Here is a 248,336-nt window from a genome sequence, read left to right on the forward strand (position 1 = left end):
GGTAACAGTTTTCTTGTCCACACCCAGTTTCTCTTCAAGACTTCCACTTGATCGTGTTGAATCCACTAGGGTACTACCAACTATTTCTTCTAGTCATTCTTGCTCCTGGATCCTTTCGATAGAACGTTTTGGTACTTTAGTGTGGTATTAGAGTATTATTGTGGTAGAATTGTTTTTTCGCAAGGAATAGGATCTATTTTTAAATGTATTTGAAAACAAATCTTTACATTGTACTGCTGAATTGGCAGCATAAAACCATTTAATAATTTGAATTCTTTCGGAAGCTGTCATAATAAGTTTGGAAAAAAATAATAACGCTTTGAAATTCAACAGTGCAGCGTGCAGTAACGCAGCAAAATGAGGCATGCCACTATTATTATTGTTATTTTGTAAAAAATTAAAATAGCTTTTTTTAAATTATTTTGGACAATGCTTAATCTTCAATACAACCTGTATATAAAATTCTCAGTATAGTTTTACAGTCACGAATCTTCAAATATCCCGACTTTCTTCAAATATTTTTGTACTTCGCTCACAATGTGTAAGCTTAAAAAAAACATCACATAGAATTTTCATATTTCTGCCCCACTAAAGTATAAGCGTTGATTGAATATTTGGTTGATGTAAAGTTGATTTAATATATATAACCCATATTCTTAATCAACGGTATAAGCTTAAGTATAAGCCGTTTGCTAGTACATTAATAGGGATAATCAAAAGTTTAAATATATACTCGTAGATGACTCAAAACAGATTACATTATAAAAATCTTCATAAAACTATAACCCTTTAACATGAAAAATATCTTTCTCTCAATTTACTTTTACCTAACTGTTCTTAATTTAAAATCAATATTAAAAGCTGCAACTACTTACTAATAAAATAATTATGATTTATACATCATGGATTACATTTTACATTTTACTATAAAAGATAATGATACATATTTTACACACATAATTTAATTATCTATAATTATGGAATTTTGTATTTAACCAGTATTACCTACATTTTAATCAGTTTCTGAACACATAGGTGACTAAAAATATTGGTAATCTCATAAACAAAAATGTTATAAAATATAAAACTTTTTAAAATGTGTTCCTCCATATCATGAATCCATATCTTGCATGCTGTCTTTTTATGTCTTTTCTTCAGTCTTAGTCTGACTGGTCTGCTTCAGGTTGTTGAGTTAGCGTTATCAAATCCTTTTATTAGAGTTTCTATTATAAACTTTATTGTTATTTTGTAGATGTTTTCTACGTTGGAAGTATAGCGATCCCCTAACGTCGTCTCCACTGCTTCCAAGAAGGGCTTTTCAATTCTCTAGCAAAAGAAAATTAGGTTAATTAAATTAAATTTAAAATTAACTTTATTTTAAAGTTTACTTAACTAAAATAAGAATTTTGCAAGAAAATAATTACTACCTGTTGTGTATATTATATGAGTTTGTTACTAGTTACAAGGTATATGTATATTTAAATTATAAAGCAAATATTTACTACTTTAGTAAAACAGGTTAGATTTTATTGCTAAGAACAGCCAAAGACAAAAACTCTGGTTAGCTTTTTTAAATAATATGTAGACATTGAGTTTTTTTAGATACTTAGGGTGTTAATATTATTTAAGCTCTTTTTTATTGTCATTCAAATTATATTAATGAAAAGTATGTTTTAGAAAAAAGAAACTATAATTTTATAAATGAAAAAGAATCGTATAGAATTTATGATTTACGGTTTAGATAGAATAGTATATGACCCTGTAGTGTGCAAAAAATTCAGATTTAAGATTTTTCAGAAAATAATAAATCCATATTTATCTTTTCACCAGTAAGTAAATGTTATTAAACATATCGACGGTTCTTTAACCCAATGAATAATAATTATTACATACGAAAAATCATACATATGGTCGTCAGACGTAATTTATATTAATCACCTTTCAAAAAATGCCGCTCCTTAAAAATGAGTCTCAATCTTTATACAGGGTATTAACAAAGTCTTTATATTTCAACAATTCTACTATTTGAAATATAGATTTGGGAAAAAGTATTCTTACATTTTTATAGTGGCTGAAGTATAAACTGTACACTGTAAGAATTATACGAATAACAAAGATGTTAAAATATTAAAAACGAAGAGTATTCGGTAAGGAACAAAGAAACAAACAGTAATATTAAGTGTGTTCAATACAGTACGTATTAAGTAATTTTTATTCACATTAAATGGAAAAAAATTGTATAGTAAGGTAGATTGTGTGTATTTTTAGTTGGAAATAAAGTTATTGTGACCTAACATAATTTCTTTTTTTTTGTCCGGTCTAATACACCTTGTTTGACCAGACTATTTTTTTGATCCAAAAAACCACTGGTATCGTTGTTGCCACAAGATAAGCAAAACGTTTTGGATCATTAAAGAACAAAAATAAGAAGTCCTGATTATATTTTAGAAACTCAGTGGGAACAAAATAAAAAAAGTAAAAAAGTAATCTTTTTTTTTAATGTATGTCTTATAGATTTTTATGTGTATTTATAAATAATAGTTATAAAAATACGTATTTATTTTTATTTTTTGTCAAGGATAAATTCTATAAGTAACAAGTTCGTTCTATAATTAAAATTAAAATTAAAGGAGAAATCGAAGATCAAATTAGTCCATGTGCACCATCATACAGTGACCATCTTGCAGGGGCATTTAGGTGAAACGCCCTGTATACTAATACATATCAATTAAGGCTCCGCTTCCCAGGCCCACGAAAATTGCTTCTTAGAAGTTTGGCATATATCGTTTTACACCGTTGCACTTTTCGGTTTAATTTTGTTTTATATTATTATGAAAATGTAAATACGTTAATTATTCTGCTAGTTTTTGTACAATTTTATTAGTATTCTGTAGTTAAAATTGATTCGTAGGGCTTCTTTAGGGTTCTACTTACGTTTGGTTTATTATTTTCATCTATAGTGTTTAGTTCTTAAGTAGTTCATCTTGTTCGAGAGCCCCATTTTGGCCCCAATCTAGGTTATTTAGGTTATATTATTGTAAATCCCTGTAGTTCTAATTTTCTAGAATTTGTATACTTGCTTGCTTTGACTGTCAGTATTCTCCTAAAGTTATTGGTCTCTTTGGGCAAAAACAATGAAGATAATTCTAAATATTTCGAAACTATTCCATCGGGTTTTAAAAAGGACGCGCTTCGTGACAATTCATTCAGTTTTAATTGTTTAGTCAGTTTTTACCTTGGAAACAATTAAACGACAGTCAAGGCGAGTTAGGTTAGTGCTTTTGACGTTGACAATAAAAGTGTGTTCCCGAATTTCGTTACAATATTTTAGATAAAGGATTGATACGTGCTTAAAACTATATGAGAAGTGTAGTAAAAATTAAGAAATATATGAATTTTTCAATTAAATATTGGCATATTTCAAGGCAATTTAGAATATAATAATACACTTCACACCATATTTTAAAGTAGTTTTAGGCATCCAGCAAACCTTTTTCTGTAAGTTGGTACAAAAATCAATTACATTCGCAAAAAAAACGATATGTCCTAAACCCTTCCAAGTGCACTTTTAACCGCCGCGACGTGACGTCCTCTAGGAATTATCTAACGACTTCGTTTTAGGGCCGGTATTATAAATATTTTTGATAAGTTAACTTTAACTTTAACCATCAAGTTACCCTTAGCAATAAAATGTTAGTTTTATAAACCTCCCATTTCTTCTTCTTCGTCTTTGAGACGTTATTAAGGCCATGTGCATGAACATTCCTGGGAGAAGAGAAACCCGCCCCAGAGGGTATAAGAAATCTACCACTGGGCACAATCCTGGACTTCCTTGAAGCTACAGAATTGAACCTGTGGGACTAAACATATGGGACACAATAGGACTGCTTCTTAGCAGACCGCAGTGTAGGGAGCCACAAGGCACCACCCAGCGGTGGAGTTTTAGTGGGTATAGGACGAAACAGACTCGACACTGAGTCCCACACTACTGGGGGCGGCGCCGCGTAACCAGTGTTCATAAAGAATTTCGCGTCCGACCCAAAAAAAAAAAAAAAAAAGGCCATGTGCTACTGTCAAAAGAAATTTTCGTATTTTTATTTTGGATTGGCTTGCCCTAGATATGTTTCTAGAAAGAAAGCCTCTACGAGCTAAAGAACTATGAAAAATTGCGACATTTTATATGACATATCAGATGCTTGACAGTCCGGTAGTCACGAGGAGATAATTTCGTTTTTTACCGCCATCTATATATCGAGGAATAGAAGATTTTTCAGTGTTAGGTCATATTCAAACTTATTGACAGCATATATGTCAAAAACCAGGATAATATATTATAAAGTTAACTTTAACTGATACTCCGATAAAGTTAACTTCTACATTTTGAAGTTAAATGTGACATGTGATGTTATTCCACAACTTAACTTTAAGTTATCTGTCAAAATAGTTTCATAATACCGGCCGTTAACGTAGCATTTTAGCGTTATTTTCAGTTTCAGGTTTTCAGGCCCGTATTATATTTTATTCAAATGATGCATTTTTAAACAATCCAATGATAACGCGGTCAAATAATTTAATTATAAACAATTTCTTAAACAGAAATAATTATGTTTATGAATATGAAGCATTTTACTAGTGTGTATTTGATTCGATTTTTTTAAAATTTGATATATGACTAATATAGTTATTTAGTAGTTTTGTACTTATATTTATTTGTAAGTCTTTTATTTTCTTTTAATAAAGTTGTGAACTTAATAACAATGGTACCATTGGAGTCATGCATGAAATTTGTTTAGCAGACAAATAGGTAAAGTGCGAAGGGACGTAGCGGCCTTTACATATTACTTCATTTATGATGTAGCGAAAGTTCGGTCAGTTTCGGGCCAGTATTTTATTTTATTTACCTAAATGCATTTCTTCAAAACCAAATTATACTTTCAATTTTATAGAAAAAAAAATAAAAATTAACTTAATATTTAGCAGAAAAAGGGGCGAAGTTCATTTATTCAAGTGTTCTGCCAGATATTGTATTTAGTTCAATTTAAATTCTTACTTTTTTGTATTCTTTAAACTAAAATGTCACAGTGCTCTAATAAATGGCAGTGAAAGTTTTAGTTGCTATCATGTTTTATAATAAACTTAATTTGAAAAAAAGGACAATTTTCAAAACATTTTAGATTTACAACCAATAAATAAAAAAATCTTATTTATATTAAAAAATACTTCGTTAGCAATTCGCAGAAGTAATAAAAGAAAAAAATTGTATTATAGGAAGTTTTCGAAATGACTACCATTATACACTAAACATTTTTTATAAAATCGTGGATTCATTTGTCGATCTTCTAAATTCGCTTTTATCTAGCTCTTCAAAACATATAATAACTCGCTAACATAGCTCTTCTTTACTGTTAACTAGTGTTGCGTATATTCTTTTCTTTATATTATCACAAAACAATCAAAGGGTGTCAGATCTGACGATCTCGCTGGCTAATCCGATGGTCCTATACGCCTAAACCATCTATGTATCATCAAACATGTCTTAAAAAAAATGTTGCTTTGTCGGTCCAAATTATTTTTCTTAAAAAGTCAGCATGAGACGTCAATATGGATCAAAATGTTTTTACAGAATTCTATCCTTTTCAAAGCCTGCTCTTTCGTGAACTTGTATGAATGCATTTTAGGATTGGCTAATATTTTTTTAAATTAAAGAATAAAACAAACCTAAACCATCCTTAACACATCTTTGTCTCTAATTGAAGCTTGCGGATATGCAGTAAAATATGCCAGTATTTTCATAATATTATTTTCTTTATTGGTAACTGGCTTTGTTTTATTTAATTCAGGTTTTAATTTAGAGTCATAATGAACAAAATTATTTTGTAACCTTAGAAACTTTCATCGATTTATTGATGGTAGATTATTTGATCACATTAACCATGGAAAGTATATAGTCTGATCAAAACCTCATTTAAGTAGTTAATATTTTCTATTTTATACTTTTTGATCATGTTAATCATAAAACACAATGTTAGTATTTTAATTTATTATGTCACTGTCATTTATTAAACCATTGTGCAATTTTCATGGTTAACTAAGTAATTTACAAAATAAAAATGTTTAATCAAATTTCATGAAAATTATTATTTATTTTTAAAACGTTAAGCTACTTAGATATAGAAATATGATATAATAAATTAAAGATATTTTAACTTTCCATTAGAATATAAAATAAAATATAGGGTATTTCATTTAAAAAAATTGACTTTTCGCCATTTTAGTAAATGAAAGATATTAGTTTTTGCTCTAAGAAGAAAAACTATTTAATGAAGCCAATAAACGATTTGCACAACGCTGATTTGGTTTTGGTTATATTTTTGTATTTATACACAGAAACAATGTTTTCTATTATTCTTATTTTATTTTACTATTCTTATCTTATTATTTTATTTTTTTAAGAACATTAACAAAAAGTTACTTTCCTTCATAATGGGTTTACAAAAATAAGAAAATTCGTTACAATTTGATTATTATCATGCTAAACCATGAAAGCTCTCGAGGTTTAGTTTCGCTTTTATTCAAGTTTCGAGGTTGTATTTTATAAACACCGTTTTCTAGAATTTCCAATGGTCAAAACCAATCAATTTATAAAAATCTTGCAAAACTATTGCCAAGTGCGTAAGAGGTAATAAGGCCTGTCGGGTAATAAGGCCTATATTCAAAAAAACCGCTTTAAATTAATCGCAAATCGATTGCGTTGGGTCCGCGTCTCCTATTGGTCCATTTACAAACGACATTCGAACGGACTACCCGCGTTCCTCGCTTTCGGGCAAGTTCCAACAACTTGTGTCGACGGGTCGCCGCGTGTGATATTATAAGGATACGACGAACAAAAACCTAAGTATTTTTAGTATTTATAATTGTATTTTTAATTTATAACTGCAGATATTTTGGTTAGACTTTATATTTTGTGATTTCAATAGTTTATTAGATTAAATTTAGCCGACATAATTTAAATAAATTTACATAATATTTATTTTCAGTGATTTTTAACATTATGCCTCCTAAAAGGGCACCTTGGTGCGAGGAGGATTTAATATCAGCAGTTCGATCTGTTCAACGCGGTACTCTGAGTACATATGGGGCTGCGGCAAGGTTTAATATTCCCAGAAGAACCATTAGAAATCATGTTCAGAATGGAATCCTAATAAAAAGACTAGGTCGTAAATCTATTTTAAAAGAAGAACAAGAAGCTGATCTCGTTAAAAGAATAATAAGATTTAGTTAAATAGGTCTACCTGTGACTCCACGGATCCTACGTCGACTGGTATTCAGATTCTGCGAAGATAATAAAATTGCTCATCATTTTAATACAACTTCAAAACTTGCTGGTAAAGACTGGCTAAAGGCTTTTATGAAGAAAAATCCTGCAATTTCTAAAAGAAAAGCATAGTTTATGAATCCAGCTAGGGCTCAAAAACTTAATAAATTTATAGTTGATGATCATTTTTCAAAAATAGGGAAAATGTATGATGATCTTAATATAATTAATCACCCTGAAAGACTTTATAATATGGATGAAAAAGGATGCCGCTTGACTATTCACCACCAGCCAACCGTTTTAGCTAAGAAAGGGGTAAAACGTGTTCACTTTCAATCGTCAGAACATGCAGAGAGTGTGTCAATTGCAGGATGTATCAATGCCCTTGGAATACCAATACCTCCTATGATTATTTTTAAAGGAAAGAGGCTAAAGCCAGAATTACATGATAATTTGCCACCAGGAACTCTAGTGGAAAAATCAAGTAAAGGCTACATGACTAATGAACTTTTTAAAGAATTCCTTAAGCACTTAGCCCGATACAAAAGTCCAGGAAGGTGCCTCTTAGTTTTTGATGGTGCAGCTTGTCATCTTGATTTGTCAATTGTTGATGTTGGAGACTCACTTGATATAGATCTCTACTGTTTGCCATCGAATACAACACATGAGCTTCAACCCCTCGACAAATCTGTATATCGTTCATTTGAGCATCATTGGGATAATGAGGTATTATTATTCTTGGATCAGAATCCTAACAAAAAGCTGACCAAATCACGTTTTAACATCACACTTTCAAATGTTTGGTCTAAATGCATGACACATAGTAACATTATAAACGGTTTTAAGGCTACTGGTCTGTTTCCATTAAATCCCGAGGCAATTCCAGAAACAGCATTTGCTCCTTCAATTCTCTCAGACGTACCGGCACCGGATGATACCAACAAAGAAAATAGGCGTACACCTGAATCTCCTCAACCTGGTCCGTCTGGAATGGCATCCAACAAGTCTGGCAAATTTTCCTATTCCAATGTTTACTCTTCTGACTCGGATTCGACTGATGACCATATCCCTCTTGCTGAATTAAAGAGACGAACAACAAAAGTCACTTCTTTTAATGAGCTTTTGCCCACACCAGTAAAAACTAATGAAAAACCAAAAAAAAAATCGAAAAAAAGCTCTAAACTACAAAGGAACTCCAGTCACTAGAGATCTTTTTACCGAGGAGAACAACAGTCGTGCCAAATTGAATAAAGATATTGAAAGCTCCAGGGAAAAGTTAAGTACCGAATGGTATTGCCATGGATGTGAGGAAGACAGGCAGGCCGATATGAGGCAGTGTTGGCTTAACAGTCAATGACATGGATGATTTTGAGTGTCCCGATGGCTGCTAAACTTCTCCCAATTAACGAGTTGTGCCATTTTTATGTATAGGCTTTATTAAACCTCCATCGGATAATAAGGCCGATTTGCGTTATTTTTCTTAATATTTATTTTTTGTTTTCTAGTTTTTTTAGAGATAATTTTTTTAAGTTTGTTAAAATTAATATAACCTTATAAGCACTTTGGTGTATTAAACTAAATATTAACATTACAGTCTTTCACTTTATTCAATTTTTTTCTTAGCTAGGCCTTATTCCCCTCAAGTACCTCAGTTGATTCTTAGATTTCCTATTAATATTGGGTCTACAACTTCAAGCTGATTAAAATGAAGCTTGCCAGTTAGCTTTTGTTAATAAAATAGATAGTTAAATAAAGCCTACAATACAATAATAGCATTTTTAAAAATACTAGTTTATAAACAAATGTTGCGTAAGATATTTTGGTTTGATTCATTATTAGGTCAAATTCTTATTAAAATTCTCACCAAAAAATTGCTTGTTGTAAAAAGTGTTTGTATAGGGAGATATGGGTGAGATTTATTTTGAGTAATTCTAACATGTAGTCATAATTCAAATTAATGTCCGAATATGTTTTATTAAATATGGTTGCAGTTTATGTTGGGCATTTCTGTGTTCACTAATAAACACCATTTTTGTAACCACACACAAAGTAACATTATTTTTTATACTATAGTAAAAGATAACAAGAAAACTTAACAAAGCAATTTAATAATGCTGTGAAATAAATGTTTGTATAGATCATGCATTCCTACTTCCAAAAAATTTAATTATCTCTTATGGCCTTATTTTATTTTATTATTGCACTAAAATTGGGAGTAGTTCAATTAAGTATGGCATGTTTTTGATGTTTTTTCCAGACATGTTTCAGTTAAATTTATTTTTCCTTTTCAAAAAATTACAGATAATGTTTTAATACATTAATGTTTAAATACATCTTTTAATACCTTAATTAATTAGCCTATACACTTATACAGTGACCGCCTAAAGTTCCGCATAAATTCGATAAAAATTAGAGACATGATTTTTTGAGAAAACGCTCGGACCCGTCGATTTTTATTTTAAGTTGCGCATTATTTCACATACATTTTTGTATACAGGGTGGAACAAAAAAAAGATATGAGTCATCGATCATTCAGAAATCGGAATTATTACGGAAATTATGCAGAAAAAAAACAAAAATAAAAATAAATTCTTTACACCCTGTAACTTGAAAGCCAAGCATTTTAGACAACATATGTATAAGAACTAGAAATACTTACAAAATAATCCTATAAATATCGGACACTTATTTAACATCCTGTATAAAACAAGGTATTACTTAGCTCCTTTTCCCATTTAAGATTTTAGAGATTGCTTTCAACACGTCCAGGGGATTAATATATCTTGACTGATATTAAGGGCCAAAGATTTCCTCCATACAAATAAAATATTAGTTCTGTAAAAATATTCACAGCAGAATGAGTTTCAATCTGATTACAGGCTTATAAATGGGTAACCATTTTGAAGTTATATTGAAATATTTCATATTCCAAAATATTCAGATTTATAGGAAAATTATATAGGTTATTTTTTAATATTGCGACAAATTCAGGACCGTGTTTCTTGTAAAAAATGTTTATATACGAACATTCGTTTTACATTTTGAACCACATGGTAGTTGTTGTTAGAAAAAAACATTTTTATTAATATCGTTTTTTTTTATTCACTCAGAGCTCTTAAATCATAATGCATTATTAAAAAAAAATCAGCAATTTCTTTAAATAAAAAAAAATTAAATTTTAACAATAAGGCTAGCAAAAAATAATTTTTATTTTTTATTGTGAAAATCCCTGCGTGGGAGTTGGCTTTCTAGACAAAAGCCCTATGCTAGTACAACATAGGGAGATTTATTGTAGCACCTCCGAAATGTATTTAAGCTCTTTATCTGTTTGATTAGACTCTAGATTAGGCGTAACTTTTACTCTTGCATAGATCTGCTTGATTCTCGATTATGGTTTGCCGAACTCTCCAACCTAAGCCTGCATGATATTTCCCAGTGACACCTATCATAAATATTCAGAAGTTTATTTCTTCTCTTAATTGCAAGATTGTTGTCTCTAATTTCTTGTTTTAAACAAATAATAATGGTGTGGGCCTAAGTAAGATTCACAATTGTTGCATAATTGTAATGGTATTTGAGAAGTTATTTTTATTTAGACTCATTAAAATGTAGCTTTATTTATTGTGGTACATACAGAAATTTAGTTTTCTAGGTACCTAATAACACAAATCTTGAGAATTATTATAAAATTAGAGTACATTGTAAATTTATTGTAAATATTTTACATTCTGTAATATATTGAGTATTGAGTATTTCCTTCCGGTTGTGGCGCAAAAGGTCTCTTGTAAATTTTGGCATGTAGGTTATACTGAAGCTCTCTGCCTGATTTATACTGGTGTTTAAAGTGACCAGCTGTAGTATTGTCGCATGCCTCAGTTTTGTATCTTCATGTCCATAATGGTCTTTCTATTGTGACTCTTTCCCTATTACTGTCTTTTCTTTAGATTGAACTAATTCTCCTTCGCATAAATGTATTGAAAAGTAGAGATATTATTAAATGCTCTTTCTATGTCTATAGGAATGTCAGTGATATTTCTTGTCATCGAGCGGCTTTAAACTAGTTTATTTAAGTCATTTAGGGCCGTTTCTGCAGGATTTCCTGCGCCTGATAAGCATATTGGCACTCAGTGGGTGGGTATTGTGGTAGGACTTATATACCTCATCAGTGATTCTTTAAAGATTTTTTTTAAATATGATTTTAAGCTAATAAGTCTGTATTTTTGCCTCTTTTGGTAATTTACTACTACAGACATTTTCCACTATGTAGTAGGAATCCCTGAAAATGCTTTACAAATTTTGTATAGATAAGCATGAGAGTCTGGTGCTTTGAATGGTTAAAAATCATTCGGCGCTAATTGGGTAGTGTCCACCAAATTTTTTTGATAGACTCTTTTTGGCAAATATTATATGTGCTCTATACACAATGAGAAAGTTCTGTGATTTTCTCTGTATTACGAATCCCTTTACTATATTCTGTTAGTTTAGATTTCTTTATATATATTGTCTTGGTTTTGCTTGGCTTTATTAAGTTGGTTGGTTTGTATTAGTCCTACTGATTGTTTCATCAGATATGCTATGAAATAATAAAAAAAAATAAAATAAATTTTCTATAATAGGATAAACCAGGGACCTACTGGTTTCTTTTGCAAAAATATTCAGTTCAAAGCCTGCATGAAAGCTAATGGGGAATATATAAATTTAAATCATATATTGGAAAATGGCTTTGGACTGGAAAACTGCATATCAATTTTCGATAAAATATCTACAAGGATATCAACGTAATGTATGGTAATTGAAAAAAAAAAGTTTTTTTCTTACAACTTCACTATCATGTACACTTAGGACTTTATTTACTTTCGATATATATTCATTTGTAGGAGTTCTTTCTGAATTTTGTTTTAACATTTAAAAAAGACCCTATATAAGAATATTTAGGAGAGATTTGCCTTAGGCAAAAGAGGTACTTTATATCGCTTCAAATTACGAATTACTTAATCCAATTTAATTGTCCGTTGACTGTATGCTATTAAACTAAGTGCATTTAATTTGGAAAATGATACAAATTGCTTAAGGTAACACTACCTGAGATTGTATTTGAACTATAACTGTATTCTAAACCATTAAAATCTCCTAATATTAAAATTATCTTATTAAGTAAGTTTTGTTCATAGCATTAAGAGAATCTTCTAATCATAATTATATTATTATTAGGACCAAGATATAAAATAGATATAAAAACTCTCTCATTAACTTGGTAGCATTAAAAACCATTCGATTTATTACTCTACATTTTACAAATATTAAAATAATTACAAAATCTACGATTATTAAGGTATTCTTGAGCTTAGACTTTTATCCCTTACAACAATAAGATGAAAATCATGTAAGTATTCATTCAAGATGATTTGTGGTCAGCTTCTTTAGTTTTAAGACCTTTGAGGTTGTGGTAATAAATCATTTAAATTTTTGTTGGTCTCGGTGGGATATCCAAGATTCAATATTTGGGTAAGCATCATTTGGAGAACTGGTAATATCTACTGATTCAGAATCAGAACAACTTCCACAAATTTTGATAAATGATAAATTACATTTTTTTATTTATTAAGGCTATAATTTCTTTATTGTTTACATAGATAGCTAAAATAATAAATGATGATGAAATTATACGAAATTATATAGACAACATGATCTTTTAATACTTTATTGATACTCCTTCACTATCAATAACCGCTTGAAGGCCTTTTGGCATCCATTCAACTATTTTATTTGTGCAATTTTTATTGTTTTAATACTTTATTATTTTTACTTATAGATTAATTCTTATTGCTTATTTAATTTTTGTACAGGGTGGCCAGATAAGAATTTAAAGTGCTGTATTTTGGAAACTATTCGTCGTAGAGACTTGCGGTAAAAAATTTTATGACTAAAGTGGCCAAAAGAATACCGTGGAAAATATTTTTAGATTTCCAAGATGGTCGCCAGGGGGCGTAACCGCCATATTAAACTTTTTAAGTGATTTTTCACTAAAATCTACTCAGTAAATGTTACGAAAAAATATATGCTTTTTGAAGCCCAGCTTTACTTGAGTAATTTTTGTTAAACACTTTGTGACGTATCTATTAAAATAAAGTGGTTGGGGGTAATTCAATGTTTTTTTAAATAAACAGCTGTAACTCCTAAACGACTGAACGGATTTTAACAAACTTGGTCTCGTTGGAAAAAACATTTATTGTTCCATCAAATCCGTCTTATCTATGATATGTCTAGTTCTTAGTAATACCGCTAGAGCGCGTTTTTTGATCTAATAAGAGAAAATTGCAAAATTCTCTAAAAAATTAAGTGTAATAATATGACTTTTTTTTCATAAAAATGTAGTGAAACGATAGCTAAATAGGCCAGTGAAAACCGTATCTCGATATCTTATTCATAGCCTGAAATATCGAAGAAAGAATATTTAGTTATCATATAATTTTAATAAGACGATATTACACCGATATTTATTGTTATTTATTTGTCTTTTTTCAAGGTTCAATCATAAAATGTCTTAATTTAATAATTTTTAAATAATTAAAATATTCTTTGTTCAAAAAGTTAAAAAAAACGCGTATGGGCATAATAACAAAAATTACCGATTTTGAAATAAAACTAATGCCTCCTTAAATGCTCGAACCGTCTTCCATCAAACTTAATGTATTGTTGGAGCCGCTTATGCGTGGACATTACAGCAGCTTCAATTTCTGCTCTTGACAGGCTGTAAATGGCTTCTTGTATTCGTATTTTCATGTCGTCTCTAGTTGTTGGTTGAATTTGGTAAACAATATCTTTCAACCGACCCCACAGGTAGAAGTCCAAACAGGTGAGGTCTGGGGATCGGGGTGGCCAAGGAAATAGACTTCCTCGCCCAATCCACCTCTGTTGAAATCTTAAATCTACATGTTCTCGCACATTTCTTGAGAAATGTGCTGGGCAACCGTCTAGTTGCAAAAACATATTTCGTCGTAATTGCAGGGGTATATCTTCTAATAAAAGAGGCAATCGGTTCACCAGAAAATCAAGAAATACGGCACCATTTAGTGGTTGATCAAAGAAATAGGGACCTATAATAGTTTGGCCCAGAATGCCACACCACACATTGAGAGTCCAATGGCCTTGATGTTGGACCTCCCGCAACCAGTGAGGATTGTTGTCACACCAATAATGCATATTATGCAAATTAATGTTTCCTTCACTCCTAAAAGTGGCCTCGTCTGTCCAAAGAATTTCGGATAAAAATTCTCTATTTTCCCGAATACTGCCCAACATCCAATGACAATAATCTAACCATCGGTCAAAGTCTCCATGATTCAAGGCTTGATGAAAAAACCATATGATACGCAAATTTCGCACTAAACGCGAAAAAATTCTCGCATCGCGTAAACGCCGATTTGGATACCGAGCTCTGTATACCCTTTGAGCCAATGCCGCATTTTGAAGACATTTAAAATATACCGCAATCATATCGACAGCTTCATCATTTGTAAAAGGTATTTTAATAGTTTTAACGCTTTACTTATGTGTGCAACGAACACAGATTGCACTGCCAAATTTTAATATTTATTGACAAGTTAATTTTAGGCATTAATTTTTTTTCCTCTATGGCCTACTCTTCAATATTCTGCCTACCTTGCACTTGCATTTTATACGCATTGATTATTAACAAAGAATATTTTATTTATTTAAAAATTATTAAATTAAGACATTTTATCATTGAACCTTGAAAAAAGACAAATAAATAACAATAAATATCGGTGTAATATCGTCTTATTAAAATTATATGATAACTAAATATTCTTTCTTCGATATTTCAGGCTACGAATAAGATATCGAGACACGGTTTTCACTGGCCTATTTAGCTATCATTTCACTAATTTTTTATGAAAAAAAAGTCATATTATTGCATTTAAGTTTTTAGAGAATTTTGCAATTTTCTGTTAATAGATCAAAAAACGCGCTCTAGCGGCATTACTAAGAACTAGACATATCACAGATAAGACGGATTTGATGAAGCAATAAATGTTTTTTCCAACGAGACCAAGTTTGTTAAAAATCCGTTCAGTCGTTTAGGAGTTACAGCTGTTTATTTAAAAAAACATTGAATTATCCTCCACCACTTTATTTTAATAGATACGTCACAAAGTATTAAACAAAAATTACTCGAGTAGAGCTCAGCTTTAAAAAGCATATATTTTTTTGTAACATTTACTGGGTAGATTTCAGTGAAAAATCATTTAAAAGGTTTAAGATGGCGGTTACGCCCTCTGGCGACCATCTTGGAAATCTAAAAATATTTTCCACGGTATTCTTTTGGCAACTTTAGTTATAAAATTTTTTACCGCAAGTCTCGCAACAACGAATAGTTTCCAAAATACAGCACTTTGCATTCTAATCTGGCCACCCTGTACACTCTATTTTTTAAACGCATCCAAAGATTTTTGATAACTTATCATTATCGTGGTAGAAGTAGAAAATGTTATTAATTCTTAAGTTTTCACTAGCCCTTGCGTGCTGTCTTAAAAAAAGGAAATACATATACTGGTTCATACTACCTTCAATAAAATCGATACTATCACCCCGGCAGATGACATAGCAAAGTATCCCCAATACATCTATCCCCCTTGACATTTCTAACGCTGACCACGCTTGACAATAGTTTCTTTAGCTCTTTATTTGGCTTTCCTTAGACATCATATTCAAATAAGTTAATTTTTTAGGCATCTAGGAATAACAATTTCCAGAATTCTATATTCTTAAGATTCATATATAACAATGTCGTCTATAAGAGTATGCTTGTGTTGTGTTAGTGGTCCTGGAAAATATCTTAGTTTTTCAAAAACGAAGTAAATAAAACATTAGTTAATAGTAACGACAAGTATAAGAGTTAATCAAACAAGTATAAGAGTTATATAATGTACTTATGATGTACTAGCCATTTTAGTAATAGCAAAAGATTTAAAAACATTATCAGTTTGATTCCCGTCAAATATCTATTAAATTCAGAGCCGAAAAATCCTTTTCGATTTTTTATTTTAATGCTACCAAACTATATAATTGATCTATCAATTAAAAGATTTATTGCTTACGTTTAGCAAAGAGAAATTTATTTAATATAGAGTATAAGAAAACTTAAACATGCTTTTCTCCAATAATTATAATGAGTGAGGTTTTTTCAAATCATGAATTATCTGTAAAACTATTGGAGACCATAAAAACTACTGCAGAAGAAACCAGAACAACCATTGCTAATAATTCAAAGGGATATATACAACAAAAAATAAAAATATACAGCAACTATTAGAACAAAATACGAAAAGGCTTAAGATTCTGGAGGAAAGATGTGTTAAACAAATTTTGAATTAGAGAAAAAAATTAGTAAAAATAACATTTTTATATTTAGGTACATTTATGATATACAGAAAGTTCATGTACACCATAAAAGTAGAATTAATTTTCTTTATGAAAAATAATATAAAATTCTTAAAATTGCCTTTTTATTTAAAATACCAAACAATTTTATCACTAACCAAAATTCTTTATTTAACTCTCGACACGTATCTCGCTAACGATGTTTGTATCTTCGGAAAGATGAAAACTAAACTAAAACTCTAAGTGGTCTTATGTACTAAAGATGTAACCAATAAAGCGAAAAATGCAATGAAGCATGGCCGAATAAATCTTAAATAATAATTAAACTATATACTTGACTATAAGGGATTGGACCTTTATCCCTGTTAAGAATAGTCTTTTTATTTTTGAATACTGCTAAACTTTCATATGCATCTAATTTTCTATTGTTATTAACTGGTTTAAGTAATTTTAAGTTGTCTATCCATAAAAAGTGACCAGTATTTAAAACATGTTTAGCCAAACTTGACTTTTCAACTTCATATTTCAAAATGTTTAAATTTGACATTAATAATTAATCTTCCTCTTTGCCTTATGTACTTCTTAGAAGAATCGTTTCAATTGGTCTCATAGATCCCGGACTTTTTATTGGTCTTTATTTTAGCTTTTGGGTTTCCTAAAATTCGGAGTTCTGAAAAGAATCTGAAATGTTGTAAACTAAATAATTAGAGAAGCTACAGAGATTAGTTGGTATTCATTCGATGTTATCATCACATTTAATATTGAACAGATAAATGATAGAAAAGTAGTGAATGTTGACGGTGTCTCAGACCATAGTTACTCGTAAGCTTAGTTAAATAAAGCGTAATGGAATAGCACATTATAACATGTTGATGGTATAGTCGAATTTCTAATTAATAATAATCACTTAGTCTTTAATAAGCATGCTCCTTTAAAGATAATCCGCTTGCTACAAAGACTTTTTCAACGTGTCGAACAGATATATCCAAGATTAAGCTTAGGGAATAGCTATTACGATTAATTATTACTTGGTTACACGTGTTTAGCCCCTAAGAGCATCATCAGATCTGATTAATAGACTCTATATGTACATTTTTAAAGATAACAAATTTAAGACGTGCACACTACATACAGGGTGTTCATTTAAAAACTTCCCACCACGGATTTATCGAAAACCACTGTTAAAAAAAAACGCCGAAATACGTCAAAATGGTTTTCGATAAATCCGTGATGGGAACTTTTCAAATGAACACCCTGTATAGATAGTGTAACCTAATTTAGCTGAAAACGATTGCCTAACTGGTCCGAAGCCTATAGAGGGAGAAAGGAACACAAGGGCTGGAGGCAAGGAGGAATCTTACCGTTGTTCGGTATAACCTATGAGAAAACAGGGCTGAGCCCTAGATGGGGCTCTCCGGAGAGGTAGTAACGTAACAACCAAGGTTTTAGGTACTTTTTTGGGCCGTCGGTTAGTATAGGGGCCCACTCTTGCCCAACCAGCGTAAGGAGTTGCTATTTCAATTGGCGAAATATCTCGATGAATGTGATAATGCCAAGTGGCACCTGTGGTAGGTCTCGGCTGTATTCATCAGGGGTATACTGTTGCGGCTGACGGATTCTCTTGAAAGAAAAAGTCTTAACTCAGATACACGCACTATGTGCAAAGCATGACAACACATCACCACTCAAACTATGACAAATTATGAATTCGCAGGACAAGCATATATGTGAAAAAAAGCCCACAGATAAGACAGGAGATCCTACCCCCAAATCCCCTAAATCCAGGATATATTTTCCATCTATACAGGACGAGGAAATAATTATTAAGGTTACCAACTTCGAAGCTAAAGTAAGCCAGCACTCCTTGACCAGAGATAATGCTACGGCAACCAAAAAGTTAAAACAGCTTAAGAATAAAAAGAATCAAGAAGAAACCGCAACCGCGGAAAGAGCAGGACAGACAGAGGAAAAAGGAGGAGCATAAAGCCAACCAGGAGGGACGACCTGTTTTGGGACCAACTTCAGCTTCGATAAAGCTGCTTCTAGAGAGCAGCTCCCAAGGCAACACCAAAGCCTCGACCAGTAGGAAACACCTGGGGAGTTGGCGGCTACTAAAGGATCATGGACCAAAGGCAAAAGATGCAAGGCAAGAGGTGAAAAAGCTGAATAAACCAATTATCCTAACCACAGCTTCTGCCGCTATGGAACATATGCCGCTAGGGAACCACCCACTCAGCACAACCACCTCTAACAAAAAGAGGCATTTTGCCTCGTTTTGTTACAAAGGATACCCCATCTGGCCGCCAGCATAAGAAGCCTAGGCAACAGGGCAGGTCTATCCCGCAATAAGATGATCAGACAGTTGTATCTTCCCTCCGTTGCCTCCTTCTTAAAAAGAGAGACCCAATCAAGACATCTACGAGGAATAAATGTCTCACCCAGTTCCGGTTCCTACGGCGGGGTAGTCAACAGGACAAATCAGGTCATTTTTAGGTTGGACAGAGAACGTGAAAAGGTGACCAAAAAGGAAGCGGACAACCTGAGGCTTTATCTCATATCTGAAATAAATAGATCTAAGGCCGAGCACTACTCCCGAAAGTCTGGTCTTACAGAGATGGACTGGTTCCTGCTCACAACTGAGGACGAGCCCTTAAAGAGCCTGGCTTCTGAGCTCCAGTCAACCACTGGCCGAGGAGAGTCACACCTTCACCGCGGTGAGGTCATCCGATGCCCCATTGCCGGTGGAGTTTGTCTTCACTCTAAGCACACCGGAGCGGCTACACTTATAGTATATAACTACTACACTTAGAGTATATCAAGGAGATCCTTGACTGAAAAAACAGGGTATTCAGCATTTTCAGCTGGCAACATCGTAGGATGGAGACTGAAAGGTTTAACCTTCACTTTATGGTAAGAACACGTCAGCCACCGAAACGGAAGTTTTAGTCAAGTAACTGAGCTTTCTCTACACCTAAAGACGTCCCCCAAGGCGCGGTTAAGGGAAGCCAAATTAATCTCCAACATAGTCGAGATACCACCGCCAATTTGGCGAGCATCTTGTCTGGTAAGACTAGAAAAAAATTTATTAGTACAAGAACCTTATTTTTTTAGGGAACAAATAAGAGAATTAGGAAACTCCGGCTTCAGAATTATAGCCATTTTTGAACGCGACGAAAGACCCAGAACGCGTGTCTTAGCATCCAGGGAGCTTCAACTGAAACCTTTGCCACAAGTAAGCTCCAAGGATGCTTCGGCAGCTCTGCTAAAGTAGCCAAATTTTTTTAGTCGAATTACATAAGACGTTATTGACACAACGCTGGTGACATGTTCATTTGTGGATAGGGTTAAAAATTAAAGGGTATCATAGAATTATAACTATGTCCAACTATAGGATGATCCGATTTGAAATCGCTTTAGATGAGGAGGAAGCGCTCCTCAAAAAAAACTCAAGGGCCACCGACTTGACCAAATTTAAAGAGGGTCTAGTTGAGACCATGGGTACTTTAATAGAGCCATCTCCTCCAAAGAGGAACTAGATACAGAGGTAGTGAGGCTAAGCAGTCTAATTATCAGTTCTTACGAGGCAGCATATTGTCTCAGGAGAGTTAGCAGCAAGAGATTACCCTAGTGCAATAACACTCTAGACATCGCTCACAAGGAAGAAACTTAAGATAAAATTAGGAGCTGTAAAAAAGGCTGCTGGAGCAAGTTCTGTGGAAAGATAGAATCTCTTTCAGGCACACCTCATCACCTAAAAGCTACTGGGTTTGAGGAGAAAACTGAGATAAGCTGCTTGAAAAAAGGTGAATTATGAACCTCAAACTACTGGACATCATCGAGCTTTTTCTCAAACCTCACTTTTCTAGAAATAAAAATGTTGTCCCTCGTAACGATGAAGCAGAGCCGGAGCCGGACTGGAACCTCGCCAAAACAATGGTAACAAACAAAGGCATAGCTTGGGCAGTGGGTTTTTTTAGTCCATAAAAGGCTGCGGGGCTTAATGGAATCATACCCATGATCTTGCAGGTAGGCCTCGAAACTACACTCCTTTACTTGAACTCCTCCTTTTACTCCTTTACTCCTTTACTAAGAAAGTTCTTGAGACCAGCATTGCAATGGAGTATGTTTCCTTAACATGGAGATTCTAACAGAATTTCCACTACATAAAATTAGCAGGCGTACATGAAAGGGAAGTCGTCGGAAACGGCACTTCACTCTGTAGTGAGCAATGCTAAAAAAGCTATAAAAAAAGCTACAAAGAAATGGCATTTGTTCTTTTCTTTGGAAGGAGCACAAAGCGAAAACAGATTCCATCTCCCACGCATTCCTGACCAGCACGTTCACCTGGTCAGGTGGGTCAAAACAGCGCTAAAAGACCGCAAGATCAGTGCTATACTAGGAGATTGTCTTATCGAGACCAAGGGTGGCTGCTCATAAGGGGTAGTTGCCTTTTGCCACACGTCTGGTATGTGGTGATGAACAGTTTCCTAAGGGAGCTAGAATTATTTGTAATCTATATTGTGCACGTCTTAAGTTTTCTGTCTTTAAGAATTTGAGTGTTAGAAACTGTTGATCAGGTCTGATGGTGCCTTTAGGAGCGAAACATGTGTAACCAATTAATCATTAATCATAATATAAGTTTAAGATTATGACCAAACTTGTAATGTTTTGTAAAAAGTAAGTTTCTTAAAGAAAAGATGGACAACTACTTTCAATTAGCGAACAGGCTCACAATAAATATCTAAAAACGGAAAGGATGGAACATTAAAAATATTGTAAATTGTCTTTACAAAATCTCAACGAATAATGCAAATGTAAGGATAAAGGAAGCTTATACATAATTTAGCTAAATAATTCGAAAAGTATGTGGAGTCGCCTTAAACATTTAAAAATAAAAATTTGAAAAAAAAAATCAAATGACTTTTGCAGTGTTGATACTAATTGAAAGCCTTAACAAGTTTGATAGGGAAAAGTAATGTTATCATATTGAATTTAATTCTACCCCTAAATCTTTTAATAAAGTGTTTAGGTATTTTTTTAGTATTTTTTTAAAGCAACAAAAAATTACTCCCTTGGAGCTGATGTTAGATAGCTTTAAATAATAATTTATAATAAATCAAGGTTCAATCAGTAATACTGTTCCAATTACTTGAAAAATAGCAAGTTTATACCTCTTTCTAAAATGCTGAATCCCACACAACCTTTCAAGTAATGTGAAATTGTTTTCGGTTCTTAGAACTCTCAGTAGTCTTTTTATAGATAAAATGCCAATAGTCCTGGATGGAAATATTTTACCACTTGTAATAGATGTAAAAAACCTAGACTTCATTGATTCACATCTAAATTACAAAATATATTACGAGTCTATGAAATTGTTTTTATCTCTTAAGTTGCCAGTGCAGCGCAGTCAACAGTCGTGTGGCCCTGGGTTTAAGTCTCAGACTTGACCTGGTCGTTTGAGAGTGTCGATTTAGTTTATGCAAATAATGTTAATTGCAGCGTCTGACTGCATGGCTAAACTAGCACTATTCCAAAAACAAGATATCCTCATATAGCTCTTACTCTATCAGTATCGACATAATTACCTTTTATCTCGTTGAAATCACTTATTTTATCTCGTTTGGCTTATTATGGCATATGGACCAGCATTTCCGGCTATAGATAAAAGCAGTCTCCACCATATACAGAAATTACAGACTTCTTGTTGTTGTCTACCTTTTGGTATTCTAGTTTGATGACTTCTTGTATAAAATAAGGGAAAGTAATAGATTAACATTAAAAAAAACTGCAAAAATTCCATCTGTAATTTGTATTTACTCTAAAGTTAAGTAATATTTACTCTAAACTGTAAAGTGCTTAGACTAAAATTGCCCACATTGTATAGTTAACTTGTTAAGTTCGCAAGTCTGACCAACAGTGGCACAAAAAATAAATCTCTTATGGTTATTCACTTGACAGCTATCTTTAAGTGCTGTTCAGTGTGCAGCTATTTGTACATTTTATAAAGAATTACCTCTAATACGAGTAGTTCATAAATTTATTACAGAAGCATTGAACCGAGTTGCAATTTTTGTTTCTTAATTGTAAAGGTGACCGGAAAATTATACATATACTAAAATATACACTCAAAAGATATAGAGTGCTTTATATAGGAGAGACATATTTTAATTGCAAATAGAAGTTATACAGAAGGTTGGAAACCCATAATTTGTGAGTCTTTTGGCCTTTATAACGGAAATTATCTAAATTATTCTATTTATTATCTATATTATTATCTAAATTCATTAAAGGTACTCTCTATTCAGAGAAAAAACTGCTTCTAACCCGTGATATCTGCGCTATTTAATTTTGGATTTTAAAGTACCCCCAAAGTAACAGTCGATTGGATTTGACTGCCAACTCGAAGGCCATTTATTAGAACTGCTTCTGCCCATCTACAAATCTGGGAAATTATCGTTTAGATAATTTCCGTTTAATTAAGAAGTGAGTTATAGTTCATCTGAAATATAGAAGAGCACCATAATATTTAAAGTACTTTGCTGCAACATTTACACCTGTAGCAAATTCTCAGCAAAAAATGAAATGATAAAAACAGAAAGTTAAAATCAAATCTAGATAATAGTATGGGACGGGTAAGGGTTTTAAGGATTCACTCTGCCTCCAGCTAGCCTACGGGAGCGGTGCAGGTGAACATAGCCACCTGCTATAAATACCATTGAGCAATAAAATCAAAATCTTATTTTTTTAAAGCCCTAAATGTGGCCCAAGCCTAAAGTAGTAATTATAAAGATTTTAAATAAACAAACTATGATATATTTTAAGATGACAAAATATTTAATTATACGACTTAATGAAATTAAGCACTGCAGAAAAGGCCTTTATTTTAAGAAAAGAAGTGGCATAACTCCAAGCTTTCTTTATTTCTCCAATGATCCCTCAGTTCACTCAGAGCAGGTCACGCTGGTAGACGGAAGGCTACCCTAGCATATGAACCTCTTCTCGAGTCCTAGACTTCAGCCGCACCAGGTATTCGTTAAAGTTGAAGATTTTCTCCCAACTTAAAAACTGTAAAAACTCGGGATAGTAGGTCAAGACAAAAAAGAACTCTGAAAAGGCACAAGTTCTTAGCACTTCCTTATCTATTATACCTCGATTTAGTTATATGTCAAAATATATAGACCAGATTTGATGGCATTACACTGAAGTATTTTTGCTTTAGTTTATACTTATGGAATAAATATTTGTATTGTAAAATTTTAACTGCAGAATCATTCAATATTTTATTTACAGCGATTTTTATAACAAAATGACTTTTGTAATTTCTGGCTAGAATGGAATACCTAAAAGAACGTTAAAATCCCTATATATTACTGGATATTGACAGGGAGAATTTAAAAAGTGTTCATAAGCCATGTACATGAAGAGAACTAAAATGCTAGAATTGTTAACTTATTCATACCAGTTGATTCAGATTCAGAAGTAGTGGTTAATGCTTCAGCTGGAGGAAGAGAGAGCGAGAAACTATTTTTATTGAGCCCATATAAAACTGTAATGTATATGGTTAAGTAATTCTTTCAGCAACGACGTTATCTACCCAGAATAAATATACTATTCTGGTTTGAATTGCAAACTTAACAGAATATTATTAATACCTGAAAAACAAGGAGAACATCGGCGTATAATACATATCATATCGATGATTGAATGATATTATCAAAAAAGACAGCTACTCCTTATCAAAAATTGCAAGACGACACCTTTGACACGCTATCAGGTTCACAATGGTTTTCAACGCTCAATCTGCATAGTGAATTCTGGCAGATAAAACTGCATTCTTGACTAAAATAGGACTGGTAGTTTACAGTCATGCTCCTTAGACTTTGTAATTGAAATATCTTTAAAGGGCTTTATGAGTACTGCATCACATGGAACGAGTTGAGAATCATCCCTAGTTTATCTGGATGGCTTCTTTCAAAAAAGTCTGGTACCTCGGCTATATATTATCAGGAAATAATGTCAATACTAAACCAGAAAAAGTAGAAGCAATCGAAAATTGGCCATGACCCAGTTACAAACAACGGTTTCCAAGAGTTTTGCGCCTTTGGTGCATATTACATATTACACATATTACAGAAGAATAGCTCACGGAGGAGTAAATGGTAGACTGTGAAGAAATTTGAAAACATTTGTTTTGCATACCGACGCCAGCAATCTTGGAATTGAAGCTATCGTTTTATAAAAGTTTAAAGACAGCGAGCAAGTGAGGGCATATTTTAATAAAACGCTATCAAAGCCAGAAACAATCTGTTGTTTGACCAGGCGAGAGTTCTTAGTAATAAGAAAGACTGTTGTTTCATAAATATTCGGATTGACCATGTAAAATGGTTGTTTCAGTTCACAAATCCTGAAGATGCCTTCAACGGTTATGTTTGTACTATGACTTTACGATAGAACATAGAAAAGGCGAATATCATCGAAATGCCGTTGCTTTATCTACAAGATCTTGTATTGAAACAAGTTAACGTTATCGTAAAAAGATGACCCAATATTTGCCCTTATTTGTAAATTGAAGTATCAAGGAATTCCAAAGCCAAAAAGTAAATATATGTTCCTACAAGCCCTAAACATCACTCACCTGCACGCATTTTAATTTGGAAACTATTTCATGGGTGCGGCAGAAAGCAGGCTTATAAAACATTAACCAGATGACCCCCAAATGATCCAACATTCAGTAGAGGTCAATCTTTTCTTTAACTCTTAAGTGTACAGGAACACCTAAATTCGACAATTACTTTACAATGTGCAATAAATTGTACTTCTAATATTCATATTAAAAATTAATAAAAATTTGTTACTTTATTATTAAAAAAATATATAAAAAGTCTTTTTTATGCTCATACTTAAAGAAAAAAATCTGATACCTTTTGCGGAAACCAAATATCCTGCACATAATTGCCTGTTTGAACTCAGCTTCACGTTATTCGAGCCTCGGCATTTCAGGACAAAAAAACTTTGTGTGCTTGTTAGAATAATAACTATTCTGATAAATCTTCAAAATTTAAGGTTTACTAGGTCCTATAAAATTCGTTGGCTATACATGGATTGAAAAGAGTCTAAAAAGTAAAAAGTTTTTCGAAACACTTTATAATAAATTCTTGATAACCGTTTTATAATCAGAAAAGAGTTTCTAATCAAGTTAAGTTAGAAATATCCAGAATATTTACTTAGTTCAGAAGTTAGCAATAGTTTCTTATTTGGTTAGTACTTTCGTTATTTTATACTTTTTATGGTCAAGTTATGTCAAGTTGTTTTTAAAATTCAAAAATAATTTATTCGCTAAAAGAAGAAATGCAAAATTTTACTCAATTAATTAAAATATTGCAACCTTTAAAAATTTCAAAATATCTATTTATTTTGGTTTAATTGAAATAACAAAAATTATTTTCTAAAAATAACTAAGAGAATATTCTCGGACACTATAGACTAAAAGTTTGTATCTGCATCCCAAAGAAATATTTAGCATTTTATAGCATCCCAAAAAGTACTTTAACTATATGATTACAAAAAAAGTAACAATATAATGTAGAAAAATTTAGGATAGAAAGATCTATAAATATCTACAATATCTATAACTTTAATTAGGAAAAAACACACTAGTAAAACCTTAAAATAAAAGTTTTTTTTATTGGGAAAAAATAGATTAGAAAGTTATTAATTAATTAGCTTACTAATAAGAAAACAGCTAGTATACTTGCAAAAGAAACTTTATTACTCTTAAGAATATTTTTTTATATACAGTTTAGTAGTAGTAGTTTTTCTTGATAAAGGTACTGAAAAACTTTTTAATACTGCGTATTTCCACTTCTAGCGTTTATGCAAGCTTGGAGATGCCTGCCGATACTGTCTACGATATTGGAGATATGCTGTTGAGAAATATTTTGTCATTCTTTCTAAGCAGCATGAACAAGCTCTTGTATAGTCTTAAGGCGGTTTCTGCATGCTGGCGTGAAACTAGTCCACAACAGAACTGATATATTCACTTAACCATTCGAAGAAACCCAACTATGGCAATACCAGCATATCAAGGAGATATTTAAGATATCTTGGCCGTTCAAGTATCGGTCTATACATTGCGGACGAGAATACTCAACACCCACTCAAAGACAGAGGTGTTATTGGAATACTAGCAATAGGTTTAAGGTGTCGCCGACCATTAAGGGTTCTCTGAGTACATCCTGAGCATGAAGTTGTCGACTACAGTGGGCACGAGCGATCATCGCTTTCTTTGCACAGTATCGTGAGTGTTTTTTTCTGACGAAACAAGAATTTGTATAGTGCAGGATAGATTTTTTCAAAAATATTACTTAAACATAAATCAAGTTTGCCTTTAATTTGATTTGATTGAAACGCGTTGCATTTTTAATAAATAAAATATGCTCAGATGCTCTAGGTACAGAAAAAAACCATTGTAAGTTCTTAGCATTCTTATTCCATTCTTACTAGACTAAATTTGCTATTTCTAAATTTAAATATAATAAAATTTATAATGAACAAGTACCGTATATTTAACAAATATACGGTACTTGTTCATTATAACAAGTACCGTATATTTAACAAATATACGGTACTTGTTCATTATAATGCTTGCTATTAACATTGTTTTTTTAGATCCTTTAAGAAATTCAAGGAATGTAAACGATAAAATAACGTAAAATGTTTCAAAATTTGCACGAATCTAGCAATTTACTTTCCCTAATTAAAGACTCATTTTATGTAAAATCAAACCGGAGAACATTATTTTATTCTCTGATAATACGTCAATGTTAAAGTGGAATGTTATTTTAATATTTCAGATTTTAAATTTTTCTTCTACCTTACAATTACAAAATGATCCTATGGTTGAAACCTTTGATATGACACTCAAATCATAAAACAGTTTATCATTATACAAAACTCTTTATTATATTCTCGACACGTGTTTCGCTAACGATGTTAGCATCTTCAGGAGAAGATTAAAACTTTAAGAGAATTTTAATTTTTCTAACTAAAGTTTTAAACTTGTCCCGAGCATAAAATAAAGAGTTTTGGTTAGTAACAAAACAGTTTTGTGATTTGTAATACAAAATGGTTAACACATAAATCGATAGTATTATTCTTTGCCTGTAACATGAGTTGATGGATATCGGGAAGTTAATCAAATCAGATGGAATTACTGTATTTTTATTTAACCTTACTTTTGCAGCAATGTAGATTTGCCGAACCTATTTTATTGTGATATAATTTTTGCTGATAAATTCTGGAAGCGCCGTGCTGCTAGGTGAGATTTCCGGGCAATTCATGTCACTTTCTTTAATATTCGAATTTGTTTTTATGGATCGAAATGTTTTGTTTTATGTGTTTTATGTTAATGTTTTATTGATGGACATGTTTTGCGTTCTTTTGGATCTGAATGGCGAACGGATCTAATTAGCATAAGCTTTATATTTTTGCCGGCCCAACTTTCTGAGCTTTTTATATGAAAAAAAGGGGTGATCCATTGTATTGATTTCATTTATTTCCGATATTTTATTTTTGGAGTATGTGTTGATTCTCCTTTTTTTTAGCTCGGCGGCCGATAAGTTTGCAGGACTAAGTTTGCAATTTATTTAATACTGAGCTGAAAAGTGCTGAACCGCTTAACCGAATTAACTTCCAACTGGTTCCAAAAGGTCCTATATCAACAACAGGTATCAAATAAATTTTAAATCTTATAAATAAAATACCTGTTCATTTTCTCACTTTCACTACACGGAGCGCTATGTCGACAGTTTTAGGTGGGCTGTCACATAAATAATCGTGTGTGGTACCCATGCTCCACCATTTTTTTACCACCAAAGTTTACGTTATAACTGAATTATGGGAAAAGCTTTTAATTTTTCTCTTTATCTGTAGTAATGAACATTATTTTGACTGAATAATATAAACATAATAACAGTAGCAGTTTTTTAGTAGTATGTACATTAAAAATTTTATTTCCAATCGAAATTTCACTCCGCTATGGACAATTGAATACAATAGCAACTACAAGTCTAGATATACTTAATAATGGCTTGTCTTCTTTTGTATAATGTATGTGCATGCTTTTATAAATATGGAAGATGGTGATTTTTATTTTCTACAATTAACTCTCATATACAATTAAAATGCGTAGTATCTTAAATTAAAAACTATTAAACTAAAATAAATTTTAAATGTTATTATATATTTTTTTAAATTATATTATTACAGATGCATTACAACTATTCATCACATCATATATTTTTGGTATATTTTTATTAACATTTGCGTATGAAAATTATATTAACATTTCCTTATTAAATACATTACATCACTAAATAACATATCTAGATGCATTTATTTACTAAGCACCTTAGCATTATCGAATCCATTAGTAAGGGTCTCTATAATAAACTTTATTGTGATTTTATAAATGTTTTGAATATTGGCGGAATATCGGTCACCCAAGGTCATTTCTGCTGCATCCAAAAAGGCTTTTTCTAGTCTCTAAAATAGCATAATTATCAAATTAGTAAGATCTTTTATTTGATTTTATTACTATATATTTATAGTTATAAAGCTTGTAAACCAATTATTTTTTAAAAGATGTTACTACTGATTCATTGTATATTCTATATATTCTCTCATATTAAGTGATAATTAAGAAAGAAAACTATGTTAAATTGGATGCATAGTAAATATTGTTTTGTTAAACATGTTCTGCTTTTTTGCTTTTACTGATAAACATATAATTTCTTTTCCATTGTCCACTACGTCATGGCACTCTCAAGCATATTAAATATGTTGAAAAAGTTTTTTTATTTTTCTTTAATCTTCAGTTCAAAGCCTACATGAATACGATGATAAAAATAGAGATTCGGCAGGGATATTAAATTTATCGAAAAAATTGTTTTTTTCTTACAACTTTTCCACTCGCTAATTCAAACCCTAAGACATTTAGAAAATATGTTTATTGGAACCATTTTTATCCAAGGTACTTTCTTGAATTTTGTTGCAAATTATTTAAATAATACCTTGTTTATTAATGTTAGTTGGAAGTACCTGTATAACAGATAGTTTAGAGTAACCTACATAGAATCTTGGTAGTAGAGCAAGAAGTTCTCGAACAATCGGTTATTATTTTAAGACATTTGTAACATAGACTTAAAACAGATACTGAAAATATGAAGCCAAAAGTACTCGCAAAAATTTGAAGTCTGTTTGAGGAATACAATGAGTTGATAAATAGGAAAGGAAAGCCTACATACATTTTAACATCAGGTTTTTTTGAATGCTTGTATGACCAATGGAAAACAAATTATTTTTAAGCCTGAGCAGCTATACACAAATATGTCTACAATGTTCAATACACAAAATATGTCTAAAAACTATCTATATATATTTTCAAAAGAATTGAAAAGCTGGTTTGATGGTTATCAGGCATCAGTCTAAGATAAAGACTACTTCCTCTACCATGTATATAAGATGACATTACGGATACCTTGGGGTAGTAATGTTCTTATCAATTAAAATTTTTGTGACGATAAAATTAAAAAAGTTATATTGATAAGTTAAATAAGAGGCTAAACTTAAGAGTATAAAAGATAGTTTTTATGATAAATACCAAGTTTGTGGTTTGAAGGTAAATTCGGAAAAGTACTTTTGTTACTAAAAGTGCTATCTAAATATAAGGAATAAAGAGGACAAAATGTTCGCAAGAAATAGGTCAAGCTCTTAGTCCGTAAGACCAAATATTGCTGCACTTTAGGTTAGAATAGATATACACAATTAAGGTAAAGAAGAAAAACCTTAGAGAACGTCTCTGGGAGTACTTTCTGGGGTTAAGTAAAATAGTTCTTGCAACTTCTTAAGTAGTAAGGCTCAAGCAAGTTTAAGTAAAACAAAACAACGAATTCTTTAAGGGTTATTAATAAGACATTGTCACTTTTAAGAACACCATAAAGAATTAAAATTAAAACATTCTGATGAATACTTCTCTACAGAAGCAGTATGCCTCTCTACCTTTCTATGGAGGAAGGAGAAACAATAAAAATCATACTTAATGCTAAAAGTATGTCGGACATCTACTTATAAAATTTCGGAATGCCGCTACTAGCCTTTACCAAGGACTTGGACAAGCATCAGATCAGTATGAGCAGAAGCCCACATTAGATTTGACATCGTCGCAGTACAGTTGATTGAGCTTTTTCTAATCTATATCATGACATCATCGAAAAAAAAGTGTATGAAATTTGTATCATACCTAAACACTTAAAATTATACCACAAAAAACCATATCTATTAACGTTTTTTTACACAACGATTTTTTATATTTTGTTGTTTTAAGTATATGAGATATTACAGATACAGGGCCTAAACTGAGAAGGACACAAATATGGATGCCTTTTTATTTTGAACATATAAATTACATGAATCGATTCAAGATATTATCTGCTTCGGCTTAACTGACAATTCACCTAAAAATATCGATTAATATTAAAGTATTTAGTCGCGGAATTTTTCTCTTTACGTTCAGCGTTCTGTTCAGTTTGGTTGTATATTTAGTGTTGCACAAATTTTGCTTAAAAGAAGTATAATTATCATTTTTTATGTTACAAGCTTTGTAAGAGGATTACTATAAAATATATTTAAAGAACTAAGTCATAATTATAAAATAAGATGTGTTTAAATTATTATTATAATAAGAATACAAACCTTTGCAAAAGTAGACTTTTCCATCATTGTATTTAAATAGTATCATGCTTCATGCTTCTTCAATACAAGATGTGCACTTACATATTTTACACTATCACCACATAATTAAAACATATTTTGTATTAGGGTTAGTATTTCTATTATTAGTTCCTAAAAGATGTAAACCAAAAAGGAAAATGAATGTTTAAGAGCACATACACTTTTCTTTCATAAGAGCAAGCCACATTTTAATCCGGCGAGAGGCAGATAAAATGTAAAAAGGCAAAATATTTCAATATTAAATAATTTAAATGTTTTCCCTTTACTCACAAAATAGTAATTAATCAAATCGATAGTATCTGTATTTCTTATCATTAATTGTGCATATGCTGCCATGGACTTAGTTTTAGCTTTGATTAAATATTTGGGAGATGCACAACCTTATAGACGAAAATGTACCTTCAACATTTTTTACATTTTTTCTTAACATAGAATGATTTTTTTTGGCATTGTATACATTATATATTCTATTTATTTATTTATTTTTTTAATTTTGTTTTGTTTTTCTTTTTTTTAATTGTGTTTTGTTTATATTTTTGTGTCTTTTTTGTTTTACAGCTTTGTCTACAAATTGTAACAATTTCTTGACAATAAAGCATTGATTGATTGATTCAAATGTACCCGATAATGGAATGGTGACACCGTCGCGTCTATATATATACGTATATCTTATAACATATATTTTTTTTAAGGCGTCAAGCATTTTATCCAGTTTGCAGAGCTTATTTGGTTATACTCTTTTAAATACCAACATATTCATTAATATCAAGACTCAGTGGTAGGTGGTCAGTGATATCATTGAAAAATCATCATCACTTCCTGACGATGTGGACTGATTTTTAACTGATCTGCGTTTTATAGTGTAAGTTTTTTTCTTTGATGAGTTTGCTTTTGTTTCTATAATTATTTGGCGGTAAGTTCATCATTCCTTAGTCTCTTCTCCTTTTTCTTTAAAATGCTGTGAGGGCTTGTAAGGCTTGTTTTTTTAAGCAGGATATTTTTTCTTTTTGATTTCTTTCACGTTACAATCTTTAGAATTGAAGAGTTCTAGAATTAAAGAAAATTATTTTTTTAGAGCTTCTGATGAGATGCGCTAGCCATTGGAGAACATTGTAGAAGGAAAAGAGTCTGAATAGTTCAATTTTAGATTTCGATTTAATGTTAATTAAAGAAGGAGATTGTGGTAAAGTAAAGCCTTCGTTTTCTAATTGCTGAGCAGGTAAATCTTTTTTCTGAACTAAATAAAGCATGATCTGAAATAGTAGATTGTTTTAACAAGTAAATTTATGTAGCACAAAAACCCGCCATTCCAATATTCGTGATTACTGTCCATGTACTAGAATCAGCAAAAAGTTTTCCAAAATGCCTGCATTCAATACGGTTACATGAATCAAGTGTGTACCTGAATGAAGTGTTTTAAAAAATGTGTAGAGTTCATGTGTGAACCAGATCCAACTAAGATTAGAAGATATTTTACAGCTGGTTTATGGATTATCCCCGTGGCTTTAATAGCAACATCTTCACTTGGTTTTTGCCGTGATAATTTTTTTCCAGGATCATTGTTAAGCTGCAGACCACTTTCATCCATATTGGAAATACTTTAGCTGAAGGTAAAATGAAAATCCTGCACTATCTCTCCACTTATTTATTAAGCATTTAGTTATTTAAAATTCCCTACATGCTTCGGATACAGTGGTGTCCATCATCAGGGGGTACTAAAAAGAAATAGTTCCGAACAAAAGACAAACAGACACAGGAAAAAACTTAAAAAATTAATAAAAGGTACACTTACAAAGGTTTAAAATTGTTATTAGATATACGCTCCAGGGTTTGGTTCCATATAAAAAAACTCTCTATTTATTATTATTGTTTTTTTTTTTATTTTTTTTTTAATTTTGTTTATTTACATTCTGTTGTTGACAAGCACCGAACAGTATGCTAAAAAATATATATTCTAAACTCAAACATAGGTGACATCTATGGGAGAAGGTCTAAAAGTATCATGGTACCTGATGGTGTGTTACTACAATTTTTTTGGTAAAAGCAAGAGGAAAGCAGAATGTTCATAGAGAACATATTAGATGGCGCGGTGAAGATAATGATTCGTACGTTGTAAAGCAGGAAAGCAACGGATAAGTACTATATAAAAGAAATTGTAAAATGTAAGAACGATGTATTAAGAGACTATGAAGAGTTGTCTCACTGTGTCTTAGTGAGTTAAAAAGGTGAGTACGAGAATAATGTACATGATCATTAATACAATAATGGTGGTTGTTTTGTGTAGCTTTATTTATTTCGAGTAATTTTAACACATCAAGTTTATTGCTTTTCCGGCAGAAATGTAAAAGCTTTAAGTCAGTCGCTGGATTAAAACTGTGGTTGTTAGTGTAAACATGCCTTGCAAAGTTAGATTTGATGCTTGTAAGGCAAATATTTTGGTTCTTGCTCTTCTCAATCTCTCTACAATATTCATTGATACGTGCAGAAAACCTTCTACCGGTCTGTCCAATGTAAAATGCATTGCAATTCTCACTCGAGCACCCCATCTGATACCCTCCTGATTTTTGTTCTGGCGGGGTTTTGTCCTTACAGATGATAACAAACGATCTTAATGTATGTTTAGTTTGAAAACTAGTATTGATGTTATGTGAATTAAATATGTTTTTGTTTTGGTATAAAATCGTACCCCAAAAGGGGATTGGATAATATTTTTGATCGTCTGATTGTTTGATTATCAGATTTTTATTTAAATTTTTAAAATAAATTTTATTGATTAATTTTAAGAGAAAGTGGTTGTTAAAAGCTATTTATTTTATAATATTTAACTCTATGTTGAAGTCAACTTTATCTAGGGAAATTTTCTTTATCCAGAAAAGTCTAGAAAAGTGGGAATGGAAAGCTGCGAATTGTGATTTGAGTTATAAGGGACGGTACTGTCGGTGGATGTAGACTTACAGAATATTGAAAATTTGATCTTATTGTTTATACTTGTTAGTTCAAGATCTAAAAATACTAAAGGTTCATTGGTTTCAATTTTAAAAGTAAAATTAATGCATGAGTGTAAAGAGTTTAAGAACGTAATAAAATTTTAAAGGTCGGAGAGGCTATCCTTAAAAATAACAAAAATATCATCCACATATCGTCTGATAAAGAAAATGTGTTAAAAGAGAAAACAGTTTTTATTGTATTTTTCAAGTCTGACATAAGCAATTCAGCTAAAAGAGGCCTGTCCCCTCTTGAACCCATTGCACTAGAACCCATTGCACACACCTAAGTTTTGTTTGTAGTATTTATAGTTTTTAAGTTTTTTCTGTGTCTGTTTATCTTTTGTTCGGAACTACTTCCTTTTAGTACCCCCTGATGATGGACACCACTATATCCGAAACAGGTAGGAACTTTAAATAACTAAATGTTTAATAAATAAGTGTAGAGAGACTGCAGGATTTTCATTTTACCTTAACCTACGACTCCACTGCAAGTAAGGACTATTTCTTCACTACTTTATCTGAAATTTGTTAGCTCATTGTAAGGCATTAGGTAGATTGGTAAGTCACTATCTTTCAATATTTCTGATATAATTGGAAATTTTTTTTAACCTTGACTTTTCAAAGGGGCAGTCTCTGCTTTTTTAATACAAAGGCTTTTATTTCGATGTAAAAAGAGGTTTACTTAGTTCTTTTCAACAATAAGAGCTTTGATATTGAATCTCTTTTCGATTCCCAAAGACTTTGCTAAATTGTATGCCAAAATTCAGTTGCCTTGGTTTGTGTAGAGTCAGAACTCTGTAACACCCTTTAAAATAATTTTAGTGCCTTCTAAATCTCAGGGTTTTTTTTAGCAATAATATTCTTTATTTTAGCCTGGCTTATTGAAGTGTACCTTAATTGAACAGCCTCTATAGCTCTAACAATTCTTCTTCTGGGCATTTGGCTCATTTTTAAAATCCAAAAAAATTGGCATTTTGAAGGTTTTATTTTCTTTTAGCATGCGTCATTGATAAAAAAGGTCTGTAATATAATATTTTATTTGAAGTTCTTATTAATTTACAATGTCAAAAAATTCTTCAATATTTGAATATGTATTATTGCTATTAAATACAGGGTGTCCGGAAAGTCAACGATAATACCGAAGGGGCCGATGGAGCAACTCATAAGCACCCAGAAAAACATAAAATGACCATAGTAAAAAATTGATGATTTTCAAGATATTGGCACTTTAGTGGAAGTCACCAAAATCTTACTCTTGGATGAGATTTTCGATTGTCACGCTTTAAAAATAGATATTTTTTAGAATCTCTTTTTAGCTATGCAACACTGAATAGCCATTTTACTGATCAAAGACAAACATTAAACTAAACGGCCAAAAAAATTAATAAGAAATCTATTCTAAAATAAAGTATTACTTATTTTTATTTTTTAAACTTTGAATTTGACCGCTCATACTGGACCGAAAAATTGTACGGCAACCCAGCTAATACCTTAAAAAGTTTGCTCATTTATTTTAATTTTAAAATTACCCAATATGTTTTAAAAAAAGCTTTACTGTTATTGTGATAGAGTGAAAGATAAACCTAATCTACCTTATAAAAAAAATAAAGCAAATTTATATTTATGTTATGTTAAAAAAATATTTTGATTTAACTTAAAAAAAAATTAAAAATCAAATAATATGTTCGAACTGTCTACCACCAACGCGAATGCAGGCGTGGCATCTTTTAATAAATGACCTATTGATCCATCTTGCATTCCTGGCAGCGTTAAGATCTTGGGCTGCATCATTTATTCGCTGCCGTAATTGAGCAATATTATTTATTGATCTTGCATAAACCTTTTCTTTTATGCAACCCCAGTAAAAAAATCGAGGGGGTTTAGGTCTGGAGACCTGGGAGGCCATAAAATTGGACCAAGTCAGCCGATCCATCTGTTGGGGTATGTTTGGTTTAAATACCGACGAACTTCATGGTCATAATGTGCCGGGCAACCATAATTTTGGAACCACATTATTCGGCGACTGGCCAAAGGAACATCTTCTAAAAGAATTGGTAGATTGTTTCGACAAAATTCTAAATAAGCCTGCCAGTTCAAATTTTCTGGTAATTCGAATGGGCCAATTACACGTCCGTTCAAGATACCGGTCCACAAGTTAACTTTAAATCGGTACTGTGACCTTTCTTCTCGAATAGAGTGGGGATTTTCCAACGCATAAGTGTGCAAATTGTACATGTTCATAAAGCCATCCTTTTTGAATGTACTCTGATCCGACCACAGTATATTATTTAAAAAACTCGGATCCTCTTGATTTTTTTGCAACATTCTGCGGCAAAATTGTAGGCGTGGTTCGTAGCCTCGAGGCAGTAGGCTTTGCACTCGTTGAACATGATAAGGATGATATTGAAATTGCCTAGTGATGTTGTTTACTACCGATTTCGGTATCCCTGTTCTTCTTTCGATTGCTCGTGCCGAAGTAGTCGGATCATTTTCAATTTTTTCTAAAACTTGATGCATGAGGCATTCTGCCTTCGGAATATGAGCGGTGAACATTAATAAATACACGATAGTCAGGATATTGGGCCAAATTCGGATATCTTTCTTGATAAAGATTAGATGCTGCTAGAGCATTTTCTCTGCATTCACCATAAATGAGATGCATGTTTGCATATTCTTGGGTTGTATACGGCGAGGGCATAATAAATGATTAACCAATAAAACAAACAGTTCAAAGAACACAGTCCACAGGAAAATGAACTCAAAAACAAATCCAAAGCAAAAGGTAACAGAAACGTTAGGATACAAGCAAAAAAGTAGTTAGTTCACGGAATACTGTAAACAAACTAAATTCCAAAAATGTTTGTTGTTTATTGCTATGGTGATAAGAATTACCTTCGCGCTTGATTTTTTTAATTTTTAAGTTAAATAAAAACATTTTAAACATAACTTAAAAATTTGTTTAATTTTTTTACAATGATATCATAAGGTGAATTAGGGTTATTTTTTACTATAAAACAATAATAGCAAACTGTTAAAAAAACATTTAGGTAATTTTAAAAAGTAGATTAAATGAGCAAACTTTTTAAGGTATTAGCTGGGTTGCCGTACAATTTTTCGGTCCGGTATGAGCGGTCAAATTCAAAGTTTAAAAAATAAAAATAAGTAATACTTTATTTTAGAATAGATCTCTTATTAAATTTTTTGGCCGTTTAGTTTAATGTTTGTCTTTGATCAGTAAAATGGCTATTCAGTGTTGTATAGCTAAAAAGAGATTCTAAAAAATATCTATTTTTAAGGCGTGACAATCGAAAATCTCATCCAAGAGTAGGATTTTGGTGACTTCCACTAAAGTGCCAATATCTCGAAAACCATCGATTTTTTACTAAGGTCATTTTATGTTTTTCTGGGTGCTTATGAGTTGCTCCATCAGCCCCTTCAATATTATCGTTGACTTTTCGGACACCCTGTATATGACAAATCACTTAGTTAAATAGAAATTTTATTAACATTTGGATGCATAAAAACAAATTTGTTAACCCATATGCCCATTCATAACCCAATTCTTTTCAGAAGAAACTCAATATCAGAAACTTACCCAAAAGTATTCCGGTTTGAATCCAGGTATTCTTCTATGACTCGCTCCAACCTGGTGAAGGTACTCGAAAAATGTATCTAAGTCATCTAACCCTTTAATACCTTCATCTAAAGTACTCATCACTGTCGTGGCGTGCTCTGCAAGCTCTAAACTGTTCGCCTGTTCCTCTTTAGATTTTAAAGTTTTAAATTTTTCGAACATAAGAAGAAGTTCTCCATGTTCTTCAAATAATCTAAAAAGATAAACATCTTTGTTAATAAAATTAGTTTGTAGGTAATATACACAAGCTATTAAAAATTCAAGCGCCAGTAGATCTTGGTAGCTGTATGAGTTGGGAAGATATTGAGATGACTTAAATTAGGATAAAAGTGCGCATTTTTGTGGTATAAACTATGCTATTAAAAATTTAAAATCTAAATTTATTAAAAACTAGATTTTAAAGAAATATTCATATTTTTTTGTATCTTTATTTCAAAATTTTCTTTAGATTTATTAAATTACATTTTTTCTTTTGGCTTCCAGTAAAAATATTTTCTTTATGATTTTGATATGAGCTTAAAAATTTATAAAGAAGTCTCCTTTTCAGGCCACAAAATTGTCTAAGATAAATGGATGGTTTTGGCATTCTTACATTAAGTTAAATTAAATGATGAGATTTGAGTAAGGCATTCAACTGCACTGGTACATTAGTTACTAAGCAGTTTTCAGATACTATTACAAGCAACACAACAATCCTGGTGCTAAGGTTTAGTGAAGTCGTCTTTGCAAAATTTATAACATAGGTGCAATACATATATTTATTTTATAAAATTATTATTATTTTCGCAAATAAAAAACTAATAGATCTTGAAACAAACTACTTATAGACCATCATATCTATTATTTAGGTCATCAATCAATAATTCATATTTATTAACTGTTTACACAGGAATTCACACTCCAGAGACACGGCCTCATGTTGTGTCACCTTATTTTCCTTTTACGGTAACAATCTAATTATTATGTAAACGCAATTAGCCTAATTATAAATTTTTCAATTATTTTGAAGAAAATGTGTAGTCAATTATTTTTATCAAGGACTTTTCATTGGGTTTGTTGGCTCTCTAAAGACTTTCTTTTCGCTTTAGGATAGCAATTCACGTAAGTCAAACATCAAAGCTTTATAGACGAGTTCGATGTGTATTTGGCACTTGCTTGGCAATTAAAGAAATTTTTTAAAACCTTGGCAGGTCACCTGGTACGGGATGTAAATTGATTTTACTCGTTTCTATGTGAAATTTTTTTTTCACGTCCAGTCTATAAACAGCTTTAATATTATATTACTAAAAAATAAAGAAAACCTACTTTTATTAAGTATATTTTATTAATGTCTTAAAAATATTTTGGTTATCAACTGCTATTATTACTTATTTCAATTAAGAATAGGCCAAGAATATAATAAATTATTTTAGCGTATTGGCATCAATTATATTTTTGGAAGTATGCATGGCAAATTTTATTGCTAACAAGATTTATATGTTAACCAGCCTGCCAATTTTTATTAAAGAAATTTTAACAGGGCACTCTTATTAAATATATACATGTATAATAATCCAATTTTATCATTTTGTTTGTACGAGAACAGATTTATTTTTGTTAAAGTCTGCAAAAATTTACAAATTTATAGAACAATTTAGGCTGTTTAATGAGAGAAAATGAATAAAAGTTCCATTAATAAAAAAACTTATAGGTTTACCTATTATTAAGTTTAAGCTAAAAATTTATTTACCATCTGCCTTGAATATTAAGTGGTTTAATATCCTATTTTCAAGTTTAAAAACATTTTCAAGAATTTCAAAGGCCAAACGGATGTAGTATGTTTTTATTGCCATGCCATAGTATATTTTCAATCAAAATATAAGGCCTGTTGATTGACGAATTTATGACTTTAATAATTGGACGAACTACGTTTTAAATCTTAAAACGCAAATTATCTCAATGAATCTGTGAATAGTATTTAAAGATAATTTTTTATGATTAGTATTTATAAATAATTATTTCTATACAGTTTGTAACTCAAAGACGTTTCTAAAATGAAAATTATTTCATAAAGCACTTCAAGATGAACTTGATGCTATACCAATTGAGTATTTCTTAATCCACTTGCCTAACATGCAATGGAAATACAAAATGATTTTAATAATCAGCATTTTTCATAACTCAAATCTGTTTTAAATCATACACCGATTTATGTACAATGTTTTACGTACTGGTCGATAATTTAATTTTTGCTTTTCTAACAAATTATATAATTATAGCAAACCTGAATCTTTGTTAAATCTGTATTAAGATTTAGTATAAGATAAGCGTAAAATTTTTGTACTTGTCTATATAGGACATAGAATTGTACAGGGGTCCATTTAATATCGCGGTGCTCGATTGCGGCTAAACCGTGAAACGGAAAAAACCTTTAATAGTGGGAATGTTAATTGAGTTAGAGGGACCACTTTTTAAAATTAGTTTGGCTGATACAGGGCGTCCCAAAAAAGCGTGATACATATTTTGAACTTTTTTTTAAATGGAACTACCTAAATTTTTTTTTTTGAAATGGGAGTCTCATTTAATTCTCTCTTTAACTCTAAAATTGTTTTTCCTTAAAATGCGACGTTGTCTAATTATTACCAATTTTTAAAAAAATTCACGAAAATCAATGTTTCACTAAAATTTTAATATTTCCCACCGACATTGTTAAGTTCATTTTATCTTATGAAATTCCAAAATTTATTTATTTTTATACGGGGTCATTAAAATCGATACAATAATGATATTTTAAATTCAAATTTACGCTATTTTTTTAAATGGAACACCCTATATTTAGTAACGCGTTTTGATAGAATATTCTTTTATTTTTAATTTGATACCAACAAATTTGCCATTACCTTTAACTGTTTTATCAAAATTTGTTCTAAAAGGAAAAATGACATATTTTTTTCATAGGCATTACAACGTTTAATTTTACTTAACAATTATTAATGTATACTGTAAGCGTTGAGTACAAAAAACAAACTAGAACAGAAACAGTTATAAATGAAGAAATAAAATTGTCATTCACCAAGTCGCTTGGAGAAAATCCGAAAACAACATTAATTGAAAACATTATAAATGAGTTCTATCACAGAAATTGCTCAAAATGTTTACCGTTCAGCTCTAAACACAAATCAGCCTCGCGTGCGAAAATTTTTTAACTGCACGAAGCATAGTAGACGTCTGAAAGACTCTTGTATGCGCTCCACCACATCTTCCCTAGATTTACAGACTTCCTCACAAGAAGAAATCCAGAAGCGTTAATTCCGGTGATATAGGAGGCCATTCAGTGGGGCCTATCCAGTATAAAGTTTAATAAATAGGTATACAAAAATTAATTTGAATAGCTAACCTAGTCTTCCAATACATCTGTTACCAAATTGGTGTGTGATATATTCCCTGACATCAGTACAAATTTGAGCTTGTACACTGATGCCTTACAAAGTCGGGTGCGGTCAAGTGCGGAAAATTCTCTCTTAAGAAATTTAGAAAAACTTTTCCTGTTAAATGATTTTTAAAAAGGATGAAACAATAACAAAATCATGTAATATTGCACCCCTAAACATTGATGCTCCATCATTGTTGAAAATTATTAATAAAAACTCGGTGGAGATTCACAAAATCACTTCTGTGGAACGTACATTCATTAGTGTAGGGCATACATTAAAAAAAAACTGTTGCTTTATTTTGTGCCTTGATGTAGCTGTGCATGATAGGTATCATATTTGTTTTTCTTGGGATATTTTCCCACGGACAATTTCGATATTTCTAACTTCTTACTTATTCGTTCTGTACAAACTAAATTCCAGTGTTGCAACAACCGACATGGTGATTACCGATTGGTTTTCCTAATTTAAAACTTTTTTCGTTCTAGTTTGCTTTTGTACAGGATGTCGGTTATTAGGAAATTTTTCCTAATAAGCTCTTGAAGCCAAAATACACTTTCCAAGGCATTCACCGACAACGTAAATAATCTACTCATTATCGCTGAGAGTAATTCATTTTGGCACAAATCTACTTAACATGACTGATAAGTAAACATTATAATTGACGTCACACAACAAACATAAATGAATTATGGCCAACTTTTTACTTGTAAGACAAAATTTCTTATTTTTAAATGAGATAGCATCAGGGGTTGATATTATTTGTCTCTAACTACTATTATTTTATTATGGTTATTACAACTATTGACTTTTTTTCTTACTAAAAAGTGTTCGAAACAGAACTGAACAGAGATCTGATTCCATAAAATATCTATTAATCGTTTCCCATCGTAAGTGTCGTAATGCCTATGAAAAATATGTGTCACTCTTCCTTTAAGAACAAATTTTGAAAAAACGGTTAGAGATAAACGCAATCTTGTGGGTATTGAATTGAAGATAAAAGACTGCTCTATCAAAATATGTTACTAGATATAGGGTGTTCCACTTAAAAAAATTGCGCAAAATTTAATTGAAAATATAATTATTTGAGTAACGATTTTGATTACCCTGTATAAAAATAAATAAATTTTGGAATTTCATAAGATAAAATGAACTTAGCCAAGGATTCTACATAGATTTTTCAAAAAAATAAACAATGTCGGTGGTAAATATTAATATTTAAGTGAAACATTGATTTTCGTGAAAATTTCTTTTAATTGTTAATAACTAGACAACGTCGCATTTCAGGGAAAAACAATTTTAGGGTTAAAGAGAGAGTCAAATGAGACTCCCATTTCAGCAAAAGAATATAGGTAATTATATTTTAAAAAAAAGTTTAATGTATGTACCACGCTTTTTTGGGACACCCTGTATCAACCAAACTAATTTTAAAGAGTGGTCCCTCTAACTGAATTAACATTCCCACTTAGGTTTTTTCCGTTTCACGGTTTAGCAGCAATCGAGTACCGCGATTTTAAATGGACACCCTGTATATATCTTCCGCCACAATTTACTTCTATACTACTGTATAGTAAATATAGACTTTGTTGTTCTGTATGTTGTTCTCTGATGGCGATTTTATTTAATTTTATTGTTAAGGGTCTAGCGTTTAAGATCTTCCATTACATTTCATCTTTCATTACCCTCTCAGATGTTTTAATTTAATTTCATGATTCTCTCAGAAAAATGTGAACATTGAGTATAGGTAATAATAGTTCAATTAGTTAAGTATTTAATTTTGAGCTGTTCAATGAATATAGAAGCGAGAAATATTTTTTCTTATTTCGTTTTGCTTCAATTGGCTAGTGTTATTTAGATTGAAGAGCCGATTTTTTTTCGCTTAGTCTCTGCTAATACGTAGAAGCTAGTCAATGAGAATGAGCCTTAAAACAGTCTCGAGTAATTATACAATAGAGCTAAAAGGTTTTAAAGTTTAAGTTCAAGTAAGGAAAATTTAAAACATATTTTTTAAACTAAATATCTTAATATTCCAATTAAAATAACAACGCGTTGATGTGATTTATATAAATAATAAACCATAACTAAAAACAATAATTAATAAATTCGTTACGACAAAAATTAAAAATTTAAAAACATATTTTAATTTATGGCAAGGTTCCAAGTTTTTTATACATTTTTAAATGTCTGAGTTACTTTTTTAATAAATGAAAGAACATTAATCTTTATTAGGTGTTCTATTTATTAACAACCTATTAAAACAACGTTTCAATGCTTGATTTTTTCAACCCAAGAACACCCTTTTTGGTCATCAAGATATATTAATTCTATTTAAGGTTTATGTCTAGGGTTAGTTTAGGGTCCCATAGGTCATAAAGCAATAGATTTCTGTTGGTAACTCTGAAAACCTAATACCATAAGTATAACCCATAAATTTCTATGAAACTGTCAGGCTCTTAGCTCTTACTAGTACTCATAACCGCTAGACACGCCACAATAATTTACTTAATGTACCTAGCCATAGAACTACTCCTTTTCAGTGTTATTTTTCATATGTTATCCCAAAATTATTTAAGCAAAAATTATTTGCTTTCAAAATATTAATGTAAGGTAATTGTTTATGTGTATTTAACTGTTTACATTTTAATGAACCAGGGCATAAATGCAAATTCGTTTCTGATTTAGTCAAATTATAATTATAACTAGACAAATTATAATTAGAACCCAAAACGTTTACTTCTTTAGTTAGCCCTTGGTAATAGTAAGGTTCCGTTACATTATTTTTATGAAATATGCATATAATAAGCACTTTTAAATCCAAGTAGTAGTAGTAGGCAAACTGGTAGAAAGTCACATAGTCAAAGTTTAGTCTTTATCGCTGAGATGTAGTAGAGAAGTCGAATTGCAAGTGGTGGTGGTAGTCATAGTGAGAAGTGGCTCACGAAGTTTTCTCTATTTTCCCTATTATCCCTAATAACCCAAAAATGAGTCTTCATATTTACACAAGTAAAGGTCCGTAATGGCCCTTATATTCTGACCTCAGTGAAAACTTACCTTCATGAGTATATTATAAATGTATCTAGCTATGAGTTTAGTAATCGAGTGTTGATGCAATAGGTTAAAGTATCTAACCCATTGTAATAAGAATATAAGCATCATTGTTACTAGTTAGTAAGAAGTCAGTGAAGTTACCTGCTAAGAAGCCAAAGTGAGTGTAAATATAGTTAAATTAAGTATAAGTAGAATCAGCAACTACACTTGCCATACTGTGAAACTGTTCCATTTTCCTATCTATGGAGCTAATAAATGGGCATAATTTGTATTGTATTAGTTTGTTTGATTTATTACTTTAATGGCTTCAGCACCATCTAAACTGTAGTCCTTTGATGAAGATCAATAGTAAATTAATACAGTTCACTAGTAGATACTCCCCAATGGTACAATTAAATAATTGTGTCCACTTTTATAAAAGGTAAAAACACAAAATCTACAGCATCACAAATGGATTTAATAAAATTACAAAAGTTACATGTTTCGCTCGACTAGAGCATCATCAGAACTAAACAATAATTAAAATGATGTAACCCAAAAAAAGAAAAATTCAACAAAAACTTACCATAACATACACAAAACACCTAACATATAAGTTAACAAAGCTTACAATAAAGTGGCACTATCTATGTACAAAGAACTCAACTAAACAATCAAATCACCTTATACATTTTAGAAATCTAACCATCATTTAAGAGTCTAGAACTATTTAAGGTTATTAAAAACTAGGGGGCCATCAAAATCAAACCTTTCATTAACGCAGAACAGATCTGGGCTTTTAAAAGCATTACTAATTTCCATTGTCTCCAACCAGTCTAGTTTTTTACTTTTGTTGCACTGATGAAGTATGCTAGAAAATCATGGCTGAAAGAAAAAATCAAAGACCACTACAGGAACTTAAACAACGTCAATGTAAAATTGAAGTTTCTATTTTTCAAACTTAACAACGTATTACATTATGCGGAATTTATTTATTTGGATTATACATTTTCGGCTCTACTACTTTTAATAGATTACACAAGAAACTTAGTAACCTTAAAAACAAATATATAACTTCACTTAGACTCAATGATTTCCACGAATATCGCAAAAGTAATTTTAGTCATGTTTTTCACGGTAGATTTATGAACCTTAATGGTGTTTCTTTTTCTGAAGTCAAATTAAAATTTCTTAACAACAATTTAAAATTTAATCTTCCTACTAAAACCGACCGATGTGTTAGGGAAACATTAGCTGTAGAGGCTGAAAAGGCTCTACAGTCAAAGGATATATCAAATAAGAACATTTTAAGATCAAGAATAATTTCCTTTTTAAATCAAAATTGTTTCTTTAACAATAAACAGAGAATAAATCAAAACAACAACAAAAAATTAAGATCAATAAAAAAGAAAATGATATAGTTTTCACAAAAGCCGATAAGGGATTATGCTTACTTGCCTTAAAAAGAGACGATTATGATGATACACAGATGACTTTGAAAAGGTCGACAGAGATCTGACAGGTCTATTCTTTAATAAAGTAAAAAGAGTCTTAGACATGACCTTGGTAACCTTAGAATATTTTAATTCCACAAAACAAAAACTATATCCCACGAACCATAAAACACCTCTATTATATGGGTTGCCAAAAGTCCATAAAACTAGCATGCCAATTAGACCTGTGGTTTTCTTTGTTGACTCCCCTTGTTACCAGTTATCATCTTGGCTTAATAACGTTCTTAGAAATGTCTCAAACTTCGAAGCGCCATATTCTGTAACAAATTTAGTGAATTTTGCCAAAAGCATTCAGAATGTTCACGTTCCAGATACTTATGTCTAGCGATATAGCTTATATCGCTGAGTCTCATGTCTAGCTTATATCGCTAGACATGAAAAACTTATTTTCAAGCATTTCACCCGCTGATTGTCTGGTCTTAGTCAAAGATCTTCTCAGGGGGAAACTTGATTCACTCTTGGTTCACACAAATCTACTTTTGCTCCTTTCTACTGTATTGGATCATTTTTTTTTCCAATTTAACAACCGTTTTTTCAAACAAAAAGAGGGACTAGCAATGGGCTCTTGTTTATCGCCATTTCTTAGTGAAGTATTTCTTAGTAACTTAGAAACAAAAATAATGAGCAGTAATTTTAAAAATAACATCATCTTTTATAAACGGTATGTGGATAATATATGTATGATTTGGAATTTGGAAGTGAGGTAGAGCTTACAAATTTCCATAATTATGTCAACTCCCTTCACTCTAAAATTGAGTTCACAATCGAACGGGAACAGAACAAGACCTTACCATTCTTAGATTTATTACTTAAGAGGGAAAGAAATAATAAATCCTTTGAAATATTTCGTAAATAAGCAACAGCAGATAATATTATACAATATAATTCAACATCACCGTCCTCACATAAATTTGCTCCTTTCCATTCTTTATTTTACACCCACTTCCTCGTGAAGCTTTTAAAAAAGAATTCCTTACCATTATACAATTAGCAGTCAGTAACTTTTTCCCTCTTAAACCTATATATAAAATGTATTTTCAGTACGTGAACAAGTATGAATTATCATTTAATTTTATCAGACAACAAACAAACTATAACAAAACAACTTTTAGGTCGTTTACTTATTTTGGACCAATTTCGTCACAACTATCCCCCTTTTTTTCTCCCTTTGGGATAACCCTAGCTTTTAAAAGCAATAATACATTAAAAAGACATCTAATTAAAACTAAAGATAAACTACCCCCGCTATCTTCTCCGGGAGATTAGGTGTAAAGAGTGCCCTGCAGTGTACGTCGGCCAGTCTGGTAGGAAGATTTCGACTAGGATTAGTGAACACAAGGCCCAATATAATAAATTTAAAAATACCGATATCACAGTCACCAGATCGGCTTTTGCTAATCACCTCCTTGACTCCAAACATAATTTTCCTGACAGCCAAAATATAAAAATACTTCATCAGTGCAACAAAAGTAAAAAACTAGACTTGTTGGAGACAATGGAAATTAGTAAAGCTTTTTAAAGCCCAGATCTGTCCTGTGTTAATGAAAGGTTTGATTTTGATGGCCACCTAGTTTTTAATAACCTTAAATAGTTCTAGACTCTTAAATGATGGTTAGATTTCTAAAATGTATAAGGTGTTTTGATTTTTTAGTTGAGTTCTTTGTACATAGATAGTGTCACTTTATTATAAGCTTTGTTTACTTATATGTTAGGTGTTTTGTGTATGTTATGGTAAGTTTTTGTTGATTTTTTTTTTCGGATTACATCACTTTAAATATTGTTTAGGTCTGATGATGCTCTAGTCGAGCGAAACATGTAACCTTTGTGATTTTATTAAATGTATTTGTGATGCTGTAGATTTTGTGTTTTTACCTTTCATAAAAGTGTATGACCAGTATCTTTGGGATAATGGATTAATTTTTCGAGTTAAATTGTGTCCACTTCTATTTATGGAAGAAATCAAGCAGTTCTCCCCGAAGTATCATCATCAGGCAAAAATAAATGAATTGGATATACAATGTAAATATTGATAGTTAGTATGAGTTTATGGCACAAAAGTTCTAAAAAGCATCTCGTTTTAAAAGAAAGATTTGATACTTATGCAGCTATGCATAGATAAACTGTGTATGTACATAGAAATATGCATATATTATTTCTTTTGAAAGAGCTATACCTCTTTTGAAACATGACTTTTTTTAGAATCTTTTTATCATAATTTTATATTAACTATCAGTGTTTACATGTTTTATTCAATTCAATTATTTTTGTCCGAAGATGAATTAAACCAAGCATCTAAGCAGCTAAATAAATATACAGCCATGTCTCCTGAGCATTTTTTTTTGGTTTAGGTCAAAATGTGCCTTCGTTCGTTTTTAAAAGCGATATGAATTTTCCACCCACAATTCACTACTTTTTCAATCTTTTGGTGTTATTTTATAATACGACGAGGTGGCTTTGGTGCAATAATAGTAATTTTATCGTTATTTTATATCGATGCCTATTGATGTTATATCGATGTTATATTGTTTTTATAAACAATGATAACAAAAACACAACAAAGAATAACAACATAATATGGGCATTTTGTAATTCGGGTTGGAATATTTTGTTGCCCAGGTTGATTGGATAGTTGTGATTATGTTATTTCATGTACTTTGGTTTTGGTTTTTTTATTTAGAGTGTTAGTTTTAGTTTTTAATTTGTTTGGATATGTTTAAGTGCATGTAACATAATTGGGTATATAAAGTGGTTCATGAACATGGTAGACATGTATGGGAAAAAGCAAGTAGAATATCTGTGAAATTTATTGTTATTGTAACAAACGTCTATCAATCCAACGTCATCGTTGCAATTGCGTTTGCATCATTGCATCGTTCATTGTCATAGTTGCAACGGTACTGTTTATATCGAAAGTAGCATCCACTTTGATTTCTTAAATGAAATTCCTGGAAGTTTTGTCACTTTTTTTGATTCTTTAATTTTCAGTATTGACTGATACGCCTAACATATCATCAAAATGCTAAAGCAAGTGATTTCGAATTAGAATAGCAGCTTGCAACGGGGATAGATACACTCTAAATGAATTATTAATGTTTGTGGTTTAAACACGGGGTATGTTGGCAGAGTAGTTAGTGGTTCATTAACTTATAAAATGTATGTGGGAATTACTTTTTTTTCTCCAAACTTTAACTAACGCTAGAAGCTAGTTGTAGCTTGCAAAATCAGGAAAAGCGTAAATTAACTTAATATATTTTATCAAAACGTGAATCGAGAAATACCCATTAAAATCTTTCAAATTAATAAGTCACTAATTTCACTATCTATTTTAGTTTGTTTTTGCAAAATGGCGTCACTCATTATTTTAAGAGTGGAGAGAGATAAGTATTAGCGGATCGCAGTAGGTAGTAGTGTCAAGGATAAAGTATTATTAAAAAACCGCATTTAGCTCGTCGGAATATCAGACATAAATTAAACTAGTTTAAACATTATAAATCAGCAAAAGAGGGTTTAAAATAACTTTTAATGTTTTATGATCATGTACTGAGATAGAGCGTCAAGCTGGAAAACAAATAAATTTTCCGTAACTTCCTCATCGCAACACCCGAAAGGCTTATAACTTTTTCAATTCCGAAATGTAGTTTCTAGAATTTTGGTCTTTACATTCTGTAAATTATAAACTTGTTATAAAGTTAAAGAAGCTTAAGTTTTCTTTCTACCTTTATTTAAGAATTAAAGCTGGGAATTATTGAAAAGAAAATTTGGATATTCAAGTGAATAAAGCGGTTTATTTATCAATATAATACAAGTAAAGGCCTAATTATAGCTATAACTAATATAGATGGAAAATAAAATTTGCCGTCTAAATTCTTTTGGGAATATATAATGAATAATATGTATCGAGAGTAAGTTAAAGAGTTTTGGTTAGTTGTAAAACTTTTAAACCAACTTCTATTCCCAAATACTCTTGTCATCAAAAGTAAAAAGTTAGAATTTATAGAAAAGAAGCATATACTTTTAAATATGTTAATATTTAAAAGTGTGACTATACAGTGCATCCCAAAAGTTATGTCTAAATTCATTTAAAATTCAGGGGTGTGTTCGAAAAAAAAAACGCTCGGACCCGTCGATTTTTATTTCAAGTTGCGCATTTTTGTACGTAAAGTTTGTATATACAGGGTTGCTCAAAAATAAATTACAACTATTAACTTCATTTTTTCAAATGAAAGCACCTTTTTTATTTCATTTTTGAATTTCGCGTGGAATTCTACGTATGTTTCATGCATCATGTCCTATACCTAAAGTCAACAGTTATCGAAAAAAAGACGATTCATGTAAGAAATAAAAAAGAACAAAAATTAAGTTAAATGTTCAAAACGGTTGCCATTCACGGCTTGACAATATCCAAGGCGATCAATAAAGTCTCGTTGCACATTTTCAATCTTTTACGGAGTTATGGCGCGCACTTCTCTGCGAATTCTCTCTTTCAAGTCGTCTAGATTATTTGGCCTATTAACAAATACCTTCGACTTGAGGTATCCCCACAAAAAAAAGTCCATTGGTGTTAGGTCAGGCGACCTAGCAGGCCATTCGATTCCTTCCTATCCACCGATTGGGAAAGGTTTCATCCAAAAATTTACGCACAGTGGCAGCATAGTGCGGAGGAGAGCCATCTTGCTGGATAATTAGTTCTTCGTCAAGATAGTCTCGGTCCAATGGATTTGGAAATAAAGCTAGTAATGCTGGAACTAATTCAAATTGGAGAAAATCAAAATACACTCGTCCCGTTAAAGTCTGTTCAAAGAAAAAGGGACCTATTACTCTTCCGCGCACTATTCCACACATTTAGTTTTTGAGGGTACTGGGTGTTTACCTCTATCATCCAATGCGGATTTTCTGTTGCCCAATATCGACAATTTTGTCTATTTAAACTACCATTCAACCAAGAACGTGGCTTCATCAGAAAAAATAATATTTGTTACTAAATTATTATTTAGATTGCACATGTTTTGAAAGCGTTCACAAAACTCATTTTGCCTATCGAAATCGTCATCAAATAACTCTTGCACAGGAATAACTTTACAGGGGTGATATTTGTGCTTTTTAACTATTCGGTGAACGCTTTTGATACGCTTCGGTGATTTCACTTTTGATACGTAGAATGCCACGTGAAATTCAAAAATGAAATAAAAAAAGGTGCTTTCATTTGAAAAAATTAAGTTGATGGTCGTAATTTATTTTTGAGCAACCCTATATATACAAACTTCACATACAAAAATGCGCAATTTGAAATAAAAATCGACGGGTCCGAGCGTTTTTTTTTCGAACACACCCCTGAATTTTAAATGAATTTAGACATAACATTTGGGATGCACTGTATATTGTTTTCAGCATGATGACTAGCATGCATTTTTTAGTGCATCATTAGTCTCATTTTCTCCGAGTAATAATAAACTTAAAAAGGAAAAATAAACGATTAAAACAACTGCTAGAGTCAATGGTTATAACGAGGATTATTGATTAACTGAATAAAAAGCATAGGTTTAGAGTTAATCTTAAAAACTACCACAATTCAAAAAGGAAATAGGCAAACTTCTGTGACAATTCCTATATACATGTTAATGCAAGGTTTTGTTAACATTTTTAAAGACTTAGGTCTTAGAAGGGTCTATCAAAGTTCGGTCAAGTTAAGACATCTTTTAGGAAATCCTAAAGAAAAGATTAATTTCAATGTAATGTCAGAGATCTATGACTTCTTTGAGAAATAAAAAGATCAATAGTGTCAGGTATTTAGAGAACATGTTAAGAAGATATAATTTAAAATTAATAAAATTAGTTAGTAACAATTGAAAATTAGGTGCATACGAAAGTTTAGCAAAATTCAAAAGTCGAAAAACTATTCTTAATACTGATAAAGGTCTAAGCCCTTATAGTCAGCCATGCTTCATTGGATTATTCGCTCAATTATTTACATCTCTAGCATATAGATAATTTTTGTTAAGTTTGCGTCGAGAATAAAATAAAGAGTTTTGGTTAGTGATAAGCTGTGTTCTTATTTAAGTTTTGATGAAAGGGTTATCCTTTAACAGGTACCTACGTTACTCTACTATTATCAAGTACTGACAAACTAGAAATTAAAGGACGGAAATTACATTTTCCGATCACATGAACACTTAACAAGAAGAAAACCTTTTAAAGGACCCCATGATGGGACTATTTCCACTTTACCGCTACGTCAGCGAGCTGCTCTCTGATTTATGCTTTTAACCTTAACCTTATTTACAGCTTCCTATCTAATCAATAACTTTATCTTAGGTTTAAACCTGTACGCCTGACTTTTTATGCTGAAAACTTTCAAGGTAGAATTGAACGTTTTTTTAAATAACCATGTTAAATAATTATAAAAATAATTCGGTTACAGTAAGAAGTTAAATTATTTTCACTGACCCTTAAATATTATACAGTTCTTGCGAGTTGAAAATCATGAATACAATAAATCTCGATAGTAACTATTATAAAATAAACACCCTATTAGGGTTTTGTCAACTTCTTTTAAAAAAATTATTTGAGTTGGTTCCAATATTGATTGAGAAATTGTTCTGCAGTATATAAAATCATTTGTATATCAACGGGCTATTGCCAAATATAAATTTAAAAAATAATACAATAAGAAAAATAATAAAATAAATAAGAATAAAATAAATCAATCTGTTCTAAACTATATGCATCACAAAATAATTCTTGAATAATTTAAAATAACAGCGGAACCTATATTATATAATTGATTATTAAGCAATTCAAAATATTTATCTATCAAAAACTATATTTATTAAAGTTTAGCCAGCAAATCAAAGTGATTTATCGTATTCTATTTAATATATTGTCTAATTCGCAAGCACGTTTTATCAAATTCAGATGAGCCATCACATAATTATCCTCTCAGAAACGCGGAATATGATTTATATCTGCCTACTCCACATTCAGAATTGGTAAAAAACTCTATATTGTACAAAGCAAAAAAATGCACAATCATTTGCCATTGAACATCAAATCCATCACATCTTTTCCTACTTTCCGTAAGGCATTAAAATCATTCCTACTTGAGAGAGCCTTTTACTCGGTAAACGATTTTTTTAATACCTAATTTTAACTTCACACACACAGAGTGATTTATTGTTTTTATATGTACTGTATCATGTAGCTATATCTATATCTTACTTTTCTTTTATACTTTTTTAATGAACACTTTTGTATATTTTTATATATATACTTTTTGGCTTTCTTAGGTTTCACTTTTTTTGACAGTGTATTCATGCAATTGTATATTTTTTAATTTTTAATTTTTAATTGTGTTTTATTTATTTATTCATACTTTTGACCACATAAAATTATTGATTTGTATAAGTTTGTATATTTGTTTTACCAGTTTTATTTTATTTTTGTGTGTTTTGTTTGTTTTTATGTTTACTTTAGTTATCAGCTTTGTCTACAAATTGTAAAATTTTTTGACAATAAAGCGATTGATTGATTGATTGATTGACCACAAATAGGATAGATACGCTATAATGGATAACATCAAATATTAGTTTGTGCCAAAGGATGATGGTAATTGACTTGCGAGAAATGATTTACCTTAGTTTGCTCAAAGGGAATATGAACTAAAAAAATGCTTTAACATTGCTAATTTAACTATATTTGTTTAGGAACTAAAAAGTTAGCAATAGTGCCAATTCAAATTCAGAAACCCTGTAAAAATGTATAGAAAGAAAAAAAAATTATTATAATTTTTGATAGAAAAAAATAACAATATCATGCGATCGAGAGGAGTTTCACATTCTCCAGCAAGTTAAATAGTTTTTTTTGCACGCTTTTGCGGCTGATGATCTTATTTTATTCATTTTAAAGCAAAATTAGCAGCTTCGTTGTCTTATTTTCCTTCTGATCTTAAACTAGCTTGTTACCTTTAATATGTGCATGTAGACTTCTGCTTTTATCTTTTTTATACACTTAATCAGTAGATGGTGATTATCTTAATATTCAGAGCGCAGTTCATCAACTATTATTACTTTGGTACCCTTAACGGCCTTAACCTTACAAACTTGCTAAAATATGTTGGCTTTAGTTGTTAACTTTTACATTATTTTTATGTTCTCATGTATAATATAAGATAAATAAATAAATTTTGAAATAATTCTCACCTTACAGGCTCCATCTCCTATACTGTTATCATAATAGTTTAATAATGATGACAAAAACATGCTCTTTTTTAACAACCACTGTTAAACACTTGTTTTTAGTTAGATACGAGATAACCTCTATACTAATTGCCTCTCTTTATACAGTGTTCCAATTCCTATTACCCTTAGTTAAGCACAGATGTTATTCTAGCAGGTTTTCTTAAAAGTGCCAGTCAAAAGCAACTATGTGATATCTACTGATATTACGTTAGTGTTGTATAGCTGTGTCTCAAAGTTTTGCAATTATAGAATGTCTTTTCTAAATTTGACTATCAAATGAATATACTGCTTAACAATGTGTTCATTGATACAATAACAAATCTAAGTAACAAGTAAAAAAGAGAAAGATACCGTTCTCCTACTTCCCCTTCATGGCCTTTATTTACAGTTCGACCCAAATTAAATGTTGAGAAGGCCCTGGCAAGAATTGCCTTTAGCTAGTAATGGAAGAAATATTGAAAGGAAAATCAAAATATTTCCGAAATAAAATAGCTATTTTATTAAATGGTATTTAGGAAAAGGACCTTTTAAATAATTGAGTCTTATGTCTTGGAATATGAATTGTGTTTCTTCTTAAGCCTAAATGGTGAACATCATTTGTAAAAGTAATCTTAAGGTATCGGTAAGTTGGACCAAGGTATTTAAGAATTTCATAAAAAAAAGTAAGTGAATGAGCAACCCTACGATTCTGCATATTTAAACACCCCAGCTCGGAAAGTCTATGGGAAAGGCGATTACATCTGCGTATGCCAAAAATTAGGCAAATACATGAGTTCTGAAGCTTTTGCAATCGGCACCTATCATTATAGGCATCAACCATAAACAACATCGCAATAATTGCATTGTGACAGCACTAAAAAGTCACACAACATTTTTTTAATATCTTCACTTAGATAATGCCTATGCAAGTAAATTAATTTTAAAGCAAAATACCCTTTATTCAGAACATTAGAAACGTGTTGATGAAATCGCAAATCACTATCCACTATTAAGCCCAAACTTTTGCAATTATCTACAACAGGAATATTAGCATCGCCCATATTAATATAAATAGTGTTTGAAATATGGTTAATTTTTTGCTTATTACCAATAAACATTACACGATTTAGAAGGATTTAATTTTAGAAAATGTTTTGAAGAATATCACATAAGGCTTATAAGTCTTGATTAATTTTTGCTTCCGCATTTTTAGCATCTTCTGGCAGAAAAGAGTAATACAACTGAGCATCGTCAGCATAAAAATGGCAAAGGCAGTTTTTTTAAATAAAAATAAAATCTAAAAATATAAATAATAAAAAATAAGGGTCCTAAAATACCACCCTGAGGCACGCCATTATCAACTTCCAAAGGTTCAGATACATTTTCCTCTATCTTGACTCGCTGCACCCTATCGCTTAAATAAGAATTATTGAAATTAATAGCTTTATCAGAAAAATCTATATAGTGAAATATAGACTTTAAAATTTCGTGATTGGCAAAATTAAAGGCTTTCGTATTCAACAGAACAAGGGCAGAAATCATACCATCATCCCTAGATTTTATGATGTCAACAATAACATCCGCCATTGCTGAAGTACAACTGAAATTCTTTCTAAACCCAGACTGTTTACGGGGCAAAATATCATTAGCATTTAAAAAATTTCAAAATTGAGGGTCTAAGTCTTTTAAATTTATTTCTATAAAAAGCTTTTTTTTCTGCTCTAACGGCTGTCGTGGTATAGCTCCTAAGTTGCTTGTAATACTCCCACTTTCCAGGCAATTTACTTGTTTTGAAATCTTTTAGCGCTTTATCTCTTAGTTTTTGAAGAAGTTTTATATTGTTTATCAATCAAGGACAGTTTCTCTTTTTTTGTACTGTAAATGTTTTAACAGGAGCATGGGTATCAAACAATTTTATTAGGTTGGTATTTAAAAAAATTACTTTATCGTCAATAGATTGATAATCATATATAAGATGAAATGGAATGGCCTCTAGATCGGCCTGGAAGTTATCTAAGTTTATATTTTTTAGGGGTCTATAGGTCAGGGCTTACATACAACTCTATACAACTCTTCTACTCTTGCAATCCTTATATTTCTTGGGAATGATGTGCAAAGCATACACAATATGTCATGAGCTTATCCTTAATGAAAATAAAACTCAATTAATTTTGTTCAGTAAATCTAGAGAAACTGTTTTGAAAGACCAGCATTTTTCATTGACTCTAAATGTTATTCCGTTAAGCCCAATAGATAGACACTTGCAAGGATTTATATCAATTCAGATCTAAGATTCTCGAGTCATATATCTTTAGTTATTTATGTAAATTTTTCTAAAACTTGGATTATTGTATACGCACAGAGTGGCCTTTGATATACTAACTGAAAAAGATTTCATTATAGTATTATTTTATTTAAATTATTGCAATATTTTTATAAGCCTTGTTTACTCAATATTTTGATCAATCTTTCAAAAAATTCAAAATGCATGCTTAAAGTTTGGTTATGGTATTTGTAAGTTTGATTATATATCGCCGCATCTAAAAGAATCAATTACATTATTATTATTATTATTATTATTATTATTATTATTATTATTATTACTATTATTATGAATTTTTAGCCAAATGCCTTGCATAGGAGATATCTCATAGGAGAATAATCACAGATACTTACATATCAAAGGGATTTAAATCTGACAAAACCCTCTTAAAGTTATCTGGTCCGTGAGAATAATCTAGGGTATTCGTTCCCAAAGGATTCCAACAATCTGAGCTGCAGATAGTATCACCACTTTGTGTGACTGGGTAAAGATATGCTGACTGGCTGAGTCCTAACTTTTTAATGTTACGCATCACTTACTCATTTACTCATTTAATGTTACGTTGGCAATATGATTGGTGCAGTCTTAACACTTGTCATTCACGATTGTCGCTGTATAAATACTTCTTTGGTTCTATGAAACGTGGTCGCCTTATTTTTTATAACTACCAACTCTATGTTAGGTCTATTATTCATAACTCTTTTATCGGTCAATATGGTACGATCTCAGTAGAGTTTGTACTTATCGTTTTCTAAAATACTTTCCAGAAAAAAAATTATTATAGTATGAAGATTTTTACCCTGCAAGAGATTTAATTTTAAAGCCAGCTCTTGATGCATAATTTTCGCTACCGCAACATATCTCTCTTTGTAATCAATAGGTGCAAATATTCGACATCCCCCCATTACATGTTTCATGTTGCATTATTTTTCATCTCAATATTTATAAGCATCATTTACTTAAAAAATGTATATTCATATAAGCTACTATCACATTAATCCAATGGTGAACGGTACATTAATCCGGTATTTTGTTATTTTTGCTCATAATAAGGAATATAGAGTATTAGTGGCTCACATGCTCTAAGATCTAAATTAAGTTAAAAAATATCTTAAAAAATATAAACATTTAAAAAATATCTTTTTAATATAAAATTTCTTTTTTGAATTTCACCGCTAGTTATCGAGCTAACTGCAGTATGATTAATAGCTTAATAATACTGGCAAATTTTTTATATGAAAATTCGGTTATTACATGAATAAGCGGTTTCCATATCATTGGATATATTTGAAGATTAGTTACACCGCATTAATTTGAAATGCACAATTACATACGTATATTGTTACGCATATTGTTTACAGGGCTATAAAGGACTACAGGATTAATTTAATGTAATTTATAATTTGAATAACTTTTTTTTCCAATTATTGTCTAATTTATTTTTTTAACATTCTAGTGAAACGCTGGCAAAATTCTTGGAAATAGAATTAAATTTTAATTATAATCTAAAAATTACACAACATTAAATCATCTTAAATATATTTTTAGGAAGAACGATAAGTTGATAAGCGGACTTACATTGTCGCCGAATTAAAGTTCACTATTTGTCACATTAGCTTAAACAATAGGTCAAAAAGCAGCAAATGCAATAAATGTATAATAATAAATGCATCCAATCGACAATGCAGGGTATGCTTTTTATATGCTTATAAGCGTATTGATGTGAACTAAGGGTATTCTAAGAAAAACTATCTTATTTTTTCTTATCTATCTTATAAAATTTAAAATTATATGCAATAAATGCTGCTAATTTTCTATTACTTTAGTTCGAAAATACTAAATATTAATAAAATCAAGATCTTAATAGCCAGAAACTAATTTGATGAAATGGATTTGCTTCACCTTCAATATCACTTTGAGATTCTTTTTTTATAAATAATCTATAAAAAACACATAGCTCTTAAACTTTCCAAATATAACATACTGCTTATTTAGAATTAATGAAATTATTGATACTAATTTTTATTAGAGGTTTTAGGAGATAAAATAATTGTCATAAAAGTATTGTAATTTTAGTATGCTATTAATTATTCAGAAATTTTTCTATGTTTTGTAATTGTTTTTATTCTATTTACATTTCTTAGAAAATTTCCGCTACTTTCATTCAGTTAATTACGAGTTTTACGAACATAAATTAATACAATATATAGGTTTTTGTTTTATTTATCTACTCTCTTAAATACTTTATTATTTTAATAAACTTATTTTTATTCCTTATGGCTTTATGTGAAATTTATCGTAATCGGTCACGTTATATATATTCCTGTTAAAGAAAGGTCTTAACATAGGTTTTAAGCTACTTTTCTTAATAACCTATAATGAAAAAAATTAATCATCACCGACGGAGAAATGAACAAAATTAAAAAAAGTCTTGATCAATGATCTTGAATATATTAATTTTAACCTCCTATTCTTTCTAGAAAATCGGAAAGTATTTGTCGACTTCACAAATACTTTCCGATACAAAAATTTATATAAATAGCGAAAAATCAAATAAAAAATTTGTTTATTTCGTGAATCATACCTATACATATCTATAGTATCTATTTCGGTTGCAATAATTATATAAAAAAAGAAAAAGGTTTTGTTCTCCAAAACTATCCATTTTGTGAAACTGCTACAAGTCACAAAGGTAGAGCCTTGTCTGTAATGTGCAGGATATTTTTAATCAAAAATTAAAATACAATATTTAAATATATTTAGTATATAGACGTTATGTAATAATTATACTGAAACAAAAGTTAAAACAAATAATCTGCATTTATAAAATATCCCCATTTAGGGAACAATAAAAAGAAATCCTTACGAAAAAAGGCGTGTTGGTACAATAAACAAAAATATATAATTTATGATTATAGTTTTTTATAATATATGATTTTTCAAGCAAACCATTGCTTTAAAATAAGTATAAGTAAGGGGCCTGGTGCATTTTCACATTTGATCAGAATATACTTTAGGTAATAATTTATTTATTAGTAAAGTGAAGATATTTTATAGAATGTATTTTTGATCGAATGGAAAATATTAGATTTAGTCTGTAAATGACCTTAACCATTCTCTTCTGAACTATTTCAAATTGCTTTATTACGATATCGATAAAGGATCTGAGGTCGTTCAAAAAACATATTTTGTTAGCGACAAAGCAAACAAAGCCCTTCTTCATGAAAGCACAATTTAGGTGAGTGGGAGATCTATTAACCAATAAATGACATAAAAGAACACTTTAAAGTGTTTTTAAGAGTATTTGGATACCTTAAAAAACACGGTACCTTTTCCACAGTAAAATCAAATGAATATCAACAAAGGTGTAATGCCTTAGATGTATCTTATTTTATGGCACAGTATCTACTTAGAAATGGAATTTTTGGTAAACCACTCTATATTTCGGCTATAAAGGCATAAATGATGGATTTTTTTAGAACCTCCTGTATAACTTCTATTTGCGTTTAAGATACATATATTTAAAAATAAAGTAAACTTTTTAGTGATTATGTATACTTAATATACCACCTAGAAATAATACACCACCTTAATAGACCACCTAGAAATAACTTTCTTTAAACTCAATAAAAAAAGAGATTCTTATACTATCTACGGAAATTGTTCAGCCAAATTATTTCATAAGTTAATTGCAGTAAAGAAACTATATATAGGATGGCAGCGTTACCCAGTATTTGAAGATATAAGTGTACCCAGATGTTTTAAATGCAAAGGATTTTTTCACAAAAATACGGAATGTCCGAATGAGGTCTTTTGTGAGTATTGTTCGGAGAAACACGCAGTTAAGGAGTGCCCAAAAAACCAAAAAAAATGCATCAATTGTATTCATGCAAACGCAAAGTTTAATTTGGAGCACAATATAAATCATGCCGCAAACGACAAAACTTGTCCGTCTTTTGAACATCAAATCACGCTTTTGAAAAACAAAATTGACTATGATGGAAGTTATGGCAAATAATAGGCAAGAGGTAGAAGTGCTACAAGAACTGGACGTTTTAGATAATGCGGATCAACAAAGTACGGACTGTGATTATGTAAGCAAAAAAATTAACATAGGTTCCAAACTCTTAAATATCATTCATTTTAACATAAGAAGTTTAAAAAAAAACTTTGATCAAATGATAGTTTTTCTACAAACATATAATTTAATATCCTGCGACATTATTGTTTTGGGTGAAACATGGCAATTGGTTGGTAATGAATTTAATATAGAGGGCTTTAAAATATATAATAATGGGGGAGACTGTAACCAGAATGATGGGGTGGTTGTTTATATAAAAAATAATTTAAACATAAACAAAGTAGAAAATATAAAACTAATTAGGTCGGGAATTACTTTGATTAGGATAACTTTAGCTATAACTGATATACAATATGGCATAACGTGTATATATAGACCTCCCTCGACGGTAGTATCGTCTTTTCTCGATGACCTGGAAAATTATTTATTACGTGAATGTAATCAGCAAACAGAAATACTTCTGGGAGATATAAACATAAATACTCTATCTGAAAATTCAGCTGATACAAATAACTACCTAGCTCTCTTGATGTCTTACGGATTCTACTCCCTTATAACTGGTCCTACACGGGTCACATTAACATCAAGGACCTGTATTGACCACATTTTCCTTAAAAAAAAATTTTTGGAAAACAAAAATAAACATCTTTCTTTTATTTTGGAAACTGACGTCACCGATCACTATCCTGTGTTGCTTAATTTTGCTAGAGACGAGGTTCGGGCAGGTAATGTTTCCAATAATATAAAAATTAAAACTATGAAAATATTAAACAATGAGAAGGCAAAAGATTTACTTATAAAACAAAATTGGGAAAACACTATCTTAAATATTAATGATGTCGAAATTGCAACCAAAATTTTTTATAATGTTGTCGAACATATTATACAAAGCTGTGAAGAGACAAAAATATTAAAACAAAAAATAATTAAAAAAATAAAACCTTGGATAACTGCTACTATTATATGTTCAATAAAAAATAGGGACAAAATGAAAAGAAAATTAAACAAAAATTATAGCTTGGAAAAAGAACAACAATATAAAACATACAGAAACTCATTGGGTAAAATAATAAATAAATGTAAAAATGACTATTACAAAACAAAAATTGAGGAATCTAAGAATAATATGAGCAAAATGTATAATGTTATAAATGAGGTTACAAATCAAATTACTACTAAAGGAAATGACATAATAAAAATAAAAAATAATAACAAAGAATTTTCAAATAACAAAGACATGGCAAACTTTTGTAATCAGTATTTTATAAACGTAGGAGTAAATATGCAAAACCAAATAAAAAAACCAAAAAAACAATTCAAAATTAATCATAACAGTGTATCTTCAATGTTTCTAAAACCAACTAATAGGAATGAAATAATTAAACATATTTTTTCGTTAAAAAACAATTCCGCGCCTGGGATAGATACTATCAGCTCAAAACTTATAAAAAAATTTCATATTTACTTTATTGAACCATTGGTTCACATTATCAACCTAATATTTAAAACAGGAACAGTACCTACTCAATTTAAAGTATCAATAATCACTCCAATATATAAATCAGGTAATAAATGTGAACTAGGTAACTATCGTCCTATAAGTGTGATCAATAATTTTTCCAAGCTCTTCGAGAAATGTTTAAAAGATAGACTTATTGACTATTTACAAAAAAATAACATATTAACACAAAATCAGTTTGGTTTCATTGGGGGGCTCAGCGCATCCGATGCTGTCTGCGAATTAACAAAGCGAGTGAATCAGGCTTTTGATGGTGATAGAAAGTGTTTGGCAGTGTTTCTGGACCTAGCAAGGGCCTTTGACACTGTACCGCATGAGCTTTTGCTAGATACTTTAAGATCTTATGGTATTAGAGGTCCAGTGTCAAGGGTCTTTGAAAGTTACTTGGGGGACAGAAAACAGTCTTTAAAAATAAATAATGAGATTAGTGAACCATCTTATATAAAAATTGGAATTCCACAAGGAACAGTTATTGGACCTATACTCTTTATAACTTATATTAACGCTCTTACCAATCTTAAAATTCATGACGGGTCACTGATATCATATGCAGATGACACGGTTGCGGTGTTTCACGGAATTTCTTGGGGAGACACAAAAAAAACTGCAGAACTTGGTCTAGCAACAGTCAAGAACTGGCTGGATTCTTTTAAATTAAGTCTCAATAGTCAAAAAACAAACTATATTGCATTTTCTATAACAGCTGCTAATCGCCCCAGATTTCAACAAATTAAACTTGAATTAATTGATATCAAGGAAGTTTAATTTACTAAATATCTTGGTATCATTGTGGATAAACATTTAAAATGGGACCAACACATTCTAAAATTAACACAAAACATCCGTAAACTTATTTATCGATTTCATATTTTGAGAAATATCTTAAATGAAAAACTACTAATTTTAATTTATAAATCCTTGGTTGAGTCCTTGTTGAGGTATGGGGTGATTGTCTGGGGAGGTCTATACAAGAATTGTTTAAAACAACTTAATGTAGTACAAAACTTTATTTTAAAAGTTATATACAAAAAACAAAAAAGATTTCCTACACAACAATTATATTCTGAAGAAATTTTTAATATACGCTCAATTTACATATTGTCAACATGCATTTATACACATAAATCAGAAAAAATCAAGAATTATGTTAGTCATTCCTACACAACCCGAAATAATATAAACAGACACCTAAAAATACCAAACGTAAAAAAAACTATAGGGCAACGATTTTTAGGATACTTGTCCCCGAAATTTTATAACATCTTACCAAACAGCTTAAAAAATATAAATAATATTAAAAACTTTAGTAAGGTCTGTAGAAAATTTATTTATTTAAATATAGATAAATTTAATTTTTTTAAATAGTTTTGGGAAGGGAAATTTTATTGGAGAATTTTTGTTTAGTTGTAGATTATGGTTAGTTATATTTTATATTATTACTAAAATTTTGTGATTTCTCAGCATACACAAACAGATGTTACAACATCTAGGTGTATGTTAAAAACAATGACTGTTAACTATTATTATTGAATATAATTAAGTTAAAAAAAAAATAAAAAAATTGTTATAATATAACCAAAATGATTAATAAATTTGAATTTGAATTTGAATTTGAATTTGAATATAATGTATAATATAATATAACGCATAATATATATTTAATATAATTTCATGTATCTAGATTAGCCAGAAAGGACTCTTACGTTTTATTATTTTGGGACATATCAGTCGAGGAGAAACATTTTAATTGGGAACTGAAACAGCATTTTTCCAATCCGAAATGCTTGTTTTGATAATCGATACCGACTTACCTGTCGAACAGATTCAAAAAATTAAATGTATTTTACCAAAAAACTTGAATTAGCTGATTGAAAAAACTGAAACTAGAAGCTATGTACAAGATGCAAGATAAAATATATTTTTATGAATGTGAGGGAATATCCATTCCGTTTAACGAGTATTGTATCTCATACAAAGTAAGAGATAAATGTCTTCAAAAACAGTGAATTGAAACTGTAACTGTACCAAATACAGAGAAGCCTAAGCGTCGCTGGATATAAAGTTTCAATAGTACTCAGATATGAATAAACTTTATTACAAGGAAATTACTGTTTGCCCCCTCACAACGGCGGTTTGACGTTTGAATGAAATTTACTTATGGGTCGCCAGCAATCTTTTGTATAATATATGCTTGCTCATTTTCTGTTTCTGTTCTGCTAGTCGAATTAAATCTGTTTGCATCAATTTTTTCTTGCACGTTTTCTGTTTCTGAGACAATTTTTTTTGCCTTTTTCCGTTGTAAATTAAATTGGCTTGAAGCTTGCTAAGAAATAGTTTTTTTAATATAGTTAGATCTTTCTGCCTGTAAAGTTATTGACCAGTTGTCAAAAAAATAATTTATTTAATGAATTTATTATCGACGTTTATTAGTTCTATTTTTTCTGCTGCATAAGCATCTGGATTTTTCGACAGCTGCCTAATATTATGAAAGCGGGTCGACCCGCTTTCGAATTTTTCCCTCTGGATAATTAATTTTTCAGTTGAACAGGCAGGAAATTCCAAGCTGATAAACCATAGAAAATTTATATATCTTTACAGATGACTAAGCTAATAGATTAAGTTTTAGCATAGCTTTTCCATAATTACTTCCAACCGAGACGTATTCCCGACGATCCATTTTATGCATTCTCCGTTAATTTCCAAAAGAGAAATTAGTTAGTAATACTATTACCTCTCTGCTTAATTGAAGTTACCTATTCCAGGATCCGTAATCCTGGAATAGTAATTGAACACTTAGTTGAGGTTTAAACAGTATCAGTAAACTGAAACATAAATCAAAATATTATGAAGACATGTATGAGAATAGTAAGTGTTGATCTAAAGCTACTAAACAGTAAAGCGTTTGCTTAACCATTAATTTTTATTAAATTAATACTAAAAATATTAGAAAACAAGTTTGTGTCTTTTGGAAATATTTACATACGACCATAATGTTTATCGTTTTTACTGTTTTTGATATAGTAAGTCATAGAAAATAGCGTCGTAAACACAATAAATTTTTCGCTCAGTATAAAGTTCTGAAAAAAATAATGCTTTTTAAATAATATAATAGGTGAACCTTACTTTATATGATATAATTTATAATGATTAAATACTGTGATACAAATTAATGTAACATATAAATCCAACCTAACTATAAAATTATAAGCACGTGAACATAAAAGACTGTCTATAAAGGCTACTAGCATATTTTAAATCAACGCTTAAAAACCATAGACAAAATCAGTTATGCCCTTGATAATAAGAGATATTCACAGGAAACTAAAACAAATGGGCAATGGAAGGTAACGAACAAGCACATTTTTGCTATGTGTTTGAAGAAAGTCGTTTTTGACTTCTTTGATAGGCATTTAAACGTTAAAGTAGAAATAAATTATTTAGATAAAATGAAATGAAAACAGAGCTATTTTAAGGTATAATTATATGTATAAACGGTAAGGTAAATATTATATGTATACGTGTATCCCGTCGAATTCTTAGAGGAAAAAGTGATTTTGAAGAGTACGAGCAATAAACAACTTGAGATGTCGTCAGCTACCAATATAGAAACTTTAATATATAGAACAACAAAAACGACTTCTGCGGTATATAATCAACCAAAAAAGAAAATAGTGCCGAGAAAAAAGAATGCGTGTTTATTAGCTATTCTTATTTTTTTTCTTTCAATTTTAGTCGAGTCGTTTAATTTGTGTGTTATTTGAGTGGCGATCCATTTACAATTCTATTCGGTTTTGTATTTGCTTGTTCCTTTTTATCTATTTTAATAATTTCTTTTTGTTATCCTTAGTAAAAGGTTTTAAAGATTTTTACTGGTATTGCTTACCGTGATTTCGATTTTCGTACATTAATGTTAAATCCATAACTCCATTACCTTGATGAATTTAAAGCCACAATTTTGGATAAATACTAATGTTATTGTTTTGAAAAAACTTTGCTAACCCCAGTTGTATGTAAGGACATGAAGTGTAATCGAATGTAATCGGACTTAAAGATAGAGTTGCATTTTATGTAACAGGTAATCTTAGTACCAATCATAAATAAATGAAAATCTTAAATTAATATGAAATTCTTATTTCTGATTAACATATTCTTTTTCTTATTATATAAATATATATTAATATGTACATGAATATCAATATCTAGCTTAGTAAAAATTTTGAAAAAATCAGTAAATAGTAATAAGATAACATTTGACAAAGAACAAGATGGTGGAGTTGAAGATCTTTTTTTATCGTGTTTTCGTTCGTTACTTATAGGAAACCGCATAGAGGCGAAATTTTGCAACGTCGCGCGTGTACGAGTGCCTGCGACAGAGCACCAAATATTACGCGAAAATTCAGGCATTTTTAAAATATTTATTCTAATGCGGATTTTACAGACATGACAATGTGTAAAATCCGCATAGAATTGTAATCTTAAAATATTTAATATGCTGTGTTTTGCATAATAAAAACTAAAGCGTTATTCTAATAAAAAATTAAATATCAACTCTGATAAAAATATAATACAAAATCAGAAATAAAACTCTAATAAACAAACTTAACAACATATCATTTTTTAAATAAAAGGCTCAAATAAACCGCCTTCTTTCACTAAACAAAAACTTAACCTATCGTAAAAGCTATTTTGCACCTCCAAAAGAGTTTCAGGTAAAATGGAATTGGCACCTTCGACAATTTTATTTCGCAACTCCTCTAATTTTGTTGGCCTACTAAATGCATGCTTGTAAATGGTTTGGTTAAGGTAACCCCACAGAAAAAAGTCATTTGGAGACAAATCTGGAGATCTAGGAGGCCATTTAATGTCGCCAGTCCCACTAATAAGGCGGTTAGGAAAAGTATTTGTTAAAAATTCTTTTACCCTAGCCGCGTTATGAGCAGGACAGCCATCTTGCTGAAAATAAACCGATCCCAGGTCTACATCAGGTAGGATTTGAATGGCAGGAAAAACTTGGTTTTGCAGCAACTCAAAGTACTTTTGAGCGTTTAAAGTGCCATCAATAAAAAATGGCCCTATAACATTGTCGCCCAAAATACCTGCCCAAACATTTAATTTCTGAGGATACTGGGTACGAAACTGAAAACTTCTGTGCTCGTTTTCCTGAGACCAATAACGAACAATGGAAGGATTGTGTTTGCCATGTAATGGAAAAGAAGATTCATCAGAAAATAAAATATTTTTAAAAAAATATTCGTTTTCATTTGCCTTTTCCATCATGGTTTCACAAAATTCCATTCTTCGCCACTGGTCTTCAGGAAATATTTCCTGAGTTTTTGAATACTTGAAACATTTGTACCCATTTTTTTTCCAGATACCAGCAACAGTTTTATTGCTCATTCCCAGTTCCTCTCCAACACTTCTAGTGGACCGTGTAGAATCTAGTTCTAGGGTACTGCAAACCATTTCTTCCCGCCGTTCTATATCCTGGACCACTTCAACAGATGGTTCTTGACGTTTTGTGTGGCATTTCTTACAATCTTGAACACAAAAAGATGTCTCAAAATTTGTAACCACATTTAAAATCGTTTTTGCACAAGGAATCGGTCTATTCTCAAATATCACTGATTTCCCCTGCCATTTAAAATGTTTAAGGGGATGTCCCTGCGGGGCAATATGTGAAAGGGGGTGAAGTAATTTTAGATTAGAAAGTTGTCCCCCTTGACAAACCTTTTGAGGTATTTTGGCGTTTTTTTTTAAACAGCAGTTTTCGATAAATTCGTGGTGGGAAGTTTTCAAATGAAAACCCTGTATATCCGTTCTTATTTACAGTTTAAGTTCGGTTTTGATATTTTTTCCAGTTTTGCAGTGTTGCTTGGGTTTTTCCCTGCTAAATAGGTATCCTAAAGAAAAACCTCAGGGTGTCAAATGATAACTTTGCAGTGGTCAATCCTCGTTATGTAAAATAATGTGCATCGAAACTTCGAGCGTTAATGCTTAATTTCTGCTGCTTCATGACAGGTGTCATTCGGTGTGAACTTCATCAATTTCAATTTTCATCCGTAACCCTCGCATTCGTTCACCCAATATTTTGGCCGTCGAACACATCTTGTATAAGAGGAGTAAAAGATCACCTAATCAAAATCTTGCCCATGTGAACTGGATAATGTATTCGTTTACTTACAGTGAAAATACATTATTGAATATGGGTAAAAACAATATGAATTTTTCATTTAAAATATTTTGTTCATTATTAAAAAGAGATAGGTTTTTTTAATATACTATTAAATAACTCAGCAATAATAATGTCGATCGATAAAAACAATATGTTTACCTAAAAAATCTTTTTAAAAGAAATTAAATGTCTGCAAGATTGAACCCCACATGAACTTTGTACAAATGCAAAAGTTATGTATGTAAAGCTTTTTTCCTTGGCTTCCTTACTCTCTTATGTTTTTCTCTTTTATTTTTTTGTTATTGAAATATATTAGATATATTTCAATAACAAAACAAACAAATTGATAATAAGAGTTAAGTAAATTTAACCCACTTACTTTAAAAACATGCAAACTCCAGTGCTTTCCATCGCACGGCTAATTCCTTTCCATGATGCCATCATGCTATACTTCTGTTTCGCAGTTAAGGGTAACCTGGGGTCGACTTGCTGCTGGGGGGCAGGGGGCTCCTCCAATTTTCTACTCCCGTTCCGGTTGTCTCGACTCGCCAATTTTCCCAATTCACAGCCCATGGTTCCTCTGCTCCCTTATTTCTTAATTAAGCGTGGAATTCAACCCTGACTAAATTGAATAAGAGATTAGTAAAAATGTTTTGATTTCTAAGAAACTAGAAATAAACTTAAATAAAGAAATAAACTAATTTTTTTATATTATAATTTAATTTATCAAAACCGATATAAGATTTGCCCTATTATATTCAAATCAACTAATATTTCGGAAATCTCGAACTTAAGTTCGAGATTCTTGACCAAACTTATAGGTTTTGCGTAATAAGTAAGTATCTTTTAAGGAAAAAATGGACGACTTCTTTCAATTTTATAAAATATGATATAAAGGGAGCTGGGTAATTTATATTTCACGCAACATATTTCTTAATCGTCATTCCTTATAATTATAGGTGAGTCCGGTATAATAGAAATTAAAGAAGAAATTATTTTAATGTTAAACCCTTATAATATTTATGTAATATTCTGGTGGTTCATTAATTCAGGTCAATGGGATATATCCCATCAATAAATAATCCACAAGCTTTGGAAAATTATTTGTTTATAAAACTGGCAAAGAGAAATTGCTGAAAATTTATCTTGTCCAAACATTTAAGCTTCTAATTCTCCCACTAGAGAACGAAATCGATATCTTTATATATATCGGAGTCAGAATGATTGGCAATCAAAATTATCAAGCTATTTATTTCTATCTATTTATCTACTTAACTATACCGGGTGACACTGACAAAAGGAAATACTTAATAACTTTTTTACTCTTCAAGATATACAATTGAAATTTGGTATAGCGATAGAATAGTTATAAGAGCATCTTTTGACATATTCTATTATTTTCCATCACTTCCAGTTTAACAGGAAGTGACACCAACTTTCTTATTTTAAATGGGACTTTTGGTATATTTTTACGTATATCGATAAAAAACAATATTCTAAAAACAACAATACTTGTAATTTCCACTTTTTGCTTTATACTCGTAGAAAAAATTAGTTTTTTAAATTTTAAAATTGGTGCCATGAATACATTGAAAGTTTTAATTTTTAATCAAGTAATCACGGAAAAATAGTTTTCATTACATTTTATGACTTAAATCTTTCACACGCCTATTTAAAATGTATAATCTATTATTTTGGCATTTACTTAATTTTTTTAAATAGCACATTATTAGGAACAACCACTTTTAAAATGCGGTTTCTTTTTTCCAATAATTTGATATTATTATTTTTTAAATCGGTTAATAAATAAGCCAATTAGAAAAAAAAACTAAGTCACATAAATAAACGCATTTAATCAATAAAAATAGCACAGAAGGCTTTGATTGCTTGGAAAGGCTGCGTTTTGACGCGTTCTTTAATTATTGTTCAATTAATATAATACATGACATCTTGTCAAGCGTTATTATTATTTGTTATTTAAATAAATTTGCTAATATTTGAAATGTTTACCAAGGAAGAAAAAGTTGGTAAAAAAAGGTAGCAAATATAGGATCATTGTTTTTAGAATATTATTTTCTATCGAAATACCTAATAATATACCAAGCGTCCCATTTAAAACAAGAAAGTTAGTGTCACTTCCTGTTAAACCGAAAGTGGTGGAAAACAATAGAATATGTCAAAAGATGCTCTTTTAACTATTCTATCAATATACTTTATTTCATTTGTTTATCATGTAAAGTAAAAAAGTTATTAAGTGTTCCCTTTTTTCTGTGTCTCCCGGTATATAAAATAAAGATTTACAATTTGGAAGAAAACTTACGTAGTATTCGCTGTTTTATTCACTCAAATAAAAAGTTAAAATGAACTCAGGTACAGGCACCTGTATATATATAACTAAAACAATAAGGAAGTAGAAGATATTAATATTCAATCTGACATTTCTCACATTTCGCTATATCCCAAAAAACATATCTAGCAGTGTATTTTTATTTAATACAAGTAGACTAGTAAGTTATTTCTGTAAGATATAAAAAAAGAAGTCAAAAAGAAATGAATAAATTATAAAATAGGAATTAACGTATTATATAAAGTTAAATCTTTAAAACTTTAGAAGATATTTTTTTTATTTGAAACTTTCCGAATTAGGTAATAATAAAATTCCGGGGCAACTTAAAAAAAAATCTATGATCCTACGACACATTGGCAACTTTGTTTTCTATCAAATCTACGTTAACATCGTTTAATTTAATTGGCACTTATTTTAGGAAATTTGATGCTTCATGATGAGCACAGTTTTTCAAAACAGCTTAATGTTTTTTGAAATTGTTTAAATTGGGTAGTTTAATTCTTTTTATTTATATTAGGTAGTTTAAGTAATCTTAAATTGTTAGATTGGGTAGTTTATTTTGATAGCCACCTAGATCTTTTACGTTTAATAAGTATTATGACTGTGGTCTCATTTTATTGTTGGTTTTGTTTTTGTTGACCATTTGCCTATTTGACCATTAATGGGCTTGAATAAAGTATGAAAAACATACATAAAAATGAAACAACACATAAAAACACCACATCATCATCAATTCAACTATAAAATGCATTCTATTGCCTGCTGTTCGCAAGTCTCTTAAAATAATTGGGTTTTTTTTAATAATAATTTATAATTATTCCTTTTTTATAGCTTTGAAACTAAGGAAGACATCGAATTAAATTTTTCATATTTTTTATCTAAAATTTATTTTTTGATGAATTTTGTCTCTTTAAATTTTTGAAAAAATTGTTTTTAAATAATGCTTTTTAGCAAATATTATGAAACTCAATATGACGTAACAATTATTAAACTTAGAACATTAAAAGGCTAGAATTAGTAAACAACAACTTTGTTTGAGTTTAACATGTGCACAGGAGCAAGGGGGGGAGCCGTTTCGTTTATAAACATATTCATCGATTCTCTATTGTCAAGTTTACACGCATTTTCAAATGAGGAAATTTTCAGCTATATATTAACACATATAATAATGTTAATTTAACTTATTGATGTTAGATTTTCGATTAAAAATTAAAAGTAGAAATAGATATAAAATATGTTATTATACAGACTGGCTTTATATTTACATTCAGCATATGTGAAGTTTTGTGTTTTTTTATTTAGTTTTTGGTTGTATAAGTAGATAGGATAGATGGATAATTTCAAGCATAATCTATTAATAATAAATATTTACCATGTAAATTTTTTTGACGACGTCACTCACGTCGATGTAAAGATTATTTGTGTCGGTGAAATCAACAATGCGATCGAGCGGTGTTGCGATATGGTTGCCTTTTTCTCTAATATATGGTATTTACGTTCATTTAACTTTGAATGTTGACTTCTTTATAGAGTATCTTTATATCATATCTTATGAAAAAAAATACTTCATAGTTTATTAAAGAGGAATAATATTGTTTTGCGCTTATCAAAATAAGTGACAAATTTGTATGATAATATAAAGCGTTTTTTTTTATATCTACATGAGCATTTGACATCATTGCATTAGAAATGTTGCAAGTAAACAAACTGCCCATAGTTCCACAGCAATGCTAATCTAGTCTTTCGATGTTCTAAGCTACAAAACCTTCTTTTCTTAGACCAGACAAATTTTATCAAATTCGGGTAAACTTAGACTCCTCCCTTCTTTTAGTGTCTACTTTGATATTCACAGCAGAAGGTAATCAAAAATTAAAGAAAGAGAGACCTGGCTTTTTTTCTTAACTAACTAATTTATGGTAATTATGCTTCTAGCGGGGTTTAGAAAATTACTTTAAGTAGCAGTCTCTTAACAGATTTTTCTTGAAAGCTCCTGAAATTTGCATCTGTAAATTGCTGAATTATAGTACATCGCGACTCTTAAAAGAACATGCTCTATGTATATTTAATCCATCAAAACAATAAAGCAATTTTAGACAGTTTCATTTTATTATATAAATATCACTATTTATCAAAAATTTACCCTTATACCTACGCCCCTTACGCAAAAATCGAGAATTATTTCAGAACTGGTGAGCATCATCCTTAATGTTGCGAAAAGAAAGAAATACCTCTCAATCAGGAAACTAGTATGTATAAAAGGCGAAAACTGGGTACAATCAAATTAGAGTCACTGTAGATAAAAGGTTAAATTGATACTCGCCTCTGGAAAAACCACAGGATTTTCTCCGAATATGCAATAAACTTAAGGAAGAAAGATGCCTATGGTTTATACTTATGTCATAAGACTCTTGATAATTAAAACCAGTAATTAAAAAATGTTTCTTAACAATTTGCTCGAATGAAAGTGAAACGCCTTTAAAGACTGGCTTGTCTACTTATGGCTTGTGATATAGATATCATCCTTCAGAATGATAGAGAATACCAATAGCTGTAGTAGTAGACTTGAATGCTACTTGATTAAATTCCCCTGTAATTCTATCTTAAGGTGAGGCCTCGAAAGCTACACATAGGCTGTATCATTAAATGGCATTTTGACTAAAACATCAGAATAGCATAAATAGATAAACTTGACCAACTGTGCAACAACAGTACTCTGGGGCTCTAATATTCAGCATCTTATCAGAAAAGTATGGTAACATAGCAGGTTGTTACAGAAAAAAAAACGATATTTGCATGCATATTATCAGCTATTAAGACCAACAAACGAAAATTCACACAATAAAAAAGATTTTGTAAGTCACAAAGACGTTTAAATCTATTTAAATAGTCAAGCACTTGACATATTGTTTTGTAGAAAATTAAAATGCTTGGCTCCTGTATGTACTGTGGAAATACAAAGGGTCCAAGCAACGTTCTGTTAATAATTCCGCATCACACATTTGCGGAGAATCGATGGTGCAATTTCGATTGAGCAGCGACATTGGAACTTTCATCAGACCACCGATGCCAGTTATAGATGTTGTTAATACCGTCGCGAGTGAAGGTTGATTAATCAGGGAATAGTATTGATGAAATTGATTGACGATCAGCATTTACCCAATGACAAAATTTCAGTCTACTAGCGAGATCATTGGGTTCCAGGTGTTGTACCGGTTGTACATGAAATGGATGCAAACCTTGCTCATGTAATGTCCTCCATACCTTTACGTGAGGAACATGAATCCGTACAGCAATTCTCTGTGTACAAGGAGTACGTTCCACCGATTCAAGGATCTGTTCTAATTCATCCAAGTTTTGTTGATTTGCACGTTTGGATTTAAACTTGCTGGGTACACTACCAGTCTCACGCAGTTTGGCGAAGACACGAGTAAATAGTTTTGGACTCGGTAATCGTCTGTTCGGAAATCGTCGACCATATTCTTTAAAAGATGCTTCGGCACTTTTGTTGCAGGCACCATAAATGAACACTATATCGTCATATTCTGCGTGCTTAAAGACCTGCGGCTTTCTTAACACTTTGACAATTTGACAACACTGATGACAATTGCTAATTAATTAATACAACTGTCACCCTGAGGACATTTATCATTCGCCGTTATAATGAATATTCGCCTACTTAATCATATATGACCAATTTCCTTCTGCTATGATAGACCAACTTCAAATAGCTGTATCTTAGCATCTATTGAGTTATCCATTAATAACTATCTTTCTGAGCATCTGACTTCTCAGCTCGAAGTGTAGAATATCGTACCTAATGTTCTACAATAAGAAATGTAAAAATTTTATTGGAGTAGAAAAAATTTATTAAAATATTAAATTTATAGTAACATAAAAGATTTATTAAAATGATGAAATTTCATGAGAATTTTTTTTATCCTCTGTAAATATCCTTTCTTTAGTATTAAAATTTTCCACCTAAGATCAGTTTATAATTGGGGTAAACTCTCATTTAACGAAAAGCTTGAAATTAAACACAAATGTTGATAGGTACCTTATAAATTTCTTTGTTAAGAAGTTGCTAATTCCTTTTTGGTTCGCTCTATGCTTAGTTGCTTACTGCAAATCTATTTATTATTGAAATATGACAGAGATAAGGATTTAAGTATACAGGCTGATATAGTAGTCAAAGCTCAAAGTCCTAGTGAGATGTCAAAAACTGTGTTTTTAAATCAAGGAACATTGAAAAATATAAGTTGTTCAAAAATTCGACACAATTCGATGAATCTCTGCTAGCGGTCCAATAATTTGACGTAACAATATTCTATTTCAATCCTTATAATGCCGGCAGACGTGACCTTCGTCACGTGTATCTAACTTGTTGCTAATCTAACAAGACTATACATATAAAAGTTATTTATGGACCTATTATTCGGTCATCCTTATTATGGGTAATATTATTACTCTTTAAAAGGGTAGATAGATTTTTTTTCAGTAAAATTCTTTAATGTGAGAGGATGCAGTAAAAACCAAAACAAAATATGATGTATTGAATATGACAGCATCTTTATTGGTCCCAAAAGAATAATAAAACTATATATAAATAATTTGAATTAATAAACAGATCCTGTAGGAAGCACTCATACCATTATATTACTAGTAATATTATTGACAAAATTATAGAAAATATCTACTAAATATATAAAATAATATTGTCTCGCGACCCTTACAATTTTTCCAAGGGCATAAGATTATGCAAATTATATGAACAAAGAAAATATGCTTAGTATCTTCAAAAATAAAATATTTTGGGGTCGAAAGTCGAAAAGGTCGAACACTCTTTGAATCAGTAATGGCTTGTCAGAAAAGGGAGAAGTCAGTCATTAAGTAAGTAATATATAAAAAAATGTTAAAAAGAGAAAGTATTTATTAGAATAATAAAAATTTGTTAAAAGCATAAATAATAAATATTTTACTGGTATTTACTATTTACTATTACTATTTTACTGGTTTAAATTTGTTTATTCATTTTAAATAAACTTAAAAGTTTATTAAGTTAGGCCTGTGTAGGAGTGTAGGTACTCACAGGCTTTGCAGTTGTTTGCGTTGAGACATTAATGAGATACATGTTGAGAAATTAAATGATAAGGGATATTGAAAATAGTGATAGTTGACTTAAAATAGAATAGGCTTTCTAGCCTTTATGAAAGTTCTTTTGTATCATTCGGTAATGAAAAAATAAAATAACAAATACTTCTACTTTTGTATTAAAATAAGATAATTAATATATAACACTTAATTCTGTAATAAATATCTAAACAATCTAATTAAGCGTAGTTTTTAGTGTTGATATAGAGTTTTACTTTAGCCTTAGGATTGAAATTAAGATTATTTATTCTTAAATATTTTCCAAATATATATAGTTTGTAAAGGTTTTAAAATATTTATATTCTCAGCACTGGGGCATTTTAAATGATCAGAAATCAAAGAAGTATTAATCAAAAAATCTTTTAAGAACTTTAGGTGACTGCAAAAAAATTGAAAGTTGTATTTTTACATTATAATATGTGTTGATATATTTTCTAATAAATTAAAAGTCGCTACTTTCCATTCATTCTGTAGAACTTTTAAGATTAATGCAGTAAAAATTATCTTCCATGTATGTTACTGACGTATATTACAGGCCTTGCGTATGAGAATGTTAAGTTTATCTATATTTAAAGTACTAAATTAAAGTTGCGTAAAATTTGTACAAATTGTAACAAAAACACGTAATTAAAAGATGTTCGACTACCAAAATGAATTGTAATCAAAATAGCTTTTTCTTTTTTATTATGAAGTTAACACTGAAGTCTTATAATTATAACTTCTTTTATTTTTGAATAAAATTTTCAAATTTTTTTACTTTAAACACAATGTAATATTTTTAAGTTTATGTCGTTATTAAAGTTTTGTTAGCTTATTATAAATGTACCTCTAAAGCTAAGCTTTTATTATTAGTAGATTGTAAAAAATTTTATGGGTAGTTTAAAGTTTTGCTCATCTCACTAAGTAGGGTTTTAAAAATGAGCCACCCTTAATAATTTTTCTAAAAAAAAGAGGTTAATTTAGATATACAGGGAGAAGTTTCATTTTAAATTTAATAAAGTTCTATTAATCACCTACAGCTAACCTCACTTTAATGTGTCAGCTGGGATCCACCATTGAATGACACATTACTGCAAGTAGCATAAAATTGTCTATTTAACCAATAGAACAGAAATTATATTGGTTTACAAGCTAGGAGTAAGCAAAAATGTGTGATAATAACCGATAATTTATTGACCTCAAACCTTGATATGTCAAAAGCCTACCTTATTATTTGATACATTAGTTTAAAGAGATTACAATCTGCTTTGTGTATAGACTTATAAGTAATTAGGGCTGCTTAGTTCATACACTTATAAGTAATATTGGAAGAAACTGTTATATACAGTGGTGGCCAAAAGTATGGAGACTTTTTTAATTTGTATTTTTTTTAAGAAACCAGGAACTATAATAAAGTTACTCATATTGTGATAAAGTATATATAATATATTACCTAAGTTAATATAATAATTTGAAATTAAACGTATTATAAAAAGAGAATGAAATAAAATTAATATTTTCTTGGCCAAAAGATTGGAATCTGAAGAAAGTTATTTATATAAATTACATCTAAATCAAAATCTGCTAATATTTTGTGGCATATCCCTCCGAATTTATTACTTCTCTACATCTTCGTGGCATAGAATCGACAAGTCTTGCACAGTCTTCACTGGAACTGGCAGCCCACTCAGTTTGCAGTATTTCCTACAGTTGAGCCTTGTTTGAAATCGATGGTTTCGAATCTTCCTGTCCAAATGATGATGAAATGATTCCATAAATTCTCTATAGGATTTAGATTTGGGGACTGTGAAGGCTAATCCATTAAAGCAATGCTCTGTTTATTTAACCAGTTTTTCACAAATTGGGACTTGTGTTTAGGGTCGTTGTCTTGCTGAAACAACCATCTCAATGGCATTTCCTCCTCAGCATAAGGCAACATGTTGTTCTCCAATATGTCTTTGCATAGAAAACGGTCCATTATTCCATCAATTTTAACCAGGGGACCAACACCTGATCGGGAGAAACAACCCCACACCATTACGCTTCCACCACCATGTTTTACCGTAGGCATTTGGTATTTGTGGCTGTACCTTGTACCTTTTGGTCGCCAGACATAACGTCTCCCGTCACTCCCAAATAATTGAAACTTACTTTCGCCACTAAACAATACAGTATTCCAATTTTGGTGAGACCAGGTAAGATGATCTCGTGCAAATTTCAAGCGATCCTTTCTATTTTTGTTTGATATTAGTGGTTTCTTTACAGCAACTCTTCCAAAAAGCCCCACTTCATTTAGCCTTCTTCTCACCGTGCGAGCAGACATAGAAATCCCCATTTCACTAATTTCTCCAGAAATATCTATAGAAGTTTTCTTTGGGCCGTTCATCGATATTCTTTTCATTACCTTCATAGCCCTTTTGGACAACTTTCATGGTCTTCCTTGCTTGTGGGCTACTGAAACATTTCTTCTCTCTTCAAATTTTTTAATTATTTTTGAAACTGTGCCTTTTAAAATGTTTAAATTTTTACTTATTTCAATTTGTTTATAGCCCTTCTGGTATAGTTCAACTATTTTACTTTTTAAATCACTAGATAAGTATTTATACTTAGGCATGACGCCTATTTTCACTCAAACAAAATCGTACCGTTAAACAGCTTGTAGTAAACAATTATTATGATTTTATTAAAGTTATAGCCTATTTTGAGAAAATTAATATCCAAAATGGAAGGACCTATGAAATCGGGCATCAATTTGCCTTAAATCTAATGTTAAGGTTATAGACATTTATGAGAAATGTGATTTTTAAAATATATATGCAGGCTTCCCACTTATAACATACAATACTAACATTATGCAATACATTTGTGATATGTTGTATGAATATGAAAATTCGGATTTTTTTTTTCATTTTATCCCTGAAAAAGGTAATATAAGATTGACAATGTGACGTCTTCTTTTTTTTCATGAATAAATATTAGGACTTCCTAAAGTTTTAGAAGTATAAAGTAATGTTAACTTTGTGTGAAAAAAATGTGATAATACAAGGGTGTCGTTGTTCAGGTTTATTTAAAAAAATCTTTTAAGATGTACAGTTTTTTAATGCAATATGAAATTTTTTTATGAAACAAGAAAAGTACTGCAAAGCATAACAAAATCAATATGAACACTATCAGCCTTCACAACCTCAAGTTCGGTTCTATTCTAATAAAGCACTAACATTTCCTTTCATACCCCGATAATACTCATCTATCATTCGTAATTGAATTTACTATAGAGTTAATAAAACATTGATTTAATCAACATCGAAAATTGAGTTTGGAATATTTATACATTTTTTGGAGCTATACGCGCCCAACTTTTTAGGTCATGCCAACGTTTTTTTTTTTTAATATTTTGTTTAACAAATAATTTTAAAAAAGCTTGCAGTTCTCTACGAATTGCTCAAGTCAAACAATGTTTTAGACTTTTATAATAGGCAAGACTGAATGGATTGATTTTAATATTTAGAAAATATTTGTGTTATATAAGTTCACCAATAGCGCAGTGCTTGGTGTGATACCAGTATCACACCATAGTCGATACTATGGGTATACAGCTGAAGATAGCGACTTGGCATTGTTGTTACATAGTTTGTTGTTGTGGTTATATATTATTATTAGTTATTTCGGGGTTATACATGTACCTATGTATTGTTACAGGTTGGAATTGGCATTTTATACTCTTTAGCAAAAACACTGATTACAGTTATATTTTTAAAATAGATATTTTACAAATATTAATATTGATACTAGTAGTGCCCTCTCTGTAATAGCCTCCCAAGTAACCCATAGTTCTGTTCTCTAGCCATTTCAAATTACAGTATTCTTTTTTTTTAAGGACACATTTAGTCTTGTACATTTCAGCTTCATATTATACTGGTTGTTAATGAAATTTTATTTATACTCTTATAAAACCCGGTTCTGGACTAAAGAAATATTTTAGAATTTAAATTATATCCCATATTGATTATTCCATACTTTATTTATTTGTTTTATAACGAATAATGATTATTCGGGCATGTACAATTATGGTGTATGTTGTACTGTCCATAGTACAATAACTGATTTTGGCTTGACCATACCAGATATGCTGGTTGATTTTACTCGGACTGACCTATCTAATTTTTGTCTCTTTTTATCTTATGTAAATATTAGTTTTCTTGGAAGATAGCAAGAAGTTACTGGTCTAGGGAAAATCGAAATTGAGTGTCATAGTGACACATATTTTTATTGCCAACTTCCTTGGGCCATAAATTTAGTTATTTATTTTTTTATAAAAGGTTTTATGGTATTTATAAAAAAAGTTAAGTTATTTTCGATTGGCAATACATTTTGTGCGTGAATGCTTAAATACGGGTTTGACCTCTGCGGTCGTTCCTTTTTCCAGACCACCATCATGAAGTGAAGAGTGCTTTAGTTCTTTTTGAAATTCGTGTGAATTTTACCCATATGGGGATACAATTGACTAAATGTGGTGATAGTAAATCAACTTTTTGGGCGTAATGCTATAATTTGTTGTTTTGTTGAATTTACTGGCCTTTATGGCGATTTAAAATCTAATAATTTTTCACGTGCCCTCGAACATCGGCAAAATGGCGGTCCTGATTGGCATTGGCAGGGGACAATTTAATTAACAAAGCTACATAACATGGATTTTGGACGGATTTTTTTTTGTACGAGCCTGATGTCTTCATGCCACATGGTACTTTTATTTTGGGGTTATGTACTCTACTGGCTCTAATCTAGAGGAGATTTTAAACAACTGTGAGCTAACATCTAACCTAGACCACTACCAGAGCTTGGCGTATTGTGAAGTGGAAGAGGTGAAACTTGGAAGCCTGCAGTTTTTCTTTGACTGGGAATTGGATGTCTGGGAGAGTCTCGAATCTGAAGTAGTCTGCTGTATGTGGAGCTAAGTGACACAACATAACATTTTTTTTATTCACTTATTTTATTTTTATTATCACAACTTTTATCTTTTGAGTTGAGATACATACATATATGACTTTACAATCTGAGCGGGGTGAAGCCGAATTGTGGTGGTTAGGGGATGTAATTATTTTTCTCATTCAAAGGCTGGATATATTTATATTATTTTGATAATCCAAACTTCGACCAGGTTCGACTGTACTTTGTCTCAAAAGTTTATTTAAAATTTTATTGACATTATTTAATCTATGCTATTTTATTATTGAATATTACTGATAAGAGTACATATATATGTGACAAGTGACTCCTGTGAGGTAAGACGCAGCCGGCTTCGTAGTACTACGAGTATATACTTGGGTTATATTATTTATTTTCAGACTACTCCTAAGATGTCAAATTTTCTGAGATTAGCTAGTAAATATTAGAGTAAACTAATAAAAGGGTAATTTTGATTGGGGAAGCTTCAACAGTTAGGGTTGTCATTTTTTTTTTCTTAGGTCAATGTCCGTGGGGGGATATACCGGGCCATGTAAATTGTTAGTTTAATTCGAATTGAAGCTTCATTCCCCAAAAGGTTTGGGTGTAACATAATTTATTTTATTTTGACAACCACACTTTTGATTGAGTATTTTTTTTAGATATATTTCTTATAGATATATTTCTTTTAAGCATGGTCACGAATGACAGTGCACTATTCTGGAAAATTTAATTTTATAGCACGTTATCTGTTGACAATTTTGTTTTTCTTGTAATTAGAAACTTAAATGTTGTGGTTCCTTATTACCTTAACTTAAATAATTATTCCTCTTAAAGATAAATAAAATAACATAACATAATTCTCTGTGATAATCAAGACTTAAATAAATTGTTATTTTCTGTTGTGTTATTTTGTTTTTCACTTGAGTTGAGTAGGTTAGAATATCATAGGTAATTTGGAAACAATAGTGTATACCGACTTGACTTTGATTTTGTTTTCCAAGTTTCGTTTTGAACTTGCCTGAATAAATTTTGATAAATATTGGGCGTCCATTGGGATTATATAAAATCCAAAACTTGGTGGCGCCATACTGATTTTGACATTTATTTGGGTAACTCTTGGGTAGTTACTACCTAAGAAAATTTTGGTTCATTTGGTTGAGAAAGAAGCTAGAACCCACATCAGCTTGAGCTAGCAGCATTGTGAAGGATTCCTTCTCTGGGCGTTTCAGGTAAGAGGGGTTAAGTTCCTCCGGGCATCAAACAACTTTTGGAGACCTTCTTAAGGCCATAAACCTTTCACTATTTTTAGTACTTCTTTTCTTTTGATTGGCTTGGCATTCATCGGTTCACCATTTCATTTCACATTTAAAAAAAAAGTATAACAGTATTCATAACATATAAAATAATTAGCAAGAACGTGTTGTTAGCGACGAGAGAAAAGCAAAAATACTGCAGGGAGTAAGTAGCAGCTTACGGTTGATTTTCCCATATTCATAATGCCAGGGGAGCAAGGTGAAACTGCAAGCAATAATGGCGAGGCTAGGGGCGTTGTCCAGCAGCAACAAGTAGTTTTTAGGGCCACAGTGGGCTTTATGGCAAAGTACAACATTTAGGAAGACTGGCTAATGTGGCAAGAAAGGTTAGAGTAATATTTGGAAGCCAACAATATTGCTGAAGATAAGAAAGCATCTATACTTTTAACCTTAGTGGGTAAGGATGCCTATAGTACAGTTAGAGACCTTTGTAGCCCTGAACTTCCAAAAGATAAATCTTTTCAGGCCCTATGTACCATGTTGTCTGAACAATTTTCAAAAAGGTTTTCTGTTTTTAAGGAAAGAATAAAATTCTATATGTTAAGGAAAAATGAGGGAGATCTTTTGCGTCAGTGGTTGGTTGGCATCAAAAATAAAGCCAGCACATGCAACTTTGGTATCTTGCTGAATGAAATTTTAAAGGACAGGTTTGTGTCAGGTTTAAGAAGGGGTATACTTGGTCGAATTTGCGAAGAAAGCTTTACAAGAAGTTTGAAGGACATTGTTTACGTGGCATTGAACAAAGAAGCGGCTTTTCTCAATACTCAAGGGTTGGCCCAGAAATTAACCCATTTACATATCCAATTAAGAAATAAGCAGTATTCAAGACCTAACACTTCTGAGGCTCAAGAATATACCCCTTAAAGCAGCTAACGCAATTAAGTATACCCCTTCTCCGTTGCGATGGCTTGAGTCCTATCTATCAAATCGTACTCAGAAGGTTACAGTGTCTGGGCGTTTGTCTGCTTCTAGATCCGTAAAATGCGGGGTTCCCCAGGGTTCAGTGTTGGGACCACTGTTATTTTTACTGTATGTGGATGACTTGAGTTCATTGAAACTGCAGGGCAAGGTGGTTCAATTTGCTGATGATACCACCATACTATGGAGCCATAAAAATTCTGATTATATTAAGACTTGTATCCTTGAAGACCTTCAGATTTTATCAGGGTGGTGTGCTTCCAGCAGTCTCGTATTTAATGTAAGAGAGACGTCTATTATGGGGTTTAAGTGCGATGTTCAGGGTCTGATGTTTGTCGAAAATTCCCTCTTGCAGAAGAAAGAGTGCTGCAAGTTCCTAGGAATTACCATTGATGGTCGCCTTCGGTTTGAAGATCATATTTTACATTTAGCTGGGAAATTATCTTCTGGATGTTTTGCAGTAAGAATGGCAAAACAAGAGCTGGGAGGGGTGGTTGCACGTTCAGGGTACTTTTCACTTATTGAATCTCATATTCGGTATGGCTTGCCTTTTTGGGGTTTAACCAATAAGGGGCTACTTAACATTGTCTTTGTTATTCAAAAAAAAGCAAATAGATACCTGTGTTCTGCTAAGTTAAGAGATTCTTGCAAACCCCTCTTCATTTCTGAAAAAATCCTAACTCTTTTTTCAATCTTTATCTTAGAAACAGCTGCTCTTATTCACAAAATTCCCAAACTACCCTCTGACACTGGCAAAAAAATTTACAATCATGTTCCTCTATGTGTTAAGACATATATCGGATGTTAAGAAATTTAAAAAGGAATTAAAGATGCTTTTATTGGCTAAGGCATATTATAACCTGGATGACTTTTTTAATGATAGGTTTTAACCTTGGACACGTTGGAAAGTTATTTTTTTTGTCAACAAGTTTACCTTTATTTAGTAAATGATTGTTTTATTTAGTTCGTCATTCGTGTTCGTCATCTCGATCTTTAATTCGAGTATGTTCAAAAAGTTTTGTCTTCTTGTGTTTAATTTTGTTTATTGTTTTATCAATTTTTGAAATTTTATTTTTGTTTTGTTTTTTTAGCTTGTAGAATGCTTGTACACAAGATTATTCTTACGTAATATAACACATTTTCTTTCTTTCTTTCTTTCTTTTTTTCTTTCTTTCTTTCTTTCTTTCTTTCTTTCTTTCTTTCTTTCTTTCTTTCTTTCTTTCTTTCTTTCTTTCTTAAACCTGACCAACCACTATATGACCCTACGACAAACGGCGCAGCAGAAAACGCAATTAACAATTTAAAACATGCGTTAATTAAATATTTAATAGATAAGGTGACTAAACATGAAAGTATCTGAAACTTGGTTAGTACATTTCTTTTTTTTATCTAGGAATACTCTACACTGTACTACGGGAGAAATGTCGTCCAAGTTGATGTTGAACAGAAAAGTTAAGAGTCGTCTAGATTTTACGACCAGTTCTAAAAGGGATAAGGCTAGGAATCAATTACAAAACTTTCATGGGAATAGAAAAATTGTTTTTGAAGAGAATAAAACAGTTTTCACGAAAGATTATAGAAATCCTAATAAATCCTGGTGGGTAAAAGCAGTAGTAATCAATAATCTGAGTGAGAAAACATTTATTTGTCAGCCTAAGGAAGAGAAACGGTTAAAATGGAAAAGACTTCGAATCAATAATTCAGGCTTCTAGTTTTTATGATGATGTTTGTAATAGTGGTAAGCATTTAGATTGTAAAAATTATGTTCATAAAACAGAGTTAGGAAATGAGATTAAAGAGGAAATGAGGATGAGAACTTAATGATTGAAAATAAACCACAAATAATTGTGCGTCGGTAATTAAAGAGCATACAAAAAAAAAACAATAGCTCATTGGTCCTGAGTCAACCTAGGAGAGAAATTAAACCTCCTTATCGTTTAAATTTGTTGTTTGAACTAGGAAGGGAGGTAAGTTCACCTATAGTGCAGTGCTTGGTGACTTGGTGTAATACCACTATCACGCCATAGTCGATATTATGTGTATACAGCTGAAGATAGCGACTTGGCAACGTTGTTACATCGTTTGTGGTTATGTATTATTATTAGTTATCTCGGGGTTACACATGTAACTATGTATTCATAAAATAACATAAAATAAAACATATGTTTAATTAGCAAGAACGTGTTGTTAATACATTACAATTTAATTTTGTATAATAAATTTTCTATTACTTCTATTTTTTTATTATCTATGTTTTAATTTCAGCTACTGTTATATCATTATTATTCAAGTATGAGTCAAGCAATCATATTCAAATTACCATTTAGACTCAAAATTAATATTTATTATAATCACAATATGGTTAAACCATAGTCTAGTTGAAATCTGTATACCTACTTTGGTTAAACGTTGAGTAATTGTAAGTCCTTTTCAATTTATATTTACACAAATACTAATTCGTGATCCGACATATGGTGCACAGATTTCGGGCCGCACTCAATAACAAAACGGTCTTCACCCACTATTTCCAAATCAAATAATGTGCTGCTGCGTGGTGGGAAAATTAACGATTTACTTTAAGCCAAAACTATCAAAAATATTATTGAAAGGTATCACATTACGGTAAGGTACTATTTATATTAAAAAAATCGATATTAAACTCAAACATATACACGGTCTCATCAAAATGTGCATACTTTCCTGTTAGAATATTTTTAAATTAAAAAGTTATAAACTTAAAAGTTTTTTATAGTTAATAGATATTATTTTAATATTTATCTATAAATTTTCTATTACATTAAAAGACTTAATCATCTAAAATATTATATTATGCTTTATACCAATTCCAACTTCTCCACCTCCATTATATCTTTTATTTCTTACAAAATTATAATCAAGAATATTTATAATTTCAATGTTATTACTACCTGTAGGTCATGTTTCCCTTACTTTAATTAAATCGCAATAACTATTTAAATTAATGAAATACCTAAAATCAATATAATTAGATACAGGAAATCTAATATTTAAATTGCATAATTTCAAATACCAATTCATATTGGCTACCCCATTCCGTTTCAAGAAATTATAAAAGTAACACAAGAAATAAACAAATAAATTATTAGATGTAGTTTTTGAAAACTTTGTTTAAAGGAAAACTTACAATATTGGTTAGAATTAACAGTAACAATAAAAATTGTTTTTTAAATACCCCCAAATAAAAAAGTTTAATGAAGGTAAGTCTAATGACCGTAAGACCTGTAATTTTTTTCTTGACATTTTTAAATAATGTATTACATTATTGGGTGGCCATTTGACATACTAAAGTTAAATTTCGATTCATTACCACATATTTGTGCTTACCCCTGCTACCTTTTTGTGCGCCAACCGATTTAATTTGTATTTGTACGGCTGAATACACCATTTTATGCTGTTTACATTTACATATGTGTCACACGATAAGGATTCCTATTAAACACACAAGAGTGAGGTTTGCTGGAGGTGATTGTTAAAACCTTACTAAATGTAAAATTAAACTTTTCCTTGTATACCTAAATTAACGTGTTTTGTTTTAAATGTAATGTATATGGTCTTAAATAAATTACAGTTAATAATTTTCATATTTTACTTAGCCCTTCAATTTTTTTATTGAGCTTTTTCTCGTTAAAAAAGGAATAAATTCTTGCAGATTTTAACCATATGTAGCTTCCAGCATATATGTATTGGAATGAAACAATCATCTTTTGATAATAAGCTAAGAATATAGCATTCTAAAGGATTTATGAAATAATTCCAAAATGTGTGAAGCTGTGAAGCTAAAAACCAAAGAGGAATGTTTTTTGAAAGAACATTTCAAATAGATTGGGACCTGAGAACACTCACATGAATAGAATTTTTTGGATGAGTTTTGCAGTTTGAAACTTAAGATCATTCGTGTTTCGCTTCTAGTTAATCAACAACGTGTATCGACTTTAATTCTGAATCCCTGAAAATAAACATTTTTATGTTCAAAGCATGTAGTGCCTAATAGCATATTTTAAATTATATTTATGAGTGAAAGGAAACTGAGTACATTTCATTAACCTCACAATTTAAGATTATTGTTGTTAAACCTCTTGGTACATTCGATATTTGACTTTGCTACTAGATGCATTTTTCTAGAGGCTGCGTTTTAACTGCTTCCTGCTAAAAATCTTTCTGTTTGTTAATTGATATAACTAGGTAAGTTGAGCTTAAATTTTTTTTGCTTTTTGCTTGAAATTTGGCTATTTTGACTTGATTTTAGCCTTTTTTTCTGGCTTCTGTCCTGTGCATGCTTATAGCATTCCTTTGCTTTTTGAACAGACATGGATTCAGGGGGAGGGCCCCCTTCATGCTTCAACATGCTCATCTACTGATATAAATAATTGTGATAAGGACGTAGAACATTCTGATAAAAATGGTAACAATTTACAAAAACTTGACAAACAACCAGTTTTTTATGCAAATTCCGATAGAGGTCCATTTAAAGTTTACATTAAAACAACGGAAAGGCTGGGTTTTGACATTGGTAAATTTAACAATATAAGAATAGCTCGTGACATCTTTAGGTCAAATCTTACTGACATTTAAAAGTTTTAGAAAATAGGAATTAAGAAGTAGAATTAAATTAGAAATTAATAATTTGAGCAAAGACTTTTTAAATAAACTGATATCACTCAATCCAAAAAATTTAATTATTATGAGTGAAATAAACGCACATCACCCATTATGGGATAGTTCAACTCCCAATAAGGCTGGTAAATTAATTATTGACTTTATTTTTAACAATGACTTAATTATTATGAATGATGGCTCTCCAACTTTACTGCAATTGGGTAATATTTCTAGTGCTATAGAGCATAATTTTCTAGTGAGTGGAGCCCTAGCTGTAAAGGCCTCGTGGTTTACAATTTAAGACTGTGGTGACCATTTCCCTACATGTCTTTCCTCTAAACACATATATAGCAATAAATTGGATAACAATTTTATTAGTTTATATGAAATTAAAAATTTTAAAAAAACTAACTGCGGAGCTTACCACGATAAGATTTTGATTAATATATCTAATTCTCATTATAATTTAAGCTATGATGAACTTTTAAATACTATAAGCTCGATCGCTTAGCCGGTTATACCCTTAAAGCAGTGTGGAAAAATTATAAAAAAAGGAAATCCATGGTGGGACAGTGAGTGCTTATTGTGGATAAAAGATAGAAAACTAGCTATTAAAAAATTCAATGAACATCTCACAATCGAAAACTTCATTTTAGCAAAAATTAAGATTAAGGAAAAAATAAAAATTTATAAAATTTTGTGAATCCCTAAATCGAAATTCAAGCATTAACTATGTATGGCAAAAAATTAAAAAGTTTAATAATAACTCAAAACTTGTCAGATTTAATCAGACAATATGTAATGATCTAAATTTATCATAAATAATATTTATTATAAATATTTGCCACCTTACCCCTAAATGAAAATAAAAATGTCCCTTTTTTACTATAAATGAACTAAGTAATGCATTAAATAAAAAAAACTCTTCTTCCCAGGTATGGATGATATATCATATTCTATGTTTAAATACTTACCAACTAAAGCTAAAATAATTCTGCTAAACATATATAATAAAATCTTGATGGGGGAAGAGAAAATTTATTTTGCTTGGAAAAAATTCAATATAGTGTGCTTGTTAAAGCGTAATAAAGATTCGTAATTGCCGGAAAATTACAGACCTATTGTTTTGTCATCACGTGGTGCTAAAATTTTGGAGATCATGATTAAAAATCGATTAGATTGGCAAATGGAAAATAGACTTAGATTTTCAAATAATCAGCTAGGATTTCGAAAAGGCAGAGGTATTTATGACAACATTGCCTTCTTAACTTCGTTTGTTTTTGAGGTTTTTCAATCATCACAGTCTGTTATTACAGTCTTTCTAGACATTAAATCAGCATATGATAATATGGATATATACATCCAAACAATTATGCAATACCATCCTTAACTTATTAGAAAATACGCTGTTATACAGTAGGAGTAATGATGGATCTTTTTTGGGTCCGGTTTTAGCTATACAAGGACTCCCACAGCGTTTACCTTTGAGTACAATGCTGTTTAATTTGTACATTTCTGACATTTTTCAGTTGGATCTGGGGGATGTTATTCTAATAGGATATGTGAATGATCTTGCACTCTTTATCAAAGGAAGCTCTGTCGTTACAATAGTGAACAGGATTAACTATTCATTTAAACAAATAAATGATTATCTTAAAGTGAATAAATTAGCTGTTTCAATTGATAAATGTGAGGCAATTTGGTTCACCAGAGGTAGGAGAAGAAATACCTCTCCACCTATTGTAATAAACAATACAACCATTCCCTTTACAAGGCAATCTTAATACCTAGGCATTACCCTATATGAAAATTTAAAATGGGAATACACATAGAATCCACTATGAATAAAGCAAAAAAATCCCTCAATATCCTTAGGGTTTGTAGAATTAGATAGAAAGAACTATGTAGAATTTGATGGGGAGCTAATCCAAACACTTTATTAACAGCATTTTTTTCGCTGGTTAGGTCTCAATTGGATTTTGGTTCAATCTATCTGAAACCATGTAGTGCTAAAGCATTATTACTGTATTGATTACGCATCTGTTTGGGGTACATGAGGTCTACAACAAGAGCTGCATTACTAGCGGAAGCAGCGGTGGTTGATTTGGAATGTAGAAGAAAACTTCTAGCCCTTGAAATAGTCTCTAAACTTTTAATGATTACCAATCATCCTATTACTCAATTGTTGAATAATATACGTATGAAAATCATACTTAGACCAGAATTCTGGCATGACAGATGTATCCCATATTTAGTACTGACATATCAACAATTTAGGCTTCACATTAAGTCGCTCTATAGAGATTTTGTTTTTCCTTGCTATGAATTTCCTTTTAATACTTTAAATGATCCTCTTAAAACCATAAAACTTAATCTGGAAAAAGGAGATATGATGGTAAAACAACGATTTTTAGCGGAAACAAAGCTTTGAGAAATCTTTGTTTTGAGAAATGTTTTCGTGTTTTCTGATGCTTTCAAAAAAGGTAACAAGGTGGGCTATGGAATTTCTTCTTATTATTTATCCTCCGAATTCCAGAATATTTTATTATTATATCCTCCGAATTCCAGAATTAGATTATAAATGTTCATCCAGGCCGCCTGACTGTCTAAGTATTTACAAAGCAGAAGTAATCGCAGTACACGATGCTGTTAAAACTGTCATTAAAAAAATATATAAATAACGCTTTTGTGTTTTCCGATTTGAAAAGTGCTATATCCAAACTTAGTGGTAAACTTTTTTCGGCTAAAACAGAACACTGGATTCTAACTTCAAGGCACCTTATACATATGATTAACAAAAACGGACATCACATTCGTCTTGCATGGATTCCGGGCCATGCAGACATCTCGGGCAATATGGAGGCGGACACATTGGCTAAAATCAGTAAACGTTCCCAGAAAGTATAGCATTTTCAATGTTTTTAGAAAGAAACAAATATGAAAAGTTTATAGAAGCATGGAATTTGGTAATTGGTCGAAAAAAGCATAGCTATGCTAAAATACAGTCAATCTTTCCTAACAAAAAATTAAAGTTTTCTAAATTAAATTATAAGGATAGAAGACACATTACCACTATTATTAGTATTAATTCTCATCTCTACAAAATTAAAGTAAAGGATAATCCTTTATGTGACTCTGAGTCTATAGATGACTTAAATCATATTTTCTTTGAATGTCCTATAAATGAAAACTCAAATGTAAAATAAAAAAAAAAAGATTTCTCCCATTCCGATGGTCGACATTCTGTATGTTCCTAAAGATGAAACGATTGAAGTAATCATGCACTTTGTTAACTTAATCTACCACTAATTTTTTATTCCCAATATATTTCCCATGTTATCTAGAGTGCTTTTATGTATCTCGCTTCCATATGTTGTGCTGTTAACAAATTTGCCTCTATTTATTAATATATATAATAGTTATAGGATAAATTAAATTCTGTCTTAAGCTACATAGATTAAGGAAGAAGCCAGAGGTCCCTTGACACGTGCTCTAACAAAGTTAGCATTTTCGAATGAACATTAAAACTGTGACTTAAGTGTTACACCTAGCATTTCTAAGAGGTTGCGTTGGTTCGCTGTATTAATGGCATAGTCGTCTGATTCTGGACCATGTAGGGACCTCTGGCTTCTTCCTTAATCTATGTAGCTTAAAACAGAATTTAATTTATATATATATATATATATATATATATATATATATATATATATATATATATATATATATTGTGCGATGAAAAATAAACTACTTAAACAAAAAATTACCTATTTTTTTTAATGCACATATTTGATATTGAGGTGTATAACACACGACTACTTTTTATTGAATTGTCTATCTCATTTTTTTAGAGAAACTCAGTTGTTTATGTGATGGGGTGATCTAGCTAATCCTGCGGTATGTTATCTCGAGAGACCTATAGAACATCACACAGCTTTAATTTCATTGGAAAGTTCGTAACCATTCCAACGCTTCTAAACATTAAACGCACAGACGCATTCGCTATATGAAAGATCCATGAGATTATTCAGGGATAGGGTACAATATTGATATTAGCATCTTAAAAGAACTCTAATGTAACTGCTGCAATATGTGACCAGGTTTTATCTTGTTGAAATTTAAAATTAAGTGTATGGACTAATTTCATTGGAAAGTTAACACAATAAATTAAATGCACAGACGCATTCGAGATATAAAAGATCCATGTGATTATTAAGGAATAGGGCACGATATTGATATTAGCATCCTGAAAGAATTCTAATGTAACTACTGCAATATAAGACCGGGTTTTATCTTTTTGAAATGTAAAATTATTTAGCCCTTTAATATATTGTATAGAGCATATGGCTCCAGAAGTTCGTTTATGTATCTTTGAGCATTCAATTGCTTTTGAGAATGTAACTTTACGGAATCTGCTACTAAAACGGATTCCATCTTCATCACACGGTGGTTGGTAACGACTCTTATTCATGAACGTGCAAGAAACACATAAAACAATGCTCACCTATCTGAATATCTGACATGTAATGAACATTAAAGAACAGATCTTATTTTTTATAATAAATTGAACGCTTATAAAAATATGCCATGATTACACTATATCTGTACAGTTTATTTTTGTTAGGTATAATTTTTTTAATTTCGGAAAACCGTTTGCATTAATATTTTAATTGAAAGAAGTCGTTGACAATTCTCATATTTTTGTTAAAATTAAAATTCAAGTGAAACAAAAAGTATCCGTCTCAATAAAGTTATAATAAAAAGTAACTAAAATGTTAAACAGACTCTCAATAGTTCAAAAAATAGTTACTATATTATGTCATTTTTACGTTTAAATATATAGTCGCTAAGAAATAAAATGAATTTGAAATCTCTATAAATACTTTGAGTTCGTCGGATATTTTTTCGGACACCTTTAACTGAACTCTGGCTAAGACGCAATGAGCCCTGTTTTATAACAAACTATACGGTAGTTGCTTCTTACTGCAGAAAAGAGTTGGGTCATAGTGGCACTATGATTCTATTAAATATCAATATTTTGAAAATATTTAATATAACTACTTTTAAAAGGTTTGATGAATATACTGCTGAGGGTAAATTTAAAATTTCTGTGGTTTATGTAAAAGCTCTTAACTTTTATATGATATGTATTTATCGTCCTCTCAGATGTAATACTGGGAAGTTTCTGACACTCATTTCTTACATGTTTTTGACACTGTTTCCAGTAGAAGCAAAATTAATCGTTTGTGGCGATCTTAATATTGATTATCTATCAGAATGGCATGAATCTGATAAATGAGCCTAAAAAAATCTGCTGGCTTCTTTTAATCTACAAATGGTTATTGAACAACAAACAATGATCACATCATGCTCCCAAACATTATTTGATTATATCTGTTTAAATTTGGTCTCTCAGCTAAATTGTGTTGTCCAGGTTATTCCTTATGGGTTGTCCGATTACGAGTCAATTCTGGCTAGGGTCAGCGTACCGAAAATAAATAGGGAAAAATTTTTTAATACGGTAGAGGCTACAGCAATGCGAATTTTAGAAGCTTTAGAAATATATGCAATATTACTGATTGGACGGTGCTGTATCGTTCTCTTGTTAGTCTTATCTACTTTAGTCACTTTGTTTTGAGTATTTTCAATACGAGTTTTCCGACGAAAAAGGTAAAAATAAAGTCTAAGGAATTATAGATTACATATGGTCTCAAAACCTTATCAACGAATTTAAGATTTCTACACATTTCCCTAGAGAGATTATACTTAAGCTTGAATGATGGTCAGTTTGCTGCAGCGATATTCTGTCTTCCCGAAAGCCTTTGACTGTGTCAACCATACTGCTTGGTAAGTATTTTAGATATGTGTTACAGGATTAATTACGCTTTAGATGGGATCTGGAGAATCCTAACTTTTATTCATTTAGTTAAAATATTAAAAAATGACCTGGTTATAAATCTTTCTTTCAAAACTTTATAAGTACGAGACTGCTGACTGAGACACCCACCATAATTACAATTGCCTTCGATTTTTATTGGAATTCGCCAATGTTTTTCATTAAACCACTATCAACGTTATCTCCACTTTAATTATTTTTTATTGTTTACAATATGCTGTGCATGGAGAAGATTTCACGGCAATTGAATTAGTCAACCGGTTTACTAACTGTCGAATTATAACGATTTTTCCCGTATTTGTACTTGCTGCTAGGGACTCTTCTTATTAGTGATCTATATATGGGTTTTGGTTGGGCCCATAGCGGCTAAACCCATAACGAGCGAAGTTCAACTATCTCCGGTCTTGCGCCCAGACATCTTTTGGACTGCTACTTAAGCAGTTCCGCTACACATCTTTCCAGCTCCTGCGTCTGTCAAAGGTGACCCGTGCTGTCCGCTGTGACGGAGAGAGATTAATCGTGTCGTGAAATAAATCTAGTATCATCTCTCTCCGTGAGCATATTTTTAGCTAAATTAATACTAAAAACTTAAATTCATTTGTTTTTCTTCATTTTCAATCAAATATTTCTTGAAGCAGTGATGAGGATTTTGCCCTGAAGCCAAAAAGCAGATAATTTCGAGATAATATCGAGACTTCGAGATGAGCACGATCATCACCATTACGCTGTGCGAAGGCGTAATATAGAATAGGGGAGCTGGGGTTACTAGTCGAGACCTTAGGAATCGAACTGATCTCTTGACTAACTAACAGTTCGCCCTTGGATTTCCCGACCTATTACAATTTGGGCATGAACTGGTAGTCACATTTTTCCGGCCGCAACGGAAACAGTGTCGACGAAAAGGTTGTAGACAAGTACTACTCAAATGGCCAGTACTATGACAATTCCAACAAACCACCGGACCACGAGAATTCTGAAGGTGCGGTGAAGAATCCATTGTATTTACACGAGGGTTTCTTGGTCGCTGATACATCAACTCAGGCTCGGCGACATTATTGGGGTTTAGTGGAAGAGGTTGCATGCGTAGAGTTCGCAATTTAATGTTCTCAATCTCTTGTGCTGCAAGGTCCAGCTCTGTGATGTTGGTGGAATTGTGAAGTGCAAGTTGATTTTGCAATGAGGAGAAAAAATTTCGGCGTATAATGCGAAGTTGCATTTCCTCGGATGGAGGTTCACGTAACCTTCGAAACAAGTTTCGCATTTATGCAATAAAGATTACCGACTTCTTCACTGGACCTTGTGTCCTATTCCTTATATCACACCAAATATCCTCCTCATATTCTGACGATAAATAGGCAGACCTAAGTTTATATTTCAATTTTTCCCATGACTTGATATCACTGCGTATAGATCTATACCAAGACAAGGCTGTGTCCGAAAATAAAATTACTGCACAATGCAGCAGCTGATTCCAAGATATTCCACAAGCAAAACTCAACTCCTCTACACGCTCAATAAAATTGGTAACACTACCAGAACCATCAAAATGTAACTGCCATTTTGAAATTGTTAAAAAACTCTTAGCCAGATAATCGGAACCTAACGGAATTGTGACATCATTAGCATTAGCAGAAGTAAACATGGGTTAAAGTCCAGTGCAACGATATATTAGAATTGTCACCTGTCAAAACACCAGCATTCCACCTGCCAAACAATGTCATCCACCTTCTATTTACATTGTTTGAGAAGTAAAATGCTGGTGTTTTGACGGGTGACCATTCTAATATATCGTTGCACTGGACTTTACATTCCGCTTCAGGGTGGAATTAGACTGTGAAGGAAAGGAATAGTTCCTCGATGGAAAATAATAAGAACACCTTATTGGGTTAACTGGATCCTGTGAAATAACGTTCGTAGTGTGGTCACAGATAAATGTGTCGAAGTGTGGTCACAGAAAGTTGGTGCTGTTCGAGTGAACTGAATTGAAGCAGGCCGAAACGAACAAGAGGGACTTCGATTTACAGATACCGTCGAAGGAATCTGAATCTAATCACATTGGGTGAAAGATGCTGTGAGACTTCTGTCTGAGCTTGAGAAACAGGAACAGGATGATCCAGAAGGGAGTGCTCTCCAGGGAAAGCCTCAATAATAACCGGCACCTGCAAAATTTTCTTTACACTCATTGTCAAAGTTCGCTTAGCTATTTCTAACCTATCTATACGAACTAACATAAAATTCCTTTATATACTTTTGTAGTATATAAAGGAATTTTATGTTATATAGAGCCAAAACATTTTTAACCATCTCCCAAATTGCATCAAAGCCTCTAAAAGTTCTCCTTGCTTTAAAAAGTCCTTAACGGAACTGCTTAAAAGCAAGTATTTTTACAGCCTAACAGAGTTTTTTGAAGATGATAGATGATTAAAGTTTATTTAAATTTTGAAGATGATTAAAAACTAATGATAGGATATCATTACTTTTTAATAAAGATGTAAAGATTAGATTTTTTATCATGCTATACTCTATTATTTTTGTGATGTTACTCTCATTAAATTTTAACTCATTTCGTCCTGAATTTTAAATTAAGTTTTATATTATTATTGTTAATGCTAGTATGTTCAACCCACTATATATTGTGTGTTTTTTTAATTATATTATAATATATGTTTTATATTATAAGAAGCTTTATGAACAAACACCATGTATTTATGATAATAAAGCATGTTTTGAATTTGAATTTGACAAGTTACATGTTTCACTTTAAACAAAGCATCATCACACCTAAAAATCTTCGCCTCTGTCAAAGCAGTACCCTTAAATTTATTAATAAGTCAGCTTTCACTACAGTCGGCGCTAGACATAATTTATTTTAGACAGCTGTCAAAACTCCTGCTTTTTATCTCGCGCAAACTGCTATTTACATTGTTTGTGAGATTTTTTCAAACTTAGTTTCCTATAATTATACATTCCTCCTATTTCCTACATCTATATACCAAGTAGCCTATGTAGATAATTGTACATGGGTAATATTTAGTAGATTTAAGCTTTACGATTCAAGTTCAAAGTCGAGACCGATTTTTGTTTGTTACTATTTTTATATATTTCTTTTACTTCTAGAATTGATTGGTTAATATCCATTATTAATGTATTGTTATTTTTTGGCAAGAATGCTAATAAGGTAATCCTAACATAATTTTTTTTTTTAATTATGTTTAAATTTCACTTTTTATTTTAACTTTTTTGATATCGATACTTTATATTTTATTTTAATTAATATTATAATTGTTTAGATCTTTTCGCCAACAATATTATAAAACAACAACTTAATATAGAGCATTACAAAAATATATATGTAATGACTAAGAAAAAGCCAACCACAATTTTTCAAGGATCTTTCCAGTTTATAAAATTTTTTATAATTATTTGTATAAAAATGATACGGTTTCAAAATTTGTTTAATTACCTAAGACTATAAGTAACTAACCTTTTAGCTTATTTAATGTAGATTTTTGTTCGCACAGTCCATTTTTCTCTCACTTAATTAAAAAAAAATAGGAAGCACTTAAAAAAATTACAATGCACTTAATTAATATTATTTTTGGTATCCACAAGTTACACTTTTCACTTACGATTGACTTAGTATCTGCGATAAGCCACTAAACAATTAGAGTTTCTTGAATAATAGCCATTTTTTTAGTATGTAAATATATGCTACTATTTAACATAAATTTAGCACTTTATTAAATGTAGTTCCTAAAGCACGAATATTCTCGCAGTCGTTACTGAGAGTTGGTTCGCCTGAACGCTTTTAGATCTGCTTCATCTGAAACAAATTGAAATATAAATAATGGAAAGGAAGCGGTATTAATTTCGTCAGTAGCTAATATTTAATATATGAATATGATTATTCCATTTATAAAAATTTATGATCCGTCGGATAATTATTTGTCGAGTCACTGTAACGTGTTTTATATATTAATAAGATAGGAGCTATTATTTGGTATACCAGGTGTTTTAAAAATTAAAATAAAATATAATTTAAAGAGTAATTAGAATTTTTACTGTGTTTGAACAAAATTTATTGTTGTATTTTTAAGATAAATTTAATGTATTTATAGTTGCAATATTATCACCATTAGACTAATTCATCTTAATCAAAGATGTTGAAATAAATAAGTCTCATTGTTGCTAGAAAAAAATATTTCAAAATTGTAAAAGTCCAAGATTTAAGTCCTTTGAAAAAAATAGTAGCTTAATAAATATAAATCTTTAATGCATATAAAAAAAAAACTAATCACGGCTGTAGTCTAAGAAAACTTTCTCTAATACACTTTTGAAATTAAGAATATTTGCCGTAGACATATTAAACAATAAAAAGTTTTATAGTTTTGTTCCTATTTAATTCTTATAATACTATCCCCCCCTAACAGTTGACAAGGAGTCATAGGATCTCGCAGTGATGAGGGAACCTAGTAGTCCATACTGCTCCTGAGTCTTTTTTATGAATCGAGGACATTTTGACGAAGTTAAGGATGAGTCAAAAGTATCTTTGAGATTGAGCCCTAAGCTTGGCGCATCGAAGATCAGACTTAAAACGGATGTTTTTAATCCCTTGGAGTCGATGGCTGCGCAGCATGAACCTTCAAAGCCAGGCGATCGATAGTGGTATCACCACTGTCGAGCCTAGCGATGAGGGTTGCAAAGCCGCCGCACTAGGAGCTACTGTAGAGTACTTAGGCTAGGTATATCTAGTATATACAGCTCAACTTTTATCGTAGTTCCGTGTGTCGGACCTTACAGCAACTAAACTCACTTTGGAAGAAGATGGATAAAAGAAAACTATGGATTTGATACCTGTCTACGTATCAGTGGATGCTACAACTATTTGAGATACAGCTGATAGAATACTGCATTGTCGCAAATCATAGTGCCGGTAATAGAATTGACTTTATTTTAAATGATGACTGATTCTTTATTGGAACCTCTGTGTATCTCATTCATATTAAACTAAACCCTTAACTAGCATATTTTAAAATTTCCATGTTGGATCATTGCTGCATAACTTTTGCTTTAAACTGCAATGCTAATTAAAACAATTAAAGTTAACACTCTTCGGATTCTCACCCTTGAAATCCCCGGAACCTGACAGCAACTATCCAGCACTACTTTAGTAAAGCCTGGAACAGTTATTGAAGCATTTGATGGGGATATTTAAAGCGTTTCTGGCCCTTGCATACACTTTCACCTCTACTGTAAAGCTTGATTCGTTCCTACACAATAGCTTATGCAGATGACTTAGTTATTCCATAATTGTGAAAATTCGAACACTCGCTCTGCAAAAATATGCAAGCGGATCTTAAAATATTTACAAAATGTTATGTAAAATACTTTCGCTCCACTAATCACAAAAAGACTGAGATGATGCAATTTACTAGTAATAAAAATCTAAATTCTGTATCGGTACCTAAAATATCAGTTGCCGCCAATTATAGTCTATTTTGCAGTTTTTTTTATTATCAAATGTGCCGCTGGTGAAGTCTTTGAGCGAACAAATAGAATACGGCAAAATAGAATATTGATGGGTACAAGACCTCACTAAGTTTTGCTTCAGAAGTTAAGTAAAATTGGTAGGACCCTGGACTTCTTCTGCGGGATACTTATCTAGATTTGTTATTACAAGACCTATAATAATGTAGATATGGTCACATTTTTTCAGAAACTAGACCATGTTTCAAAAACTATTTAACTAAGCACAACGGAAGCCATGAGAATCACACACTTACTAGAGCTTTGGAGGTAATGCTGTGTCTGATGCTACTAGGCATTTATGTCTAGGAGGTCGACTTACTAACTCTTTGTTGGGATCAATGAGAATGCAATGATTAGCCTGCACAGAAAGCAACAAACTTGCTACATCTACTAGGCATACCAATAAAATTAATACCAATCAAAAAGCACTAACATACTCTGATGTTTTTAAAAACTAAAACTTGCTAGAGTGGTGGCGTAGACTCCAGAGATCTTCAAATAAATGCTTTAGAGACTATGCCAAATGTACTTCAAATAGAAATATAATATAATATATAAGAAATTACCCCGGCAGCAGAACAGTGTAGATTAAGGCGCATGCCAGAACTACAATACTAGAATAACAATAAAACTGTAGTCTTGTGAAAATTTTTATTAAAAATAGAGTAAGAATTAGCTGGATCAGGGGGCTGCCGAATCACTAGCCAAGAAGTCCACCGCTTTTAAATTATTAAGATCGGTGCCTTTTGTGGGTCCTGCACACTATATGGTCCATTTACTTAAAAAACAAACTTCGGTTTTGAACACAGTTGACAACAAGAAAGAATGAGGTATTCTTAGTTTTTTATTTGTTAAAATTGTATTCGCTGACAACTACCCTAAATAAATAATATTTATTTTATGATTTTTTTAAGTCTGTTTATTTATAGTTGATGTTTTTTTAGAATTCAAGTTTTTGTGTCTAACTTAAGGTTAAAAAAACTTATAAAAAACTCAATATTTAGATCACGTCGCAAACTGCAACAATAGTCGCCCACACATATAAGAAAATATAATCGTTTGTTATAATAATACATTAAAAATGTGTAATATACCAATTGGCATAAAATTGAAGAAAGCAAATCGTAAGTCAGGGATTTATAGCAGCTTGGAAACTTATTAGACGATAATTAACATGTTATTAATTCCCATTTCGGAAGTACCGTCTGAATCTTCAGATTATGGATGGATCGAATACCATGACCACAAATTGCTTCTCAACTGGTTTCTCTGGAAACCAATTACCATTAAATATCAATCACGATTGGGTTCACCTTGGGACCACTATTCGGACCATTGGGATTTTTTTTATTTTATAATAAAATTTCAAATATCATATTATAACGAAGTTGTGTTTTTAATTTTTTCAATTTTCTTATAATATAAAATAATGATTCTGAATAAAGTGGGTCTGGACGAGTCCGAGGACCGAAATAAGTCTTTTTTTTAGATGGGACTCCATTTGAAAAGATGAAGTCATTCCATAAAAATAATTTAAAGTTCCATTTATTTTCAAGTTTGCAAATGATTGTCACAGATCAGGTTGAAAAAACTTTATAAGCCAAAATTACTTAATTATTTTCATAAAAAACTACAGTTTTTAAAAGAGATGATAAAAAAAGACAGCACGTTAGCTAATCTTAACACGAAGGTCATATGTAATGAAATATGTAGAATAAAAATAATAAAATAATTCTGAACTGGTATTAAAAGAGTGTTATAGCCATAAATATAATGAGGCAATTTTCTATAAAGAACAGATGTATTAAATATTAGTGATTCGTTTTTTACTGATCAATCTAAATGTTTTTTTTTTAATATTTATATAAATATTTTTATAAAAATAATGAATATCCCAACCACATCTTAAACAAACTGAGCTATACATCAAACTTTTTTGACAGACTCATCCATTTATCAAATTGTGAAATAATTAACTTACAGTGAGGCGTTTAAGCTGAAAATTACGTTATTTAAAGATTTTGTCTAAATTTATATCGGAAAATATAATTTCATTTCTAAAACAAAAGATAAGACCCTTAAACCCTACAATAGCCACGTTATCTATAAAACCCCTTGTTAAGCGTGTCAAGGTCGCACAATATCAGAGCAGAGAGTGAGACAAAGGAGTGGAAAAAAAATCTTGTGTGCTTTCTTAACAATTTCAAAAACACCAATCATCAGCTTAATTGATAATGATTAAGTTAAATACTTAATGCAAGAAGGCAAAAAAATTATGAGAGCCATCTTTTTTGGAAATGTATTATATCAACAAAACTAAGGATCGAAAAAATTAAGGAACATTTATTGTAACATTTTGAATCTTTTTTAATACTTTTAATAATTGTCACATAGTAAAATATTTTTTTCAAAAATAAATATGACAAAAACAAGAATAATGTACATTATATCATGCTCACTGTAGTCTGTAATTTGAAATAAATTCAGTAGTTCGTATAATTTTTTTTCTCAAAAAAATCATCAGACACGTCGATTATTATTGTTAGTTGCGCTCTTTTTTGTTAAATAGAAAGGTACAGAATGTGTTCCAAAAATAAGATATGACATCATCGACAATTTTTTTAAATACTAACTCTAATTTTTTATTGCGTATTCTAAAAGAGCATATCAAATTATACAGAGCTGCAAAATTTCAAATTGATGCGATAAACCTTTTTTAAGATAATTAAAATAAAACTTTATTTAATATAAATTATAAAATCTGTTTTACTCAAAAAGTTTTTTACCAAATGTTTAAGATGTGGTCCATTTATGATTTAATATTATCCTAAACGTACTTGAAAATCGTTTTGAATATTTTTAACGATTTGTGTAAAAATAAATATACAGTGCTTCCTAAAATTGAAATACGTAATATAATGTTTCGAGGATTTTTTTTAAATGGCTTTTACTGCTTATTTCTAAAGAGTATATTGACTTATACAATTTTGAAAAATTTCAGTTTTTTTATGAGTTATGATTTCTAATCATGGACACGCTTTGTTCTAAAAAAAAAATTTTTACTCTAATTTTTTTCAAAACGTAACACATTTACTATTTGGCAATATCCTAAACGTACTTGAAATTCATTGTAAACGCTTCTTATAACTTCTGAAAACATTAATATACACTCATGTTTTATTATGTTTTTCAACTCTTCAGTGTTTACGGGCTTGGACACATACACTTTGGCTTTCATATATCCCTATAGGGAAAATGTAAAGAAGTTATATTAGAAGATCTTGGTGGCCATTTAAAAGGACCTTTTCTACCAATCCACCTGCCTGATAATATAGTATCCAGATACTTTCAATCCGGACGTGTAAAATGGGGAGGCATCATTTTTACTATTAGTTCTTCTTGTAAAAACTGAAAATATTTTGCTCCATTTAGATTCTCTTCAAATAAAATTGGGTCTCTAACTTGCTGGGCTACAATTCCGGCCCAAACATTTACTTTCTCTGGGTGTTGAGTGTGGTCTTGCCAAGAAAATCCAACATGGATTTTCTTGTGCCCAATAACGGCAATTTTGTCGATTTACGTCTCTGTTCAGCATAAACGTTGATTTATCAGAAAAGAGAATTTTTGTGTTTTAACAGTAATATTCTGTACTAGTTCGATAACTTGTTCGCAAAATTCAATTCTTTTACCTGAATCCTCTTTATTGAGTTGCTGTAGAATTGTTAGTTTAAAGGGATTAAATTTCTGTGCCTTCAGAACCCTTACTATTGAAGACTGACTAATTTCCAATTCGCTCGCTAATTGTCTAGTGGAAACGATTTTATTGAATGAAAAATAACACATTAATTGTGCGATTTTCATCGCAGATTTACAAGAAAGAGTTATTCTTCTAACGTAGCTATTTTTCCTTAACTGATTTTCAATTTTGATTACAGCACCTTACGATATGGGTGGTAAATCAGGATACATGTTTCTGAAGTCCATAACCTCGTTTTAGGTTTTTGTTCTATCTCCGTATCCAGTCATCATTAAGATTTCAATATTATGCTTTTCAGTTAAATAGCACATTTCGTTTGGATTAAAATAAAAAGTACTTTTATCTAATTATTTGATTTATAATGATCAATTAAAAAGTGAAAGTCTCTACACTCAAGACAAGTTTTTTAATAATGCTAGAATTTACTACTTTTACTATTTGAACGAATATGGGAATGTCATATTTTTTTTCAAATTTTTGAAATTCCGAACGAAAAAAAAAATTGTACAAAAAAATAATATACATAAGCTGTGATTGTTAATCACTTAATCTTGAAATTTTACAGCTATGGATAATTTGATACGTTCGTAAAATACTCAATAAAAAATTTGAGTTTCATTTAAAAAAATTCTCGATGACGTCATATCTTATTTTTGGAACACATTGTATAACTTTGTTTAAAAAAAAAAGAGAACAACTAAAAATACTTAGCGACGGACGGGTCCCAAGAATTTTTTAAGAAAAAAAAGTAATTGAACTAGTGAATTTTTTCCAGTTACAAACCAACTTACAGACCAACAGATTCCAGTTACTTCCAAGTTACAGACTGACACTGTATACCAGTTATTTGTTCATCTATTAATTTTATCAGTTGGATCTTTTAAACTTTCTTGTAGTTTCTCCTGATGATGTCACGAAATATAGGACGAAATATTGAAAGACAAATGTCCCAATGACCAATCAGTGGATACTTATTTCTAGATTCATGACTGGACTATTACTATTGGGTACGTATGAAGATTAGTGTATAGAGAGAAATTTGATATCAGAGCGCGTAAATAGAAAAGCTACTTCAATACGTCCCCCAGGCAGTGACCAAATAGACTAGGATTTTTATGCGTTAATCATGCAGAAAACCTACTTCAATATAGTCCTGGATGGTGCTATATTGGAGTAGGATTTTCCGGTCTATACGCGGCGTAATATTCTGTAAATGCTGCTTTAGTACGGCAAGTGTTTCTTTAGAGGTCTCTTTACATTATTTATATTATATATGAGAATTTTATTTATATTACAATACATCAAGCGGCTTGGTATTCGGTTGTTTATGAACAAAAAGTAATTTAACAATTTAATACAATAAAATGGAAGAAACTGTTAAAACGTCACTTAGTGCAATATTAACAGACTATCGAATTGTAAAAATGGATGGTCAAAGTGTCGAAAGTTTTACTGTGTCGTTTCAATGCAAGTTAAGTGGTGAAAACTGTGATGGAAAATGTGACAAGTTTATACAGGCTTTTTCCAATAAAACAAGAAGCAATTGGGTTGTTGGAAAATGCATTCATAAGGGCCAACGATTTGAATTTCGTAAAAGGTATTTATGCCATCTTTCACTAAAAAATAAGGTAAAAAATAAAAAGAAGGGAGAGAAGCGTAATTACAATTGCCATGCAAATATCAGCATAAAATTTTTAAAACAAACACATAACACTTTAAAAAAGTCTAAATTACTTAGAGAAGGATTACATATTTTAATAGATATACATTATGTACATAATCACAAATTGCACGTTGCTCAGGCTTACAACCTCTTACGTTGTAGTGATGACGTCAAGGCAATATTTCATATTTTGAATCAGGGATGACTCCTGCAGCAGCAAAAATATTCCACGAAATGGAATTGGCTGAAAATGTCGATTCGGGGGTTGTTGAATGCTTAGCAAATGCTCAAAAAAAACCCTATGGAAACGCAAGTAAACTGTTTATATAAAAAATGGCGAAATGAACGATACGGCGAAAGAGATGTGACTAGCGCGATTGAAATTTTAAAGAAGAAGCAGGCCAATCTTTCGGAAGGCGAAATATATATAAAAGAAGATCCGACTATTGTCGTTATTATCACGCCTATTATGAGAAGATTGTTTGCAGGTGAATTTGCAAATGAAATATTATTTATAGATTCCAACTCATCATGTGATCAGAGCAATACAAGTGTGTCCTTTTTTTTCGTTCCCACCAAGGTAGGCGCGGCACCAGTTGCAGTAGCCTTTTACACAAGTCAAACTGAAATAAACTATTTATTGGCTTTTAATGCCGTGAAGAAAACATTAGAAAAAAAATACTTAATTATTATTTTCGCCGCCTCCAGTTATAATGACTGATGATTCAACAGCAATGCGAAACGCTCTTAAAATGGTATTTCCAAATAGTATTATCAAATATATTTTCAAGTAGTATTTCCAAATAGTACTTTATTACTGTGTATTTTCCACGTAACTCAGGCGCTTTGGTGGTGACTCTGGTTAAAAGACAACAACATCCCAAAAGAGAATCGAAAATTAATAATGAACTTGTTTCGCAACATTTTGTTTTCCATTACCGATGAAAGTGCTAATGATTGTTTTATAAGGATGAAAGAACATGATGAACCCCAAACTAATGAAGCATTTAAGAGATTTATGGGAGAGGCGCGAAGAATGGGCGTTAGCTTTTCGTCGATTTATGATAAATAGAGGCCACAATACGAATAATTATTGTGAGGCTTCTATACGAATTTTTAAAGATATTGTCCTTCAAAGGTGTAAAGCCTTTAACATGTGTGCTTTGGCAGATTTTGTGTTTAAGACATTCGAGATATATCACAGAAAAAGGCTGCTACATTTTGCTAATTCAAGATCTAGAAAAATGATACTGGACTATCAGAAATTTTTTGAGAGATCCAAAAATATAACAGATGTTACACAGGTTGATGAAAAAATATTTAAAGTTCAGAGCGAACAAATATTAGAGTACTACATAGTTGATAGTGAAATTGGATTTTGCACTTGTCCAACTGGAAGTGGTGGCGGCTTCTGCAAACACCTACGTGCAGTTGAAAATAAGTACGGTATTATGTTCAAATCTTCCCTGCTGCTAACTGAAAATGACCGCCAACAGCTTGCATATCTGGCTAGGAAAAGAAACTCCTTTGTCGTTCTTTGAAGACATCAACGCACCTGTGCATGAAGGATCATCAAATGAACACATATCTGATCATACAACTTCTCAGCAAGCGGAGTTAGGAACATCATCACAGTTTAACATGCCCATTTACCAAATAGGTCTTGACAATTACACCGAAGTAGTCCACAAAATAAATGATGAGTTTACACGCATTGGTCTAGTTTTAAAAAATGACGCAAATACGAGCCATATACCACAGTTACAGGTAAGAATTTTAAGTCACCTGTTTATCAATTTTTAAATAGTATTTCTTTGTATAGAAATTTGCCGCTATACTCTAACTCTACAGACGCCATCACAGATCATGTCATTTGTGTGTCACAAAACAACTGGTAGGAGATCAACAAAAATTAAAGTACAACCAACCTCTATTTCACGCCGAAAAGCTAGAGGTATTTCAGGAGGAAGAATTCAAGCTGGACGTCCTACGAAATTAGAACTTCAGGGCACAAAAAAACAGCCCCATAATATAGCATTTAATATTGAGAATAATTTGCAGTGTGCCAAATTAATAAACAATGCAAATAGAACCACACTTTCAAGTAAGAATAACGTCACTTAATCTCTAATTATTACTAAATAAAAATTATATTTACAGTAATTTGTCATAGAAGAACCTACAACAACATCACGCCGAAGAGCTAAAAAAACCTATTTTAGTCAAAGCATCAGAAAAATAAGCAACCCTTAATAATATGACTTTTAATATTATCAATTACTTACAGTATGACAGCAAATATTAATAAAACGATTAAATGTTTTTTTAACCCAACATTTTACACTTACAAGAACTGCGTGCTTCAATGTTTTGTTTATTTATTTAGAATTTATAAGCCTATTGTAAATTTTAAACTAAACTATTCTAAATTTTTGTACACAAGAAAATGCGGGCTGTACTAAACTAGTATTTCCGTATAATAGGGCAGCAAAATAGAGAGTAATACTAGTCCAATACGGCACCTTCGGGTGATATACTCAAGTAGGTTTTCTGCATGATTAACGCATAAAAATCCTATAATATAGTATTATAGTCTATTTGGTCACCGCCTGGGGGACGTATTGTAGCTTTTCTATTTACGCTACCAGGGCGGAACTGCTTTGTAAAATTAATAATATCGCTAACGATTTACTTAAAAACCACCTTGTAATTAGGAAAACCCTAAATTAGAGTATTAAACTGGCTTAATTGACTTAATTTGGTACAATAGCTAGATTAGTAGGAGAAAAAGAACTAGCATATTTAAGTCGAAAAAGTACTAATAAGTAAACCAAACTTTTTTTAATGCCATTCTAAGATATTGGATGCTCGAATACATAGGATCAAAATTGCATTCCTTTCTAGGTACAAAGAATAATTTTTGTTCCAAATACTTTAAGTATCGTGAGTCAAGTTTTATTTGTCTAAAATAAACATTAGCTAATTCAGTTTGTTAAATAATTTTATTTCAATGATATTATAAACAGTTAATTTAACATAATTTCAAACTAAGTTTAACGTTTTATTTTTCTTCTTCTAATCTGATATCAGAACATGGTATACTAAAATAATTGGAGAATTGTACAAATTCATTCGATTAGCAGCAACATTTTTCAACAGCTGTTGGCTTGCAGCAATCGATTTTCAGACTATTTGCTTATAAATCTAAAATATTTGCAAAAGCTTAAGCTCTCGGCCAATCAGTCTCCAAAATTTCAGACGATTTCTTGGTGAATTTAAAATTTAATTACAAAAAACTGACACCGATTTGGATTTGCAGCAAACGGGTTTTGTATTCAGCCAGTAAACATTATAAAAGGCTCTGTACGTCTTTTTTTAAAAATAAGTAATTTTGACAAATTAGAGCAATTATCTTATTAAAACTTTATTTTAAAGTATTTCTCTTTTTCTTCTAGAAGAGCTATCCAGAGAAAATTTATATTTATTTTCATAGTTGGTACGCACTGAAAATATTTCTTACAGTGTCAATGCAACGGCAGATGCATAACCGAAAACATTTTTATATGCAGTTGACATTTTTATTTGTGCGGTTACTCCAATAGCGCATCAAACGATATTAACGGCAAGGCATACCGCCAAAAAATACATTAATAAGTGATGATGACAATTATATTACTTTAAGCAAAACAAGTAGCTTTCAGCTTTATCTATTGGTAGATTTTTTCACAAATAGATTCGAGTCTATTTTTGAAAAATTCAGAGGAAGTTAGGTGATTGTGGTGGTTATACCACGGGTCCTTCTCGGCAAATTTATATTTCTGGAAAATGTGTAATGAACCATTGTATAATTCTTAAAAAGTAGTGAAATAGGGCTTCATAGCTCCGTGTTATTGAAGGTGAATAAAACCTTATTGCAAAATCAAATTCCCAAGCGTATAAATATTACTTTCTATACTTTCTTTAATTAATGGATTCTTCCTATTATAGTTTCTTTAAACAGATTTAAATAAAACTAAAATTCTTCTTAATAATATAGTCAGCTAGCATATGGACTATTAGGGAGGGAGGGGGTGATTTTAATGGAGTGGATGCTTCGGATCAGTAGTTGCAATGATTCAAAGCAAAGGTAAGGCACTTATCCTTTATCCTCATCAGGTGATTTTCCAGGGGTGTTTGGAAATCTTTAAGAATAGTGGTGTTACGCATGTACCACTGTAATCAGTGACGACTGAAAGACAATACTTAAATACCATACCTGCATCTTCTAAGAGTTTACCTCAACTTAACAAAATAGTTGGAAAAATTACAGTGATGATTTTGTGCAGCAAACAGGGCTACTTTAGTGAAGTCAAACTGGCCATACAAGCAATAAAAAAATTGTCGAGGATTATCTTGTGTCAGTGACTGAAAGAAGAGATACTTTGCTTATCGATGAGAGAAGACAATCGGTTAATAACTCGAGGAATTTAGTACCGATTTTCCTTTTTTAGGGATAAGGGCTCCAGCTAATTTCCATTAATGAGGGAAGTTTAATAATTGAATTCCGCATTAATTATTTTGGTAAGATCACTAACTTGGGTCCTGACGAGGAGCTTTTTATTTTGGAAAGCTTTTATTGTACTATGGAGTTTAGCTGAGACGAATTGGGTTTTAAAGAGATATTTGGACAATTTGCATAAATTAATTGTATATGTATTACTGGTCTTATTTTATTGCTTGTTTTTGGCTGATGAGCAGATAATTCATGTAAGCCTTTCAGCTTGAGAAGGATCTGGGACGGCTGAGAGCCGGTTTGCAAGGTTTATGACTAATAAAAATGGAAGCTGATCTGAGGAACTTGACTAGACATAGAGATGTTTTAAAAAAAAGAAGTCAAAGAGGAGAATTACAATTTGGTCTCGAGTGAATGCTCTTGATTAAGCGAAACCTCACAGAATGGAACAGTTCTTAATTTGTACTGAGGGAAGGGTAGTTTAGACAGTACGGTGCGGTGAGTTAATTTATATTTTTATTAATAGGTAATATTTGCAAATTTTTTAGTGGAAATTTATCTTGAAATTTTATATTTCTTCATCGGTCTAAAGTGAGATGTATTTGTGATTTGGGACAACCAAAAGTAGCATCTGTTCTGAAGTTTAAATGTGCCTACATATTTAGAATATTTAGAATACAATATTATGGGAAGCAGAATAATTTAGCTTTATTATCAGCATTAAAATTAGGGTGATTTTGATTAAAAAAGTGTTATAAAGTCATATTTTTCATTTATTGTTACTTTAGTACCAAATTTCCATTGTGACAGAGGACAGGCATCACAACTGTTCAATTAACACAGACTCAAATAGTGCGATAATACGCGAGTTTTCGTCCAGGTCACCACAAAGTCATTACGACTTATTGCTAAAGAATAATGTTAAATAAATGATTTGGGAAAATAATTATTTAATTAATTTATCATTAAGTTTTGGTGCAAAATTAATAATCCTAGTGTAATTTGATTGTTTAGTTCCGTCATGACTCGTCACATCTTGTCATTTAGCATCGATAATTTCGCTTCCTGGTTGATGATGGCAAGTTGCGGTGGAGCCTCTAAGAATCTCATAGAAAGTTGGCAACAGGGTTGTCCGCTATTTAACTGGGGATTCTGACCCAGAGAGGTTTCCAAACCTTGGTGATTTATTTGTAGAGCCCCTTTACTACATTCTAAAGGCCGTTCGAAAGGTTGTAATCATCACCGACGGACACGTATGTACCATGTGGCATATGGCCGTCTATTACCCGGACAGGAATAAATTAATGAATTATAATTAATTTATTTATTATTTAAAGGTCTAAATTGGTTTGATTAATTGCATATTTTGTCGAATTCTGTTTTTATAGATTTCTTATAATTCCTTTGATTTGGGATTTTTGACTGAGCCATATCAGTAAATTGCAGTTATTCTCTTTAATCATATTTACGTGAATCATCGTAAAATTTTGCATTGGATAGTGCATATCTTTTAGGGGTATTTCTTTGACAAAATTAATTTTTTTTATGTGTTCTGGAGTATCCAAGCACGTGCTTGGTATATTCCGGAATATTTTCTAAGTTTCATTGCAATAAAATCTCATCATTTAAATAGAGCGAGGCTAATGTAAATATAATAAAACAGTACCACTGTTTTTTTAGATATTTCAAACATTTCTAGTTAATAAACCTCATTGCATAGAATCATAATTTCTCTTAATTAAATACTCGTCAATATGCCATAAACAAAGGAGAATAATGCTTTAATGAAATTTAGTAATAAATTTAATTAATTAATTATCACTACCTTAATTGATTTTTGTCATCAAAGGTTTAGGGGAGTGCTAAGGACTCCTGTGTTTCTAGGGTTGTATTTTCCGACTTTATGATTCCGACTAGTCTAACCACCATATTTTAACAAACAAAACTAAGGGTGTACTAAAGGGCTGCTAAGAAAGCAGGACAAGGGGTGACACATTTATATTTTTCCGATTGTAAAACGGTTTATACTTAACGGTATATTTCAAAACTGGCAGTCGTACTATTATGGTATGACGGGTTTTGATAGGATGTAAGGTGGGGTTTTCATTGCGCCCCAATGATGATTTAACAACGCTTTTAAACGCTAGTCGAAATTGGTTCTTTTAAATCTTATTTAAGCCTGATAAAAGGGAGCAACCCCCAAAATCAATATTATATTACAGTTAATAATAAATTAATTACGTATTTTATGCTTTGTTTATGACATTTTATGTATGTTAAAACACTAAAGTAATATTTAATATTTGATCGGATTTGATTTATATTTAACTAAAACTCAATTATTTTCTATTAAGGTTCTAAGTTATATTTGTTACTTCTGTAAATAAGTGTATACTTATTTTAAATTATAATAAATGGTATTTAGGGTAATTGTATATCTCTGACTTTCATTTACCGTAGACACTACCCTCAACCAAACCTAAGGGTGCATAAGTAATGAGTGAATATACAGGTTGTCCCGAAATTACATCGCAATATTTTACCAGCCGCATCTTTGTCTAAAAATAAGACAAAAAGTCCGTCTACAGTATTGTTCAAAAGTGCATCGTTAAAGATGGTTTTTTGTTAATATATCCGGAACGCCTAGTTGTAATCTTTTGAAATTTTCAACATTTACTATTGGTTTTAAAAAAACTGATATTGCAACCTTTTTTGGCCAAAATGTATACAGGGTCGTGTAAAATAAGTGGTCGGTAAAGTTTAAATTGTTAAAACTTTTTTTCTAGCAACTCCGTGATAATTTTGGTATTAGAATTGAAAAGAACAAACATTTTTACATAAAAAAGGTGCTCTTCTCTAATTTAGATAGGAGCTTCCGTTTTCGAAAAAATTAGATGTAAATGTTTTGCAAAGAGAACGCGTAAGATATTTTGGTAACAGTTAATAAAATTAAAAAGCATCTTAAAAATCCGTTGGGGATAAACATGACCTAAGACTATCACAAATACTTTATTTAAGATCAAAAATTGTTTTTCGAGTTCAATTATTTTTTTTTATGTAATTGAATAGGTAAAAAAAAGGAACAATTAATTTATTTCGTTAAAAAAACATAAAAACACCAAATAAAAAAGCACAAAATACAACAAATGTTCAAAGTGGTTTCCATTTTGCTGAAGACACAATCTTGCCCTACGCGTTATTGTGCGAGCAGCCCTTAAAACAAAAAATGGATTTCTCTTTATTTTATTAACAGCCCAATTAATCCTTTGCATCAGTTGTTCACGGGTATTTATCTCCACGGCATAGACCAACTAATTTAAATGTCCCCATAAATAATAATCTAACGAAGTTAGATCTGGAGATCGAGAAGGCCAATTTATAGGACTACCTCTACCAATCCAACGTTCAGGAAAATGGTTATTCATCCACTCACGCACATTGCGACCAAAATGAGCAGGCGCTCCGTCTTGTTGAAAAATCATGTTTTGGCGTAAGATAAGATTAACTTCTTCCAGAAGCTCCACAAGATTATTTTCCAGCATATGAAGATAATTCTCCGAAGTTAGCCGATTGGGTAACTCTATCGGGCCAATAAGTTGGTTCCCGATTAATCCCGCCCACAAATTTATCGAAAACCTTCTTTGAAAATTACTACGCCTTATTGGCTCTTGGATTTTCATCTGCCCAAAAATGCATATTATGCATGTTAAATGAACCATTTCATGTGAAAGTGGCTTCGTCCGTCCATAAAATGGAAGGAATTAAATTTGGATTATTAATTACCCATTGACAAAATTGGATCCTCAACGGAAAATCGTCTGTCTCTAAATCTTGGACTCGCTGGTAATGAAACGGATGTAACCCTTGGGATCTTAGCATTCTTCCAATCTAATAAAAATTAAATTACTATCGTAACAATAAGTTATTTTTTTAATTACTTACTATAGAGCGAGGGATATGTGTGGCTCTTGACACATTTCTTATACTTGCCCCCGGATTTTCTTCAAAAACATTTAAAACATTTTCTAAATTATAATCTTCTTGTGGTCTGCCTTGTCCACGAGCTCTTTGAAAACTTCCGTTATTGCATAAATTTCGGTGAGTGTTTATAAAAACTTGATGAACTGGAACATGTCTTAGGGGAAATCTTGGGCGATACTCACGGACAGCCGCTAAAGAACTGCCATTACACAAACCATAAACAAAATGCATGTCAGCTTACTCTTGATTTGTAAATCTATCCATAATTTTTAAAAAATGAATCACAAAAAAGAACTAATTTACGTTGCCAAAGCAAATTTAAAAAATGTGAAATGTTAACAAAACGTTAAACAAAATTTAACAAATAAACTAATTATCAACAAACACAGCCAACTATTATTTTACAAGATGTTATTTGTAGTTACTTTTTGAAATACCAATTCATGATTTATTAATAATTGATTTTTTCGAAAACGGAAGCTCCTATCGAAATTAGACCAGAGCACCTTTTTTATGTAAAAATGTTCGTTCTTTTCAATTCTAATACCAAAATTATCACGGAGTTGCTAGAAAAAAAGTTTTAACAATTTAAACTTTACCGACCACTTATTTTACATGACCCTGTATACATTTTGGCAAAAGTGGTTGCAATATCAGTTTTTAATAAAAATGTAATGTAAATGTTGAAAATTTCAAAAGATTACAACTAGGCGTTCCGGATATATTAACAAAAAACTATCTTTAACATGATTCATAAAACACCCTGTAACTTAAAAACGATGCACTTTTGAACCATACTTTATATGGACTTTTTGTCTTATTTTTAGACAAAGATGCGGCTGGTAAAATATTGCGATGTAATTTCGGGACACCCTGTATATGTATACAGGATAGAATCTATAAGAGATGTCTAACAGGTAGTATATAGGGTAATTCTAACAAGAATTATACAGTGTGAATTGAAAAGGATTTCTTTTAAGCGAGGATCTTCTGGTTTTAATCTTTAATTAATTTTTTTGTAGCTTGGAAGGCCAGTTGCTCTTTCTTTTTTTAAATTTGTTATTTAACCTACTACCACTTACTGAGCTGCGAGCACTTATTTTGAGCTAAAGGAATCCTTTTTAATTACCCTCTGTTCCTTTTGAAGTTTTGTTGAAATATTTTAGCAATATTTCTATTTCTTCATTTTAATTAATTAATTAATTAATTAAGGCCATTCGTGAGTGTAATCATTCATTGATTACATTTAGTCTCACTACCCTAGTCCCACCACCATCAGGCTCACATCTAGCCTGTCAGTTATGATCACAATGTAATTGGTCAGTAAGAACCGTTGAAGCTGTACGAACGTTTGTTAAATCAAGAGCACATTGACATTGGGAAAGCGGCGAACATTCGATATGGGTTGGAGAGTCTATATTTGCTTGCTCCTAGTAAGTTCGCAGGATCTGGCATAGTTAGGTTAGAATTGCTTTTTCTATCTTACATAAAGTTTGAGGCCAATCCAGCCGCCTTTGAGTAGTTGCTTTAGATTTTCTGAACAATCTGTGGTATGATGCGATGTGGATATCACAACACTTGGGATAGGTGGGTGAGGTGTTAAACACATTCCTGCGAAAGATATATTTGGTTGCACTTGGGGTGTTCACTGCAACAAAATTGACCGTAATCGTACAGTTAACATATGTGACATTATGTGTTGCTTTCCTTTGCTCTTTGAGCTTTACTCTTGAACATTTTATCAAAGTAAGTGGAAATATTAAGTTTGTAACAGTCAGCGTTAAGCAATTGGCACTTTATAATTCTTAACTATGCATTTTATAAAAACCTATTTATATTCTGTGACATATTAATATCTTATCTGATAAAAGGTTCTTTAAATTTCTTTTAAAAAACGGTAGAGTTACTTTTACATTTAAGCAATTATTTTATTTTTACAAAAAGTAAAAGTCATAAGGGATCTACATTCCTTAAAGTTCTATAAAAAATACCAAAAAATATTATTTTTTTTTTTAAATCTGAATCACTTTTGAACAAACACCTGATATTTATTATAAGTATACGAAAATAATTAATATGTTTTTTGGGTTTAATGTTTCTGTTTTTGGGGTTTCCTTTTTTAAACAACGGATGTCCCTAACGCGACTATAACAATAAACAATAGTGTGACCTTACATTTTATGTGACGAATAAAATATTAAAATACGTTTAAGTAGAAACATTACTGATTAAGACATTCTGCTTTAATTTACGAGTATATTTTGTTTTTTTTTATTTTAAATAGATTTTTATAAGTAATGAAAAAGATTTAGAGTTTATACAGTTTGAAAATTATAAAGTAAAAAATAACGTATAATTTGTGTCAGTTTAAATATATCTTGCCGGAAAAAAACATTTGAAGAACAGGTAAAGAACATTCAAAAATTATTTGTTAAACCCCAAGAAACTAATCTTTGCAAAGTAACAAAAAGTAAAGTTTATTCCAGTAAAAAGCTGGCTAACATTGCAAAACCTCTGTATAAGCTCACGGAGCTTCAAATTGTATTTAACTGGCCATAAAAAAATTAACCATGAAAAAACCAAGACGTGGATGATATGACTATAAAGAAGACCCTTAGGTCTTCTATAAGAAGGGCCTTATAGAAGACCCTAAACGTCAACATTGTCTTAAAAAAGAATCCAAATAACTACCGGAGATATTTGCGTGTCACCGTATTTTCACTAATAGTCCTAACGCTTGGGATGCAGCCAGTATAATCCAATAGTGTCAATCCGAGTCTTATAGAATAGCGACAAAAGCGAAAATACAAATAATTGTTTTTTTCTCATTAACTTATACTATTTAAACAGCCCAAGATTTTAAATAGTAAACTTGCATTTATATCATAAAGATTGGATTAATTGTATTAACTATTGCATATAAAATATATAGAGTTTTGACATACAGTCAATACTTGATCGCATCTAGGGAAAGAAAAAGTCAAAATTCATCGTGTCAATATGTGAAATGTATTTCAGGCACATGAAACTTTATTGTTTAGTTGACTTAAAAGATATGTACCGGGTGTACAACTAAGAGAGGTCGCCGGCCATATCTCAGTAACTAGTCATCCCACAGCATAGGGAAAAAAATATTTCTTATAAAAGCGGCAAAGAGAAATCGTTAGAAATTATTTATAAGTTCGTACGATGACCGCTAGGGGGCGCAATACAACATTGAAATAGAAAAAATTGGTTTTATTGAAAATATTCAAAGTGAATCCTAGAGAAGAATGATGGCATTTTAAAGCATGATAAATTCTAAACATTTTTTATTTAAAATTTTTTTTTCTAATCTGTCAAATAATAGGTGGGGGAAGGGTTGAAAGATTTATATCTAAAATTCTTGATAACTTTAGATTGGTCTAACGAATTTCAACGAGCTTACTTTTGTTTTCAAGAATAATTATCAGGCTTTTATGTGGTATAATTACTTAGCCGTTTTAGTTGTTTTGTTGAGCGCTAGAGGGCGGTTTGTGCTATTTTGGACCTTTTCAGCGATTTTCTGGCAAATATTAAATACAACGATATAATTTTTTTTACTTAAGCTAAAAGAGCATAAAAAAACATAAAAACTGGCGCAAACCGCAACTCGATATCTTATTTTATTCCGAAATTATTAATTAAACTGTTTTTGAACAATAAAAATAAAATTCCAGAACTCAAATTTTTGTAATAAATAAATTGTTTTATATTTTTAATGGTGTCTTAGATGCTCAAACTGTTTTCCTTCATTTTCAATACACAGTCGAAGTCGTTGCGTCGTTGACAGAACCGCTGTCTGGATTTATGCTGTGGGTAAGGAATTTATTGCATTGCGTATTTGGTCCTGCATGTCGTTGTGTGTTGTGTGGGTGGGGTGACAAAAACTAAATCTTTAATCCTTCCCCACAGATAAAAATCTAGAACAGTCAGATCTGGGATCGAGCAGGCCAAGGAAAAATACTTCCTCTTCCTATCCACAAACGATAATCTAGTTAAGTATTGACGAACTTGAACGGCAAAATATGCAGGGCAACCATCATGTTGGAAAATTATTTGCCCTCTTGTTTCCAAATCAACATCTTCCAGTAACCGGGAGATCATTTTGCAAATAAATTAAATACACATTTCCAGAAAGTGTTTGATTGAAAAAGAAAGGACCAATAATTTTTCCGCCAATAATTCCGCAGCACACATTTACAGTCCATCTGCCTTGGTGTTGAGTCTCGCAAATCCAACAGGGATTTTGTTCTGCCCAATAATGCAAATTATGCAGGTTTACACCACCATCACTGCTAAATGATGCCTCGTCCGTCCATAACACCGCCCAACAGCATGTATGTTGCATGGAATATTTTTATGATTCTAAGCTTATTTTTAATGCTGATATTAAATAATGTCATCAGTTTATATGTGTCAGCTCTAGTTTTTGAGTTAAAAGGAGGGAGTATTTTTTGGGAATTAAAAATACACTCAACGTACAAACATTTTTAATTACAAGAACTATACACTCAGGAATTTTCTTTTATATGATTTTCTACTAGTTTTGAATGAACTGCTACTCTGAATACTCCAGCAAAAATCGGCCAACATATGTGCATCCCAGAGACCCTGAAATCGTTCCTCCATGGTTCGAAGATCTTGGTGTATCGTTCACCCTGTTCTTCACTCATGTCACCGAGATTTTCAGGAAAATGGTGTAAATGGCTGTGTAGGAAGTGCACTTTGATGCTCATGTTACATCCAAGTCGCTGGAAGTGTGACAACATCTCTTCGACGTGCGCAATGTAATCATCACCCTTCCTATTACCTAAGAAATTTTGGATAACCCAAACAAAGGAATCCCATGCATTCTTCTCAATTTCTGACATTGAGCTGGTGAAATTAGGATCGTTTACCAACTTGCGAATTTGTGGACCATCAAATATACCTGCCTTGAGTTTTTCTGAACTTAGACTTGGAAATTTCCTTGAAATATATTTGAAACATTCACCATCTTTATTTAATGCCTTAACATATTGCTTCATTAAACCTAGTTTAATGTGCAGGGGTGGCAATATGATACGATCTCGTGGCACTAGAGGTTCATTTATAACATTAAGACCACCTGGAAGTAGTGCTTCCCTAGAGGGCCATTCTTTTTTTGACCAATGTTCTAATTTTGCTCTACTATCCCATAAACACATAAAACAAGGATATTTAGTGTAGCCTCCTTGTTGTCCTAAAAGGAAGTTCACCATCTTAAGATCAACGCAAATCACCCATTTATGATCGTTATATTTGATTTTGTTCATGACCAGTGCTATTGCGGGGGAATTCTTCGTTAACTTTAGTTGAATGTGCTATTGGTATGGAGCCTAGTTTATTTCCGTTGTGCAATAGTACACACTTTAAACTCCGTTTTGACGAGTCAATAAATAAACGCCAATCGATTGGTTCATATTTCTGCAAGCCCATGGCAGTCATTAAACCAGAAATATTAGTACAAAATACAAAATTATCCTCCTCAGCGAAAAAGGGAAGTAAGTCTTTTTCTCGAGTGCGGTAATAAGAAACGTTAGTTTCTTTAGTTAAAAGATTTCTCTCTTTTAATCAGGAGGCCAATAATTCAGACGAAGTTTTGGATAGTCCAAGGTCTCTAATTAAATCATCAAATGCACTTTGATCAAATGGTTTTGGTTCAAAGAGATTTTCTGGAACAAACTCGTCATCGCTCATGCTACTCAGTTCATTCAATTCATCAGAACTTTCTGTAGATGTAGATGGTAATGGTAATGATGTATCTTTTGAGCTCCTTACAGGCCTCACAGCTGATGTTGATGTGGGGTAAATCCATTTGGAGCGGTTCGTCTTGTTGATTCCTTTTATATTAACAACGCAAAAATAGCAGTCATCGTGATGATTTAAAGGTTCACGCCAAATCATTGGGGATTGGAATTTAAAAGAGAGTCTCTTCTTAGTGGCCCATAAACGTAATTCTTCAACACAAATTTTGCACACAATATTGGGCACCCAGCACTTGTTATCTGTTTCCAAAGGAAAACCAAAACACTCTAAATACGCTCGTTTCACAAAGTCTGACATATTCAATCGAAATTTTTGAAAAACATATTCACCACAAATATAATAAAAAGAATTCGGATCGTTAATGCAGACCCTTCTTAACGAAGTCATGATGAAAATTACAATAATTTATCTAAAACGCGACTATAATAGATAAAAAACCAAAAATAAAGATAAATGAGAAGAACGTAGCTATATCTAAACAACTCGAGCTGTTAGAGAGAGTAAAACTGACGACAGATTCGAAATCAGATGCCTCGAATTAGTAAACAACAATAAAAATATATCAGTCAACATAAAATAACCTTCGATTTGTTGTGCAGTGTAATATATTCGAGATAAATCAGGTATCTTCTTTAACCATGTTCAACAGCCAATAACAGAAATTGAGTCTGTTATCAAAGTCTTTTTCGAGAAGCGCCTGGTGCAGAATCACGTGATATGGATGAAATTTAAGTAAAAAACAATAAATATAATATAATAGGATGCTTATTAGTGTTGTAACAAATAAAAATAGGTACCTGTGCTCTTTCAGAATATTTTCTACTGGGTCGAGGGACACTCCCAATTCCCTACAAATATTTCGGATGCTTAGTTGAGGGTTTATTTCAAAATATCCCTAAATATTTATAACGTTTGCCTCTATGCGCCCTCGCCTTCGTCTTCGATGAATATTGTTGCGAATAATTTCAGTATTTCTTAGCCTGGTAGCTAAACCGGTAAAGACTCTATGATTATTGTGTCTTCTGTCAGGATATCTTTGGGCATATGTACGGGCTGCAATGCGTGCATTTTGCATTAACTCAAAATACACTGCTAGCTACGTTTGGCATTTTTAAAAACTTAAATGATTTCAAAATCTGTCTTCGACGTTACATTTGACATCGATCATAAACGTTTTATCATGGCCTTGAAAATATTTATCAAATTTATTTGTTTCTAAAGCTTACTATTGACTATGTGACGCAATAATTTCAGCGCGGCGACAGATTTCATTGTTCAAAAACATTTTAATTTATAATTTTGGAATAAAATAAGATATCGAGTTGCGGTTTGCGCCATGTTTGTTCATGCTCTTTTAGCTTAAGTAAAAAAAAATATATCGTTGTATTTAATATTTGCCAGAAAATCGCTGAAAAAGTACAAATTAAAACAAACCGCCCTCTAGCGCTCAACAAAACAACTAAAACGGCTAAGTAATTATACCACATAAAAGCCTAATAATCATCCTTTAAAACAAAGGTAAGCTCGTTGAAATTCGTTAGACCAATCCAAAGTTATCAACAATCTTAGATATAAATATTCAACCCTTCCCCCACCTATTATTTGACAGATTAGAAAAAAAAGTTTGAAATAAAAAATGTTTAGAATTTATAATACTTTTAAATGGCAGCATTCTTTTCTAGGATTTACTTTGAATATTTTCAATAAAACCAATTTTTTCTATTTTAGTGTTGTATTACGCCTTGACCTTATTGACCCTAGCGGTTATCGTACGAACTTGTAAATAATTTTCAGCAATTTCTCTTTGCCGCTTTTATTAAAAATATTTTTTTCCCTACGCTGTGCGATGAGTAGTTACTCAGATATGGCCGGCGACCTCTCTTAGTTGTACACACGGTACAATCGATCTGTTGATGCAAAAACTTATATTAAAAAATTTCAGGACAAGCATTTTAACTTTTTTATTCTAATATTTCTCTTCTATTCCAAATAGTGTATGAGCCCTAGCCAACAATGTTCGAACATTATTGAATTTTATCTCAAGTTTGTTTTTATGTAGTTTGATAATGAATAAAAAATAAATAAACAAATATCGATAACTTTGTAAAATGTTGCTGCCACGTAAATGTTCAGACACAAAAAAAAATATAATATGAAACCAAAAACCAATGTTTTTGGTTTGACCGTCTGTAACATTTTCCAAGAATGCAATGATCTTTTATTTCAATTTGTAAAGCTGGTCGCCGAGAGACTGTCAGTAAAATAACACCAAAATGGAATGAAGAAATAGCTGGAAATATATCACGAGAAATATGCCATCGATGGATTCATACGTCTGGTCTATATTTTTACGTGATTTGTAGGTTGCATTTAAGAAGTTGCGCATTTATTCAGTAAAATTGTTGCTTTAGGGAAACCAAAAGCCTTTGCTTATGCAAAAGAAAAGGCGATTAGCGTGTGCTAAGGTACCGGTAATATAAACTTACGAAGATTGGGAAACGATAATTTTAATAAGACTATCCAGCAATGATTATATGAAACAAAAATAAGGCCTAAAGACTGCCTAAAGAGAAAAATTAAGATTCCATCAGACTGAATGGTCTGGATAAGCATGTTTGCTATCAGCCTTGTAAACTGCCAGTCTTTAAAAGGTACCTTAGACTAACTGTACAAATTTCATATATCTAAGTTCAATCTTTAGTTGACCATAGTTTTTTAACCAAACCCTCTAAAACATGAAAAAAAAATTAATTACCTGGCAACTTCGCATGCAAATATTAAAAATTAGATATCAAAGTCAAGCTCTCTTCATGTCTAATCATTTTTTGAAGTAATATGCAGGACATTTTGTGATACACCATATATAGGTAAAAGAAAATTAGGTCTACAACTTAGTTATGACCACAATATTGACCACTCTATATATATATTTGCTTACTTTTATGTTAACGTTGCTTTGTATAATATTTCACTGTATTTGCTAGTTTAAGTCTATATAATATCATGTAACGGCCTTATGCCTTAATCTTCGTTGTACCATACTTGCTGCTTGTACTTATTGTCAAATAAAAAACTGTTTTTTAAAACGTGCTTCGCACGATAAGAAACATAACTAGCGCAGTCGGGTAGGATTGGAGCAGTTTGTGTGATCCAGTTTTCACGTCATCGGGACGCCGTGGTCACTGCAATCGTGGGTTTCAACTCTTCAGCTTCAAACGAACGTCGAAGCTGTAAATCAACCCTGAAGTGGTCTACCACAGGAAGAAGAACAGTCGAGACACCATTTGGCAATCAAGGCACAGAGAAGAGGTGGCTGACACGGAGATTCACCTTGAGTAGGAAAAGGTTGACATCTCTCCGTCGAGGAGTAAATGCCCAATCCTCTCAGATCCTTTCCCTTTCTCCGGTCGAGTAAGTGGAAAGTAGTTTTAAGTTTATATTCTATTTATTTAATTGTCTTGAATACAAAGTGTATGACAATTTATGATTTTTAATTTGAGAGATTTAATAATAAAATAATAATATTATCAGATTTTATATATCTAGTCCTTTATTAATTTTAGTATGAGATACTTTTATTCCGTTAAAAGTATAAATACTTTTATTCAGTTAAAAGTATAAAATACTTTTATTTAGTTAAAAGTACAAATTAATAACTAGCACAAATCAGTTTTAACAGGCGCGAAACTTAAAATTGATGAGTGAACCACACATTATAGACGTATTAGCAGCTAGGTTGGCTGAAACTTTAAATTTAGAAACTATTCAAGAAGAGTCAACACCAATAACGAATAATTCTGGCACAATGCCGAACATCACTGTAAATTACAACCTTTTAAAAATGTATGTAGACACCATTCTACCATACAATGGTGATATTAATACTTTAAACAGCTTTATCAGAGCAGCTGATTTTCTTTTTGAAACTTACAGTAATGATAGTGATCCTATTTTAAAGCATTATTTATTAAGGACCATAAGAATGAAGCTCATAGAACGTGCTCAAATTTTAGTAGGTAGTCGCATGGAATTAACAGATTGGTTATCCATTAAGAATGCACTAATTACTTGCTTTAGCAAAGAAAAAAAAGAAATAATTTAAAATTTAAAATTTATTAAATTTTAAATATTTAAACAAAGAAATTTAGAATGCTTAGAACAAGATCTTTTTGTGGCTTCGCCCATACGAAATGAACATCCACTCGAATTTGCTAAAAGATTACAAGTTATAAGGAGTAACTTAGCTCAAAAAATTAATAACTTTGAATCCCGCGAAATAGATGCAGCTACAAAATTAATACATTTACGTCAATATGATACCATTTGCTTAAGAACATTCATTAGAGGTTTAGCAAACCCTTTGCAAAGTATTATAAGACTGAAAAACCCTGACTGTATTGAAACAGCAATGACCATGATCACCGAAGAAGAAAACTTTCAATATACACAGAATTTATATAAACCTTATTCACAACAATTCTCACAAATACAAAAACAACCACAACATAAACATAATCAAAATCAAAATAATCATTTAAATCAATTAACAAATTCGCATAAACAACAAAACCATTCTTACAATCAACAACAATATTATAGACAAAATAACCCTCAAAAAAATCAAAATTTCCAACAAAATTCTTCTTCAACATTTCCTAGAGGCCCTGTACCTATTCAACCAAGATACATACCTCAAAGACCCCTCCAACAAACGAACAAGTATTTGGAAAACCCAAGAACGTGTTTAAACCAACAGGCCAAGTTCCAAAAAATAAACCTGAGCCCATGTCAACTCGTACAAGTTATACGATACCCAGAGACCCTTCTAATAGAAACTTTAGGTCTCAAGAAATCTTCCAAATAGATAACTCGAATCATGAAGACTTCCAGAATCATGAATACGATGATCCTCAATACGATCCATCAGATTATCAGCCAGATTACCCTCATGAAAATGCTACTTGTCTAGGTTATAATGACCCAATTGAAAATTGCGATTTAGAAAAAAATCAAATATCTTGTGAAAATGAAAATTTTCATACAACCCCGATTTTCGATCCTTAAAAATGACCTATTAAATAAACACTCAAACAACCAATAATAGTTTACCTTATATAGAAATAAAAAATCCCCCTATGAAATTACTAATTGATACTGGATGTTATCCTTCCATTTTAAGACCCTCAATTGCTGAAAAATATTTCCCAGACAGAATTTATCAATTTTCCTCAAAATTAAAAACAGGTGTAGGAGAAAAGGAAACTCTCTTCAAAGCAGATTTACCAGCATTCAACGAATTCAAAACAAATGAACCAATTTCATTTATTTTGTATGATTTTCATGAATTTTATGATGGAATTTTAGGATTAAAAGAATTAACTCGATTTCATCTCAATATCGATCTGACTAATAAACAACTCATTAATTTAACTCGAAACTTTATATTAGCTATTAAATATCGTGAACCTGAGTCAAGTTTCAAGATAACGGTAAATGCACACGAAATCCTTTGTGCAAAAATTCCTGTTACCACACAAGAATTTGTCGATGTTGTCATTCCTGAAGGTACTCTTGATAATTTATACGTGCCCGAAATGATATGTACCGCAGAAAACGGTTTTGCCCGCGTAGACATTTACAACAATACCGATGAAAACATATCCGTTAATTTAAATAAACCTTTTAATTGTTATCTTTTCCCCGAAAGAATAAAAGAAAATTATGATTTTTTACATTTAAATAAAAAAGAAAAATCCCATTTTTGCAATAATCGTTATAAAAAAAATTTCAACATGAAACCCCAAATAAAACAATCTCATCTAAGTAACAAACTACAGCATGCAAAAGAAATCCATATGATAGAAAATGACTCAATAATTGGCAGCCCTGGAGATATCTCTAACGACATAGATCAATACCTTTCTAACGAAAATGTTATATTAGAAGAGTTAGACCAACTAACTGAAGTATTTGATTCATCTTTAACACAACCTAATCCTCCAGAAAAAGAAAGTAAAATCAAAATCTTACAAAATATCCAAATAAGACCCCCTGGTCCATTAACAAGTGGAGAAACCACACACTCTGCAACAGAAGACCCAATTCTAAATATACCTTTTACAGAAAATTGTTTTAACACCTATACAAATCAAATCTTAATAACTCACGGCTTTAAAAAAAAATGCTTTTAAAACTACTCATTTTGGAAATAAAAATCGATATCATTTAACCTTAATTGAAAACTATGAAAACGAAATAATTTACTTCTTTAAAGAATACATAAACCCCAAAGTTGTACATTGTTTATTTATTAAACAAACTGAAATCAATAATCTAGAAAATAAAATAGCTACTATTTTATCGAATACATGCAGACACGATTCCTTTAAATTAGTGATATCTAACACCTTTTTAAATGATATAGTCGATACCCAACATCAAAGAAGCTTAATAGAAAACCACCATGAAAAATCATGTCATAAAGGTATTAATGAATGCTTAATGTCTCTAAAGAAAATGTATTATTGGCCTAACATGAAAAATAATCTAACTGAATATATTAATAATTGTGACATTTGTCAACAGGCAAAATACGATCGCCATCCCTTGAAATTAATGTTTTCATTAACCCCAACTCCAAAAGAACCTTTAGAATCAATCCACATAGATACCTTTCAGATATCTAATATTAAATTCTTAACAGTAACCGATGTATTTTCACGATATGCACAGGCATACCCACTAGAGCCTACCAATAATGAAATAACTGTTTTAGATGTTTTAGATAATCTATCGATATTTATTAGTCATCATGGAATACCCCAACTAATCACTTGTGACAATGGTACTGAGTTTAAAACATCCCTTATGATAGATTTTTGTAAACTCCATAATATCAAAATCCACTATACCACACCAGGCAACTCTAATAGTAATAGCCCTGTAGAACGTTTACATTCGACCCTTATTGATTCCATTCGAGTCTTAAAGTTAAAACACCCAAATGCGACAACAAAACAACTCATGCTTTATGCCATTATGGGATACAATTATTGTTATGTACACAGCGTAATAAAACAAAAACAGTTTGACATAATAACCGGACGTTTAAATGCTTTAGATCCCTTTGATTTGACAGACGAAATTATTATCAATAAATATGTTAACGATCGAAAAGAAAGATTAAAAATAATTTATGAACAAATCTATAATCAGTCAGTCAATACAAAAACCAGATTAAATGAAAAGCAAAATAAAAATCGTGAAATACCACCCGAACTAAACCCTGGAAAGAAAATATATATAACGGACAAAACAGCCTTAAGAACCAAGAACAAACCCCGTAAAAGAATTGAATATGTAAAACAAGATATAGGTAACAAAATAATAACACAAAAAGAGAAAGTCATTCATAAAGCTTTAATTCAAAAGCCTAAAACCTTTTCTAAAAAAGGCTTTCTTCTCCCCAGGAAAAATGAACCTCCTGACGAGCCTTGCCATCATCCTACAGATGACAGCAGCGATAGCGAATGACCGTAACCTTTTAAAAAATATGAATGAAACTAACATAATTAACTCTCTGCTTATGCACCATTTTAACACTATTGACCTGCTTACTCATGCTAAATATTTCATTAACGAAGTTAGAATTAAGCTTAACAATATTAAACCTCACAATAGAGCTAAACGTGGCTTAATTAACATATTAGGAAAAGCATCGAAATGGCTTTTTGGTACCTTAGATGCAGATGATGAAGAAAGATATGAACAAGCAATAAATGAGCTTAAACTTTCTCAAAACTCTTATGAAAAGGAGCTTAACTTGCAAATATCATTAACAAAAGACTTAATTAATAATTACAATAACACTATCACTATTCTAAGCAAAAATCAAAACTCTTTGAACAAACATGTTGCTTTATTCGAAAAACATATGAATAAAACTATTAATGATCTCTCAATTTTATTAAAACTTCAAAATACCATAAATCAATTAATAATAAATTGCCAAAGTTTCATAACATTTTTAGACAACCTAGAAGACGCAATAATGTTTGCAAAGCTCAATACGCTTCATAGTGCAGTAATTTCAGCTAGCGAATTAGAACAGACAATTTCTAATTTAATAACTCTTTATGGTGAAGAAAAAGTTATAAAATTTATAGATCTAAATTATTACTATCAAATTGTCGGATTACAAGTAAATTTCTCAAAAGACAAGATTATATTTGCCATACATTTTCCTTTATTTATAAAAGAAAATTTTAATATTTACCACTTGTTCACCATCCCTATAAACAATTCAATTATTGTTCCGGAATTACCTTACCTTATACTTGGGCCATACTCGCACCAATATCTAGAAGAAGCCTCTCCTGTCGTCCAAGATCAATACGTTTGCCAGAACAATTTAGGACCACCAAAAGCTGATTGCTCAACAGCTCTGATCCAGAAAGCTAAGAACTCACCTTGCAAGCTCCTCAAAGTCAATGTGTCTACCCCTATTATACAAACTATTACCAATGAGTTTGTATTGATAATTTCAACTTCCTCAAAAGTAAAAATCCAAATGCTCTGTGATTCAAGAAGAATTTTCTTCGCAACTAGACCCAGTTTGGTCCAGATACCATACAAATGTGAAATCGAAATCCTCGTATCCCAATTTTGGAATGAAGAAACAATCCTGGATTATGTACCCTTCCAGTTACCAGAAATATCATTTACCAACATTGAATTCCAATTACCCATGGAAACGATCCAGCTCGACTCTATCGATCCGATCTTAATAAAAGCACTTCAAGACCAGGCAAGAGTTATCAAAACCCTTCCAGAAGAAGATGACCAAATCCATCCATGGAACCACATGGAGTTTTGCCACAACCCTTGGAGTCATACAGATCCTGTGCTGCATAGCCTTTGCAGTATACGAATTATTCTTCAAGAAAAGAATAGTTCCAGAAGATCCAGAACAGAAAGAAGACGCCACCAAGAATGTTGAAACAAACATGACATCCCTGTTGTTTCAATCTTAGGAGGGAGGAGTTATGGCCACAATATTGAACACTCTATATATATATTTGCTTACTTTTATGTTAACGTTGCTTTGTATTATATTTCACTGTATTTGCTAGTTTAAGTCTATATAATATCATGTAACGGCCTTATGCCTTAATCTTCGTTGTACCATACTTGCTGCTTGTACTTATTGTCAAATAAAAAACTGTTTTTTAAAACGTGCTTCGCACGATAAGAAACATAACTAGTTTGTTATAGAACTTTTTGCCGTATGTATGTCGTATAATTTCCGTATCCTGTACAGAATAATAACTCCTCACGGATCATCTACGTATCTTGATGAATTGTATTTTAAAAGCTAAGCGAATACTAAATCTTAGTTATTAACTGGATTATTAAAAAAGCCTTTTGGAAATCCGTTCCATATAGAATTCTAAGCAATTAACCCCAGTATTACTAGCTTATATCGCTGTTTTTAAATGTAATGGAAAAAGGAGGTCAAATCTGGTTGAACAAAAAATAAAGCATTATTTCATTTGCCGGGATAAATGAGCAAAAGAAGCATTAAATTACCAAATTTAAATACCTATAAAAAGTCTGATGTCTGCGCCAAACACTTTAAATCAAAATAGAAGGAAAAAAACATGAAATGAGAAAACAATTACTTAGTCATGAAATACAATCACTTGGTCCAGCAGCTACACTGTAATTCCGATGATTATCTGCCATGCAACAGGTTATCAAAACCTGTTTTGCCTAACGGCAAAAACTATTTTATAGTAGCGACACTAATATAAAAGAACTATCCAAAGCTTATATACTACAAAGGATCGACCGTATTCCGTAAAATAGGAGAGACATACAATATCATACCAGTTAAGAAAAATAATCAAATGTCACATTTTTTACTGTCGCGAATATAAAAGCACAAAGGAAAAAAATATAATAGTTAAAACTATCATTTTACTGATGAAAACGAAAAGTAATTTACCGTAACTAACATTTTCCACCCTTAAAATGTTTTGCCGTGGATTAGTATATCCTTCCCTAAAGCAATTTATCCCATAGCGTAATAAGAAATACTTAACAAAATGTAAATATGGCGGGAAATAAAACGAGAGATATTAAGCCTCTGCAAATGCTACTAGAAGCCAATATATTAAGGAAAATGGTTCACACCTTAAAAATATAATGAAAATTAAATGAGATTATTATTATATCACAACTTTTGTAAGACAGTAAAATATTCAAATCCATTTTGCAAGAAAAACTACTTTTTATGTGGTAGACATATTCATAAAAAAAACAATTAAGAAACGATATTGCATTAAAATTACTTATAGCAAGTCAATCAATATAACACAAAATTCATTTTGATATATCTAAATTTGATTCGCAGCAAATTTAATGCGCCTTTTGTCTTTGCTATGACTAACTAGCAGATAGTAATGACTAGATAGTAATAGTATCCGTTATGTATGTTTCAATGCGACGTAGTTTAATTATATTTAATTATTGATTTAAAATTTATTAAAACATCCGCTTAAGCCATGCATTAAACGATCTCTTAATGTATATATTACTTCTTCGGAAATATTATTGAAAATTAGTTAATAATATACGAGCTCTCGAAAAAGGATAAAAACATTCTTAAAGCTCCATAATGCATTTTGTAGGCAAAAAACTTGTGAGCCGTCATAAAAATAATATGTTTTAATGCCAATAGTAGGGTATTGAGCAAATAGAAGTAATACAACAATTTTTAGCAAAAATCAAATAAATAAGGAAGCAAATACCAGTTTGATCAACGTACCAATAGTTTTCCAAAAAACTTGATCTAAAGGTCTACCAAAGCTAAACAAAATTATATAAAGTTCAAAACTAACAATTGTGTGTTTCGGTTGTGGACAATTTTTTGTCTAAAAAATAATTGTGCGGCTTTCGGAAAAAGGTGTTCTCTGTGTAGAATAATGAATATTTTTTCCACTATGTGCCGCAATAAAGCAGATGAAATTAACTGTAGCAATGCTGATGAGTCAAGTAATCATTGTAATTACTTATTAATTAACGAATAAATAATACCTAATTAGTCTTATTAAGATGTGAATTTAGTTTCTTTTGAATTTCGATTTACATTAAATTTTATGACCAACTGATTTTCTATAAATGATTTTTTTATAATAAAGATAAGCGAAAAATCGTGTAAAACTGACAATGAACTAACGTCATATGCAAAACATATTTTGCCAGTAATGACTAAAACTTTACTTACATTTTATGCTGATGATGAAAATTGTATTTTAAATTTTTTGTTGCGAATTTAACTATTAAATCTTTAATGGAGCATGATGTACGTAAAAAATTAAATTTAACTGAAAATTATAATTAAGTACAAGCTATTTGCTGAGTAGACAAAATAATAGACACAATTTCCTAATCATATTTAGTTAAATGCAGATTTTGTTCCCGTAATTAATGCACCAAGAAAAGTTTCCTCATCCTGTATTAAAAATTACTACAAATTATTAATTTCTCTTAGTTCCCAAAAATAGTGTTACCTATAGGTACTATTAATATCAAGTTGGGACTCGATTATCTTACAAGCAAAAATAAATTATTTTTGTACAGTTGCAATATCCTGTGGATGTTCGTCCTGAATGATGAAGTCCAGCAGTGTTATATCTGAGAATCTCGCAGACCACTATAGTGTTCTCTTCTACCTGCTATTCTGCAACCGCGTACTTTTAAGCCCTTTTAAGGCCCTCACAAATGATCCTGTGCTCTAAGTAAGACTATTGCCAATATGACCCTGTACTTGCACATTGGACTATCGTTTGCATAGTTTGTTTTCACACTTATCTACAGGCTGTTTCAGGAGAAGTGGTGGATATTTTGGTAAGTTGTACTATCTATACTTCTGATTAAAAATGTTTATATAAACATGTATCCTAATCTCAATAATTGCTAAGATATAACTATTTGAAGTTGGTCTAGCATAGCAGAAGGAAATTTATCATACGTGATTAAGTAGACGGTGAATGACAAATGTCGTCATGGGTGACAGTTGCATTAATAAGTTAGCATTTACTGTACTATCATGGCAAATTGTCAAAGAATGCCGCAGGTCTCTACGCGCGCAGAATATGCCAATATGTTGTTCGTCTATGGTGCATGCAATGCAAATACCGAGGCATCTTCTAGAGAATATGGTCGACGATTTGCGACCAGACGACTAGCGAGTCCAATAGTATTTACTCGTGCTTTCGCCAAACTGCGTGAGACTGGTAGTGTACCCAGCAGGTTTAAATCCGAACGTGAAAATCAACAAAACTTGGATGAATTAGAACAGATCTTTGAATCCATGTAACGAAGTCGTGGTACGAGTAAATGGAGAATTGCTCTACGCATTGGTGTTTGTCATGTAAAGGTATGGCAGACATTACATGAGCAAGGTTGGCACCCATTTCATGTACAACGGGTACAACACATAGAAACCAATGATCTCGCTAGTAGACTGGAATTTTGTCATTGGGTGAATGCTCACCATCAATCAATTTCATCAATACTAATCACTGATGAATCAACCTTCACTCGCGACGGTATTAATAATATTCATAACTCGCATCGATGGTCTGATGAAAATCCACATGCCGCTGCTGAATCGAATTTCCAACATCAATATTTACCAGGCAGAATAATATTTGGCCCGTTATATTATCACAGCGTCTTACAGGAGCCGAATATTTAAATTGGGTCGTAATATTTACGTTAGGTCGGCCGCGGTGGTTCCATCAGTTGGCCACCAAGCTCGCCTGACCTTACTTCCCTAGATTTTGGATTATGGGGATGGCTAAAAAATGAAGTTTATCAAGAAAAAGTAAATACACGAGACGAGTTATGTATGCGAGTGGGTGTGCTGCCCGCATTAAAGAATGTCATGATGCCCTCCAAAGAAGTACACTCGAAGTCAGGGGTGGATCCAAGGGGGGGAAACGAAGGAAATCCCCCCCCCCAAACTTTTCGATTTGTACATTTTTATATCGATCAATTTGCATGAAAAAATGGATGCAACTTTTAAATTTATATATTAATGAAAAAATTTCCACTCAGACTTTTCATTGCTTTTTTAAATGATTAAACTGAATAATGTCCCCTAGGAGTTATCAGTGAAGTATTTTCATAAGGTGTAGTTCACTGGCAACATTTTTCGTACTCGCAGTTACACTTAGCTCCATCTGTGAGCTTAGTAAATGACATACTCCTCTACTGTTCCTTGCAGTCTTCCAAGCATTGAAAAATCAGCTGACTGACAAGTGACAAACATATGCATCACTACAATATTTGTTTAATTCAATTATTTGTATTGTGCTGTGAGTGCTCATCATCAGAGATTTGAAAAACTGTATTGTAGCAAGGAAGAACCTGCAATATGGTGAGTACAGATTTTATGTTTATCTTATTAATATTATAATCATGGGCATCGATGAAAGCTACAGGAAATTTACTAAAGTCATGTTGCAATGCTACTAAAATTGTAGTTACATTAAATCCTAAGTGGGCATAAGAAAGATTGTTATACGCGCCCGGCGCCCGGGGAACATAATTAAAAATTGAAAATATAACCCTCGAACGTGAGATATTGCGAGTAGAAATTATTTTTCTGAAAGGCGAAACTAAATGCAACCTTATGACCTATAAACGCTTGTTCGTTTGTTCATATTTATATGTTTTTTTTTTTGAATATCACAGGGTTGGGGCGAACCCTATTCATTGCTTTCACAAAAATCAGTGAGTGGAAAAACAAGGAAACAGCCGGAAAAGCAACAGTCCTAATAGCAGCTTTGTGCAAATTCGAATTTATCGTTGGACTTTTCTGTCTTTGTGACACTTGTGATAATGCAAAAGCATCAATGATGATAGATACGCTGCTTGTAACGTTTCAAGATCGGAGAGAAAAAGCTGATGGAAATTTCAGAAGTATTTATTCAGATGCGAAAAAACTAGCACAAAAACTCGATGTTCCTGAACAAAAACCGAGAACTTGTGGTCAACAAACGAAACGCGATAATTACAGCGTTAGCAGTTGCGAAGATTACTACAGGGTCTCGGTATACATTCCTTTGTTTGATACCATCTGCGAAGATTTCAAGACTCGTTTTTCGAAAGAAGTTCTAGACGGTTTTTAATTGAGTATGCTGCTACCTACGAAAGTATGTGAGCATCTATCCAACTGAAAGCGAAAAATTTTATCAGCTGTTTGACAAAAAGATTCAAAGGACTGATGACAACATCGTGCAGCGTTTTAAGGTCAAAAGCGAGTTGAACCACTGGCAGTGCTATTGGCAGCAGAAGAAAAAGACTTCAGCGAATCCACTTCCAACTACTGCATTACAAGCTTTGGAGAACTGTGATGTTGAAATATTCCCGACTATCAATGCTTATCTTCGTATATTTTGCACACTGCCTGTAACAAATGCAAGCTCTGAGCGCTCTTTTTCTACTTTTCGCTGCTTGAAAACATGGCTGAGGTCAACGATGCTACAAGAAAGACTGATTGGATTGGCTTTGCTATACATACACCAAGACATTGAAGTCAGTCCTGAAGAAGTCATTGGACGATTCGCAAAACTGGGGCCTCGTCGTTTTGTTCTATGAAATAATTTTTCTGTAACATTTGCATCAAAAACAAGGATTTGTGGCTGAATAAATGAACATTAATACATCAATTACAATATATTATAATTATGCTGATCCACTGTGTTCAAAAAAATTTTCCCCTCCCAAAAATCAGCCCCTGCTCTAGTTATTCCTAAAGCTGAGAAGTGTTTTCAAGTTAAAGGTGGGATTTTTGAACTATTCCGCTGAATTATTACTAGCGAGTTTTCTTTTATATGTATTGAAAGTTATTTAATCAAAATTATTATGCTCTAACCGTAGCATTAAATTTTAGTAGCGGTATCTCAGCAACTATTTAGTTTAGGATACATATTTATATGAACCTTTCTGTTCAGAAATATGGATACTACAAAATACCAAAATATCCACCATTCCTCCTATAACATCCTGTATAAAGTAAATTGGAAATTCTTCTGATTTCTTGTCATATTACCCTTCTAGTTATTGATGTAAATAGTGGTTTAGCTAATTAATAGCTTCGAGTATAGCATAATAGAGAGGTATATCATTACTTTGCTTTACCATGATTTTAAATTGCAATAAGGTTAAACTGAATAAGTTCAGGAAATTTATTGTCTGTTTTCACTCTTCAAAGAAGGCCTTAAAGCTCTTTAATGATGCCACAACATACATACCATACATAATTAAAAAAAAGACACTTTCATTATCCAAAGCAGATTCTATAAATAAATCTATAAGTCCTAAAATAATTTTATTTAAACTAAATTAGGATCACTATTTAAAAAAAATTTAATTGAATTTTAATGATTTAAATATAAGAAAAAAGGATTCAAATCTGCAATTAACTGAAAATGACACCTCCGCATAAATTTTACATAAAAGGGAGCAAGATTCCAGATGATTAAGCCTCTTAGGTCCATACATACCATAACATACGAGGATATTATTGATAATCAAGGAAATCTCTGGCTTCATATTTCAGCCGAAGCAATTACTCATGTATGGCCAATAATGTAAATGTTAACTTGTAAAACATATAATCGTATACTCTAAGCATTGTTAGTGGTGCGCCCTCTCAGCATGGGGATGCAGAATCTTCAGTTAAATTGCTACTATTTGGTTTATGCATTTGTTACACAAACAAAGACACAGAAAATTAAGTATGATCCATATTAACTGAAACTGCAAGTTTATGTATCATGATATATAAATTAAGATAAATGGTCTTGTATTATATTTACGATTACTGCTTTACTATATAAGTTTTTATAATGTAATTCAGAAGGGTGTAATATTTCTGTTTTTTATAGCTATATCCCTTAGTTTTAGCATTATATTGTAAAAACTTAGAACAGAAACAAATAAGAAGAAGATTCTTATATCTGGATCAAATAAAATGTGTTTATTATTAATTACAAGGACTGTTTTCGTACCACAATTTGATCATACTTGCTTCTATATTTGGAGAAATCCACTATAAATCAGTATATAGTGGATTATTATAACTTCAAATCAAAATCGAACATCAGAGTTAAGAAGAAGATCATTTAGGGTCAAAATATCCATATATATAGTTTCATACCCTTAATTTTCAAAAACTTTTAACAGGCTGCATTTAGGAGTTAAACGGGACATGATTGATTTATAAGTTCTATTTAAGTTAGGCCTTAGTAACCCTTCTGTCTTTCGCATCTATAAATATTTCTTAACGAAAAAAAAACTAAAATTGAATACTCCTACGTTCCTTGGATTAGAGCTGGTTCTTCTGAGTTTTCCGAAAATATTCGGCATATTTTACGATTACCAATATTCATGTTCGATTCATGTCCTGCACATACCCTTGTATTTGAAAAAATGTATTATGTTCATACAACTTTAACACATGTAAATTTATGTGAAAATATAATTTCTTCTTTCTATTAGATCATAGATTTTTGGCTCCGCGATTTTTCTAAGGTTCTATTTCATTGATCTTAAAGCGATTTATTAAATCAAAAGGATCTTGAAGTTGTGTTTTGTTTTGTATGTTTGCAATTTACGTGAAGTTTATATTACATTTTTCCTATTTACATTACTAAATTATTCCAACTAAATCACGTCCGCACATTACTCTAAACATTTATGTTTATTAAACCGATTCATTACATCCAAGATATCAATAACCTATTTACGTAGGTCCACCACTACTAAGCTAACTCTAGTAATGTTTTACTACTAGCAATATGGAATTAAGCTGAAGCCATGTTCTCTCGGTCGTCACTAGTACAGTATTCCCGTAGGGAATCAAGTCATGTACAAGAGGTTTGTGTTTTCCTTTTAAGTTATCATTCTCTCCTGCGGGGAAATTAGTCAGTAATTCAAGAGAAGTACAAAATTAGATTGTTGTCTGAACACCTATACCAAGGAAAGTTATATGAGTATCACGAAAACTTATAAAGCCCTCGTTCATATCGGTTTATGATACCTCCGAAGATACCTGATATCGTAGCGACGCGTCAGGTGTATATAAAATTACGTATTATGAGAGCATAATATATAAGATAAGAGCAAGGGAGTGAATATATAATGCGAGATCATACATCATATCAATTTTATTAATTTTATGATACACAAATAGCATTCTGGAAATTCTTATTCTATTAGAAACTGATTAGAGCTTACCTGAAAATAAAGATATGGGCAAAGCTAGTTTTATTGAAAAAAAAACTGCAATTACAGCAACATGATAAATTTTATACACTTTTTTGTCAAATAATTAATATTTTGGGCTATGCAGATTCGCTAATAATATAGTCCTATAAGCTTATTGCTAATAATAACCTAATAATAATAAAAGTCTTGGAAAGGATTGACTATGCACAGTTATCTCTTTTTCTTATTGCTAATAACCTAACTTAACTAATTCACATAATACAATACTTCTAACTTAACCATAAAGCTTTGTATTTGTAGTATTTAGGTTTTTTTTTATTTAAAAATATAGGACATATAATATATACCTGTATTTATATAGATGTTAAAACCTTTATTCTTCCATTAATGAATTTGCAAACTTCCTCTGGGAAATAAGGTTTTGCTAGGCTCCGTTTCTAGAATTTACGAAAATTACATTTTAGAAATTTTGAAATACACGTTTTTTTAACGATCTTAGAAAATTACAATTTTATTATAATCCAGACTTGAATAAAGTTTTCTATTTATTTTAATCCGAAGTCCAGTTTTCCTACAGTATTCTCACATGGTATAATGATGATACATGTGTCGGTAATTCCCGAGCATCAAACCAAACGATGATATGGACTACTTTTATGACAACCCTTGTCCAATTGATATCGTTGATTTTACAGGTAAAACCGAAGGTGGCGAACCAGTTTTACACTATGAGCTCAAATTATTTCACAATCCAGATTAAAGGCACTTTAGGCAAATCTTTTGCTGATCAAGTTGGACTTTTAACTCAAAATATTCTCTTCATGCTTCAATGTATTACAAGAATCTATTTGAAATTAATCCAATGCAGGCCAAACATAATGAGAATCCAAATTACCAAATCCTAAAAAAATTATCTACAAAGAAGATCTTTTTCCTCACGAAGTCATGAAGAACCTTTTCATCATGACAATAGTCAATAACGATTATCATTACTGTCCAGACAATAAATCCGGATATTTGCAATGGCATATATGACTGGTCCTACAGTTACTTTACACAAACTTATTTCAGAAGTCACCAATTATCTTAATAACAGAAAAAGCCTCGATATGTTTATCAATCCCGCCAAGGCATATGATCCTCCTCCACACAATAAGTTTTAAAATATTATGGGGTGAAGGAAAATTATTTATAAATAGATGAAATGTTGTTAAGATTTTAACCAAAATTGAGGGGTCTCACAAGGCACAGTATTGAGCCCTCTTTCGTTTAAATTATATTCAACTCTTTTTTAATATAAAAATTAGTAATAGATTCAATATTTCATATGCAGATGACACAGCTCTAATATTTAATGTTACCAATGGAGGTCAAATCCAATAATGAGCCAAAGTATGAATAAAAACCAAATACCTTCTAATACTACAAGTATTAGCATTTTCTACACAGTATGTACTTTAAATCTAAGAAGAACCTACATTTTAAAGTAGATACTTTTTGTTTTCCGAAACTGAATATAGCAAGTAGTATTTACGAAAAGTATTTACTGAAATCTGAAGTACCTACTTCTTGTAGTATATGCTACGAATTTTGAGAGAAATTTAGTATATGCTTGACTTTTGCGAAGTTGGTATCAGTGCAACTTTAGAAAGAATACTACAGTCAGTTTTGTTTGAAAATGAAAGGAATGCGCAGTAGAAAAATATATAATGCAAGACGCCGCTATAATAATGACAGTTTATATCATAAAATATTTCGGTGATTTAGCAATAATAATTATTATGCTAATTAAATGTTTTTAATTAATTTTAAAATTCGTTATTCCTTTGGGTTTAATAAAGAAAACGTATCTTATCTAGCGAATACATTTCTCACAGAAGTAAATGAAACCTCAGGCTGTGCTCTTACACATCTTCAACGCGTGACCGTATTTTTAAGAAGCTTGTAGGTTTCAATAGAAAATAAATGAAATAGGGTAGAAATCTTATTTTTATATCATTATTTCAGGAGACCCAGGATTTTAGCTAAGCGTTGGACTTGATGTTGGGATTCATCAAACACCCGTTTCAAAAATTCTTGATAAGGTATCACGTAAGATCTGAAGCAAGAAAAATCAGTACGTTGAATTTCCTGCTACGGGGGATACGTTCAATAGAGCTAAAGATGAATAGGCAGCACATAATACAATACCTCATATCATTGGCGCCATTGACTGCACTGACGTAAAAATTATAAAACCATATGTACATACATGGCGATGAATATATTAACAGAAAAGGAGTTTCCACTATAAATGTACAAGCAACATGTAATAGCAGAAAAATGTTTACCAGTGTTCATGTTTCCTGGCCTGGGGCTGCTCATGATTCTAGAATATGGTACAATAGTTCTATTTACCCTATCAAAATAGAGTAAGTCTTTTGGGTGATTCTGGATATGGAGTAACTTCTTGGATGCTTACACCTTATAAAGTTCTTATAACAAACATTTAAAAATGTTTCAACAAAATACATGCAAAAGAACGTGTTATTTATTATAGAAAGATGCTTTATTGATTTGGCCAGTTAAAAAACAAATATTTCCTATGTTAAATTATATAATCCGACTTAAAACCGCTGGAACATGTTGATTTATTATGTGTGAATTTATTTTACATAATTGTGCAAAATTTTTGAACGATCCAGATGATCATATTGATGAAATTAACAAAGAAAAATAATAACAAAAAAAAATAAATAACAAATTAAAAATAAGCAGTTGTGCCTGAGTTAGATGCCGAACGAAATAACACTGAAGAATCCAGTTTCGAAATGAAATTGCAACACTGATGTACAGATAACGTTTAAAAAGTAAATAAATATTTGGGTTGTTTAGATTTTATACATATTTATTTTATGAAAGTTCTAACAAAATAATTAAACCTAATAAGCATGTTATCAAAATAATAAACCAAACCTTGTTTTTCTTTTAACACAAAAAACATATTAATCACTAGGTATTTTTGAATGTAAACTAATTCAAAATCTCGCCTGTTGTGCAAAGTAATCTTCTACGAGTTGATCTATAGCTTTTTCTTGAGCTGCGGCAGTGTTGATTAGTTGAAGTAGTCATTTCTTTTGTAATTTAGCCATTAATTCTTTATCATCACAAAAAGATATTTGATTCTTTTCATCGGTAAATGATAATTAATAAATGATTTACTAGCGTTTAAAGAAATAAATATGTTATAGGCTACCTGGCACTTTTTCAATCACTGGATTCTCACTTGCATTCTATAGGTTCAAAAATTTTTTTTTGCCATATCGGTTATTTTTAAAATTTTCCTCTTCATATTATTACCTGTTTTGCATATAAATTTTGTTTTGTATTTCTTTTACACGTCTCTGTTATTTCTTTAAGTGCTTTGTCATTGGCAGATTTAATGGGAGCTTTCATTTTTTTATCCAGAATAATTTTGCAGTTTTCTAGCATCGTAACAAAGGCTAATTGTAAATCTTCATTTTGGGACTCTTCTTGACTTGGCATTTCCTCATCGGAAGACATTTTACAAGTGTGGCGTATAATACCACGTATGTAAATATTTCAAATAAAATAAAACAAGTGTGAGCTGTGGAAACCTGCAAATATTTTATTGCCCAGTAGTCGAAATGAGGAGATGCTACTTATATTTAAAGCATTTACTTCGGGACAAAAGTAGATACTACAGGAACGATAGTAAATACTTCGATGTAAAGCAAATACTATAGGAACTGATTAGATACTTTATGGTAAAGTACATACTTTGAAGTAGATTCTTAAAATTGTAGTATAAGCAACTACGTTTTTATTCATACCATCGCATAAATGATCTTTAAAATAAAAAGTTTACAATAAAAAGTTGGTTGGAAATCATTGGTTAAATTTAGTATTCCTGCAACTTTAACGCGTGAGATTTTATAGTACTGTCCAAAATCTTAAATCTTGATTTTATGTAATTAAATTTTATTGGCAAAAATTAAATTTTATGTACCCATTAGATTATTTCGCGAGCAAAATCTTTGTAGTACCATATAAAACTATAAAGATGGAAGTTTAAAATTGTATTTCTCAAAATCTAATACTAAGAGCGCTGTAATCTGATATCTCAAATGTTAAAAAATGAAAACTTAACTTGCTGATTTCTTTTCTAGCTTACGATCTTCGTCTACATCTATGTATAAGTATGATGGTACAAGTAAAGCTGCTAAAAACCTGATAGCAAACCTAATAGCAGTATCTATGAATGAACCAGAAATCTACCAGAAACTTTCTTTTCTTTTCTTGAAGATCTTTCTCTGAGGCTTCGCTTGATACAAATAAAATTTACTACTGCAAGATTTTTGACTGTCGTCAGGAAAATGTAACTTCTTTGTTATTCAGCAAATGTATATACAAATGTACAAAGTAATTATGATAATTATTGGTTAAAATAAATGTTGCATTTTTATCTGTTGTACTTTTTTTAGATTTTTTGAAAAAATATCTGTAGTTTTTGTATTTTTGCGTTTTGGTTTTTTAAAACGATCATTAACTTTTTTTTAAATAGACGCGATGTTAGTTTTCTGTATCCAAAAAGAGCTGATTTTTAGCTATTTCAATGTGGTATTACACTTATTGCAAATATAATTCAGGCTACCTGTACTATGAATTTTAGTTTTTATTTAAATCTCTATAGTCTAATAAAATAATTTCAAAAAGCAACATTTTGCGGGTAAAAAATCAAAGTTACCCAAAGTTTCAGGTCTTCAGAAACTTTTTTCTTTTTGAAATAAGCATGAAAAATTGGCAATCAATTGGCATAAGGTAATAATTCTAAAATGAGCAATTAGGCCTGAAGAAAGAAAAGTTAATTTCTAAATGTAAAATCTTTTATGCAGAGAAAATCTTTTCTTTAATACTTTTTTTATCTTTTTTAAAATCAGCAACAGAAGTTAATAAAATACCAGAATTCAAAATTTATAACCAATTTTAATAAAGATTCTTGTCTTTCCGTGCTTGTAAACACTGGCTCCGACATTAACAAAACAAAAATATATGTAAACAAATATATCCCATCTAAATGAACAATATGTATAACATCTGTATACAATAAATTCTAATTTTTAAAATCTATCTTGTTTATTGCTATTATTGCTAAGCTACTTACGTAATTACTTCAACTTTGCTTAACTTTTCAATTTTACAAAATTGATAGATTTTTTGTGCATAAATAGATACACCACCCCCTCTGCCAGCTCTCCAGGAATGAACAATATCTTTCCAGCTGGCTTTTATTATTTATAAGGAGGATTTTGGAATGTTCGTCCTTTCTTAAGAAAATATTTCGATTTCTAATCCGTAGGAATTTATTTATTTTTTCTTAAGAGCTTTAGCTACTATATATAAATCTAAATTCATATTTGTTCAATGTTATGAAATATATTATTGCCTTTTATTTATCCCAGATCTGTGGCTTATTTTTTTATTGATTTTAAAAATCCTATTTTGAATATTTCATCTTTAAATATGATTTTGACAAGTTTGTCCTTTCTCCTAATTTTATCCAAACGAAAAATCGCAAACTTTTTAACATTTAGGATATCCAGATATATACTAAGTTATTATAATACTAGCTGAACAATATAAAATGCATTGTAATTCTCACTGGCGTACCCTATCTGATAGGCTGCTGATGTTTTATTCTGAGGGGATTTGTTCCATATATTTAGGTTTCGAGATTGAGGGATTTTCATTTTACCTTAATCTATGACTCCACTGCAAGTATGGACTATTTCTTCATAACTTCTTAAGTATATATTTTTTTAAAGTTTGGGTGTTACCCAAAGCAGGGCCATGACTATTTACTTTTACGGAAATTTCATAGATTAACTTTGAAAAATCGGCACATGTATGGTCTTATATCTCTTTAAAATTTCAACCAACCAACTTGATTCCCCTGAATTTCTTTTAATGCCGCCGTTGTTTGTAAATGTTAGAAATACCAGACAAAGAAAGATGTTTCATTTAAGTCACCCTAAAACTAATACTGATAAAAACTCACGCATTTACAAAATATGCAATCATTTTAATATTTGTGTTTGTAATTTGGATTTAGATCTTTTAAATTTAAATTGATCAAAATTATTGACGATAACCTTTATGCTTATCAAACTCAGGCCTATATATTTTAATTTTAAGTAATCCCCTTATTGTTAGCGTAAGAAGATAACTTGCTGTTATTTTAGTTTCTGTGTTAGGTTTAATTGCTTTTGTTTTTTGTCAAATTTAAATGTAGATATTTTTCTTTATGTATATTGGTGTCTGCAATTCGAGCTGTTGATACTTAATAAATAAATAAATAATCCTTGTACAACAATTTAAAAAACTCTTTATAATTGTAATACATTGTACCTGAATTTGCGTGGCAATTTAATCTAATATGATTGACAAGTTGATAAATACCTGTAAAGTAAAGTAGGCCGTTAAGTTTAGTTTAAATTAATATTTGATATTTTTAATGGTGTAATATAGTGCATTTTTTTGAGTATTTACATAGTTTTCATTGTTTTAGGAACTGTAAAATGAAAAGGTTTCAGAGATGCATTTACAATTAGCCTAGCGTCCATTCTTAAGCCAAAATCTAGAAATGCTCAAAATGATGACAAAGGACAATGAAAATACTTTAAAAGTCTATTGTTTTGTAAAGGACTCCAAGAAATTTAGAAGGCAATTTTCCCAAAATTAGTAGTGAGGTCTAGGTTAGAAAGCGATGATAATATCGACGCTGCCAAGCCAGAACGGCATAAACGACATTTACTTTGTTTTTCAGAAAACACAAAAAACTGATTAGTTTGGTTAATAGCAGTTCTTTTTAGATGTCGAGTAGCTCAAAATAATTAGTGATTTTTTTTATTAGTTTTAACAATATTATAATGTCAGCTTATCATATTATTATTTTAAATAGATAAAAAACTGAAAAAATGGCGCTTATGCCTAGTCGACTTTAAACAATGGTGAATATGCCAAATTTACCTCTGGCGTTTATGACAACCAAATCTAATAATGTTAGTCAAACTGGCGCTTAAAATGGAGATATGCCATTAATGAAAAATATAATGATAATCGATTATATTCAATTATTAGAATCGTTATAATCAGCGACTATATTTAAATATAGTCGCTTATGCCAACATAAAGAAAATTAGAACAGATTTTTTTTTACAGCCTTTATTCAAAAAATAATACAAAAAGGTCATAAAAGTACATTTAATTCCTTACAACTAAAGAAAAAAATAAATTCTAAAAATTCTCAAAAAAATCTTAAAAACAAAACACAAAAAAAATCACAGGTGTAGTTTTACCTAAATTTTTAAAACAAAAAACAAATTCCTTTAACAAGAAATTCCTTAAACAAACAACAAAACTTATTTTCTACATACACATTTACATTATGTCTTGAGCCTAGCGCTTTAACAAAAACAGCCAAAAAGTACACACAAAATTTAGGAAACTTTAGATTTAGTAATTGACTGTTCACCTGAATATGCTGGTCGCGGTGTAGAGTCGTGTTTAAGTTTAAAATCTACAGTTTTTATCTTTGTATCCAAAAAAGACGTTTGAATTTTTATACTTGTATCATTTTTGAATAACGTTGCACGTTTTATAGAATTTATTTTAATTTTAATACCCTTTTCTGTGGTTAAAGTTCGAAAATCTAAAAAATCTGAAAAATGTAACTGCTTGACAATATACAGCTCAGGGTTTATCCTAGCATTTCTTAATATAGTTGGCCATTCCGAGGAAGATTGAACTATTTTATTTTTTATGCTTTTTTCAATAATACCATGCATAGAGTCAACCGGCATGTACGTATGCCCAACAACAAGGTAAGAAATATTAATCTCATTTATGCAATTTGCGTTATTTAAAAAGTACCGAAACATGGTAAATAAATATTTATTTTTCTTTTGTCCCGCGCAATTATCACAAAATAAAGAAATTTTATTGTACTTTTTGGTCTGATCAACGTCTTTTAAATATTGTAATAAATTGGAGCAAATTTCATTACTGCCGCGCTTACCGTCTTTTTCGCCCCATAAGTAACAATAACCTTTTTTGAACCCGTTTTATAGACGCATAGGCTAACGAGAGAATTTGTCTGGTTATTCTATGATAGACGGTAAAGTTGTATACAGCGTACTTTCTGGAAAAGCCAATTGTCATGCTGTCTCCATGGGGCGTCGACAAGACTTTTTAAAGGTCAAAACTAGCCACCAGAGTATTGTTCGCTTCACCTTCATTAGCGTGCAAAATATTGCGTGCGTTCCTGCAAAAATATTTTTTTAACTGCTTCTTTTTCCGCCAAATGCTGGTCATAATTTTCTTGTTCTTCATTAGCTTTCAAATTGTCACGTAAATTCTTGTATCTTTCACATTTTGAGCATTTGTCTTTTTTGGGTACATGTATGCCGATATTAAAATGTTTTTTCAAAAGTTGCATATATTTGGTTTTTTTTAATATAAGTGAATTATTATTTTGATGTTTAACAGTATTTTGATACATTCTGTAGACATTGTTACTTACTGTAGACTTTTAACATCGGCTGGTAAATATTTTCTTGAAGTTGAACTTCTACAGTAATGTGATGGAACAAGTGGTAAGGAGTTTATAAATTCCTTAAATTTTTCTATTTGTTTATCAGAAACTTTATTATATGATCTATGATGACCTCTGTATGAACTCTGATGAACTCTGTAACAGTTACCGCCATTGTATTCATTAAAAATTGCTTGCAAACTTTCTTCCTGATCCCATTTTTTTTCAAAAAATATTTATTTGTAAATTTACGATGCTTCAGATTTTTTGATTTTCGCCTACGTTTTATTTCGCCAACAACCACACATTCACTTAAATACAATTTTTGCTTATTGCTGTCTTTTAAGCCCCAAAAAAAATCAAATATTCCCTGATATTCCTCATCTGAGAATAATTTTCAGTTATTTCCACATTAATTTTATTTGCAGCAATTATTTCTCCGCTTAAATTAATATATTCTTTTCCAGAGTCTTTCATCGGTTTCCGTTTTTTCTTTTTACCGATTTTAGCATCATTACCCATGGCACCTTTTTTTTCTGTACTTCCACCATCTTCGTTATCATTACCACCTTCAGATTCATCGCTCTTTGAATCGGCTGATTCTAATTCATAGTCACTATCGGTATTCGATTCATCTTTACTCATATCGGCAGATTGAGTTTTAGGTTGATCTGCCTATTCAATATTCGGATTTGTATTCTCATCGGGCTCCTCAGTCATATTTTTCATATCGTGATAAATGGGACTTGTAGACAAAACATTAGCGGATGTAAAGTTTAAAAACGGATCGTTATAAAAGGGTACTTCTTCCACTATAACGTTTGCCTGTTCCTCAAAAATAAAATCATTGTTAAAAGCTTCTGTAATATAGGCATCATAAATACTATGAGCTTCCAAGGGGATCACAGAAGTATAGTCAAAACCAGTCTCAGCCTCGACCACTTTATTATATTCAGTCTCTATTATACTATTTATATCACTAGGATCTGGATTTTTATCACAAATATTACCATCAGTCTTATTATTTTCTGTAATACTCTTAATATTACTTTTATTATTCTGTAGTAGCAGCATTATGTTTTTACTTCTGGTACTCTTCTGTGATGAAAAAAATTGCCAAAAATCGCCAAAAATCCATCCAAGTTCATTAATATAAAAAGAATTGTTAGAGAGCTCAAGTTAAGAGCACAAGTACTAAGCTACCATAAAAAAATTTAAAAATGCTGTTAATAAATGTAATTTTTAAAAAAGAAATATGCATAAAAATGACATAGAGCGATGGCTTTTGTGCCAAACAGATTTCAAATAGTTGATTTTGGCACAAACACCTTATTAGTTTTTTAAGAAATACTCTGTGTTTACGCTGTAAAAGTCTATACAGATTTAAAATATCGCATTGGTAAGTGATCACGTTACATATAAAAAGAAATATTAAAAAATATATACCTTTCTATCAATACCGGACCGAACTTCACACCATGTTATTTTTACGGGCGCTTGGCGATTATGATGATCGGTTGCTAAGGGACGTGATCAAATGGCGGTTGTGAAAATTTTTAACCGGATTTGTGGCAACTGAGGTTTGTTTGCGGTTATGCCGACTGAACTGTTCGATGTGGACTTAAAAATTCTATTCAATTGTGTATCTAACTCAAAAGTGAACATTTTGGCGTTTATGCCGTTCTGGCTTGGCAGCGTCGAATTATAACTGAATAAGCAGTAAAAAAATAGATACGACAATGCAATCTCCTATTCAATCTCTACATGACCAAGTTTACCATGTGGACTCGGCACCATCTAATCTTCTATCATCTACAAACTGTGTTATTAAAAATCGTAGAGATCAGTTAACAAATATGAGAGGAATACGTGCCAAGCCTTATTGCAAGTGAAACAACAGACGTTACAACTATTGGAACAAAAAATTTAATGAAGATGATGCAGATCTTTACCTGTTATATAGGGTTTTTATACCTGTAATATTAGGTTTTTAATCCTTTAAATTCATTGCCTAGGCTAGCCGTAAGTATTTCTACAGAAATCAACATAAAAAAGATGTTAGCGTTTAACTGTTAATAATGACTATTATTTATTAAGTAGACAATTTAAGCATATTCAATAAGTAATTACAATCAATACTTTCAAATTTTTCAGTAATTTAAAAATAAAATATAAATCAGCCTTTAATAATAATAATAAGACGTTTATTAGCCACCAATACAAAAAAAGCATAATTACAGAAGGTAATTATACATGGAATTGAATATTAGAATATTAAGCAAAGAGAGCATATTAAAAACAATAGGTTATATAAAGAATTTAGTTAACACAAGTAAGGCAAATAATAAGCCATGCATTCAGACTTCCAGAAAAGAAGGAAACAACTTCCTGGATTCTGTTAAGGCTTATAATAGAAGAAGTGAGAGAAAAAAAACAATTCTTATAGACAAACTAAAAAAAAAACAAATAGGTAGGCATGTACTTATGAGGGGAAAAAGCAGTAGGGGAAAAATGGATGAAACGGAATGAAAAAATTCTCTTTTTTTCTCTTTTCCCTTCTTCCCTTTTTCTTCTTTTTTTTTTAAACAGTTAGTTTTTGAATAATAAATGTTAATAGAATATTTTACGTTGCATTCAGTTAGTTAGCATGTGCGTAGTATTTTAATAAAGAAAGGCGTTCAAGAAAAATTATTTTAAAAATTACTTTATTTTAATAAAGAAAGGCATTCAAGAAAAATTAAGTTTGATTTAAGAGAAGAATCTTGGTTTTTAATTTAAAAGTTTTTTCAGTGACAGTAAAATTAATTACTTTGAACTTATTAATCAAATTTGGTACGACATAAGAAAAGAATCGCTTCGGAAGAGTTATTTGCTATGGCAAGGAATTGTTAAAAGATTTTTACGTCTTATATTAAGATTATGCACATCAGTACGATAGGTAAGCTTTTCAAGTAAGTAAGGCGGAGTTTTTGATTTAAGAATTTTGTAAGAAAAACATAAAATATGTAATATTCGTCTATTGTGCATATTTAGCCAACCTGCTTCTTTTAATTTATAAGAAATATGTTGCCGTCTTCTTATACCAAATATAAGTCTTAAGCAAGAGTTTTGAAGTTTTTGAATTCTACCTGAGTCGGAGTTATGGAGACATGGTCCATAAATTGTGTCGCAAAAATTTAACGGCGATAGTACTAAAGCATCACAGAGCAGTTTTTTGATACTTGAGCTTAAAAAATGTATTTGACGATATATTGTTTTTAAGGCAGAATATCCATTTTTTAGTTTAAGGGTAACATGTTCTTTGAATCTAATTTTATAGTCCATTACTAGTCCAAGATTTTTTGCAGAGTTTTTAAAACTTATTATATTTTTATTAAGGTGTACATTTAAATTATTTAAAATATTAGTTCGATGATTGTCACTACAAAAAAGAATAGCTGCTGATTTAGTGGGGTTAATCTTTAGAAGTAATTTTTGAGTTTCTATACTTGAGTGTAATAACTGAATGTAATAGCTGGGTGTCATCTGCATAGCAATAGTGCTTACAGTGTAAATTTTTTTTAGTAATTTGTGAAGTATAAAGAGTATAAAACAAAGGACCAAGAATACTACCTTGGGGCACCCCAGAGGTAACATCCAGTGCATTTGATTTATTGTTATTAAGCACTACTCTTTGTTTTCGATTAAACAAGAAAGAAGACACCAATGCCAACGCAGACTCAGCAAAACCCATATATTTTAATATAGCCAGTAATATTCTGTGATTTACCATGTCAAAGGCTTTAGAAAAATCTAAGAAAACCAACACCATAGCTTTATTTTTATCAAGTTCCTTAAAAATATCGTCACTTTAGATAAAGCGGTTGCACAACTATGCCCCTTACGAAACCCAGATTGGTATTTAGGAATTAAATTATTTACATTTAAATATTGAACTATTTGATACTCCATAATTTTTTCTAATATTTTTGATAGTATAGGAAGTACAGATATTGAGCGAACAACATTAAATTCAACAGGATTTTTTATTTTGGGCAAAGGAATAACATTGGCTTCTTTCCATTGATCGGGAAAGCAGTTTTGTTCTAAACATACGTTTATAATATGAGTGAGTGGTTTAATTATGGCAGAACAACAAAGCAAAATCAGGGTAATGTTTAATTGATCAACGCCAAATGCTTTAGATTTAATAGATTTTAAGTAATTTATTATTATATCTTGTGTCACCAAATTAAATTTAAATTCAGCCAAATAATTTAACCTATGTTTTTTAAAATACCCAACAGATTCTTCGTCAGGGTTATTATTGTTTTTGTTAATATTAGAAAAACAAAATTAAGTTTATCTACATCTTGCATAAGAGGAGGAAGTTGTATATTTGATTTATTAGAAATATTTAGTTTATTAAGTTCTTGCCATGTTCCTTTGTTATTACATACTCTAAACCTGTGAGCCAGGTATGCCTTTTTTTCCACCCTAATTGAACTAGTTGCAAGATTTCTGTACTGCTTATCCCAATCCTCGCGACTTTTGGTGTTTCTAAATTTACGTAAAGCCGAGTTGCGAAGTCTTTGTATAAATCTAATATTAGGAGTAATCCAGGGGCAATATGGTCTAGTTTTACTCTTTACGTTTTTTATAGGAGCATGTAAGTTAATTAATTCTAATAAAGATTGAGTAAAAAAAACTTTATTATTTAAATCAGCCATATTGTACATATTATGCCACGGAATCGATTCAATATCAGACTGAAATAAACAAGTGTTGATATTTTGTAAATTTCTATAAGTAAAATTATAAATTTGAGGCTTAGGTATATCAAAGTTTATATTGCAGTAAATTAGCATATGATCCGATATTTCAATATCCCTTATTCCACAATTCTCCACCGACTCTAAATTTGAGAAAAGTAAATCAATTAAAGACATAGTGGTGTTGGATATTCTGGTAGGGTCAGTTATAAGCTGTTGCAAACCATATAATTCATTAATTTCGCTTAATGATACCTTTAAATTCAAATCTAAAAAATTTATATTAAAGTCACACAAAAGTAAAATAGACTCATAGTTAACATAAAAGTCGGTCATAATATTTTCAAAACGAGAATAGAATAGATGTATGTCGCTCTTGGGAGGACGATATATATTATCAATTAAAACTTTTTGATTATTTACTTTTAATTCGATCCAGACATGCTCAAGATAATCGCATGTTTCCTTAAGAACTTCACGATAGTCGATACATGATTTTACATAAACAGCTATACCACCTCCCCTGCTTAATCGATCTTGCCGTATGAGACTATAATTTTGCAATTCTATGACTTCGTTGGTAACCCCTGTATGTAACCATGTCTCTGAAACCCCAATCAAATCATATTGATAACTATCTACATGTACTTGAAAAATATTAAAATTATTTAAGATAAACCTTGCGCTAATGTGTGCACATGAAAACATTATTTTAAAGCAAAATAGAAAATCTTTCAATGTAATCTTTTAATGGCACCAATATAAGATCTACAACAAGAAGACCAAACAGGGCAAGCGCATACTCCATGATCGTACCAATGAACGAAATAAGACTAAATACATAAAATTGAGAACCTAAGAACATAAAAAATCGCCACTAAACCTAGATATGAAACCTAAGCCTCTATATGTGCTTTGTACGGGCTTTTCAATAAATGGTAGTGATAATTTCCTATCCAAGTACGAAGTATACGAAGACGTACATAAAAATTATTTTATTTATGTATTTCGACTAAATTGTACAATTTGATCATTTGTACAGTATTTTTGTTTTGTTATGTACCTATTTACTTTGTGTGTATTTTGTCTGAGTATTTTTTTATATTTATTTGTTTATATTTGTATTTTTTTTCCTTTAGCTTTGTCGATAAAATGTAAATTTTCTGACAATAAAGCATTTTTGATTGATTTGATTGATTGAACTTTTACCTCCGTTACTAGTTTTAACAAAATAGAACTAAAGCTATAATTAAATAAAATTGGATTGCGTGACCTAGAAAAATAAATCGAATTACACTTTAATAACATTTACTTCTAAACCAGTTAGATTACACCATTCACTAAAACTGGACAATTCCTTCTGCAATAATTGACAGTGGCAAATAGATTTAATAGCTAAAATTAATCTAAGATCATTACCAAATAACAATAAACTACAATTTATGAATAGTGGAATATCATTAATAATCATGTTAAAGAGCAACGGACCCAAATGAGATCCCTGATGAGGAATACCAGAGCGCACAGGAAAAGACTTACCTAGTCAAAAAATTCTTCAACTTTATATACTGAAATCTCCCAAGCCAATAACTGTCAAGCCAAGAAATTATACTTAAGCCAAAAACCCAAACGTATAAACTTCGCAAAAATAAGAGCCAAATTCACTCTATCAAACGCTTTCAAGAACTCAACCTGAAAACCCTTTTCAAAAGCACCCAAGAGATAATCCCTATAAGAAATACGGTTGGTAACCCGCAGTATGCGAATATATGTAATCAAAAGTTTCCATTTTCATTCTCATATATGTAGGTATTCTATAATTTTTGCATGGTATTTCCTCAATTGTTTATACAAATGATGAAATTCTCCAAACAAATATCTTCTTCGATTTAAAGGGTGTGCAAAAAAACATATTTTTTTTCAGAATCTTATTTTAATTAACGTAATTTCAATAAAGCTTGAACAAATTTACTTAAAATTATTTATACAAAAAAGTGCAATCGAGTTATACCCCTGTATAATAATTATTACATTGTATTATGCACACAATTCCTCGATTTTAGATTGCTTACTCTAATTCTTGTAATTAGTATTAGATATGCATAAGTTGCATATTATTAATATAAATAGAGGTAAAAACAAAATAAAGCAGCTCATTTGTTAGTAGTAATTGCCGTTGTACTAAATAATTTTTTTTTAAATAAATTTTCTTAAACCCTAAAGAAAACTATCGCCGCTAATATCAAAACGCCAACATAAATGCTATATACGAGAAGAGCGTAACGCTTTGCTCTTGTCGTCGCTCTCATCGTTTATCACAGCTCCAACATAAACGTACGCTAAAGTGAAAACCGTAAGGCTATATCTCCTACAGCGACCGAGATAACCTACAACAGTGTCCAAACTTGTGTGGACACCCTGTACAATTGGCCACTTCAAATTCACTTTATTATGAAAGTAAACGAAACGTTTTACGTATTACAAACCCACGTAATACATCTACTACACTGCAATCCTCGGATCTTAAGATATCGATATTACAGTGCAGCCCTAGTTGCACAAGAATACTTTAGCCACTCCCAAGCAAAAAGCTTTGTTTGGAAAACAAACCAGTAACCTCACTTTTAAGTGCGAACTTGTTTCGATCGTTGGAGTGAAAAAAGTATTAAAATACTGAATTATCTCAGATTTTAGAGTTCACGCGTTTATTGAAAGGTAAGCTACAGATTTTTCCAGACCAAAAACATGTACAACTCAAAGACAATGGAAAATTCAGCTTAATTTTTAGCAAATAACACAGACATACATGACAATTCTTTCTAAAATACCTGTGCACTGGTTATCATTTATCAGGATACATTTGAGGGTTTTCAAAAGATATTTACATTTTGGAATTTCTTCATTCTTATGGATGAAGAAATTTATTATGTAATGATTTATAATATACATTATAAATCAGTTTATCTATGCTAAAATTCATATTTTAACCATCAAAGACTGAAAGAAAAGGTAATATACCCTTAGTAAATTCCATTTAAAAAAAATTGTCCTTTTTAAAAAGTGCTTGAGTATATTGATTTTTCTCAAAAGTGATATTTACATACATTATTATTTATGTTTCATATTTTATCTGTTTGGTTTAAATTTTATTATACTTTAAACTAATTAGGTAGAAAAGAACAGAGTATATTTATAAAGGGCTACTCTTTTCTTCTAGGTAGTGTGTTCTTGCATTGCAACTGTTATTTATGTATTTATACTGTTGCAGTCAGAGGCGCAATATGCTGCTTGTAGCTAAAGTGCTCCCGAAAGCAATCCCCGAAATAGAAAATATGTGTCATAGCCTTATAGGTGATATAGGTTTACCCAATTATCAACTTTTGCTTACAAATATGTCGTTTTTTTGACCGAGAATGAGAATGAGAAGTTTTGATATTTGTAAAAAAAACTATTAATAATTTGCTTTATTATCCTAATAAAATATAGCGAAAACCAGATCTTATTGTCATAATCGTACTAATAATAAACAAAAAACAAAGGAAATTAGCAATTAGGTAAAAACAGGAGGGGATCAGTTTAAACGGATTTTTTAAAAGGCAATATTCTGTATTTTTGGAAATATCTAGGATTAGAATTAAGTCATGGCTTTTTTCTAAACATGGTGTTTATATAGAATTCCATTCTTGTTTCACAGGGCTCAAATCTTGAACCGCTCTTGTTTTTGGCTGCCATCAGTTTGGTTTCCAATATTGAAAATGCAAAGAGATTTTAAATGTTTTCTTCTGATTCAATCAAAGAAAGATTTTCAGGAAATGCAAGATTTCATGAAGGTACAAGCTGGTGAGAATTAAATTGCTTCAGATTAAATAACAGTAAGTGACCTTCTGTCACCTTAAGTGGTAATCCCATAGTTTTTAAATATACCTTAAATGGTTAACAACTTCAAATAATATCTCAGCAGATTGATAGTAATTTTTTAACCCAACTCTTTCATTTTCTGAACTCATTTTATCAAATGTAAAAAGTACCTGAAAAATCTCGGGATTTATTACTAGAACAACCAAAGAGCTACGTATTCAAATTAGCCTATATCTTTTTGACAGTTTTTGCCAATCTTGGAAGATCTGTCCATTATTTAATCTCTCCGGTACAGTACCTAGATAGCAATGATTGAAAGGGTTCAAAGAGGGGGTTTTTAAAATGCATCTCTTTCAGTAAATTTTATATATCCCCAGAGATGCTGTGATAATGATCATTTGTTAGGAATTTTGGAAAGACTGTCTGTGAGTAAAAAAAACAAATTAAAATATTTTGTGCACTCTGATTAAAATACTGAAAAATAAAATGAATTGTCCTCAGATCCATAGTCAATAACTTTTTGTTTTAAACAAAATGGACACTCGCCTTTCAAAAGTATTTTATCTGGCTTATCCACAAACCAACCTTTGAAAAAATTCTCCCATTTATAAGATTTTGGAATGCTTCCTATATTGTATGCTTTTGATATTGACATTGATGCAATAAGTTTAAATAACTTGCAGACAATAATACTAAATAAACTGAAACTGAACGGAACTGACCAGTAATATGTTTATGTATGTATTTTATTGCTGTAGGTAATTTCTGTGATAATATGTGTATTGTGTGTTTATTTTCTTTTATTATTTGTCATATAGCATTTTATGGTATTTTAAGTTAAATATTAATTTATTTTATAAGTTTAATATTAAGTATCTGTAATTGGCTTTATAGCTATTGATAAATGTAACAAATACAGAAATAGTAGGTTTGTGGTTTTTAAACAGTAAAACCACTAATCCACAAATATTTTTATATTTGTTCTAATAGATTTTTAGATTTCATGAAAAAAACTTAAAATGTAGGTATTCTTATTTGAAAATGGAAACTTTTTGCTTTTTATTCATAGTTTTCTGAATTTAAAATTTTTTTTAAAACCTAAAAGTCTGTTGATTTTTGTGGCTAATAACAGAATAATCTTTATGTAGGTATCCAGTTACATTATTATACCATAAAATTTTTAGTTAAATATAAATTTAATAAGGGTATTTTAGGTATTAATCTGATAATAGGTAATTTTTATTGTTCTTCCAAGGTAGCTCTCCCAATATTATAATATTCCTACCTAAGTTCTTTGAATCTAATTGTCTTATAAACCCTTTTAAGCCATAGGTCATACTAGGTTTAATAATAAAAGGTAAATTACAGTTTATTGCCTGTTTTTCCCTGGACCCTTTATGATTAAATATATTATAAAATGAAGTATTCAAATATATAATAATAAGTCTTAAGAAGCATATATTTTTTTCCAAAAAGAGATTAATATTTATTACAATTAATTCTGATTTAACTAAAAAATTAAATTTTAATAATTTTTTAAACAATTTTATAAAAATTTGGCAAATTTATAATTAAATTATATAGAAAAATAACGAATATTTCAAAAATCAAAAACAACCAGTTGATCAATTTAAGGGCCTTATGTAGCAAGTCAGAAAAATGTGTTGGTCTCTCATTTCTTAACAGTTTCACTATAATAAGAAATGTATTAATATTTTTCTAGATAGGTACTTACCTAAAGTAATTTTGAAATTAAAAAAAAACGACTTATTGAAAAGAGTAGTTTTAATTGCTAGTAAGAGAAAAACAAGCAAAAAAAAACAAAAAAAAGTTAAAGTAATAGTACCTCTTTGATTAAAATTTTTTTTGCAATTTCAATCTTTATCTATTAACTTTCAAATTTTTCTCTTTTTTCAGCTCTGGTATTGATGACCAGCAAACAACAGGAATCCAGCTGAAATTTAGTCTAACAAAAAATCTAACCAATAGGTAGAAGGGATAATATTTTTATTTGCTACCTGCACAATTTAGGGCATATATATAAAGATCAATAAAGCTCCAAAATCGTCAGAATCGATTGTGAATTGTAGAGTGATCGAGGTTGTTGTGTGATTAAAGTGTTTTTTCCAAAAGAATTTATTTTCGAGCTTTAGCATGAGTTCTCGCGTTTATGTTGGTGGAATCCCTCACGACACTCGTGAGAGGGATCTTGAAAAGTTTTTCAAGGGTTTCGGGAAGATATGCGATGTTTGGATCAAGGATGGGTAAGCATTTATTTTCCATGAAATATATCTATTTATTTTAGTGAAATACTTATGTTTTTTGAAACTAAATTAATTTTGGTTTCACCCTTTATGATAATAACTAAAAGATATATATTTGTTAATAGCAATCTATATTAGGAAACATAATTTTTTTAAACAATATTTTTTTTATAATATTGATCTTAATTTTTTTGATTTTTCAGGCACATATTAGTCTGAGTTTCTATGTTTTAACTCCATTTTAGATTTTAATGATTAAACAGAATTAAAAAATATTCCAATTTATATCTTAGTAAAAAAAATTAGGTTTTTGTCTTCATTATTTACAGGTATTTTATTCAGTTATTATTGAGAATTTATGACTAAAGATTGTTTAGTGTATTATAAGTGGTATTTTGTGGATGTATTAGTCTATTGTTAAAGAAAACTATTTGTGTCTTACCAACGTTTTGAATTATGTTTAATTCATCTTCAGGGCTCTACAATAGATAGTAAGAAATGGTGTTTAACTTTTTTTTAAATTTTTTATAAATATTTATTTAAAAAATAATAAAAATTTAAGCTAACATAAAATGTAGATGATAAAAATGTAGATATGTAGGAGGAGGTATTAAAATATAATAAAATATATAAAGTGTCTACCGGCTTCGGTGTTCTCTAGTCTACCGGTTTGTTCTACTTTATATATTTTAATTTTAATAGTTACTCTATGTAAATAGTTTTCTTTAACCTTTGACCAAGAAACCCACAAAATACCACTTATAATTTTATTGAGTCTTTGAGAAAGTAAATAAATCTTTAAAGTTATATCCTCCAGCTTTTCCCCGAGGATAACTTAATTTAAATTGAAACGTCAATCTTACCATAATAATGCCTTCATATGGCAAAAATATTACATATTTTACCCTAATACAAATCGAACATTTCTTAATTATTTCTGTTTCTTTCAGGAGGTATGCCTTTGTGGAGTTCGACCACCACCGCGATGCCGAGGATGCCGTATATAAACTTCATGACACAAAATTCCGGGGAGTTCGTGTTAGTGTGGAAATGGCCAAAGAACGCCCAAGAGGCCGAGCAAGTAGGAATAGAGATAATGCCAGGTTTAGAAAAGGAGGGCCGCCTGCCAGGACCAATTACAGGGTTATCGTGGAGAATTTATCTTCTGGGGTATCGTGGCAAGATTTAAAAGATTATTTGAGACCAGCAGGAGATGTGTCATTTGCTGATGCACACAAGAAATATAAAAATGAGGGTAAGTGGATTTGATGACTTTTATCATATTGGTGTTATTTTCATTCTTCTAGTGTTACTTATATTCCAAAATGCCATGATCAATACTTAAAAATGTAGACAAACTATCTTTTTCTAGGTATTGTAGAATTCACCAGCTATGAAGACATGAAATATGCCATTCGAAAATTTGACGATACCACTCTGAAGGGGCGTAAGATCCGCTTGAGAGAAGACCGAACTAGTGGCAGTAGCAGAAGGTCACGAGTCAGATCCAGGAGTAGAAGTCGCTCCCGATCCAGGAGTAGGAGTTCTAGCTCCAGGAGCAGGAGAAGCTCAACGTAAGTATCGGCTTTATCTATGAAACAAGCAGTTCAGAATGTTTTTTGTTTCTTTTGGATTTAGGTCTATGTCATCTCGTTCACGTAGCTCCGGATCCGATCGGAGTAAGAGCAGGTCGCCGTCGAAAAAACGGTCTACCAAAAAAGGCAGGTCTAGGAGCGTCAGTAGATCTGTGAAAAAGAGATTGCAGAAGTCTCACTCTCGTTCTCAGTCTCGATCAAAGATTGTTTACGATAAAAAATCGACATCACACGAAAAGGAATTGACCCATTTAAAAGCCAGAGATGGTTCGAGAACTCGTGACTCCCGATCCAGGGACCGCACTGAGAAGCATTCTATCAAAAGGTCTAGGTCCAGGAGCGCCAGTGGCACCGCCGAAAAAAAATTCAAGGTATGAAATTATTTGTTAAGCAATATTGATCATTATCATTTAAACTATTTATCATTATTGTTGTTATCAATATCACAGTAAAAACACAGATATCGTATTTATTTTCAGAATAAGTCGGTCTCTCGTTCTCGTTCCCGCGAGGAACCGGACTCAACATCAATACCCAATGACAGACCGTCTCAATCCAGGAGAGCCGCCAGCGTGGAGCGCAAAAAATCCAGTAGCCCCAGCTAATCTTAATTTAAGTCTATCGCAGTTCCAAATTATCTGTTCCCACAGACAAACATATTTTCTATGTGGAAGGCTCTTTATAATATCCACTTTATTATATCAACAAAACAACTTTAAAATTAAACTTATAAAAACCAAAATTTTTTTAAGTTTTGTGGTATCAGTAGCGTACTCTATCATATGACTACCGTAGCTCTGAAAATGTCAGAACTAATGTTCATGTCCAATATCTGACTTATGAACTCAGTCCTAATAAAAAGGAGAGTCTATTTTTTAACTGTAATGATAGCTTTAAATATTTTATGTAAGTTAGGTATTAATATTATTATTTTTTTTTGGTAGACGGTATTTTAAGTTTAGATATAAATAGGTTAATTGGGTTTTAGAATTAAGGATTTTTTTTTTAATATTCATTATTTTTAAAATTTAAATAGAAGAGAGATGTAATATATGTTGCAATGACATATAGTTTAATTATATTTCATTAAAATATATTCAATTCTACAGTTAAGATGTATATAATACGATCTCGTAAATCAAATAAATTCAAGTCAGTTGTACAAAAATAGTTGTTTTATTAACACCTCTGATACTTATTCATAAGCTCAAAGGGCAAAGACTAGAAACTTACATGGTTGAGGTTTTATTTTTCTATCCACGACTTTTGGCTCTGTCAAGTTGATTCTGCTTATTGACCTAGCTCCACATTTTCGGTTCATTTAAGAATTATCGAAAGCGAAACTTTCGGTACGCATGTTATAGAAAAGTACTTTGTATATCCAATATTAAATAACATTTCTCTAAATTAAATGTACACAAGGTCTAAAAATTATATCCGATACCCAAATATGGGAACTACCCATCTTTGTGTATATAATACCGCCAACCGGGGTTATATCGGATGATGTGGTTGTATTTCAAATTATATAAATATCATTTATTTAGTCAAAAACTAATACAAGTTATACAACAAGGTTACTTAATAATTTCCATATTACATTTTTAAAAAAGAACTGAATAACAAACACTATACAATTATCACAAACATATGTATATTATACAAACAAAAAACGAGACGCAAACCAGACAAAACATAAAATTTTTTTTAGAAATAAGTGGTTTAATGTAATAAATTTACGATTAAATGATGTAATTGCGTGCGCTACAGACGTTGGGTGACAGTTCGGTTACTAAACAAAAATATCCCTAGATTAACGGATAACCTACCAGTCGTACATGTCTTTCGTGATCGATCAGAAAATCAAGGTAAGCTCACAAAAAATTAATTATTAGAGTTACTTTTTTCGTTAAAATTGAGACAGCCAAATAGTGTCCTCTGACTTGTGAATCCTGTGCATGATAGCTACATGGTGCAATGAGATTAATATTTGTTTTTAATCTTATAAAGACCTCCCATAACCACAAAGTTTATTTTGGGTCCTTTCTTTTCACATAAAATCGAAATTAACTGAAAATGTATTTTTCGCGGGTAATATCGGATATGCCATGAAAACACCTTCATAAGCTAAAATCGGCGCAATTATTCCCAAGAAAGCATGGAAAGAGCATTGAAGGCCGTATTAGATGGTAGATATTCATTGAAGCAAGCAGCAGAAATGCACAGGGTACCAAAAAGCACCCTTTACGATATTTACAGCGGTCAGCATTCTGACGAATTCGGGAGGCCCCCAATTTTATCAGTGACTGAAGAGCGTTGGATAGTAGATGACATGACTACTGCAGGAAAATTCGGATATCCTTTTCAGAAGCAAGCAATCAAGGACTTCGTGCGCCATTATTGGAATAGTAAGGGCGTAAATATATAATGTTTTAACGATAATAGACCTGGTGAAGCCTGGCTTGAACACTTTATGGGGTGACACAAGGACTTATCACTGCGTAATTGTGAAAAGAATAAACGAGTGAAAGCTGAAATCAGAAGACATGACTAAAGAATACTCTGAGAGCTGGAGATGGTACTTATTTACCTTCATACGTGTAAAAAAGTACAAATCTCTACCCAGACTGGATAGAAGGTGGTCCCGAAAATACGCAATATAACAGAACACTAAGTGGACGGTTCGATACTCCATGTTTTGAGAACTGGTTCGTCAAAACAGCCCATCTCTATCTGCGAAGAAAGGAGGGCTCGAAGGTTCTTATTTGCGACAGCCTGGCAAGCCATCTTTGCTACCGCGTTATCAAGAGTTGCACAGAAAACAATATTTAGTTTGAATTCGAAGAATTCGACACACCTATGTGAGCTGCAACAACCAGGTTGCTGTATTTGCACCTGTAAAACGGGTGTGGTGAGAAATTCTGACCGAATAGAAACGGACCCATAAAGGAGTTGTGCCAAAATCTGTATTTCCTTCGCTGCTGAAGAAGCTTCTAGAAAAATCAAAGGATAGCATGTCGAATAATATAGGGTCTGCTTCCCGAGCATCGGGCATAATCCCATTCGATCCAGAACAAGTTTAAAAAAGAATTCGGAAACAACCAGCATGCAATGAGAACGTCATTTACAAAAGTGATGAACGCGATTGTTGTTCCTTTAGATCAAACCACGACCAGACCCAAACGTAAGTCGAAGATTAACGTCCCCGCTGGCAAATCGGTGGGTCTTGAAGACATATGCGCGGTGAATGGTGGTACATGAACTGAATATACCTCTCAAGCAGATATCATTAATGAAAACGCATCAAAGTCTCAAGAAAATGCCAATAATGATACTACAAACTCTGCGATCTATTTAGAAAATGATAGTGTTAACGACGACTCCTCGTGTAGACTTTAGAAGAGTCTTCGTTAACAATTTTGTAATCGTTAATTTTTACTTTAGATTGCTGGACGATGAATCCCCGTCGGAAGTATCCAACATTAAACTTCCAGTAACCTGTAATACATTACAACAAGGCTGTTTTGCTATAGATAAGTTTTTGTACAATGAAACGACCAGAGAATTCGTTGCGCAAATTGAAAAGATTGCAAAAAGTTATATGTGTTAAGTATTTATAATTAAGATGATCTCTCATGTGAAGCCACTATTAGTTCGTGGCATGACCCGATTCCGTGACTCTTTTGTGGTTATGTAGTTTTTAGGGTTAGTGTGTTGTTGTTGTCTCTGAGTTGTAAGCGTGCCGGAAAACGTTTTTATGTTAACCATTAAAAGTACTTTCGTAGTCGAAATAAGGTGCTGTATTTTGCTTTATAATAACCATCTTTAGCGCCAAATTACGGATATCAGGCAGATAAATTTTATCCTCTCAGTAAACCTACCGGTAGCTGTATGTTGAGCCATTCAGTAATTTTTATTTTTTATAATTATTTATCGGCAATATGGCAACCCTGCTTTTTTAGTGATTTACCGCCTGGAGAATCGATCGTTTTCAGTTGACATGTAAACGCAACAGAGTTTGGTTGTACGGAACGGTGGTGTTTGTTGAGGCCGCGGTTTTTTTTAGTATTTTGTCTGTTTGTCCGACGTTCACATGTTTTTCGGTAATTAGTTGTCAGCTCAACTGTTGTTTTTTGTCAAGAGTTCGATGAGAATCATCTACAAACTGTTACCATAAAGCGAATAAAAGGTTGAGTTACTTTTGGCCTTTTATTTTCTTCGAACCGTCGTTAGTACGTTAAGTCGTCGTTAGTACGAATAGTCTTATCAGAAGGCGACACAACATTATTGGCGACCGTGACAGGACGGTAACAGCTTTGTAACAGTTTTTTCTAGCGCGTTACGATAAGTTAGTTAACTCAGGTTTGCCTATAGATTGGCATCTTTCATATTTTTTTAAAAGTTTACTAAGACTTTGAGAATGGTTGGGTGGATTTTTAGATTCTTGTACAATATAAGGCACCCAACATCAAAGTTACAAGGAGAGCTCTCTGTGGAAGAAATAGAAAATGCTGAGACTCATATTTTAAAGTTAATTCAACAGGAATGTTTTACTATTGAAAACGATCCTCGATTAAGAAATTTAAATTCTTTTAAAGATGAACATGGAGTAAGTTGTTTACGCTCTAGAATTAGTAATCGACAAGATAGTGAACATTTTCGTTTTGCGGTAGTTTTGCAGGCAAAACATACTCTGGTGTATAGGCTGATATTTGAGCAGCATGTTAAGGCTTTGCATGTGGGTACCCAAGGTTTGATGTGTCTCTTACGTGAGAATTATTAGATTCTCGGGGGGGCGTCATGTTATTAAATCAGCCCTTTCAAATTGCGTAATTTGCAAGCGACAGAACGGTAAGATATTAATGGCAAGTTTACCTCCTCTACCATTGAATCGAGTTCGGGATGCTACGGCATTTGAAATAACAGGGGTGGATTTTGCAGAGCCGCTTTTCCTAAAAGATGGGGGAAAAGCATGGGTATGTCTTTTTACTTGTGCTGTTTGTCGAGCGGTATATTTCGAATTGTGCACGGGATTGTCTACATCTAGTTTTATACAAGCACTCAGGCGGTTTATAGCGCGTCGCGGGCGTCCAAAAACTATATACAGTGACAATGGCACGAATTTTGTCGGTACCGAGAATGCATTTAATAGACTGAACTGGCAAAGGATAATCGCCGCTTTTTGTGTGGATGGAATTTCGTGGCGGTTTAACCCTCTAACTGCGAGTTGGTGGGGCAGTTTCTGAGAAAGAATGGTTGGAACCATGAAGCGAATTCTACGCAAGGTTCTCGGTAGAGCTTGTGTAACATACGAGGACCTGATAACAATTCTGTGTGATTGCGAATTGATCATAAACCTGCGACCACTCACTTATGTGTCTAACTATTCTGAAGAACTTGCTCCTTTGACGCCTATGATGTTCTTAAGAGAGCAAATTGGCGCCGGATTGCGATAAAATTGATGGTAAATCCCTATGTAAAAGGGATCAGCACATGCAGAAACTTAGAAATGATTTCAGACAGAGGTTCAGAACAGAATATTTAAAGCAGTTAAAGTCATGGAGTTGCAGCAAATCTGGCAGGCAAGTTTATATAGGAGAGATTGTGCTTATAGGAAATGATGTTGATAAGCGTCTTCAATGGCCACTAGGACGTGTTTCTGAAGTGATTCCCAGCAAGGATGGTCAAATTCGCTTGGTGAGAGTTGATGCGGCCAAAGATTCTTTGTTAAGACCGATTCAAATGTTATATCTTCTAGAATGTGACCTGGATAGATCCGTGGTGGAAAGTGACTTTTGTGTGACTCCTTCACTAAGAAAACAGGATATCGGTGTGAAAGGACATTGCCCTGTGTTACAAGATAATGAAAACGAGTTATCGGGAGTGAAAAGCAGAGCACCCGTATCTAAACCGTGTGTGACACGTAGTGGGCGTAAAGCTAAAGTGCCTAGTAGGTACTTATAAGTAGAAAATTTAGTTTTTAATGTTGTATGTTTAAGTTTAGTTAGATTTTAAGATATTTGCGTTGTTAAGTGTTTTGTGTTACGAGCTTATAACCAGTTTTGTAAAGACTTGGAATGTCTTATTTTGTGAGTCACTTCTTGGTATTAACGTGACTCAGGGGGGAGGATGTTGAGCCATTCAGTAATTTTTATTTTTTGTAATTATTTATCGGCAATATGGCAACCCTGCTTTTTTAGTGATTTACCGCCCGGAGAATCGATCGTTTTCAGTTGACAAGGGCGGTATTTGTTAAGGGCACGGTTTTTTTTAGTATTTTGTCTGTTTGTCCGACGTTCACATATTTTTCGGTAATTAGTTGTCAGCTCAACTGTTGTTTTTTGTCAAACGTTCGGTGAGAATCATCTGCAAGCTGTTACCATAAAGCGAATAAAGGGTTGAGTTACTTTTGGCCTTTTATTTTCTTCGAACCGTCGTTAGTACGTTAAGTCTTATCAGAAGGCGACACAACACTGTAGGAAGGATTATGAACCAAATTTTAACCTGTTGTTAAGTAGCAGAAGGTCTACAGTTTGTAGACACAACAATTAGTTGCCAACAACGTAATTGTTGTGGCCCGTACAATAATCTTAAGAAAAAAAAGAAAGATTAGGGCTATGAATCTCCGGTCCTGAGAAAATAAATAAAATAGACAAAAATAAGGAAGTGTTTGGTTTTAATTTGTGATAATAGTTATAGGTACTTGTAAACTTGTTTTGTACAAATCCGATACTTTTTCTGTTATTACTAGTATTAATAGGTATTTTCATTTTTGCTAATTGTTTGTAAGTATCCCACCAGACTTTGCCAGTGAATCACAGTACACAGCTTGTTAGAAATTGTATACTGTGCAGGTCAATAACCTGAAAAAAAAACAGGTCGGTAAACTTTTCTGAAAAAGAAATTATTTATGCTCTGTAATTTAGTTAGTCAATATGCGGGTACAATTGAATAAAAAAAGACTGATGCAACATCTTGGAAAGAAAAAAATCAGACCTGAGAAAAAGGACAGCAGAGTTTAATGTGAAAAACCCTGTGTGGTTCGAACCCTGAATAATCTTCGAACAAAGTATGAGGGTTTAAAAAAAGATCTAAGAAAAAAGAAAATAAGAGAATAAAAGAAGATCTAACAAAAAAAATTGGCCAAGAACAAACAGGAAATATTTAAAACTGGTGGTGGTAGTACAACCACACCTCTTACCACCTATGAGGAAATAATGTATAATTTAATAACACTGAGTGTTGAGGGACTGCCTTTGAAGAATATGATGATGATAGTAAGTGACAGAATATGGTGGCTCAAATTTGACGTTCACCTATATGGGATTTCTTAGATGTGTTTTCTTTTCATTTCTCAGTCACATAACAGTGGCATAGCCAGCAAAGAGGGGCAGGTCAGGGAATGGTGTAACTTAAGTCGAGCATTATTACATTAAATAGGAAGAGATTTAACCAAATGAAAAATAACAATATACTTATACAGATTAAGAACAAAATTTAGAATATTATACATAAACTTCTTGCAAAACTATGCAAGCTCCAACATTCTGAAAAATTTGAGGTTATAAATTCCCTGGTAAACCTTTTATACCCTGCTTTTTCCTGTTGTTAACTTATTCTACTGGTAAGCAAGAATTATCCCGCTGGTAAGGCAAACAAGAAGTTCATAATTCAATTTTTAATGTTACCAGCAGGATAAATTTTCCTTTAGCAGCTGGATAGTGGAAGTTAAGTTTGGGGCAAAAACTGTTGTGAAGTTGTGATAATGAATACAAATTAAAGCAAGTAGCCGGCCATTGGTATTTGGACCTAATAAAAGACTGTACAAGTGCTAAGGAACAGTTAGAAAAATTAAAAGGTATTTTTGTGAGGGCAAGTAGTTTTACCAAGTTATCACTTTGGAAAAAACTTTCAAACCTAAGGCATGGTCAAAATGAAAAGTTAGAAGATCATTTTCTTAAACTCGAAACAATTATTAGAGAGTTAAAATATTAGGAATCACACATAGATGAAAGTTTGTCATTTACCCTTATCTTGACCTCAAAAATATGAAACTGTGGTTACAGCTATAGAGACAATATCAGATGTTAGGATGGATTTTGTAAAATCACGGTTGTTAAATTAAGAACTGAAGCATGTTTTAAAGAATGATGTTGACCAGGAGTCAGTTTTAAAGGCAGGTATATCTAGGAATGCAAAAGGATTATTTACGCGTGGAAGTACTCTTCATATTAAATTTTATTTCCCGAAAAAGAAGTCTTCTAATGCTAGGGGAACACCAAGGTGTTAGACATAACTGTCGAGGCCAAAATCGAAATCTTAGATATGAAAGGGAAAACTACCACAAACAGGAATCTCAACATGAGAGGGGATATGAAGCAAGTGCCAAGGATGATCATGGTGTCGTGCTGTATGCAGCAAATTTATGTAATGAAGAAGGTTTCAATATAGTAAATTTTGTAATAGTTTCTGGAGCAAGTAACCATTTCGTACAGGAAGGTATGAAAAATGTATGTATAACATTAAAATGTTACTCCATTTCGTAGAAATACATATAGCAAATGGTAGCATCTTAAGAACAAATACATGTGGTACATTAACTGGGGTGTGTCAAGGACAACTAGTTCATATAGAGGCTCTCATTGTTCCAGGCATGAAGCATAACCTCATTTCTGCCTCGAAGTTGGCAGAAAGAGGACACAAATTAATTGTTAAGAGAAACCGAAGCAACATAACTGGAAAGAACTTAACTGGAAAGAAATAGTTTGCGAGAGAAGAAATGGATTGTTTATTTTAGTATTAGAGATGCGTGTTTTATTTGGAGAAAATAAACACACAAATTGAGAATTGTCATATTATTGCTGAGAATTTATGGCATCGTGGATTAGGCCATGCAAACAATAATGTTTTGGCATAGTTGGGTCTAAAAACTACAAGATCACCTTTTTACAGTAATGAGAAAAACACTAGGATTGGAAAGTTGGTTCATAGTGACAAATGCGGTCCAATCACTCCAATGAACATTGATGGAGGAAAATACTTTTAGGTAATCCTTGATGACTTCTCACACTTTTTGGTAGTTAAAATTTTACAAACAAAGAATGAAACTGAAGAAATTTTAAAAGATTATATTAAGTGTATAAAGAGACAGTTTCATAAGAAACTTAAAAGATTCAGACTGGATAATGGAGGAGAATTCTGTCCTCAGTCAAATGATAAATCAGAAAGGATGAATAGAACTCTACTAAATATGGTAAGAACCAAAATTGTTGAAGCTGGAATGCGTATTGCGTATTTTCGACAGAAAAGTTAACCTAAAAGTTATGCTTATTAAAGTTAGATTACCTCATACAGAAAGGTACCCAAATGAAGTCCTCTAATGGAAGAAAATAAGGCAAGGAAAATTAAGTCCTAATAGTTTAATCTTGATAGAACTAAAGACTCAGACAATACCTTTCTTCAGTTCAAATTAAGATATGATGATTACAATACACCAACTTTAAACTATAAAATGCTTTAAAAAATTCATTCATTATTACAACTCAACTTTAATAATATCTAATAAGGAGGCAAATAGAGTGAAAGTCTCACAAATGTAGCGTCTATTAGTTAGGTTCGGTTAGGCTTTTTTCCCAACTTTAGTAACGTGACGTTCACATTTTAGTTGTGAAACCAATAATCGACCTTACTCTTACTTGCAAATAATATCACGTTGATGTAGTCGAGCTTAAATTTGAATTATGTTCTGATGATAAATAACAAATTTGTGCAGTCCATTATTAGCCTTGTTACTAACTTCAATGAAGTTGTTAGGGTTAAATGAAAAATACAATTAATGAAAAATACAATTACTTGGAGTGTTTTCAGGAGGTTACTAAATGAGACGTATAGATAATAAAAAAGAAAATCATTCGTAATAAGTTCTTTGAGATAGATATGTTGTAAGTAGTTCCAGGGAAGGTAAATCAAAGCCATGAAATTTAAGTTTAGAAACTAGTAACTGATGGGTAGTCGGGTCGAATGCTTTTGAGTTAGCGAGTAAAATACGCAGCATAGTCAAAGACAATTTGATACCTTCACTTCACTAAAGTTCTTACGAAAAAAAGCTTTTTTTTATATTACAATATTTAAGCATTTAATTGCAGATTTTAGAGACCCTACGCAGTTCCTTTTAAAAGCAAACAAAATTCCATGAACCTCTTGTTCTATGCGAAAGCAAGTTAAAAGAGAATTAGTGGTGTTGTGACAAAAATTACAAAGTGTGAAATGTAAAAGTCAACTTTGCTATGTCAGATGTTATTATGTGAATTTTGAAGAAATAAGAAATATAATTATTAATGAAGTTGGGATCCGAAAAATTTAGGGATAGATTAATGCTTTTTGTGTTGTTTAGATAGATGCTATTTAGAGTTTGTTTAGATTTTAGACTACTTAAGGTGCAAGTTTTGCGCTAGATTGTTTTAAGCTAAATTAAAACTTAAATATTGCTGCTTATCCCTCTTAATGCTGCAATCAGCTTGCGTGGCTGCTTGTGAGTTATCTAGTCATCAATAGTTTTGGATTGTTTATTCTTTTGTAAAGCACTACCTTTATCACACATTAGCATTTTCATATTCCCTGTTAACTAATATGTTTTCTTATTTAATTATATTGGGTATTGTAGGAGAAATATAAAAATAGTGGACTGTATCTTTAATTAATTAATGCATAAAAAATTAAGACGACGACCAAGACAACCCCAAAATAATTTGTGGCTCACCTTGCTGTCGCTTCTGTTCAGGACTGCTCCTCCAGGTTCACCTCCAAATATTTGCTGGGTTTGACGGTGTGCCGGCACTTATAATTTTTGGAATTCACTCGCGTGTCTTTATATATGGAGAACGACTTATTTGGTCAGTAGTTTATATACCAATGCTAATGCTGCCAGTTCCCATCAAATCAGGATCGATGCAGTACTGGACTAGAGGTGCGTGCGACTCTTCTCGGTCAAAATTAAGGTTGTCTTACATATGACGCGATAAAAAGCCGCGAATAATGATTTAGCAAAAAAAAAAAACTAAGGAAATTGTAGAATACAACTTTAGATATTAACAACGATCAGTATCACGACGAAGCAAAGCTCATGTTAAATATAATTATATGAATATTGACAATAAAAAAAGAATAAAAATAATTAAAGAAATGAGTCTTCCGATTTGACGGAACATACCGCCCACCTAAAATGTCCCACATTTTAAGAAAAAAAAAAGAGCAAAAATAATAAAAAAAAAGCATGAATTCTAACGCGAAATATAAATTTTCCGCAGGAAAGACTAATTGTTCGGTAATGAACATAACTTCGAGACAGGACGGCGCAGTATCCCCTTATGCGTCTTTACCGCTACAACACGCGTAATGCCATCTCTGCCTGGAAAACATTCTATTACACGACCCAACAACCACGAAAGGGGTGGAGCATTATCCTCCTTTAATAATACCAACGAATCAATTTCAATGGCTTTACCTGTATCATACCACTTCGACCTCTGATTAAGGGTGTGTAAATATTCATTATGCCACCTCTTCCAAAAATCCTGGTGGATACGTTGAATAAGTTGCCAGCGCGAAAGACGACCCAATTTAATCTCTGTTAGGTCGGATTCAACGAAGGTATTTAAAGGTTCCAAATTCAAAAAATGACTTGGGGTCAGAGGGTTTAAGTCATTAGGGTCGCTACTTAATGAACAGAGAGGACGAGAATTTAGGATTGCCTCTATTGAGGTCAAGACAGTATTAAACTCCTCATAGGTGAGGATGTGCGAACCAACTACGCGATGTAGATGGCCCTTTACGGCCTTAATTCCAGCTTCCCAAATTCCACCAAAATTTGGGGCTGAAGGGGGGTTGAAATGCCACACTATGCCTTCGTGGATCGATGCATTACGCATATTTTGCATCAACTCTTTTGACGCACCCACAAAATTCGTCCCACAATCGCTAAACATGTCTGTGACACGACCTCGGCGAGAAACAAAGCGCCTTAATGCGGCCAGAAAGGCATCGCTTGATAGCTCTGTAACCAGTTCCAGGTGAAGAGCCTTTGTGCACAAGCAGACAAAAAGGCAAATATAAGCCTTACAAGTTTTGCTGCCACGATGCTTGCCCATAGTGATTAAGTATGGCCCTCCAAAATCCACACCACTTTTGGTGAAACATTTTACTTGATTTACTCTGAAGGACGGTAAATCACCCATAAGAGGAATTTGTGATGAAGGGTTACACCTAAAGCAACGCAGGCAGGAAGACAAAACCTTTTTAATAATTCTTCTTGAAGAAGGAATCCAAAAGCGTTGACTGAGTAGGAATTGGGTAGTTTGTAAACCAGGGTGCATATATTTAATGTGAGTTTGTTCAATAATTAGAAAGGTAATTCGATGATCACGGGGTAATAGACAGGGGTGTTTATGATTATAAGAAAGAGAAGCGTGCTTCAATCGTCCGCCCACCCTGAGAACACCATCCTTGTCTAAAAAAGGAGAGAGCTTCCGAATATATTTCGGTAATATTGTTAGATTAGGATTGGATTTCGAAAGTTCTGCCATTTCTTGAGCAAATGAAACTTTCTGAACTTCTCGGATTAAAAGTAAGAGAGCTCTATCCAATTCTGCCAATGTTACATGACCTTTATTGTCAACGAGTTTTGGAGCCGTTACATATGCACAGAAACGTAAAACATATGCAACAATACGAATAATCTTTGATAAAGAGGAGAATCTGGATATCAAATTATCCCAGAAGCTAACTACTGGAGTCGAGGTTAATAAAACAATCCTTCTTTTTTCAAGGTCTATACTATCGTCAAGTATACGGGGATCATTAACCCATTCAGTAAGATGAGACGTAAGGAATTCTGGTCCAGCCCACCATTTTTTGAGGTGAAGTAACTCGGAGGGAAGAAGACCTCTGGTTGCACAGTCAGCGGGATTATTTTCCGACTTAACATGAGCCCAGCAATCCGCAGATAATTTTTCCTGAATATACGATACGCGGTTACTTACAAAAGTAGTCCATTTATGGGGAGAAGACTTTATCCAGCTTAAAGCTACAGTGGAATCAGTCCATGCAAACAATGACGAAATATTTATAGAATCAGCAAGCGCTTCTTTAACTGATGACATTAAATCTGCCAATAAGACAGCCGAGCACAACTCTAGCCTTGGAATCGAGATTGTCTTAAGAGGAGCTACTCTACTCTTAGAACATAGCAAATACGTCTGAACGTTATCATCATAAGTAATTATGCGAAAATAGACCACAGCTGCATACGCCTTTTCCGAGCTATCGCAGAAGCCGTGCATCTCACACAATTTCATCTGGGAAGGGATAATCTTTCGAGGTAATAAAAGGCTCGATAGGGTAGAAATACCTTCTTTAAATAAAGACCAGTATTCTTTAATAGAGTTAGGAGCAGGTTGGTCCCAGTCTAGTCCAGATGACCATAATTGTTGAATAATTATTTTCAAAGAGACAGTAACAGGGGAAAGAAATCCTAAAGGGTCAAAAATACGAGCCAAATCAGATAAGATATTTCTTTTTGTACATGGTTTTACTATAGATTCTATTTTAAAGACAAAAGAATCACTAAGAGGATTCCATTGCAAGCCTAAAATCTTGACTATGGAATCAGTCTCTTTATCAAAGGAAAGGGGGTTCAACTGTGTCAAAGAGGTGTCTAAATGAGATATTAATAAAGGCGTATTACTCGCCCATTTTCGCAATTCAAAGCCACCAAGAGAAAGCAACGAAATTAGTTCTTTCTGAAGGGCAAGAGCTGATTCGATAGAATCAGTACCGCTAACTACGTCATCCACGAATATTTCATTCTCTAAGACTTCAGATGCCCTAGGAAATTTAAACTTATAATCCTTAGCAAGTTGAGTGAGAGTTCTAATAGCTTGGTATGGTGAAGAAGCTACACCGTAGGTTACGGTATTCAGTTGATAGTCTCTCACAGGATCAGACTTTGAAAACCTCCATAAAATTCTTTGAAAATTTCTACAGGGTTGATCTATGAGAATTTGTCGAAACATCTGCTTAATATCAGCAGTGAATGCAACAGCATGGATGCGAAATTTTAACAGCAAGTGAAATATATCCTGTTGAAGCTTGGGGCCGACTAACAAAGTGTCATTGAGAGAAATATTATTTGCAGCCTTCGCGGAGGCGTCGAAAACAACACGAAGTTTTGTGGTTGAACTTTCCGGACGAAGAATACAGTGATGGGGTATATAATAAGAGTTTTTTATATCTATATTTGAGGGTAGGATTTCCATATGTCCAGTGTCAAGAAAATCCTGCATAAAAGCGCGATATTCATCATGGAGCTCGGGATTAGACTCCAGACGCCGCTCAAGAGAATAAAATCTGCGCAGAGCAATATCTCGAGTATTTTCAAAAACTGGCAGTTCCAATTTTTTGAAAGGAAGTTGAAGAACGTATCTTCCTGAGGAATTTCGAGTATGTGTCCTCTGGAAAAATTCCTCTGCAGCAACCTCATCAGGAGAATGACTGTAATTAGGAATCTGTTCCAGTTGCCAAAATCTTTTAACGATATCCATAAGTGTGGAGCCCACAGTAGCGCAAAGGCTATTAGGAATTGAGCGAGAAATAGATTCCTGGTGAGGCACACGACCCATAATTATCCACCCTAACTTAGTATTTAGAGCGACAGGCTTATCTATGGACTGCGATATCTGGCCTTGCTTCACAAGAAAACCAAAAACATCACCTCCAACCAACATGTCAATAGGACCCGAAACATTAAAACTTTCGTCTGCCAGCTCGAGATGAGAAAACTGAGTGAAGCAATCTGTGGGTAAATCTGAAGAGGGAAGGTTTTCGCATATTTTAGGAATTACAGCAAATTCGAGAGAAAACCTGTGGTTCGTGAAACCTTTAGGAGTGAAGGTGCATGTCACTTCATGAGAGACATTTGAGACAGTATCACCTAAGCCCTTAACAAACAGAGAAAGAGGTCGTTTAACTAGGCCCAAACGTTTACATAATTTGTTTGTAATAAAATTCACTTGACTTGCGCTGTCCAACAAGATTCGCGCATTGATAAATTGACCCTGGGAATCCAGAACCCGAATCTGTGCCGTGGCCAATAAAACAGAGCTTTCAGTATTTTTGTATGGTTTGATATTGGTCAAGGCAATAGGTTGAGATCTGTTTTCACAGTTTGTAGAAGATTCCTGCTCAACGGCAGGTGGCTGAGAAGCTTCAAAGGAGTCATGGTGCAAAAGGGTATGATGAGGCTTGGAGCATTTTTCGCAGCGGCGACGAGATGAGCAATTAAACGAGTTATGTTTTAAACCTAAGCAATTGGTGCACCATTTATTAGTTTTTGCAATTTTATATCTTTCGTGAGAATTTTTACTTAAGAACTCTGAACATTTATAAATTGAGTGATTATTTTTGTGGCAAAAGTAACATGACGCAGCACTAACAACAAAAGTTCTCTTTGGCATTGCTGTTTGTTTTATATATTTAGAAGTACTAGGCTTTACATCTTTAAAAGAGCTTGAGACGGTATCTAATGCGATACACTGCTTCTTAAGAAAGTCTAATAAAATTTCAAAATGCTTGTGTTTATTTTGAATTTCGTCTAGAGATTTACCACACTCAAGTTCGAACCTCGTGGCTGTGCTTGAATCAAGGCGATCAAATAGCATGTAAAATAAAACGAAATCCCATTGTGAGACAGGGTGACCCATATTTTCAATTGCAGTTAAGTGTTCAGTAAATGTATCTAATAGAGTTTGAAGAGATTTTGCATCATTCTCATCAGAAAGCTTCACAGTCTTTTCAATCTCACGCCAGTGACTAACCGAAATTAATCGATTATTTTCATATCTACCCTTCAATGTATTATAAGCTATATTATAATTATTATCAGTTAAAGGAGTACACCGAACAATGCTTAGGGGGGGTCCTTCTAAGGAATTTAAAAGATATGTAAATTTTTCTACATTGGAAAGACTTGAATTATTGTGAATAATAGAATCATAGAGGTCAATAAACGTCTTCCAATTTTTTATAGTGCCATTAAATTTTTTTAGTTCCAGCTTAGGTAATTTAACATGACTGGGGGTTGCCCTTTCTGCCCCTTGATCAGTATTATCAAACAATTCAGAGCAAGTTGCTTGGATTGAATAAAAATTTTCATCAAAATGTTTGCGAATAGCCTGTTGATTCGCCAAATCATCATCATCACCCTGAGCGACAATATTTAAAATGGAGGCGTGATGATTATTGAATTCAGTAACAATCCCTTCAAGGTGTTTGACCCGAATTTTTAACTGTGTATGAAGGCGTACATTATTAATGGCATTATCAGCAACTACTTTGATTTCTTCTAAGCGGCTAACAGCACTATCGCGTTGAGCAATAAGGCCTCTTAGCTTTTTATCAGCCATATTAACGTGAGCGAAAGAAGAAAAATTAAATTTGGATTTAAATATTTTAATCCGAGATAAAGCAATACTGAGCAAAAAACAAAGTTTTAGACAAAATGAGAAAGGGGGTTTATTATATTTCTTATTTTGATTAAACAGTAAAAATTGCTTAATAAGGTGAAATTAACCAAGCTACTTATACCTATTGATATAGAGCTATAAACTCAGAGATTCAAAAAAATGGATTTATTCTTGTATATTTATTTTATACGTTAAGCGTGAAGGGTATAGTTGATTAAATTAGTGATAAAATTGTTCACGCAAGAGCAGAGATATAGAGAGATCAAGAGATATTAAAAGCATTAAAGAGAAGGAGAAATGGATGAGACCATATAAATGAAATTGTTTTGATACACTAAATTGCAACAAATTTCTGAGAAGGTATAGCAAATAAAGAGAAACTGTCACAATATATAATCAAAACAATTGAGGGAGTTATGCGAGATATTATGAGTAATATTACAAATAATAACATATATAAAAGGAGAGAGGCAAATATCGCCTATGAGTATCACAAAGAGAGAAAGAGAGAGAGAAGATTTGGCAAACCAGGGGGTTTAATATTTGGGGGTAATAAGATTAATTACCAAATCTTTTACCAAAAAGTCAATAAAAAATTTTATTATTTTATTAGCAATATTATTGTAAAGTAATATTACTAGACAAGCCAACAACGAAAACCAAATTATAAGTCCGGGCGTAGAGAGGAAATAATATTAAGTAAAGCCACCGAAACCGAGTTGATTTACTATTCCACTCTGTAAAAATATAATAAGAGACGGACGAGGGACCAGCGGCGCTGCAACTGACGCGATATGCAATTATCGACGCGTTGAGACGCTAAATGTGAGAAGAGAGATAGATAGACGGTACTGTCCGATTGACTCGAGAATGGAATTTCTATAATTAACCAAAATTTTAAACAATTTTAACATGAGGTTTACCAACATAGCAATACCGAATAATAATTTTGTATGCTCTTACACGTTTTGGATGTAATTTTTTGCTGAAATGTAGGTATGCAATCAAAATCCTAAATCCAAATCCGCGATCGAAGTGACCAATAAATGTAGGAGAAATATAAAAATAGTGGACTGTATCTTTAATTAATTAATGCATAAAAAATTAAGACGACGACCAAGACAACCCCAAAATAATTTGTGGCTCACCTTGCTGTCGCTTCTGTTCAGGACTGCTCCTCCAGGTTCACCTCCAAATATTTGCTGGGTTTGACGGTGTGCCGGCACTTATAATTTTTGGAATTCACTCGCGTGTCTTTATATATGGAGAACGACTTATTTGGTCAGTAGTTTATATACCAATGCTAATGCTGCCAGTTCCCATCAAATCAGGATCGATGCAGTACTGGACTAGAGGTGCGTGCGACTCTTCTCGGTCAAAATTAAGGTTGTCTTACATATGACGCGATAAAAAGCCGCGAATAATGATTTAGCAAAAAAAAAAAACTAAGGAAATTGTAGAATACAACTTTAGATATTAACAACGATCAGTATCACGACGAAGCAAAGCTCATGTTAAATATAATTATATGAATATTGACAATAAAAAAAGAATAAAAATAATTAAAGAAATGAGTCTTCCGATTTGACGGAACAGGTATAATAGATTAAAATAAAAAATCAAGTCTAATATCAAATAATATTTTTATTCAAATCAAATAATTTAAACTAACTACTAAAAAAACTAGACTGTAGCCTTAAAATAACTATTCTTGGTTGTGTTATGCCAAAAATGTCACACTTCTCAAGGTTACAAAAAGCGCTCTTGAAAAAAACTTCATAATAGTATAAGAAAAATGACACTCAAGGTCAATTTCCCTTAAAATATTATTATAAAATTATTAATTATTATCTCCCCGTTAAAAGTTAGTTTTTTTAAACAAGAGTAATATTATTAATTACACTTGACAAAGAAGATTAGCTACAATGCTGGATTTTTCATTTTGTGACAATTTTAATTTTCCATAAATTTTAAAATACTTACACATTCGGGCCCGCTGAATGGTGTCACAGATGACATCAAGTGTAAAATATATAAATCTTAACATTTATCTGTTAAACTGATTCCTTTTATTTTGTTGAAACAGCAATATATTTTTCTCAGTTCTACTACATTTTCTGCAAAAAACTAAAGTTATTCGAATATTTTTCGAATAACATCAGATTTGAAATAACCGCATAAGAAAATTTAATGGAGTTATCTGATGTTCTTTGGGGCCACTTAATACGGCCTTCGTCAAATCCATTATTTAGGAATTAAGAAATCGAACAGGGATTGCACAGTGATTAAATTGGATGTCCTCCCTGTGTACGTTAAAAGTAAATTATAAAGTGGTATTGCAGATTTTTATTAAAAATATGTTTGGGATACATGTGTGGGAAAAAAAGATTTATTTATAAACATAAGCTGCATTTCAAAGCAAAAATCAAGTTTTTTGCTCTTGGGACATTCAAGTTGCAAATACTGACAAATATTAAAGTAGTATGGTCCGCAGTAACAAGTATTATAGGTTGCATATGCATATTTTTAGCAATAATAAGGGAGAGAAAGCGTTCAAAAGTAGCAGTTTTACGATATGGTGCTGTATGCCTACCTTTATTGCGAACACTAATCATTATACAGGGTGTCAATTTGAAAAGGTATCACCCTCTCTCATATTTCTGCTCCTATCTAAAGTTTAACAAATTTCCATAAACACGTCAAATTTATTTTTGAGGGCGACATTTTTTAGGTTAGTTTTCAATTGCAGCAGTCCCTTGGTGATGGCGGACATAACCTCTAAAATCTTAAATGGAAAGGGGCGGCGAGTCTGCCTCATTTTAAAGGTCTTTTAATTACATTTTTAAAAATACCACATAATCGACCTTTTGATTGAGAAGTTTGCGAAAAATCAAGCAAACATAATAGATTGCCTTAACCACAGATGTAAATAGCTCTGCACTACGTGTGGAGCTATTTACATCTCTGCGCTACGTGTGGAGCTATTTACATCAGTGCGGAGCTATTTACATATGTGGCCTTAACTAGTACTTGCGTTGTAATCACTTTAGTAACGCTTGACAAATTGGTTAACCTTCCGGTACTAACGAGGACTTATGTGACATAAATACTAACGTCTCACACTCCGCATATCTTTTTTTCAGTGAAAAATTATCAAAAATCGTGTATAACTATATTAGTCTTGGTGGAAATATATAAACACATCAAATATAAATATATTTACACATTTTAAAGGTAAATTATTGAAATCCAAAAGCCCAAAAAATCTTTAATAAAAAATAACAATTTTTAAATTGTAAGAATCACAGGATCGAAACATATCATTATCAAAAACAAAAGCAGAACTTCTAACAAACTTTCAACATAAACAAAAGATAATTGCATTTCAAAAAACAAAAAATAAATTTAACCTAAACTCTGACTAAAATAATATCGTCAATCTTCGTCAATTTCACCAGCCATACAGTCACTACAAATGTAGTTGGCATGTTCTAAACAAATAGGTTTGTTACAGTATGCACAGCTAAATCTCGTTGGTCTATTTTTCTTTCTATCACAATAAAAGTAGCGTCGTTTTATGTTTGCGGTTTCTAATTTGGGTAACTCTTCCTGCAGTGGTAAATGTAAAATTTCTCTAAGGCGAAGTCTAATGGTACATGGTATCCGATTATTAGTAGCTCTTCGTCGTATGTGCCCGTCTAGTAACTGCATACCAAGATTCTCCTGAAAAATTCTTCCAGGTGTATCATCCATATATTTTGAATTGCTCTTGAAAATAACGAAGGAGTTTATTCCACCTATATTAAGTTGCATAAAAAATATAACCATTGGCCAACGACGAGTAGCTCCGGCACAATCATAGGCCGCACACATCTTGTCCACTGTATCAACCCCACCTTTAGTTTGATTGTAATTAACTATTAGACGCGTCCTTCTTGCCGGAACAGCCCTGGGTGGAATCAGGCCTGCCAGTTTAGAGGAGCACTTACCGTGATAATAACGGTAGAATAAACAGAGATCAGCCACCTTTCTCCTTTGCTCTAGACTATCCAGACTCTTTGTCAGTTCTGGTTTATCGATAGGACGAATAGCTTTCTTCTGTATAGAATCCAGCATGTTTAAACTATGCTTGGGTGCAGAGCTCCAGACATGCGAGCAATACTCGAGGGAAGGGCGTATTTGAGCCTTATAAAGGGTCAGCAGCTGTTCTGGTGTATACAGTTTTTTCGTTTTGAAAAGCACTCCGAGTTTTTTGGAAGCAGCCCTGGCGACCTCGGCAACGTGGACATGCCAAGACACACTGTCATAATGAATGAATGAATCAAAGATCTCCCGGATTGCTGCTAATTTGTCATATTTTTGTCTCTCTATTCTAATATTTTTATTATCAAAAAGAATATACTGCAACAAACATCTGAACCTTTCCCGAGACATTGTCAAACGAAATATTTCCATGGATGTTCCATTTGTTCTAAATAAGTCAGAGGCATTTACCCGACTATTTTTTGACATCGAACATATATAAAGCAATCCTATAAGCGCTTTCAACTCAATAATGTCTGTGGGCCTTGCTGATCGGTTGTTTGGATTTAAATTGCACATTCCAATGTACATATTTGTATTATCAACAATGACTTGCAACATTTCATTTGTAAAAAATAGACTGCACATCTCTGCGGCAAATTTTAACCCTTTTGCATTTCCCTTTACCCCAGGGAGAAACTTGATAATATTTAGGGCGCTTGTCCGTACCTGAGAATTTCCTGGATGCTTTTTCCACTTGGTTTGGCCATCTTTTCCAATATAATATGCAGCTTTTTCGTGCGCCACTTCTTCTATTATTTCATCTGGAAAATCAAAGATGTTGTTTGGGTCATCAATATCTTGCTCATCATCCGTGTTATGATCTTCTCTTCATCATCATCCTGCAAACTCGAGTCGTCATCAAATGGCTCCTTATCAGTCGCAACGAAGAGTTGGCCAAGATATTGTTGTTCCCTTTCGTAATTCATATTAACCATTGTAATCGAATATTTAGGTTTATTAATTTGCAAAAAGCAGAAATTATTTAAAAATTGTTACCTTAAAAAATTAGCATAAACACTAACGTGCGGAGTGAGAGTCCGCATAAGAGCCTAACTCCAATACGAAGCACCCTACTCTGTTTACCACTTAACACTAAATTGGAGCATTCGAGCTTAACCCCCAATCGCAACAGGTACTGAGCGGTACAGCCGCCTACTCGGAATTCTTCGGAAAATACCTTCCAATTTTCGGCCATGCGGACTCGCAGTCCGCACGTTAGTACCGGAAGGTTAAAAAGTTGTCATAAAGCTCAAAAATGTCAACCGTTGTACGCTCTAGGGTATTTTTTAAAAAATCGTGTTTAATCTTGAGAAAAGAATGGTAATTATTTTTATTTACGAAGAAAGTCAAAGATGTGCAAGAAGAACGGCAGCATTGTTTAACGAAAGATATTCTAATAGTCAATTAAATCATAAATATGTTTTAAAATTAATTGCTAAGTTTATGGAAACTGGTTCGGTTGCAAATAAAAAAAGAAGTAATTGTCGTGTTTTGGATGAAGCTGCACAACTGGAAGTTTTAGGCACCTTTAATGCAGAGCCTTCTACATCACTTCGCAGTGTGTCACATTTGCAATCAATTGCCTTTAAAGCACATCACTCGACCCCCCCCCCATTCTATCTAAGATTTTAGAGGTTATGTCCGCCCCAGCCAGAGTACTGTTGCAATTTGATTGAAAACTAACCTAAAAAATGTCCCCCTCAAAAATAAATTATAAATGTTTCAATTTTATGCGGGGGCAGAAATATAGAGGATGGTGGATGACCTTTTTAAATTGACACCCTGTATAAAAAGTGTACTTTAAATGGTAATGGAATTGCGTATTACACACTGCATTAGTTATCTACAAAATAATAACAGGTTGTCATCATCAGATGCTCCGAGGAAATGTAAACCAACAGCAACAAGAAATAGTAGAATTTAAGTTCTTAACTAGCCGCAATCTGAAGGTCGTAACTAACAGAAAGAATACTCTACTACAAGTATGTCCCGAAGACGTTAGAAAATGTCGGGCACAAATGTTACTGGTAGCGGACTAAACTTGTCGATCAGCATGAAAGTATAATAGACCTGAAGTAATTCTTATAGATAAAGTTTCTAGTAAAACCACTGTCATTGATATTGTAATCCCACTTTAGCCACAACTAAAGAGCGAAGTACAATGAAAAGATCATTGAATATAGAAACTTATAATACTAAATATATATATATATATATATATATATATATATATATATATATATATAGGTTTAAAAATTACAAGATAATATCATTATAACCATAATATTTTAGATTCTCAATAACTTATTAAAGTACTAAAAGTAATAATAATAATTTTTATTTCTGCCTTTTTTTAAAAAAGGATTGGTTTTTTAACGCATAAATTTAAAGAAAGCCATAAATAGAAAAATTTGGTATCTCCCATATATAAATAGAATTTCATATACAGGATAGCTCACCTAAAGCAGAAACGTACCGTAATGCATTACAGGGTGCGAAAGAAGTTTTCGGCAAGATCCTAAAACAATCGAGTTTGTATCTGAGCCACTATTATGAGAAATGTTTTTAGTATTAATAAAAATTGGATCTAAACATATAGCGTTGGTATTGGATACTCAAGTTAGCTTCATGATTAATTGTTTATATCCATAAGAAGCAAACAGAACAATCAAATAATAAGATTTTAAAATATCAGTCCCTAGGTCTCCGAGAGTTATGAGGTAATGTAGGTCACTAAAATATGTGAATTGCCTTCCCCCAAAAAATTACGGATTTCGGGTACCTTTGACTTATAGATAGAAAGATAGAAAGTCTATACATTTTTAGTACGGCAACATGATATTTATCAAACTTAACATGTCAAAAACATATTCAAAACTTTTAAAATAATATTTGCGTTTTCGGATTTAAATATTGCTCTAATAATAACGTCCTTTCTCTATTATTTCTAAACAGGTTATAATCCGGTTTAGTAATTGCGCTGGTCTATATTTTCCCATTTAGCCATGCTTCTTTCTGTATGGTCTTTAAATATTTCTTATTATACATATTTAAATGCCAACATTTTCTATAAAACATGGTTGGATATCTGTAAAACAAAAATGTTTAAAATGACAAAATATTATTTTCGTAAGTAAAATCTACATTGTTGCGACATATTCATAATTATTTACTTAAAGAAATAGAGCTTTTTACAAAATTTCATAAAATATGACAACCGATACGGGAAAATTAATACACAGGCTCCGGACTAAATAAAAAACAAATCTTTACCTTTTCAACAGCTTTATTAGTATGACAGACCGCAGTTTGTTTTGCATCTCTTCTTAACAGACTTATAAAAAATAGATATGACAATTCTCATCTCATATTTAAAATTGTGTATTTTTTATCTCACTTGCATGCATCTAATTTACATCGTTCTCAGAAATTAGCTACCTCTCGAGTGGCTTAGTATATACAGGTTGGGGAGTTGATCACGCATAAAGAGGTGCTTAAAGGCGAAATATGGCAATACGCACGCATGCATTTTTCGTGATCTGCTACTCGCCTACAGTGTCGTTATTTTTCATTACAATATTAGAAAGTTTCACTAGACTTTGATGGGGGTAACTCTATTACTTGCAATATAATTTTGCAACATATGATGTTTGGGCATTTCAAATATTTTTTGATGCAGGCCTTACATACATTAGTGTACAACCCACGTAGAATCGCAATCCCAAACTGTTTATTATACAGAATTAAAGCGTTATTCTAATAAAAATTAAGTATAATCTCTGATAAAAGTAAACATGTTTAAACACTTACACAGAATAAAATAAAAATACTTAAAAATATATTTAACGAATAATTAATTATTTAAATAAAAGGCACAAGACCTCTTTCTTTGGCTAGACAATAAATAAATAGCCATTTCGTACTTCTAAAAAAGTTTTTGGTGAAATGGAATTGGTACATTTAATAATTTTTTCTCGCAACTCGTCTAGATTTATACTAAATTCGTGTTTGTAAATGATCTCCTTAAGTTAACCCCAAAAACGAATAAGTCTTTTACCATAAACGAATGAGCAGGACAATCGATCCCAGGTAGGAAGTGAGGCAGGATTGGAATTGCAGAAAAAACTTGGGTTTTGCAGCAATTCATGGTATTTTTGGGTATATAAAGTACCATCAATAAAAAAATGGCCCTATAACATGGTCACCCAAAATACCAAACATTCAATTTTTAATGATACTGAATAGGAAATGGAAAAATTCTGTGCTCATATTTCCGAGACCAATACCAAAAAACAAAAGAATTGTTTTTCGGTTTCCCATATAACGGAAAATAATCATTTTGTTTTCTTCAAAGTTTTGAAAAATTTGTACCCATGTTTTTTTAATATGTTTTTTATATGCTTCATACTCGCTTTCTCTTTAACGCATTTAATTGATCATATTAAATCCACTTCTAAGGTACTACATACCATTTCTTTCAGTCGTTTTGCTCCTGCACTGGTTCTTGTACTTACTACTAGTATAGTATTTATGGCCATTTTAAAGACAAAAGGATGTCTCAAAATTTGAAACCACATTTAAAAGTATTTTTTGCAAGGAATCGTTTTATTCTCAAATATAATTAATAATAAAACACTACATTGTATTGCCGTATTGGCTCCTTAAAACTATTTGATAATTTGAACTCTTTTGGAAGGAATACAAACAGCTATAATAAGTTGAGATGAGAATAATAGCGCTTTAAAAACATTAAGTAAGCCAGCGCGGGACACCTTCCTCTAGTAGGTGTCGTGGCAAAAGGGAAAAGTTCATGTTTTCTATCATTTTGTCATAAAATATACTTTAAAACCCGGAGCATTAGTATTGACAATAGTTTTCATGATCAGTTGCTGACTCTGGATAGAGCTCGGTCTCTGCACGCTGCAGAGTTTAATACTAATTTTATTTTAACGGTCGCGATTAAGTATAGTTTTTATTATTTATGGATTGAGAGTATTTAAAAAGAAAATTTACATAATATCATCACATAGTTCATTATATTAAATGAGCAAATGCGTCCGGATTATGCATTTACAGAAAATAGATTTTCGCTGACGGCAAGTATAGTAGCAGGAACTGTTTACTTTAAATAAATAAATCAAGTGTCATCCAATGTGACCTGATCGTAATGTCCTAGCCATATTATTAATATATTTATTATTATTATTACACTCATCAGATGAAGGTCACACACATAAAATGGCCCAAGTGTTATAAATAAAATAACTAGGTCATTGCGTTACTTCTCGACCAGTTAACTGAAAAGTCAACTTTCAAGTGGTATAATCATTTACCTTTTTTAATCGTTGCAGTATTTAAAAATATATTAAAAAAGTATATGATATATTCTTGGGTATTTATCCTTAAAACCTAAAACACTATAATTTTATTGGGTTCTTGACCACCCATTTTGCATATTTTTAATAGCTTTAAGTCGAAAGAATAAAATACAAAAAAACAAAACTAACAAATTTAAAAAAATAACTATGAGAGTATCTTAATCGGAAACTAACAAAATAATAAATCAACATGTTTCGAAAGAGAACTTATAATATTTTTTATGTGTTTTAATTTCTCCTCATTTTCTGAATCAGAAATTTTTAGAGGCTTGGTAGTTTTCTGAACTTTTGGTAGGCCTTGAAATGGCATAACGCACGATGTCTCGAAGGGGGAATCTTCTGGAATAGGGTTCTGCCGAGTATATATGGAGCCGCATCGTCGATAGTTGTCAGTTATCAACTCAGTGAAGTAAGGTTCGCAATATTAACGCAAGATTAAATTAGACATAAGTAGTTCTAAATAAATACAATAAAAATAACTATTTCTAGTAATCGGGAATGATCGTGTTGCACAGTGTAAGTGTCTAAATAAATTCGAACAACTAACGAACGAGAAAAAACGCTACATTGGTGCTAGGTGTGGGGTGTGAATAAGACGTCAATTAACGGGCATTGGAGAAATTAAATAATAGTGAACTAAAATAAATCAGACTAAAGTGTGTGAAAATGGAAAAGCTGTTGGATTTAAAAGTTGCTGAGCTAAAAATGGAGCTAGAGAAAAGGGACTGCGATACGATGACAAATAAAGTAGCCTTCCAGGAGCGGTGTCGTATAGCATTACTTAAGGAAGACGATAACCCTGATAACTTTGTTTTTGCTGGTGCAAACGATATCGGTCAAATGTTGCAAGGTCTGGAAGCTAAATTGCTAGAAAATTTTGTCAACTTAGAGGCTAAATTAATTCTGTAGAAAAATTCTGTAACGATGGAAGAAAATTCCGCAAAAATTGAGGCTAAATTGCTGGAAAATACTGCAAAACTGGAAGAAAACTGTGATACGCTAATAATAAAAGAATAAAGCCAAGTTGGAAAAAACATTTTAGAAAGTAAGGAGGAATTAAAAGAAGGAATTTTGGAAAAATAAAATAACTTGGAAAAGAACATTGGACGTCAACACTCGATAATTTATCCTATAGACCTTCGGCAATGGACCATAAGAACAAAATTTATGCCAAAATGGAATCTCTTGAAATGATGCGCCTCAAGACGCCTTAATTTGATAGTACTACATTCTGGGATATTTATCAGCATCAACTTGCAAAAGCAAGTGGTTGGTCATCCAGGGAGAATGCCACTGCCTTTATATTGGCCCTAAAGAAGAGATACTACGGCCATTCTACAAAGAATGCCCCTCAAAGATCAAGAAGTCTACGACCACCTAATGAGGCATTTAAAGATGCGTTATGGCCAATCACACCTAGAAAATATCTATCACACGCAGTTGAAAAATCGATGCCAAAAGCCAGGAGATTCTTCCCTGCAAGAATATATAGCAATAGACAATATAGCACGTTTGATTTGACTGGCATATCCAGATGTCCAGGAAGGGGTTATGGAACATTTAGCAATCCAAGTATTTCTGGGCTCCGCGATGGTAAAATGAGACGGGCCTTACTACTAGCACATGGATCTAAGCTAGTAGATACAATAACACGGTCGCTCGAATTCGAAGCTGTCAAGAACACGAACAAAAGCCAGAATGGCAAATGATTCCAGGAGAGGACGACTAAGAGGAATCGGTTAAGCAGATAATTAGAGAATAATGGAGGATGTAGCCGAAAAGACTGGAAGATGGAGTGTTTGAAATATGGCAAAGCAGGTCACATAAGAAAGCACTGTCTAGAAGGCGCTAGTTCTACTTCCGCCAATCTGGAAAACTAAGGATCGGCAATTAAAATGCGTCTAAGAACAGCGACGGAGGATCGAGCAAATATCTATGGGGAAACAAACGTGACGTTCACCGTAGGAACACCCTGTGATAGTGGCTGAGATTGGGGATAAGGTGATCATCAAAACGGACATAATGGAAAAAACTTAGGGCTTCGAGTTAAGCTTCAAGCAGGAAGACTTGAAGCTAGATGAAGTTGTGTTGCATCGTGACAGGGATTATAGTCTTTGAGTCCTACTTTTGGAGGATGTTTTGATACCAGAATAGATCGTTCTGGACGACTGCGTTGATAGCAAGATCACGGACGTTGATGTAATCATGTTCGAACCTGCAATGCATGACGAGGCTGTTATTCGAAACATAGCCGTCGGTAAAACCCTTGTACATGCTGAAAGGAGTATTCCTGTGGGGGTAGTCATTGTCTATCATTATCCTGTGCTGTTAAAGAAGGGCACAGAGTTAGGTCACTGTTGTGTAGTTTCAGCAATACTTTCAAAGTTGCGGCTATGGACATCTATTAGGATGCCATTTCGAAAGAATAAGAAGAGCTGGTATCGTCTCTGGGCACCGATCTAAAGCCAGACTAAAGAAGGATGCTTAGGCATTAGGTATATAGATATCCAGCCGTTTTTAATACTAGGAAGAATGGAAGGACCAACATAATCCTGCACAAAATCAATACAGAAAATGCTCATTCCATCCGGCAGACAGCTGAAAGACTACCATTCACTAAGAGAGAGGAAGTTGATAAAATTAATGAGAGTGTGGCTAAGAAAGGCGTCATAGAACCATCTAGCAGTTCATGGCTTTCACCGGTGATACTGGTAAAGAAGAATGACGGCTCGACCAGATTCTGCATAAAAAAGACAGGACTAAGACATTGCGCACGGTGTCTTAAAGGTTAGCGAGAATCTTCCGGAACAGCGTTTTCTCCAGTATATAAGTAGCTGCATCGCTGATAGTTGTGAGTTTAGTGAAGTAAAGCTCGGAATATTGAGGCGAGATTTAAATCAGACATAAATAGTTGTAAATAAATACAGTAAAAGTCAATATTTCTTGTAATCGTGAGTGATCGTGTTGTTTTGTAATGTGTAAGTGTTTAAATAAATTAGGTGGCTATTTTGAATTATTTTAATTCACACCTAACCAACAAGATAAAACGCTAACGATATGTTTTCACATTTGGGATGAGATACTTTGAAAAACCGTAAATATTTTGAAACAATAACAATCAGTATACATCTAGTGTTTACCTCTCTCTTATTTCTCATATATTATTTTTATGGATCTTAGGTCCCCATGCCAAGTGAAAAAAAAAATTAATGGGCAAGCTGGCGAAACAAGCTTTAATATCAGGATCTTCATTTATATTTTTATTTATAAAAACCTTTCGTAATCTGACAAATATTTTTAATAATCTTTATATTGATTCTTGATAATAATCTTTTTTTTTTAATGGGATATTTTTGACGGGAACTATTTAATACATTAGCTTAAACTAGTATTTAAAAATAACTCCTATCTGACACAAGTGCCCAAAAGGGAAGGCTGCTCTGGACTGTAAGCTCATATTATGAAAAAAATAGAAAATTTTGTTTCCTACCGAGTAATTTTAAGTCTAATTAATAATAACGGGATATTTTGACTTAAATTTTTAGCTTTTTGGTCTTAATATTTTAATTTGAAATCAGATAAAGCGTGAAATAATATTATTTTTAAGTATTTTTGTCTAAAAAATTTCTAGTGAAAGCATTAGTACCTTAAATCTTTCTACCTTTTTTTATTAAGAATAATTTTTCACACTAATAATAGGAAGAATTTTAATATCACAAAGTAATATCGCTTATGCTTCATATATCAAGGGCTAGAGGTTTGCTTAATTTCTTTTCACAAATAGTTTCGCCATCTATTGTTCTAAATTCGTTTAGCAGAATAAAATGAAAGCAGAATGAATTAAAGAAAACATTACCTCGTATATATTTGGCGCCAAATTGTTGACGCATTAACTCGTAACCGGTCAGTTTCCAGTGAAAACACTGAAGTCCAGAATAACTTTTCTTATATCATAGAATTTTATTTCTTTTTTACGCGTGTGCCCTTATTAAAGTACATGTACGTTTAACTTAATATAGTTCTGAATGTTAATGGCAATTTCAGGAAATAATACAGTCCATTAAAAATTCGATAAGAAGTATTACCACTGTTGATAATTGTTCTGCTAAGAAAAAGTTTCTTAAATTTAATCGTTTCCTGGCAACAGAAAATCACTGTTATTTTATTTACTTTTTAAAATTATGATGGTTCTTTAAAGCCCAAATGAAGATCATAAAAATATCCTAGTTAGAGCAACTTTAAGCGATTTTTTTAATAGTTTTAATATTTTGACGAATTCCTTGAGTCTCGAAGATGTTGCGGTAATGATCTAGAAGGCAGAGATAGTTTTTCTAGATGACTTTTGTATTCCCTGGCAAATCAGAAAGCACTTTGGAAACCTCTGAGAGAGAAAGTTCGATTCTAAAAGCCAACAGAACAACAAAGTTATGAAAAAACTTTATAGAAGAAGACATTCAAATTCAAATTCAAATTCAAATTCAAATATATTACTTAAAATTGTACAGTATTGTTACAAAGTTAGTGTTTGTGCCCTAAGTCACAAGTGACTTGTCGGGACACAGTATTTCAGAATACAATAATAATTTAATAATAAATTTGAGAGCTTGTTATAAAAACCAAATTAAATTAACTTAGATTAAATTTGTAAAAGTAATATTTAAATTAATTCATTCTTTTATTCTATCATTAAATAATATTTGCAAATATACCTGTAATTATAACATTTTTTTACATTAGAAAAGGTAGCTTTAATAAAATATTTTCATAGTTACACCTGATCCATTCGGTTATGCGTATATTAAATAGTTTTTTTCTTATAGCCTTAAAAGCGTGTGGTATGAAATTAAAGATTCTTGGCCCCACATAAGATATATGACGTTGACAAATTGTAAAATCTACTTTAGTCAAATAAACATGTTCTCTCGTGACAGATCTAGTAATATTAAGGCGTTGGGGTAGAATCTTATAAATGTTTTTATTCTTCATAAAGTTAAGGGTGCTCTTCAGGTAAAGTTCTCTTACAGTAAGAGCACCACTTTCCAAAAACAAATTAACTGTTGGGTATCTTTTTGGTTTTTTATTTATTATTTTTAGTATATATTTTTGAGTGATAACCAGGTTTGTTAACATTGTGCTACACGCACTACCCCAAATTCTTATACCATAATTTAGAATGGATTCAACCAGAGCCTGATAGACCATCTCCAATAACTCACGAGGCATAAATTCGCGTAGTTGATATAACTTATAAATTGTTTTCCTTATCTTTTTAGTTATGTAATCAATGTGCATATTGTATCTTAAATTTCTATCAATATAGACGCCGAGGTATTTTGTGTACGAAACTGAAGAAATCCTAGAGTCGCAAGTACAATTTTCCATCTGATTTGCAAAACAAGGATAAGTATGTATAGTTAGTTCCACAGGTTCTTCTTGTTGATTAGTGTTATAAATCGAGAAATTTATAAAGTGGGTTTTATTACTATTTAGAGTTAGAAGATGCTGATCCGTCCAAAGTTTAATTAATATGATATATTTTTCAGCTAGCTTTTGCACTTCTGACCATGATTTTGCTTTTACTAGAATTACTGTATCATCAGCGTAACAAATAATAGAACAATTTATTTCAGGTAAAATTCTTGTAAGGTTGTTTATATAGATCAAAAATAAGAGTGGCCCCAGGACTGTACCCTGTGGCACACCACATTTAACTGTACCCATCTCTCCAACAAGATTATTAATTTTTACTTGTTGTGTTCGATCACTAAGATATGATTCAAAGAGTGCTAACTCAGTACCTCTTAAACCTACGTCACCCAGTATTTGCAAGAGAATGTGATGTGCCACAGTGTCAAAGGCTCTTGCGAGATCAATAAAAATGCCTAAGGTCTTATAACCCTCATTAAAACCATTCAATATTCGCTCTGTTAATTGTTGAATTGCATCTTCAGTACTCATTTTACTTCGAAAGCCAAATTGAGAATCTGATAATAATTTATTATTTTCTAAATGTTTTTCCAATTTAATTTTAATGCACTTTTCAAGTAATTTATTCAGGGTACTCGTTATTGCAATAGGCCGATAGTTTTCAATGCACTGGCTGTCACCAGACTTAAATATGGGAGTTATTATGGAGTTTTTCAGAATATTTGGGTAAATGCCTGTTTTTAGTACTAGATTTATCATGTGTAGTAAGGGCTTCATTAACGCTATATGATTGTCTTTAATTATCAATGCAGAAATACCATCGTTTGTACATGAAACCTTGCTTTTAAGAGAATTTATTTCCATTATCAATTCATTTACCGTGATTTCCGAGAAACTCGCTGGATTACAAGGAGTAGGCTTACTAAACACATATTTATTTTTAGGTATTTTTTCACTAAGGTTTTTCCCGATATTACAGTAATAGTTCAGAAATTTTCGAGATATTTTGTCCTTTTCAGTTACTTCATTACCATTTTCAATTATAGAGTTTATAATTACATTTTTATTTACGGTTTCGTTGGTTACTTCCCTGATGGTTTCCCATATTCTTTTTGTATCGTTTATGTTTGTATTTAATTTGTTTTTAAAAAATAAATACTTAGCTCTTTTAATTAATTTAGTGAGGACATTTCTGTAGAGTCTGTAAGTTTTTTGTGTTTGAAAATTTAAAGGATGTTTCAGGGTCAGCCTCCTTAGTTTATCGCGATTTTTAATGGAATTAATGATCCCAGAGGTAATCCATCCTTTTTTTTTACGAGTGTATTTTATAGTTTTAAAGGTGGTACAATTTTCAATTATAGTTCTCATGGTTTTAGCAAAATTATTCATGCAAATATTTGGGTCATTATATTGCAATATATCGCCCCAATCAAAATTTATCAGACTGTCTGCTATTTTTTGAAAGTTAACAATTTTTTTAGTATTAATTTGTACCTTTTCCGGGTTATTACTTTTGTTTAAAAACTGCATGCTCAATAGTGTTGGGAAATGGTCCGTCAAACCACTCATTATAATATAAGAACTGACAATTATATCGTTGATGGTAGTTTTTAGAAAGATGTGGTCTATGCAGGTTTTTGCATTTCCTGCTACCCGAGTAAAACCATTTATTTGACTAATGTATCCCATGTGATTTAGATAGTTGAGATATTCTGTAGAGCATTGAGTGACTTTATTCTCTATAATATCAATATTTATATCTCCACAAAAAACCTCGACTGGACATCTCCGAAAGTTTATTTCGAATAAAAGCCTTACATTATTGATAAATTCTGTTTTGTTTAAACTAGGAGAGTTATATAATGCGATTAGCCCTATTTTTACATTATTTTTAATCAAAGTTACTCTTAAAAATTTAGAGAAATTTACAGTTATAATTTCGGATTTAGGTAATAGCGAGGTTCTAACATATACTATGGTGCCATCATTTTTGTTTATTTGACTTTCATTATAAAAAACTTCAAACTGATCCAATCGAAAATAATTTAAATTATTTATCTTATGTGTCTCTGAGAGCACTATAATATCAAATTTTTTATCAGTTGACTCAAGGTATGCCACCAGATCATCATAATGAGCATTAATGCTTGAGATGTTAAAATGTATTAAATTAAGGCAGTTAGAATTAGTTGGGGTATTTATATCCCCAATATGATTGCAGGTCTTAGTTTCAATAACTTGATAGTCATCAAGAAGATCATTATGATCCAGGTTATTTAGAGAATTATTCATATAAATCTCATTCATTTTTAAATTCATATAAAACAACCAATTAAATCACTTATAATTATTATCGAACAAATATCTAAACTTACATGGTATTTACAATATTTTGAATTTGATCCACAGCTTGAATTTTTATTATATTAGAGGTTTCGGACTTTCGCGCAAACACTTTTCCACTCTTACACCACACAAAACTAAAACCTTTATTTTTCAGTTTTTTTGCTTCCAGAAAGAGATTTCGAACATCCTTTGAAAGGTCTTCGTTAATGAAAATGATATGGGGTTCCCCGGCAATTTTACAATCCGTAGTTTTTAAAGAGCGTATTGTTTTTCTTTTTTCTATTATCTCATTCCTTTGGTGTACATTCTGTAGCACAACTTTAATAATACTGTGTGGCCCTTTATGTGGCAAGGTCTCAGTTCTATATTCATCCGGTTTCAGAGGTACGTTCAATTTCTCAAAAACTTTCATGAGATTATCCTTTGCCTCTCCATCATTGGGAAGTCCCATAACTATAACATTTTTGCTTCGTTCGTGCACCTCTTCTTTCTTAAGATGATCCTGTAGATGATCCAGATTCTTTTCTATTTTTTCCACTTTATATTTTAGAGTTTTATTTTCCTCTTTTAGTGCCTTATTTTCCGTTGTAATTTGCTCAACTTTCTTGTTTAAATCTTCTAGATATTTCCATTTATAATTAAGGGACTCTTCAAGTTCTTCGAATTTTCTGGCAAAAAAACTCAAAACATCCTTTATAGAGGGATTTGCTAATGTCATTATTTGCTTAATATTAGCTGCTGTATTATGCTCTGGTTCATCGTTCTCGGAGCTTTTATCGGATGGATCTTCGTTGCACTTGTTACAAATCCATTTTTCATCTGTTGCTTTAGTTTCATAGGCACCGAACTCCTCAGTACTCAATCCACTGCAGCTTTTATGATAATATTTCCTACATTCTCCATTACAACGGATGCTGTAATGCGTTTTTGCTATGCTTTTAGCGCAATGAGGACAAATAATTGTTTTCCCGGTCTTATTTTTGGGTCCCATAACGTTATGTTATACGAAAACACCTTACCGGCAGACGGAATGCTAGGTCTCTCTAAGCATAAGGAAGTGCAATTTATTGGTATGTAAACTGATAACTTTTTTTTTTCACAACACTCATATACGATTAAATCTTAATTAATCCCTTAACTGGGTTTATATCATAGACACAATCTTCTCGATCATGTAATTCTATGTAAAGGTCTCGCTACCTGCTATTGGCAAAATATCGCCGAAAATGGACTTAATTTACTCGCGATATTTAAGTTTAATGCCGGAGCAAAAATTTTACGTGCGCTCTCGTTGATGAAAGATGAAATACTGTATAATAGATGAAATGATGAAATAACTATACATTTAATTAAATAATAAAATAAAAAAAATCAATCTAGAAGCAATGACAATAGAAGACGCAATTTAGGAAGGGATAGTTCTTGAAGATGACTTTTGTATTCCTTAGCCGCAACCAGAAAGCACTTTAGGGACTTCTGAGATGTGAACTTCGATGCCTAAGAAAAATTTAAAAAAACAACAAAGTCATGAAAGAAGTTTGATATAAGAAGATATTTAGTCAGTTAATAATATTAAAAGACATTCATATCCAGATTTTAAATAGATGAAAAAACACAAAGACTCGGTCTTGACAGTCATATAATGAAATTAAATTTTGAAAATGGTTACATGTTTCGCTCATAAATGAGCATCATATGATCTGAACCTCATTTCTGAGCGAAATGTATTTTTTCGCCTATTTAAAATCATTTTGAATTCTCTTATAGCGAAAAGGACGATTGTTTTCAATTCATCTCCAGAAACAATGGTCATGTTGGGAAGCAGTTCCAGTTCAGATAATGAAATGCTGTTAGGAAAAAAGAGACGGACCAAAGGCGAAAGAAAAAGAGAAGTTAAAATAAATATATTGGATTAAGGAAATCGAAAGTTTAAAAAAGTACGATAAATAAATATACTCTAAGAGAAGAAAGATGTCTAAAGCATCGATGCTATTGCAAAAATTCTTTAAAATAGCTCCCAAATAGCACGGGTATAACGATAGAAAAAATTTTGGTCAGAGATATCAGAGAAACAACATAAAATTTTTGTAGCAACCATAGTGAAAGTATTATATAACAGGAAAAGGCCTAAAACAGAAAATTCAAGACGGTTTATAACACTAAAATATAATTTTATTTAAAGCTAATTAATGTATCTTAATTCTCTGGGGAATAAAGCCTAAATTATGAGATATTAAAAGCACATGGTACAGGAGTAAAGCGACCAGATATTTTTAATGAATAAAATACTATCGCATTGATGTCGAAAGAATACACCGAAAAATTTTTACGAAAAAATATTACGTCAAATTCAATCAAAAATTCTTTGAACAGGGTCTTATTCAAACATAATGTGACTCAGTATATAGCACAATAGAGAGGGAACTTAAAAATAAAGGGATATACTTACCTAGCTATTATTTAAACATTACATGCGAAGCCATCATAAAATCATACTTATATTAAAAAGGGATTTTGGTATATACCGGGAGACAATTTGAAAACGCACAGCATTTGATCTAGCAATGATAATATGAAAATTAGGTGAAACACGTCAATTTACATATTAAGGGGAGCAATTTTTTAGGCATTTGGTGTCGTGTTACTTTTAACCCTCTGACCCCCAGGGCACCTACCCCTAAAATTTTAAATGGAACCCCAATTTCTTTTACCATTTTTGTGTTCTTGAATCTGGTTGAGTTTTAAAATCAACGGATTTCAAGTAACCCCATAAGAAACAATGTTCTTCTAGAGCAAGATTTCCATTGGCGTCCCTTTGATTTTTCACCTCATGAACCCATAAGTGATTTTGTAGTTGTTTCTAATATTTTTGCATAAATTTCACCATTTAGTTTCATCGATAAAGAGGGGACCGATGATGCTATGCCCTAATATACCCACAATTTTCTTTTTGAGGCTATTGTGTATGTTCCTCTCTAATAATGTGAGAATTGAAGTCGCTCCAATAACGACAGGTTGGTTTGTTTGTTCACTTTACCATTTAAGTAAAAAGTGGATTCGTCACTGAAACAGATATTCTTTATTAACGTGGGTTGAGTAATAATGTTGTCCATTATAATTTCAAAATCCCAATACGTCGGTCTAGGTCATCATCCCCTAATTCTTGAGTAATTAAGAGTTTGTATGGATGAATATTGTTAAGCTTCAATACTTTCCTGAGTGACTCACGTGACAGTCCAGTTTGATCTGCAACTTTACAAAGGGACCTAGCGGGAGTTTTAGCAACTTCACCAAGAACCTCAATCTAAGCGGCCTCATTGAGCAGTCTTGGCTCATTCCTTTTCTTATTGCCAACAGATCTGTTTCTTCAAATTTAGCTATTAATTCGTGGAAGTACTTGTGTCCAACACTTCTTTCACGATGTATTTCGTTGAATATGGCCGCCGTTCTTGCAAAGCAACGCTTTTGAGCTTCATAAATTAAAATAATTTCTACGCGTTCAGCAAACGTTTAAACCATTTTATGAAACGACACTAATAATTGAAAACTATTGAGATTATTTATGAAATTAACTTTCACAGATGTTTTCCAAAAGAACAAGAAATAAATAATGAACACTAGAAGTCGGAAAATAAAGAACAAGTACCTACTTATCATTTAATAACAGGCATAAGCAAAACGAGAATATTGTTTTGTCGAAAACGGTAAAAAAATTAAACTGATTTATATTTTGTAGTGCTGGTATCGAAACCGAAATGTAAATAAATAAAAGAATATAGAATGTACAAGATTAGTAGGTACAAAGATTTTTAAAGGAAGTGCTGTGAGGCGATGAATCCAATCAAGATATTATATTACATTTCACTCATTTGTGAGGTTAAGTCGCGATTTTGAAGAAAAAAAAAATGTAGAATTTTATAAGGACCACAAAAATGGTAAAAGAAATAGGGATATCCATTTAAAATGTTAGGGGTAGGTGCACTGCGGGTCAGGATGTTGCAAGTAACATGACAACAAATGTCTCAAAAATTGTCCTCCTTGACATGTAAATTGACGTGTTTTGAATAATTTTCATACTATCATTGGTAAAGGCAATATTAAATGCTGTTCGTTTTCAAATTGGCACCCTGTATATGATTTTAGTTTAGTATCTGTATAAGTCGAAAATGTCACTTGTGATGGATCTTTGATCCCTAGAGAATGATTGAGATCTAATTTAATATAAACTAGATTTTAATGATGAATACATTGAGGAGCGATTCAATCGTCCAAATGAAATTTAAAAAGTTAAGCTATTAAACTACTCAATTGTCTGCCCTTATAAGAAAAGGAGAGCAAATTAACTAACATAAAGTATGACAATCTTCGAGCAATAAAAAAAATTATATCATAAGCATTGACAATTTCATCTTAATCTTCCTTTTGATGCAAAGTTTTTATTGTGCTTTTAAAACCTACACTTTTAAAAATGCAGTAACCAACATAATAAAATCTGTAAATAAAAATGAATTTTAATTTGTTTCGTATTATATTTCCTAGGTATTTTTAAATTTAGCCTAAAAGCAAAAATGCAGAGAAATGTGTTTTCTATATAATAATCGACTTTTCTTCTCTCCTGTAAATTTCTTCTTTCCAAGGTTACGGGCATTACGGAAATTTCATACTGAATTTTGATTTTACAATATAATAATTTTAAAGACCACCATATCTCTAAAATGCGATATTTCAAAATTAGATATCGGACCTAGGCCCATACTAAAAATTTACGATTTCAAGGACTTATACCTCCCCCTTCTCATTATTCCGTAGCGCTCGTAGGTCATTTTCATATATGTCGTTTCATATAATAAATATTTTCATATTTTTAAACTATTTTCTTAAAATCCTTTAGCAGCTACTGTTTTTCTACAAAACTATAATTAGGTATTTTACTTCAATTTTCATTGGTTTATTTTGACAGAATTAAATTACTATAGTCTATATGATGTCTATTATTATTATTGCTATTATTATATTTACTTTTCACAGCATTGAAACACAGACTATTACATTGATCAATACTAATGTTTACTAACGCAAACTAAATATTTATCACTTTGATCAAATTAAGTCATTAAATATAAAACTGGTTTACATTCTTATATTTTGCCCAAAATAAAGTAGGCTGTTTTCTTGAAATTTAAAATAAAAAAATAATTTTTTTTGTTATAAAAAATTCAATGGCTACCTATTTAAATAAAAAACTAATGTGTTTATTACTATCAAAGTGTTATTATTGTTAAAATAGCGTATAACATTAAAATATATCAGGACGAAGTAAGAAACTATTGTTATGATTTACCGGAAACGTTAATTTAATTGATCATTAAAATGCATAATGTGCAGCATCCGAATAATTAAAAATATACAACCTGCGCCATCACAACTAGCTACAACAAGAAACACAAGAACATCAATAGTGACTCACAATTTTAGTAAAACCTCAAAAAACTCTGAATGTTTTTATCCTTCTTAAAACAACTTAAGTTTCTAAGATAAAGTCCTGTTAAAATCGCGCATCGCCGTTATAAATCATATCCACAAGGAAATTGAATAAAGGCGAGAATACCAAGCGTCCCGACAAAAGATAGAGGAGCTCTCACGGAAAACTGCTTTTTGGAGAGGAAAATTCAGCTTGCTTGCCTGAAATTTTATCGTCATGCGCTTTGAGCGGCTAAGGTGCGTAGGCACGAATTATATTTTAGCTTTTCTCCATATACCTAAGGGCTGTTGAATTGATTTAGGTAATACTTTTCTGTAAACGGAATATTTTATGAACTCATTCTCAGTCTTGAAAGAGACGTTTATGAATGACTAAGAAAAAAAAAACGATTTTATCTTTTATTGTTTATTTTATCATTATTTTGGTACAATAAAAAAAGATTACGGTAACTAACCAAAATATAATAAGTAGCCAAAGAATTAGATTTAAAGTAATTATATTAACTAACTCAAAATGATACTGCTTTAACAGTTGTTTTGAGCTGCAGTGTGACAAAGCACATTTTACAAGCTCTTGCACTAATTTGGGTCAGCCTAATGATGCCTTAATAATAAGGCTCTGCAACTTAAAAGTTCTAAACTTGAGGTTGGTGTTAATATCAAGATAGCTCAAAACATTTTCTTGTTAATTAGAATGTTAGTATGAACATCACAGTAATTAAAGTTTAGTAAGTACTAATTATTAATCTTTCAGTTTTACATAAATTTTAGGTTAGTAATATTTAGGATGTTTTAAATTAATATTTAGGACATGGTGCCTAGAACTTACAGCAGGTATTAAGTTTGTTAAACGAGCAATGAAATACAGTTCTGTGAGCCCTACTTTTACTTATTCAATTTTGAAGTTAAGAAATTGGTTATCCATAGATATTTCTTTATAATGTTCTATCTTGATTGAACTTGGAAAAAAATTGAAATATGTACATTAATAAATGCAAAGTTAGTCTGGAGGAATGCGCGAAACTCTAAGTGAGTTCTTATGCGATTCTCATTTGTTTTCTAAATATACCGTAATTCCAAGCAAACAAAATTTCCTACATTAACATAGTCTTAGTTATAGTACTGTTTTAATAGTTGATCTGTTTCAATACATTCTATGTCGTCTGCGAAGGGCCTTTATCGCTTTTGTAAATGATTCATGTCTTTCTTTGACAAACTCCCGGGCTTTCCGAGTATCGACTTTCACTTTGTACACCTCATTTCTAAATCAGCCCCACAAATAATAGTCCAGTGGTGTGAGATCTGAAAATCTTGAAGGCCAACTAATAGCACCACCAGGACCAATCCATAGTCCTGGAAACTCTTTGTCCTAATATTACTTGACCTGACGAGCGAAATGTGCGGAAGCTCCATTGCACTGATAATACATTTAAATTCTGATGTTTAGAGGAACTTTCTCTAATAATGCTTTTAACTCATTTCGCAAACATTGAAATTTTAAACTATTTTTCATACCTCCCACACGTTTATCAAAAACTTGTGCTAAAATTTAGTGTCGACTGTGGATTTTTCGCCTGACCATACATGAGAATTGTGAGTAAACAGATCAAACAATTGGTACCTAAGCTTTGTGATAAGAAACAAATATACACTTTTTTATTAACTGCCGTTTTTGTATTAAGAAACGTATTAAGCTTTTTACGCTTTTTTCACATCTAATAGTACATACGGATATTTTTGGATAATAAAAGGCATTTTTCCAAGTTTTAATTCGCGAAAACAGATCGGAAATTGCCGGCAACAAGTTCATACCGCTGTATTGATCCTTCAACACGTGTCACGCATTTTTCTTTATTGTCATTGACCTTTATAGTTAAGTTATTGCTTTAGAGACCAGAGAAAAGTAGGGTGCTCCACACAGATAAGTAGGAATACACATAAGTCTTTGAAGACTACCAAATTTTCTGAACTTAAAATTATATTAGAAAATTCATATAGTCCATCTTATCTTTCTTGCTGTGCGTGCTAATAGGTTTTTTAAACAGCATCGTTATTCTTTTATAGTATCATAATTCGGTACTTTATTGTGATATTAAAATATTTTATAACACACTACTTTGAATTGTTTACGCAAATAAAGATTTTGCAGCATTTTTATGCTTTTTGGGGTTCATTTAATTCTAAAGTTTCACAGTAGCAAAATGTGTATTTTTAATGTTGAGGTAAGATTAAGATTTAACAGGGTATTTTTTTAATTGAACCACAAATTTAATTTATTTAAGAATCGTTTTTTTCTTTTATTACTAAGCTTATATTTGTTTTTCAAATTTGTTATTCTAACTCATTGGAAAGATTAGTAGCAAATTCTACAAATTCCATTCTCTATTTATAACCCTTTACATTTGTGAAAGTTTTTAAATTTATACTGTGTAAGTTTAACCAGAACTACATAATAAAATACTGCAGTTGCATTTTCTGTAAAATTTAAATTAATTTCGTTTGTATAATTTTAATATTCATAACAAAGTTATAAGTAGGATTTTTAGATTTTATAGGTAGGATATTGAAACGAGCTCAGAGATTAATAGATTGAACCTCAGCACCTAGGTATATAAAAAATCTATTATATCTTAAGTAAATTATTGTATTTAAAACTTATTGAACTTGAATTAAATTAAGTATATCGAACGGTATCATTACAGATTTGAGTTCATATTTCTTTTAAATACGGGAATAAGTCTATTTTCTTCTTCTTTTTAATTTTTGAGAGATTTCGTATGAAATAAAAAATTTCTAAATTGATTTTTCCTATAAGTGACGTAATACCCAATAAAATAAGTAACTCATCTTAATTTAAATCTCGCGCCAATATTCCGAACTTCACTGCACTGAACTGACAACATGGACTTACATGGACCATGCGGCTCCTTAGATCCTCAGTAGAACGCTGTTTCGGAAGATTCTCACCAACCTTTGAAATGAAATGACAAATTCAGCTGGTTTCTCGATATTTACAATATCGTTTATAAAATACGTTTATATTTTAATAAAATTTTAACAAAAAGTATATAATAATTCCATAAGCAAAATTAGTAATTATTTAAAACATTGTAATTTTTAACAAAAAAAAGTATTTCTCAAGTAATTTATATAACAAAAATTTATCAGGTAAAAACGTAAATCAAAAGTATTATGTAACTGTCTTAAATTTTCAACTAGGTTGACATGTTTTAACAATAACAATAAGCGCTGCTGAAACAAAATTTGGGATAGATATAATAGTAATGATTTGTATTGGTGGGGTGGAGATGTGTTTGCGATGTGAATCTTGCTACGATGCATGGCGGAACCCATTTTCTCGAGTGTCTGTCTGCACGTCAGCACCGCTGCTACGGCAAGCCAGGGCAGCGTACTCCGGAACACTGCACTGAACGACAACCGAATGGCAATCAACATTTTCGGTTCAATTTCAAGGTGTTATGCGATCGGTGCCATAGAGATGAATGGCACCGGAGCTAATAGGTATCTTTTGCGGAGCCTCCAGCGAACCAGACAAAACACTGGAGTATGAAGCCTTACGTCCGTAAGGGGGCACTGCGGGCGCGGACCTCTTTTCCTCCCAACTCGTGGGATCTCTCATGGACTCGAGTAAAAATAAACGACCACCAGATTCTTCTGGATATTCTGGACAGGAAGAGAACAGAAGAGAGGGCAATAGAAAAACTGACTTAAGAGGTCAATAAGATTAGACTAGTCAACGCTATGGTTTCCGGAGCGCAGAAAAGGCGCACACGGAGAGAACAGAAAATGGCGGAGGGCACTGAAAAGTCAAAGAAGTGCCCAACTCGTCTCTCACACTGAGACTCGTCCACTCCATAGTCAACCAAACAGGTGTCAAACCGTTCCGGGAGCACCAACAAGCAGACTGGCAGCTATAGGGACACTGTAGCGGGTATCAAAATGGCGGTAAGAGACCATAGGTACCCGAAAACACTCCTGAGCCAGGAACAAGTTAGGCTGATTCAGGAAAAACTTGGAGAGGAAATGGACTTTCTGTCGCCAACCAGCCAGAATCCAGTCCAGTTCCTGGAAGCGTCGTTTTCCGCAGTAGTCCTATCGATGACCAAAAAAAAAGAACTATTGGAAGGAATTGAGCTTCAGACCATTGAAGCCAAGGACCTTGCCAAAAGACCAAAGGTCATCGCCTAGTTCCCCAACATTGCCGGAGAAGAAATGGTCAGGATCCGTCTTAAGGGCCAGAACCCAGACTTGAAGACTTGCAACTTCTGAGTGCAAGACAGAGGAGAAAGGATAAACCCTGGCCTACTCATTAGATGCGGCATCATACAAGGCCCTGAGGAACCCAGGAAAGCCAAAAGATGAGGGTGTTGCCGATCAGCCCTGCACCGCAGTACGGCTGCACTCTGCACGGCATTGGAGTCGCTTGACTTACCCTAAATCAAGAGCCCTAATTCATATACTTACCCTAATTCAAGAGCCCTGAACCAACAAGCAAGTGGTCCAACAAGCCCTTGACCAACAAGCAAGTGGTATGTCGACGGAACACTTATCTATGCTAGGTTCAGAGACAGACCAAGAACCGCTATTCTTGCTAAGAAAAACTTCCCAGGATTGCCCCCGACTCTGTTTTGTTCTACGGACCTAGTAGCAGTGAGAATAATAAATAAAAAGGGGAACCCAAAGAACTTTGTCAATCGAATCAGCATACCTTCCTCATGATGACCGAAGGCCTCCACCAGCAGAGGCCGTAGAAAGACTATTAAGAAGCTGCAAGCAATCAGGAACTGAACTGATTCTAGGATGTGATGCAAATGCACATCATATCATATCACAGGTGAGACATTGTAAATAAAGGTAAGAACCCCACTTTTGTAACAAAACAAAGAAGTTAGGTTATAGATAACTGTATGTAATAATAACATAAATAATTCTTTTAAAAACTGGTATGTATCCATGGAGGACAGTTGCTAGGACCATAGATACATTTGTTTTTAAGTTACGGGTGTTGACCGGAAAATAACAACTTCGATCGAAATTCGAAAAGAAATGATTGGAGAAACTTTAAAGTAGAACTCGATCGCGAGCTAGAGCAGGTTAGTGTAAAGATAAGTGACACAAATTAACTAAATGAATACGTGAAAAAATTAACTCACATAATCATTTAGTGCTCCCACAAAAAAAACTAGTGGAAATTCAAAGAATTGCATCTAGAAAAACTGTGTGATGGAGCAAAGACTTAAAAAAGATGAGAAGGACTATTAGAAAAGAATTTTATAAAGCCAAATCCAGTGGAAGATGGGAAACCTATAGGACATAACTGACTACAATAAGCGGCTAAGGCAGGCAAAAAGGGACTCTTGGAGAAAGTACTGCGAGGAACCGGAAAGCGTTCCAGACTGTGCTAGACTCCAAAAGGTTCTTTCAAAGGAGCAAGACTGCACTCCCTATGCAATGGCGATGGTGAGTATACAATCACAGAAAAAGAAACACAATATTCTTGCATGGTAAAGAGATTCCTATGTTGGGAGAGATAAAATATCTGGCGGTTATCTTAAACTCCAAATTAAGCTGGAATTAACATCTCGATAAAATAACTAAGCGATCGGAATCAATTTTATTGACGACCAAACGCATTCATGGGCAAACCTGGGGATTACAGCCCAAAATGGCACGCTGGATCTACACTAGAGTAGTAGTGCCCACTATAACTTTGCTGCACTAACGTGGTGGCCAAAAATGCAAGTAGGGTCAAGGCTTAAATTAAGCAAAATACAAAGGCTCGCATGTCTAGGCATAACAGGAGCCATGAAATCTACTCCGCAGATCAGACGTAGATCTTATTTGGTACACAGATGGATCCAAGACCGACAAGGGAACGGCAGCTGGCCGAAAAAATGACTAGAGGCATCCTTACATTTTGGAGGAACAAACTCAGAACATTTACAGGTATCAGAACGGGTCACATGGCCGTTAACACCTGAACAGAATTGGAGTGTATAATAGAGATCTTAATTGCCGATTGTGCAATAAGGAACCAGAAACAATCTGACATGTTATTTGCAATTGCGAGGCCTTGTGCCGCAAAAACAACAAATATTTGAGACAGACACACTGGACCAAGCATTAGGTACCACGGCAGTAAAGGACCTGTGCCGGCTGGTACAGGTCTTTTCAGGGTAGCGAGGTGCTAGGCTGGGTAGTATAGATGTATATCGGGGTGAGGACAATAAATATATACACTGAGGTGTATTCGGGCATAATGAACAAACTCCAAGAGGAAAAAAAATTATTTGTATGCAAACATAATCTTTGATCGGCTAAATGAATATCTTATATATGTCCTTCTCAGATAAAAACTATTTAAAACATTGAAAACTAGATTCAACAGCTATAAAACTATCCTAGTATTTTTTTAAATTACATAAATTAAATTGCGTAAATGCGGTAACAGACTCCAATTTTGTATAAATGGGCAGAAGTAGATTTTGGCAAAATACCTCACTATAGTTAAGTAACAAAAAACTGGATTATCTTTTAACAAAAACTAATTTTTTTTCCTTCTTCAAATGTATTAAAATGATAAGTATAAATACCTTGGATTATTTTAAACCAACCGTTAAAGTGGACTGAACACACTCATCTTATCAAATATAAAAAAAAATACTTATAAATCTTACTCATAAGAAGTAATAACAAAATATAAGAATCTTAGTAAAAAAAATTACAAAACCTTATATTAGCATTTTTTCTAAATTAGCGATCTGGCATACAAATTCGTTGAATTTAGAAATGGTCGCTTCCCTTAAAAATAGTAAAATTTAGTTAGCATTTTAGAATAAGCCAAAAAAATTATTTCATTGAGATATTATTCTAATGTAAAAAGGTTTAATATTTGCAAATATATTACTTACTACTTTCTATAAAATATTTATCCATAGGAATCGTAATATATTACTATATCTAAAAACCAAGAATTGTTTTAAATTAAATAATCACAGATTTTTATCTAAGTTCGATTAAACAAATTAGGTACTATACTTTATTTAAAATTTACTTTAATACGTAATGCATATAATGCATTAAATTCTTTCCAGCAAGTGTGATTTCAAAACCAAACCAGCTGCATGCTGATTCTAAAGATCGATAAGGGCCTCACATGGATCCACGGATCTCAGAGACCCACCATACTGTATAGAGCTCTGGTGTGGTGGAGGAAAACCGAGCAAAAGACAGCCATGTCGAGACTGTGCAGGCTACAGAGACTCGCATGTCTATGCATCACAAAGGCCATGAAATTACCAACGCTGAGATAGATCAACTGTCGCAGTGCATTACATTAGAAACAGCAAGCATGATCTTTATTTTCCAACCCCAGAATCAGAGTTAGTTAAAAAGCTATATAATGCACAATGCAAAATAATGCACAATCGCCTGCCATTCGAAATGAAGTCCATATTACAAGCCTTATTACAGATAAACTACTCTATTAGAAAGTGCTGCTTGTATTACGAGGAAGTCCGCGTTATCGAAGGGGCTCTCAATGTCCATAAATGTCAGAGGCCTATTTTCTTGGATTCCATGGTCTTTTCGATATATTGAACTATTTAATGTAATGGCGTAATAGATATGCCCTTTTACTAGGCGAATTGAAGTCCATGCAACGGTCTCATAGAGAGTACCTGGAGAGTACCCTGAGGTACTGGTCTAATACTTTCTCCATTGTCTTCAACATTAAAGAAGATGAACTAATTGGCCTGTAGAATTTGAAAGATTCCGGGGGTCGGTTCTTACGCTTGACCCCTACCGCCCTCCAAATATTTAGAACATATCCCAATGTTTGGCTTGATCCGAAGATGTTCAGACCATTATCCGATAGAGGATAGTATTTCCTCTTGAAAATGCCATCTGGCCCTGCGGGCGACTTGTAAAGTCTGAAAGAGTTTACAGCCCATTCCACTCTCTCAAAGATCATTAACCTCCTAACTACTTAGTTCGTTGCCTTTCGCTAAACATGCGGCGATGCCACTTGACTCAGTATATGATATTCAGATACTTGATCAGAATCCGAAGCTCCAAACCTGCAGTCAGGAAATTGAGTTCTAAGAAGAAACTCTAATTTTCCATTACAAGTATATGTGTAGGTCCATGGTATTGGATTCATGTCCCCTTTTAAACGGGGCTTTGTGCCGCCAGACTGTGACTGGGATGTCCTTAAGATCCTTACAGAAGAGCTTCCATGATTTTCTCTTGAGTTTCCTTAATTCTCTGTTATAGGTTATTAAAGCTTCTCTGTACCCTTCCTAATTTCCAGTTCTCTTGGCTCTATTGAATTCCAATATTTCTTTGTTGCGCAGTTTTTATCAAGATTTCTGTTCCAGCAATTTTCTTGAAATGAGGATATTATCGTATCAGTTTTTTCTACTGATGCATCCAACTCCTCAGGTGATGTAATAGAAAATGGGTTTCTAGTGATTCTAGACTGAAGATCCTGTGAGTATTTTAACCAATCTATTGCCCTGGGGTTTCTGTAGAGCTATTGACTCTTCATCGGTTCCGTTACTTCAAAAATGATGTGTTTATGATCCGACATAGAGTCCTCTTCAGAGACCCTGGAGTCACTGATCATATCAAGAGATTTATTAGTTATGAGAGCTAGATCAAAAAGCTCTTTCCTAATGGCGTTGTAAAATGTTAGATTATTACTTCTATTTTCGATCCATAGGTTTGTGAATATTCTTATTTATGAGGTATTCTACTTATTCCTTTTGTTTGCAATCGTGCTTCCCCATACTGTATTGTGATCATTCGCATTACAGGTAACGATCAGGGTGTTTCCATGGTATGGTGCTTCGTCTATGTCTCCTAGCAAGTAAGTTAAGGCAATAACGATCTCTCTCCTGTTTCCGTTTAAGTCCAACTCGACTTACAACACAGCATCGTCCCCATCCATACATTCTCTAAGAGGTAGATACTTAATATCAATGTTTAAAATAATCGCAGTACTTGGCTTGTTTGCGCCCGTGTTATAAATTATATGGGTGTTTTGTATAAGGCAATTTGTATATTATGGCCGAGTTCAAAGGAAGGCTTCTGTCCTCCTTTTCTAACTCCACCGCCTCCATTTACTAGACCGTTGCTGCCATACTTGGACAACTTGGCCAAACCAAAAGTTTAGTGTCCCGTTTGATTTCCTCCGATTGGCTACTGATTTTTGGACCACCGAAAGAACCAATGTAACAAGTGAGCCCTTTCAGCTTTTTAAGCACCACGTTTCAATGATGAGAGCTTGGTTTTGCCTCTCAAGATCTTGCTCGTTTCTAGCGCAGTCCAGTTTGGAAAGTACCCCACTGCAATTCCAGATTCAGAAATCTTGTGTTCCTCTATGGCATTCAGCAGGATGCTTTCTTATGGTGTCAAGTCGATGATGTTTACCTTTACCAATTCAGCTGACTAGGTATCCTACCTTGTAAATATAGGCCAAAAAAGCAGGTTTTGTAATCTGATCTCTATCAACTACAATTGTGTACAGAGCTATACTTTGAATAACGTCCATTTATTGGGTCGTAAGGGACGTATTTAAATAGTCCCCTGCCAGAACCATAATTTTAACTCCCGTTGCTGAGGCAAAAAGAAACTGCTCTTCAACTGAAATTGAGGACTTTCCTGCCTCTTTATTGTTTTATGATTTATTGTTCTTTTTTTTCCTTTCCGCTTTTTTTTTGTGTACATCCATGTTGTTCCGAGTAAAGGGGAAAAGACGGTCAAATGCGCCAGAGCCCCAGTAACCTAGAAAATGCGACCTCCCCTGTGCCAAGTTCGCATTAATTTCTCGAGATATTCCGTTTCCTGTTAGATTGGGGTTTATCTAGAGTTTACCACAGTGCTCACAAAAAATAACACTGCGTTATTCCCCCTACTTAGGTGGGTAATTGTGAGACAGCCTTTCTAGAATTGGTAATATATGCCTGCGAATTAAGCAAACGGGTTCAAATATGAATGCAGAAAAGGTAGTTAATTATTACATTTTTAAATAGTTTTTGACAAGGAGTCCTGCTACTTAGTTTAAGCGAATAACATACAGCTGTCTTTTGTAGTTTCAAAATTGGTTTAAATACAGTCGCACAACATTTACCCCAAAAAGGATGGGCGTATCGAAGATGCGACTCAAAAAGAATTTAATAGACTGCTTTAGACGTTGCCAAGTTTACCTTTCTGGAAACCGATCTATGTGCATGCAGAGCTTCTTTTTTTGGATAAATTATTGATGTGAATGAACTAATTGAATTGCACTAATGGTGCCAGAAAATTGTTGCTGTTGAGCGATCTTTGTTTAGGCAGGCGCATACTCAAAAAGAAAACATAGCATCAATGGTAGATTTGTTACTCAAGAATCCAAATTCATGTAGAGAAAGTATTTTATATTTAAACACAAAAGAAAGAAGCAATTTTTTAACCAGTATTTCAAAGATCTTGATAACATGCGAAGGAGTGTAGCTGGATGATAATTCAAAACTTAATTTCTATCATAACCTTTATGCAACCGAAAAATAATTGCTTTCTTCAGGTAACTTGGAAAAGCTTAATTTAAAAATTAGTGATTTTAGAAATTCATAAGATGATTTTAATTGCATTTTGACAGGTTTGGAACCATTTTCCTAATCCTATCTATTTCAGATGATGTTTTGTTTCTTATGTCATTTATTATACTGCGAAGCTGTGTTAATAATATGGGCGTAAAAGAGAAAGTATATAAATTGTTATTGGTGAAGTATAAAAAAAGATCATGGATAAGAGTTATGATATTGATGAAGTTTTTTGCAACATTACCAAAAAAAAAATTTAAAGGACTCAGTTGAAACAGAGATTAATTCAGATGAAGAAGCCTCATTTCTTAATCCATTTACCTTGCTTTGCCCAGCCTCTTATAATAAATATTCTGGTAGATTCTGAGCTAAAGAATATCTTTATTTTCTCGTCCAACGTATTATCTCAGTAAACAAGAGAAGTCATCAAGGCTAAAGGAGCTCCCTCCTTAAGCTTAAGTTCAAAACATATTAAATTCGTAAAGTTTTTTTTAAGTTCACAGTACTATATACACACAGTGCTATATACTTATGGTTAAATATAAATTGTTCAGCAGCTTTTCCTTCGCTTTGTATATTAGAAAACCTATATGTTTCGAATATTAAATTATGCAATTAATAATTATGCACTTAATTGTGTAATTCTGTTCCAGTAATTTCCAGTTTTTTCAAATTATTTCAGAACTTTCGCCTCCTGAAAGATTTGTTTTGAGTCACGTTTTTATTTGCGTTTATAAGCATTATTACTGAAAAGTTAATGATAATTGAGGCTTTTTATCTGTAAACATCCCCTTATCCATCTAGAATTCTTTTTTTTTCCTTGTGGCGGAGGCCAGTAATTTGATTTTCTTCGATGTCTCGTCACTCAAATTCAATCTGACTACGTCATCTGGAAGGTTAAGGATATTTATAAAGGTAGGATTAATAATTTAATAAAAACTTCAAAGTTGTAAAAGCATTTATTGAAGGTTATAGCGATACCTTCAATAAATGCTTTTAAAACTAACTTTATGTGATGACTACAAGATTATGCAATTATGCAAGATTAAGCATTTATGGAAACTTAACTTTTACAGTTTACTTTTTACACATGCTCTATTTATGAAAGCTACAATACCTTAAGGTAGGTAAGAGAATTTTCAAAAAGGTATTCTTAAATATAAATTATAAGTTTTTCAAACTTTAATTTTAAGAGCTTACAAATTACCTATAACATTTGGCACTTGGTTTTAAGAGAAATGGCAAGAAAGTCCCCTACAAAGTTCTATGAGCTGATGAAACGTGTTTTACAGATCTTATGGCCTAATTTATCATCATTAAGAATATTTTTAGCATCAAGAAAACACATTAAGCGATAAAGAACACAAATTAAATTTGGTTTTAATGCTGAAAAGTGTTTCCTGAATCTGATTCTTGCGTAAGTATAAAGGGAACAATTTATAACTTCTTTGCTATTTAAGTAAAACAAATTAAATTTGGTATGCTGATATATAGATGCTTATTTTCTTACCAAAACGGTTTAACGGGAGCTATCTTGATTACACATCACATAACTCAACACAAGAAAACTAATTTTAAACTTGAGTATTATGGATAAGGAGAAAATGTTAAATATACGTCAAGTAATAATGTAGAAATAATTTTAATTATGTTTTGTTGCTTATGTGCTCTACATTAATAATTTAAAATTAAAGTATGCATGTATTTTTGACCTTTAATATTTTTTTTAAACGTCACCATAATGAGAACAATTACTTTTAAACATATTCACTATTCGACAGGATTAAGGATGCCCGTTTAAGAGAAATGGTAAGATATACTACGTCACTTTTAATTAGAAAAAAGTTACTCATTTGTATTGTTAATAAAGTTTCCTACACAGACTCAAAATATTTGAGTAGTATATCATTTTTAAAAGAATAAAAATGTCCTTTCAAATATCAATAAAAATCCTCATTTAAAAATTAAAATTGGTCCCGATATAAAATAAAAACTAAAAATTCGGTAAATTTACCAAGTAGCTGAATTTGTCGAGAAAAAAAATCATAACACAAGTAAGTGGAAAAATGATTTTTTGATAATAGATCGTTTTATAGTACCTTTTTTGTATAATTTTAAGAAGATTACTTAAACTGTCTTAAAATCAGCAATAAATAGTATGCCATCTTACAACATTTTAAGCACTTTTTAATAATTAATTCAACGTATTAAAGTATTTATTTCTCCGTTGTCATTTACTGAGATAATAAAATAAGTAAAACGTAAGATGTAGAGCAAGAAAAACCTTTACGAAATCCCAAATATTTTACCTGAACCTGATTATGCTGAAAAATATTTATTTATTGAAGAGTGGAGGGTGTCTTTTAATATTGCGACAAAACTTAGGAAGGCGTTCTGTGATGAAATAAAGGAAAACATTTTTTATGAGGCTAGAATGTATATATGTTCATAGGACGTTTCTTGTTCGATCTTATCTAAGGAATACCTCCCTGAGCTTTAATGCAATATTCAAAAAGGACTGTGTATGCCATTTTCCATTTCTAGTACCGTCAATGCGGGTGACTTGATGAACAATGTTGACATGTTCATCCCTCTACGAGACACAGAATAAAAAATTGGTTTGCAAAAAAATATGGAAAACTTGAGCACATAAGCTTAGGGAATATATACATGGGAACAAAAACTTTCAAATTTCTTTTAGTTTTCAAAAATAAAATAATAAACAGAAAATTTCAAGTCACCCGCAATACGGATGTCTTGAAAAATGGGATTTAAAGTCGTTTAAAATGAAAGTCACCCGCTCTAAAGGGTGTATCGAAACAAAATTAGTTAATTAAAACTAATTTCTTTGGTTGTACCAATTATAAAACATTATTTTATATAAAAAATATAAACTAAGTATAGCTTAAACACTATTCTAATTAAACATTGTTTTTAAAAAATAAATTTTAGTGTCCTCGCCTTAACTCTTCAGGACGCTCAAACTTCCTGATCACCTGCTCCATAGTAATGTTACTAATACCTGGCTTAAGGAGAAAAACAAAGGCATCTTTGATTTTTTCAGAAGGCCTAAGAAATGAGCAATGTATAGATCTTTGGTCTACTTCCATTACTTTTGCCAGATATCTTTGTTGCTTTTTCTTTAGTGTAGTAAACTCTACCAAGATGAAGTCCCCTTCTACCAAGTTGTCTAGAGCGATTTGCGCTTTCTCGACTTTTTGTAAGTTTTCCAAGTTAATTTTTTTTTTCTTGCACTGGGTTTACAAAGCAGGGCAGCTCAATATCTTCAAGTTCCTCTGATCTTTTGTTTGACAATATATCTTCTTCTGGCTCGATTATAGTTTCTTTTTCCGATTCCTAAGAGCTTAAAATCTTTTGATCTGTAACGCTTTCTCCGGGCGCCACTACCAATTTCTTACAGTTGATTTGTTTGGCTCGCGGTTCTTTAAATCTGGATTCCTTAGAAAGAGATGTAACTGACTCTGCAACTAATGATGTAACACTATTATTGGAGTCAGTGTTATTGTCGTCTGGGACTTTAACAAGGACCTTTTCTCGGTTAAGCAGATATAAACCTGTAGCCTCAAATCCAGATTTGATATGACATTGGAACCTGGATTTCATATTTTCCATTTTTTTAGGTGCTGTCACCAGGCCATCTTGATTGGGCTGAAGCAGGACACATCAAGGGGTTGTATCAAATGGGTACTGTTTGCTGGTAAGAAAATGAATCTAATATTTTCTTCTTTGCATTTTTTTATTAGAGGCTCTGACAAATGACTTGCTAGATTATCCCCAATGATAGCTTTTGGGCCATCTAGATGTTTATAATAAGGAACAATGATCTTGAAGAACCAATCCTCAAACAAACTTTGATCGAACCACCCAGACTTGCTGCGGTTGTAAATACAACCTTTAGGGCCACTTTGAGTCCAAGTGAACCACAAATTTTCAGATTTGTAGACAACGTATTGAGGTAAGAAAAGTCCAGCCGCTGTTACAGAGAACATGACTGAGTGGGCAGACTTGGTAGAATCACAAACTTTCTCTGCATGCTTCATAGTTCTTCGTATAACAACTTTAGGCCTTCCGGGATCATCAACAAAATTTGTTTCGTCATAGTTTATTAAATTCTCTGGTGGTTCGTCTGGTGGAGAGAAACTTCAAATTAATCAAAATATTCATATAAAACTTTTCTTGATACACCTGCCCTAGATCTTTTTATATTTTCAGCAAAACGAACCTTTAATACATCTTTATGCCTTGTAAGAAAGTCCGTGGACCAATCTTTTCCAGGCATGTTATTAGAAAACTTGGTCACCTGTTTGCCGGCTCGATCCAAGTAGTTTTTAACTAATAATTTCATATCCTCCTTCTCATATGGATAGCCCCATTCTGCCGCCGTAACAACAGCTGCTACAATGGCATTTTCTTCTCTTTTACTTAAAACAGGTTATCCCCCAAACTTTTTCGGGTGTTTATTCTTCCTCCATAGGGTCACCAAAGGAATGTTATATGTTTGAGAAGCCTCGGAATAGGACATCCCATCTCTAATTGCGGCTAGAGCACTTTCTAGGTTGTCATTTGTATAATTCACATATCGCCGTCCGCCAATTTTCTTCTTATTTCTACTTCTAATTTTTCAAGTAACCCTAAAAATATAACCAAAAGTTAAAAAAAAAATGTGAAACAATATTTTAAAGCAAAACTGTGATGACATCTTCAAAAAAAACTATTTTTTCCATATAATATTAAAAATTCATGCCTTTGACTGAATTCCAACTTTGGCTCAGAAGTAAAAGTTCTAGAGGTTCACAAAATCAACAATTTTTATTAGATACTTTGACTTACGGCTACGGCACACTAATTCAGAATGGCGCGACAAGTTTTAGCCTAAAAGTAAACATGTACCAAGGTCAAATGCGCGGCAGTGCCTATGCAGCGTGCTCCCGTGCATTTAGGTGATAAATATCCATCCGACCGCGTAACTTTTTTCACTTCACCCTCTGATCAAGTCACCCACTTTGACGGTACCTTCGCCGACAGTTCTGAGACAGTCACTATACTCTGTTTGTTTTTCTTTTTTTGACATAGGAAGCAAATTAAACAATTTAGCAGATTTTAGAGGCCGTTGATCCCTGGCGACCTAAAAGAAGAGAAACACGGTAATACCCAATTTATTGTTGCCATCACCCTGAAATATTTCAGTTCCTGACATTACCAGAAACTGTTACCATATCAAACATGTTTTAAATTATCCTCATACGACCTGATCTCTTATAGGAGTTACATTTGAATCTTTCTTCAATTATATTTACATATCTCTAAACTTCTAAGAGTTACATTTGATATAGATTACTAGTCTTATATTAAGGACCTGATTTGCCTGTACTTTTAATTATCAAATATCACAAATATATAAGTGTCCGGGAGAAGACTGTTCACCCTTAAAATCTTGGAAAATAAATTGTTTAGCCAAAAACGGCCAGAAATGTCAAATTTAATATTGAGGGCGACATTTATTGATAGAAATTGCGTTTCTCTGACGTCATCCCCTCATCTGCTAGACCCCCATCTCAATTTTTTTAAAATCGAATAGGGGTCGAGAGATCCTTGAATTAAAGGTAATTTTATTCTCTATATGGCCCTATTTTAATTTTTTCATTTTATCAATTCGTTCTCAAAAAATATGAATAAATATGGATAGAAAAAATTAGAGCGCTTGAGACCACACGACTGAAGTAAAACTTCTTTATTTCATACACTGACTATGAGAGTAAGAGAGGAAGAAAAATATGTGGGCGCACTGCTCTCTCTTGCTCCTTATTTATCAACCGATTTGAAAAATAATCATATCAAATTATTGGGAAAAAGAAATTTCAAGTGGTTGTTCCCAATAATGTAATATTTAAAAAAATTAAGTAAAGTTGTGCAAGATTTAAGTCATAAAATGTAACAAAAACTATTTTTCCGTGATTACTTGATTAAAAATTAAAACTTTCAATGCATTCATGTCACCCTATGTTAAAATTGATAAAAAGTATTTTTTTCTATGAGGATAAAACAAAAAGTAAAAAATACAGTATTATTGTTTTAAGAATATTATTTTTTATCGAAATAGGTAAAAATATACCAAGTGTCTAATTTAAAATAAGAAAGTTAGTGTCACTTCCTCTTAAACCGGAAGTGATGGAAAATAATAGAATATGTCAAAAGATGCTCTTATAACTATTCTATCGCTATACCAAATTTTAATTGTTTATCTTGAAAAGTAAAAAAGTTATTAGGCGTTTCCTTTTGTCTGTGTCACCCGGTATATCCAAATCTACCAATTTTGCAAAAAAACTGACCATTTTTCGCCAATTTAGACAAAAGCCGCTAAACTGAAGAAGTACCCCGAAGGATTGTCGCAGAATTTGCGGAAAGTCTTATTTGAGGTTTTTTATTTGAAGGCTCCTCCCGAAAAATGTCACCAAGAAACAATCTAAAAAAACTTTGAAAAGAAGGTGCGTAGCAAGGCGCAAGGCAGGAAAAGCTTAAAAGCCGAAGAAAAATGTATGCAAAGCTTCAAAATCAAAAAACATTTAAGGAAGGGGTGAAAACGAAGATAAAACAACAGGGATGGAGACCAAAGATGCTAAAAAAAAGAGAAGGCGAGTTAATCGAAGAATACCCGCAGAGGTGGAGAAAACACAGCCAAGGCAGCTAACAATTAATAATAAACACACTTAGTAAATAATGTTAGTTAAATGCTTGAAATATTGTTTTGATAATTATTATGGTAACCTTTAATTGATGTATTGTTATAGTTCAATGTTTGATATATTTTTGTAAAGAGTCTCTTATATAAATAAAAAATAAGAAGTTTATATAAATAAAAAAACTATAAAAAATTTGTTGAATGAATTATTGGGGTGGACAAGAAGAGATTGGATTGGGGCAGACAATTGGGCTGTGGTGCATCTTGGTCACCTGATGTACTCGGCATGTAACGGCTACTATACTTGGGTTACCGAACAGATGGAGTGGTCACGTGATCGTTCTGCGCCGGAGGTGTGGCCTAGAGCCTCGATAGGGTTCATGACTTGGGGTTTTATTTAATTTTATTAGTCGAGCGGCTTTAGATCGTTTTGGTTGAATTTTCTGCTATTCGAATATTTGAAACTTCGCAATATTGAAAAGTTAAGATTGTGTTTATTTTTTTGTTAATTTATTAATTTGTTTGTTAACAAATAATAGCTACACATAATAGCCACGTACACCCCCATTGTCACCCCCCAAGAAAAGAGTACGAAAACATTTGACCATTGCTGAAAAGGAAGTGATTATGAACATATATAAAACGTGATAACGAGCATCCAACATACAACAAAGTGCAAAAAGTCCAGTTTACAGCTGAAGTAGCAGGTAATAAATATTTTTAATATACAGTGTGTCCCAGGATGAGCGAATTTATACGTGAAAATGACAAAAAATGTTGTGGTTAAAATTTGACCGTTTGGCATCCAGCCCTGCTTGATTAAAAAATAAAATTTAGCATATTATTATTATTTGTTTACACCCTAAACGTTTGACCTGGCACGATTACTTAAAAGGATTACCTATCCCTTTTCGGTAAACCCCAATATATTAACTTAACTTTGCATAACAAAATACTTAAAAGGGATTATTATATCATTACCTGGCACAACCTCAAAATCGGTTTGGACCCATTTTACAGGCGACCGTATTATATTTTAAGAAAAGCTGCCTACAAAGCAAAGCTGTACGGTAAAATAATTTAAAATAAGTAGGCATAATTCTCCTCGTCTAAATCTGCCAAGGTTGCATGGATGGGCGAGCCTATATTTCGCGCACATCATTTACTCCATCTGTTCGGTAATCCGACTATAGAGGCTAATAGCTTTGGAAAAGCCACTGGGGCAGTTTTGTCTGGCTGAGCGCTGGACGATTATTTAAATAATATTGGAGACACGGTAATAAATCTATTTCAAACAGAATGGACCACCTCCCGATCAGTTTAATGATGTAAGAATATAACTTACTACTTAGTAATAGATATTCTAGTAATAGATTGTTTAACGACAAATGGATTACGAAACGTGTCCCGATTCGTTAGCCATTTAGCTAGTTAACCATTAGCCGTTAGCTAAGTCACCAGACCTAACCTCTCTCGACTTTTTTTTTGAAGTTCCATAAAGATTGAAATATATTTAAAAAAAATACAGACCGAAGGTATTCAAACACATATTAGGCAAATAATTGGATCAATAGATGGAAGACGCGTGCTTAAGTGGACGCAGAAATGTACTGAACAAGATGACGATGTTTTTGCCCTTTTATTGTAAATTCAGTAGCTTTACTGGATGTTATTTTTATACTTAAAAGCCTTATTTACTATTTTTGATTAGGAAAATTATTATATTAGTAAAAATATAAAGATATTATTTTTTTTCCGTTTTTACCATTTTAATCAACAGAAAAAATCCCACTAGTTTGTTAATTTAACCGACCCTGTATCTTCAATATTAACAAAAATGTCAATAGTGCTGACTTAATCGGTGGCACCTTTTATAGCAGAAAAAAGAGCTTTATTTATATCCAGTTTTCTGCCAGATATAGTACTTAGTTTTATATTCATTGTTGAGAATTTTTTTTTGCATTATTTTCCCTTTAGTGCTAATACATTGGCGTAAAAAAGAGGTTGTCGAATAGCTAATCGAATTTTCTAAGTTTTAAACTAAACGCAACCCCAGAAAACTGCGTACCCCGGTCGCCGCCAAAAACAGAAAACCGTAATTTTATTATAGCCCAGGCCTGGAATATATTGCTTGGCGTTTCAAGAAAGTATTTTTTATGCCGGCCACAGTAGAACATTAAATAAATAATTTCTTCAGCATCCTTCATCGCTGTCCGGTGCAGGGTTTAGAGTAGTAATTTTTCGATATGATCGGTGATAATATGGATATATACGTCATAGTTTCAATTTCTAAAGCAATTACTGTCTGGGAATTTTAAAAAAGGTTAATAAATCTTTTATGATGAATTGAGGCTAAATTTTTATCTGTAATCATATGGATGTTTTTAGTCAATATTACCAATGGTAAACATATTAATGATTAATATACAGTTCACTTGTCTAGAATTATTCAAAAGCTAGTAAACTAATACCCAATAAACCAAATGACCATTGACTTAATAAATAATTTATTGATGCTGTTTATTAAATTGCTCATCTTATTAATCCAGACATCATCTAAAAGAATCGCAATACAAAGATAACGTTAAAAACAAACTTATTACTGATCATCGATACGAAAAGCAATTTTCTCGTATAAATAAGGAGTTCTCCGATATTAAATAATTTTATAAAATAATAATCTAGTGTTTTCATAACTTGAAGTGCTTGATTACAATATATCATAAAAATTTATCGGAAATATGGTTTATTTGGATTTTATTTCAAAAAAAGAATTAGTAAACACATCTTAGTTATTTATTTAAATTTAACATATTTTTATTTGTTTGAGATTTTAATGATTGTATCAAGATCAGAATTAATGTGGTTTATGGTAGTTATTCAGAAAGTAAGAAAAACTTATTGAGGGAAGCATGATGATAAACACTAAATACCCAAGTAGCAAAATTACGTCTTGAGGACATCGTTTTTTGTTCTTTTTGGTCTATATTTCGAGCGGACATTAACTCTTGGGTAGTAAATGTAACATCATTTTATAAACAATGTAGTTATTTACATATACTTTACCCAGTCGCTTTAGTGTGTGTTTATTGCACAGCAAATATAGTGCAGGTGATCTTGGGTTTAATTCTCGACATTGTCTCTTCATTTTTTTTTTTAGGTCACAAAAAGTCTGTGACCTAAATGCGACCTAAAAATTACGTCGCTTAACATCATTTGACATCATCTGGCTACTTGGGTAACCAGTGCATCTAATATGCCTTCTTGAGAAATACCATTATGTACCGAGAGGCAGTTTAAAAAATTATATCTATTTGAATCTCTTGAGAAAAATATATTACTATTCTATCAAAACGCAAAGTCGCGGTTCTGGGCCCTTCGACCAAAGGATTGTTACCACCAATTCGCAGATGAAATATAAAAGTTTCACGAAATCTGGAGCCGCTATTTTTTAATTATTCTTGTAATAATGAATTGAAATAGAGTCCTTGTAACCCTGATTTTTTACTGGAATTATTTATTAGCAGCAAAAGATACAATAATATTATTATTAGGAATAATTAATAAAAATTAAAAAAAATATTTTTTTTTCGGGAGGAAAAAGTAAAGTAGTACACAGCAAAGCACAAAATGCCATTTACTCTCATGACACTTGTATAAATAAAACAAACAGATAGAAACCATTTCTTAATATAACTATTAAGGATATACATTTTTTCAAGCAAAGGGTTTAAGGTTTCATCTTTAGTTTGTTTAAAGAAAAAAATAATGTTTAAAAATGCAAAAAAAAAATATTTAGTTAATTATTAAAAATTATCTTCGAAATACTCTAACATGATATAGTTTCCATTATTATTTTGTCATAGTATTTTTTCACTGTTATACGTGAAATTGAGACAAGTTTTTCCTATTTAATTAGGAAATTCAATTTTTATTTATATTTGGGATATACAGCATTTTTGTTGGAATAATTCCTATGTTTTTTAGCTGTATGTAGATGTTAAATTTAAACTTTACATTTGTTTTTTATATATAAATAATTTGTTTTTTAAATGCTCGATTAAATTATTCTCTGATTGATTAAATGCAAAACTTCCCTTCGCCGACTCTAAAATAAAGGCCTTTTTGTTATATATTTGTTTGTTTATTCTGTGAAAATTCCTGAAAAAATGAATAAGCTTAAATTGCTGTCCCAGTAACCCTTATAAAGGTTTATGGAAAATCTATATCCTTTGGTTTGGCTTAAATGACTAGCATGTTTTCACACACACAAAGGAAAAAGAGATCTTATCAAATTTACGCTGTGAATAGCAACTTATCTATCTATAATATATAGAAGGTTATTTCAGTAACACAGCACTTGAGTTTCAATTTTCCACTCTATAAACTAATAATTTTAAATGAATGATATTTAAAAATTAAACAGCAAAAAATAATAACTTACGAATATTACTATTAAAATAAAATTTATATCAAGCTTACCTCCAACGTGACGATATCAAATAGTACTCATCTAATAATAATTCTAGATTTTTAGAAATACCTGTTTAGCTCAACTCTATAATCTTAAATATGGAGACATGTGTCGTCTCCCACACCAACTGATTTACAATGTAAATATTAAAAATACAAATAGTAAAGAGCCTAATCTATTCAGGCAGAACAAATAGCAATTCTTAAGCGCGCCAAATCCACCAAATCAAACATAATCCAAATTAATCATATATAGATGGTTGACAAGTTAAGCTTCTTTATTAAAAAAAAGAAAGCTATTAAGGAGAGTCTCCTTTAAGAATAGCCGTACAATAAAGTGCAAATCAATAAGTTTTTTTTTTATTTTAATAATTTAACAATAAGCATTGACAATTAATATTACAGATATAATACAAAATACTGTAGATTTGGTGGTTTCTGTGATTTTGTCATTACCAATTTAATCTTAGACTTAAACCGTTGATTGAATATTTGGGTAAATTCCAGTTCAGAGATCTATTAGAATCTTTGATGTGCCGCAGATGTAGCACTAACTAGTCCGTGCGCCTTTATCATATTTATTGTCGCATGATAAACATGTTTAAATGGCAAAATTTTATATTGTTTATCTATGAAATCATTTTAAATATACGTAAAACCCCATGTTATATACTATTTTTTATTTTTCTTTTGAAAATGTCAGTTTTTAGAGGCAAAGAAATTAATAAATATTACATTAAGGATGTAAAGTGTGTTTTTTTATAAGTAAAACTTGTGTCTTTTAAACGCATAAAATATAGACAGCTAGATGATTTTTAATGTATAACTTTATTTTAAAAAATATACTTCCACTTTTCTGCCTACATAATTACTTTTTATCAAAAGAAGTTGGTACTAAATATAGAGATAGGGGGTTTTCATGAGTATATTATTATAATAATATATCATAATATGTATTAATTAAAAAAAACAATAATAAAGGACATTGAATATGGCAGCCAAAATCCCCATTAATAATCACCACCAAGGAAAAAATAAATCTCAATACCCAAAAAAAGGAAATATATAAAATTTGAAGACAAACCAAAACATTTTACACTTTTGTGTCAGAAAGTAAATATTTAACGTCTTAATCCGCAGAATAAATGGGCCTACGTAATTCGTACCACCTATTCTCTCATCACTTGTTATAAACACCCCACTGATGGCGCTAAAAACTAAACTTATTAAATTAAAATTTTTGGTTAAACTCATTTTACGTGCACACATCTTATATTTAAATTAAATATTATCTTGCTATTATCAACTATCCTGAATTTCTAACTTAATAAAGCTAAACCCAAAAATCTCGAATAATAAAGTTTTAAATACAAATAAATTTTAAGGCCGGACCTGTGCAACTTTTAACGCTTGAGTGGCTGTGACTTAGGTCAGGAGTCTAACAAAATAGTACGTGGGCGCATATAGTCAAATTTTACGAATCAATTGTATAAATTCTTAAAAAAAAATGCATAAAACATTTATTTATTTAATGAAATGATTAAATATCGCTTAGAATATTACTTTATGACTCTTTCCACATAAAATTTTGCGATTTAAACATGCATGTCATGTGACAATACAAGCAACACCGGCACACGGACTATTCGCAGCACATCAAAGATTCTAACAGATCTCTGAACTGAACTATTAATATTCAATCAAGGCTTAGATTCTATTCTTCGGATTGAGAAAATTTTTTATGGAACACAACCCCAATCTATAAAACCATTTGAACACCAAATTGATGAATTTTTTATTTATAATTGAATATTATATGATTATTATAATTTCTAAGAATAGTTACGGACTATAATATCCCCAGATTTCTTTAAGATATCTTATTAAAGGAATCGTTAATATGTCCAATATATTATATCTTTAAGATATCTGTTTAATAGGTTTTGCTATAGACATTATTAGGTTTATTAAATATAAATTTTTATTATAGCAATTTTATTAAGAAATATCGTAAAAAAAATATTATTTTTTGATTTGTTTAGATCATTTGCTCATGAATAAAGTAATTTTTAACCGGTATTTTTATGCTGACTGATTGACGAGAGAACGAAGAAAATCCGCCAATTAGATACACAAAATACACTTTTGCTGTTCCGTGTATGTAGTTTTTCATGTGTATGTAGTTCTCAAATTTGGCCTTACGTAACCAATGGTTTTTCCTTTCGCATGCTGCGATGATTTAGAGTGTTTTGTTTGTGGTTTATTAGAAGTTATTTTCGACGACGTGGTTTTTAAATTGTGTACTCAAAGGTAAAAGTAAAAATAAAGAGAAGTAATGTGAAGTAATGTGTAAATAACTTTATATCGAGAGTCATCAAATACAAGTGAGCAAGCTCTAAAATATAGTTGGTTAAGAAGAAAAGAAAAAATTTGCTGGCATGAATATAAATATGACACTTGTGTGTATACTAATATATACTTAGTGTAATTTTTCTATATCTGTTTCTTTTTTAGACTTACAAAATATATTTTTTTTACCTGTGTATCTAGAAAAACTTTAAACAATGTGTAAATATTTTCTCATTTTAACATGCTGTTCTAATTTGAATGTGAATTTTAAATTTATACAAATGGATACTCTTATAAAGCTTAATAAAGCTATAAAAAAGACATCTTAAAAGCACTGTAAAAAGGCATCTTAAAGATGTTCGGTTTTGTAACATCCGCACCTTTTTAAAATGTCTTAAAATCATCTTTTCGAAAATACCAGGCGTCTTAGAAAGGTCTCACATGTTCTGAATAAGATATCTTTTAGATTTTTTTAAAATATCATTGTGCTATATGGGACTTCAAATCTTTTATGTCAATTATTTCTATAACACATACTAAATAAAGTTCGATGTATGTCCGACGGTGGCTATTATAATTTTTCCTTAAGGCGATTAAATATTATTTACCATATAGCGCAACTATCGTGTTATTTTTAAATCAAAATAAACTGCTTAGTGTACCAGCCATGTCAAATAAAGTACGAAGCTGCAATAATTTTACTACAAAATATTTTCAAAAGAATGCTCATATTTAAAAAAAAAACAGAAACTAATAATAATACATGTTTGTAAATTTATTCTGTTTTTCTTAGTTTGTTTAATGACATGGTATATTTTATACAAATTTTTTGATAAATACATCATAATAGAACAAGAAAATAATGCTGTGTTCTACAAACAAATGCTGTTTTTACAAATGTATAACTTGGTCTACAATGTAGAATTTTTACCATTCGTCAAGGTGTGAATTAAAACAATGGAAGCACGAAAATAGTCAACTGATTTATTTACACACTACACACTTACACTAATAAACACAATCATTTATGACTATTGGAAATATTTGTTTTTACTGTATTTATTTACTACTATTTATGTCCGGTTTAATTATCGCGCCAATATTCCGAACTTCACTACCATCAACTGACTCTTGGTACACTCGGCTCACCACGATTTCGAAAGATTCGTTGACCTTACACGCATCTCCAGAGACGTGCGGTGTGCCATTTGTGTCATTCCGGAATGTCGGAGAATGAGGTGGTATTCTCTTAACTTCCACGTTATTCTTCACACAGTCAACACGTGGTTTCAAGTACTTTGTCCTTTCCAATTCCTCGTATGCCTTTCCTAGATCCTTTTCTACCCCCTGCCGTTGCTGGCTTAACCTATTCACGCCCGTAACCAGACCGGATGATGCCGGATGCATCGTGGGAGAGGCGACAACGTGCACAAGTGATTTGCCATTGTGAAAGTCTTAATTAATTATTGTGAAATTTTCGATTCGGGAAACAGGGTACACACATATCCGACGGGTTTTCCCGGATATCCCGAATGAGCTGGCAAATTGCACCGGCTGGAAGCAGAAGCGAAAAACCAAAACAAGCAAGCAAGCAAGGTGGTATTCTTGGCGTTTCCAATATAGTCACAATATTGAAAAAATCTCTATACCTATACACAAATATGTATCTCGAGATAGCGTTTGCTTTTGGGTTAAGTTTCAATTAATTTTAAATATAACAACTCATGTAATTTTTAATAATTGTATATTTTTTTCAAATGATTTTAATTTTGATATTCTGACAGTTAAAATAAAACCCCCGTAAAAAAAAATTCCAAATATTTTGGTATACTTTATTGAAATTCATTAAAATATAATTTCTCAGAAAGAATTTAACTAGTTCAGAAACATTTTATACCATAAGTCTCAAGCTATTTTCTGTCTAAAAGTATTTTTAAAAACGATATGAAAATTTGAAAAATAGGTTAAATAAGTTTAAGAGTAATCTGATAATCCTATTATAATTTTCTTTTGGATTTTGATTTAAATTAACTAAATTATTTTATTTCTGTGGAGTTATTTTATAACGAATTTCCACATAAAATTTTGCGATTTAAACATGCATGTCATGTGACAATACAAGCAACACCGGCACACGGACTATTCGCAGCACATCAAAGATTCTAACAGATCTCTGAACTGAACTATTAATATTCAATCAAGGCTTAGATTCTATTCTTCGGATTGAGAAAATTTTTTATGGAACACAACCCCAATCTATAAAACCATTTGAACACCAAATTGATGAATTTTTTATTTATAATTGAATATTATATGATTATTATAATTTCTAAGAATAGTTACGGACTATAATATCCCCAGATTTCTTTAAGATATCTTATTAAAGGAATCGTTAATATGTCCAATATATTATATCTTTAAGATATCTGTTTAATAGGTTTTGCTATAGACATTATTAGGTTTATTAAATATAAATTTTTATTATAGCAATTTTATTAAGAAATGTCGTAAAAAAAATATTATTTTTTGATTTGTTTAGATCATTTGCTCATGAATAAAGTAATTTTTAACCGGTATTTTTATGCTGACTGATTGACGAGAGAACGAAGAAAATCCGCCAATTAGATACACAAAATAAGAGTAATAATAAATTAATAATAAAGTAGTAATAATAATAATAAATTAAGAGTAATCTGATAATCCTATTATAATTTTCTTTTGGATTTTGATTTAAATTAACTAAATTATTTTATTTCTGTGGAGTTATTTTATAACGAATTTTAAAAAAGATTACACCAAAACATTTTTAAAATATAAAACTTAATTGTTCCCATTAGGATGTAATTTGAAAAACATTATAAAATTCCAAAAATACATTGGACGCAATTGAATAAGTCAAAACATGTGCTTTTACTAAATGTTTCCTTTATCTTGGGCCATATGGTGCATAATTATTTTAGTAAACGCCTATTTTGAAAAAAAATATTAAAAATATTAGGTAACCTTTTTAAACATTCTAACTGTGTCTAACTACTTTGATAATTTCGGTTATAATAAATAGGTTTTATTGGTGAGTCTTTTCGTAAACATATACATGTATGTAACATATGTAATGCGTGCATACTTGTGTGCAAAAATGTGTATATAATTGTGGATTAATCAGTAAGTAGATACTGAGGTAAATAAAAAAATAAAGCGAATTAATACTACTGTATATTCCTTATTATTTATCTACTTATACATTAGTTTTTTAACAATATGAATAAGGCCTCTCCTGTTAGTTACCAGGCAGCAACAATTTTTCTAATACTACTTACAATATTAAATATAAGCGCTTAAAACATACAAGACGAGAAAATAGACTCTATGTATTATTACAAGTTTTATTTTTGATTGTATTTTTTTTCAACTTGATCATTGTTATGAATAATTACGTATAAAAATATATATTTTTATAGTATGTATACACTTAAGTATATTGTTAAAGTTAAGGCTAATATTTATAACAATGATCAAGTTCAAATCAAAAAAATACCATCAAAAATAAAACTTCTAATAAAACATAAAGTCGATTTTCTTGCATCATTTATTACTTAGCTTACATCTTTTCTAGGGTGGTAATACCTCTTTGGAAAACTAATCTTTAATTATAATGTGGACATGCTGAGTCAAAATCTTGGTGTGGCATTCTGAAGTCCGTGTCAATAAGAGCAATAAAGTTTACATACATTCATTTTATATCATTCTGCTATTAATCCAAATACTTTGATCATTGAATCAGTTTTGTACACAAATAGCAAATATCGGTTACTTAAATATCGGCAATTACCAATTAAACAAGATTTAATCTATATTATTATGAAAATGTAAATATGTAAATTATTCTCATAATTTTTGTACTATGTTGCCCTTATTTTGGAGTTTAAATTCATTAGTTAAACTTATTCAGTGATCTACTTCTACATTTAGTTTATTATTTTCACCTATGTAGGCAGTTTTTAGTAGCTGATCTTGTTTGAGAGCCCCATTTAGGTTTATTTAAAGTTAATTTAAATTTTCTACTGCTTACACTTGCTTGCTTTGACTGTCAGTATCCTCTTAAAATTATTGATCTCCATCGGCAAAAACAAAGTAGGAAATATTAAGCATTTTCAAATTATTCTACGGGTCTTTAAAATGGATCGCGTTTTATACATTTTTAATTACTTTTGTTGTGTATTTGCAATTCCAGTACCATTGGTGTCAGAAAAAAAGAATATCTAAAAGCCCAATTAAGTAAATGCCTTTAATAAGAAGTAAGGCTAATATGGAGACCGAGAAATTAATGGAGCTACTATTAAAGAAGTGTAAAGAGCAGGATAAGAAATAAGACGAGCGAGACAGTAAGTACAGAGAGAAAGAAGAACGAAAGAATGTGCGTACTTTAGAGATGAGTGAACAATGAAGCCCATCTACAACAGGTGTACCAGACGCAATTGAAACCTAAAAGGCAACAACCCAAGAAAGGACTCCAACAGTTTGAAGCGGACTTTGCTCGACTAGTAATTCTGGCTTACCCTTTCGGCCAACGGAATTTCGAGAACAAATCTCCAAAAAATTGTTTCATATTTGAGTTCGAGATCCAAATACTAACGCCGTCATTAAGATGACTCACCACAAAAGTATTTCAGAAGCTTTGGCTTATGTACTGGAGTATATGGCAGCTTTTCAAGCAAGCAACTAATAGGCAGACCCGGATAAGACATGTCGCATCACACTTCGAAGAGTGACCTCAAAGATTGCTTAAAGAAGGTTAGGTAATTTTTCGCTAGAAAACTCATTCATTCCACTGTTGGAACTATAATGAGAAGGGACACCTTAAACGCCAATGATCCAAGCTTTTGATAGACGCAAGAAACCAGGAATACTTTATTAGGAAGTGTGTAACAGAAGTGATGGATATGGTTATATTAGGATTAGATGGTATGAATTCTCAGCAGTTTGAAATGGATGTACACAACGGCATATCGATGACGAAATCTAAAGAGGTCCTTATGCACCATCTACATCGAGATATTGAAAATGCACGAGTCGTTACGTTATCTCAGGATATTATCATACAAGCAAATTCAGAGGTGGTGGTTAATGCTACAACTGGGCGGACGGAAAAAAGGAATTGAAATAAGAGCAACTTACTTGTGTTCGTATTGGCATTAATAGTTCTGAAGAGTGGGGCGCAGCTAATATAATTCAGAATCAGTGCGATGATTCATAATTTGGCCTTATTTATGAACTAAAGTCTCGGGAAATTTAGCCAGAATAAGAAAATATATATGACAAATCCCAGAAACTAAATGCTTACTGGGCTTAATGGCTTTAAAGAATCAGGCAGAGCATAGATGAAAGATATATTTGAAAACGGATTTCAGTTCTTTTTGAACAAAAGAAGAGCGTTTGCAAATGGTTCATGAAGAGACATGGGATAAACTTCACCTAGAAGGTAACAAAATAAAATCACGTTATGACATAAAGGCGAATTCTACCGGTTTTAACCGGGACAGAGTCTGGTAATACAATCTACAAAGAACGGAGGGCAAGTCACCAAAGCTCCAGAAGGATGTGAAAAGTTTATTTCATATAGAAAATAATTTCCAAATTATTCCGTGAGTCTTTAAAAGGGACCGAGTTTCGTGATATTTTAAGCAGTTTTGTTGTTTACCTTAGGAATAATTAAATGATAGTCAACGCCAGTCAGGTGAAATTTTTAATGTTGTCAATTAAAAAAAAGTGTAGTTTTGACATAAAAGTGTTTTCTGGAGTGTATTCCAGAAAGAGTATGTTTCTGAATTTCGTTACAATATTTACCGTAAAATTCACAAATTGGGTCCACACAGTTTAGAGTTTCAAGACTTTTAAGCATAAGAACACAACATTTACTTAAATAACCAAACGCACAAAATGAAAATCAAACATGGCAAACACAGATCAGTAAGTCATTCGGTACTAGAGGCGGGAAATTTAAATAGTCAGTTAACAGCGCTAAAGATTTATATGATTGGCAACTAAATTACGTCACACGTAATGTTTATCGAAGTTTATTTGCTTCGGCTATATAATATGTTGATTTTGGTTTGAAGATTTTTGTTTAATATTTAGGATTACCTAAGAAAACATACTATAAGTTTATAATAAAAAATTAATAATTGCAATATGAGTATTTATTTATTTTTGGCTCAATGTAAATTATTGGCATTTTAGTATCTATTATATTTCTTTATTCAATAATAAACTATACAAAAAATATAAGAAAACTAATTATTTATTTTTTAATGATTTTTCTTTATTTAAAATTCAAAATGTATCATCAAATTAATAAGTGATTAAAATATACTCAGAAATACTGTATATCTTAGTCAATTTTTTTTTCGGATATGGTATTCTGAAAATCAGCTATTCTTTATCAATTTAATATTCAGAAAACAAAGGGAAAAATCTATATGTAAAAAGAAAGAAAAAAACGTTTTAATTTCCTTTGATTATATATGTAAAAATATTTTTCTCCTTTACGTAAAAATGGTTATAATAAAATAGTTGAATAGAAGTCCATATTTTGTAGGAGAATGTGTATAATTATAAATATTACAAATAGGGGAAGTCTTTTTTTCCAAGAAAAATGCATGTAGGTCACTTAGGTAAATGTATTATGCATTTCAGCTGTGTAAACAGCCATCATCAGATACAGAACATTACAAAAAACATATATATAACAACTGGTTGTTTTTATTCCCGATAACGGGTAATTTTTGTTTTATTTGGTGAACGTATATGTTTTTTGTAATGTTCTGTATCTGATGATGGCTGTTTACACAGCCGAAATGCATAATACATTTACCTAAGTGACCTACATGCATTTTTCTTGGAGATAAAGACTTCCCCTATTTGTAATATTTATAATAAAATAATTACTTATAGTACAATAGAAGCCCATATTTTGCAGAGGAGCATGAATGAGTATAGGTTTTAAAAACTTTTCATTCTCATCGAAAGAGTTATGTATTTTAAGGAGACCGTTGTTTTTAAACTACATAATTAACTATATTTAAAATGTAACTGTATTTAATTTTTTAATGAGCCTGAATATTATAATTCAGATAGAAGTTAACTACTTTGAAACACTGAAGTTTTATTTATTAATTCTAATGTTATCGTTTTGGAAAATATCTACTGGGGAAACATAAAATCATAAACAATAAACTGTTTTTTCTGCTAGTTTTAGGATTTAAAAAGTTAAATTAAATAAAAAATAGGCAAAATCCAGTCAAAATTATTACATCTATTTTTTTTATACCATGGTCGAAATCAATATTCGTAACAGTACGGCTTTGAATATGCCGGCATGCGCCACTTGGAGCCACCTTATTATTTAGTCCGGAGTCTATGGCTGGATTTTTACGTGTCCAGTATATTAAAATTATTAAATTTTCGTGAAAATCTTAATTTTTTAATTAAGAGAATTTTATTTTTAAATTTTTTTTACAGATATGTTCGTCCGCGTTTAATAGAATTTAATAGAATAAATTTGCTTAATAAATTACATTAAAAGATCATAAGGGTCCGTATTATTGCGCATTATGGCGGTTTCAGATCACAGAAAGTAAATTGTCGTTGACGGCAATTATACCGATATTAATATAACAACAGCACTAAACTCAATAATCAATTTCATGAATAAAAGATTTACGATGTTAGACCGTTAAAGACAACGGAATAGGGAACAGTTCTTGCTCTAAAATAAATCTTAAGTATCAGCGTTGTGGCGTTACTGCTTATATCAAGAAGTACAAGCAATAACTTTGATTTCTTTAGTGTAATGCCCTATAAGTTGATTGATATGATGTTTGCAATATGACTTCCTATACTTATTTGCAGCTGTTTCTATAAAAAAAATTATTTGTGATTTTCTTTCATTAAATAGCAGGCACTTATTACAAAATTCTTACTACTATATAAGGCTGAAAATATATCATATTTCAGTTAGCGGTTTCATAAGCCCTTATATATTTATCCTTAAACAGGTTTATTACATAATATACAAAGATTCCCTCAAAAATAAAAAAACAACAAATATGTTTTAAAAAATTCGTTAGTAAATCATTATTATCTATGAATGGTCATGATAATAGTTAAATGACCTTTATATCTTTTGTATTATTGTATTGAGTTACCATTAGTCTAACAATTTTGAAGATGGAAGAAATTAATCACTTAAATGAAGTGTTTTATGTTCAATCGAATTATAGCATGAACATATCGAAAGTTTTTATATTACCATATTTGAGTGTGTATATTCTTACTAAATTACAAGCTGAAATAATAAAACAAAATAAAATGGATGGATGTCTTAGTAACTTGTAGCTTTTTTATTTCACTGGCGCCAGTTCTTCAAAGCAATTGATAACTCATTGCTGGAAATATTCCTCAGTCTATATATACATTGTATCCATATATTGTATAAATTTTGTCCTTAATATTTCTTCACAAATAAAAATTAAGAAGTTATATCTAATCTAACTATGCAAATTATAACTCTGAATAAGACTAAAATGTCTAAAAAATAATATAAAAACCATTGGAGTTTTCTTAACATATATTAAATAATTTTCCAAACAATTGTATACAAATAGTATATTAACAAAGAAATTCGCAAATATTAAAAAGCAATAATAGAATTGAAATACTACTAAATATTGTTTTTCAAATACTGCTATTCGTAAATATATATTTTTTAATTATCGTGAAAGGATTTCTCCATATTTCCTAAGATAGGAAATATTTTTGTCGCTATTTTGGTCTCCACGTGCATATGTGATATAACTTAATCAATTCCAAAATTTCTGTTAGTGTTAGTGTTTTTGCTAAGAATATTGTTATTTTCAAGAAAAGTTTTCTTTATTATATACAATTGTTTTAAAAGTATATACAATTGTTTTACATATGTATATGTATATGTATTTAATATTTTTTACATTTTTACACTTTTAAGGTTTTTTACAATAACTAACTAGTACAAGCAGATGTTTAACCAGTTTCTGCGGTTATTATTTATATGCCTTTTTAAGTTTAATATATTATTATAGAATATTGGATGTATTTTCTTGTTAAATTAACTGCTTTTGAAATTGTAAGGCAGTGGGTCGCTAAAGAGGCTGTTACGCACATAGGTCTCCTGATGGACCCGTCGTGCCCCACCGAGGGTCGGCTAAGGAAGGAACCTTGGGAAAAATGGAATTTTGAGTTCTTTAAAGCGCATTAGGTGTCTGGTGAGACATGCACAGGGCTCATCTGCGTGTGTCCTAGTGCTTTTCCTTACCTTTCTACCATCCATTTTCGGAGGATGTACTTGTCTAGCAGACTCTACATTGATGCAACAGCTACACATTTGGCTCTTATAAGTGTAGATTTAGGACCTACCAGCTGTTTCGCAGATCCCAGTGCAGCAACGATGTCGTTTCTTCTTTTCTACTATTACCTGAGTGGTCAGGCGCCCAGGCTAGCTGAACCCTGCAGCCCACCTTCAACAGTTTCTCCAGGACCTTAATGCACTCCAGTCTAAGCTTAGAGCTCAACTTTTCCACTGTAATAGCCTTATTTGTGGTTTTTATAGTTTTTATGTTTTATATGTGTTAGTTTGCTTTTTTGAATAAGTTAAGTTGCGTCAAATTACATTACAAGGTGCAGGAGCTCTAATTGGGGCTGTTAGCATAAAACCCGTTATTCATGCAAGACATTGGACTCTATCCAATTTTTGCCTTCTCTATGATAGCCCTATATAAGAGAATAGGTTTGATTATAGATAAGTAGATCCAGTGAAGGATCTTAGGGAACAGACTCTAGATACTACCAAAAGCTCTGCTGCAGGCCTAAAGCGCGTAGGTGGCCATTTTAATTTCGATGTCTGTGTGATCATACCAGGAGAGTTTGGAATCCAATGTAATTTCCAGAAATCAAGCTCGCAGATAGCCAACAGGAGATGTGCCAAACAAAATTACGTCTCCTCGTGAGCAGTAGGAGCTCTGTCATGCAGACCCTTCATCAATAGACCCTGGCTAGTGGCGGCGTCCTTTTCCGGGCAAAGGGTTTCCATGTCGACAGCGTAGGCCTGCGTATATACTATATAGGCTTCTTTGTTTAAGTAATTAGGCTGTTGACTATTAGCCACCGCAGGGTTGGAGACAATACTTGTCTCCGTGGGCAGCTCATACCACCAACGTTTTGACAATCCCGCTGTTAAGCTTGGTAGACACATAGTGCTATGAAAGTATGGCCTCAATCCATTTCATCAGACAGGATTCCGGGCGATAACTTTCTAAAGAAACTTTACTTATACCATATTTATAGTTATGATGAAGTTAGAGTATAATTTGAAAAAAAGCATTTGACAAAACCTTGTCTCATTTAATATGTGATATAATTTCTTAATTTTATACTTATTTGCACTATTTATGAATCGTATCATAAGATATTCAAAAATTGAGAAAGTAATTTTAAATTTCTAGCTACGTTTATTAATATACCTAATGATAATTTTTTATATTGTTGAAATAAAAAAAATATTTTAGAATATATTAATAGCCCCAGAAATTACATTTCTAAAATTTTTTTTATATTAATAATTTTTCCTGAATCAGGATATTATTGTTTTTGAAGTAAACTAAGCATGGTGTATTTAAAAAAATGATCGCTCACGTGGATTAATCGACGTGTGCAATTACTATTTTTGGTTGCGCATTTTTTTCAACAAACATTTTGTTTACGGAGTGTCTCATATAGCCGTGAAAATTCGTTTTTTTTTTCTATTCTTAAAAGAATAAGAATTAGAGGCTTTTAAATTCATAAAAACAGCAATTTTCAAAACCGCGTATCTTAGAAACAGTTGAATAAAAGTATAGCATCAAAATGTTTATAATTTTATTGTATGTAGAATCCAAAAATGTAATCACATACGGGGTATTCTATTTAAAATAAGAAAGTTGGTATTGACCACGACTACATGAGACACTCTGCATACTAAATTTTCGTTAAAAAAATGCGCAACCAAAATTATTGACGCGTGCGAGCATTTTTTCGAACACACCATTTATTTTTTATTGAATTTGTTTTATATTTTTCTCGTTTACTGTAAAAGTATAATCACATACTTTTCGAATTATTCATTATATTTTTCGAATTTTATATACCAAAAACTGTTTCTCTTCAATTTCGTTTTTTTCGTTTGTGCAGGATGAAAATAGATTTCGAAAGAGGCAAGAGATATTTAATTACACGAAAAAAGGTAATCATATATGCGAATTACACTTTCCTAAAAAAATATGTTGCCAGAATATGTCGTAGTACAAAAAAAAATACTTACCAGGGACGAAGCCAACTTCACGAAGAATGGTATCATAGTAGTAACTTTTGTTTTTTTATTATATTAAAATCCATATAGAATAGAGTAATTTTTTGAGAACTATTTTGTTTTTTTTAATATTGGTTAATAATCAATTTTATGGAAATTTTTATTAACCAATATTTTTAAGTATATATTGAATTATTTTCACATTATTTTTAATTAATATATATATTTTTTTTAACTTTTTCCACCCGCTAATTTAGTTTCCTCTTACTACCAAATTTTGCACTTTATTAAAATAATTTCTTCTAACTACAATAATTATTTCTTATACTGTGCGATGATTTGTGATTGTTTAGACTTGTTATGTAGGATGATCTTGAATCTTGAAATGATGATGAGGAAAAAATCTAATACAGACCTCGACATCTCAGGTAATGTAATCTGTGATTCTGTGTCCAAAGAAGGTCTCATTGACATGAGTTTCGAACGAAAATTATTTTTATAGGGTGAACCAAAACAATGTAAAAAATAGAAAATAGTTGAAGATGTAATTGTCCATCACGTGGCTCCAATTGTCCGTCTGAGTCCGATGACGAATTAAACTCCTCAAATTTAAACCTGATCGTAATAAATTGCGGATTTTTATTTTATTGTTTTTCAAAACCATTTTTTTGCCAGGCCAAATTGCTGCCATACTTTATCTGAAGGGTGAACTTTTGGCTCAAAAACAGTATATATTAGCGAACTTGACAAGTTTAGTTTTTAGTAGACAGTATAAGTCTGCATATACGTGCAGTCTGCATATACATGCGAATGTACAGGGTTTCCCATTTTGGGTACTTTTGAGGGATCTTCGTTATTTTTAACGTTAATGGGATGCGGTTTTCGCGGCAGTTTGCTATTATTTCGTAAAACTAAAGATGCCGTTAACAACATTTTCATAGCCCTCTTAGTTTTTTTAAATATAGGGTATTTTTAAAAATGTTGCATTTTGGAACTCGTCTCGTATCTCCTTTATCCTTTAATTTATCGAAAAGGTAAAATAATATTCTTATAAATTGCATGTAAACTATTTTGTTTTCTATTAATTTTGTCATGTATAACAAGATTAATTAAAGCTGTGGGGAAATGATCCTGTTCTATATATATAAATGATGCTGTTCTATATCTGCTATGCTATATTTTCTGGAGCTTTAGCTAAACTTCTTACAACACACAAGAATAAGAATATTAATTTTCCATTTTCAAAAGATAATACTTATTTCAATTTTCCAGGTATTTTAGAGAAAAATTAAAAATAACATATCTTGTGCATTTTTTCCGGGTGCAACTTATTTTAATGGAATAAAAAATCTTTGGAGTAAACAACGCATTGCCAAATTTCATATTTACAATTCCTTACAATATTTACAAAACCACAAACACTTGCACACATTTTAAGGGTTGTAATGACTAATTAATTTTAATATAATAAGAAAAAATAATTATTTTTACGGTTTCGAAAACAATAATATTATCAAAAGGTGAGTTCACCTCAGGGGACACTTCTGACCAATAGCACCGATGTGGCAACTTTCTGAAACTATTTTTTCAGTCATTTTTGGGTACGCGCATTTAACAAATCAGTCTCCTTATCTCTAGTCTCCTTAGTTTGTTATAAAAATGGCGGCCAATGATAATATTCTATAGGACTTTTTAAGGCATTACATTGTCCTGAATAATAATATATATACGATATAAGATTTTTTTTAATATTTCGAGTAAATTTAGAGACGTCTTCCTTGCAAAAAATTAAGCAAATGAATTCGTAGTAATATATGCTCTAAAAGTATTAGATTTTCAACTACAAGATTAAAAAAATATATTTTTCCTTTAGATATTTCAGTAACTCTCTAACTAAAGTTTTTTAGATTACAACGTATTATTTTTGGCTAAATAAAAAATACAGTAATTACTATTAAAGTAAAAAAAGTTTTTACTTTAATAGCAATAGGGCAATGCAGAAAATGAGGGTTTCATTTTTTTTATGCAAAACCGTGCAAGCTAAAAAGGCACCAGATATGCAAAAAAGTAATAAGAAATTTTAAAAGATTTGAAAAAACCGGTAGCGTATAATTTTCTTTTAAAAATATTCAATTTGAAGTATGAAAATTTAAATATTGTATCGTAAACTGGCTCTGATTAATTAAATGGTCGAACTTAATTTTTCATGATGTTGGGAAATAACCCAACAACACCCTTTTCTGTCATCGAGATATATTTATTTTTTAATTGCTCTATGTTCATAAGTTTAAGGACATCATCGATTCCTAGAAGGTTCCCAGTTCAGAAAATAATCAATTTGAAGTAGTTACTTTTAAACGTTTCAAACTTTTAAAGAAAACAAATATAACCCATAAATTGTCATGAAACTGTCAGGCTCTTAAGCCCGTTTTCACATTCCTTGTTGATGAAAGAGGCACTTATTGAACATCTTATTGAATACCCACTAAGTAAAACAAGCTGGTAAAAAAGTCGCGCGGTCAAAATTTAGAAAACACAGTCGATCTTAGTTGTTGCAGAAGTCAGGTTGGGTCACTGTCCCCGAGAAGTAGTGTGTGAGTCGAGTCGCGAGTCTTACTCTTACTCGCGTTCCCTTTACTCTTTAAACCCTAACATTGAGTCTCTCTCTCTCTCCTGACTCTTGATGGCCAAATACTGGTCCAAGAGTTGCAGTACACACTCGAGTTGAGTAGCCAGGCAGCAGTTCTCCCCCGAATACATGATTCTTTAAAGATTTGAATAATTTTATAATTTAAAAAGGTTTTTTAATGTTACCAAGAAAGCTTTACAAAATCCAGAGGTTACACTGTAAGTGCGAGTATACTTTGACATACGTGTAGGCACTAGCCGGCCATCCAGAATTACATTGTATAATTCTCTTAACATTATACTTGATAATGCTTCAAATTATAACTTGCGTTATATGGAAATTTTGAAAATTGTTTTTACTACCTCATAATACACAGTCTGGTGTATTTGGAGTTGTTCTTATGTAGGGTTGCGATGTTCTTATGTAGGTCGAGAAAGCATTAATTAACAACTAATTAGCTTTATTGCTTTCTTAATTCTTAAGCAAAAAAGGATTAAGAAAAAATTACGATTTTAAATAACGATATTCCTTAAATGAAGAATCAAATAGGCCATTGGCTTGCTTAAATTCATTAAATGTTAAGTTTATTTAATAGGTACCGTCATATTATAATGTCTATTTAAGTGGGATTTTAAACTAATCCTGCATAGCTTTTTTATAAGGAATTATATTTTGCCATTAAAGATAATATATGTAAAAAAAATATTTCTTTATAAAAATATGTCAATTATATTATTGTTATGCATTATTCATTATAAGGTTTTAAAATGTGATAAATCATTAATAATGTGTACGTAATAAATATAAGTATAAATAATAATAATTATTATTATTATAACAATTAGCTTTATTGATACCGATTAATTGTTACGGAGGGATAATAAGAAATCCCTCGTATCTTTACGGATGAAGTTCTGGTAAAGCTAGGTAGCGAATTAAATGCTTGAGTTGTTAAATAGTTGAAACATTTGCATTTTGAATTTATTTTCAGAAAAACTGAACATGCTGTATGAAACAAGGTATATAAGCAATATTACAATAATACAAATGGGATAATATTACTGACTCACACTAACTGAGCCTAGCTATTGTATCAAAAACGCCTCTTTATGCATAGAGAATAATGTAAATTTTCAAAATAAATTTCTGTATAACTGAATACATAGCAACTCGAATCTTAAAGCTAAATCAATATAAAGAACCAAATTCTTGCAAGTGTCTATTGGGTTTAACGAAATATCATTTAGAGTCAATGAAAAATGCTAATCATTCAAAATAGTTTTTTTTAAATTTACCAAACAAAATAATTGAGTGTTGTTTTTATTAATCTGTGTCTGTGAGCTATAGAAACATTGTGTATGTTTTAAAACTCAGTGTTCATATTCCTACATGACAAAGAAATATTACTAGGATTAAAAGAAGCTAGGCTTGAGTGTCATCCGTAAGTTGATGGGACTTAAAATGTTCCAGAAATTGAGAAAAGTCTGCTATATAATAGAAGGGGATCCAGCACACTTCCTTGAGGGAAACCTTGATTAATTATTTTAACTTTAGAGCTTAAGTCATTGTATACTATAATTTGTTTTCTATTAATAAAATAATTTTATTATAAGAGCGGCATCCCCATAATATTTTAACTTAGTTAAATATATTTATAATTAGTTCATTAGTTCTATCTTATCGAAAGCTTTACTAAAATCAAGACGAATTAAGCAAATCCGTAAGTTTTTATCACAAGTAATGATATAATTTTATCATAAAATAGTATTCCTTTCAAAAAAGAGAAAGTTGTTCAGCTACAACTTTTCAAGAATTTTAGAAAGTACTGCAAAACTACTAATTGGACAAAAGTCGTTTCGCTTAGAAGGATTAAACAATTTTCGGATGGGGACCATACATGCATCTTTCCACTCCTGAAGCAATATACCTATAATAAGGCAATAGTTAGTTAGTACGACAATATGCTATGATAAAATAATTTATAAGGATACCTTATTACATTCTATAAGTCACATTTAAAGAGAAATCTAATCTGTTTTACGACCTCAGTTGAGACAGGGGAAAAATTAATGAATCGTTGTCATGAAAGTTTTTATTGTTAAAATATTTATTAACAAAATTGGTTTTCTCTTATTATCACTACTGTTAATATCCAAAATTTGTGGAATTGACTTAATAAATTAACAATTAATCTTCATTGGCTGTCCGATTAGGTTAAATGTGCGCTAGAAACTTTTTGTTTCTTTTTTAAATGTGTTCCTAAGGAAAGCTTTTTTTCTGCCCATACCATTATACTAATATGATTCTGAAGTGATTTATATTTATTCAAGTTAGTGTCAGTTTTATGTTATTTATAGCGATACCCCCTTATGGCCTTATTTCTTAGGCTCATCATGAACATCAAGAGCTCGGTTTTAAGAGTAGTGGTGTTCGCATCGCGGCTTGGTTACCTTGTTTTTGGTGAGAAAGGGCGTAGAAACCTCGACTGTGGAAATCGAATTCCAGTAGCCAGTCGGAAAAGTCGTTGCTGCAACCGGAACTAGGCGCGGCGCTAAGCGCAGATTCCTTTTAATCCAGAGTTCTTGGGGTGACGGAAGACACGAATGGTATGCGGCGGCTATATATAATTAGTTAGGTTTGTCCGAAATCTTGAGATTTTGGAGCTGAAAGAGACCGGTTATTGGTAAAACCAGTAGCAGTCTGGAGAGGTAACTTCAGTACGACTGCATCTCTCTTCTTGATGACAGTATCTCAAAGGTCATCAACAACGCCAGCAGCACTACTTGATAATGTATTTAGCATAGCACGATCAAATCTCTCGTACTATTTATTAGCTCTCGAAGTTGCCACTGCATTCAAGACGTGCTTCAAACCATTATTTTCACAAAACGTTTTGCATGTAGGTGAGGTGAATGCTGTGCCTCTATCTGACACAACTCTGGTCGGTGCCCCAAAGATATACATAATGTTGTTTAAAGCTTCGGCTACAGGTTTTTTAGTTACATCCTTTACATAGCGGGTTGGGAAGGATAGGAAGACTTCTCTACAAATGAAAATACCAATCTTTTTGTCAAGAGTTATGCATTTCGGTGAGTTTACTCATCATCATCAGACTCTAAAATTATTTTTTTTTTTTGAGAGAAACAAATTAAAAAAGGTAAAACAAAATTAAAAGGTACAACAAAAATTAACGTAATTACAAATAAAAGTCAAAGTTTTAAAAAAACTTAACCTTACACTACATAGCTGTGATGTTTACATGAAAAACAATGATTATGATAATAAAATTAACGAATAGTAAAAGGCACGACATCTAGTAAACGCAATTAAAACTAAGGTTTGAATATTGAAAGATAAATCTATAACGATAAAGGCGAATAAGCTCGAATTATTATTAAACGTCCACAGTACTATAGTAGCATGGGGAGCAGAGGTTATTTAAGAAAAGGGTAAATTAAGAAGAAAGGGGAGGTAATGTATGAATGATAAGTATTTTTTAAGAAGGATATTATTTATTTATTGGAAGTCGAAAGGTTGTATGTGCTTAAGGAGTTAAAAAATAGATTGCTATTAGTCTATTTATTGATACAAACAAAATCTGGTGATTTTATGGCTTTATTAATTTCGAGGATTTCTAAAAGGTCCAACCTTAAGCCTTTCTGACAAACGTGAAGAACTTCTGTGTCTGCCTCCGGTACGAACCTATGTCTAGCTTCGATGATATGGTTAGCGAAAGGTGAAGAAGTATTATTAATAAACTTATTTATGTTATTAGTTACAGACATTTCAGTCAGGATGAGAACATTTAAGTCTGTAGACCCCTAATCTGTGGGTTGCAGGAATGTTATCTGTGGTGTTAACCAGGTGCTTAGATAAATAATTGTTAAAAGTATAATAGCACACACATAATTGACTGTCAGAGAGTCTCAAAAAACGTTTGGCAACTTGATTGGATAATTTATCGAAATAAGTAATACTTCTATAAACAGAGGCTTTATTATCTTTACATGAGAGTTTTTTATTTAGCGATTTATTGAGGTGTTCAAAATAAATTTTAATAATGAGATTGTCAGGATATCCGTTGTTGCAAATTTGAAATATAGTTTTTAGTTTTTTTTCAAAAGTCATTTGAAGAAAGAGGAATATTAAAAAGTCTGTGAAAAAGTGAATTAAATGCTGCGAATTTTTGGTTGAAAGGATGGTTAGAAGAAAAAGAGATAACATTAAGATTTTTTGAAAAATCTTGTAGATCTTTTTTAAAACCGGTGAAAATAGTAAAAATATCGTCCACGTACCTAAACCAACATGTGATAAAACTTTTATATAAGTTGCTTTCTGATATTTTCTTCTCAACAAACAACATGAAATCTTCTGCCAGCAAAGAAGACAAATTAGAACCCATGGCCAAACCTGTTTTCTGAAAATAGAACCGTTGATTGAATATTTGGGAAGATAAGCAATTTTGTGTTTAAAAATGTACCTGGTCGACTATCGATTGCCGTTTAGTTTCGTCCAACGTGTAGTGCCACCGAAACAAATAATTAATTACTTAACAAAATATGTTTTTGAGACAAAAATTAATAAAAATTTATGAAAAGCTATTTTTTACAAAATTACCAACAAAGTTTAATACAAGTTATAATTCCAACAACAAACATGATGTTTTCTCCATTTTGTATTCAAGAGGGTCAAGTTTTTAAATAAAAAAATACTAAAAACTAATTTACAAAAAATATGTGGGACAAATTTTCAGATATAACTAGGTTTCACGTAAATATAAAGAACAATTGAAATAATTCATAAGACTTGATATCTACGGTAATACATATAATTTCTTAGTCAATAATTTTTTGTAAAAAGTAATAACATATTTTGTCATATGACTCAATACCTGAAAAACTGTGCAGCGTAGTGAGATCTGTAAAGTACGCCTTTTTTGGATGAAAAATGTTGAAAAATAAATACCTTTAACTGAAATTAAAAACAAATTAAACACAAAAAAAAGATAAAAGGGGTTTTGAGTGAGTATGTTAATAGCACTCGATAAAATATGGAAAATAGGCCATATTTTAAGTTGCGATACAGGCAAATCCTAAATTACCAGTTGTTATAGTTTACTTTTATAATAAGCTAAACTATTTTATTATAAGCTCTTGAAAAATGCTTTCTAATGATGCTATAGAAAGCCATATTTTAGAAAATTTTTCTCTGTTTATCAAGGAAACCACATTTTTGCTATTTTTTATTATTATTTACTTAAATGTTCAAAAGGAATCAAATATCCAATATAGAATATATTCAAATACACTGGCATGAATCAATTAAAAAGGTACTTAAATTTCATAAGTTATATCCCTATAAACTATAAATACGGCAAGAAGTTAAAATTAGTTCAAGTAATGAATTTATATAGGTATTGAAAAGAACAGGTCCCATTATATTCCTGTAAAGAACGCCGATTTTAATTATTTTTGGGGAACTTAAGTTGTTATTTTTAGTCTATTGCTTTCTTAAAAATAAATAACTTTCAACGACTTCCAACCAACACAATGCCTCCCACTCCATAGTGTTCAAGAACATCAAGGAAAAACCACTATCACCTTTTCATGATCGTCAAGGCCCTTGGCGATCTCTGAGATAAGCCACTATATAGTATCGGTGGTCCCTTTTCATAAGATTTTAGCTTCCTTGAAAAAAAATATCAGTCTATCCTTTAATGCTTTTTAAAATATTTTGGCTAGATTATTAACTAGGGTAATTGATCGATAATTTTGAATTTTATTTTGTGATTCGGTCTTATAAATTGGAGTTATTAAGGAGATCTTAAATTCTTCTGGTACCTTTCCCATTTTAAAGATTGGATTAGAATGTGTTGTGAGGGTTCTTTGACTGACACTGGTTTTAAAAACATAGACAAGTTGGGACTTTGGTTTGAATCAAATCTTTGTGGTAGCAAGGGCACTTTTTTTCTAGTTCTATGCTGACATCCACAAAGTATTTGTTGCAAATGTTTGCCATCACTATAGGATCATTAAAAGATTGGTCTTGTTCATCCTTAATAACCAATGTATTGCTTTTTTGCCCTTGCGTTTACCAGTTATATTATTTATCATTTTTCATACTTTTTTCGTATCATTCTTGTTACTATTTATTTTGTTTTTGTAAAATGTATACTTTGTTATAATCATTAGTTTATTTAAATGATTTCTATAAGCTTTTAGCTTTGTAAGTATTATATAATTCATGATCGTAATGTTTTTGTAGGTTCTTCTGCAGTCTATCCCTATTTAACTCGAAAAATTCATCTATTATCCCAAAGATGCTGGTCATACACTTTTATCAAAGGTAAAAACACAAAATCTACAGCATCACAGAAACATTTAATAAAATGACAAAGGTTACATGTTTCGCTCGACTAGAGCATCATCAGACCTATAATAATTAAGATGATAAAAATAAAATATAAAACCCGAAAAAAGGAAAATTCAACGAAAACTTCCTATAACATACCCAAACACCTAACATATAAAATAAACAAAGCTTACAATAAAGTGGCACTATCTATATACAAAGAACTCAACTAAACAATCAAATCACCTTATATGATTCTGCTTATCATTATTTTTGACTTATCTAACTTATAGTGATTGGCAACCAGATTTAACACATTTTTAATTAGAATTAAGAGCGCACCATTTATATTAAAATCCCCTCCAGTATGTGCCCTTATATCATAATATAATCTTCAATATTAAAGCATTCACAAGATATTAATTTAAAACACTGAGTTACAATAAACACATCACAAAAATTCAATTTTGCTTGTTCAAATAAAAGTAATAATTTATCAAAATTTTCTTGGTGAATCCTGATTAGTTGGAGGGGTAGGGTTTTCTCGAATCCCCAACATCCAAGGAAGGTGCAACACTTAATGTTACACCACGTAGAACCGCGTAAGTGAATCTACTATTGACTTCGAAGGACCACAACCATAGGTTAAAATTTATCCTAGGAAAGGCAAGAGTTACATTAAAACACACATAAGGGTTACTTCTTTAATATTGTAAAAAAAAAAACGTTTTTTACACAGCACTACTTCAAATGCATAATACTTCACAATAATATATAATTAACCCAACACTTACATAGCTACTAAAGACTTCCTTTGCGTCCTTTGCGTAATCGTTAAGCACGATTTGTACTGATTAGTGAATAGCGTATTTGGTGCAATTGTTTAATTGTGACTTCGACAGTGTTGTGGTTTTTACAACACTAGTTATTACTTAAAGACAATAAAATTAATAAATTGATTTTCTTAAATAAGTAAAAGAAAGAAAAACAGAAAGTGGCTCTCATAGAAAATTGAGAAACAATTTTTGTAAGACCTCGGTTTAGTTCTTATCTACAAGAAATTAGTAGTTTTTGGTAAGGTTTATAATTAGATTTTTTTAAAGATTTGCTAATAAGGTTTTGAGTTTTCCATTTCCGGTTATTATAAAGCAGATTCTTAATTAATCACTGTAAATATTTAACAAGTTGCTATGGATATAGGTTTAGTTTATTTATTTTTGTTTTATCTAATTATATTTTATAAATTGTATTATAAATATTACAAATAATTATGAATTCATTAAATGATTTTATTGTTTTGACATAAGTTTAAAAAATGGTCTGATGATCTTATTAGCGAAAATACATTATTTGATTTAATAATTTTTAATGAATTTTATATATTTCTTTCTTATCGCTTATTTCTGATTTATCCTTTTCCAAAATAATATATACAATTGTTTTCACATTTCGTTTTCTCTATTAAGATTTTTGCGATATATCCAGAAACATTACATTAGAACACGGTGCCAAACTTATAATATTTTTAGATTGGAAGAAGCTTTATATTGCTTGTAGATGCAATTTCGGAATATTAATAAGTTACATTTTTATTAGCTTCAATATCTGAAATTAAAAATTTACTGGTCTGACTGTCATCCAATTGTGAAAACTTTTGGAAATATTATTCTTATTACAGAAAATAAATTCTCTAGGAGATCTCGATTAAGGTGCCTAATTAAAATAGATTTACAATGAAAGAAGTTCGTTAAATATTCAAGTAAAACAATGACTACATTAAGGATTTAAATAAATTCTTAAATGCAGTGAATATTTTTTTAACAACTTTTAAATACTTCAGTTGAGCGAAAATAATTAAAACCAAATTTACAAAAAATAAGAGCTTAAATCTGAATTACTTTAAACAATCCATGATCAATAAATCTTTAATAACATGAATTGACTGGAATAAGTATAATTCATACTTTATAAAACTACATTTGAGGTATCGATCTAATACTTATATTTTATATAATTTGCTTTTGTGAATCTATATTTTTTTTTTAAATCAAATTAGATCAGAAATAAGCTACCTAAAAAATAATATTTAACTGATATTATTACAATTTTCGAAACTCCTTTTTTTAAACCAAAGGGTAACTAAAATTGTTTCTGTCATCCTCCACTAAATTTATTTAAAAATCATCTATCCTACATGTTTCGGACATATAAGATGTCCATCTTCAGAGATATACAATGAGGGTTTTCGTCACAACATATAACCAGCTATCGTGGTACTGGTTATATGTTGTGACGACTGACTGGCAAGGTCAAAAGTTAAAGTCACCAACAATAAATAAAAGTGCATATTAAGATGCATGAGAAGGGACTAAGCAGGGTCTATACAAACATTAAAATCACATAATTACAAAACTAGGTCATAAAAATAATTGTTATGTCAACAAGAACTAAGAACAAAAGAAATATGTAAATAAAGTAATATAAGTAAATAAAGAAATATTGATAGTAGCACGATAGCTGGTTATATGTTGTGACGAAAACCCTCATTGTATATCCCTGAAGATGGACATCTTATATGTCCGAAACATGTAGGATAGATGATTTTTAAATAAATTTAGTGGGGGATGACAGAAACAATTTTAGTTACCCTTTGACTTATTAACTCCACTGCAACTACTTCTTCAACATCCTTTTTTTAAACTAATTAAATGAATGGCACTGCTCTGTAAAGGCTAAGTATCTAAAAGAAAATTTGAAACAAAATAGCTTGTATTAATAGATTAAATTGAATTCAATATTTATAACAACATGTGAAAATTCTATATCAAATTAACCTCTATTTAGTAAAAAAAAAGAAATTTTATACAAAACTTTATGAGATACCACATTTTGTACAACATTTATTTTTTCTTAGTAGTTTTGTTTGGTATGTTCTTAAGTAAATATCATTTTTCAAAAAATTATTTTCGCATATCCATTATTTTTTAGCAGTGTAGGGAACATACTACTACAAATATCAATAAAATATCCATATTTCCATGGGTTTGAATCCACTCAAAGGGTATTTGATTTAGAACCTGTGATTGAAATAAACTTACTTTATTCTTTTTGCTTCTTTTTATTATGAAGTTCTGTAAAAACAATACTTATTTTGATTTGTTGCCAGCATAACTGTGTATATTGTATGCACGAGAAGCAGCTTTTAACTATACTACTAGAGAAAATAAATAAAAAAAATGTCTACAAAAAAATTTAAATAATCTTTCATAGTAGACCTGTTGAAAACATTAATACGTATCAGCTGAAAGCGCCCGAGTTTTCACGGCAGATGATGCAAAGCAGACAGACAGTGACTGTTTGCACATGCCTTTGGTAAAATTTTCAGGTTGACTTAGATCGACGCGACGGTGTCGCCATCCCATTGTCGAGTACATTTGAACGTACATTTTCATCCATAAGGTTGCGCATCTTCTCAAATATTCAGTTACGCCTCCCCCACTTGGGTAGACATCCAGCCCCGCCACATGCAGAGACTCCAAGTAGTGGAAAACAGGGCTCTCCGGATTATGTCAGGCGCACTATGATACGTACGCAAAACTACCATCCAGCGAGATCTTCAAGCTCAACCCTTGGTAGATCACCTGACGAAGTTGAAGGACAAGTACCTGCTCTGGAGCACCGCAACCCCTTGATTCGGATCTCTCACTCCATACAAGCCCCCCTTCCAACGCTCCGTATCACCTCCGGCAACAGGATTGATCCCCTGCTCCGACAAGGTCAGCAAACCATCCTCACAACGGTCAGTCAGTCCAGGACCCCCAAGATGCGGCAGCCATAGTATTAGTATTGTGTTTTTTTGTACATATTTATTAGTATTAGTTTTAGTCCGCCTTAGCTTTTAAGACCTATTGTTATATAGAATAAGATATAATTAGTTAAGTATATATAAAAATGTATATTTTAATCTAGATAAATAAATGTGTGTTTCAAAGTAAAATCAAATATTCAATCAACGATAGAACTTTTTATTAATTTGGAAGAAGTTTTGTTTTAAAACGATATCTATAAGGGAACAAATTCCTAAGATAATATGGATAGGTAGATTAGAATTTAAGAACAATAAATCTCGTATATGGGATAAGCATTCATCGGGAGAGATACTTGGGAATAGATTAGAAACGTCAAAGGATACAAGGAAGGAGTTTGGAGGTATAATAATATTAGACAAGTTCGTTCTGTGCTAGTTGAAAGGAGTTTTAAATTGAAAAAGCAGGTTAATTGGGATAAAATTGATGTTAACCAGAAAAAAAGTTTTGATGCAGGGGAATTTCTATAAGAAACTATGGGCCTTATAGGACAGTTCTCTCTATGAATCTTAGGAAGGCAATAAAGTAACGGAGTGACGAGGTTCATGGGAATTAGTTTATAACGTTGTATAGAAAAATCTTCAAAAGTGAACTACAAATTCTAAATAGTTGTTTAATATGGTGAACGTACCTAGAGGTTGGGTTATTAGATAAAATTTGAAATTCATCAAAGTTTAAAAATTCATTAGTTTTATGGTAATAGTCGCATCTGGGCATAATCATAATACAATTCCCCTTATCAATCGGCCTGAGTTAAAATAAGGTCGTTTTTTTTGTATTTTAATGTTTAGATCTTTAAGTTTCTTGTTATGTTTGAAAAAATCATCCGGAGTAGAGCGTGAGATTTAAATTATATTCGAATAATAGATAACAGTAATAGAGCGAGATATGACTATTTTTTTAAAAACAATACATCACAAAAATATTAAAAATAATTTACAGTACATCAAATGAAGTTTAAAAATTAAATTGTAGTCAAATCTGACAATCGAGGTTGTTTCTTAGACATTCGTTGTTAAACCATATTTTCTGGGCAGTTATGATATGAGCTAAGTCTTGTAGATATATACTTGGTATGCTAGAAAAGCAGATTTATTTGTTAGTAGAAGTCCATTCTTGAAGTGAATATAGCGGGTTGGGAAGGGCGGGAAGACTTTTCCCCACAAATGAAAATGCCAATCTTTTTGTCAAGAGCTATAGATTTCGATGAGTTCACTCATCATCATCAGACTCTTTTTTTTTGTAATGTGTGCTTGAGAATTGAAACGAGAGTAAAAGGACCCATAATACCAAACTAATAGATAATATAATTAATAATAAGCAAATTTATTAATAATACTTCTTCATGTTTCGCCAACCTTATTATCGAGGCTAGACATAGGTTCGTACCGAAGGCAGACACAAAAGTTCTTCATGTTTGTCAGAAAGGCTTGTTTGGCAAGGATCTCTAAAAGTTGGATCTTTTAGAGATCCTTGAAATTAGTAAAACCGTAAAATCACTAAATTTTATTTGTGTCAATGAACAGACTTAGATTGATAGCAATCTATTTTTTAACTCCTTAAGCACACACAACCTTCCGACTTCCAATAAATAAATAATATCCTTCTTAAGAAATACTTATCATTCCTTCTTCTCATACTTACCTTCTCCCCTCCCTTTCTTCTTAATTTACCTTTTTCATAAATAACCTCTGCTCCCCGCGCTACTATAGTACTCTGTCGACGTTCAATAATAATTCGAGCTTATTCGTGATTGATTTATCTTTCAATGTTCAGACGTTAATTTTAACTGCGTTTACTAGATGTCGCACCTTTTACTATTTGTTCATTTTATTATTATAATTATTAGGTTTGTTCCAGTAGAAGTTTGACCAATACACAAACGGTCCAGAATCTGCGCAGACGAAAGTACGCTAGCAAAACTAATCCGGGATTCGGACTGCCTGTCAGCTGTCAGCTCTAGCAACAACAAAATTCAGTTTGGAAATTGGTTTCAAACCACTGAAAGTAGTCCGTAGAATTTCATAGGGATTTCAGTTTGGTACATGCGCAAGGTATATGTCAAGACTCTGTTTTCTTTTTTTGTTTGTCATTTAGATAATCAATACGAAAGTATTAGGGCTGGTTTTAGAGTTAATTTACTTCTGTATTTATTAAATATCCAAAGGTAGGTATATAAAAAATTCAATAAAATTCTGTGTAATTTTATATTATATATTGGGTATATAAAAATATCCTAATTTTTATTATTACGGGTTTTAAGAGGATCCAAAATGTCATCAAATTTTTCAAGTTTGGATTTAAATCATGGAATTGATTCTAATATATCGAGTGATGATAAACTAGTAGATATCCTGTTCCAAGGCCATAGGAGACCAAAAAACGAAGGCTACCTCGAAGTTACAGTACCACTGTACAATAACCAGGACTTTGTTGAGCATTTTTGAGTTAGCAGACAAGTGGCTCAAGATATTGGCCATAGGTTTAAAAAAAGTGAGTTTTTTAAGTCACATCTGGTGGAAATGGCAAGCTATCAGCCTACATAATTTTTGTGGTTTGCTGGTCATGAAGCTTCTTCATTCATGGATGTTGGAGATAGATTTGACATCTTAATTAGCTGCCTTTTTTACGTCCTTAAAAGGATGATACATTTCCTAAGTAGAATGTCACCAACTGGCCATCTGATCTTGAAAAGACAACTATTGAACAACATTTCAGAGAAAATGGATTCCCAAGGGCCATTGGGGCTATTGATGGTACTCATATAAAGATTAGAATGATAAATAAGAATTAAGAATGATACAGACTCATATTTAAATAGAAAGAATTTTTACTCCATCCAGGTCAGTTAAATAAGTTAAATACATATTTATAGATTTTACTAAGTTTTTCCACTTAAACCTCTAGTATTTTTTGATTAATATAATTGTGGAATAAGAAGTCTGAAAATTCTATTTTTTGACCTAAACAACTATTTTCTTCACTCAGCCTTTTAAAATTATTTTTATATGCAAGTGGTTTGTGATCATGATTTATTGATAAGAGTTATTTTTGTTGGATATCCTAGCTCTGTTTATGATAGCAGAGTTTTTTAAAAATTCTCTTCTATGTGCGGAATTGGTAGAGAGGTGTCAAGATTTTTATTTACTGGGAGACAGTAGCTAGCCCTGTTTAAGAAATCTTTTAACTTCATATAAGGATAGAGGAAACTTTACAGCCATGGAGAGAAACTTTAATTTAAAGCTATCAACAAATCGATATATAGTAAGCAAAATTGATAATATAGTGCACTTTATTCGGGCCTGCTGTCTGCCACACAATTTATCTCTAATGGGAAAAAATTTAATTGCTGAAGCTGAAAAAAACATAGTCGTTGAGGGGTAAACTACCTTTACCCCTCAACGACGTCGGCCAAGATGACGATAAACAAGATATTAATGATTAATTAATGATAATAGGGATGCTGCTGACCACAGAAATTTTGTTGCTAGACGAGTTTGAAGGCAGCCTTGGCATTAAAAGAATGTGGGTGGTGAATCAGCAAACTTGGCATAGGTATCCCACGAAAAATGTTTGTGTCATCTTTATTA

General features: G+C 31.6%; 2 protein-coding genes across 6 annotated transcripts; one reads left to right on the plus strand and one right to left on the minus strand.

Moving 5' to 3' along the window:
- Positions 1-740: 740 nt before the first annotated feature.
- On the minus strand, positions 741-196,553 carry LOC126734881 (neuroglobin-like). 4 transcript variants are annotated; one of them, XM_050438704.1, is made up of 6 exons: positions 196,384-196,553; positions 97,197-97,390; positions 97,052-97,148; positions 68,767-69,005; positions 38,090-38,321; positions 28,938-29,260 (listed from the first exon to the last, which is right to left on the minus strand). In XM_050438704.1, the coding sequence occupies exons 4-6, from the start codon at positions 68,958-68,960 to the stop codon at positions 29,111-29,113; spliced, it is 576 nt and encodes a 191-aa protein (XP_050294661.1). In that variant the 5' UTR covers positions 68,961-69,005; positions 97,052-97,148; positions 97,197-97,390; positions 196,384-196,553; the 3' UTR covers positions 28,938-29,110. The 4 variants fall into 4 exon arrangements, with proteins under 4 accessions (XP_050294662.1, XP_050294661.1, XP_050294660.1 ...); XM_050438703.1 differs by having other exon boundaries at positions 68,767-69,009; XM_050438705.1 differs by lacking the exon at positions 28,938-29,260 and adding an exon at positions 741-1,326 and having other exon boundaries at positions 68,767-69,009; positions 97,052-97,390.
- LOC126734880 (serine/arginine-rich splicing factor 5-like) lies at positions 152,031-158,232 on the plus strand. Of its 2 annotated transcripts, XM_050438700.1 has the most exons (7): positions 152,031-152,160; positions 155,221-155,403; positions 155,457-155,567; positions 156,518-156,822; positions 156,940-157,141; positions 157,206-157,533; positions 157,642-158,232. In XM_050438700.1, the coding sequence occupies exons 3-7, from the start codon at positions 155,458-155,460 to the stop codon at positions 157,765-157,767; spliced, it is 1,071 nt and encodes a 356-aa protein (XP_050294657.1). In that variant the 5' UTR covers positions 152,031-152,160; positions 155,221-155,403; position 155,457; the 3' UTR covers positions 157,768-158,232. The 2 variants fall into 2 exon arrangements, with proteins under 2 accessions (XP_050294657.1, XP_050294658.1); XM_050438701.1 differs by lacking the exon at positions 152,031-152,160 and adding an exon at positions 152,306-152,454 and having other exon boundaries at positions 155,221-155,567.
- Positions 196,554-248,336: the final 51,783 nt, after the last annotated feature.

Source organism: Anthonomus grandis, chromosome 4, assembly GCF_022605725.1.
Source record: "Anthonomus grandis grandis chromosome 4, icAntGran1.3, whole genome shotgun sequence".
Classification (NCBI taxonomy): domain Eukaryota; kingdom Metazoa; phylum Arthropoda; class Insecta; order Coleoptera; family Curculionidae; genus Anthonomus; species Anthonomus grandis.

Bases quoted from the DNA above. Each gene is read 5' to 3' on its own strand.
- LOC126734881 (XM_050438704.1), bottom strand. From the start codon at position 68,960: ATGGGCTGTGAATTGGGAAAATTGGCGAGTCGAGACAACCGGAACGGG. The intron at 38,322-68,766 runs GTAAGTGGGTTA...TTATCTTTTTAG, and splicing joins GGAGTTTGCATGTTTTTAAA to ATTATTTGAAGAACATGGAG. The intron at 29,261-38,089 runs GTAAGTTTCTGA...ATGCTATTTTAG, and splicing joins TCAAACCGGAATACTTTTGG to AGACTAGAAAAAGCCTTTTT.
- LOC126734880 (XM_050438700.1), top strand. From the start codon at position 155,458: ATGAGTTCTCGCGTTTATGTTGGTGGAATCCCTCACGACACTCGTGAG. The intron at 157,142-157,205 runs GTAAGTATCGGC...TTTTGGATTTAG, and splicing joins AGGAGCAGGAGAAGCTCAAC to GTCTATGTCATCTCGTTCAC. The intron at 157,534-157,641 runs GTATGAAATTAT...ATTTATTTTCAG, and splicing joins CCGCCGAAAAAAAATTCAAG to AATAAGTCGGTCTCTCGTTC.